The sequence below is a fragment of the Paroedura picta genome, chromosome 1 (assembly GCF_049243985.1).
Source record: "Paroedura picta isolate Pp20150507F chromosome 1, Ppicta_v3.0, whole genome shotgun sequence".
NCBI classification, from domain to species: domain Eukaryota; kingdom Metazoa; phylum Chordata; class Lepidosauria; order Squamata; family Gekkonidae; genus Paroedura; species Paroedura picta.
The window spans coordinates 151,922,377-152,210,734 of record NC_135369.1 but is presented as its reverse complement, the minus strand read 5'-3'; the positions used below and the strand labels follow the sequence as shown (position 1 = coordinate 152,210,734).

General features: G+C 42.6%; 3 protein-coding genes across 5 annotated transcripts; 2 read left to right on the top strand and 1 right to left on the bottom strand.

Annotated features, from left to right (window-relative positions):
- The first annotated feature begins 75,438 nt into the window (after positions 1-75,438).
- On the top strand, positions 75,439-201,468 carry MCPH1 (microcephalin 1). Of its 3 annotated transcripts, XM_077309195.1 has the most exons (15): positions 75,439-75,613; positions 76,941-77,032; positions 78,148-78,266; positions 82,435-82,519; positions 85,879-85,993; positions 87,082-87,222; positions 89,258-89,350; positions 90,830-91,825; positions 98,728-98,871; positions 101,973-102,085; positions 103,636-103,673; positions 106,145-106,307; positions 113,376-113,453; positions 198,757-198,994; positions 200,615-201,468. In XM_077309195.1, exons 1-15 carry the CDS (start codon positions 75,565-75,567, stop codon positions 200,674-200,676), a joined length of 2,526 nt encoding a protein of 841 aa, XP_077165310.1. In that variant the 5' UTR covers positions 75,439-75,564; the 3' UTR covers positions 200,677-201,468. The 3 variants fall into 3 exon arrangements, with proteins under 3 accessions (XP_077165310.1, XP_077165319.1, XP_077165327.1); XM_077309204.1 differs by lacking the exon at positions 98,728-98,871; XM_077309212.1 differs by lacking the exons at positions 198,757-198,994; positions 200,615-201,468 and adding an exon at positions 115,501-116,342.
- ANGPT2 (angiopoietin 2) lies at positions 113,801-155,442 on the bottom strand. Its single transcript, XM_077309227.1, has 9 exons — positions 154,734-155,442; positions 138,613-138,768; positions 132,516-132,637; positions 127,245-127,477; positions 125,509-125,639; positions 122,465-122,566; positions 120,756-120,922; positions 116,576-116,706; positions 113,801-114,641 (listed from the first exon to the last, which is right to left on the bottom strand). Exons 1-9 carry the CDS (start codon positions 155,019-155,021, stop codon positions 114,481-114,483), a joined length of 1,491 nt encoding a protein of 496 aa, XP_077165342.1. The 5' UTR covers positions 155,022-155,442; the 3' UTR covers positions 113,801-114,480.
- A 22,431-nt stretch (positions 201,469-223,899) lies between the features above and the next one.
- AGPAT5 (1-acylglycerol-3-phosphate O-acyltransferase 5) lies at positions 223,900-261,976 on the top strand. The gene is made up of 8 exons (XM_077309181.1): positions 223,900-224,499; positions 230,140-230,209; positions 230,445-230,560; positions 234,368-234,457; positions 244,577-244,667; positions 248,126-248,287; positions 257,422-257,545; positions 259,424-261,976. Exons 1-8 carry the CDS (start codon positions 224,281-224,283, stop codon positions 259,647-259,649), a joined length of 1,098 nt encoding a protein of 365 aa, XP_077165296.1. The 5' UTR covers positions 223,900-224,280; the 3' UTR covers positions 259,650-261,976.
- The last annotated feature ends 26,382 nt before the right edge of the window (positions 261,977-288,358 follow it).

Genomic DNA, 288,358 nt, shown 5'->3' with positions numbered 1-288,358 from the left:
ATATATGTTTTATTAATTTTATTAAACCAAGTCATTAACATAGGAGATTTCTTTCCCTTCCAATATCTAGCAAAATGTATTCTTGCTAATGTCAGAATATGGAGTGTTATGGATATTTGCTCCACATGCAAACTTGGTTGATAATTTAAGATAATGCTTTCTGAGTTCTTTGTAACTTCTATTTTCAAACTATAAGATATCATTTTAATCACTTTGTCCCGGTATGAACAACCTCTAGAACAGGGGTAGTTATAAGAACTTTTAAAACAATTTTGTACTAAAATGGAATAAATATTACCTATAGAAATTTCTGTGAAGAAAATATTATTTCAAATTCATTGAGGGGGTCTCACCCAGAGTTATTTTTTTCTTATTAGAGCACTAATACAGACTTTAATCTGATAATAATTGAACAGAGAAATTAGTTTTTTATTTTCTTCCAATAAGACAGCACATGTGAAAAGAATGGCAAGAAACCAAGAATAAGTTTTAAGATATTACAAAATGAGAAAAAAGAGGAGGGTTCCAAATATAAAATTATTATCAAGTGACAGGCCTGCTTTGGATTGTGGATTGGATTACAAAACCCAGTACAAAGAATAGTAAAACTTGAATCAGCAGCCTTAGATACCCCAATATGTATGGATTAAGAAATCCGTTAAAATGATAATAACACAAGTATAAAATCATATAATTAGAGATTAACTTTTAAAAATATGGTATACATGCTAGAATATATTGAGCCTTCCAAATTCTCCATTCATGTCCACAATAGAAGTTTATCATGATAAGAACACAAGAAATAAAAATGTTTTTATCCTTCTCTTTGTATCAATTTTAAAATCTTCTGATAACTGATTTTAAAAGATTAGTTTTGCCCAGTCATGTTTATTCCCAGATATTTAATGGGATTCATAGCTATTGTATATTCTATACTCTTTATGTTTTCTTCTTGTTGATGTGTTAAAATTCTTTTTGATTTTGTATGCTAAATGCTGCACAGGAATAAAGCTCACCTCTCTCATTGACTAAACATTTCAGCCTACCACAGCTCAGCCTACCACAATGCCAGTCATCCCACAAAGCCCTGAAACTGCCATAAGCATAAAAAAGCATTAAAATACAATTTAGAATTCATTCATTTAATTAATTTAATTTTGGAATCTCAAACTGGTGAAACATCATAACTTGCTCTTTTTGCAACTGTGAGTTCATGATGTGAGAAGTATGTTCCATGAAAACAATAACCCAGTTACCTTTTAAACATGCAATATCTGTAAGAGTGCTCATTGAAATGAACGGAAAACTTCTTTAAAAGCAAGTTTCTTTATTCAGAAACATAGACATCTTACAGACTGGACAACTCCTCCCCTTCCTCTTCCCACTGCCAAGCTCTAGCGCCCATTGTATTTTGGAATGCAGACAGATAGACCGACCAGCATCAGTCCTGCAAGTTTGGAAAGTGCGGGAAGATCTAAATAAAGAATATTTACAGCCTGAAACTGTAAATGGTGAACAAGTAAATGGCTGGAGAGAAATGGGAACTGAAGTGACTTTTCTCAAGAAACAAAGGGAGGAAAGTGTGCTGCATCAGGCCATTCCACATCAGCAGTGCTGCGCTGGGCTACTGCCAGGTGTTTGGGCTGGGCCAAGTTATCCCACCTCTTCCTAGGTCCAGATGGGGGAGCATTTTCCCCACTGCACCCAGTCCGCTCCATATTTATGCCTCAAGGGCCCATTATGCACGGCCACCGAAACGGCGATTTCGGGTCACATGGAAAACGCGGAGGGGGAAGACGCGACGCATACCGGTTATACACGGGGCGGGGCGCGACGGCGGCAAAACCCAGAGTAACCGATTATGCACGCGCCGATCCGGGCGCCGCTTCTGGTTGCGCCCCACTCACCCGGAAGCTGCGCTTTCTTCCGCGTTTCACTGACGCGGCTTTTTCGGCGGCATGCACCGAAGCTGCAGCCGGTTGCAGCCGGCTCCGTGCGTTATCCGTGATTTTAGTCGCCGCCATTCCACCCCGAATGTGCGCTAAAACCCCCGTGCATAATGGGTCTAGGTGAGGCAACCAGGGCAGTGAGGTTCCACTGCACTCAGGGCGACAGGAGCTGAATTTGATTTTTAAGGACAGGTTACAAACACAATACCCATAATACTCCAAGTGGCTCCACATACCCTTGCCACAAGGCAAACAAGGGCCTGAATCAGGCCAGGCCTGGTATGGTTCTGGTCCAGCTACAACATCCTGTGAAACCAGGTATGTGCCTTGCCTCCAGAGCGGTGAGGCGGGGCAAATTCCTGGTGTGGAAAAGGTCTCAGTGACAACACTTTAAAAAATTCTGATAAAATGGCACTGACACACAACATCAAATGTTTAACCTGTGTGTAACCCATCACCATATCAAGAAAATGGAACTGTGTGTCATAATGAGCATCCTGAATTGGAATTCATCACTCCACAGTATGGTGGTTATACTAATTCATAAAGAATAGCACCATTTACACCTGCCCTGATAGCTAAATGAAGCCTCCATATATAGAGGAAAGGATAAAAAAACAAGACAGGGTTCTTGGCTCCTGTACTTTGTTGTAAGTCTCCCAGAATGAAATCAACTGAGTGATCCTTCCATCTTATTCTGTAATTTACTATTTCAATTGTAAGATGCAATGATGGAATGATTTAAGGCCATTTAAATCAACTGATATGAAAGGATGGGATGGAAGAAAGTAATGTCAGAACTGCTGACACGAGACACAAGCTTGGCGTGGAAGGTTTTTAAAACCTGGAAGATTTTTTGCAGGGTTACAGCCAACTCTAAGTTAAGGAATTACATATTTTATGACACCTATCCTGTTCTTCTCTTTGCCACTGATGATTATATCATTACAATGTGAAAGATGGGACACTGAAGAAACAGGAGAAAATGTGTCTTTTATTTGGGCAGCATTTTTGGAACTGACAGAGAGAAGATTCATAACAAAGAGGGGAGAACATATTTTTTCTGCTTCACCATGCCTTGAAAATTACCACAATAATCCAAATGTGCAGTTACCCTCCAGAAGATTAGTAAACATAGTTCAGTGATGTGTTGAAGAAAATTGATGGTCTTAAGAGCAAGTCTCCAAAACGGGTTATTTTGGAAGCTCTGCTGATGGAAGAATGAAAGGTTTGTCAAGTGTGCACAGAATAGCCTCTAAACAGTTCATATTGGCAGGTAGTTTGCTATGATATTTAATGCACCAGTCACCCTGTAGAAAGTAATATTTTGGTTTGAAAGATCCAGGTTGTGGTAGAAATCACAACTGAAAATCACCAGAGGTTTGATGTAACTGGTGAAATCCATGGGACTGATAACAGTAATAAGAAAATAGCAAGATGGCTGATAGAAAAACAGGAAGTAATGTTCCTAGACACTCTCTGAAAGAAGCACAGATTTATGGAGGCAGCTGTCACACAGTCACACCATGTACTTACTGAGGATGCATATGATCAGTAGAACTGCAGGAGATATGTGTTGTTGATCAGAGAGTGTAGCTAAGCTTCAGGAACATCCAGTGCTGTGATACGTGTATCTCTAATGTGCATTATACCTGGGTCAAAAGAATAAGAGATTGGCCTGCAGAGGACAAAGGCAGATATTGAAGGGAGGAGGAGAACCACACGTAATTATTTTGTCTGTCCTGAAACTGGGGGAAAGAATATTTTGTTAAAAATATGCCTGTCTTTGCCCTCTTTGATGTAATCATACCTTGAGAGTGGCTGAAGTATATCTGGTGCAAGATGGTTGAGTGTTTTTTTTTCAGATCCTAAAACTGCAAGACTATTGACAAGGCGGCAGATAATCTGAAAGTTTAGACAACTTGAACTTCTCTCCTCACTCCTCGGGTTGTCAATCAACACAAACCACCAGTCCCTTCACAGTGGTAGTTTTGGGGGACTAAAACTTCCATCCTCCATCGAGCCCTGGAATTAATTTTTGAAAAAACATTTCCACAATTCTACGGAGAAACGCCACAACAGTAAAACATTTTTTAAAAAAGAACCCTACATTCTGCATTGCCACAGGATCACAAAACAACAATAAAATATTTCATTAGATCTCTTTTCAGGATTCTTTGTATAGTGGTCTCTCTTTATGTTTGGGTAGATTTGTGATAAGCTGGCCATGGTAACTGGACCCCGATGACTGTGTGTTCATGATTTAAAACTCAGAGCATGGTTGTCAGGATTATGGGAAAGGGTTGCTTTGTCACAAGCTCCCCCCCCTTTCTCCATTCATACCCCACCACCAGAAAACAGAAACAGGAATCCTAAAATTACTGTGCACAATTTACTGATCCTAAAATTACTGTGCACAATGAAGAAAACATTTTAGTTTTACTGAGGGCATGTAGCTTTGCAGTCCCACAACAATGTGGACTGCGCCATTTTTTTTTTAAGTTTTGGGGAAATGGAGAGGGGAGGGCAAGGGCAGGCAAAACACTACTGAAACTGTTGTGTGTTTCTCTCTCCAGACAGGCTTGCCCCTGTTTGCGCCCTGGATTGCAGCGCAACAAGAAGTGGCAAATCGGGATATAGCGATTTCCCTCATCATGAAGCAAATTTCATGAAAACAGCCATGGGTTGCTGCTGATGTCATTTGGAAGCAGCACTAAAACCCGTGAGCAATGAGAGGCTGTCCAGGGCAAATTCCTCATGCACAATTGGTCCAGCTGTTAGTCATCCTGACTCCTTCCTTCCCTACTCTTGCATTTCCCTGAAGCCCTGTAACACTACCAAAAATCTGATACATATATTTTTCCCTGATAATTTGAGAGAGTTTTGCATCATTAGTGGGGAGTCCTCAGTGACCTGAAACAGCTAATTTTTGATATTATTTTTTTCTTGGGTATACCCAAATGCACACCATGACCAACAAACCTTCATCACAGGTTCTCCTGCTCCTTCCTACATCTGTAAACGACAACCACAGCAGCAATACTTCATATGTATGAATTTCATTTTGAATGCATTTGTGGGATCTGATTGTGTTTGTTTTAAACTGAGATAGTTGTCTTTCCCTAATAGCTCTTGTTCCAATGATATTTGTGGGTGGGGGTCGCTGAGAGTGGAAAGGACATTAAGGGCACTGTACTTATTTTCCAAACAGAACTGTTCTCTCTAACAGAGAGCCAGTTTGGTGTAGTGGTTAGGAGTGCGGACTTCTAATCTGGCATGCTGGATTCGATTCTGCACTCCCCCACATGCAGCCAGCTGGGTGACCTTTGGCTTGCCGCGGCACTGATAAAGCTGTTCTGACTGAGCAGGAATGTCAGGGCTCTTTCAGCCTCACCCACCTCACAGGGTGTCTGTTGTGGGGAGAGGAATGGGAAGGTGACTGTAAGCCGCTTTGAGCCTCCTTCAGGTAGAGAAAAGCGGCATATAAGAACCAACTCTTCTTCTTCTTTCTGATCCCATTGCCTGGAACAGCTCCACCTTTCCCTTCCTCCCATTGTAAAGAAAACAGGCTTGGGAGCCTTAAAGTATCATCCCTAATGTGTCTTAAATATTATCCAAGTCCCCCGATATACCTGCAAAATACTTATAAGGTATTTTTATTTATAAATAAAATAATAAAAAATAATAATAATAATAAAAAATTTCTGGAAATATCTGAATGCACACCCCTAATTAAAATCTGAAGAAGTTCTTCTATATTGGTTTCTAGGTCCAGACTTGTAAATGTGGGCCCCATTTGAGGAGTAGGACCATATCCGAGTGGATGCATGTTTAAAGAATACCACCTTCCTGTGGTAATAGAGGTCTGTTTAGCATTGTGCTTCCTTTTTCATAGAGATTCATAGCACAAACAGGGCTTTTTCTGTCCCTTACACTGAACTCTGAACTAAAGCTCTGCAGTGAGCTTCAGGGTAGAGAAGCTCTTAGAATGACAACACCCATTGTTCATGATTGACAGCAGGTCTCCTTGGCATTATATTTTTCTACCTTTGCAAATGCAGAGATCATCAGATTTACGTTTCATGTATTTGTAAAACTGATCACTAAAGGGGGATGGGCTAAAATCAATTCAGGAAAGCTTAAAGGTTTTTCTCCTCTGTGTTACCATTTCAAGTTAGGATATTGCTATAGGGAACTAACATCACCATGAAATAATACTGGCTTAGTACTATATAAATTGTTTAAATTCTTGCCATGGGAGTCCAGCTAATTGAGATGTGTTTGATGGTGTGTGAGGTTATAGATCTTCCAGCTCTATCCCAGTGCCTTTGCTATATTAAAATTTTTATAATAGATAAGCCTTATCCTTATCCTGGAGGAGGTCTTATTTAACAAAATTCCCTTTGAAGTCAAGAGTACGTCTGTGTAGATGAACAGTCTAGAGAGGGGGAAAAAAGAAATGGGTGCCTATATTTTATTATGTAACCCTTCCTAGAACAGGAAAAATAAGATAATGAGTATGAAATAGGTAGTTTACCTGATTTTAGGCAGAGGCAACTATTATCCCTTATAACTGAGGTATTTACAATGCAATCCTAAAGGAAGGATGAATCTGTTCAGGAAGCCAACTGGTCCTAACACTGGTGTTCATGCAAACCCTGGGGTTCTCTCCCCCAAATTGTTCAACATCTACATGTACCCTCTAGCCCAGCTGGTCTGGAGCTATGGGCTGGGATGTCACCAATATGCGGATGACACCCAGCTCTATCTCCTGATGGATGGAAGCCCCCCGCCCTCGAAAACATTTGCCAGATGTTTGGAAGCAGTGCATGGATGGCTCAGGCAGAGCCACCTGAAACTCAACCCCTCCAAGATGAAGGTCCTGTGGCTGGGGAGACAAGAAGAAGAAGAAGAGTTGGTTCTTATATGCCGCTTTTCCCTACCCGAAGAAGGCTCAAAGCGGCTTACAGTCGCCTTCCCATTCCTCTCCCCACAACAGACACCCTGTGGGGTGGGTGAGGCTGAGAGAGCCCTGATATCACTGCCCGGTCAGAACAGTTTTATCAGTGCCATGGCTAGCCCAAAGTCACCCAGCTGGCTGCATGTGGGGGAAGCGCAGAATCGAACCTGGCATGCCAGATTAGAAGTCCGCACTGCTAACCACTACACCAAACTACACCAAACTGGCTCTCCAGGGCAGGACCAGGAAGCGCTCCTCTCCTGCCTGGATGGGGTGCAATTGACACCTGCACCAACCGCCAGGGACTTGGGGGTGACCTTCGATGCCTCCCTTTCTATGGAGGTTCAGGTCACACAGGTAGCCCGAATGGCATTTTTTCATCTGTGCCAAGCACGGCTGCTAACGCTCTACCTGTCCTCTGATCATCTGGCCACAGTGATCCATGCAACAATCACTCCCAGGCTAAACGACTGTAACTCGCTCTATGTGGATCTACCCTTAGCTTTGACCTGGAAATTACAGCTGGTACAAAATGCAGCTGCTAGGGTCCTCACTGGTACCTCTTGGAAGGCCCACATTCAGCCAGTGCTATCTCATCTGCACTGGTTACCAGTCTATTCCCAGATCAAGTTTAAGGTATTGGTTTTAACCTTTAAGGCTATACGTGGCTTGGGCCCTGTGTACCTGTGGGACCACTTGTCTGCCTATGACCCCTGCCGGGCACTCCGCTCTGTGGGTATGAATCTGCTGGTTGTACTGGGCCCCCAGGACATTCGCCTGGCCTCAACCAAGGCCAGGGCCTTTTCGGCCCGGTAGAACAAGCCCCTGGAAGACCTAATGGCCCTGCTGGAATTGTCAGCTTTCTTTCAGGCCTGGAAGATGGAGCTCTTCCACCAGGCATATGGTTGAGGCCGGGTTGAAGTCCCAAAGCTACTGGCTGAATCTGTACTTACTTTGTTTGTTCCATTGTCAATCCTGTTGAATTCATATCGATTTGAACTCAGGTCTTCCTCTTCCCCCCCTCCCCATTGAAACAGAAAAGTGTTCTGCATGTGCTTAGGGAGGCTCGCTCAGAAGGGGAGGGGGGAGGCAAGCACAGCCTCTTTCTTTGTATTCTTGAAGGGGGAGAAGATTGGAGGAGCTAAGCACAGCAGAGCCATTTTCTTGCTTTTCTTCAAGGGGGGAGAGAAGATTGCAGATAGCAGAGAAGAGAGGGAAATAATCCCCTCAAAATTCCAAGACACAAATCTCTATGCTTCTGCTGAGAAATTAGGTGCTTCCCCTTTAAAGCAAGCATGTCACCTGTGCAGCCTTGGCCAATCAGGGCTTCTCCACCACAGAGTCAGCCCTGGCCAATCAGGGCTTTTCTACCACGGAGCTCATTGTTTCTCAATCCGACTCTTAAAATATTGAGGGTTAAAAGCACTCTAAGATATCGCAGGATAAAGGTAGGGTCTTTATCTATCCTGATCAAAATGGAAAATGGAAATCAAAATCAAAATGGAAATCGCATTCAATGGAGATGACAGGGACTGGATCAACCTGTGATTGGAATAAAAGCTCCGTGCAGCTTACACCACTATCAGCACTTCGACTAAGTCTATAAGGCAGAAAAAAACAAAAAGGTTGGATTGCAAAGTAAAACGAGTGGTGGCACAGGCATGGCAGAGGATTACTCAGCTCATTAAAGACATCTACTTTTATATCTGTACAATATACATAAAGCTGAATATGGATGGTGGGAGGAATTGGAATGAACGGTCAGGGGCTGGCAGGGGCTCATGGGAATTGGGGCCCATGGACACCTGGAGGCCCGCAGTTTGATTACCCCTGCTTTAGTGTATAGGAAAGTAAAAAAAAATGTCTAATTTCTTAGGGAAAAAAATCATGACACCCCTGAACAATTTCCAGAGGAAAGACTGATCACAATTTGATGGTTTTAACAGCCTTAGATTTATTTACTTATTTAAAAATGAGACTTTAGGTTCCTGCAGAGCATTGAATATTATTAAACAGAATAGGCAGTATTAATCAGTGTGGTACATCTATGGAGCAAGCAGAAATGGGAGGGAAAAGACATGGGAAAAGATATCACAGCAATAGAAGCATATTTGAGAAAATAGCAATCTCAGTGTTGGGGGGAGGGGAACAGAATCAAATGCTTAGATAAAATTATAATTGCTTTAGAATTTTAGAAATGGAAAACTAGTCACGATTAAAATGAAATGATAAAGCATTGTATGCCAAAACCTTCAGAAATGGCAGCTATGCATTCAGAAGCAAAAAATACATATGCAGCATGGGACATGAAAACAAGTATTTTTATAATTGGAGACAGATGAGTCAAGTTTTAGACTGAATAGACAATTTCCATGTATAAGCAAATGACAGCCGGTGTTTGTTCTGCTGTTAAGATATTTGAAGGAGTAATTTCTCAGAGAAATAGAAAGTAAAATTATAATAGATGGTTCGGGCAAATTTGGGGCAAAGTCAAAAAAGAGACAATTTATACACAAACCCTCTGAAATAAAAAAATCATCCACAGACGTGATTCTTATAAAAACAACATCCGATGGAATCTTTTGTAACTTTTCTTCAAATCAGAATGAATTATTAACAGTTCTAAGGAAACTTTAAGCAAGTTACAGCCCAAGCCTATGCATATAAAACTTGGAAATAATTTCCACAAAGATGTGGCTCTATACTAAAGAACTGCTTGGCATGCACAAGGTCCCAGATTTAATCCCTGACATCTCCAGCCCTAGTCTGATACCCTGGAGACCCACTGTCAATCTGAGTAGACAGTACAGATCTTGAAAGAGTAATGGTTTGATTCTGTATAAGGCAGATCTGTGTGTTCATATGACACATTTCCAATCCCCAGCCTCAAACCAGCAAAATTGCTGGCTTTGCCCATTAGTTGTGTATGTTACCTGAAAATTAATTTTTGTTTCAATATATAATATGGCTACAATATAGACTAAAATAGTCTGATGCTCGTTTCTTCCAAGATCTCTGATGCAGGAAGTCAGTAATATATCAGTCTTGTCAAGTCACAAGTTAACATCAAGCCACTGTCATCCTAACTCCAAAAAAAGAACAAAGAACAGGTAATTTGGGGAAGCCATAATGGGAAGTCAAATATGCTACCTCAGAATGAAACACATCTGCTGTTGGTTTCCTGGAAACAAAAAGAACCCGGCTGCAGGAACAGCATTTTTTCCCACAGGTAGTGATGATAGAAGCCTATGGGATGAAAATTCACTCTACCATCACCTCTGGCAAACAGATTTTACATTTGTTTCAAAAACCTCCAGTACTTGGCAAACGTGGGAGTGTGTACATTCTCCAAGAGTGACAAGCATTCACACAGCTTTGATCTCTCTTAAAAACAGCCAGTCTCTAACCCAAATTACCATGACAGCTGTTGACAACTGGAGTTGCCAAATCCAGACTGGGAAACTCCTGGAGGTTACTGTCATCAAGACAGACAAAATGTTGGCAGGAATCCCATGAGATTTTGGAAAGTGATAATAATCATTTGGACATGTTCAACTCCTGGCTACATCTAAATGATCTTTATTATTGGGTTTAAGAAATTTGGTTATGAATTTTGAGTTACAAATAATTATTAGGGAGATTCTCTGTTACAGACCTCTTAATTGATTCCTCACATATATTTTATTAAAACAATTAATCAACTACACTGCATATAATGCAATAGTGTTTATGAGGGAATAATCTCTGTTCTTTTTCAGATGATACATTTATGCCATAGCATGTCATACCAAAAGTGACATTCTCTTCTGTATGGAAGTATTATCTTCTAGGGCAGTGGTCCCCAACCCCCAGTCCGGGTGCATGGATCAGTCGGTACTGTGCCGCGGCTCCTCTTCGTCCGGGGCTCCCCCTTGGCGTGGCACTGGTAGCACCCCCCAGCGAGCGGCAGGAAGTCAGGGGCGCCGGCAGGAAAGCAAGTGGAGCAGGGGCTCAGGTGGCAGCGGTGACTTCCCTCAGCAAAAGACCCTCTCCCGGGCCTCAGTAAAATTGTCAAGCGTTGACTGGTCCCCGGTGATAGAATGGTTGTGGACCACTGTTCTAGGGGACTGGCTATATTATAGATGGGCTGCAAATTTGGTTGGGGTTCCAGTCACATGTATCACTTTTCTAACCATTCTGCTGAGTGATGAATACAGGGGAGGATGGGTTTCTGCCTCCCCTACTGTGCTGTTTTCCTAGTTGCCCCTTTCCAAGGCTTCGTGTGTCCTGGGATTATGTGATTGAGGGCATGTGGTACATGAGAAAGGGTCAAACATGCTCTCTCACAGTTGAACAGACAGCAAAAATGGAGGAAAAAAACTCTTGCCACTGTTTCAGCATTTGTAAAACGACAGAGGGAAATAACAGCACCTCAGCTCTCCATGCTGTGGGCTGAATCCTGAAGCATTTTTAACTTCACTTGGGAAAACAGCACAGGATGGAAAGCAGACATCCCTCCTCTCCCTCGCAGAGCTCTGAGCCACACCAAGTGACAGAGTGGTTTGAAAGGTAAAGCCACCTGATAGTATGTGTGATTGTACATCTGGTTGGGGGATTGATTGTACCACTGAACCCTAAAAACATGCCTTGGATTTGCAAAATCCCCTCAGTTTGCTAATAATTACATTAAACATGGGCTTTAAAAACCTGCTGCCCAATTTACTAGAGAATGCTTCCAATTCATTCAAAAATGTGTAATTGGTTGAATTAACTGATAACTAGATTGAACATTATAGTACAAGATCATTGCAGTCTGAACCAGTGAGCCAGTTTGGTGTAGTGGTTAGGAGTGCGGACTTCTAATCTGGCATGCCAGGTTCGATTCTGCATTCCCCCACATGCAACCAGCTGGGTGACCTTGGGCTCACCATGGCACTGATAAAACTGTTCTGACCGAGCAGTGATATCAGTGCTCTCTCAGCCTCACCCACCCCACAGGGTGTCTGTTATGGGGAGAGGAATGGGAAGGCGACTGTAAGCTGCTTTGAGCCTCCTTCGGGTAGGGAAAAGAGGCATATAAGAACCAACTCTTCTTCTTCTGAAGTTGGAAAGCATTGTCCAGCCATGAACATTTCTGAAAGGCTAGAGGATGTAACAACATTTCCTGTCCTTCTTCCCTCAGGAACCCAAGGTGGCATTCAGAGGGTTCGCAGGAAGATTCCCATTCAGCCGTTGTCCACACCTGTTAGCATCAGCAAGGTGGGTGAAACTTGTGCTCTCCTTGGGAAAATATGGTAAATATTAAAATGTAGTAAATACTGTTGCCAGCTAAGGATAATTATGGGGCTGCTGAATCCACACACTGCTGGATTCTGGGTTATCGCTGTGCTATAGCAACCATTTACAACTGAGTCTTCCTATGTGGACCAGACAACACAGTTGTAAGTGAATAGTGCAAAGTTTTCCATAGCATGAACTGCAGTAAAACATAGTTGCAAAGTGTCTGTACTATGAAGTACTTTTTTCAAATTAAGAAAGAAACAAGAAAAGTGAAAATTGGAACATCTGTAAATATTGTGAAGTACTGATACAAAGCAAGGGAGCAAATAAAGCTAACTCAGCAAGCAAACGGATAAGATAACAAGGAATGATCTGTTCCTGTCTCAACAGGGAGATATAGGAAATCAAATAAACAAAAGATGGGGAAGGAAAAGACAAAAATCAAAGATGGCAGAGAAACCAAAATAATGATAATTCAGAAAGGTACCAACAGATTCAGATTAAAACTGTACTTGTTTTTTATAGCACAGTTTTCATTACCTGAAGGAATTTCAAAGCGGCTTACAATTGCCTTCTCTTCCTTTCCCCACAACAGACACCCTGTGAGGTAGGTGGGGATGAGAGAGCTTTGAGAGATATTGCTCTGTGAGAACAGCTCTAAGAAAACTGTGACTAGCCCAAGGTCACCCAGCGGGCTGCATGTGGAGAAGCAAAGAATCAAATCCCAAAAACTTAGCTAAAATGAATTTTAATAGTGATAAAGTTCTTCATTTAGGTTGGAAAAATCATATGCATCACTATGGGATGGGCAAGACTTGTCTTGGCAGTAGTACATGTGAAAAGCTTCTGAGAGTCTTAGTAGACCAGACATTGAACATGAGTCAGCAGTGTGACTTGATGGCTAAAAATGCAAATGGGATTTTGGGCGGTATTAAAAGAAGTATAGTGTCCAGATCACGTGAGGTGATGTTACCGCTTTGCTCTGGTAAAACCTCACTTGGATAACTGTGTTCAGTTTTGGCTATCACAACCAAAGAAAGATGTAGACAAACTGGAATGTGTCAGGAGGAGGACTGTGAAGATGGTGAGGGATCTGAAGACGAAGTCATATGAGGAAAGGTTGTGGGAGCATGGTCTGTTTAGCCTGAAGAAAAGATGACTAAGGCCCATTATGCACGGCCACTGAAACGGTGATTTCGGGTCAAATGGAAAACGCGGAGGGGGAAGACGCGAAGAAAACCAGTTATGCACGGAACGGGACGCAACGGCGGCAAAACCTGGAGCGGCGGGTGTCGAGGCATCGATGCGGAGCCAAGGGGAAGCGAGGCGAGCGTGCCGCTGCGTTGGCGAGCGTTCGAGGCGGAGGCCAGGCAGGGCGGAAGCAGCCTGCGCAGGCGCAGCCCTGCCGGGTTTGTCGGGCACGGAGGGGGAGGGAGCATGTTTCCCCTTCCCCTTAGCTTACTCCCAGTTCGCCTCTCCCCTTCTTTGCTGCCCTGGTTCCTCTGCCCCATAGGTTTCCCCTTTATATTGTTTCCCCTACTTTAAGCTTTGTATTGTATATTTGTGCTTTGTTCATTCACACTGTTTCATAAAGTTTTTGTATTTTCTTAGAGACCTCACCTCCGTTCTCGTTTGTGGTTGGGGTGTGTGTTTGGGAATGGGTGGGAGGTGGGTGGCCGGCCTCTCTGCCGTCCTTAGCCGCGGCGATCCCCTCGCCCCCCTCCACTGTGAACTCTCCGGCTGCCTTTCCGTCCGTGTTCCCTTGGGTTCCGCTCAGCCTGCGCCGCCGTTCGTTCCGGTAGCCGCTTGAGCAATCGCGCCGCCTCCGACCCTCCGGCCTCCCTGATTATGCACGTGATCAATTCGGCGCCACCTCTGGTTGTGCCCTGGTTGCCCGGGAAGCTGCGCTTTCTTCCACGTTCCGCTAACGCGGCTTTTCCGGCGGTGTGCACCGAATCTGCGGCCGGTTGCAGCCGACTCCGTACATTGTCGGTGATTTTAGTCGCCGCCATTCCACCTCGAACGCGCGCTAAAACCCCCGTGCATAATGGGTCATCGAGGTGATGTTATAACCATCTTCAAAAACTTGAAGTGTTGTTGTATAGAATCTGGAGCAGAGTTGTTTTCTGTTGCCCCAAAGGTGTGGGCTAAAAACAATTGGTTGAAATTAATTCAAAAGAATTTTCAGCTAAACATCTGGAAGAAGTTCCTGACACTTAGAGTGGTTCCTCAGTGAAATAGGCTTCCTCAGGAGGTGGTGGGTTCTCCTTCTTTCAAAGTTTTTAATCAGAGGCTAGATAGTCATCTGACAGAAATGCTGATTTTATGAACTTAGGCAGATTGCGGGTGGATGGACAGGAAAGAATATTTCAGTGTTTGTCTCTTGTGGCCCTTACTTGCATACCCAGGAAATTGCTGATCGACATTGTGTGATGGTAGATGAATTTCCTTGCCAGGCTGGATTCTTGAAATTTTTGGTGGGGGGATCTCTTGGGTATGAAATTGGAGGTTGTGAGTTCCTGCATTATGCAGGGGGTTACACTAGAAGGCCCCTGGTGGTCCCTTCCAACTCTATGATTCTATGAACCTGACTAACCAGATTAGAAGCCACCAGCCTTCTACACCAAGATGGCTGTAATCCAAAAGTAAACATTAATGAAATCAATTGAATTTATTTATGAATAAACATTTTGAGTCCAAAGTAATCGTCTTCTCAGATGACTCTTCTAATCAGATAAAGAATTTTCCACTCACATAAAGTTTTCTTCCCTGGGAGATTCCTCTATGAGCAGAAAGGCAATGATGTGTGCCATCAAGTTATTAATAAGAAATTATATTCAAATGTTACATTTCCAGAAAATCAAATAAGAAGCTGTATCTAGATTTCTGTGTTTACTCTCTCATAAACTATTATTCTGTTTACTTAAAACCTTTTAAAGCTAGTTTTCCACCCAATTTATGGTCCACAAAATGGCAAACAAAACCATTAAAATGATATCAAAACACCTATAAATATATAACAATAATTAAAACAAAACACAGTAATAAAAGAAAGAGACAATGATTGCTAGTGAGGTAACTTTGAACACAACAAAAAAAGTCTTTACCCCACTGAAGACAATAATTGAAAGGGACAGCACTAGCTTTGAATGAAGCTTGGGGAAAGGTATTTGGGATATGCACAAAGCAAGTGCTAGAAAAAAGATATACCTTGCCTTCAAATTTTATTTTTCTGTATAAAAATGCTACTGCTCTTGAAATTCTCCTGTGTGTGTGTTGTTAATTAAACTTGTCAACTTGGCCATTTTACATAGTTCTCCAAGTTTGTCTAACCAATCCGTTATCTTGGGTACCTTGCGCTGTTTCCACAGTTTTTCTGTTACAAGTCTTGCCGCAGTAGTTGCATGGGAAAAAATATATTCAGCCTTTCAAGGAATATTTTCTGGCATTATACTTAATAACATATAATCAGGATACATAGGAAATTTAATATTGATTACTTTTTCTCAAACCATGAATTTTTATCCAAAATTTTCTAATTTTCTCACAATTCCAACACATATGATAAAAGGAACCAACCTTTTCCTTACATCTTCAACAGTTATCATCATACTCTTTAGATATTTTACTAATTACTTTTGGTATTATATACCATCCATAAAACATTTTATACCAATTTTCTCTCAATAACTGACATTTTGTACGCTTTATGTTTTTACCCCACAGTTGCTCCATTTGAGATAATGAAACATTATGCTTTAAATTCTGCAACCATTTAACCATACAGTTTATGACCTGTTTGGACTCTGTGTCATATTTTAACAGAAGCTTATATATTTGTCCCTGCAAGTGTGGTTTGGCTTTAAATAATATATTTTCAGACTATACAGATAAGAAGTAAATAAATGTATTTGTTAAAGAAAATGAAGAAATAATTAATTGGTATTAACTTTCAAATTTTCATTGTATTATGCTATGTTTTCTATTTTATTTCCTATATTAAAATCAATAAAGACTTTTAAAAAATTCATTTTCTACTTTTTTCATACATGTAAATGTGCCCTACTTGAACAAGTGAAATGTCTGGGGATCTAGAAGCAATTCTTCTTGAAGAGCTAACGAAGTCTATATTGGTGGCTGTCTATGGAATGAGAGATAACATTTTATCTCAATTCTTGGCACCTGCAATCACAGCATGTTCAATTGCTTACCAAACGGCAAGCAATAAAAAAATATAACAGCCTGTAGTACAGGTATCTATCACTATGTCAACTTTTGCTTTCACTTCTTAAAAAGCAACCTAGTGTCATGACCTTTTTGAAAGCCATCAGATTCAGCTGACAATAAAAACCCTCCTCTAGTCACACATTTAAACATGCAAAAGGTACTCTGGAGAGCTCAATTATTACAATTTCTTTGTTACTTGAATTCAAAAATAGATACAACCTGGCTAAGGCTGTAGCTTCCGCTAGACTGGCATACTGTGAGCTAGATTTATGTTGCAGTCACCTATGAAAATACGAAGAAGTGATCTACTACTGAAATAATAAGCTAATTATTATACTATTGAAGTTATTGTCAAAATACTGAAAAAATTACTTTCATCTCCATCCCTTATGTTGAAAGGGATTAAAAGCCTGAAATAAAATGAGTTGTCATAGCATCCGTAATCACGCTCATGTGCAAGTATTTTATGTGTATGCTATATTTCACAAGACTTCAGAAACTCTGACGAACCTCAGACTTAAAAAAAAACACACACACACAAAGCCAATATGTGTGGTCAACTAAACTTCTTCAGTAAATTGCAAGTTGCTTTTCTTGTTGGCAGATCAGCCTACAAATGAATAAGTAATGTTCAAAGCTTTGTGGAGCTGTTTATCAATTGGCTCAGTCAAATCTCTGGGAATATGGGAAACAAAGTAACCGAGTAATTAGAATGGCATCTTACAGGGTACAGGTGTCACCAAAGAGTATATGAATAACTGATGATGGGTCTACAGAGCAAATGATGAGAAACAAAGAGAATTAATGGTATGACAATAACAGAGTTAAAATGGCCTCCATCCATGAGAAACTTATCATTTACATATCAGCACATGATATGCCACGGTGCACAGAAACGGATCAGAACACATAGATTAGGAGTCCCCAACACTTTTGAGCCTATTCTGGCACAGGGTGGTGGGGGCAGTCGCAGAATGGCTGCCTCAGGAGGGGTGGAATGAACTACAAAATGTCGAGGGGAGAGATTTCACATAATTCTAATAGCTACTCTTCAACAGTTCAGTCTGAAGTTCTGCTTAACAAGATGGATTTTAGCATGAATATATTGAATAAACGGTAATGACTGGGGAAGGCACTGGCAAACCACCCTGTATTGAGTCTGCCATGAAAACGCTAGAGGGCGTCACCCCAAGGGTCAGACATGACACGGTGCTTGCACAGGGGATACCTTCACCTTTTTATATTGAATAAAATATTTTCTTTCATACACACAGCTTACCTTCAGCCATGCCGTGAAGATTCTAGTGCTGCAGAGGGTGTAGAGCCAGTTTGGTGTAGTGATTAGGAGTGTGGACTTCTAATCTGGCGAGCGGGTTTGATTCCTCACTCCTCCACATGCAACCAGGTGGGTGACCCTGGGCTTGCCACAGCACTGATAAAGCTGTTCTGACCAAGCAGTGATATCAGGGCTCTCTCAGCCCTACCCCACAGGGTGTCTGTTGTGGGGAGAGGAAAGGGAAGGCGACTGTGAGCTGCTTTTGAGAAAAGCGGCATATAAGAACCAATCCCTCCTCTTCTTCTTCTTCAAAGCTGTATGTGTGTGTGCGTGTTTGTGTGTGTTTTAATCCACATAGTTGCTCAGTTCTCCAATGGCCAATCAGAAGCCCCACTTGGCAAAAGGCACATCTGACCCTGCACCCTTTCTAAGAGCACCCAGAAAGGTGTAAGCAGCACCACGGCTTCCATGAGTGCCAAGTTAGAGTCTCCTAACATAGACACCCAACAACCATGAAGATTCTTGCAAAGAAACGCATTATCAATAAGCAGAAGAAAGGTAGTAATGATAATAATTGTAAGCATAACATGGTTCTTCTTGCCAGACAGAATACAAATAGGTAGGTGCAAGGCCTGCTGACCCTCCCTTGGTCACCCGAAGCATAGCAAAGTGTAATGGCTCATGAAATGTTATCGGGGTGGAGAAATCTATATGGTTCCTCCTTTACTTCCCCCCATTCCCTTCAAGACATTTCACAAGACATAATAGATAGGCACTCTTTCCTCTAAGGGCCCAAATGACAGAAAGACAAAAGAGTTGCCATTGTCAGGGGTTTTATGACTATTCAATCAATAAGTACCTTCAAAAATGGCCTGTTTAAAGAAACTTGCTCCTAGCTGTTAAGGTGTACGTCTTCTGCATTACTTCCACCTCAGCCAGGAATTCTATGAATCTGATATGAGGCTAAGGGATGCATTTTCTAAACAGAAAGCATGCAACCACCAATGTCACTGGAGGCAATCCATAATGTCTTAGTTCCATCACACAGACTACTTTCAAAATAACTTGTTCAGAGAACTAATGTTCCCTCTAGTACAGGGAACAGCAACAAATAATGAACCACTTTCCCCATAAAGCATTTTGACAAATACCTGGTTTAATTGGCAGCTTTGCAAGGATTAATCGTACCTGAAACAGGTTGGCTTTTAAATGTACTGGCACGAAGTGGCCAGCAAACGGCAACTAGATGTTCTGTTAAGCATGAAAAATGTCTATTAGCATCTCTCTTTCTCTTGCTGTCTTCTATAAATAGGAGCCCAGCTCTCTGCGGCTGGTGGGGCTCAAACCATTGTTTCACTGAAGGAATGACAGGCTGAAGATAACTTCGCAGATGACTGATGATGCTAGTGAAGTGCCTATTATCTGGCTTTTGGCATGGCCTGTCATATGTGACAAGTAGATCCTTTATGAAGGTGGCAGTTCCTCCAGTTCATTGTTGATGACTAATTTTTGAGTAAGAAAATAAGAAAAGTAAATAATTCAGTGCAATTATTAAGCACTATCAGGATGGCCTATTATGCATGCACAACTTACTTTCAATTTTTACTAAAGTCAAGCTGGTGGGGCTTTACTTTGAATGCACTCTGCACCTTTTTTTTCTCTATCTGACTTTTCTTTTAGGAATCATGGAGTATATATCGTGCTTACCAATGAGAAAAACTGGATGTGTGTTGCAGCACCAAAATTGCCTCTTTTCTGCAAGGTGTGGTTGATCTTTCCTCATTTATCAGTTTTCTGCTGGGTGTGTTTTATTGACAGGGAAAAGCAAAAATACAGGTAGGAGTATTTTTGAAATTAAAGAGTACATGGTCCCCAAATTGCTATGTATGATTTTTTTCTTTCTTTTCTGTATGTCTAGTTTTTCCTTGAAAAATAAATTATATATACTTTTAAAAAAAGAAAGAATTACCTTCAGCTTGGAAATGAAGGGGTGGGGGGAACTGCCATGAAAGCAGTCTCAGGAAATAGAGGGAAACAGTGACTGGAAAATGAACTGAATACTGAAGGGAAGAAAATCAATGCAGAATGAAAAAGAAAACCCAACAGACGCACAGTGAAAGCGGGGGAAAACACCCATGCATAATAGGCCTCTTTCTTTCTCTGTCATACACACAGAGAGATATACTGCATTCCTGAATTAGTGGATTTTTTCAGAGGTTATGGGAGAGCCATTCAAGTTTATCTTAAATAACTCATATAGTTCCATTTTAAATGGGCACCACTAGCCTCTTCTTGTTAAAGCACAAGCTAGAGCCTACCGGGGGTACTATGGTGCCTACCAATGTGTTTTCTGTTGACCACTTCCTTTTCTTTCTGCACATTAAAAAAAAACACAGTCCTGGTTTTCATCATGGTCACCAGACCGGAGGAGCACCAGTGCAGGGAGGACCTAATCAGAAACAGCTATGTCCATTATAGTAGGATGCTTGGAATCTCCCAAATGTCCCCATGTCCCCATGGTATCAATGCTGTGGTTGGTCATGCTCCTCCGTGGCAGCCATTATGTGGTGGTGCTCACACAATGTTCTCAAACTTCCAAACATTTTCTACTGAAACCACACAGAAAGCCCAGAGCTACAGTATTGCCAATTTTGAGATTCAGGCCCCCACAGGAAACAAAAAATAGAAAATGGAGGAAATTTGTGAGCAAAAAATGAGGGGGAAACAGTGTATACCCTCCAATAACCATCATCAGGCCTACCACACTTAGATGGTCAATCCTTTGGTCCATGTATGTTGTTTTTTGACAGGCTATCATTGACTGGGTGTCTAGAGACTGTGACAGAATGGCTCAGATGAAGTCGCCTAAAGTTGAACTCTTTGAAGACAGAGGTCCTGTGGCTGATGTGTCAGGAACCACTTCCTCTGTGTTTAATTAGGCTTCTATGGCTTCCCTCTCCAAATGGCATTGCTTTTCCAGTGCACTTTCTCTTTGACCCAACCCTGGATAACGAGAGAAAATACACCACTGCTGCAGGAACAGCGAGTGAAGAAGTCAGATTCCACCATCCAAGTCAAGCCATCACCCAAGTCTGGTACCTCAGACAGGGGAGGACTTATCTTTAGATCTTTATTTTTTGTTGCTAGATCTAGATCCCTGGATCATCTTTGAAGATTTCCCTTTCTAGGCCTGTAGAAGCAGACAGAGGAGCTGGGCTCTGAATGTCCTCCTGGAGCGGTAGGGCTATTGAAACTGGAAGGAGACTGAAAGGTCAGCCTCACTAAGCCAATACAGACTACAAAAATTTGCATAGCCCTGCCTGGAACAAAAGGAGTCATGACCTAACCAGTTTGGATGGCTTTCCCCACTGAAGGAGAAAGAACAATTTGTAACAAAGCATCCTAAATGCGTTTATACTTGTGGGTTGATAGTCGCAGGAAAAGAAACACACACATAAGCTAAGATCTCTGTCTATGTATATTTTAGGATATGAATAAATAGTGGCAGCATGTGAATGAAGCAGTGTTTGAGTCTTCAACCCCATTACTGTGTGCAGTGTTTGAGTGGGATTATTAAGGGGATTGGGTGCTCTGTCTGTTGGTGTCTCCTGTAAGAGGGAGGAGCTGGTATGAGACATGGCTCTCTATATGTGTTAAGAGAGGCCAGATAGTGTGATGTGTGACTGCCTGACCTACCAATAACCCTGAAACTGTGGGGGAGAGGCTGTAGAGGGTAGAAGGCACTCTGCATGAGTAAGAAAGGTCTGTCACAGGTTATGTTTCTTTTTTTAAAAAATTCTCCTGCGACACTGCCTCTCCAGCCTTCACACTGATTGCAAGGCAATGCCATGCAACCCTATGAAGCAATTAAACATGCAAATAAACTATTAAGCAAATAGAATTTAATATTTGAAAATGTTTATTAGGGTAGCAGTACATTTCATTTTTTGTTAAATATCTTCTGTCCATTCAGTTATCTAGTGAAGCATCAATGTCTTAAATATCTGTCTCTGAAGTATCATTTAATGTAGTACCCATCACTTCCACCATTCACGTTTTCCCTATTTTAGTGATTAAATTATCATTCAAGAATTGTGTCTGATTCTGGGAAGGTTTGACGGATCATTATTTAAGAAATAAATGAGATCCTGGCCAGAGTGGACTATGAGCACATAACCTGGTCAATGACTTTAATTTTATCAGTAGCAGAATCAGCCTCCCAACTTTGGTACAGTCTCAATTTATATGCATATTAATTTAGCTAATCAATCAATTGAAATAATGATCAAATGAAATTAAATGTATTGTATGAATTGGTATGGATGATAAGTGCAGTTTTGCTTTCAAAATGGCCAGGACTGAGGCATTAACATTCCTGGCTGCCTAGAGGACAGACAGAGGTCAACAGACTGAAGTCAAGAAAGAGGAACTTCATGTGAGTGACAGAAAGGGCAGTTGCCATTTTAGTTCAAACACTCGAGGTTTTTCCTGTCTGGCTTTTGGAGGAGAGATGGTATTGAACTGAGTGATGGGAAACAAAGACCTAACCAGTATCTGCCCCCATGACAGGAAGTGGTGAATGGGCAATTTTAATGTTGCTGAATCTAAGGAAGCTTGCAGAAGCTTGGAGCTGTTCTGAAATGAGTAGGAGAAATCAACAACTATAACAGGAAAAAGTGGGTCTGGATCATTTGCCAAAAAACCCTGACTTTCAAGGAGTTTGTAATGATCAGCAGAGAAGGAAACAACATCAGATGCCACTGACAACCATGAGCTATCAAGACTCCCGCCTCATCTTCTAGTTACAGATTAACCCACCCAGTTGATCTAGTGCACTTGGGTAAGATACAAATGGGAGCACAGTAATAGAATGTTTAAGGTGTATATAACATTACCCTTTATTTTTCTTTATTTGCTTTAGGATGCTCTGAGCTGATCCTGCATTGAGCAGGGGGTTGGACTAGATGGCCTGTGTGGCCCCTTCCATCTCTATGATTCTGTGATTTCAGTGACGTTCTATGGCTGATAGGTTGCTTCCGAGCTATCCACTATCAAGGGCAGTGAGATGAGACCAACCACTGGTTTGGGGATGTTAGTAATAATTAATGAGCCAGAATTAATATTTCCCCTGGAAACTTACAATTTGTCCACAAATTCACTTTACAATTTGTCCACAAATTCACTTTACAATTTGTCCACAAGTTGTGCGTCTTGCAGTCAGCAATCCTGAATGTAGCATTAATTGTCCATCCGCATCCAAACAGTTCACATGTATTTGATTGTACAAGGAAGTCAATTATACACATGCATTTTCTTACTGCTTTCCTCCGCTTGCCCCTTACATTGCCACTTCTCCATCAACTGTTTGCCACAATGTTTGATTACACAGCATATTTTAGTTAGTGACTTAATACAAGATGTGTCCCCATGTCATTTAAAATTCCCTATCTTGATTGTTAGTGGGAAAGTCAAGTTGCACAGCTCTGGGGAAATTTGCTCATTCACATAGAAATTGCAATTGACCCTTTCGCATGCTGAAAGTAATTTAAATTATGTATGTCCAAGGGATCTTAGAACAATGAGAGGTATCTTCTGCTCTTCCAGTAAGCCCCTTTATTGACCCAACAATGACCATGGCGGACATGTGCCTTTGCCAGTGATGGAGAATGCTGCCAGCTTCAGCAAGCCAAAAGCTTTTGCAAGTTGCACCACATAAATTACAAATGTACCATATTTATCAAAACTTGATTCACTGATGTCCCTGTAACATACAAAGCAACTTACACAGGAAAGCTCGTAGAAGCAGCTACAGCGTAGGCACAAACTGCTCAATACGGTGTCCACTATGAAGGTCAAGCAAAACATTGACGAGACCCAGTGAGAGCAAGCTTGCTTATTCATCACTTTTCGAAGGCCATTTTTTCTTTCCTCTGGCCTGTTGCCAGATGAGGGGTTATTCTTGAGAGTGAGAGTTCATAGTTGTTTCCCTTGTGATTCTCTGCTTACTTCTGGTGAGGTTTAAGAACCATCCCTGATCTCACTCAGTATCATTTGAGCTTTCTGCCCATAAGCGAAGGGAGTGAGATGGCAGAGGGGACTTCTGTCTCTCCTTTCCATCTCCCACCCCCTTTGATAACAATACTGGGGGGGGGGGAGTGGAAAAGGCTGAGCCAAAAGGCCTCCTGCAGCATCTTCCCCACTCACTGTTCTTATGGTCACAATGACGCTCAAGCAAAGTTGCTTTGATCATAAAGGAAACAAGGCAGCTGGATGGACTTTTAAAGAGCAATGTCCCTGTTTGGCCTTTCCTGCTCCGTTCTCCCTCCAAAAAGACCTCTGCAGCAATTACATGGTGGGCAGTCATGCCCCAGGCTGGGTCTAGTTCTTAAGGGAGTCCTGCACCTACATTGCTTCACCTGTGCAAGCACCAGGTCATGTCTGACCCTTGAGGTGATGCCCTCTAGCATTTTCATGGCACACTCAATACAGGGTGGCCTTGCCAGTGCCTTCCCCAGTCATTACCGTTTACCGACCAGCAAGCTGAGTATTCATTTTACTGACGGAAGGATATATATATATATATATCCCCCTTCAAGGATCGCTGCCTTGTTGTGGCAAGGGGGCTTGCGTAGTTCAGTGAAGCTATGAGCTATGCCGTGCAGGGCCACCCAAGACGGACAGGTCATAGCTGAGAGCTCTGACAAAAGGTGATCCACTGGAGAAGGAAATGGCAAACCACTCCAGTATCTTTGCCATGAAAACTCTATGGACAGTTCCAATAGGCATAACGATATGACGCTGGAAGATGAGCCCCTCAGGTCGGAAGGTGTCCAATATGCTACTGGGGATGAGCAGACGGCTAGTACGAGTAGCGCCAGAATGAATGAAGCGGCTGGGCCAAAGCCGAAAGGACGCTCAGTTGTGGAAGTAACTGGTGGCGAAAAGACAGTCCGATGCTGTAAAGATTTTTATTCCATAGGAACCTGGAACGTCAGATCCATGAATCAAGGCAAGCTGGACGTGGTTAAACAAGAAATGAGAAGACTGAACATCGACATTTTAGGAATCAGTGAACTAAAATGGACAGGAATGGGTGAATTTAATTCAGATGACCATCAGGTATACTACTGTGGACAAGAATCTCGCAGAAGAAATGGAGTAGCCTTCATAATCAATAAGAGAGTAGGAAAAGCAGTCTTGGGATACAATCCCCAAAATGACAGAATGATCTCAGTTCGAATCCAAGGCAAACCATTCAACATCACAGTGATCCAGGGCTACGCCCCAACCACTGCTGCTGAAGAGGATGAAGTTGATCAGTTCTATGAAGCCCTACAACACCTTCTAGAAGCAACGCCCAAAAATGATGTGCTTATCATCATGGGGGATTGGAATGCTAAAGTAGGAAGCCAAAAGATAACCGGGATAACAGGCAAGTTTGGCCTTGGAGTACAAAATGAAGCAGGGCACAGGCTGGTAGAATTTTGTCAAGAGAATACAATGGTCATAGCAAACACTCTTTTCCAGCAACCCAAGAGACGACTCTACACATGGACAACACCAGACGGTCAACACAGAAATCAGATTGACTATGTGCTCTGCAGCCAAAGATGGAAAAGTTCTATCCAGTCAATAAAAACAAGACCAGGAGCTGATTGTGGTTCAGATCATGAGCTTCTTGTTGCAAAATTTAGGCTTAAATTGAAGAAAGTAGGGAAAAGCACTAGACCACTCAGGTATGAACTAAATCATATCCCCGACGAATACACAGTGGAGGTGACAAATAGATTTAAGGAATTAGATCTGATAGACAGAGTGCCTGAAGAACTATGGATGGAGGTTCGCAACATTGTACAAGAGGTAGCAACTAAAACCATCCCAAAGAAAAAGAAATGCAAGAAATCAAAATGGCTGTCTGAGGAAGCTTTACAAATAGCTAAGGAGAGAAGGGAAGTGAAAGGCAAGGGAGAAAGAGAAAGATACACCCAACTGAATGCAGAATTCCAGAGAAAAGCTAGAAGAGATAAGAATGCCTTCTTAAATGAACAGTGCAAACAAATAGAAGAAAACAATAGAATCGGGAGGACCAGAGATCTTTTCAAGAAAATTGGAGATATGAAGAGAACGTTTCATGCAAAGATGGGTATGATAAGGGACCAAAATGGTAGGGACCTCACAGAAGCAGAAGAGATTAAACAAAGGTGGCAAAATTATACAGAAGAACTATACAAGAGCGAGCTTAACATCCCTGATGACCACAATGGGGTAGTTACTGACCTGGAGCCAGATATCCTGGAATGTGAAGTCAAATGGGCCTTAGGAAGTCTGAGTAACAATAAAGCTAGTGGTGGTGACAGCATTCCAGTTGAACTATTCAAAATCTTAAAGGACGATGCAGTAAAAGTGCTACACTCAATATGCCAGCAAATTTGGAAAACTCAACAATGGCCACAGGATTGGAAAAGGTCAGTTTACATTCCAATCCCAAAGAAGGGCAATGCCAAAGAATGTTCAAACTACCGCACCATTGCACTAATTTCTCATGCTAGCAAAGTTATGCTCAAAATCCTACAAGCTAGGCTCCAGCAGTATGTGGACCGAGAACTTCCAGAAGTACAGGCAGGATTTCGAAGAGGCAGAGGAACTAGAGATCAAATTGCCAACATACGCTGGATCATGGAGAAAGCTAGGGAGTACCAGAAGAACGTCTACTTCTGCTTCATTGACTATGCTAAAGCCTTTGATTGTGTGGAACACAACAAATTGTGGCAAGTTCTTAAAGAGATGGGAATACAAGAGCATCTTATTTGTCTCTTGAGAAATTTATATTCAGGTCAAGAAGCAACAGTGAGAACTGAACATGGAATCACTGACTGGTTCAAAATTGAGAAAGGAGTTCGGCAAGGCTGTATACTGTCGCCTTGCCTATTTAACTTGTATGCAGAGCACATCATGAGAAATGCGGGATTAGAGGAGTCACAAATTGGGATCAAGATTGCAGGGAGAAATATCAACAACCTCAGATATGCAGATGATACCACTCTAATGGCAGAAAGTGAAGAGGAACTAAAGAGCCTGTTGATGCGGGTGAAGGAGGAGAGTGCAAAAGTTGGCTTGAAACTCAACATCAAGAAAACAAAGATCATGGCATCCGGCCCGCTCAATTCCTGGCAAATAGATGGGGAAGAAATGGAGAAAGTGACAGATTTTATTTTCCTGGGCTCCAAGATCACTGCAGATGGTGACTGCAGCAAAGAAATTAAAAGATGCTTGCTCCTGGGGAGGAAAGCTATGGCAAATCTAGACAGCATCCTAAAAAGCAGAGACATCACCCTGCCAACAAAAGTGCGTTTAGTCAAGGCTATGGTCTTCCCAGTTGCAATGTATGGCTGCGAAAGTTGGACCATAAGGAAGGCCGAGCGTCAAAGAATTGAGGCTTTTGAACTCTGGTGCTGGAGAAGACTCTTGCGAGTCCCTTGGACTGCAAGGCGAACAAACCGGTCAGTCCTAGAGGAGATCAGCCCTGACTGCTCTTTAGAAGGCCAGATCCTGAAGATGAAACTCAAATATTTTGGCCACCTCATGAGCAGAAACGACTCCCTGGAGAAGAGCCTAATGCTGGGAGCGATCGAGGGCAAAAGAAGAAGGGGACGACAGAGAATGAGGTGGCTGGATGGAGTCACTGAAGCAGTAGGTGCAAACTTAAATGGACTCCAGGGAATGGTAGAGGACAGGAAGGCCTGGAGGATCATTGTCCATGGGGTCGCGATTGGTCGGACACGACTTCGCACATAACAACAACATATATATATATATATATATATATATATATATATATATATATATATATATATATATATATATATATATATATATATATATATATATATATATATATATATATATATCGACATATAAAAGGTATAACAATTTGAAAGATTTCTACTGATCTATTTTCTTCTGAGTTGTAACATGACATGTTTCAAAGTCAAGTGGTCAGTAAGAATGCACTTGTTAAAACAGCAGGTATTTGGATTGAACCTTTCAGCTACAAAGGACGGTTTAGATCATGTTGAATGCCCAAACCACAATGCATCTGCTTCTCCGCTGGCAGTCTGAAAGCATGGTGAGCATATATTCCTTGTCGTTAAATGTGTAAGGTCCAATTTCATACTGTAAATATTTTAAAACTTTATCTAACAAATCTTTAAAAAAACTTTTTCAAAGACATTAGGTCATTTTTTTCAGAGTCAGTGAGAGACAAGAGTTATTCCCTCTTGAAAGATCTCATCTGCATTTCTGAATTCCTTGGAGGAAAAATGGGATGAAAATGTAATAGACAGGTGAATTATGAGATCCAGTTCGGCTTTTTAAAATATTCCATGTACTTGAAACCAGTCAAGCAGCTTAAATTTCCATTTTAAAATGTAATAATGGGCAGGGAGCCTAGTTCCAACTAGTCACATGAATGGAGGTTAAAGGATTAAACCCTTTCTCTGTTCCTGGTGATAGCCAAACAGCCTAATTAGGATTATTTAGCCCAGCCCCAATTAATCACACAGAGAGAAAAACCTTGTTCATATCTTTACTGCAGAAGAAATATAGTCACAGGGGAGTTCCCAAATCTGCGCAGAGAACAATAGGATTATGTAGTGTTAAATACCCTGTTCTTTGAGGTTGGTAAAGATGATACTCTTGCAGGATGAGCCAATAGCCCGGAGTCTCTACCTCCCTACTCTACCTCCTGGGAATACCCTACATCCCTTATACCATCAGCCCTCCAGGAACTGCTGACAGGTCCAAAAAGCTGCTTGCATGCTTCCCCCACCTCCAATTGTTTACATATTGTAATGGCTTACTTATGCCTTCTAGCTTTGGCATACAAGATAAGACTGGCTTTACCTTGCTTAAAATATTCCCTCCTCCAACTCATGGGAAGCTACATTCTGGAGAGGAACATACTTTTCTCTTGATAAGAACCAAGGGTCAGAAACAGTCAAACCAATATTCAGAACTATAGTCAATTTCTAATAATTGTATGATCAGTCAGAAGGTTGCAATCATTTTCTTCACCACCAGGCCATCAATCCCTCCTTTTGGGGCTTTCCCAGTGTCTTCAGCTTGCTGCCCCCTCCTAGGGGCCCAAATGATTGCAATCTTCCTGTGTGTTGGTGGGGATGAAAAGTCAGATTTAGCAATCAATTGTTCAGACAGCCAAATCTTGTAACAGTCGCAGGTGAAGAACGATCTCTAAAAAGTTCTATTGAAGAACACCACTTTAAAACATCCACCTAGTCAAATTATTCCAGGTAACATTAATTAAACTTTGCAAATCGATTTTCAATACTCATTCCCAGTTTTCATTAAGTCAATGACTGTTTCATCAAACTCTCAAAGGCCAAATTTATCCTAGATAACTGTTGGAAAGATTAATGTTCTGGAGAAAAAAAGGAGAATGTTGGGTTAATTCAGAATACCCCCCCAAAAAAAAATATATTTGCCTAAACACAACAATTCTACAAACAATATAATACCAATACAATACAAAGCTCCAGGAAAACAAAGTTGGGTATGGGGAATAAGAGCTTCCCTGATATCCCAATAGGTTAAATAAACACTCAGCACCTAGGAAACAGATCTCTTGGCTAGTGGAGCCAGCTGGGCCACTGTTATCAGAGTTCAAATACAAATAGCATGTTCAACTGGAGGGGAAGCAAGAACCACTCACTTTTAAAGTTCCCAATCAAGGGTTCAAAGATGTTTATATGCCAAAGGGTTTGCAATTTATATACCTCTTACACACCTTTCTCAATAACATCAGAGTCTCAATAAAATCAAGACCAACAAAGGTTTATTAAAGGCATGGGCTTTCGAGTGCAAGCACTCTTCCTCAGACTGAGTGCTTGTCTTTAGTATGGAAAAACCTGGCCATAAGTTGGTCTCTCATAGATAAGGAAGCATGAAATCTGGTAAAGCTCCTGGCTATGACCTAGTACCCCCAATTTAATAAAGAGAAACTTTAATTGGTGGACACTGGTACTAGTCAAGGTTTTTACAATAATTGGCAGATCAGGCAGACGCCTGAAAGGGTGGGAGATAGCAACGGGGGTTCCAATGTACAAAAAAGGAGATAGGAATGATCCACAGAACTATAGAGCTATTATTGAGCACTGTAAATAAACTGTATGCAAGGCTTTAAACTGGAAATTCCAAGACTGGCTAGAAGAAGAAAACCTGCTTATTGAGGAATAAGGATGTTTTAGAAAAGGGAGGTCAATGCTGGGCCGTTGTATGTTAGTTGATCACCTGATAGCCAAATATTTATCAAAAACAGTGACCTCCTTCTATATTTCCTTCATTGATTTTAAATCTGCACTTGATTCTATCTCTAGAAATTGGTTATGGTCCAATTTAGAAAGGACGTCCATTGACAGACGTCTACTCGTTTTAATTAAAACTTCACACAAAAATACAGCTATTAGAGTCAATGTACTCCCCAAGACCATTTAACAAATATAATTAACTCTGGGAGTTAATGCTGGACTGTATCTTAGCCCCTCTCCTTATCAATTTCTTTGTAAGTTTTATCAGCCACATCCTGAAGAACCCGAGTTTCCATCCACCAAAAATTGGGGAAAGATACATCTCACTCCTTCTATATGCTGATGTCTTAGCCTTATTTGCCAGAACCCCTATAGGTCTGAAAAAACCCTTAAGAGTTTTAAAATCCTACTGTCAATTGAACAGCCTGGTAATTAACCAGAACAAGACCAAGATCATGGTATGTGGTAGGAGACCAAAACCTCATGTTTGGAGTCTAAGTGGAGCCCTGATAGAACAGGTCCAACAGTATAAATAGCATTATTTTCCAGGCAACTTATGCAAGATCTGCCTATATCAGCGGTTCTCAACCTTACATTCATCACAACCCCAATGCAGTGGTTGCTGGTGCAGTGGTGGTGGCAGCGTGCGCGCGGGTGACATGTGCGTACGTGGATGCACGCATGCACAGGCACACAACAATTGAGATGCCTTGGCGGCAGTCATTGCCATGGCTCCACTGTCTCCTCTGTCGGTCACTGGCCTCCACCTCCGCCCATCTCCCGCCTCCATCTGCCGCCCACCGCCTCCACATGCCACTGCCGCCTGCTGCTGCCATGGTAGGCCACCTGGCGATCCCGGGGAAGAAGCCAAGCAACCCCAAATAGGGTTGCAACTCCAAGGTTGAGAACCACTGGTCTATATCAATAACATCTCTTTAAATGCAAGAAAAAGTGCAGGTGCAATTTTTTTTTAATTCTGACAGAAAGGAGGCCACTGCATTCCAGCTGTAATGAACATCTTCAAGGCTAAGGCTCTTGCTCAGCTGACGTAAGGGGTACCAATTAGTATAACTGGCAACCTAGGCAGTCCAGAAAAGATCCAGTCTAAATTTTTGAGGTCAACTTTAGCAGTACCAAACAACATTTCAAATGCAGCAGTTAGAATCGAAATGGGAATGGTCAATGTTCAGTTCAGGCTTTGGATAGCTACCTTGATATTCTGGCTAAAATTGCTATTCCAACAGCAGGTTGTGCAAGTTTAATTGTGACAGACTCTTTCATTGCACCATGGCAAATTGCACTCACTAAAAAGCTGTGCTTTCTCGCTTCAACTGATTCTAACCGTGGGTTATGACAAGGCTATAGATCTTGTTAAGACAAGGGTGATAGAAGTAGAGAGGCAACATGACCTCAACAATATCCAGGATCCTCTTTTTAGGAAAGATCTTTTAATAAAGAACATCTTGAAACAATACCTATTCAAAGTTGTAAACCCTGAGCGTAGGAGATCCTTCACCCTTCTTCGTTACAATGCCCTAACCTTTGCATACTTGAGTGGGAAATTTGATGGGTTCCCAGTCAAGGAACAGCTGTGATTTTGCCATGAGGGCCAAGTCGAAACCACAGAACATGTCTTATTTTGGTGCAAATTATCAATTATACAGCACCGGCCCACCCCAGCCCTTGCTGGCGCCCGCGGTATCCCGGGGACTGCGGAAGGTCCGACATTGCCATAACACAGGTCTTCCATGGCCCGGGGCCAGGTCATGCCTGCACTGGTGGTGCGGGCATGCATAATCAGGGATTTTCCCTGATGCCCTGCCACCGCCAGTGCAGGCATTCTGGCCCGTGCATAATGGGTCATAGCAGTGCTATTAGAACAGGACAAGTGGGGCCCCACAAGAAACCTGCAGGGAGGGGGCATTCCCTCCCTGTATCCTCCCGTCTCCCCCACACACATCTGTGGCTCACTTGGAGCTGCTCTGGGAAAGCCAGCAGACCCTTTCCTTCACTGCACTATTCCCTACAGTTCACCTGGAACTGCTCCAGGCAAGCTAGCAGACTCTCCCTCTGCCCGCCATGACAGCCGGCCTGGTCCGACTCCAGGCAGGAGCTGCCAGGACTGCTAAAGGTATGTTTATTTATTCATTTATTTGGGGGAATGTTTAATCCCACCTACCCACCCCCCATCTGGGTTTTTTTGCCCAATTTTTCTGCAATCCTAGAGTGGCTCCCAAATTTGCCGAAACATCTGTTTAGTGCAAGTGTTTCCCCTATCTATAGATTTCAATACCTGAAGATAGGGGGCAAACATAGGAATTAGATATATATACATTCACTCACTATCTGAAAAGTTATTTGGGGGTATAAGCCCATTTACTTATTTATAGCAGGAGTCTGAGCATAGATCTAGTATACTAATTAAAGAGGACTACATCCATGCATGGGCTGAAAGCCAAACTACATGAAATACTGGGACATCTCTGAATGAATCTTCCCAGCATTATAAAATGGGAGATAACAGCCATTTGAGATCCCACTCTGATGGGGGCTGTTGAACAGAAAGAGAGGGAGTTTCTTCCCCTCTGCATCATTTCTCTGATCAAAACTCATCTCTCCCATTCCTTGTAGTTATTAATCCTGGAAGAGAAAGTGTTGCAGTCCTTTCTTCAACTGTTTTCTTTCCAAAACTACCAGAGATAATGGCAGACCAACAGAGGTACTTTGAACAAAAAAATGGCCTAGAAGAAAAGAGGTTTTTAAAAAGCCAGTCCCAGACCAGCTCAAACCACGCAACTGCTTTTTAATGCTAAGCTACATGTCAGAAGATCCAACCAGAGTTCCCTAGGGTATGATGTATTTGCAAAATCCTATCTGGAAGAGAATCACACCCTGCAGTAATCCTGACTATAAGTCAGCAGCTGCATTTTATTTATTTGTAGTAGAGCAGAGTAGGTAAAGGTGAAGCCCCAACAAGCTTCAAAAACTTATGATTGTTAAGTGAGGCCAACGACTCTGATCAGTAAGAAATTCTAAATGTGGTGCTTATATGGATTGGTTCCCTTGGAAGAGAACACTGAAAACACATGGTGTTGTAGTAGTATTTGTTTTATGTTGAACCTGGGGGCCAAGCCTGTGGCATTCAGGAATACGATGGGCACTAGATTGAGGGGTGGGGTGGAAGAATTCTGTGGATGGCCTCTCCCTCCCCCCAGGACCTGGAAAGGCTGCAGGGCAGCTGTTATGGAACTCACTGGCAGGGGAAGCTCTCACACGGCAGGGATCTGCAGCCTCCAAGCCTCAGAGGGAAGTGGAAGAAGGAGGGGGTGGTTAGAGGTGGGGGATGGAAGGCAATTGGCTGGCCAATGGACAAGCCAGTTGGAGGAGGAGGCACCCAGGGGTGGGACAGCTGCCCTGAGTGGGTGATAAGCGTTGAGTGACACTTAAGCCATGAGCCACACTCCTCCTTCAAGCCCTTACCAGAAATATATTGTGTGGAACAGATATATAGGAGTAAACACATTTGGAGGCACTATTGCCAGCATGGTGTACTGGTTAAGAGCAGTAGCTTCTAACCTGGCAACCAGCCGGGTGACCTTGGGTTCCTCACAGCACTGATAAAGCTGTTCTGACCGAGCAGTGATATCAGGGCTCTCTCAGCCTCCCTTACCTCACAGGGTGTCTGTTGTGGGGAGAAGAAAAGGAAGGTGATTGTAAGCCGCTTTGAGACTCCTTCTGGTAGAGAAAAGCAGCATATAAAAACCAACTCTTCTTCTATTTCTTTGTTCTGTTCTTTCCTATATGTAGACACATATTTTCTTATTTTTTGTGTCTATATAGGGGGAAAAATACCCCCCCCCAAAAAAAACCCTTCTCCCCTAAAAACCTGTGATGGGTGAAAAGGATACAGATGAACCATATGTGATACTCCCTGCCATGCTGTTTCCCTTACTGAAAATGACTCCTCTTGGCACCTTAAGCCTCTAGAACAGAGCTAATTGCAGATTCAGTGGGGCAGAAGATTGAATTCAAAAACAGCAGGTAATTTCTCTCTGGCACAGCATTAAAAACAAGTGATCTTTATGGCCCAAAACCATGCCTGGCAATGCAATCCTAAATCACTAGTATAATGTGTGCTTTGTCCCTTGCAGGTTTTAATATCATAATGGTTGCTGATAGGTGTTTCTAGGTTTTAAAATATGAGGGAAGCAGCACCATTTTCTACCTACATTTAAGGAAAAACTACTGAATTTATAGCATATGGACTAGGTGTATAAAGGTAACTTTACACAGTTTAGAGCAGCGAGGCAAGAAATGGAAAAATGCTGAAACCCAGTTGAAATTATAGGGAGAATTTACAGTAAGTGAGCAGATAATCATTATGCTCAAGTAGGCACTTGGCAAGGTCTCCCAGATTCTACCTCTGCAAAATATGCTGTGCAATCAATATTTAATAGAAATAGCCAGCACCTTTGCTCTATAAGTCCAGCAACCTAGTGTATTAAGTTATGAAGAAACATTAGCTTAATGTTGATCTAAGCCATGCTCTTGCAAAGACTTACAGAAGTGGCTTCTCTGTGTGCCATGAATCAAACAGTTGTCTGCTCACAGTGCATAAAACTACAGCACCATAAATTCGTGCAGGATTAGCATTTCCCAAAGAGGAACATGGCTGGCAAGAGTTACTTGCTCCAACTCTGATTAACAAGCAACCTGAAAAACTGTGGTCGGTGTATGTCAGGTTGCTAAGCAGATACTCCAGACAACATGAATACAGTGTTGAAGCAGAAAGCTCTGCCAGTGCTTTGGTACGAAGAGATAGCCCTCATCACACGAGAGCCATCACAGGTCCCCAGACAAAGATTCTTTCTGGGCCTCCCCTTACATTAAGGTGACCAGATTTTAACATTGGTAAAGCGGGTCACCATTGACCGTGGGGGGGGAGGGTTCTTGATTAAAAATTTGGTCTATATGGAACAATAAAAAGTTTCATAGAATGCATAGAATGCAAAAATAGTATTGTAATATATAATTTTTAATTTCAACAGAAGCACAATATGCCAGGTACCCCCAGATATCCCTCCAAAAGTGGGACAATCTGGTCACCTTACCTTACATTTTAAAAGAACATACACAAGAATCTTAATTAGAACACATGTATTGCTAGGATCCTCCAGCAACAAGTTCCCCCGTTCCCCAGAATGATCCCCCAGATGCTATATCTCTAGTGCCTGCCTCCTCAGTGACCTTGAGCAGAGCCTCCTGAAATTCTAGTTTTGTTCCCAGACATTTAAAAGGCTAGTGGGTCCCCCAGTTCCACCCCAGATGTTTCTTAAACTCCATCTCATATCCAGCTAGTTACAGAACTTTTTTTAAATTTCAGGAACTGGGTTAACCTAATATCTTGTCAAGGTTGTTGGAGTTGTAGTATCAGAGCTCCAAACATGCCCACAGTTACTAGCACTAATTTAGCCTTCAGCCAACTACGAGATAATCAAGAGGATTTGTCCTTGGAACTGAACCATCTGCTTATTGCCAGAATAGTGACCTCAAGGGACAGGTTTGGCTATGTAACAATTTAGGACAAAGTCCTAGCATAATCGAGCTCTTTGTAATATAGTACATTTTCTGGGGAGAGAGGGATTATTGCAGTTCTCTTGTAAGATTTTGTATTCTGCTGCTGTGATTCTTGCTTAATATTCTGTTTTAAGACACTAACCTGCACGGGCAGAATCATGCATAATCTAACAAATAAACCAAGTGCTGAATTTACATCAACATGATGGATAGAACCATGTCTTAGCATTCATTATGTGTCTAAGCCTGAACGCAAGCAAATTTTACAATTAGATAGCAGTACAATATCTTTAATACGGTCTCCCAGTTAATAATAATCAGCTTAAAAACATGGTGGTGTGCAGTCTTTGAAGCTAAGCAAGCCACGCCATCTATTTCCCAAGAGCATAAATCAGAGTCCAGCCACCATAAAAAGAAGCTCAACAGGAACCGCATTTATTATACAGTAGCCGTTGCAGGATAAGTCTAAATCAAAAACTTTAGGGAAATTCTTTTCTCAGCCATGCCCCACTTTCAAAAATCCCACCACGTGGGAACCTTCTTTGCAGTCTCATGGAAACCATGCCACAGTGTTACCACAAATAAAAGCACAGATATAAGCAGTGGCTAACCAAGCTAACCTTTAAGAAAGGGCCACAAGAAGTTGGTTCAAGAAATAAGGTTGGGGGCATAGGTTTCTACTAGGGTTGCCCAACTCCAAGGGGTGACTAGAGATCTCCTGGAATGACAGCTGATCTCCAGACTAAAGACATCAATTCCCCTTGAGATTATGGCTGCTTGGGAAGGCAACCTCAAGGGCGTTATATCCTGCTGAGGTCCCTCGCCAAGCCCTATCCTCCCAAAGCTCCATCCACCGATATCTTCAGGAATTTCCCGGCCCAGACTTGACAACACAATTTTCTTCTTAAAGACCGTTTATGCACTGGGAACTTCACTGCCCCAGCTCCCATGCAGAAGCACAATTCGGGGGCAGATGAGGTGCGCTAGGCCAAATGCTCCCCCGTGTAGGTGCAGGAAGAGGTAAGGCAACCTGCCACAACTAAAACTCCAGCATGCAGCCTGGCATGAAACCTCCAGTGCATAAACGGTCAAAGAGATGATCATTCATGGCTGAAGGCCCCAGGCCACCAAGAGCTTCAAAAGCAATAGCCAATACATTGGATCTGAAAATTAACAGGCAGTTGAGTACCATCAGGTATGATATGCTGAAACAGCTTACCAGGAAAACAGCCTGTCACTCACATATTGCACCAGGTGAAGTTTCTGAAGCATTTTCAAGAAAAGTGCCATGTAATGATATGCTAGATAAAGTCTGGAGTTTATTGCTGGGTACATCAGGTGGTTGGATCTAAACATGGGGCCAAGCTTGGTGCCAGATGCAGCTGGTAAAAAGCATTGCTTGCCATCATCCATCATGGCGCCTAGGGTCTTAACCATGTGACCTAAGGATGAGGGAACACCATCCAAAGGTGGAAAGGCCATACCATTATAGAGTGGCAGGTATAGTTGAGTGTTCTTGACATATTGGTGACACCCCAACTCTAAAGCCTCAGACAATCTAATTTAGTGGTACTATATGCACATGAAATAGCATGGAAGATACTGACAAGTGACCAAACATGGCTGGAAAATGGCAGCACAACATGAAAAGCATCCCAAGGTATTAATTTCTGCAAAAAAATGAGATGTAGACTGATTATTTTGATTTTGTACATGCAGGAATTTGTTTCTATGATGGCAGATTCAGTCCTATAGCCCCTCATCTACAGTTTGAAGTAATCCACTTCAGAGACAATTGTTACAAATTAGTTTTATGAACTAGGCCTGAAAAACAAATATCTAAGAAGTAGCTGGTGCACCCAAGGTAAGTTTAGTGGCACTTTAAAAACCTGAAAGCTTATCAGTGTTGCCAGAGACATGAGAATTCTCATACAGGAACCTCTTTTGCACTGCTATATGAAATATAGCGAGAATGTGGGTAACTCAAGTCCATTAGCACAGTCAGTTCTTAGTATGCAGCCCACTTCTCAAACAAAAACATGAGAGCAAAGGTATCCTCTGCTTTATTATTATCACTTCCCTACTAGCTCCAGGTTGCTGTACAAACAAGGCCTTCTTTCCTTCCCTCCCTCCAAGATTCAATGTAAAAGTTACAATAGCAAGGCAAAAACATATCCTGTGCCACCTTCCTTATAGTGTCTCATTTAAATAAAGCTGCTGCCTGTCAATATCTGGAGATGTAAAGTGCTGTGAAACTCAGCAGATGTTTTCCTTTTTCAGAGAAGAGAGCCATAAAATGCACCAAGAGGCTAAACAAAGTGGAGATGTTTCCTCAAAGAGGTAACCATTTGCTCTACATACCAGGAAAGGCAAGATGGATAGCAACTGTAATGCATTACCTAGGTATTGAGACGTGTGGAACATGTGCCCTTGGATGACTAGGAGACGATGAAGTTGGTTCTTATATGCTGCTTTTCTCTGCCCAAAGGAGTTTCAAAGCAACTTACAATCACCTTCCCATTCTTCTCTCCATAACAGACACCCTGTGAGGTGGGTGAGGCTGAGAGAGCCCTGATATTACTGCTCAGACAGAACAGCTTTATCAATGCTGTCCTGAGCACAAGATAACCCAGCTGGCTGCATGTGTGGGAGCAGGGACTCAAACCCAGCTCGCCAGGTTAGAAATCGGCACTTCTAACCACTACACCAGTTTGGCTCATCATCTATGTGGGTGGATGGATTGGGTAAGAGACTTCCCACCACCTAAAGCAGGAAGATCTAAAAAGCTGGTAACTTGCAGGTAGTTCCTGACAGAGCAGTTCCTCAGTGGAACAGACTTCCTTGTGAGGTGGTGGGATCTCCTTCTTTGCAAACTTTTAAGCAGAAGCTCAATAGCCATCTGACAGAAATGCTGATTCTGTAAACTTTTGGCCCTTTCTTGCCTGCCCAGGGAAATGCTGATCATCAATTTGGGGTTGGGAGACTAATTTCATCCAGACCAGACTGACCAGGGATTCTGGTTTTTCTGGGGAGGGCATCACCTGGGCATGAAACTGAAGTCACTGTAGGTGAGCAGGTAGTTGTGAGTGCCCTGCATTCTGCAGGGGGTTGGACTAGATGACCTTCCAACTCTATGATTCTATTTTTTTTTTTAAACCCTCTCTGATTCCATATGAAATGGCAAAATTTAAACAGTATTTCTGTGATTTGGGGTGAGATACCAAAATGATAATCAGACAAGACAAAAACTTGCACTGTGCATAATTGATCTTTCCCCCATTAACAGATAACTACTTCTTGTATGCAGCTTAATCAGACAATTTGATGTCAAGTATATTCTAACCCAGGCTTTTCTTGACAGCCCTAATTGATATATATATAAACTTTATTGGGTGATATGACCAAATATGGTCATGCCAACCTCCCTCCCTTTTCCAAAATGGCCATTGATGGGCCTAGAGGGGGTGTGAAGGGGAAGAGCCTCAAGTGGGCATGTACACAGCCATGCTTCCCAACCATATCCTTCTCGATTGTGCCACTTCTGTGTTTTCTTAAAGCCTGAAGAATGTTTCAGGGGTTTCTCAAGGGTAAAACAGTTGAGGAAGGCTGTTCTAACCTCTTAACATTAAAATACTCCTTATAACTATGCCTGTGTTAAATTCTTGCTCTTGTTCAAAAGAGGCATTGTTGCAGAAGTGATAGCAAATGACTTTTAGCTTGCTATGGCACTCAAGATTTAAGGGAAATTAAACAATGAAAGGGCTCATCCACTTTGATGAACCTATTTCAAACAGCTCGAATCAGACAAAACATTGTGTGGGATCAGGATTGCTGAGAATAAAATGCTATGAGGCATCCCTCTTGTCTGGAAGTACCAATGCATTTTATTACTTCAAGAGCTGTCACCCGCAAAACTTTGTATACGACAACAGCACTATTGGTCTGAAGAATGATTGTGCTCCATTGAGAAATATTTTGCATCTGACTCTTCAAAAGCATCTCCCTGGATTTTCGAGTGATGTAACTCAGCTGATAATGAGCCACAAGAAGTGCTGTATGGAAGACAGAAGAAGCTCGGTAAAGGCTTACAAATCAAGTGCGGGATACAGAGGGATGAAAAAGTTGCCAGGCACTGGCCTCACTGCCACCAAGGCACGGTGTTCTGTTAACTACATTTGTTATGCATGATGCCACTGAAAATGTCTCCTTAAGGGTTACAAGATCTGTAGTTATTTTCTAGGCAAGTCAGCCAGTCAAATCTGCAAGCAGAACCTCTTTTTTTCCCCTTCTCTCCCACTCCCACCCCATCTCACGGATGATCTCCCTTGCCACTTGCTCTTGGCAGACTTCCTCTTCTCTCATCCAGCCGCAACTGGTGCAGTTGACAGTGCCAAGTGACTGCAACTGCTGTCTTGAACTTTTCCTTAGTTGAGTTTTCCCCCGATAAACGTTTAGGTAAGAAATTGGTTTGCATATGGAATGCCTCTGCTCCCAAGTATGATCTACATAGATATACATAGAACTCATGGGAAGGGGAATTAGTTTCCAGAAGGAAAAATCTCTGCTATTTTATGGCTGCCCTAAAACTTTATATCCCAAGATCTCTTTATAGGTTGCAAGAAGTTAAATTATGTTTTCTGCTCCTGGTTATGACTAGTGATGTGCGATTTCTCCTCAGCCCCAAACATCGCATGATTGAAAGCAAGAAACACTTCTAATAATTGGATGGTCTTAAGGTAGCCTAAATGGGATTTCAAATATGTTGCACTTATGCATTCTAACATTGATGCTTGGGAATTGTGGTTTGTGTGTAGGGAAGGCATGTATAAGTAAGCGCACAACATCCTGTGTCTGTGATATATATCACAAAACCTTTTTCTATGATTGACTACTGCACATGCTGTTATAATTTATTACATTATTAAAAGTGGGGTGTGGAAGGACTTGCACAGAGGCATATAATTTCCTCAATGTATTTTGCTTCGAGCACTGTTTCCTCTTTCCCTCTTCCTGACAGCCCAATAGCCTCTCCTCTTTCCCTGCTTCATTCTATCCCTCCCCAACCACTGATGCACCTTTCTCTGCCTATTCCAATTTTCCCAAAAGAAATGCTTGCTCTCTTTAATATACAAATTTCACTGTTGTGTTCCTGTTTCATGGGGACTAGTTCAGCTTTGATCCTTAGGAAAACAAACTGATGTCAGACAAAATAGGACATTTGTACTCTATACCAATAAAATATGCAGACAGCTAAAACACCTGTGTGTTTCACATCTTCATAAGCCTACTGAGACTACCACAGTCTCATATCATAAGTTTGCCGAGCCTACAGTGTCTAGATTCAGCACATGATTTCATTATCTGATATCACCTTGTCCCATAAACTGGCATTTTTGTAAAGTATTTAGAATTGATCAAACTTTGCTCCAACTGGTAGCAAACCCTGACACAGCTCTTTTCTTCCACTTAAATCTTTGGAAGTTGTATGAGTCAGTAGATTTTTTTTCTATTCCTTCCTAGAAACAACTTATTTATGAAAGCAAAGCACCCTTCCCATGTCTTAGAATCATAGAATCATAGAGTTGGAAGGAGCCATACAGGCCATCTAGTCCAACCCCCTGCTCAACGCAGGATCAGCCCTAACCATCCTAAAGCATCCAAGAAAAGTGTGTATCCAACCTTTGCTTGAAGACTGCCAGTGAGGGGGAGCTCACCACCTCCTTAGGCAGCCTATTCCACTGCTGAACTACTCTGACTGTGAAACATTTTTTCTTTTGAGAAACAGTAATATGATTGCAGTATAACACCATCATTTTCCCAATCTGTGTAAATCTGAGATTCAATGTAACAAAGTATAACAAGTTTCCTCCCATGTCTACATTCATGCCCCCATTGCGATGTCAGCAAGCTTCAGTACCACTTTTTAAGTCCCAAGGATCAATTATCAAAATCACTTACTGTTGAAATGTTTCCATGGTCAGTTGCTATATAGAACTGATCAGGAGGTGACCTGAACATCTTCCCCCGCCCCCCCAAGAGCCTTACACTTCACAACCTCCAACTGGCTGGTGATCCCTGGCCCCAAAGAAGCACATCAGGCCTCAACTAGGGCCAGAGCCTTCTTACCTGGCCCCTACCTGGTAGAACAAGCTTCCCAAAGAGATCAGGGCTCTTCCTGAACTCTCACAATTTCACAGAGCCTGTAAAAGTGAGCTCTTCCGCAAGGCATTTGGTTGAGGCTGGTCAACCCAACAAAATCTGCTGGGCCCCCAGACACCGCTTCTCATGATCTGAATATAGAGGATGTATGCAACATTCAAACTATAAATAATTTTAATAATTATCAATCCAGGAAACCATATGATACCATAACCTTACTAGTGCTAAGCCCATGTAGGTCTGGTCAGTGATTAGATGAGTGACCACCTGGGAACATTGGGTTAAATGCCTTGAATGCTACAATGAAAAAAATGTATATAAATGTGGCTCATAAATTATTATTTATGACATATGTACCAATTAGAGCCTCTTGTGGCGCAGAGTGGTAAGGCAGCGACATGCTATCTGAAGCTCTGACCATGAGGCTGGGAGTTCAATCCCAGCAGCTGGCTCAAGGTTGACTCAGCCTTCCATCCTTCCGAGGCCGGTAAAATGAGTACCCAGCTTGCTAGGGGGTAAAACAGTAATGACTGGGGAAGGCACTGGCAAACCACCCCGTATTGAGTCTGCTGTGAAAACGTTAGAGGGCATTACACCAAGGGTCAGACATGACCCGGTGCTTGCACAGGGGATACTTTACCTTTTACCAATGAATACAACATCATCCCCCCTTCAAGGATCGTCCCCCTTCAAGGATCGCTGCCTTGTTGTGGCAAGGGGGCTTGCGTAGTTCAGTGAAGCTATGAGCTATACCGTGCAGGGCCACCCAAGACGGACAGGTAATAGCTGAGAGCTCTGACAAAAGGTGATCCACTGGAGAAGGAAATGGCAAACCACTCCAGTATCTTTGCCATGAAAACTCTATGGACAGTTCCAATAGGCATAACGATATGACGCCGGAAGATGAGCCCCTCAGGTCGGAAGGTGTCCAATGTGCTACTGGGGATGAGCAGACGGCTAGTACGAGTAGCGCCAGAATGAATGAAGCGGCTGGGCCAAAGCCGAAAGGACGCTCAGTTGTGGAAGTAACTGGTGGCGAAAAGACAGTCCGATGCTGTAAAGATTTTTATTCCATAGGAACCTGGAACGTCAGATCCATGAATCAAGGTAAGCTGGACGTCGTCAAACAAGAAATGACAAGACTGAACATCGACATTTTAGGAATCAGTGAACTAAAATGGACAGGAATGGGTGAATTTAATTCAGATGACCATCAGGTATACTACTGTGGACAAGAATCTCGCAGAAGAAATGGAGTAGCCTTCATAATCAATAAGAGAGTAAGAAAAGCAGTCTTGGGATACAATCCCCAAAATGACAGAATGATCTCAGTTCGAATCCAAGGCAAACCATTCAACATCACAGTGATCCAGGTCTATGCCCCAACCACTGCTGCTGAAGAGGATGAAGTTGATCAGTTCTATGAAGCCCTACAACACCTTCTAGAAGCAACGCCAAAAAATGATGTGCTTATCATCATGGGGGATTGGAATGCTAAAGTAGGAAACCAAAAGATAACTGGGATAACAGGCAGGTTTGGCCTTGGAGTACAAAATGAAGCAGGGCACAGGCTGGTAGAATTTTGTCAAGAGAATACAATGGTCATAGCAAACAATCTTTTCCAACAACCCAAGAGAAGACTCTACACATGGACATCACCAGACGGTCAACACAGAAATCAGATTGACTATGTGCTCTGCAGCCAAAGATGGAAAAGTTCTATCCAGTCAATAAAAACAAGACCAGGAGCTGATTGTGGTTCAGATCATGAGCTTCTTGTTGCAAAATTTAGGCTTAAATTGAAGAAAGTAGGGAAAAGCACTAGGCCACTCAGGTATGAACTAAATCATATCCCCGACGAATACACAGTAGAGGTGACAAATAGATTTAAGGAATTAGATCTGATAGACAGAGTGCCTGAAGAACTATGGACGGAGGTTCGCAACATTGTACAAGAGGTAGCAACTAAAACCATCCCAAAGAAAAAGAAATGCAAGAAATCAAAATGGCTGTCTGAGGAAGCTTTACAAATAGCTAAGGAGAGAAGGGAAGTGAAAGGCAAGGGAGAAAGAGAAAGATACACCCAACTGAATGCAGAATTCCAGAGAAAAGCTAGAAGAGATAAGAATGCCTTCTTAAATGAACAGTGCAAACAAATAGAAGAAAACAATAGAATGGGGAGGACCAGAGATCTTTTCAAGAAAATTGGAGATATGAAGAGAACGTTTCATGCAAAGTTGGGTATGATAAGGGACCAAAATGGTAGGGACCTCACAGAAGCAGAAGAGATTAAACAAAGGTGGCAAAATTATACAGAACAACTATACAAGAGTGAGCTTAACATCCCTGATGACCACAGTGGGGTAGTTACTGACCTGGAGCCAGACATCCTGGAATGTGAAGTTAAATGGGCCTTAGGAAGTCTGAGCAACAATAAAGCTAGTGGTGGTGACAGCATTCCAGTTGAACTATTCAAAATCTTAAAGGACGATGCAGTAAAAGTGCTACACTCAATATGCCAGCAAATTTGGAAAACTCAACAATGGCCACAGGATTGGAAAAGGTCAGTTTACATTCCAATCCCAAAGAAGGACAATGCCAAAGAATGTTCAAACTACCGCACCATTGCACTAATTTCTCATGCTAGCAAAGTTATGCTCAAAATCCTACAAGCTAGGCTCCAGCAATATGTGGACCGAGAACTTCCAGAAGTACAGGCAGGATTTCGAAGAGGCAGAGGAACTAGAGATCAAATTGCCAACATACGCTGGATCATGGAGAAAGCTAGGGAGTACCAGAAGAACGTCTACTTCTGCTTCATTGACTATGCTAAAGCCTTTGATTGTGTGGAGCACAACAAATTGTGGCAAGTTCTTAAAGAGATGGGAATACCAGAGCATCTTATTTGTCTCTTGAGAAATTTATATGTAGGTCAAGAAGCAACAGTGAGAACTGAACATGGAATCACTGACTGGTTCAAAATTGAGAAAGGAGTTCGGCAAGGCTGTATACTGTCGCCTTGCCTATTTAACTTGTATGCAGAGCACATCATGAGAAATGCGGGATTAGAGGAGTCACAAATTGGGATCAAGATTGCAGGGAGAAATATCAACAACCTCAGATATGCAGATGATACCACTCTAATGGCAGAAAGTGAAGAGGAACTAAAGAGCCTGTTAATGCGGGTGAAGGAGGAGAGTGCAAAAGTTGGCTTGAAACTCAACATCAAGAAAACAAAGATCATGGCATCCGGCCCTCTCAATTCCTTCCAAATAGATGGGGAAGAAATGGAGATAGTGACAGATTTTATTTTCCTGGGCTCCAAGATCACTGCAGATGGGGACTGCAGCAAAGAAATTAAAAGACGCTTGCTCCTGGGGAGGAAAGCTATGGCAAATCTAGACAGCATCCTAAAAAGCAGAGACATCACCCTGCCAACAAAAGTGCGTTTAGTCAAGGCTATGGTCTTCCCAGTTGCAATGTATGGCTGCGAGAGTTGGACCATAAGGAAGGCCGAGCATCAAAGAATTGAGGCTTTTGAACTCTGGTGCTGGAGAAGACTCTTGCGAGTCCCTTGGACTGCAAGGCGAACAAACCGGTCAGTCCTAGAGGAGATCAACCCTGACTGCTCTTTAGAAGGCCAGATCCTGAAGATGAAACTCAAATACTTTGGCCACCTCATGAGAAGGAAGGACTCCCTGGAGAAGAGCCTAATGCTGGGAGCGATTGAGGGCAAAAGAAGAAGGGGACGACAGAGAATGAGGTGGCTGGATGGAGTCACTGAAGCAGTAGGTGCAAACTTAAATGGACTCCGGGGAATGGTAGAGGACAGGAAGGCCTGGAGGATCATTGTCCATGGGGTCGCGATGGGTCGGACACGACTTCGCACATAACAACAACAACAACATCATCTGGCATAAATAACACTGAGGTAAATAGGACTGAGGCTTATATAGTAAGGCTTTTATTTCATGCATACATACAACTAGCAGTAAAGCCTGCTGCACCTGGAAATGCAGCATCCGCTAGCAGGGCTCTTGGGGAGGGAGCTGACTGGGAGGGAGAGTAGAAATACAGATAAAAGGAAAGAAAGTAAGAGAGATAGAAAGAAGAGAGAGAGGGAGAGAAAGACAGAGAGAGAATGAAAGAGATAGAAAGGAAGAGAGGGAGAGAAATAAACAGAGAGAGAGAGAAAGAGTGAACTGGAAGTGAAGTCTGCTCAATTATTATAACAGCAAAAAAAAAAAGAATGAAACAAAGAAATTATACATAACATTTTGAGTTATTATATTATGTCGCTATCATTATTAAACATTATAAAGTGGAAGTTGTGTTTAGCTAATTCATTCCCTACCTGATTGGTGCTGAGGTTTGCTGCCAATAGGGAGATACCACGCTGCTAATGAGGGCCAATCAGTGAAAATTGCACTCTGTCAGTGAGGGCCAATCAGTTCAAATTGCACTCTGCCAATGAGGGTCAAGCAGCGCAAATTACACTGTGTCAAAGAGGGTCAGTCAGCTCAAACTGCACTCTGCCAATGAGGACCAATCACTGCAATCTCCTAATGAGGGCCATCAGTTCAAATTGTATGCAGACAACTCAATCCCTACCTGATAGGCCCTCCCTGGGAGTGCACAGCCAATAGGGAGAGAACACTCTACCAATGAGTGCCAATCAGTTCAAATTGCACTCAGTCAATGAGGGCTAATCAGTTCAAATCTGCCAATGAGGGCCAATTAGTTTAAATTCCATGCAGACAATGCACTCCCTACCTGATTGGCTCTTCCTGGGGATCTGCTGCCAATAGAGAGAAAGCACTCTTCCAGTGAGGATTGTGGGGCTTGTTCCTGCTGCTTGCTGGGTGCAAGATGTGCTGGCCTCTCTGAAAGGCCCTGCTGCTGTTAAGTTGCTCCATTATCAGCTTCTTCCTACCCTCCATCTCCCCCAGGCAAGGGAAGAAAGGCAGCTTCTCCCTTTGTCTCCTGTGCTGGTCTCACCTTTCAGCTCACTGGTGGAAGGAAGAACAGATGAGCTGCAACGCAAGGAGATGCAACCAGTATTTCAAAAGCAGAATTCCATGAATGTCTTAACTCAGTCCAGTGAGTCAAAGGTTCCTTCAAGCAGTCCAAGGCTATCAGCAGGAGAAGGTCACAGGTTGTGTCCACAATCCAGGCCTCCCATGTTAATATAGGCTGTCGGCAACCTCTCAGTCCTCATTCGGTCTTCTGGAGGCAGTAACTGTCTTGCTAACATGGTGGGTTGCCTTTTAGACCAGAGCTCTCTTCCAGCACATAGCTGGCATTGCTCAATTGGCTCAGGTGAATCAAGTGGGCTGACAAGGCAGGGAGCTGCAGCTGCAGGATAGCCGGAGAAATGAGGAGTCTGCAGCTCCATTCCCTCCTGCTCATCAGAACTCTCTACCTGTTGAACATCTGGCTGGACTAAGCTCCCATTCAGATGAGGCTCAGGAGAAGCTGGCAGCTCTTGGCAAGGCTTTTACACCGAGTAGTCCTCCCTAGCAGTACTTAGGCTCACAATACCTCCCCATGGCCCTGCAGCTGGCCATCAGAGTGCTCTTTGCTTTCTCCCACCCTCCTTCTCCTCAGAGGGGCTGGGAGGATCCAGCGGCCTTCCCCACCCAGCCTGGCCCTTGCAGATGTGGCAGGATGGGAAGAAGGCAGCCCCCCACAGCCTTACCTGGCCAACCGGGCCTTTGGGAGATGTGGGTTGGGTGGGAAAGAGGCAGCCCCTCCCCATGGTCTCGCCCACCCAGCCTGGCCTTTGGGAAATGTGCAGGAAAGGGAGGCAGCTCCTCTGTGGCCTTCCCTGCCTGGCCCAGCCTTTGGGAAATGCAGGGGAGAAGAAGGTGGCAGGGCCCCCCTTGCAGCCTTTCTGGCCTGGCCTTTGGAAGATGTAGGGAGGTGAGAAGATGGCAGCTCACCCCTCCACAGCCTGCCCAGCTGGCTTGTGGAAAATGTGAGGTTGGATGGGAAGGTGGGGACAGTGGTGACCCATATAGACATTGTTGTATGGGGGTGGGGGTAGGAGGGACAATGCCAGCTGTTTTCTTCAGGAGAACTGATGCCTTCCCTCCTGTAACCTGTCCTTTGGGAGATGTGGGAGGTAGGAAGGAGGCAGCCCCCCATGGCCTTACTACCCTGCCTAGCCCAGCCTTTGGGAGATGTGGGATGGACGGGAAGGAGTCACCCCCTCATATACACGCCTTCACTGCCTGGCCTGCCCTTTGGGAGATAGAGATGGGTGGGAAGGAGGCAGCCCATCCCCTATGTCCTTCCTGGAGCAGCCTGGCCTTTCTCTCTCTCTCCTTCCTGTCTTTCTCTCTTTCATCTTCCTGAAGGTTTCCAGGCCCCCACCTGGAGGTTGGCAACCCAGCTGGCTGCATATGGAGGAAGAGTCAGGAATCAAACCCAGCTCTTGAGATTAGAGTCTGCTACTCTTTAACCACTTCACCACATAGGATCTCAAGATTGAGCAGGAAGTGTGGGAGGGAGGGTGAGGACCCAGGAAGGTCACAGTGCAGGTGTATGTGCTAGTGCCCGTTGTATCCCTGGGTGCAATGGGCTTTGCCCCAATAATACCATAAAGCATGGTCAGTTTGTTTAGACCGAGTGGTACTCCCTTCCACGCACACCCAAAACGAAAGCCCTTGGATATGCTGTGCTCATCTGAAAATCTGTCTTGTGTCTCCTCCATTGTCTGGTAATGATATTGCTAATCAAAATGGCATTGCACATCTCCCTATATTAATTAGTAGCAGTCCTATAGGAGGCCTATGTAGAAAAACACCCATCAATTTCATCAGGTGCCTACAGCCAAAACATTTGAAGTGTCAAAAAAGTAAATTTGGAAATGTGCGCATCTGGCAGGTTAATCCTGCAGGCAGTGGCCTGTCCCGCAAGGCTTCCAAACTGTTATAGAATCTACCGTTGGACTGGTGCCAAATTGGCTCCTTCTTGCTTGCAGTTATCATTACTGAGTACCTTGTACTAATACAAAGCCATTATTCATGATCCTCAGAGACTTTTTTCAGCCTTGTATTGCCTTAAAGGCCATCAGTAATTGCTAAAGACCATAAATGATACTAAGATTTATGGAATGCATCCTGAAGTCTGCTATTTGGGTGTATATGATTGCTTGGATGATTTTGGTGAGATTCTACACAAGAGGAAAATGCACGGGATTTTCATGTGTGATTATTTAATTTGTTAAACAACTTCCAAAACCGCAAAGAAAAGAAAAATTGTGCAAGGGTTTGCTACCAGTTGGAGCAAAGCTTAGTCAATTCTAAATACTCTTGGAAAATGCCGGTTTAGGGGACAAGGTGGTAACAGATAATGAAATCATGTGCTGAGTCTAGACATTACGGGCTTATATTGGCATAAACGGGGGGGAGGGGGGAATCATGACACTGAAATTGGAGTTTATGAAAATGAAGTATGTTCTAGATTCTGGGAGTTGAAAAACTTACAAGATGTGAAAGAATACAGTAATAGAGTGAAATATATACATTTTCTGGGAGGGTATTCAGGTTTTGCATGGAAAAACTGTTGGTTTGGTGTAGTGGTTTGGAATCCGGCATTCCGGGTTCGATTCTGCACTCCCCCACATGCAGCCTGCTGGGTGACCCTGGGCTCGCCACAGCACTGATAAAGCTGTTCTGACCGAGCAGTAATATCAGGGCTCTCTCAGCCTCACCCACTTCACAGGGTGTCTGTTGTGGGGAGAGGAAAGGGAAGGTGATTGTAAGCCACTTTGAGCCTCCTTTGGGTAGGGAAAAGCGATATATGAGAACCAACTCTTCTTCTTCTTCTTCTTCTTCTTCTTCTTGTAATGGTCTCTGAATGGTGGTTCAAAATCCTAATTTTTAAACTGAAAAAATCAGCTTTTACTTAACACTGTGTGTGCGATTGCTGGATGCATGGAGGTATTATGAAGAACTGTATAATGGAAGTGAACAGTATTATAAGAATTAACATAGCACACATGTTTTGGTGACAGTTTGTGGTGCCAAACAAACTAACTATGGCTGGACCTAACATCGCCCATACCAGCTTGGATTGAAAGCAGATATTTATGCCTTCAAAAGACGTTTTTCCCCAACTTCTTCCTGTTTCCAACCACTGTTCTATTCGTCCTTTAATTGCCACAGCTGTAGGCTGTTATCATCACCTTCTGATCTGAAGCCTTTCCCATAATCCCTGGTGCAGAACATCTCTTTAGTTACTTATTGCTGTGAGAAATGGATTCTGAACTTTCTCCTGGGGCATTTTCATCTATTCTTACTCCTGTTTTCCAGGGTTGGAAATGAGGTCTCAGAAGTCTCAATATATGAGCAAAAACTTCCTGCACAGATCTTTGGTTCCTGACCCAGATTTAGTGTACTTTGTCAAATCATTTTTCAGAACCTTTTACATTCAGCTTCTCCATGGACACTTCTCCCAAGATTATCTAGTTCATCATGACCTCACAACATACATTCATTTTTACTGTTTTTACTTTCTTGATTTCCCCCTTTTCAGGCATTTCCCTTGTCTATATCCATTTACAAGTTCCAGAGGTCACAGAGGTGCTTGCACACCTCATAATTCTCTTCCAGAACTCCCAAATTTATCTTTCATCTCCCTAGAGTTCAAAATGCAATTTGAAATATTATCATTTGACCTGTTCAAAGCATTATGGTTCAGGGGATTTAGTGTTGGACCAGGGCTGATTCTGCACTTACTTTGTTTTTTATGTTGTCGATCCTGCTGAATTCAGATCAATTTGAACGAGGGTATTCCTCCCCCACCCCCTGAATTGAAACAGAAAGTGTTCTGCACTTGATTGGGGAAGCTCATAGCATGGAGGGGAGCCAAGTGCAGCAGGAGTCTTTCTTTTCCTGAGCGGTGGCGGGGGGGGGGGAGAGGATTGGAGACAGCAGAGGAGGGAGAAATAAATCCAAGAGGCAAATTTCTGCTGAGAGAAGTATGGAAGTCTTTGAACTGACACCCTGGCCAATCAGGGAAGACTGCTTGCTACATCAGCATTGGAGGCATGAGACAGGAAGTTAAGTCATAAAAAACAGAAATCTACACTTATACTGATGGTGGTTTTTCAAATATCACAACTTACATCCACTCCTGGATATTGCAGGGGAAAGGTAGGTTCACTGCAGATCAATCTTGCATGTTGCAGAGGAAGAATTTAAACCACCCAAAATCAAAAATAGAAATCGAATTCAGTGCAGAGGGGAGGGATTTATTTGGGCTGAAAGTGGATAAAAAGCCCTATGCAGACTTGACCCAGGACTAAAACTGCTGTTTGGTATGAAGCACAGTGGTGTTTGTGGGTCAGTTATTATCTGTAACTGACATCAAAGGGTTGTTATGTCAGAAGCAGACATCACTTCGCAAGATGAAACCAGACAGGTGAGGTAAAAATATAATTAACTAGTAGCAAAGCCCATTTTAAAAACAGGCCCTAGAAGGATGTGGAGTGTAGAATGAGCAACTTGCAGTGTGCTGATATCCTTTCCTGTTACTGAGCATCCCTACAAGTTACAGGGAAGAAGAGTAGACACAGAGATGCCATTGACAGTGGCATTCTCACAATATGTATTTCATGCTCAAATCTCCAGATGTATTTGGTTTAACTCCTGTGAGCTACATTTTGAAAAGGTAGTTTCAAGGTAAGTTGGATAATTCAACTGCATGTGTGTTTGTAGAACAGTCACTATTAACTAGGTTTACTAGTAACCTCAGAGTTACTACTATAGTTGGGGGAATTTAATTTTTTAAAATATATTTTTAAAAAATTAACTAACCTTGGGAGGACTCAGCAAGAGAGTGGCTTTATCTGTCAGGTCTACAGTGGTCTTGTTGAATTCACACACAATGGAAAAGGAATGGGATGGAAGAGCTGAATCTGCTGAATTCCCCCCGTTGGTTTCTCCCATTTTCTACTTCTCAGAATTTTTTCTTAGAGCCTCGCTGGCAAAAAAAAAATGGCTGGAGGAAGGCTATTGCAAGCAAAGGGATTCAGATATTTATACAGAAGAGCACTGTGTCCAATGCCACAGAATCTACCCTCCAAAGCAGCCATTTTCTACAGGAATTCCTATAGTCTGGGGATGAACTGTAATTCCAGGGGATCTCCAGGTACCACCTAGCCAAGAGTTAATACACCTGGATTCAGTGGGAGGACTGTACATAGCCTGCACAAGGATTTCTTTCTTCCCAGGTTTCCCCTTACCCTGGCAGCCATTTCTGACTCTGGGAAAATATATTCTCAGGTGTTGCTAGAATTGCCAACCTCCTGGTGGTGCCTGGAGGTCTCCCAAAATTATAAGTTATCTCCGAATCACACAGATCATTTCCCTTGAGGAGAATTGCTGCTTTATGGAGGGCTTTGTGACAGCTGAGATGAATGCTTCCTTGTTTTGCTCAAAGTACCGCATCTATAAAACTGAAACTTTCTTATTTAATAAGCATTTTAATTTATTAGTGATGCCATGCACACCATGCACATATGACTTCCAGAGGCATGGCGGGGAGGCATGGCAGCCAACATCCCTTTCAGATTTATTCAAAGCTTGAAGAATAGTTCAGGGGTTACTCCATGGTCAAAAGTTTGAGAAAGGCATTTGAAAAATGACAAATATACCACTGATTCTCTATACAGTATTAGTGACAAATAATATACCCTGAAATTCTGTAAAAATTACAAAAAACGAAGAGCAGGTATTTGGAACTTGTAGAAGTACTGGTATATGGGAAACATTTACCAGCAGATGTGGCTGGCAGATACATTGTAATGGAATTACAATATCCTGCATAACTCTTTATAGCTTTACTTCTCTTTCCTTCCATCTGATATAGTATCTGTGGCATACTTTGTTTCCCTAACAGTCATTTAAGAACACACACACACACATACACACCCTATGGACCTACAGCCATAACTATGGCTCGTGCATTTCCATTCAGCGCTTTTCACATCACCATCAGGAACACCCAAGTACAGAGAAATCAGCAGACATCAGAATGGCATAAGCAGGGCTTTGTTGTGGTGGAACTCATTATTGCTGAGTTCTGGCACCTTTGGAAGGAGGGGGGAGATTTGTAGAAAACAGTGCAACCTTACAAAAAAGCACTGGGTAGAAGTGACTGTATGACAGGGACTGAAACAGGCGACTTTGGTGAGGGCTAGTATTAAACTTCTCTGGCACTCAAGATTTTTCTCTGGCACTCAAGATTTTTCAAAGCCGGCACATGGAAAAGACTTGCATTTAGAGGTACTGAGCTTTTCGGTTCTCTGTCTATATATAGCCCCCCCCCCCCAAGTTGCATCTGCATGATATATGTGATGTGAGCTGCGTCCCGAGAACTTACCTTTAAAAAACCATTTGATCATTCAGTGCAGCTCAGAGTGCTGGGGAAGGATCGAGGGACTTCCACCTTCCCTCCTGCACAATTTCCCCAAGAGCAGAGGTATCTAAACAGTGGTTCCCAAATATCAGCATGCTACAATTGGCATGAGCCCCTGCCAGCATGTTTCAACAAAGATGCCATTATATATACATGAGTCAAGATGTTTACCGTATTGTATTGTATTGTATTATGAAAGTTCCAATGTAAACCAACCTGAGCTGAAAGGTATATCTATATAATGAATAAACGAATGAATGTGTGCTGTACGTTATCAACAGTCCTTCTGCATGATTGTCACACCTCCCTTCATGGCCTGGCCCAGCCTTTTGTTGGTCTTAAAGGTGCTACTAGACTAAAACATGTTAGCTGTTACTGTTGTCAGGCCAAAGTTCCCCCAGCCCCAAACATCCTTTTTGCAGACAGATGTGACCTCAGGAAACTAACATTCCTAAGGATTCCAGAGTCTGATTAGGTGTTATAGTGAGAGTAGGTGCTTCAGCCTCCTCTCCCGCACCATTTTCCCAAACTGAAATGGCCAGATGGGGCTGCATTGAGCAGGCTGACACTTCTCCAACACCAGGAACCCAGAAAGATCTATGATTTGGAGCTGTGGCCATTTAGTGGGTATAAGTGGATTGTTTCCAAAGCAACATGCAGCATGAGTCTGTAACACCAAAATATCTGACTGAGAATCTTTGTGTTTGGCATGACTAATCAGTGGTTGTGGGAGCTGCCACTCTAATGCCTGACTATTTACCACTGTAATCATGATCTGGGACACAGACAGATATTAGGCACAGTTAGGATTAGGTTTGAATACACTCAGAAAAATGGCAGTTAAATTAAATGCTGTCTGGTTTTCATTCAAGACTTAATGACTGTCGAGTTTGTAAGGTGTGCGTTTTTTTAAAGTGCTGAACTTTTTTATTCAGTCTTAAAGCTCAAGCATAATCATTCTAGGATTTCCTCTAATTAGGTGCCTAACTACCGAAGTTAAATGTGCACGTAACCCAGGGTTGCACTGTTTAGTTCCAATTGGCTTTACCATTCTTAAAGGCTGAAATATGCACATGAGCGTATAATGCTGCTATCTACTTTGTAACATTCCATGTTCAGTCATTTTTGCAGAGATAAAACTGGAAGCTGTAATAAGGGCCAGTATGAGTTTATCTGTTCCCATAGACAGATCAAGGCTGCCCTAACTGATGAAATGCCAAATCATAATCAGCATTAAGAACACCTGAAATTACTTTTAATCGAGTCAGACTACTGGACTTTGAAGCTCAGTATTATTGACTCTGGCAATAGCTCTCTAAGACCACATATCCAGCACTGCAAGCCAAGGTACCTTTTTAGATAAAGATGCTATAGAGTCTAGACTGAACATGGGATTTTAGGCACATGGGGCACATACTCTGTCCTTACTCTTTTAATTACAACAGTGATAGACATATTGCTGTTAATATTAGGCTACAGCTCTTTTAAAATAAGTGTTCATCAGATGTAGCCAATTCAGGGATCGGATTATATTAAATTGGCCATTGCCATTGATTAAAGACCACAGACCTGCCTCATCTCCACTGTTTCTGCACTGGCAACTTCACTGCCCCAGCTCCCATGCAGGAGTGCAAATCCGGGGTGGACAAGATGCACAGGGCCAAATGCTCCCTGGCGTGGGAGCAGGAACTGGTGGATCAATCTGGCCAAGCTCAAACTCTAGCCTGCAGCCCAGCATGGAGTCTCCAGTGCAGAAACTGTCCTTCTTGTTCCCTTTCCTGCAGGAGCATCATTTTGAGGTTATCTGCAGACTGCAATACTGGGGGGGGGGGCAGGAAACAGAGTTGCCAGCTGAGAGTTAACAACTCTTGGGGGCTTCTGGGGGACCCTCAGTGTTGTATAATGTTATGGAGGCCACCGTCCAAAGCAGCCATTTTCTCAAGGGGAACTGATCTCTTTAGTCTGAAGATGAGCTCCAATTCCATGGGATCTCCAGGTCCCATCTGGCAATTGATATCTGTATTGCACAATTACCACTCTGTAATTTGAAGTGATATCACTTGTTGTGGGGACACTAGTAATCCCACCAAACTTTGCCAGATTTCTTCTGCTCATGTACTGGCTGCAGCAGGGAACTAGGGATCAAGGGTAAGAGGTCACGTACTGTTGTGGGAAACTGATCCCCCTGGGAGGAAAGTTCCATTTTGCTGATAGAAAAGTTAATCTGGATCCTGCCCACAGGATCCAGAGAGCCTTAAATATGAGAAGGCTGACTTCAGTGTTAACATGTATAACTAGGACATTAAATGCAAAGAAACAGTTTTAAAAATTACTTTAAAATTTACAATAATTTTTTTAATGGAATATGAGATCTTAAAGAATGCTTTACTACAGATTTTGGCTTTGTAGATTTTCTGAACTCAATAAACAGTCTTATGCAGCACTGGGTTTATTATTATTTGATGTGTGTACATTTTTACTTGCCATCTGTCTCCTCTGTCATCTTTGAGTTACTGCTTTTATTAATTTTTCTTGAAAATGAATGATTGTGTTCTCTTCTTTTGATTGCAGCTTTCCGTCATTGCTTCTTCAGATCACAAAAGAAGAAAAATCCCCCCTTCAAAAAACCTGTGGAATCCTTTTTTTTTTTGTACAAGAATTAAAAAACAACCATTTATCTCTTATTTGTTGCAGAGACCATAAAGGGAAAACATACATAATCTTTCTTGCACAGAGTTTTCAAAACTTAATTTGATATTTAAGGCATTTCAGTATAAACATGACTTTTGCAAAGCATGAACAATATTGCCAGTTCCAGTTTGTAAAATTCCTGGAGGTAATGCCTGGGAAATTAGGGAGGGCAGAGTTGGTGAGGGGGGGGGGGTTATTGCTGTTGTAACTGGCAGTGGCCAAGGATCTCAGGCAGAGAAAGGTATGTTTCCAACATCTCCTCCCTGAGATCATTTAACCAAATATGCCAGGTAATGAACCTGGGACCTCCTGCATTTACCACTGATCCACAACTATGCTCCTCGATAATACAGCAATAAAGAAATACAGTGTACAAAAGCTGTGTTAAATTTATCATTCATTGATCCATTGCTGGGTATTTTTAGGTGGAAACTTTTCCTTATGTATTAATTTCTATTAATTGTTTAGACCAATATCTTGGTTTTGTCCACTCTTTGCCTCCAACTTCATTATAAAATCCTTCTTTCTCTTATTTTGAATTGATAACATTCTTCAAATATGTTATTCATTTATTATGTTATATATGTTATTCATTTCATTATTTTATTTTAGTAGGACCTTAATATGACCAAACTGGACACAGTGCTGAAACTATTTCATATTTCATAGAATAATAGAGTTGGAAGGGACCTCCTGGGTCATCTAGTCCAACCACCTGCATTATGCAGGACACTCACAACCCTATCGCTCATCCACTGTATTTTATTTTATTTAAAATATTTGCATGCTGCCTTTCATCTCTACGGTGGTGAACATCAAACCAATTGAGAAATTAAAACAGCATTTCAAATAAAAGTATATCTAAAAAATTAAAAATTAAATAAAACACATAAACACACAAAACTACAACAAGGAAGGAAGTAGAGCCAACAATTATTGGGTATGCCAAGCAAGACAAAAGTATAATGGAAGACAGGTGACTTTCCCTGTGGAGAAACTACCAAAGTTTTGGAGACACAACCAAGAAAGCCTGTGGGTTGCCACCCATATTACCTCAGATGACAGAGGTCTCCACAAAAAGGTCTCCACAGATTACTAGATTAGTATGGGTAGGTTCATAAGGGAGAAGGTAGGTATACTGGCCCCACTGAAGCCATTGTTGGGAGAAATAAATGAACCTCCTCCCATCAGTCAAAATAGAAAATAAATATAAAAATATAATATAATATAAATTATTTTAAATTAAAATTATTTATAATTATTATAATATAATATTTATAATATATTTTATTATAAAATAAAATAATATAAAATAAAAATAAAAATAAATAAATATGTAATGGTTTTATGGGATTTTATTGTTTTTATGAATTCTGTAAACCGCCGCGAGACATTTGAGAGCGGCGGTATATAAATATAAAAATAAATAAAACTAGGAGTGCCTCATGAATATCAAATTCACAAATATTAGTAATTGGACCCAGAGGAATGAAAATTAAACAAAATAGTGCTTGTTTCCTAATCAAAGAAATAGAAATTAAATTTCTCATAGATGTCCAAGGGGGTGGTAGTTCACCCTTTGCCGAAGAAACGGTCGCTGGATCGATGGGACCTGGCCAACTACTGCCCAGTCTCTCATTTCTGGGTAAGGTGGTTGAAAGGGCTGCTGTGGACCAGCTCCTGGCATTTTCTGAGGAAACTTTGGCACAAAGGTTCAAAAGAGTCTTACAACATATGATTTATCATAATATCACTAAGATATTTATACTATCATTGAGAACTCTGAAACTTTTCACCATCTTTATGTGTCTTTTCTTGTAGAAACTGTTGCCATTTGAGATACCAGTGAATATGGAAGCTTGTAGAATACATGTTGTATTTATGGGTATAACAAAAACCATATATCCACATATAATTAATAAATATATTAATTTGCAAACAGAAAAATTCACATAATGGAGGAATACAGTTTATGGTAAATCCCAATTGTGTGTCCTGCTTGAAAGTCCATTGCTGTTAAAGTCAGGTCAGATACTAGGAAATAAATACAGCAATCCTTACCTGGAGACTGAAATTGCTGGGAAGAAACTTTCCAATGAACTCAGTCAGTTCTGGCAGAAATAGTTACAGCTACATTCTATATGTTTGCTGCTACAAACTCCTGGGATTCCCAGATGGGAATGCTTTCTCAGACAGGTACTGATAACTCGCTAAGCTTCAGCACAGTTGCTATGATATGTGTCCTCCAACCATACCATGGGACGCCGGGTATTCTTCTTGACCTAAATGAAATGGAGTTGATTTGATTGTTATCCAGCAACCGTATTGATATCCCATTTTTTTATCCCACCCTTCCCTCCAAAGAGCTCAGAGCAGCACACTTGGCTCTCTCCTCCCTCGTTTTAAGCTCACAACAACTCTGCTATGGCAGCTTAGGCTGAAAGACACCAGCCTGATATTTGAGCTGCAGTTCTAGTATGGTACTCTAAAACTTTACACTACCTCCCCCACTATGAACACAATATTATAAATGAATGTCCCTCCAAGCCACAAGTAAAGAATTAGGGCATAACAGCATTTCTCCATCATCTATACATCATAATATATACAAACCAGGGAGAAATAGGTTCTCAAAAAAGGGCCATTTTTGCTTTGCGAACTTCCTTTGGATAATTACTGTTTCTCTTGTCATAATTGTGTAGTGTTCATTCTATTGCCTGGGAACGCATCACTCTGACTTAGCCTCATGGATGGAGGTCTATGAATTATTGTTTGACCCAAGTGGGGAAGGGGCATTCTTTGATCCCTATTTGCCAGGGATCTTTGGGAAGGAAATCTCAGAAGTCTTTGGAAAGGGATCTCAGACCTGGGATCTTCTCAGGGCAAGAGGCGGAATTAAAAATAACCCTCCTCTATTAACTTTTACAAGTAGAAAGAAGAGGCTGCCTAAAATCACACATGTTCATTTACATTCAAAAGTTCTGCCTCATCCCCCCCTCCCCCAATATTTGTAGAATCACTGCTGTAACCACTGTACCATTTCAGGTCTTTCAGTTATTCCTTTTTAGCACAATAACCCCTTATCTGACTGGACATTGCAAGGATAAAATATGTTAGTTGTTGTTGTTAGGTGCGAAGTCATGTCCAACCCATCGCGACCCCACAGACAATGATCCTCCAGGCCTTCCTGTCCTCTACCATTCCCTGGAGTCCATTTAAGGTTGCACCTACTGCTTCAGTGACTCCATCCAGCCACTTCATTCTCTGTCGTCCCCTTCTTTTGCCATCGATCGCTCCCAGCATTAGGCTCTTCTCCAGGGAGTCCTTCCTTCTCATGAGGTGGCCAAAGTATTTGAGTTTCATCTTCAGGATCTGGCCTTCTAAAGAGCAGTCAGGGTTGATCTCCTCTAGGACTGACCGGTTTGTTCGCCTTGCAGTCCAAGGGACTCGCAAGAGTCTTCTCCAGCACCAGAGTTCAAAAGCCTCAATTCTTTGACGCTCGGCCTTCCTTATGGTCCAACTTTCACAGCCATACATTGCAACTGGGAATACCATAGCTTTGACTAAACGCACTTTTGTTGGCAGGGTGATGTCTCTGCTTTTTACGATGCTGTCTAGATTTGCCATAGCTTTCCTCCCCAGGAGCAAGCATCTTTTAATTTCTTTGCTGCAGTCCCCATCTACAGTGATCTTGGAGCCCAGGAAAATAAAATCTGTCACTATCTCCATTTCTTCCCCATCTATTTGACAGGAATTGAGAGGGCCGGATGCCATGATCTCCGTTTTCTTGATGTTGAGTTTCAAGCCAACTTTTGCACTCTCCTCCTTCACCCGCATCAACAGGCTCTTTAGTATTATATAGTAGCAGAACACCAGGGCAGAGTCTGCACTTACTTTCTTTATTCCATTGTCAATCCTGTTGAATTCAGATCGCTTTGAACTCGGGTCTTCCTCCCCCCCCCCCCATTGAAACAGGAAAGTCTTCTGCACGTGGTTAGGGAGGCTCAGAAGGGGGGGGCTCTTTCTTTCTTTCTTTTCTTGAAGGGGGGGGGGGAGAAGCCAAGCAGGGAGCCTCTTTCTTTTCTTGGAGGGGGGGAGGGAGAGGATCGACAAAGGCAGAGGAGGAAGGAAAAATCCAGGACTGACAGAAGTTGAGAGAAGTTAGGGGCTTCTCCTTTAAGGCTAGCATGTCACATGACCAGGTGTAGCCTATCAGAGGTTCTCTACAGGAAGCTTTCTTTATTCAGGGTTTTCAGCAGAGATATGGCACAATAAAGGTAGGGTCACTCCGGATCAATCCTTCTTGCTGCAGAAGGAAAATTAAAATCGCCCCAAATCCAAACTGAAATCGAATTCTGTATAGAGGGCAGGGACTGAATCGATTTGGGGTTGGAATAAAAGCTCCATGCAGTTTACACCCAGGTTTCCAGTCAGAAGAATCCAGAACAATTCCGGTCATACTGAGTTATAAGGCTTTCAGGTCGTAGGGTCTGAAAAGGCTTCTGGCTGCTTCACCCAGCGGAGAACCACTGTCCGTCAGAGCAGATAGCAGTGGGCTGCTGATGGATGAATAAGGCGACTTCAAAAGGGACACAGGAATCCCTGCTCATGAATGTTTCCAGAGCATCTTTGATAAATATCCTTGTGCTTTATATCAGTGTTTCCTAACCACCTGGCCGCAGCTCCCTCTCCCTGCCCCCCCCCCCCCGCAGCGAGAAACTTCCCAGGCCATAAGCAAATCGGCCGCCAAAGCAGCCAATTAGCTTGCGGCCCGGAAAGCTTCTTTCTGGGGGGGGAGGGAAGCCCTGCCACCAGCATGCCAGCAATGCAAATGCACATGCGTGGCAGGTCCGCGCATGCGCAAAACTGCTGCACATGCACTTTTGTGCAGGGACTGCCGCGCATGCGCGGCACCCGGATCGCCCTCCCCCCCACACCAGTCCGCAACCCGAAAATGGTTGTGGACCACTGTTTTATATTACTTTTATGAGAAGACTATCCATACAAGTTGCTGTTTGACCCAGTTAAGGCTGGATTACAATAAATTCGCTCACACAGCATCCTGGTGTGACACATGGCTTCTAACTTGGTCTTTGTCCAAATTCCAGTACTTATGTCGTTAAATCAGCGTACAAGGAGCCCATTAACACATAGGTTCCTCTGGGAGGTGACTAGAACAGGTCCTGTTTTCCTGCTTCATTAGAAGGATTGCAGTAATCTATTTGGTTATGAGCGACACCACAATAACAGCTGACAGCTGTAAAGGAAAGAGTTCTTGAGTGGGTAATTGAGCAGGGCCTTGAGCCAAGTTGTTGGCTATGCCCAGCAGGGAACACTTGGCTTGGTCTTTTGCTCATTATATTTGGCTTTTTCTTCAAAAAATGTTTGGGGAAAGAACTCGTATTGCACAAAGACATTCCTTGGAGACATTTGCAATCATAACTCGAAGGAATAACGCATAGAAATTGCTAAATTTGATCAATAAATGGAAGATGGCAAACAACATGTTCACATGACATGAGTCAGGATCTTTTTTCCTAGTCGAGATTGAAGTAGTCTCTTATGTAGTCAATCTGAAGTAAAACGACATGGAAATGTGAGCTTGGTTCAGACACACACAAATCACGTGAAGACTGTAACATCAAGTGATGAACTTTATGTGTGAATTGACCATTACAGATATAACTATGGCAGATAGAGCTTTCATGGTTTTGTCTAATTTCACTGTGGGTCACTGTGATGGGCAGGTAGTGGGTTGGACTAGATGACCCTGGGGGTTTCTTCCAATCCTGTGATTCAATACTGTGCTATTTCTATGGTAAGATGTTGTGTGATAGATATGGTTGTGTTGTTTTTAAGATTTATTATATATGTACAGTTTTACTGTTTTACAGCGGAAACTGTAAACCTCCCTGAGCCTTCGGGGGAAGGCGGTATATAAATATAAATAAATAAATAAATAAATAAAATGTTATTAGATCTGAAATAGCACAGTCAGACCTCAGACCACTATTGTATTTAAGCCTGAGCTTGTCCAGCAAGAAGTATGTTGAATACCCTACAGCAGGGGTGGCCAAACTGTGGGTTTCCAGAGGTCTATGGACTACAATTACCATGAGCCCCTGTCAGCATGTTTGGCCACCATTGCACTACAGCATTATATTTGTTTTAGCTTCTTTGCCAAGAATCTCCTCCACCCCGTTGGTTGCTATGAAAATATTAAATAGCCATTTTAAAGATAAAGTTACATTTGATTTTCTAAAACACAAAAGGAAAGAAGAACCCCGGAATCCAAAACAAAATAACTTATAAATTGTTCCGCTATAGCAATAATCCAATGCACAAAGAAGAAGAAAGAGGATCCTCCTGAGGGCATCTAGTTAGACAAGACTGCAGGGGGCTTCTCCTTGTTTACCTGCAGAATGCCATTCTTAGGCTTTTCTTCCAAAACAGTCTGAAGCCGTCTCTCAGCTAGAAAGAGGATACATTGCAACAACTCATTTTGAGAACATACAGGGCTGCCCACCCAGGAATGGGAAATCCTCAGAGTTGGGGGTAGAGTCTGGGGAGGGTACCTCAGTAGAGTATATGTGCCATACAGCCTACCCTCCAAAGTAGCTATCTTCATGGCCTCTGTTGTATGGAAATCAGATGTAATTCCAGAAGAACTCCAAACCCCACCAGGAGGACTGCAACCCTAGCTCTGTTTAATAAACTGCTTATAATATATATGTTTATATCTTTGTGCCCCTCAACCTCTTTGGCTCTGAGAGGGTGGTCATATGAGCCTGGTCTAATCTTAATCTGACAATGCTTGAGGGTCATTAAATTAGTCGTTACATACAGTTGGGTAGGGACAAAAAATGGAAAAAATAATCTCACATTTCTAGAAGCCCTACTTGTTAAGGATTTGACAATCTGTTTAATGCCTCTGGTTAGATAGCATCTTTGCCTCTGTTCCAATAACAATGAAAATGGGATGAAGCCAGTCACTATCCTGCTGTTCCACGCACAAATGTTTGAAGCTTTTCTCCAGCTTCAGAGCCATCCACCCATTTAAATGGATCTTTCTTCAATAGGAAAGGTTCTTAGACTAGAAGAAAGGCCCCTTGGAGGAAGGTTGGAGCCTTGCCAACAAATGTCATTATTTACGCTTTTTTTTTTCCTTTTAAAGATAGAGCCTCTTACAGTTTTTCCCAGCCATGGGATCTTGGGATGAGAAGCTTGTGCTCAGCTGAATGCTCTCAAAGGCACTCTCATATCTTTTAGCAGTTCATAGAGTAGTCTTGTTGCTTTTCGAGCTAAGCCCTGTTGAGTGTTTCTCTCAAATTCTCTCTAAGAGGCTAGCTAGTTTATCAAGGTAGGAGGTTTATCAGATACACAGGACTGGAGATACACGTATGCACATACGCGAAGACTGACTGGCTGACAGAGAGAGAGAGAGACATTCCAAACAAGTTTTTTTTTGGGGGGCGGGGGTATATATTTGTTTATTCTATTCATTGAAAGCTATGGGCAGTGGAGATCATGGAGGTCTAGCCATACTTAGGGAGCAAGCCTAAGCAGATCTAGGTATAAGCTGCACGGAGCTTTTATTCCAGTCCCAGGTTGATTCAGTCCCTGCCATCTCCACTGAATGCAATTTCCATTTTGATTTTGTCCGATTGAAATTTTGCCTCTGTAACAAGCATGTTTAATCCGGAGTGGCCCTACCTTTATCCTGCAATATCCTGGAGTGGTTTTAACCCTCAATATTTGAAGAATCGGATTGAGAAAGCATGAGGAGTTCTGGCTGCTTCGAATTTGTTGCTGACTCTGTGGTAGAGAAGCCCTGATTGGCCAATGCTACCCAGGTGACCAGCTTGCCTTAAAGGGGAAGCCCTAATTTTTCTCAGCAGAAGCTCCCAGAAGCCCTAACTTCTGTTGGTAGAGATTTGCCTCTTTTTTTTTCCTCCCTCCTCTGCTGTCTCCAATCCTTCCCCCACTTGCAGCCCTGTTCAAGAAAAGAAAGAATGAGGCTCCGGCTGTGCTTGGCTCCCCCCTCCCCTAACCACATGCAGAACACTTTTCTGTTTCAATGGGGGGGGGGGAAGAGCCAAGTTCAAACTGATCTGAATTCAGCAGGATCCACAATGGAATAAACAAAGTAAGTGCAGATTCAGCTCCCAGAAAACAATTATTAGGTTTCTTAGGATTATATAGGACATATGTTAGGATTCCACTCGCAAAATATATGCATAAGTGAACAAATTAGAAATCAAAAACAACACAATCCAGGCATCTTACTGCAGCAGTAGACATGAAATATTTTTGGGAATAAAGGTGTAAAAAGCCTATAGTGTTGCTATTTTAGTCAGCTTGGTTTATAGTTTGAAAGAAAACAATCCTGGCTGAGGCTCTAGTTGTTTTCCATGACACAAATTATCAGAGTGGACAGATGTTGATCAAATGGATGATGTTCAGAGGATGGCAATAAAAGTGATTAAGGGCCAGAGGGCAAGATCAAGAACTGGACATACATAGTTAAATGCAACTAAGGGAGTTATGCCTACTGAAGTATGCCAATAATACCATGAAGACAGACCAAGAGGTTAGTAACTTAAATGGAGCATATTTACCTGCTATAGCAGAGGTCTCCAACCCCTGGTCCGCGGCCCAGTACCAGGCCGTTAAGGCCATGGTACCGGGCCGCCAGCAGCCGCGGCTGCCTTCCCCTCCCCCCACAGCGAGAGGGGGGAAGAGGCAGGCGCAGCCGCTGGCATGCCAGCGACGCAAACGCGCACGCATGGAGCTGCCGCGCATGCGTGTTTGCGCCCCCTGCTGGTGAAAACGCACACGTGCGGCTGTTCTGCGCATGCGCGTTAGCGCCACCTAGTGGCGAAAACATGCATGCACGGCAACTGTGCGTGCACGTTTACGTGCAGCTGCTGTGGCCAGGCCGCCGGCTCTCTCCCACCCTCAGAGGCAGTCCCCGACTACAAGAAATTTGGGGACCGCTGTGCTATAGTATATGAAAAAAAGGGGGGGATTTAGAAGTGAGATCTAAAAAGTTCCCTAATCAAGAAATCTTTTGGGTTGTTCAATAGCCCTTCCAGTAAATTAATTAATTATTAATCAGAAAATAAAAGTAACAGAGGATTAAGTGCTAGAAAATACACTAAAGGGCTGCAAAGGGTTGTGTAAAGACCACCTGACAAAGACCACTCCCTGAGATGTATTCACAGCTTGCATGTTGAAAAGCCAGGATGCTGGGTGAAATAAATGACTGACCCAATAAATGACTGAGGCCAATTCCACACGGGCTGTAAAGGCTGGGGTGGCATCTATATGGACCTGTGGCTAATCCTCATGTTTATATGATGCTGCTGCCAGGCTGCCACCCTCCCAGGCCTGGCACAGATCAGGCCCCAGAAGCCCCATGCTAAGGGATCATGGATTCTTCCACATTCCCTTTCAGAGCTGCAGGGGCCAACAGAGCCTGACCCATGGCAGGCCCATCTGGACAGGAAGAGCCTGGCCTTCTAGGCTCAGTTCCTCCCTTCTCTACTGAAGCCTGCAGGGAACAAAAAATGTCCTGGACAGTTTAGCAGTGCTTCATGACGCTGCAGGACTGATAAGGACATTGTTTTTTTTTATTTTGCAGGACAGTGGGATTGCATGGAACACAATCCCACCGTCCATCAAAATACAGCATGCACACACACACACACCCATGCAGGAGAACCTACCTGCCACCACTGTGTTTCCCGGGGTGTCCCGCTGAAAGGTGTCCCCCATGTGGATACGGTATGCTATGGGGCAGACAGCTTTGCAGCAATGCACCGTTGGCAAATCAGAGTGGCATGGCTGGTATGGAATCAACCTGAGCAAGGTTAAGGCTCAGAGTATAATTAATATAATCAGTGGGCCCCGCCCTTTGCTTCCTTGTATTTCTGATTAGGTGTAGAAATGCAAGATTTGCCTGACCGCTTGGCCCAATCAGCTTAACAAATTATTACATTCACATCATCACAATAAGATACCACTTGGCAAATTGTTGGTGACCTGGTTTCCATGCAGAGCAGAAGAAAAGGAAAATGGAAATTACATTTCAAACTATGGAGGGAGAGGAGTTCTGATTTTGAATGTCCTGAATAAAACGATCTCTGTGAAGATAAAAGGCATAGTAAATATTTGTACCTTACATATTTCCCTGTTGTACTGTATTCCTGTCTTCAAGGGTTTCTTTGAACACAGAGCATTCAAAAAATGTGCTCACCTATTATATAAAGTCATGCAGTCTATTCTATCACCGCAGGACTCTTATTGCCTCAATCTGCAGCATATATGCTTGTGTTTGCTTCAGTAAGATGCAGAAGTTTAACAATATTCATCTCACTGTTTGGTGGAACAATATAGAAGACTGACTGAACATCTCCTGTAGGTCCCCACTTCATATCTGCTCATCTGTATACCTTCCTGAAGTCCAACGAAGTAGAGGGATAGTAAGATTCACCTCACCACTGGTCAGGATTGAACAGTACAGGTGTTTCCAAAGTGACTCAGCGTCATGGTAAGTTGCCACTTGGTTAATATATTTATTATATAATGTTGCAGATTTATCCAGTGATCAGTTTATATTTATGAAATGAAAATAAAGGCTTGGATCCTACCACTCTTTTTCATCAACACCCATATTCCTATGAAGAAAGTACCATTTGCTGACACAGTACATGAAATATACTTTGAGAGTAGAAAGATCACGGACACTGAATATTTGATGTATGCACATTTCATGTACTGCCTCCTTACCTCCTCCTCTCATATCTTCCAAAGGCTAGGCCAGGCTGGGTAGGGAAGGATGTGGGGGGGCGCTTCCTTCCATCCCCCACATCTCCTAAAGTAGGGGTAGTCAACCTGTGGTCCTCCAGATGTTCATGGACTACAATTCCCATAAGCCCCTGCCAGCAAATGCTTGGGAATTGTAGTCCATGAACATCTGGAGGACCACAGGTTGACTACCTCTGTCCTAAAGGACAGGCTGGACAGTTAACACTGTAGGAGGGCTGCCTCCTTCCCATCCCTCCATATCTCCCAAGGGCCAGGCTGGGTGGGGAAGGCTGCTGGATCCCACCAACCTCTCTGAGGAGATAGGTGGTGGGGTAAAGCAGAGAGTGATCCGATGACCAGTTGCTGGGCCATGGGGAGGTGTTGTGAACTCAAGTCTTGTTAGGGAGAACTCCTCGGAGGAAAAGCCTTGCCAGGAGTTCCCAGCTTCACCCAAGCCTCAGCTGAATGAGAGCGTAACCCAGCCAGATGTTCAACTGGTAGAGAGATCTAACCAGCAGGAGGGAGTGGAGCTGCAGACAAACCAGGGCTTAGATTCCAAAGTTGTTGCAGGAGCTCCTTATTCCTCTGCCCATCCTCCAGATGCAAGGCCCTGCCTTGTCAGCCACTCTGGCTGACCTGAGCCAATTAAGCAATGCCAGCTACATGCTGGAATAGAGCTTCAGTCTAGAAGGCACCACACCATGATAGCAAGACTGTTGCTGACTGCAGAAGAATGGGAGTCATCACAGAGTGCTGACAGCCTATATTAACTTGAGGCTGGGAGGCCTGGGTTGTGGACACAACCTGTGACCTGCTTCTTCTGCTGATGCCCTTGGATTACCTGAAAGAACCCTTGACTCACTGGACTAAGACATTCATTGCATTCTGTCTATCCCTTGGCATTCTGTTTTTGAAATGCTGATTATCTCTGCCTCCCTTGCAGCTTGACCAACACAGGAGGCAAAGAAAGCAGCTGGCTTCCCTCCTTGCTTGGGGGAGATGGAGGGTGGAAAGAGGCTGAAAATAGAGCAACTTATCAACAGAAGGGCCTTTCAGAGAGGCCAGCACCTCTTCTACCCAGCAAGCAGCAGGAAGAGGACAGATAAGTCCCACAATTGGCCTTCACTGGCAGAGTATTCTCTCCCTTTTGACTGCACACTCCTAGCGAGGGCCAGTCAGGTAGGGATTGAGTTGTCTGCATGCAATTTGAACTGATTGGCCATCACTGGCAGACTGCAATTTGAACTTATTGGCCCTAATTGGCAGAGTGCTATCTCCTTACGGGCAGCACACCCCCAGGACTAATCAGGTATGGCATGAGTTGGCTGCACACAACTTCAACTTTATAATGTCTAGTGCTAAAACTTACTTGGTCTTAAAGGTGCCATCCTTTGTGTCATCTGCAAACCTGATGACTCTGCTGCTCATCCCCGCCCCACAGTTGCATATAATTTTTGAATTGCAATCATCCCAATACAGTTCCTTGTGGGTCTCCATGGATTACTTCCCTCCACTATTAAGAACTGTCTGTTTAGTCATACTCCTTTTGATCATTTAACCAGTTTTGAATCTTCCCATCTTATGACTGCTCAGCTTATTCATGAGCTTTTAGAAAGTTCTGATATATATACCATTATCTACAGGGAAATTAGCAGCAATTGTAAAGACAGACTTACTAGGCACATAGTAGAACAAAGCCTGCTCAGGGAAATTTACCATGGCTTCTGCAGAGGGAAGTGCTGCCTCATCAAACTGTTGGGAGTTCTTTGAGGAAGTGAATAAGTAAGTAGACAACAGTGACCCTGTAGACATCACAGTAAACTTAGCAGTCATTAGATTACTGATTAAAATTTAGTGACCAATTAAAAATTAAGTAACAGGAAGCAAAGAACAGGAATAAATTGACAGTTCTCACAATGGAAGCAAATAAGCAGAAGGGTCATTAATGGGGTAGGTACTATTTGTTCATAAATGATCAGGAACTAGGGGTGAGTAGTGTAGTAGCCAAGTTTTCAGATGACACAAAATCATTCAGGATGGTGAGAACCAAAGATGATTGGAGGAGGAGGTCACTCTGTTACCAACCGTTCCAGTGTGCAGTCATTTATGATTTCTACAGTATGACCCAAGCAGATGTTTAACCACTCAATGTGAGAGTAGATGATGACACCCAATATCACAGCTATGACCGTTTATGCACTGGAGGTTTCATGCCAGGCTGCAGGCTGGAGTTTTAGTCATAGCAGGTTGCCCCACCTCTTCCTGCACCCACATGGGGAAATACTTGGCCTGGGGCACCTCATCCGCCTCCAATTTGTGCTCCTGCATGAGAGCTGGGGCACTGAAGTTCCCAGTGCATAAACGGTCTATCTGATGATTTTGTTCTGGAGTTATGGATAAAAGACAATATCTAGGAATAATTGTACTGGGCTTTGCAGAATCAAACCCTGTATGGGGTGAGGAGTATAGCTGTGGTGCACAGAATATACTAAAATGATACGTTAACAAAACAAATATCTAAAACCCACAGATTAGTTTCCTGTCATCTATATCTAATAACATGACATGTGTTGTCTCTAGACCCTAAAACAGAAAAATTACTGGGTTTTGTTCTTTTAAGAAGATTCCCCAGCATAGAACAAAAAGTGAATTCCTGACTACAGGACTTCTTCTTCTTTAGTGATTCATTCAGTGTCTGCTTCCCACTAAAATGCTGAACTCTGAATTTTTAGAAAAGAAACCCTGCGAGATTGTCTCATTATTGTTAGTTATGCTGTGCTTCACCAGAATAAATTGTTTGGAAGGATTATTTTGTATGACTATTTTTAAAATGAATTAACTTGGAGTGCAATCCTAAACCGGTTTATTCAGAGGCAAATCCCACTGAGCTCAGTGGGGACTACTCCCGAATAAGCATGTTTAGGATTGCAGCTTTACTCTTCAGGTAAAACATAATATAATGAGGACCATTATTTCCTAAATTTTCATTCCAAAATATTAAATGATTTTAAGACAGCAAGATAATTGCAGCTTAGCAAATGATGCTGGGCAACTAGCTAGTAAACATTATCTACTTGATGGTGCTGATTATACACTTCTTTCAAGAGATTAAAGGGGTTTTTTCTTCATTTTATCATACAAAAAATGGAAAAACAAGAGATTGCAAAGTAGAGCAGCACCACCTAGTTGTTCACAGTAAAAAGCCCCCAACATTAAACAAAGGAAAAAAGAATTTCACTTCTGGCAGTATTCTTGATTACATATGTCAACAAAATGTTGTACAAATTGTCAAGGCACTGGGCAAAATGTGTAAAAGATCTCTAGTTGGCAACCAATGAATATAAAATGAGCAAGTTGTTCCTTTTACTGTAGACGACACCATTAGGGCTGCACGGAATTGGCAGTAAATCACCATTCACTTTAGTTCTGAATCCTATTGAATCCACAACATACTAGGGAGATGGGGGGGGGACATGAGGAGCAGCCATTGACAAGAGTGCCCTGCCACTTCCTGGAAAGCCCAGAAGAGACATAATCACTGGAAACTCTATGGTTTCACCACAAAGTTTCTGGCAATCCCTAGAGAATAGAACTAGCATCATACTGTTAGCATGACAGCCTTAAAAAAAAAAAAAAAGCAACCGTCCTCTCCCATATCTGCAACAAGCAGTGGCAGAAAATTGGAGGTGAAAGCAGAGAATGTTCTGCCCCTACTAGAGTCCTGGTAACCCTGTAGCATGTTCATAATATATGTCACCTTGATCTGGGGGTCTATGCATGGTCCTCTTCCACTAGGAGTGGGTGCAGAACTAATAAACCTTGGGAAGGGTTCTGCCCTGGCCTCAACAATACACCTGGTGGAAGAGCTCTGTCTTGCAGGCCCTGTGGAAAGCTGACAACTCTGGCAGGGCCCTAAGTTCTTCCAGGAGCTAATTCCATCGGGAATGAGCTCTCCATTATTATAATTGCTCTCCACTATTATAATTTTTCTAGTATTTCCAACTTTTAGACATTGATCAAACTATATACTTCAGGTGAATCTTTTGAGATAGCATACCTGTAGTTGTTGGAGATCCCTATGGAAACTTGAACAATGGGATGTTTAGTAGAAACATGAGACTGATAACCACAGATTCTAGATAAGTTACTTTACAAAGGACACCTTGGATGGCCCATATTCAGGTGGTGATTTGCCATCTGCACTGGTTACATCTGTTTCCAGGTCAAGTTCAAGGTTTTGGTATTAACCTTTAAGGCCATACGCGGCTTGGGTCCTACTTACCTGCGGGACCGCTTGGTTGCTTATGCTCCCCGCAGGGCTCTCCGCTCTGCGGGTATGAATTTACTGGTTGTCCCGGGCCCCTAGGATGTTCACCTGGCCTTGACCCGGGCCAGAGCCTTTTCAGTTCTGGCCCCAACCTGGTGGAATGAGCTCCCAGAAGAGCTGAGGGCCCTGCCGGAGTTGTCACTTTCCACAGGGCCTGCAAGACAGAGCTCTTCCGCGTATTGTTGAGGCCAGGGCAGAACTTGGTATTCCAACAAAGACCCCTTCCCCTTTATTAGTTCTGCACCCACTCCCAGTGGAAGAGGACTTGGCCTCTGGCTGAACAAGGTGGGACGGGATTGATTTTCTAGAAGGTGTCTGGCTGCTTGCTGTTTTATTGTAATTTGGGGTTTTATGAGGTTTTATTGTATTTTAATGTTTTATTCTGTGAACCGCCACAGGTTCTTATGAAAAGCGGTGGTGTACAAATTGAAAAATACACTAAAATAACTGTGCATACCTAATAGTTTTGACTAGAGCAAGAAACCACTGGTTATCTTCTTTAACTTTCAATAAGATATTGCTCTTGATCCTTTAGTGAGCCTGTCTAGAAGCAGAAGCCTAGAGAAGACTACAATTTCAAAAAGCCCAATGTTGTATAGCTTGCTGCAGGCAAGGAGTTGACACAAAGCAGGATTCTCAATGCAAAAGTTTTAAATCTTCTTCTTCTTCTTCTGTCCCTACTCTATGTTTTCCTCCATCTTTCTTTCCTCCTTTTATTCTACCCTTTCCATTTCAGTATCAAACAACAGACTGGTGGTAGAGAATGTCCTCTAGTCACAACTGACTTATGACAACTCCATAGGGTTTTCAAGACAAAAGATGAACAGAGTTGGTTTGCCATTGTCTGCATCTGCATAGCAATCCCAGACTTCCTTGTGGACTCCCATCGAAGCACTAACCGCGGCCCACCCAGATTCTCAGATCTAAGATCTAGATCAGGCTATCCTGGGTCATCCAGGTCAGAGCAGCAACAAATAAGTCTTCTTAATGACACAAGCATCTAAGCATCAACAATAATACAGCTATTAAACCACAACACCAAACAGTTATGGGATCCCACAACAACCCTAAAATTAAAAGCCTTCTCTCTGTAGGTGTGTAAAATGCTGTTAAGTTGCAGCCGACTTATGTTGACCCCATAGGATTTTCAAGGCAAATGTTTAAGCAGGGGTTGTTTTATTTAGAACTGCCTTCCTCTACAGAGTCTTCCTTGGTGGTCTCCCATCCCTGCTTGGCTTTTGAGTTCTGTCTAATTATCATTTCTTTAACTCATTGCAAGAAACTGGGAGAACCCAGAATGAGAAAGGCCAATGTATCTTTCATGCTCCCCTTGCTTTCTACGGGAGACTGTTTTGCAAGAAAATATAGGTAACTTGTAACATGCAGCTTTAAGACAGTGGCATGGATCTAGGCTAGTACACATGAACATATGAATGTCTTATACTGAATCAGATCTCTGGTGCATCAAAGTCAATATTGTCGACTCAGACTGGCATCAGCTCATCAAAGTTTCAAACATAGGTCTTTCACGTCCCCTCTTACCTGACCCTTCTAGTTGGAGATGCTGGGGATTTAACTCTGGACCTCCTGCATGACAAATCGATGTTGTGCCCGTGAGTCACAGGCCCTAGTAAGGATTTCTGTCCATGAAGCATGATTTTTCAAAAACATGTTTCAAAATCTTATTACGAGAACAAGCACCAGGTAAGTCCTCCAGTCCAGTTTATGGGGTGCAGGGACCCCAAGGAACAGGATTTGGGAAGCATTTTGGGCTGCCACAAGGAGTTGGAAGAAAGGCATACTATGTAGGAAGAAATTCTTGTGCCCATGGAAACCCTAGCCTGGATCCAAAGCAACGTGTATAGGACCATGCATGCATGCCATCAGAATACATGAATTAAAAAACCATAGCCACTGATGAACCTGAATATTAAGTTAAATTAAGTAATATAACAAGAATGATTCCCCAGACTGCATGTAGCATTACCTAGTATTGACCAAATGCCATTTGGGGAGGTTTTTTTCCCCTTCTGCTTTTAGGGGAAATGGCTTAACGCTTGGCAGCCATATCTTGCACCAGGAGTGCTTCAAACTAGGTTTATGGTGGCCCAGTTTTCCTAGAGGCTGAAACACAGCTTTTGAAGAGCAGAATGGAAAGCAATTGGATAAATTTGCTCTGCAAATGACTCTTATTTCTAGCCTGAAACTCATCCCTGCTGTCACTCATATTATGAGTTTCTTTTCTGAAAGATTTGCTTTTGGGTGTTTCTCCCCCTCCTCCCATTGTGCTGTTGTTTTCCATCATTTTGACTCTTAAGGGAATGAGGTGTATTTTTGCAGCGTGACCTGTGAGTGGTGAGGCTATGACACTCTCCTATTATCAGCATTCTGAGCTCTCAGAAATAAACCTGCTGCTGAGTCAAATCCTGAAGAGATGATTTTGTTAAATTATAGGACAGCAAGAGAGGATAAAATCGGAGATACCAAATCAGTAGCAGGATAAAGACCATGTTTTTCTGCCGGCATTCCCATAAAAAAGGCCTCAAAGAATAAGTTGCAATCCAGCTGCATTTTTTAAAGCGAACAATGCCCTACTTAAGAGATTTTTATGTATCGTACTGAATCTAATGATACATTACATGTAAAATTATATCAGAAAGTTAGTTTATTACTATAGTTAGGGGTGCACTGTTACTGCCAGTAAACCATAGAGAATTCTTCTGCATCTGAAGAAATTAGCATGCAAACAAAAGCTTTTACCTGGAATAAAACTTTGTTGGTCTGATAAGTGCCCCTGAATTTCTTCTTCTATTTTGTTCTTTGTTCTTCTTCTACTACCCATAAATATGCAAATAATAAATTGTGCTGCCACAAAACATTTAGGCTTTACAGCTACTTGGGTCTTCTTTTGTATCAATCTTACTACGATGCTACAATCTTATATTTAGTCCCTGTTTTCTGTTTTATAGACTATATAATATGAAGAAAGTGTCCGTCTTATTGCTTTTTGTTACTTTTCTCTGCATTTTTAAAAAGCAAGAACCTCTTTTATTTGTACATAATGCTCCTAAGAAGAAATACAAGGCACAAGGCAGTGTACTATGCCTCTGGCAGTCCCCATATGTACGGCCTTGTGTCAAAATGAGATGGATTAAATGCCTCTAGAGTGGATTCTAAACTTCTTTTACAGCACAAAGCAAAATGTTAGAGTGCCATCTGCTGTGCAGTGATTCAAAGAGACCGGAGATGACCCTCACAACTTGAACAGCTCTGATTCTACAAATGTACCATCAGTGTCTTTGCCATTACTTTCTCCTTGTGTAAGCCAGTTTGGGGGGGGGGGGGATGCAAAGTTTAATTGCTTTCTTCCCATTTTCCACAGTTGAAAAGATTTCTGTTTGTAAGCAAAAGAATTACAGCAGGGTTGGGAAAGTCCTGTCTGACAGCTTTGGAAAACTCCTGACAAGTCATTTGTACAGTACTGCACAACACTGGCCAAGTCAATGAGGATCAGTGCAGCATAGTGGCTCTAGATTCGGACTAGCATTTCGGAGACCTGAGATTCAAATCCCAATTCTGCCTTCAATCCTCCAGCACAATCTTGGCCCAGTCACTCAGGGTTGTGAGTAAAATTAGAGGAGACCCATCTACCTGCTTTCCTTGAAGGAAGGATGGAATCAAATTGTGATTCATATATCAGTCTTGTGGAATAAACTTTAATGGGCATTAAATATAATATTAAAATTCACACAAACACACCCACGGGATTGTCAAACTCATGTTTGTACAATGTACAAACATGTACAACGGAAGCTCACACCTTGAATAATACTTCGTTGGTCTAAAAGGTGCCACTGGACTCAAAATCTGTTCTTTCATTTCCTCCGTTCGGGATGCCAGCCTCCAGTTGGGGCCTGGAGACCCCCTGGAATTGCACCTCATCTCCAGACTACAGAGATCAGTTCTGGAAAGCGGACTCAATGGCAAAGCACCCCACTGAGATCCCTGTTCTCCCGAGGCTCCCCCCCCCCTCGGAACTCCAGGGCTTTCCCAACCTGGACCTGCCCCCCTGCCCTTCTCGCAACTTTCCCCTTCTCGCGGTGCTGCTTCTTGTGTCTGCCCTCGCCCTCTCGACCCCATTCTCAGGCATTGAGGGACGGGTCGGAAATCCCCCGGGGGAAATGTTCATTCGAAATAGCTAAGCAGGGAAGCGCCGCAGAGTCAGCGACCTTCTCCCCGCCGAAGCCCCCTTTTCCAGGGGTAGTCAAACTGCGGCCCTCCAGATGTCCGTGGACTACAATTCCCAGGAGACCCCTGCCAGCATTCGCTGGCAGGGGCTCCTGGGAATTGTAGTCCACGGACATCTGGAGGGCCGCAGTTTGACTACCCCTGCCCTTTTCGGAACGGCGGCTCATCTCTATGGTTCTCCTTGGGAGAGAGCGGACCCAGGAAGGTGAGGGTCGGGGAGGAAGAGGCGGCTCGTGCCTTCTGCGGACAGGAAGTCGATTCAAACGGTGGCGGGTGGCGGCGGCGTGGCTCCTTTGGGACTCTTGGCTCGCGGTCAATGCCGCGCGGTTGCTATGGAGAACGACGGCCACGGGCGGCCTTGTGCCCCGCTCGCTCTGGCAGGTACCGAAGCAGGCGCAGGAGGGGAGGGGGTCAGTGCGGCCGTGGCTCCCGAGTCCTGTGCGTGGGGATTTGGGCGTCGACCCCGTCGAGGTCAGCGGGACCTGGCGCACAGGGCTGTCGCCTCCGCCGGCCGCTTTCCCGCTGCGGGTTGGGAGAAGCGGTTGCCCCCCCCCCTCACGGCTCAGGACTCCCAGCGTGCCTACTCAGATCCAAAGCTTGTGCAGCGGCGTTTACTCGCCAGTAAGGGCCTAGAATTGCAGCTCGGATGTCTCACCGCGCAGTTCTACGCATTTTTACTCAAGTAGCTCCCAGGTCGCTCAGTGGGGTTTACTTCCGGGTTATGTGTATTGAAGATGCAGCCCAAGTCAATTGAAGCTTGGGGGAAGTATCATATTAGGGTAAAGATTTTTCCCCCACTTCAAGAACGGCTTATATTGGCATCAAAATTGAATCAAAGTTTAAATAGAAAGTACAGTCTTGTCAGATCTAGTTTTTTTTGTAAACGTCTAAGAGTCCTTCTCATATCTCTAACTACCCTGGTCAAACCATGTTTTCCTTATATTGCCCCGCTTAACGGGAGTTTGGATAGTTAAACAGGAGCTCAACATGGAAATAATGTTATTAAAAGTGTTAAGGGTGTTTGGACTGTCAGCGAACATTTGTATTCTCAGATTTAGTAAATCTGATGAGTTCAGCGCCGTTTGATATAACCATCAAGTGTCTGTTTCTGGGTGCCCAGGGTGGCGGTTGTCTCCCAGTGGAGCGCGGCAGATTCTGCCTTTTTACTATCTTCTCTGTTTTCTTTTTTACCCAAGGATTGCTTAACTAATTGAATTAACTTCAGGGAGTCATTTATCTTTTTCTCTGCTGGAAAAGCAAATTGTATTGCCTCCTCAGCCGGTGCAGCATCTGTGGTGTGGAAGAGCTCCATGCTAGTTATTTGCTATTTGTTGTTATTTAACCTTTGAGTACTAAATTCAGGAAATTCAAAAGTTTCTGCCAACTTTTTTTGTTATCAACCACATGTTTGGATTTGTTCCAGCCTGCCAATATCTGATCATGAGTATGCTGTCAGTAGCATTTTGTGACATAAATAAGCCCCCTTGTGTAAGAACAAATACAACCCTGGAGTGATTGGCTGACATGAAGTCAGGATATTAAAAAAAACACCTATTATTAAAAGGGAAGTAACAGATTTGCTTGACTTGTCACCCACCTTAGGTCTAACCACGTGTTTTTTCCCTGTAGTCTGAGATTTCCACTTAAGAGTAGCAATCCAAGGGAACATTGTCTCTGTGGCTTAACTCTCTTCCTTTTCCTTCACTAGATGTTGTTGCATATGTTGATGTATGGTCATCCAGTAGAACAGAAAACTACTCAGAAGCTTTTACTCAGCAACTTCTTGATATGGGAGCAAAAGTAAGTCTTTTTGAAGGTAGTGGAATTATTATTTACATGAAACAGCATCTTACTTGTAATAGATTTGTTTTTTATATTTAAAGGTTTTTCTGAGATAAATATTGCAGTGTAAGACTTGGCAGTAGCATGTGCGAAAAGGATCTAGGAATCTTAGCAGACCATACATTGAACTTGAGTCAGCAGTGTGACTCAGTGGCTAACAAGGCAAATGGGATTTGGGGCTGTATCAAACGGAGTATCTTGTCCAGATCACAGGAGGTGATGCTACCGGTGTACTCTGCTCTGGTTCAGCCTCACTTGGAGTACTGTGTTCAGTTTTGGGCACCCCAGTTGAAGAGGGATGTTGACAAACTGGAACGTGTCCAGAAGAGGGCAACAAAGATGGTGAGGGGTTTGGAGACCAAGACGTATGAAGAAAGGTTGGAGCTTGGTCTGTTTAGCCTAGAGAGGAGATGACTGAGAGGGGATCTGATAACCATCTTCTTCAAGTATTTAAAAGGGTGCCAAATGGAGGATGGAGCAGAATTGTTCTTTCAGAGGGACAGACCAGAATGAATGGGATGAAATTAATTCAAAAGAAATTCCATCTAAACACCCGGAACAAGTTCCTGACAGTTAGAGCGGTTTCTCAGTGGAACAGGCTTCCTCGGGAGGTGGTGGGTTCTCCATCTTTGGAAATTTTTAAACAGAGGCTAGATAGCCATCTGATGGAGAGTAGTTGTGAATTTCTAGCATTCTGCAGGGGGTTGGATTAGATGACCATGGAGGTCCCTTCCAACTCTATGCTTCCATGATTCTTACAAATAATAATCTATGGGTGATGCACATTTCACTCCACTGCTGCTGTGTTGTCCAAAGATCTGCTCCATCTAAAGAACAACAGTCCATCACTCATTGCCTCTGGGGGCTGTATGTCAAAATGATCTGATATGTGCCTTGTACTGGGCCTAGTGGCCTTAGCAACAATACAGTCCCCATGTATAAATAAGAGAAAAAGTAAAATTGAAAAATTACAAATTTTTTTCTTCTGTAGGACTTGGGTGTGTAAGGCTTTTTCACTTTTCACTATAGTTTAAAAGTTTCTAGTTCTAAAATATATTTCTAACATTTTATAGGTTTCCAAGAATTTCAGCAAACAAGTGACTCATGTAATCTTTAAAGAGGGACACTGGTCTACGTGGAATAGAGCACAGAAGGCTGGAATTAAACTAGTATCTGTGCTTTGGGTAGAAAAGTAAGTATCGATATATGTTAGAAGGTTGCCAAAAACAGGATGTATTGAAAGAAATACATCAAGGAATATCAAAATCCCAGCACACCCCATGGAGGCTGTGGGAATTGTGAATGTGTACCTGTAAGACGTTATGGGATGGGTGAAGGTTAACAAACAGAAATGTAATACTGAAAAGTTAAAAGTGCTACAAATGGGGGAAAGACTGACCCTGTTCTGGATGGGATTGCACTCTCCCTAAATAATCAGGTTCATTTTTATTGTCCATATTCTGGAAGCTCTCCAAAGTTGAAAGGTAAACCAGTAAAGCCATATGTGTGTACTGAAAATAAGCCAACAGTGATTTAAGTCAATTGGAAATAAGAAATTTGATTTTCCCCCTCTTTTGCCACAATGCATGGATTTGTATCTTGGGGATGCTGCTGGACCCAGGCCTCTTGTTGAATGAACATTACCTTCCACTGCTGAGCCCTCTGGCCTTTCTTGCGGGGAGAAAATCTTGCCACTGTGGTGTATGGCCTGCTAGCATCTAGAATAGGGTACTGCAATGTGCTGTACATGGGGCTGTCTGAAAGCTACAGTAGGTACAAAATGCTGACTGGACTGAATCATGGGCTCTATATCACTCTAGTCATGTCCCATCTATATTGGCTCCCAATTTGCTTAGGACCCAATTCGAGGTGCTGATACTGACTTTATTAACCCTATACAATTTAGGGCCAGCATACCTTAAAGTACTGCCTTCTCCTAAATGAACCTACCCATATACTCCAGTCATCTTCAGAGACCCTGTTTTAGGTGCCCTCACTATGTGAAATAGAAAAGTTAGCAGCCCAAGAAAGGGGCCACTCAGTTATGGCAGTGAAACTTTGAAACTGCCTTTCCTGAGATATTTTTCTATCTTCCTCTATTGTGATCTTATGTCATCCTTAACATTTCTAGCTGAAAGCCATGAAGAGTCAATCTTGAGTGACTTAGTAAAAAGTGGCACACTTTGAAGTGAATGAACATCATGTATGAATTTAAAAAGAAAGTGTAGTACCTAATCAACATAAACAGTGACTTATTTAGGATCCTTGTTCTACATTATCATCTTAGATTCAAGATGGCTATCAAACAAATTGCAGTGGCACAAAAACAACAGTCCATTGAAAAGTTTCAAACACAGCCAAATCTGCCAAAACAGCTTACATGCCTTCTTCAGCACAATTAGCTTCACTTTCTCTGTGGTTGGTCTGGCCCTCTGATCATTATAAAATGATATGGAAGTGGTATATGACTCCAGATAAATAGGGTAAAACGCAGAGAAAAATACCCACTATGGAAAAAGCTCACAACTTAATGGTTGCCTTACAGACAATCGTAAGCGAGGCTACCAAATTTTATACCAGTTGAAACTTCCAAGATTTCTGCAAATGCAGCCTCTCATAGAATGTGTTACAGTAGTACGCTCTGGATAACCATGATGGGGTAGTCACTGACCTGGAGCCAGACATCCTGGAATGTGAACTCAAATGGGAATTAGGAAGTCTGAGCAACAATAAAGCTAGTGGAGGTGATACCATTCCAGATGAACTATTCAACATCTTAAAAGATGATGAAGTAAAAGTGCTACACTCGCTATGCCAGCAAATTTGGAAAACTCAACAGTGGCCACAGGATTGGAAAAGGTCAGTTTACATTCCAATTCCAAAGAAGGAATTGGAATATTCAAACTACCGCACCATTGCACTCATTTCTCATGCTAGCAAAGTTATGCTCAAAATCCTACAAACTAGGCTCCAGCAATATGTGGCCCGAGAACTTCCAGAAGTACAGGCAGGATTTTGAAAAGGCAAAGGAACTAGAGATCAAATTACCAACATGGAGAAAGCTAGGGAGTTCCAGAAAAAACATCTACTTCTGCTTCATTGACTATGCCTTTGATTGTGTGGAGTTTGCCACAAATTGTGGCAAGTTCTTAAAGAGATGGGAATACCAGAGCATCTTATCTGTCACTTCAGAAACCTATATGCAGGTCAAGAAGCAACAGTGAGAACCAGGCATGGAATTACTGATTGGTTCAAAATTGAGAGGAGTTTGGCAAGGCTGTATACTGTCGCCTTGCCAATTTACTTGTACGTGGAGCACATCATGAGAAAGGTGGGATTCGATGAGTTACAAATTGGGATTAAGATTGCAGGGAGAAATATCAATAACCTCAGATATGCAGATGATATCACTCTAATGGCAGAAAGTGAAGAGGAACTAAAGAGCCTCTTGATGCAGGTGAAGGAGGAAAGTGCAAAAGCTGACTTGAAACTCAACATTAAGAAAACTAAGATCATGGCATCCGGCCCTCTCAATTCCTGGCAAATAGATGTGGGAAAAATTGAGGTAGTGACAAATTTTATTTTCCTGGGCTCCACTGCAGATGGGGATTGCAGCAAAGAAATTAAAAGACGCTTGCTCCTGAGGAAGAAAGCTACGGCAAATCTAGACAACATCCTAAAAAGCAGAGACATCACCCTGCCAAAAGTGTGTCTAGTCAAGTCTTCCCAGTTGCAATGTATGGCTTTGAAAGTTGGATTAAGGCGCATTGGGAATAAAATGGACCCTTGGGGTCCTAATTAGGTTATTTTACTTCTCCTAAAGAAACTCCAGGTTTCCTGCCAAAAATTAAAGTGCAAAACCAGTGAAGGGGCTGTCCTTTTTATCACAAACATTTATTCCTATTGACCCATGCAGATTGACTGCTGCTGATAGCTCTAGCGACATCAGTGATGATTGCTCTTCTCCAGTCGAACTTGGGAGATCATCATCCAACACTAGTACTGCTGATTGGTCCTGAAGCCAGACTGACAGATATTGAAGGGATTTGCTGATCATAGCTATAGTCTGTGGCATTAATAAAGAGTTCCACAAAGAATCCCATTTAGTGATTAGTAGCCATCAGGCTTATGTTTTAGCAAAAAGAAGATTTAAAAAATAGTTGACTTCCTTGTAACTGGACTAATAAAATGGATCAAGTGTCTGAGATATGTATAATCCTGATATTTCTAAGATCACTAGGTGTCAGTAGAATCACACTGCTGAACTGCATTAATTTCTTACTGCAATCTCACGGTTTCTTTGGAAACATTGGAAAACTTTCTGGAAAATGTTCCACTCCACATGAGAAACCCCTGCTGGTCTGCCATGTACCCCAGTGTTGTGTTTGAACACTCTCTGCTAGGAGTCAGTTTAAACATCTCCATAAGATTATCTCTTGTTTCTAGACATAGAAACAATTATACCTGACTTGGGCTGGAGGTATGCTAGTCAGACATATTCTTGCAAAATAATTTTATGGGCTATTTTATTTATGAATTATGCACGTTGAAGGACCTAGAGTAGAAAAGGGCATTCTCTGTCTCCTTAGATATTTTATTTCAGCTATATTTTGTTGTCTACTTTGGCTTATCGCAGAATGCAGCTTTTCACATTTGGTTCTGTTGGCCGGATCATGCCATGATTTAGAGGGTTGGCGTGCTTTTCTAGATAGGGAAACTACAGCCATGCATTTTAGCAAGAGGTTGCTGTAGGCAGTTGGATGAGTCTCAGCTTTGAGTTCTCTGGACTGAGAAAACAAACCAGAAAAATGTCAGATTTAGGTAGGTACGTGATTTCTTTTACTGAAATCCCAGTGCCTATGCAGTTTCAGGAAAAGGGCCTAGGAAGCCTTCATTTCTCAGAACGTAATACAAAGTAGCTGACCTGACTGACATTTAAGTCATGCCAGAAAGGCTTTGTCTTGGACTCTGGCTGCCAGGGAAACGAAGGAATGTGACTCCTGCCCTTTAAGATTCTGTTCCCTTCCTCTCTCGTGTCCAAATTATTAGCTGTTCTACAGTTTTGTGCTCTATCTTCATTCAGATGTTTATAAATAGAAATCGGCACATTTTTAGTGTCACTTTTTCAAGCAAGCAAGTGGCTTAGTTGATGACTCCCATGGGTTTTCTGCACTAGCGACGCCTCTTAGGGTTTTTGGATTTGGTAAAAGGCATAGATAAGACTGAGATTTAATATGGACTGTCAAAATGGATGGACTTACGTTTAATTATTAAAGTGCAAAATCATCTAGCACCCTACTGTACCGTGGTTTTACTGTCAAATGAACACGAAACATGTGAAATAACTTGCCTTTGCTCAGGTGCCGAGAAGTTGGAGCATATGTTGATGAATCGCTGTATCCTGCAGTAAACACTAATGAAGGTTTGCCTCAACAAATTAGAAAGGTGTGTATATATAATTTTAATCAAGGTTGGTTCTGATACATGTCCTTCCTTTATAAATTGTATCCCTTTTGCAAATGCTTGAAATCGACTTGTCTTCAAGTCCCAGTATTTTGGTGGGAAGCTTGCCGTTCAAGGACATATTTGACTTGCTGTTTCAAATGATTTATTTGGCTTATGTGGAGAGGAATGGGAAGGCAACTGTAAGCCGCTTTGAGCCTCCTTCGGGTAGGGAAAAGTGGCATATAAGAACCAACTGATCTTCTTCTTCTTAAACTTTAAAAACTGAAATTCTCATCTGCCAGAACTTCATATATTTTTCCCAGCATACCACACAATTTTTTTGATGATAGCCCCCATCGCTGATTACTAGTGACATATATTAGAGCACCATTAAAGATTGATTCAAGGTAGCCATGTTGGTCCAAAGCAGTAGAACAAAGTTTGAATCCAGTGGCACCTTTAAGACCAATAAAGTTTAATTCTGGGTTTAAGTTTTTGTGTGCATGCGCATACCATCAGATACAGAGTATGACTTAAAGGTGCCACTGGACTCAAACTTTGTAAAATAGCACTTCCTCAGGAGGTGATGGGTTCTCCTTTGGAAGTTTTTAAGCAGAGGCTAGTTAGTCATCTGGCAGAAATGCTGATTTTATGAACTTAGGCAGATTGTGAGTGGGTGGGCAGGAAGGCAGTGTGATGCAGCGGTAAAAAAGGCAAATGCCATTTTGGGCTGTATCAACAGAGGCATCACATCAAAATCACAAGATGTCATAGTCCCATTGTATACGGCACTGGTCAGACCACACTTGGAGTACTGTGTGCAGTTCTGGAGGCCTCACTTCAAGAAGGACGTAGATAAAATTGAAAGGGTACAGAGGAGAGCGACGAGGATGATCTGGGGCCAAGGGACCAAGCCCTATGAAGATAGGTTGAGGGACTTGGGAATGTTCAGCCTGGAGAAAAGGAGGTTGAGAGGGGACATGATAGCCCTCTTTAAGTATTTGAAAGGTTGTCACTTGGAGGAGGGCAGGATGCTGTTTCTGTTGGCTGCAGAGGAGAGGACATGCAGTAATGGGTTTAAACTTCAAGTACAACGATATAGGCTAGATATCAGGAAAAAGTTTTTCACAGTCAGAGTAGTTCAGCAGTGGAATAGGCTGCCTAAGGAGGTGGTGAGCTCCCCCTCACTGGAAGTCTTCAAGCAAAGGTTGGATACACACTTTTCTTGGATGCTTTAGGATGCTTAGGGCTAATCCTGCGTTGAGCAGGGGGTTGGACTAGATGGCCTGTATGGCCCCTTCCAACTCTATGATTCTATGATTCTATGATAAGGGATGTGCCAGTGTTTGTATCTTGTAGCCCTTCCCTGCATACCCAGGGAATTGCTGGCTGCCACTGTGGGGATTCTCTGATTCTAAGCATAAGTAAGCCTAAAGATTTGTGAAAGCTGTGTTTTTATTTCTGTGGATTGTTCTGCATTGTTACTGTTTCTGGAAAATTTCTGTACATGTGACTTCTTGCTTCCCTTTTCACGCCTCTCCCCCAGTAGCTGTGCATTATAGCAACTGCTCAACACGTAGCATGTTGTGAATAAGAATACTTCTCAGAAAGTGTATCTCATCAATAGATGCAATAATAGGCATTCATCTTCCCTTAGCAGCTAGATAAAAAGCATGATCCTTATCACCCCTGCAGTTTAGAAGAGTTAAAGATGGTCCTTTCTGCTGTTTTTCATGGCCTAACTGCTACCCATCCTTCAGTCTACAATGAGCCACTTCATTGGCCTACTTTCACCAATTTGTATTTAATATTTCTATGAAGGTGAAGGTTTTTTAGGAAGGGAAATGGGATGTAAACATAAGTAAGTCTGAATTGTAATGTGCTTATAATGAAAGGTTTTTTCCTTAGTTGTTGCTCTGTTTTTGCAAGGTCCTGCACATTCCAACACCAGCTTTAAGTATATTGTTAGAGAATAAAGGTTTGGGTATTTGCACCAATGGAACAACAGTATCTGTGGTGGAAATAAAAATCATTGAAATTCTGCAGCATTCCTGGGGTGCTAAGAGAAGATGAAAATGCAGGTTTATTAAGAAAACTTGTAATTTGGAATTCAAAACATAGATTAAAAGATATTCAGGATTGATGAAGGAGTGTGTGTCCACACAAACAAATGCCTTGGAACATAAACTAATCAGCATTTCATAAGAGGAAGAGCGTACAATAAGCTAGTGGGGAGGGTCAACTTTGTAATCAGTTCTTACCTATTTCTTTAGTGCAGTTAGAGCACCTCAAGATATGAAGGGCTTGTGATTGTTCAAAATATTATGTGCTACAGCCTATTGCCTCAGGTTTTGTCAAGTTCCTACCTATCAGAAGGACCACTTGTCTCCTTATGCCCCCTGCAAGGCTCTTCACTCTGTGAGTGCTAATCTGCTGAAGGTCCCTGGCCCTAAGGAGGTTTGCCTGGCCTCAACCCAGTCCTGGGCTTGACCTGGTGGAATGAGTTCCCAGAAAAGCTGAGGGCCCTGTTGAAGCTTTCACAGTTCAACAGGGCATACAAGGCAGAGCTCTTCTGCCAGGTCTTTCGTTAAGGCTGGGGTTTAAGATAAGCTGGGCCTCTTCATGGGATCTGGTCCTTACATTTATACCGTGCAGCCCACTTGGGGTGGCTGTGGAAGGGTTTTACGGCAATCTCACTACTACTGTTGGGGGGGGGGTATGGTTTTTAAGGTTTTTTTAAAAATTATTATTATTTATTTATTAAATTTCTGGCCCACCACTCCCAAAAGACTTGTGGCGGGTTACAAAACATGCATAAAACCCCCAATAAAATTACCCCCTAAAACAATCTCATAATCTATAAAATGCACAGCAAATCGTATACAAAGAGTCCAAGACATAACGGTGCAAAAAACCATAACTAGATCCCCCCACCTTATCACCCCCGGGGGTGGACAGGGGGTACTGATCTTAATCCGCCAATAGAGTAACCTGGGGAGGGGGGGTTCGAGATCTTCCTCAGCAGGCTGGCCTCAACCATAAACCTGGTGGAAGAGCTCCATCTTGCAGGCCCTGCGGTTTATTGTTTTATCTGTAAACAGCCATGAGTCTTCTGAGAAGTGACGGGATAGAAGTCCAAAAATAAATAAGTTAGTAAGTCCTGGTGCAGAACATGCAGTAAGAACTGAATTATGCAAGATTGGAAACTCGTGATTGGTTTTATAAATTTTTCAAGAAGTTAGAGGACAAACGTATCTGAGTAGCAACATTTGTAGTATTTGATCGCATTTGACAAATATTAAACAAGCAATTTGCTTGGAAGTTCTTAGAAATATTAATTCATATTCTCTGTTTTGAAGCATAAATGCATGCAACCCAGAGACTTTATTGAAAAATCTCCAGAAAATGATTGGCGATTACAAAGAAAGCTGAAGACTATGGCTAAAGATCTGAATGTACAGAAAGCAGCAACAGGCAAGTATATGATCTTAAGGACCATCTGTTTCCACTTGCAGTTGACTGACCACTATAGTCATTTTTGGAGGCCCTGCTTCAGGTGCCCGGTCATATGATACAGGAAGAGTAGAAATTCGAGAAAGGGCCTTCTTGGTAATGGCACCAAAATTCTAAAGATTTATGGGCTGAGTCTATTAAGAACACAATAATAGAGCGGAAGCAGAGATACTGTAATAACATTTACTTATGTACTATAACTGTAGCATTACTGAAGGTATACCTCTGGCTAGAAGTTAAATTATCTGGTACAGGAAAGCTAACTAGATGCCTAAGGTTTGTTCAGTGCCTGCTTATATCTCAATCAGGACTGACCAGAGTCATCCAGAACACATTGGCTCCCTTTGTTCTTTACAATTGGGGAAGCAATAACTCTTTAAGATTCAGTCGGGTTGATCAGTTCCATCTCTTGTCTTTCATTTGGTCACCTGACATGACCAGTACTGCCTTTTTAACAGCATTCTAGCACAACACACAACCATTCAAATGGAGCGAAAAGTGCAAAAGGTTTGTAGAATGAGAATTACATTCATAATATTTAAATCTATTTTAACAGTTTGTGAAAACTTAGTTCAAAGTCTGTTGCACAGCTACAGTATAATGACAGTGGTTTTGATAAATATATGAACAACAGTTCATAGTTTATCATTACAGGAATGAGCCCGACACTGGACTTGCCCCCTTCATCTCCCTGTTCTCTTATCCATAGAGAATAAGAAAAGAATCACTTCAGCTTTCATAGCATGTAATTGTTGTTCTATTGAAACCTCTAACTAGGGCTGGTTCTCTTTGTACAAGGATTGGACTGATGTCAAGCCCTGTTTTGGAGGAAAGATTTGGCTTTGTGCAGAAGTGATTTTACAAACCACACATGAGGGGAAGATGAAAAGGAGCTGCATGTTACTGTGTTTTAAGGGATCATTCCTGTATTGTCAGACCTTACCAATATATATAGCACAGTGACATTTTTATATAAAACAATGTTTTTTTTTCTAGTAGTTGCCTGCGATTGAAATATAGAATCATTAATAACTTTCAAACTTTTTTAGACTCTGATATACCAGTTTTACTCTTTGAAGATGATGGTTCACTATTCTATAGCCCAGCAAGTAAAATTAAATATGAGAGCAGTGCAATGGAAAGAAGAATAAAGGACATGAAGGAGAAAAGAGAAAATCTTTCCCCCACTGGTATGACAATAAATAATACTTGTAAAAAGTTGGAAATTATTTCACTTGTTGTGAAATAGTTCTGGCTGTTCTATTCAGGCTTTCTAGAATTATGTTATCGGTTTTATTATGCAGAAACTTTCAAGATCTTTAGAGGCTATCAGTATTTTCATACATTATATTTATTATAAGTTCTGGATATCATAACAGACTTCATAGTATCTGTAGAATTACCATAATTTTGTTCCAGAATTTGACTCTGCTCAATAACTACTTTCTTCAGCCGTGTGTAGTTATTATACAGTATAAAATGCTTTTGTACTGTGTGGCCCGCCTGGGTAGTTTAGCCCCAATCAGGATGGAGCCCTCCACCACAAGGGCTAATAACGGATCAGCTCTCCACCCCTAGCTTGCCAATTTCAGAAGTTTGTTGGGTGGAAGAGGAGTCAGCCTCAGTGCATGCCCTGCTGCCAGCAAGTTGTTCTGGCCGCTTTCAATTCAAAGGACATGGGTGTGTGAGCGAGCTGCCTCCTGGCACAGTCTCTGCATGCCTTCTAGAGGGGGAAGCCATGGGAGGCCCAGAAATGGCCCCTTGCCAACCGTCTGGGACTCAGGGCAACCAGGAAAAGCCTGTGTCCTGGGAATGTTTACTCATGAGTAAATCATATAAGATTTGCGATCTGAGAACAGAGGAATGCTTTTTTTTTGGGGGGGGGGTAACCATGACAGGCAATTGCAGCAGGGAAAATAATGCTGATGTGGGTGGGACTGGAAAGATGTGGAAACCACCTTGGTCTCATCAATCTTTCCAAAACCATCACAACAAAGCAAATTTGAGAGCGATTGTATGGAAGATGGGGAAACTAGAGGGGGCACAGAAGCACCATGAGGCCATGGAGACATGTGGAGGGAGGAGGGAGACACTGTTTCCCAGTAGCACTTTCCCAGAAGAAGAAGAGTTGGTATTTATAACCTGCTTTTCACTGCCCAAAGGAGTCTGAGTGGCTTATAACAGCCTTCCTTCCTCTCCCCACAACGGACACTCTTATGAGGTAGGTAGGCAGAGAGAGGTCTGAGAGAAACTGCTCTGTGAGAACAGTTTTTAAAAGGACTGACTAGCTCATGGTCACTCAGCTGGCCCAAGGTCACCAAGCATGTGTAGGAGCAAGAAATCAAATCCAGCTCACCACATTAGAAGCCACTGTTCTTAACCACTACACCAAGCTGTATAAATTGCCATTGCCTTAAAGAGATGTAACTAGAGCACAGGCAGAAGAAGCTGTTTCAGGAGGGTGGTGTAAGTCCCTCTTACTCTCTCTCTTCTCTGTCAGGGTGTGTGTGTGTCCCATCCCAAGAAGCTCTTTCCTCCAAGGGAAGTGGTCTTTGCAGTTTGGAGAGGAGCTTTCATTCTGGGGGATCTCCAGGTCCCAGCTGGAGACTGGCATCTGAACAGTGGCAGGCATGCTAGCCTCCAGCTGGGATCTGGAGATCCCACTTTTGGGGTTTCTTAAAGCCTAAATAATATTTCAGGGGTTTCTCAATGGTAAAAAATGTTGAGGAAAGCTGACATAGAGGCAGTAATTAAGAAAACCCTCTGTAAGTTCTTTGCCAACGAGTATTTTCCTGTTTGGTTGCAACATGCAACTGATTTTGATTTACTGTGGTATTGAAGAGAGCGAGAAAGATCTGCGCCTGCCGGTGTCCCCTGGGTCTTAGCACCCTTTGTATTCCTGGTTGCAATGGGCTTTTTTGCTAGTCTATAATTAGTATATAATTATCCATGTTTATGGTATCCTGAGCAAGTTTAACAAAACTTTCTCAAGGGCAGTGGCTAAAATTATTTTAAACTGGCTGTAACTTCATCAAGTAGTTATTCTGTGTTAAAGCCAACTTTTCCATTGGTGGAAAAGAGGTTCCCCTTCACTAAAACGTTTTTCAGATAAATGTCTGTTTATCAGACGTGAATCTGTCTGTTAGTAGTTAATATAAGTATTCAATCTTGAAACAAGATAAATTTAGTATTACAATCTTACAAGTTTATTTATCCCTGTTTTAGCTTCCCAGATGTCCCAGGTGTCTGGATCTAGTTCTGTTCAAGCAACACAGGAACCAGTTCTTGCTTCTGCCAGTTCAATTTGGACATTATCAGGTAAAAAAGAAATAAATCTTGTAAAAGAAAAATATTGAATCTCAGTTTAATGTATTGAATCCAGTGAATTGTGAAACAGCAACTACTTGTTTCTGCTTGCACCAGCAGAAGCAGGGGGAAAAGGCAATATTCCTTGATATATCAGTCAATATATCTAATGATCAATGTCACAAAATCTGTGGGTACTTAAATCCCACAGATTTTGTGACACTGGAGATTTTGTGACACAGATTGGAGCCATAAACATACAAGACAGATCTTTCTATAAAGCTGAAGAACACCCATACTTTCAGGGAGAACAATTTATTTTTGCACCTCAAGGCGGTTTACATAGAACATAAGGGATAAGTACAGCATAATATAATAACACCAAGTAAAGTAACAGTGATTTTATAACAGTTTCCAATAATATTTTCATATAACAATAACGGTAACGTTAGCCTGTAGACTGTGTTCCCATAGGTTGGTCAATTCAGGTCCCGCTCATGGGGAGGGGGTTTCTAGGGGCTCAGCAAAGGATGATGGTTCAGTTGACCTCAATCAGATGCCTGCTGGAAGAGCTCCATTTTGCAGGCCCTGCATAACTGCAACAGTCCAGTCAGGGCTCTGATCTCTGGGGAGCTCATTCCATCAGGTAGGGGCCAGGATAGAGAAGGCCCAGCCTGGTGTCAGACATGCTTCTTTAGGGCCAGGGACCACCAGCCAGTTGGCAGTAGTAGGGCTCTTTGAGGGGTATAGTCAAAGAGACAGTCCCTCAAGTACACTGGGCCCAGATCGCTTGCAGCAGCGGTCCCCAACCTTCATCTGGTCGGGGACCGCCTCCGGGGGTGGGGGAGAGCCAGCGGCCCGGCTGCCGCAGTTGCTCAAAAACGCACACGCGCGGAACTGCCGCACATGCGTGTTTTGGCCAGCAGGGGGCGCAAACGCACGCGCGGCAGTTCCGCGCGTGCGCGTTAGCGTCGCTGCCGCGCCGGCCTCTTTCCCCCCGTCTCGCTGCAGGGGGGGAGGCAGGCGCGGCTGATGGCGGCCCGGTACGATGGCCTTTGTGGCCCGGTACCGGGCCGCGGACCGGGGGTTGGGGACCCCTGGCTTACAGCCTTAAAGATGATTGCCAAAACCTTAAGTCTAATCTGAATTCAACTGGTAGCCAATGAAATCTAAAAATATATATTAGGAAAATTACCTCCCCCTAAAAAGATGTCACTCTTTTACCTTTAAAAATTGGGAGTTCAGTGGCTATGTGGTTGTCTGCTAAATTACTTCTGTGTTGGTAATGGTTATGCATGACATATGTCTTTTTTACCATATTACAGTGCACTTGTACTTTCTTAAACAAGTGATATTTAGGTGTAAAAATATTTGTTGTGTCTTTTAACCATGTCAAACTGATCGAAAACTGAATTTTGTTGGGTTAGTTCATGTTAATTTATTAGAACCGTTCTTAAGATAGTTACTGTTTCTGCTTTTAATACCTTGTAGAGGAAGAGAGCAATGACCCTTTAAACTCAAGCTACATTAACCTGTGGGGAAACCTGGAACGCAAGAATCTTAGAGAGGAATCTTCCAAAACTTCATTTGAAGTTTCAGGTACTGCTGGTGTCTCTACAACTACTCTAGGAAACTCCCCATTCTTCACAGATGACTGCAGCCATGTACGTCCAAAACGATCGAGTGGCAAACGTTTAAGAAAAAGCCTGATTCGTCAAAAAATCTTGGAAAGTGATTTTCTTAGCAAGAGGACTGAATCTGAATTGCCCTCTCCACAAAAGTGCGGTGGTAGAAATGACCATCTTCCTCATGAAAAGAGGTTGGACTGCAGAGGTTCTTTGGAAAAACTTTTCCTCTTGGAAACTGATGAAAGTTCCAACAGCCAATCGGGTTCAGAAATGGGCAATGAATGCTTTCCTCATTTCCCTTCAGCTAATCTAAGCTTTTCCTCATTGGATAGTGATTGTGCTTCTGGTAGCAGACAACAACAGAGGCCTAAAAGGAGATCAAGTGTTAAACTGAACACCTCCATATTATGCAGAAGAGAGTCTCAGGATGACTTTTTGAAAGCAGTGATGACTCCGGTTGAATCTACCATAGATCAAGATCCTTATGATGATTACTTTTCATCATCTATTTTAAATAAACGTAAAACTAATCTACCAAGCCTGTGGAAATTGAAGAGTCCCAGTAGAGTTGCTTACAAATGTGGCCCTTCACAAAGTAAGCAAGAGGCAGTGTTGCAAAAATCCAGTGCAAAGGAGAAAACCCTGAGTAGAAAGAGGAAAAAAATGGCTGAGAATAATGAGAACATTACCAGAAGTGGCTGCATGCAATCTGTATCTCCTCTTAGTAAAGAGAGTGCAACTTTAAACTGCACGCTACTGGGTGAAAAAAAGAACAATGTGGAGAGCACAGACTGTCTGAATCTTAACATTCAACAAAAGAGGCACATAAACATTGTAAACAGATGCCCTCCTACATCTGGTAAGTCTCTACTACGGTGTGGACAGTTTGAGAGATCAATGGATCAGGAAAACCTGACACAAACACCTTAGAATAGGAGCTTTTGTCAGTTTCATGATACTTATTGATATTGTGATCCAATTGTACAGTTGCTGAGTGGAACAGGATTTTTTTTTTTTTTTGCATTCTAAAGATGGATTTCAAGGCTAGTCTTACAATCCACAATTGGACATACTTTAAAATTAATTAGTGATCCTCACAACCCTATAATTATACCCTGAAAACTAGTGAAGAAACACAAAAAAACTATCCTGAATTTATGGCAATTTTTAGAACATTCTGTTGCAAACTTCTGGCTGTGTACTATTAGATATTAGCAACTTGAAATCCTTTGTCGTCTTTAAAATTATTAAATCAGGAATCCTCTGATGCTGGGCTGTGTCTTAAAATCTCTTGGCAAGTAACACTGATCTGATTGAACTTTGCTTAGAAGGATGCCAGTGGAAACGTGGATGGTTCTGATTTGGATGCCATGTCAGCAAGTATATGGACCTATAATGCTGCTTACGACTACTGTGATAATTGAAATATATTCTGCTCTGATGAATTTCCTGTGATGGGGCTGTGTAAAACTTTATATGAACTGAGCAGTTACTTTTAGATTCAAATAGAATTTGGAACAATATTACGAATATCTATATTGTGTACATTTTAACTAATAATAGAGAGTTTTTTAGGATAATCAAAATTGGAGATTTGAACAAGTACTAAATGTTTAACTTCAGTTTCGTCTTACTTTAAACTGTAAGTCAACCCAAACAGCAACTATCTCAACTGTTGAGATCTTTATGCACATGACTGAAAGCAGTTTTTGAGACAGTTTTGGAGGAGATGCAGTTTTTATGTTGACTAAGATGTGATTTTTTTAAACTGTGATTATTTCTGCAATTGCAGGATAAATTAATATGTAATATTAGCTGCACTTGTACGTGAGAGGACTTGTTTAGATATTTGGAAGAGTGATAAATGCTAGAGAAAAGTGACATCTTTATGTCAAATGTATTTTGAGAATGGAAGGTTTCTTAAATATTTTTAGATTATGGTATGCCCACTGAAGACTATCTTTACTGTGAAGAGCAGAACTATTAAAATATAGTTGAATAAGTTTTACATGTCATTCTCGTATAAATCAGAATTAATACAGCAGGATCGAATGTTGTATGAAAAATTTAAAAAGCCATTTCAAAACTCTGTAACATAGATGGTTGTCTGAGATTTAATTACATGAAAATCTTCATTGGTTCTGTAAAAGGAGAATCTTTGAAAAGAAGTCATTGACTTCTGTCCATTACGCTAGGGTTTCCAGAAGATGACCCTCAAGGGACTTGAGGCCTACTGCCTAAATATTTGTGGTACTGGGACAATTTTGACGTTGCATTGTATGCAACTTGCCTCTTCTTTTGGTTTGCTGTCTCTTCAAACTGGAAAGTGGTCAGTGTGGTTGTATAAAGATCTTGCTCACTTAGCATTTTCAGCGGTGGAAGCCAGAGCAAGCGCTCCCTGGTTGACAATTTGCAAGACAAACAGTGCTTGGCAGCTTAGGACTGAATGGCTTATTCAACTCTCTCCGCTCTCTTTGTGCTCCTAGTACTGCTAGGAGGTCTCTGAGGATGGGGGAAGGCAAGAAGGCATCAGGCTGAACCGGGCTTCATTAAAAAAAAATCAGTACTGTTTTGATAAGTGCCACAAGAAAATGTTAGAGTACAGAACCAGATTTCTTCCTACACCCACACACACATTTAAATAAAACATTTTTGTGGTAGGTGAAGAAACGAAATGAATAGAGAGGAAGGTTTTATTTCGTCAACCTGATCAAGCAACCTGTCTAGCAGAGAGTATCCTGTCTACTGTTTTTCTTTCTTATACCCCAGTCTTCTGTCTATTTACTTAGTTTGTTAAATGAGATTTTCATTTAAAGGCTTAAAAGTGCTTTTGCAATTCACCAACCAGTGATTTTTGCTTATTGAGCCGTAGTTCAAGTAATTTTCTAGCCTTATCGCATTTCTCAGCCATATTTGCCATCTTTTTATTGCAAAATTTCCACCCTTGATTCTAATCCTACTCTTATTACTGGCTGGAGCTTATAAACTGATTTATTGCACAGAAGATTTCAACTGGGATCAAGATGGGAGCCAGAACAGATGCTTACCAAATTTCACAAATGCTGCTAGATTTAGAACTTCTGGGTCCTTGAAATGTCACCAGATTTCTCCAGCAACCACTCAGAAGCGACTGTTTCATTAAGGAAGGAGAGAGGAGAAGGGGAACGAAAGAGAATTTGGCTTATTGATCCCACTGACTCTCCAGCCCATTGTTCTTGTGGGCGCAAAAGAGGGAGAAGAGATGTGCCTTGTGCTGTTAACTTGCAGCTTGAGGCTTCCATCCTTGCTATCTTACACCATCCACTTCACCTACTTGTGGCTTGCACTCCCCCCCCCCCACTTGCAATTTCCATCCGTTCCCCCGCCCCCCGGCTCATGGCTTTCAGAATGCCCTGTAGAATCCAATACTTCCCAACAACTCAGTTGATGTGCTAGTCAAAGACTGGCATAGCCTGTTTCTGAGACTATTAACAAGATCACTTTCCGATGCCCTGTCTACTCCCATTCCAAGCCAGCTCCATGGCATACATTGGAGCTACGTAAACAGACATAGGAACTGAGTTGGCTAGAGCGAGTTTGGCAGAAAACTTGTGATGAGGCCTCAAAACCATCTGATAAGAAACTTATAAATGCTTATTATGAAAAGAGATGGCAGTGAGGGAATAAAAAGGGAATATTTTGTGACCTCATTTGTCCCCACTAGCACATGTTCAGCTAAATGATTCTAAACTATTCAGTCTATTCTAAACTATTCTAAACTATTGATATCCCTAACCAAAAGATTGTCTGAAATGTCCAGTTGGATATTAGTTTTAAGGCTTTTTATGGGGTCCAATTGACACCTACAACCATGCTCAAGAGCCTGGGTCATTTCTGCACAGCCTATGGTTGAGGCCCCCCAAAAAAACACCCAGGAGATGCTGGCCTCCCTACCCTGAGAATCCATCTGACAACCAATCCCTTCAAGCATTGACTTGCCCCCCACACCAAATTTCAAATTATAAGAGGAAGTAGCTTTTAAGATGTTTTCAAACCTATAATTTGATTAATGTTTTAGTTTTTTATATATGTAACTTGTCTGCAGTGCTTTAAACTTGCTGTTACCCACCCTCGGCTGATCGGGAAGGGCAGCATATATAAGAATAAAATCATTATCTGTGGAATGTATGTTTCTTATTTGTGTGAAACTGAATGTAGATGTCAATTCTGCCTACCATTTCATTTAAAGGTTTTTTTGTGTTACAATGTGAGTGAGTCTTGAGTTCTTAAAAAATAGTCTTAAGTACATATTGTATGTGTGCACATATACATTTTTCTATTCAGAATATTTCCTCTGTTTGCCATGTTTTACAAATTATTTTATCCTCTTCGGTATGGTAATAGATGTGTATGTGTATGGCAGTATCTTGGCAGTCAATTGTGTCACAAGGGATTGTGTCACTTTCATAGTGACAGTTACAATTTTACTTAGAGCAATCTCTTGTCCTACATAAATTTCTTAAGCTACTATTCATCAACTATTTCACTAGCCGAGAACTTCAGTGACTGTAAAGCAGGGATGACAGTAGTATCTGCTACTTATCTCTATTATTTGGACCTTAAATCCTGTTAGACATTGAGATTAAAGGTTGCTGTCCTAATTCATGATTTTGAAGAAGTAAGACTAGGCATTTACACTGGGACATTTTCTATCATCATTTGATCAGTGTAGATTAGTTTTCTTGTGGTTTAGAAGCCAAAATTGCATTGCAGACTAAATACAGTTCTCCAACTCACACATTTTTCTCTTAGGTCTCCACGTGTTTTAACAAAATAAAACAGTGTTATGGGAGCCCGCTGCGGTTTCCTAAATCCTAATAAGTATGTTATCTCTGTTACGTGGGCCCTTCTGCATGTTACCTAGCAGGAGCCTGCTTTTAAAGCATGCTGCTTCTCTGCACTGATCTGGAAGCATTGCAGACTCCAGGTAACATAGGAAAGGTTTGCATTAGATTTCTTATCAGCTTTAACTTAGGCAACTATAGACATTCTGGCAATTCCATTTTAACAACAGCAATTTATTTATATTTATATACTGCCCTCCCTCGCGGCTCTGGACGGTTTACACTGGAACTGTCTCAGTATCATGCTTGTTCCCTTATTTTCCTAATACGAAAAAGGAAGAAAGGTTCAAAACATATACAAAGAAAAAAAGAACCTTTCCAAGGCAATTGGTACAATAAATTTCATGTATCAATAATTTTTTAAGGACCAACCAGCTACCCTGTAAGACATTGTGCAGGGGAAATGCCTTTATTTGTGGTCGGTAGCTAGCCCAGTAACAGATCTCAGAAGCTAAGTGGGATTGGCCCTGGTTGGTATTTGGATGGGAGTCGACAATGAAATTCCAGGGTTGCTACAAGAAGAGGGCAGTGGCAAACCACCTCTGAATGTCTCTTGCCTTGAGAACCCTCTAGCAGGGAAGTCAAACATAAGGTCCACAGGCCGGAACTAGCTCATTGAGGGCTCTTGTCAGGCCCAAAAGCACCTGGTCATTAACTTTGTTGCCGGATGTCAGAGGCATACTGTTCCTGCATACTGTCCCAGAGCTAGTGAGTGGAGGTACTTTAAAAAATAAAAATACTGTAAGACTGTTAATGTTTTAAGCATGTTTGTATTTTGAGTTGAAATGTATAAAATGTCTTCTATAAAATGTACCTCTCTGGTACTTGGCATGACGTTGTACGGCACACAGGGCTCAGCCCAACAAAAGGTACATTTGTGTTGAATCTGGCCATCATAACTAATGAGTTCAACACCTCTGCGCTATGGGATTGGCATCAGGTGCCACTTGGTGCCCCTTTTTACACACATAAAAGAAGTTTTAAGAGACTTGAATACATACCAGGAGTGTTTCTTGCTGGTTGCCAGAATTTATGGTTACCACTTCAGCCTCTTGAGATGGCTGGATTTCCAGAGGTCCATAAAAGCAATGTATTTCTTATAAGCACTGGGTAGATAAACATTTCAGCTAGCACTCTGCAGCTGCCAGAAGATACGGTGCATGTGCACTAGCAAAGCTTGAAAATTCAGCTATGTACTTGAGGCCAAACATTCTGAGGAACAGACACGAAATAAAACTGCATGAAGCTGGGTTTTGATTTATTTTCAATGTACTACGGCTAAAGGGATAATTCACGATCCAGTTAAAACAAATGGTTTGCCTCTATGACGATGTCAAGTTCTGTGGTGAGAGAAAGCTCATTATAAAATTGTAGAAAAAACCTGGGTGACAGAACTGAGCTGCTTGAAAGAAACTTCAGTGGCATAATTATGCCCTTTTAAAATAATTATGAAAGTAAGTTGGCTAGCAGTGGAAATAAAGTTTTATTTTTGGTCAGAGTGCAGGCAGTGGGAGTGCATATTTCTCTTTTTTTTAAAATTGGTTTTCATTGCAGTTTATATTGAAAGATGGCAGTTCTCTAGGGAGGTGAGTTTAGTCATCAACTTTCTCAGAGCCACAGAGCTTTATACTGAGAAACCTGTGAGTTCGTAGATGTGGGAAATTTGGACTTTTTTGCTGTTGTCAATCTCTGTGGAATGCTCTTAGACCCGTTACAAATAATGAACGTATACCAGCCTTTCCCAACCTTTTTAACATTGAGAACCCTGAAACATTCTTCAGGCTTCAAAAAACCCCAGAAGTGATGTCAGCAGGTGATACCTTCCTGCCATTTCCCTCCCCCCCCCCAATATCACCAGGAGTTATATCACCCAGAAACTTCTACCGGATATGACATCATCAGGCTCCTCCCACAACAAAGGAAGTTACAGCACAGAAATATTGAAATTTAAAATGGACTCCAGTCACTGCCATGTACATTGTGCCGTGGCAAGCAAGGATTTGTATGGCTGTGGCCCCTCCCCTTCCTACCACCCCCAGACCTATCACTGACTATTTTGGAGGGGGAGGTGCAAGTTGACCATATATGGCCATATCACCTGATATTTTTTTATTTTTTTTAAATATATAAAATATTTAATTCCAATTGGTGAAACCCTTACTGGGCCATTGCAAAACTCCGGTTGACATATACTATGGTAAAATGTTAAAATGCACACAAATATTATTGAATAACTTCAAAACCTTTTCAGATAGTTCTGATTATTTATTTTTATATTAAAACTTTATTTACTTTAGTTATAACTTGCCAAAGAGCCTCTTGTGACGCAGAGTGGTAAGGCAGTGACATGCTGTCTGAAGCTGTCTGCCCATGAGGCTGGGAGTTCGATCCCAGCAGCCAGCTCAAGGTTGACTCAGCCTTCCATCCTTCCGAGGTCGATAAAATGAGTACCCAGCTTGCTGGGGGGTAAACGGTAATGACTGGGGAAGGCACTGGCAAACCACCCCGTATTGAGTCTGCCATAAAAATGCTAGAGGGCGTCACCCCAAGGTCAGACGTGACCCGGTGCTTGCACAGGGGATACCTTTACCTTTATAACTTGCCTTTGTGCAGTAGGTTAGGTATTATTTTAACAAACTACAGACTTTTTTTTTCAGATCTATCCAAACTTATCTATTAATTACATTTGTATACTGCCCTCCCCTGAGGCTCAGGGCAGTTCACATGGGACATAGGAAACAATAAATTGAACTCGGTTTCTGTGTCGAATAGAATACTTTTTGAGAATCTCCACTCCACTATAAATGTATTTTAAATTATTTAATCCAAAAACTATTATGATGCTGTGTGTGGGACCAAATAGTGTCTTTTGTTTAAGGGAGGAGTCTATCATTGGAGAAACTTCGTGGAAAGAGCTCTTTTCAATCAAATGGATCAATTCACTCAGTGGAAAGTAACCATTGGATCCAGCCTCAAACGTATATGCATTTTAAAGGAGAAAAACTTACGTATACTCGGAGGAGTAAGTGCTGACTCTGTTGAGTTTTTCTGTGAGAACTAGCATCTAACTATAGCATCAACTAATTCACATCCATCCATGTGTTCATCATTTGCTGATGCTGAAATTTCAATCCCAAGAAGAAACAATTAGCTACAATACTTTTGCCAACTTTTTTCCTGATAAAATATCAATAATATACCTTGAGCTGGATGTCAGTTATAGCATAATGGCCTAATACACTGCTTGGGCTATTTATGTACCCACTTTCTATGATGGATACCAACAAGATCCTGGAATCTGCGAAGGCTGCTACCAGTAGTCTGGATCCTTGCCCATCCTGGCTGCTAAAATAATGTAAGGACCACATCCAGAAATCCTTAGAATCATCATCTTAACACCGCCCGTGGCACCGCGGGCGCCACGGACTAAATAAAAGGGTAAGGGGTTCTGGGGCGGGATGTGTCCGGGATGAGGAAGGGTGCGCACCTGCCGATTGGTCCCTCTGATTCCCAGCAACTGCGAGCCACGCGCAGCAGTTGCTCCTTTGCCGCCGGCCTGACATGTTGGAGGCGCAAAGCGCCTCCGACACGTCAGGCCGCCCACAAGGGAGCCCCCAGCAGCTGCAAGGAGCGCGGCTGCCGGGGGTTCCCTGCCAAAGCACCTCTTGCCGCGTCAGGCCACTGCCCGAGGGAGCCCCCGGCAGTTGCACTCCCTTGCCTAGCGCCCGCTGTATTTATTTTACAGCGGGCTTGATCACTAGTAACTTATAAAAAGTATTGGGACCTTCCAATGAGTTGAGCATTCTAAAGACTCCGGAATGAGCCCCACCTGCCAGTGGGCTTTAGAAGGTTCACTGCTGGAAGGGAGGTGGAGGTAAGGGGCTGTTGACCAGTGTCCCCTGCCTTGTAGCCAGGGTGTAACCTTCAATTCTAAGATGGGCAGCCCCGCTGCCTTAAAATGCTTCCTCCCTGCCCTGGCTTGGCAGATAGGGGACTGGGACCACCCGCCTTGTAGCTGATAGTGACCATCCCCAGGACTGTCACCATCAGCTCTAACGCCAGCAGCACCACAGGGAGGGAGGCAGCGTTTAAAAAGACCCCCATGCATTACAGCTGATTCTGACAGCCAGACTGCTGTCAGTGTTGGTTATAGTGTGTGTGGGCCCTGAACTTTTAAAACACTCCCTCCCAGCCTTGCCAGCCAGGCAGGGAGTGTTTAAGGAGCCTTCCTGGCCCTGACCCTATAAAACACTTTCTGCCTGCCTTGCCAGGCTGGGGGGGAGTGCTTAGACATCTGCCCCACATGTCCAGCTGATTGTTAGAATTGTTTGTATTGCATGTGGGGCCCTGATCATTTAAAATAGCGATCCCCAACCTGTGGGCTGTGGACCACATGTGGTTCGTTGACTAATTGGAGGTGGGCCGGAGGCCGCCTCCCCCCCCTTTACAACACACTTCAGGTGTCATTGTCTCCCATTACTCCCAGATGGGACTATCTCGTTGCAGAGAAACAAGCTCAGGGTTCCCATTGATTTGTCATTGTCATGAGTTAAAATTTCCATGAAAAAAAAATGTTCCTTATGTTCATTGTTGTGGCGTGTCTGTATCTTATTTTGAAGGGATGTTTAAACATTACCATAGCGATCAGAGAGCGTTAGGGCAGTGGTTGAGAGTAGAGGAGTAAACTAGCCCCCCCCCCACCGGGCCTCAGTAAAATTGTCAAGCGTTGAGTGGTCCCTGGTGACAAAAAGGTTGGGGACCACTGCTTTAAAACCCTCCCTCTGTGCCCTGCCAGGCTGGTAGGGAGTATTTAAAGAGATACACAGATATCCCATGCATTACTGCTGATTCTGACAGTCAGGCAGCTGTCAGAATTAGCTGTAGTCAGGCAGGGCCCCACTGTTAAAACCCTCCCTGCCTGCCTTGCCAAGCTGGGAGTGTTTAAAAGGACCCATCATGGCCTGCACTCCCTTTCAGTACTGCCCTGTACCTTCATAGATGGGATGGTCGAAAAGGAACACAGGCTGCCTAGAGACGGTTTTTTATTTTATTTTTTGCAACAGGCTTTACTGCTAGTCTATTATTAAGTCACTACCTCAAGGCACCTTCCCTTGACCACTCAAAAAAGTGGTAATCTGTTCACTGCTTAACAAACTAACCCTACAGTAAAAAAGATGGTCATATTCATCCAGTCCCCTTTCTGGATCCATACTACAGTAACATCAGGACTAGAGTGCTGTAATGCACTGTATAATGGCCTTACCTCAAGATCTGTTAAGAAACTCTAGTTGATAATAGCTCAACTATTTTTGGGAGCTAGACAGGTTGAGCCTATTACTCCCATTCTGCAGTCATTCAGCCCATCAGTTACTGAGTTCTATTCAAGGTATTGCTTATCACATATAAAGACCTTCATGGCCTTGGACCCTCATAGTTACAAGATTGCCTCTTCCCCTATGCATTACTCATCTGACCTTATGCAGGTGTCAATCAGCAAATGGGCAAAATCAACTGCTTGTACATGTGCCTTCTCCATTGTGGCATCCACCTTGTTGAACAGTCTTCCAGAAGAGGTCTGGAAATCTCCCACTCTCCTGGCTTTCTGCAAATGCAAATCTGTATTATTCAAGAGTGCTTTTCTATGCAGGCAATAGACTGTACAAAAGGATTCACTAAATGACTTGGATAAATTATGGACTGTGGCCTATACTGATGTTTGTAGCTTATTGTAAGTAGAATCCTACTGTGTAATTTTACATCATTTAATGTGTCACGTTAATACTTCAGTTCTCTTTTTAGATTTCTGATTGGTTCTGCAACACTACCCCTGTTCCAGTGCTTGCTGAATATCTCATCCTTTTGACTCCTGTATTGAGTCACTCTATTTAATCCACCTTGAGTCTCAATGAGACATGCAGATTAGAAGGCAAAATAATAATGAAGCTTAATACAGACCTCCACATGGCTTACAACAATAACCAAAGAACCCTGAACAAATAACTTAAGACATTATAGTACAAAATCCTGGAATATCGTTAAATATCTGATTCTATTGTAGAAGTATTCTGCCATGTTGCTTTAATTTTCCTCATGTTCCAAATTAACTCTAAACTTAATTTTTAGAAAATGAAAACAAATTTTGCACCCGTGATGACAAAGATGGCTCATCAGGAGTTCTTCATAATCAAGTGCATAAACCTAACAAGAAACTGAAAACCACGGGAAGAATCAAAGAGGTGAGCCAACCTAGGCAAAACATCCAGCCTGTACTCATGAGCAGATATATGGAAAGCACATCCTGTTGACTGAGACTATGTTTACTGTTAGTACTGTGTGTTGTGTGTTCCCAGCTTTTATATTATATATATATATATATATATATATATATATATATATATATATATATATATATATATATATATATATATATATATATATTTATCTGACTGTTTTTAAGAGCTTGCACTCGAAAGCTCATGCCTTGAATACATCTTTGTTGGTCTTAAAGGTGCCCCTGGACTCTGATTTTGTTTTGAATAGAAAAGTGAGTTTTAAAGTTGCACTCAGCAATTCACTGTCAACAGGGAGCTCTCTTTTCAACTAAACAAAGGCTGGGAGCCCCCTGTTTTTGAAGGGTGCCTAGTTATGTATGAAAAGCCCTACACATTTAGGTTATTTTCCATGAAGATAGGGAAGAGGGGAAGAAGTCTGAGCCCACTCCTTTTTACATGTGTTGATTATCCAGCTATTATTCCTAAACATAATCCCTCAATCTCAGGAATGTTGACTTGTTTTCACTTGTGACAAATAATGAGCAGCACTTTAGTACTCTTTTAACCACTACTGGTTGAAGAGTGATTGAGAAGGAGCACAGTAGTAGTTGTCATAAGGAATAGGTTCTGAGGAAAACTTAGGATCCAGCCTGGACCCACACCTAACTGGAGATGATGAGAAGCCATAATAGGGCCTACTAGGACAGCAAAGGGTGAACATTGTTCTAATTTTCTTAAAATTGGTATTCTTTTGTATTTCTCCAGTACATCAAAATGGCTTGATAAGATATGCTATAGTCGTCCTGAATACCTGTTTATTGTTCTAAGGAAGGAGTACTTGAAAGGGGAAATGTTGTTAATGTTAGCAAATGAAATCTGCTTTAACTAGAATTATAAGCTAGCTTTTGCATGTTTTATGATTAGCAGATTTTGTTCTGGAAATTGTGGGTGTTTTCTTCTTAAAGGCATATGCTTTTGTATTAGCATGGCCATAGCTAATACAAAGCAAAACTGTTTGCTTAAAAACAAAGCAAAAACTGGGAATGGAGCCTGGAATCGCAAGATGCCCATACATAGAGCAGGTTCCGATTTTTCCTTCCAGCCATTTTGTGTTATGTTGGCTGGTGATTCAGAGGGTCACTTTAAGTTTCAGGAGATTCTTTGAGGGGTGCAAGTGCATGTTAGTCATAATAAGCAGCCTTTTGCATTCTGGCAGCTGAATTTAAAGAAATTAAATTCCAGTTGTGTATTAAGAAGAAAGCTATATAATTGGTATAAGCCAAATGATTTTTTAAAAATCAGAATCTATTTGTTTGAAAGGCTGTATGTCTTCCCCTGTAATAACTGTGCCAGACCACCAAACCATTCATGAATCACTTTACTGCTCATTTTGTTTTCTAGGCAAAACGTTTAGTCTTTGCATAGTTTCCGTCTTTTGTGAAGTTTGTAACTTCACTGACTTTATGAGGGAACAGAATTTAATTTACTTTGTTGTTTTTCCTTTACATTTTTAGCCACTGAGAAGGTTAGTCATGACGAGTATGTCTTCTGAGTAAGTACTAAATATTTCTGTGCCTTTCTGTCAGGATAAAATTATAGGTTAAATATGCTTCATCATATTACAGGCTCAGCCAGGAAAATCTTCCAAACTCAATGGCTTGAACTGGACATTAGTATACTCAGGGGTAGTCAAACTGCGGCCCTCCAGATGTCCATGGACTACAATTCCCAGGAGCCCCTGCCAGCGAATGCTGGAAGGGGCTCCTGGGAATTGTAGTCCATGGACATCTGGAGGGCCGCAGTTTGACTACCCCTGAGTACATTGCCATGTACTAACCAAGGCTACGGTTAATACTTTCAGTACCAGTACTGGAAACCCATTGATGGATTCAAATTGGGACTGAAACTTGCAGAACAGGACTTTCCTTCTCTCCTGCAGTCTTCTGAGCCCTCTGAATTTTTGTGCCAGACTCCCTTTCTCTGCCAGTAGAAATATTGTAGGGGTGATGGAACAACACTGTTGAATTCAGTAGACTGTTTCCAAATCTGGTTGGGAGAGAAAGCATGGCAGTTCATGGTTAATGGTAAAAAGGAAAGGGAAAGCTGCACAGAGAAGGGGGGGGAAGGAAGCCATGAAGCCGACATCTTGTTTTTGATCTCCCAACTATGGGCTGAAAGATTGTTTGAAATGCATATAAGGAATATGTTTATAGGTCAATAAACACAGATTGAATTCAAAGAATACTGAGTAGAGGTCCACGGAGAACATATGTAGCTCCCATGATGCCCAAGAAAATTCTAATCGGTATCTGAATACTCTCTGCAACAATATGGTCTATCATATAGGAGGCTGCAGCTTGACAGATCTATGGAAATTGCAGCCTCCCTCCTACACCAGTGGAAATGGAGGGCTACTTTAGATTCACCCTTTAGGCCAGAGCTATAAATCAAATGGGTAAATACTGTCATAGAATGTTACAGGAATATTTAATCTACAATTGATTGTTTAGGATAGGAAGGAAATAATTGAACTAAAATCATAGTTAGTAAAACTAACATTGAAAGTTTACATTTGTAGATGCCATGATTGGAAATATACGCAGCTTTTGATTTAATTTACAGAATTTGGACCCTAAAGTTGGCCTTGATTCATGAAATACCGTGGGAAATGTTGTTGGTGCTCCTGGATTTGATGTTTGCCCACCTGAAATTATCTTCATTTTATATTAACTGCAATAGCTTTAAGAACACACTCATGTGAAACAACTAATTCTTTATTGCCATAAAGAATGTTGCAGATAGAGGGGTGGGTCCGGAATACATTTTCCAACAGAAGAATATAACTTGCTTGCCCCCCCCCCCTCCTCCTGCAATCAAGTGATCTTTATAAAATGCTGCTGTTGCTGTATAGGGGGACACCGTGAGGTTATCTAAAGCAGGAAGGGGGAATAAACAAACTTTCAAAAGAGATACATTGTATGAAGTATACATAGAATCATATGCAGGACACTCCCATCCTGTAACCTGCCACCCTCTTGAGCCTTCACAGAATCAGCCTCTCTGTCAGATGGCCAGCCAGCTTCTGTTTAAAAATTTCCAAAAATGGAGAACTCACAACCTCCCGAGGAAGCCTGTTCCACTGAGAAACCGCTCTAACTGTCAGGAACTTCTTCCGGATGTTTAGATGGAATTTATTTTGAATTAATTTCATCCCATTGTATCTGGTCCATCCCTCTGGGGCAAGAGAGAACAACTCTGCTCCATCCTCTATATTAGCGATCCCCAACCTGTGGGCCCCGGACCACATGTGGTCCTTCGACTAATTGGAGGTGGGCCCCGAAGGACGCCTTCTCCCCCCCAGCCCTTTACTTCATCCCCCCCCCCCGGCCCTTTACAACACACTTCGGGTGTCATTGTCTCCCATCACTCCCAGATAGGTCTATCTCGTTGCAGAGAAACAAGCTCAGAGTTCCCATTGATTTGTCATTGTCATGAGTTAAAATTTCCATGAAAATAAAATGTTTCTTATGTTCATTGTTGTGGCATGTCTGTATCTTATTTTGAAGAGATGTTTAAACATTACCATAGCGATCAGAGAGCGTTAGGGCAGTGGTTGAGAGTAGAGGAGTAAACTACCCCCCCCACCGGGCCTCAGTAAAAGGCGTTGAGTGGTCCCCTGTGATAAAAAGGTTGGGGACCACTGCTCTATATGGTACCCTTTTAAATACTTGAAGATGATTCTCAGATCCCCTCTCAATCTTCTCTTCTCCCCCAACCTTTCCTCATATGTCTGTGGTGCATCAAGTCTGAGATAAGTTCTGTTTATCTGGATAGATCTAATTCATATTCCTTTCTTATTACACTGTTTGGCCTTGTGAATTTAACTATAAGCGTTGTGGTATAGACTATATAGTGGTAATTTTTGTTATTTTTAAAAGGTCACTTTCCAACCTGATATTCATTTACATATGCAGATACATTGAACTGGTAATATGATGTTTTTTTGTGTGTGTTTCTGTAAAGGCAGAAGAACACAGTTGTTCAGGTGGGCAAGAAATTGGGAGGCTTTCTGTTTTCAAGTGAAGTATGTGAAAATACAAGCCACGTGATTGTAGGGAGTCCCCGTCGTACCTTAAATGTTCTTCTGGGAATTGCTCGAGGCTGCTGGATTGTCAGTTATGAATGGGTAAGTAAATGTGGATGATAACCTGGATTCCTTTTCTTTTTGTTTCAGTTATCAGTGTGGTTTCTCATCTGATAAATTGCCCTGGCAATCTTGTATCAGATATGTCTGGCAGAGCATGAATTTTTAAATAAATACCGCAAAATTTTCTAGGGTAAAGTAAACCAGCAATTTGTTGTGTGTAAGTCAGTGGTCCCCAACCTTTTTATCACCGGGGACCACTCAATGCCTTTTACTGAAGCCCGGTGGGGGGGGGTAGTTTACTCCTCTACTCTCAACCACTGCTCTAGCGCTCTCTGATCGCTATGGTAATGTTTAAACATCCCTTCAAAATAAGATACAGACACACCACAACAATGAAGTGTGTTGTAAAGGGCTGGGGGGATGAAGTAAAGGGCCGGGGGGGCAGAAGGCGTCCTTCGGGGCCCACCTCCAAATAGTTGAAGGACCACATGTGGTCCGTGGCCCACAGGTTGGGGATCGCTAGTGTAAGCTATTTAATGTTTTTTGATCTGGATAGTTGAGTTAGTGCAGATTACACAAAGTTCTAAGTAAAGGTAAAGGTATCCCCTGTGCAAGCACCGAGTCATGTCTGACCCTTGGGGTGACGCCCTCCAGCGTTTTCATGGCAGACTCAATACGGGGTGGTTTGCCAGTGCCTTCCCCAGTCATTACCGTTTACCCCCCAGCAAGCTGGGTACTCATTTTACCGACCTCGGAAGGATGGAAGGCTGAGTCAACCTTAAGCCGGCTGCTGGGATTGAACTCCCAGCCTCATGGGCAAAGCTTTCAGACGGCTGCCTTACCACTCTGCGCCACAAGAGGCTCATACAAAGTTCTATAAAGCATAAATTAAGGAGTTGTTATTGCTATGTATGTCACTTAATGCAGTGGTCCCCAACCACCAGGCCGTGGGCCACCCCCCCAGGCCGCAAGCTTCTTTTTGCGGGAGGAGGGGGGAGAGAGAAGTGCGGCCGCATGCACAAGTGCGCATGCGCGGCCACATGCACACATGTGCGGCCAGGCCGTGCATGTACAAAACTGTCGTGCATGTGTGCATGTGGCCGCACATGGTGCAAATGCGCATATGCGGCTGCAGCTGCGCGGCCGCTGGATCACCCTCCCACACCCACCGGTCCGCAGCCTAAAAAAGGTTGTGGACTACTGATTTAATGTTCTGTATTTTTATTTTATGTAAACATAAGCATGGATTTCTGTTTGAGTGAGATGCTGTGGAAAAAATGCTCTCTATTAATTTGTGGCTTTAAACTTTAAGTTGTTTAAACTTATTTTATTCGTACTGGTACTGGTATTATTATTCATAATGATATGGTATTATTAATAATACAATTTTGATAGTTCTATTAAAATTCAAATATACATTAATTTAGGATTTTAATGGTATGTTTTGTTTTATTTTATTTAGTATGCTTGTTATTACTAGTACTAGGGGCAAAGCCCATTGCATTGAGGAATACAACAGGCACTAGATTGTGCTGGTGGGAGAAGGTAGGAAGGTGGGAAGAAGGGAGGTTTGCAGAGAGGCAAGGGGGAGAAGAGGTGGTGGCACAGGTAGAGGATCCAGGGAGGTTGTGAGCCAATTCTGAGGGTGGGTGGGAACGGGAAGCCAGTGGTAGTCTAGGTAATGGGGGGGGAGGCTCAGGGGAGGGGGGCACTGGGAATGAGGGGAGACGGGGTGGGAGAGGGTGGTGGGGTGGAAGGAGGTGGAAAAGGGGTTGGAGGGGCCTGTTAGGATGGAGGGAGGATAAGTGGGAGGCAGGGTGTGAGAGAGTGGACAGGCTGGGCAAGGCAGGTAGAAGGAAGGTAGGTTGGCAGAGAGGCAATGGAGAAGAGGTGGTGGTGCTGGTGGCGATCTGGGGAATTCGTAAATGGATGCTGGGGGATGGGAGGGGGTTGGTGGTCTAAGGACTGGGGGGAAGGCGGGGAGAGGGGAAACACTGTAGACTGGGGGCAGGGGTGTGAGAGGGTGGTGTGGCAGGTGGTCACAGGGAGGGTGACTGCAGCAGTGGAGGAAGATGCAGGAGTGGCCCAGAGTCAGGTTGTGGGGAGGGAGGGGCAGCCGGGTAGATAGTGGCTCACTCAGGAGGCTCTTCCTCGGCCAGGAAAGGGAGGTGGCAGGAAAGGGAGTTCCATGGCAATGTTGGGGCCAGGACAGGGTGCATGGGGGGCTAGGGTGGCAGGGAGAGGCAGAGGTTGGAGGGACCAAGGGAGGAGGTGGGCTCACTGGGGCGGCGCTTCTAGGGGCAAATGCAGCTGCGGCTCCCTGAGGGCAGCCACATGGGCCAGGACAAGGGAGGTAGGGAGGATAGAGTCAGGGGCAGGCGAGATGACATGCATACAGGCCAGCGGCTTTGGGTGGCATGAGCTGTGGTGGTGGCGGGCCGAGGCAGGAGGCGGTGCAGGTGGTGGTGACGTGGGCCACAGCCATGTGCAAGCAGGTGGCTGCAGGTGCCCCCCACAAAGGACATGAGGGAAGCTAGTGGTGCTGATGCCAGGGACTCCCTGCACAAAAAATCCATTCCCCCAGGACCTCGAAAGGTGGCAGGTGGCTGGTGGCTGGTAATGCAGCAGGGTCGCCCATGTTTTGTCCCGAGGACCACAGCTAGCTGGTTCTGCTGTCTAGCAGTCAAACACCCTCCCAGGGAGCCCCAACCCCCAGGGGCTGCTGACCTCCTGGGCAGGAGATTCACAGACAGGTATAGCAGGGACCTAGAGCCTCAGAGGGAAGTGCAAGAAGGAGGTGTGGTCAGGGGTGGGTGATGAAACGCAATTGGCTGCTCGTTGGACAGACAGGCAATCCAGTTGGAGGAGGGGGCATGCAGGGGTGGGACAGCTGCCCTGAGTGGCAGTTAAATGATGAGCCAGCTCCTCCCACCTGCCCTTACCAGAAATATTAGTGATTCAGATTAGTTTTTAATAGAACTTTTCCCCAATTGGTATTTATTATTCATAATGCTATGTTGTTATTGATAGTAAAATATTGATATAAATATTTATTTTCCATGATTCTTAAGAGGGCTTTCTCCAATTACCTTACAGGAACACAAAGACTGGTAGTATTCTTATTCCATGCACAGATCACTCAAGCTTTTTAGTCTGGAGATGAGCTAGAGTCTAGGATCTCTATCTGTTGTGGATAAAATTATAGAGAAGAGAATAACCTTGAGTCCCAATTGAGTAGAAAGAAGGAGTATAAATGAAGTAAATAAATACAAAATCAAATAAACAGTGATGACCTTGTCAAAAATCATTGAATCTGAGAAATAGCAGCAACACTTATCTGGTGTTAAGGGGTAGGTCACCTGTACTTCTTGGAAAAGTCTCCCTCAATGACAGACACTAGTAATTAGGTTTTAGGTGGTTCTATAGGGAAGGCTTTCCCTCAGCAATCCCTGCTCCAGCCCTGTCTGGATGGCAGGTCATTGGCCTTGCTCTTTCCAGAGGAAGACCACTCCAGATTTAATTATATTCTCACAGGCTTTCCTTTTTTTCTGAAGATGGCAGGGCTTTATCTTTCACGGTTTTATTATTTATTTATTCTGTGTACATGCTGCCTTCCCTAGCGGCTCAGGGCTTTCTGCCAAAGGCCTCACAAAGGTGAGCTCTCCTTTCTGCCTCAGCTGCAAGGGCTCAGCTGGGTACCTGGGACCACTCCCCTTCCCATCCCCTCCAGGCCCATCATTGGACAGTTTGGGAGGGCAGGGCCAAGTTGACATGATCCTAAATAGTCATATCACCCAATAAACATTTAACAAATTTTAAAAATATATAAAAATTAATTAACTCCCAACCATTCAGGTAATCCTTCCAGAGCCATCAAGAAACCCAAGGGTTTCATGGAGCCCTGGTTGAGAATGCCTGCACTAGAGAATGATTGTAGTGATTGATTTCATGTGTATTAAGGTGTCTGCTAGATAATTACAAGTTTTGTTTTGTTTTTTGATGTATATCTTTTAGTTTATACTTTGTCCTATCTTCATGATTCCCTGAACTTACACATATGTATTCAAAACATTAGGCTGCATACCTTATTAGTTTAGATTTTCAACCAGCTATGCACAAATCAGTTTTAGTATATTGTTAAACTTTCCAGGATAGGGAAGTGATTTTTTAAACTCCAGAATGAAAGCCCCCCCCCAATCATTTCAAAATAAGTTAGGGATGCAATATAACAGTGCAGGAATTTCAAGCAAGTGGTGAACTAGTGCTATATCTATGCACACTGATTTTTACAGAAATAGATTAAAAGCCAGTGCTGATGTTCCAGTATCCCAGGAATAGAACGAAATCAAGTACAGCTGCAGAAACAGGAAGTTGTTTGATGCCAAGGGATTTGGGTAACAGATGGATTGTATTTTATACAATCCTATTCAAAGGAATAATTTCTGGCCTGATGCTCCTAAACTCCATTTCATCCCATGAAGTATTAACCTTTCTAACAGCTCACATGCATAATAGACTACAGTTAACAAGTTTTTGTGCATCAGTATCACTATCTCTTGTGGAGAAAGAGCCTCTTGTGGAGCAGAGTGGTAAGGCAGCAGCCATGCAGTCTGAAAGCTTTGCCCATGAGGCTGGGAGGTCGATCCCAGCAGCCGGCTCAAGGTTGACTCAGCCCTCCATCCTTCCGAGGTTGGTAAAATGAGTACCCAGCTTGCTGGGGGGTTAACGGTAATAACTGGGGAAGGCACTGGCAAACCACCCCATATTCAGTCTGCTATGAAAACGCTAGAGAGCGTTACCCCAAGGGTCAGACATGACCCAGTGCTTGCACTGGGGATACCTTTACCTTTATCACTAATATTTCCTTTCCTTGGATTTTAATTCCGTAGAACTTTTGTACTAAGACTTGTACACTATACAAATGTATTTGTATATTCCCATATTTCTCCCCCGCCAAAAAAAGAAACCCTCACAAATTTAATACAGATTATTTTATCCAACCATGAAATCTCTAGATCATTAAACCATGTCAGAGTGTATGAGGTGGTAAAAAATTAATATGAATCTGGAGTCCCTTGGCAAATCATTTAGTATTATTAGCAAACTTCTTATCATTTGCCTAACAAAGGGGTTAAGTATTTTATCAAGGTAAAATATCAATGAGTAAATCCTAAGTTTTTCCCTTGGTATTTTAAACAGAAACTAGTAGAGGAAATGACACATTTAAGCAGGTTACTGTTGAGGATGTCATATTGTTCCTGTGGAAAAAGTCATTGAACAGTTGTAAACTGCTCTTGTTTTGATCTTTTGTTAAAATCCCTTTGTAATAGTCCTTCCGGGATTGGTCATGTTAAATCATTGTTATGAGCATCCCAGCTGCTGACTATAGGTCTAAGTGAAATCATGAATGGTTGTGAGTTTGCTGTTTGTCTCTTAGCTTCACCTATATGTCTATCACTGAGCAATACAATACGTTAAACAGACATAAATGGGCGTATGATATAATGTAATTTAATAGTTACCACTTATCAGAACTCCAAATAAGTTAGCGGAAGGAAAAAAAGAGCATGTTTATGCAAGGAGGCCTAATGAACTTGCATACTTGATTGTTTATTGTTATACTGTGTTGTGTTTGGTTGCAATTGTTGGTTATTGGTGTACATGTTCTACAGACTGTTTTATGTATGGTTCTCTGTTATAATGTAAACCGCCCTGAGCCTCCGGGGAGGGCGGTATAAAAGTATGATAGATAAATAAATAAATAAATAAATAAATAAATAAATAAATAAATAAATAAATAAATAAATAAATAAATAAAAATACTCCATTTCAGTTTGTGTGGCAGCTGTTAGAAGGATAGTTTTTTAATTTTCCCAAATGCTACAAGAAACAACAACAAAGATCCAGGGTCATAAGAGGCATAGTCCAATACTGCAGAAGGTTGCTAGTTGAAAGTCATACCTTGTTTTTGAAAATATCTTTTTCTGACAGTATGGCAGTTCCTTGCATGAACTCATTTTGGACAGGGCTGTTGAGAGCCACTATGAACCCCCAGACATAGATCCTTCAGACTCTGTTCTTTTGTTTAGGAGCTTGGTTAGAACAGATGTAATTCTGATTCCAGATAGCAAAATTTTGCGTCCCCATGATTTAAGCCCTCCAGAAAACTAAAACACAACCACTGTCAACACATCCTTTTAGCCAATTTCATTGAAAATTTCAATTTTTATATTGCTTAAAAGTTTCAAAGTTTTATCTGAATTCTGGACTGTGACTGTATAAATACACTTGTGCTTGATATAGTTCTGCTGTCCCCTAGCCCCATCCTGGCCAGTGCCTCAGTAACACCAATTATTTGAATCCCTGAAATTTTCTATTCCTGGTGACTTTCCCTGTCGGCAACCTTGACAATATTCAACCCTATTTTTGTACATTGTCCCCGGGTCTCACAGAATTGTATTTGAAGCGTGTCACTAGATACCAAGTTCAACACAAGCAGAACAAATAAGTTCTTTGGTGCGTGTTTTCTAAGCCGAGAGACAATCTTGATTTCTGTTTGCCATCAGCACGGGCATTCTGTGTGTGGCCATTTCTAAAGAACCCTAGAACGATTTCCAAATTCTCTGCAGCTGTTTTTCTTTTACTTTTTAAAATAGTTCCCTTGCAATGTGGTAAACCTGTGCAGAGATATTCAAAGCCAATGTGTGCTGTGGTGTGATTCAGGCACTGGCACTTCAAACATGAAAAAAAAGTCCCATGGGCTGCCCAAGCTCTTGGGCATGTCTGAGTTACGTCTTTGGATCTTGGCCATAGACTTTGAAGCCCTTATTCAGGCCTCAATAAATGGCAGGAATGTTTACTGTTTTTAAAGCTTCTATTTTTACTGTTGGGCAGTCATAATTCACTTCAGAGAGTCCTTTGAGTTAACTGAAATAAACAGTATATAACGTTTTATCTGCAATTACGTGTTTAAATCATAGCTTTCCTGAAGGGGGGGGAAAGCAGAGCTGCCTGTTCGACTTGCAATTTATTTGAGTGAAGTGTTCAAAGAAGCTGCTATATTATCACTGAATGCTGCTATACATTAGGATTTCCTTCAATTTGTAGGTATTGTGGTCTTTGGAATATGGCCATTGGATTTCAGAAGAACCATATGAACTTTCAGTGGATTTCCCCGCAGCTCCTGTAAGTAACACAAGTGTTGCTAACTTTTATAATACTGATGTGTTTGCTGAGGCAATGAAATGTGAAGAGAGAGGGGGAAGAAAAACTTTTTTATTTGTATTTTCTTTCCTGAATAAATGTTTCTTGATAAAGGAATGGGGAAATTTCCAAGTTGGAAGTCACTTTTTGTTGGTACCGTGGTTGTTGGGCAGTTTTTGCTTTTGCAATGGCCTATGGGCCATAATAAAAACAGAACTGAAATGGTAGCTAATTCAGCTGGAAAACAGTAAAGCAATTTGTTTGCCCCTAAAGAGAGGGATTTCTTGATACTATTACTAACACATAAAGGATAGAGGAAACCAAAACAGTGCAGTTTTCTTAAAAATTATATTGAATCACATAAGGAAACTTTATACATGGCAGAGACAATTAATGTTTTAAAAAGGTGTAAATGTCCATAAAATAATAGTTACTGTATACTCAGTACTAGAATTTTTAAAAGAAATCCCCGAAAACATAGAAATATTATTTACAAAACCTTATTAAATATATTACCACATGCTGCCAAATATCCCTGCATATGTGATCAATAAAAGTTAGGGCCTTTTATTGGGTAGGAGTTAATTACAAAAATATTTTATGTACATAATTACAACCATGGCATTATAAAATATTTTAAAGTGGCAGTCAAAATTCAGCAGTAAGGCCTAAAGTGGTACTTCTAAGCTTTAAGTAAATGTGATGTAGTGATACATGTATTTCACAATTCCAGTTATATACATACACAACGTAAAAGTTCAAGAAAACAAAGTCTTTAAAGCAGTCCTTTCTACTTTGTCTTTTACCAAATATTATTACATCAGGTATATCTTCTTTCTTGGCCTTTTTTAAAAAACTGGAGAGCTAAAACAAGCTAATTCGTGCAAGACGTATTTGCATGCCACTCAGCTTAGAAAGCTTGTAGGTTGTGCTGTGTTCTGAAAATAAAATCCTTTATTTGCCAGGGATAGTTGTTTCAATAAGTACATTCTAAAAAGTGCAGAAGTTTTTAGAAATCTGCTGGTCTGATCATCATCGTCGTAGCCTTGAGAGAATAGCCTGATCCTTTCCAGTAGTACCATTTAATCCCTTTGAATTTGTTTGTGTTTTGGCGCATTGGATAGTACAAGCCATTTAGGTTGGAGGGGCCACATGCATCAAACCACCAGCCTGTTTAAGGAAAAAACAAGACACAAATTAAACATTTTTCTTAAAGTAGATATATCAGAATTCTTACTTTAAACTAACCCTTTAAATATGCAAATTATATTCCAACATCAGATTTAAAAGAAAACAAAACCAGACCTAAAACAAAACCTGCTGTTTCAGGTGATAATTTGCACATGCTTCCTAAAGGTGTCTGTTCCAACTATTGGGTTGAATCTGATTTTCTCGAATGGATTCAATTTTGTCCAGTGGAACCAAACTTCCCTTCCTGCTGCAGGAGGTTTCCCTGACTTCCCCTGATGTCATTCCTGAGGTTCCCTTTTCCCCAGGAGTAGCATCTCTGGGAGATCAGTGGGCTCCCTCTGGGACGGAAAAGGCAGTCTGGAAAGTTCTGTTCCACTTATGGAAGTGCCTTCTGTCAGCTGAAAATTTTATTTATCATACTTTATCATACTTCATACAAAATTTAATCTGGATCAAATAGTAAGCCAAACTGGTAGGACTTCAGCATCGATGTCTGGCAATTCTGAAGGCAATCACCTTTTGCCAGTACCCTAAATCCATGGTGACTGGCACCAACCCATCTTAGTTTGTAGAAGTTGATCAGACTAATTCTGCAATGACAAATACAACTAATCTGTCTGAAAGTTTGCCACAAGATATACATAACTGAAGTTGTTCTGAATCCAAACCCAAGTAAGGCTATCATGTTTATGTCAGTGGCCTGAATCCAGCAAAAGGTAGTTATGAGCAACTTCTATTGAAATCAGTGATAGTAGTAGCAGCTCAATTAATGTCTATTAATTTCAATGAAGCAAACACAATTGACTTACACTAAGTCTTATATATGTCATCTTTATAGGCACCTAAGGCATTTCTATGCCTTGTGATACACTTTGGATTGGATCCTGTCAGTTGTGGGACTTTTCTCTGGTGCAAGGAGCTTTCCCTTGAAACAAAGGATCTCCCAACCGTGTAATGTGCCACATATGGAATCCATCCTTTAGCATGTGTGTACTTAAGCATGCCATTAAGGTAGAAATTCAGTTCACGGTTGGCAAGATTGTTATTGAGATGGAAACAGGAACATTCTGTTTTTCTTGGAATGCGCTGCCATTTAAGATAATAGTTGGCCAAAATTTTAATATCCCTAGTCAGTATTTATATAGTTAATAATGTCCACACAAATCCTGCAATCACAGAATTTCAATCTAGGGAATGAATGGTTGCAACCATGGGTGAAATCAGTCCCACTGGAGATCCACAACTTGATAACCACCAATGAAAGGTCTTTGGGATTTGACTGGCCACAAAAAGTATGGAAGACAGCTAATAGAATGCAGATAGGCTTTGGCAGTTGTGCAGACCTTTTGTTTAAATGGGGCAACATACCAGATTCTGACTGTGGTTGTGGTACAGCCCACCGAGCTATTTTCCATCTGACTTAGGGATTTGTGTGTCATGTTTTCTAGGGAGATGTGATGGAGTTCATTATGCTGCCATACAATAAATAATAATTAATAAATAAGTATTTAAAGGTATTTTATTAGTGCAATGTCCCAGGTGTCAGCATAACCACACAACTGGTTTCTAGTTCCACTGGTGCAGAACCCAGTACTGATCCTTTCCCCCTCCTATGACTTCTCCTTGCTCAGTTTGCTGCTTTTTATTTTTGGAGCTTCCTTATTTCTCAGCTTAGTATTCTCCCTACATCAAGGCCTTTCCTTTCTCATTCAATTGATTCAATTGATACAGAGTTGATACAATTCACACCTTATTTAGTTGCAGAACAAAAGAAAAAGAAACTTATTGCATTAAGATATCCAGTGGTGCACTTTGTGCATGTATAATTAACACGGCCAAATGACCAGCTATTGACATCCGGCAAGAAGTGCCAGGCAAAAAAGGAAAAGAGCAAAACAGAAGTCTCCTCTCACCTCCAGTGAGCATTTGCGAGCATTTGCAGATGCATTTGTCATTGTCTGCATCCTTTGTGCTAAAACCATTTCCTGGTTGGCTTATGCTGCCTATTTTGCCTGCTGTACCCGTAAGTCCTTTAAGGTAGATTCTGTGGAAAAGAGAAACAAGTTAATACATGTCCACACAATTGTTTTGCAGCAGGGAGGAAGTATTTTCCTAGAAGTATCCTGTTCAGTTCTCTGGTTCATGTACTCTCTTTGGCATCGAGAATATGCCAGGAACTTCTTGTCAACAGCCTACATTGTTCTTGAATAGGAATAGTTTGTTTTCCCCCTCCTGAACTGAGATAATTAATGGAAAATAAATGAGCTAGGTATTGTTGAGAAACTGTCTGTGTCCTGACATTAGAATATAAACAGGCTTCCAGTGATGTATAAGATGTTATGGACGGGATTCTCCCTGACCCACTTTTATTCTGTTATTGTCTTGCACTGACACCAACACATTGTCATTTTGGAAACCGTACTGACCAGGTAGCGTTGCTGAGAACAATTATTAGTTTGACTGAGTGACCAAAATTTCTTCTCTACGATTTACATTTTGCTCGGCTGTGCTATTATAAGAGCATTGTGAGACATGGGCAGGTAATGGGGAAGAAGACATGGATAGGAAATGCCAATCAGTTACTTCTGCTGATTCATGATCATGCAAGACATCATTTAAAAGAGTTAGTAATTTCAGGAGCATGTAAAAAATTGAGATTATCTAGAGCTTGATAGGCAAGCAGGTTATCCTGATGGTTATACGAGGTTCAGGGGTGATCATTGTTATCCCAGGCATTGACATCTGCAGCCAATTTGTGTCAGCTTGCACACATGCATTTGAGAAAAAAATCTACAGTATTATCCTCAGGAGAGTTACACCCTTCTCATTCTATTGAAGTCAAAGGCTATAACCCTGCTTGGGATTGTACTGTTAAAGTCTAAAACAGTTCTCATTTAACTAATATTTCTCTGGTTCTGTGTAGATAGCATGTCTAACTGTGTGTTAGAAACTCTGCCCCTGCTGAACATTGGGATGGTAGCCCACAATGGGGCCAGATTACATTTCTGCAAATAGAAGAAGAAGAAGAGTTGGTTCCTATATGCCGCTTTTCCCTACCCGAAGGAGGCTCAAAGCAGCTTACAGTCGCCTTCCCATTCCTCTCCCCACAACACACCTTGTGGGGTGGGTGAGGCTGAGAGAGCCCTGATATCACTGCTCGGTCAGAACAGTTTTATCAGTGCTGTGGCGAGCCCAAGGTCACCCAGCTGGATGCATGTGGAGGAGCGCAGAATCGAACCCGGCATGCCAGATTAGAAGTCTGCACTCCTAACCATTACACCAAACTGGCTCTCAGCATGATCAAGCACCAACCATCCTTTTAAAGTATGCACATGTAGTCACGTCACAGTGCATGTAGATTTGGGTGTTAGGCGCAGTATTCTTCTCTTGAGCGTTCTTGAGTATGCAAGCCTTATCTACACACGGCTTGTGTTCACAGGATTGGGACCTTTTTTGTTAATGTCAGATTTCAGTGCAAAGAGCACTGTATCAGTGTTTCATTTTGGCTTTTCTTCTGCAGCTTTGCATTTCAAAAACATATATGCGGAAATTACTTTTAAGTAATGCTTCAAAAGTAGCTAAATAGTCAGATTGACTATCAAAATATATCTGCTTTGTAAGTCAGGCATATTTTTAAACATTGCGTTTTATGGCTCAAAAACTTGGTTTCATTTCAAAAAGGAATATAGTTGTAGACAGCCATCTTCATCTGCAGTAATTATTTTTTAATAAAGCAAATGGACAAGGGTAATGACCCATTTGACAAAGGTAACCTTTATAAGCATTATATTGCCTTAATTTCAAAAATAAAAATCCCTGCTGCAGCTCCTAAGTGCTTCCAGATGAGGAAATATTTGGGTTGGAATCAGAACAATTTTGTTTCCCTTCTTGGTCAGGAAGAATCTAAAACCTTCTGTAAGATATTGCTGTGATCCACGAAATTTTTAAACTGACTCGCCTGCACCTTGGCCACCTTGTGTTCTTCTAGATCTCAGAGGCACTTTGACCGTGCGTCCCGCTGCTTCAAACAAGTTTCCATGCAAAGCAGAGATTGGATGGGGAGGCCAGTGGGGCTGGCAACAGTATGTGGCTTCTTCTGCAGGGCTCCCTTTTCTCAGGGACTCTGCTTACTGGCCAGCAGCCTGCCACCCCTGCCTAGCGTGGCACCTGGCATGCTCCTTGGTTTGGCTTCAACTCTCTCAGTTCTGACTTTCTCCCCTCACTCTCACACCCCGTGCTCCTTCTCCAGGACTGCCTGTCACCAGGGAGGGCAGGAGCCTCTAGAGCAGGGGTAGTCAAACTGCGGCCCTCCAGATGTCCATGGACTACAATTCCCAGGAGCCCCTGCCAGCGAATGCATTCGCTGGCAGGGGCTCCTGGGAATTGTAGTCCATGGACATCTGGAGGGCCGCAGTTTGACTACCCCTGCTCTAGAGCATGAGCAAAGTGTGAATCTGTGCCCCACTGACCTTGGGGATGTTCAGGGAAAGGTCCAGGGCTTCTGATAGGCAAGCTTGACCTGCAGGGCTTCTGCCTTTTAGGAACTTCAGCACAGCGGTTCTCTCAGGGATTCAAACTTCCGTCCCTCCCCCGAGGAATCTGTCCTGGACAGCCTCTGGTTTCTGGTGGATTTTAGAGCTTCTTCCTCATGACATCGTCTGCATCTTGAGGCTGTCCAGGGGCTGGCTCGAATTCTGGCCAGATTTGCCTCAAGATGAGGGAAATCGCCAAAACTCAATTTGTCACTTGTTATCTTGATTCACATCAGGGGCAAGCCTGTGTGGAGGGAGAAACAGTCCCTGCAGCATTTTGCTCACCCTTCCACCTGCTCTCCCCTCTCCATTTCCTGTTCCAATAATGTTTTTTTTTGTAAAATAGTGCAGTCCTCATTGCCGCATAAGTTAAAATAAAATGTTCCCTGACATGCCCACTGTCTTTTTGGGATCAGGCAAGTAAAACGCAGTCCTGTTTGTGTTTTCTGGTGGTGGGGAATGAATGGGGAAGGGGGGGCACGTGATGAAGCAGCCCTCTCCCAATAAGCTAGGTGTACCTGCTCTTTGTTTTTAAGCCTACTGTTTACATACAATCACTCTTCGGGGCCTAGATACCATGTCCAGCCTCTCACAACTCTACCCAAACATAAATAGAGTCCCAAACACCACAAATCCCCAAAGGGGGGGGGTTATTGTTGTGATGTTTCTCCATAGCAATATGAAATTATTAATTTTAATTAAAATGTATTTATACTATGCCATTATTGCATAGCAACATGTAAGTGCACTTCTTTAAAAAATAATAATTTTGAGGTTCGGGGGGGGGGTGGAATTTGTGTTCCAGAGACAACCGCTATGCTTTGATTGTTGGCTTCCTGTGAGTGAGAAGCTGAGGAGCGGAAGTGAGAAGTTCAACTTGTTTTCCCTTGCTGCCTCGTTGGGAGGCAAAAAGCTGCGATGAGGCGGGGGAAAATGGAGGAGGGCTCTACGGTGAGGAAGCTTGCAAACATGTGGCTTTCAACCGTGCATTTGCAAGCAGGAGGCAGTGCAACATTTGCGCCTCAGTGTGAAATCGGTCTGGGGATTTCAGTCAACACAAAGCAATTCTGACCAAAACTCGAGCCAGCCCCTGCACAGCCCTGGGTTGCTGATGATGTCATGTGGAAAGAGCACTAAAACCTGCCAGGAACCAGAAGCTGTCCAGGGGCAGATTCCTTGTGTGGAATCATTCTGAGATCTGGTTCTGTAGAAGGCACACATGTCTCTTCTGTACTTTCTCCAGCTCTGAAATGTCCATTTTGAGATACTAGGGCATTATAATATTGGCTGTTTTATATTCAACCCCTTTCCTAATAATCCCCAATGTAGTGTGTCCTTTGCTGCAGCACACAGAGTTGACACTTTCATTGAGTTATCCAGATTATTATACACAGTTCTCAAGAAAATTGCCAAAATAATTTCCTATTTGGACCAAAATCATGTTCCTTTGTAATCCTTTGTTGTATCATTTTTTAAAATACTAGAACTACTAATATTTTAAAGGAAAAATAATCATTTAATACATTCATTAAGTAACACATTTTAACCTCTGCCCACTTACTTGTATTTTAGTTCTTCAGTTGCTAGATAGAAATGTTCATATAGGGAATATGCCTCACTTCCTTCCCAGTCTTTCAGATGTATTCTAAGCATATATTGCTTCTGATTAGTCAGTTGAGAAACCAACTCATTTCCCAGCCAGTGTTCCCCAGAAGGATTTCCAAATCCCTGTAATCAAATTGGATATTAAACTGTCTTAAGTTTTGTTGTTGTTTGAAATAAGCACATTGTCTTCTTTTCAATATTACAGTTGTCAACAGATAGACTGTTACCGCATGAAGTATCTGCCCCTGGACAGCTTCTGGTTGCACATGATGTTGCCTGCATCCTGAGACTGTCCAGGGGCTGGCTTGAGTTTTGTCCAGATTTGCCTCTGGATGAGGGAAATCGCAAAAAGTGGATTTGCCACTTTTATCTCGCATCCCATCAGTGAGCAACCAGAAAGCAACCAGAGGAAAGTCTGTATGGAGAGGGATAAGCACAATAGTCTCTGCAGTATTGTCCCACCCTCGCACCCGCCCTCCCCTCTCTATTTCCTGTTTTTTTTTAATGGCACAGTCCACATAGCAGTGCAACCACAAAGCTACATTGTCAAATAAAATAAAATCTTCTGGAAAGTGTCCAGTTTTGGGGATCAGGCAGGCAAACAGCAGTCCCATTTCTGCTCTAGAGATAGGGAATGAGCTGGGAAAGGGTGTGTGTGTGATCAAACAGCCTTCTCCTGATCATACAAGGGTCTGAGTAAAAATGTATTTAGGGCCTCAGTTACCATATCCAGCCTTCTCACAACTCAAGCAGGCAAAAACAGTCAGTCCCCTTTGTGTTTTCTGGAGGTGGGAAATGAGATGGGAAACAGGGGTGGTGGTGATCAAGCAGCCTTCTCCCAATCATGCAGGGGTCTGATCACATTGTTTTTAAGCCAGCCATTAAAAAAATGATTTGGGGGATTCCAGTTACCATGTTCAACATCTCAGAAATCCACCCAAATATAATAAAGTCCAAAAGAACATGAATCCCAAAAAAATCGTGAGGAAGGGGGATGCCGTATCATTCTGGTGTTTCTCCACAGGAACGTGGAAGTGTTGATTTTTATTAAAAATGCATCTGTGTTGTAGTAATACTGCATAACAACGCAGAAGTGCCTTAAAAAATTATTTTGCAATCGAGGGGGGGGGGTCAAAGAAAGTTTCACTCCATGAGAGAACTGCTGTGATTGGTGGCTTGCTGTGGTTGACAATCCAAGGAGCGGGGCGCAGGGGGGGGGGGAGAAGTTTGGCTTGTTTTCCCTTGCAGCCTCCCATGAGTGGGGCTCAAATGCGAATTTACCATCCCCCGTTTGCAAGCAGGAGGCCACATGTGTTTTACCCCTCCATGCGGAAACGGTCATATAATTGAGAGAAGGAGCCCATATTTTAAAAGCAAGGGAAATTATTTATAACAGACCTATAGAAGATGTATTTTAAAAATAGAAGCCTCTTATATGTAAGCATCTGTTTAAATAAATGGGTAAGATTGGTTTCACCCCCCCCCCAAAAAAAAACAACAACCCAACAACGTAGTAGTATTAATCTCTGAGAACTGTAGATCAATTGAGGGAGTGCTGCCACTTACAGCTGCAGGAAAAATCCATTCAGCCTAGTCAGGTCACTGCACATTTGTATCAACAACTGAGTGAGTTGTGTGGATGGGACTAAAGCATCCTGTCCTTACCATCTTGTATTCCATCCATGTTTGGTCAAAGTCTACGCTGCCATCTGAGCGTCGCTGAATAATTGTCCAGCCTCCACCAGTGGTCTCCATATCACAATATGCCTGGGCAAGGATAAGCACAGAAATCATGCACAACTCACAAACATTATTATACAAAACTGAGTGTCTAGGGCTGTGGGAACTCTATTGATTCACCTTAACACTGTGGCTCAAATATATTGAACAAATTTAGAGTCCGGGGGGACCTTTAAGATGCACTCTTCCTCTGAGGAAGTGTGTGCATCCACACAAAAGCTATACCTTGAATAACACTTTGTTGGTCTTAAAGGTGCCCCTGGACTGTAAATTTGTTCTGCTGCTTCAGACCAACATGACTACCCACCTGAATTGCTCAAATATGTTATCTGCTATGGAAATGCTCTTGTAATCTACCAAAGATGACAGCCCATGTAAACCAGGGCTGAGTCAGACTGCCTGTGTCCTATATTGTGGAGGTAGAACTATTGCACTGAATATACAGGTTTGTATATAAAGTGCTTCAGCACAGTTCACGCACATACAAAGAGATGGTCAGTGCTCTAACAGTTATCTCTTTGTAGACTGGGGTGGGGGGGGGGAAGGACCTGCAAAAGGTGATCACCAACTTTACAACTGGCAGCACTGTCTGTAGGGGAAGATGTTTTTATTACAGCCTGCGGTTACACACAAACATTCAAAGATTGGGGCCTGTTTATGTAAGTATTCTGTTACAATAAAAACATATTTCTGCAGCAACTACACATCTTGTACGAGGTCTCTTTCCAGAAGATTCCATATCCTGTTGCCAGGGTTGGTTTCCAAAACACTTATGTTTTGTTTTTGTAGTCCTTTCTCTATTGCTTGTGAGAAAAATACAGAAGCAGCAAACTGGATCAGAACCCATACAATTAGAGGCTGGATTACACATCTAAGGAAAGATAAAGTGCACGCTCTTTAAAAAAAATGCATGACCAATGTTAATGAAATTTTGAAGGGCTTATTTCCGGGACCTCTTCAGTTTTGCTAAACAGGATCGTCTAAAACGTTTCGACTACTAAAGGGCGTAATTTAGGGTTGGAGAGGGCAGAAATAGATCCTGACTTTTCCAAGTGGATGTTTTGTTGGAATGTTAAACAAACACAGCATTCACAAAATTATTGTACTACTCAGAGCAGCCTGTTGGTAATTCCATTTATATATTTTAAACTCAATGAAATGGGAACCCCGTTGGCCAGTTATATTGTGGCCCTGGCTTACTCAAACAGCAGCTCTCCATGACATAAAAGATATAGTGAATATAGTTTTTGAATGAATGTAAGAATTTTGTTATGTAGCCTCTGTGATGGTAAGTGGGGGAAATGAGTCCCACTGGCCTGTCTCAGGGTTGCTTGTAAAACACAAGTATAATGATGTTAAATTGTTTTTCTTATTTATTAAGAAGGGTAAAGGAGATTGCACTAACAGCAGCACAACATGTTATTTCCTGGACAAAAAAGTTAAGCAGATTTGTTTTTACATTCTGCTTTCTAATGAAAGCTTGGGGGGGGGGTGTTACTCGTGTTAAATTGCCCAGGAGTATTTATAAGTCTCCTGAGATGCCAGAGTAAGTTTTAAGAGAAAAAGATCAAAACAGCAACAGCAGCAGTCTGGCAAAGGAGAGGCCATTCTGTTTTACTGCTCAAGCAGATAAAGTATCATTGGAGAACAGTTTGGATAATAATTTGAAAGCCTCTCTATTTTTCAAAGAGGTCATCAGTGGGGCCTCTGAAATGAGTGAATGACCCTAAAAGGGAGTATTTCTCGGGCTTCCCTAGGCTTTCCCTAGGTAGTATTTCTGCGGCATCATCTGCCAGGGCTGTTTCTGTAAGCCCGCATTTTCAAAGGAGACTCGATGAAGGCCGGCCGCGTAATAGCACTTGATGGATTACAGTCCGAAAGCCATGATAATCCATTCAGCATCTCCTTCGACAAACAGGGGTGGTATAATGAAGTCTAAACACTGTAATTATTGTACTCCGTGCTGCAGGTCTGGGAATAAAAATCGAGTCATCAATCATACTGCCTAATTGCTGGACTTGTAGCTACTCTGTTTTTTCGTAGGTTTAAAAACGATTTTCTATTGTTATTATTTTAACAGCACCACGGTGGGGTGCAGATATCTGCTGACAGCTTGAAACATGCATTGCTGCTGCCAGGTTATACCTAAAGCATATTGGGTTTGCTTCTTGGAGTATTACGGTGATTTGACATGCAAATCAACCAGAGTGATATTTTGCACCAGGGAGCACCGTTGTGATTTTTCTTTCCCTCAGTGACTTGGTGCTAATCTTGTTCATGTATGTCCAGGGCACATTTTCCCACATTCAGTCTGGGAAAATTAGCACATAGTGAAGATTGGGACTGCAGCAGCAGGCCCTGTCCTGATCAATGCATATTCAATCTGTTGCCTGACTGGGCACAGAATCCGGTGTGTTTGTGTGCATAATTGGGAACCTTACACAAAGTCTGGCTGTACATTGCGTGGCCATTCCTGAGTGTATACCTTTTGCATGACTATAGATGTGTTCACACAATGGACAAAGAAAATGTGTGGGACCAGCCACTATCCCCCCCCCCTCACATTTTGTGTTCTGTCTACCATAAATTAATCTTTCTTCCTTGACCTTGCATTGCTGCTGGCTTAGATCTCAGTGTCTTTTCTGCTTGCAGAAGGAACCTTCTTGTAGAAGGTGGGGGCTGGTTCCCGGCTATTCTGACCTTCTCACTGTGTATTCTCACTTCACTTCCATTTTGTTTTCAGAAATAAAATTAAGTTGGTGGTACCTAGGGGAAGAAAGTTCTTTTACACAAGCTGTGTCGCGTTCCTATAATTCACAACTGCTGCACAAGTCTTTGTTTTACCTTTTTCCAAATAGGAGAGTACTGCTGGGCTAGCTAATGGTGTGACTTAAGCACATCTAAACCTCTCTGAAGGCAGTAAGAGGGTGCTTTCTTTCCAGATAAAGGTGACAAAGAGAATACAATACCCTTTTCTCTTCTCCAGTATTAGGGAAAGTTAACGTGTAGACTCCACTGGTCGAGAGTCCTGATTTGAATGCTTCAGCACAGTCCTTGAAGCTGATCTGTTCTTCCGTAGCCACCAAAGCATTTTTAGATGCTAAAAAATAAGCACATGGAAACCTATGAAAAAAATGGCGAATGTAGCTGAAAACTTTCTAAGGCCTACTGCAAGGCTAACTTCAGACTGTATATTCTCAGTATATGATAGCTGCCGTTCTCCATAAGGCTCTCCTCCTCCCTGCTTCCCTGTTTATTCCATGCTTGTTTTTCATCTTGTTAAGTAGTTAGGGTTCGTAAATTTAGTTTGCTTAAAGTGCAGAAAACTCACGTCCAACTTTTTAATTGTTTTTCCACACTTCTCCATCGTTGACACTTTTAGAAGCATTCTCCTCAAATTTGGCAAATGTTCAGGATTTGTTTCCATGTTGTTGTTGAAGCCAACAGATTTCAACTTGTTTACTTATTTGTGCACAAATTTAGATAACATCACAAGAAACATGCAGAGCTGTGGAAATTTTCTTAAGGCAATATCTTCAGGCCTTCCAGGATTACCAAGCCTTCTTGCAGATTTTTAAAGCATGGGAGTTATTACTAGGCACTCTGCAGAAAAGATATCATGCCTGGGAAACTAGGGGAGGGGGAAAGATGTGGCTCAGTGGAGAACATCTGCTTGGTATGAAGAAGATTCCTGGCACCTTCTGTTAAAAGATCTCAGGTAGTGAAAGTTCTCTTTTTGAGACCCGTGAAAGCAGAGTGCTGTGTTAGCTAGACCAGCTGTCCCCAACCCCCGGTCCGGGGACCGGGACCGGTTCGTGGATCAGTTGGTAATAGGCTGTGGCTCCTCCTCATCCTACTCCCCGGCTGCTGCCTTGGGGGCTGCCCTGCCACTCTTCTGCTGGCTCACCTTTGGTGCTCTCCAGCGGCCGCCATGGCTGGGCCTCCCCCTCGGCGTGGCACTGCGCAGCTGCTGCTAGCAGCGCCCCCCCAGTGGGCGGTGGGAAATCAGGGGCACCGGCGGGAAAGCAAGCGGATCAGGGGCTCAGGCAGCATCAACGTCCCTCGGCAAAAGACTACCCCCCCAGACCTCAGTAAAATTGTCAAGCGTTGACCGGTCCCCGGTGATAAAAAGGTTGGGGACCACTGAGCTAGACCAATAGGCAACTTCTGTATTAGGAAGCTTAATGTGTTCTTATGAATGAAATCACCAGAGAGACTCCTCAAAATTCTCAAAGGGAGACTGGGAGTTTTCCAGTGGCTCTCAGGTAGGTCATTGTTATTCCTGCTGAAACAGTGGGCTGCTGCCTCCTCAAAGGGTCAGTTGCAATGCTAAGGAATAACCAGAATTGTTTGTGGGAGACATTGGCCTTCTGAGCCTGTTGTCACAGGGCGACCCACAGCCTTGTCCTTCTCAAAATCACTCTGTTATAACATTTAACGCCCACACATGCAAGTAGTTTAAGGGGACTTCACACTGGGGCCAAACCTCAGGGTAGCTTTGGCTCTCAATTCCTTTCTTTATTTCTACATTAATAGGGGTTCCAATTACAAGTGGGAGTGAAAAACTGACCTCAGTCTCTGCATGCCTGCTATAATTTTACTTTCTGTTAAGAAAGAAGTTGAGGGAAATGGGAGGTGATGGAGAGAGGATATGTTAACCAAGATGAAATTGTTTCTCACTAGAATAGTGTTCTGCTTCACTTACGATTTGGTGTAGAAATCATATAGAACAAGTTCTGAACGGTCTCCCTTAGATCGTGTTGCTGTTTTTGTAGAAATGAGTTGTTAGCTGTGGCCGTGACCAGCTGTTGTTCTAGTTCTTTTATTATGGAGTTCTGTCCGGACACTATTGACTGTAGCTTATCTTTTTCATCCTTCATTGATTGTAGCTGAAGCATGTGCTTGTCTTCCATGTCAAGGACCTTTTTTTCTAAAAAGCTAGCAAACAATTTCAAAATCACTCAGATTGGCGTGACATTTCTAACACAAAAGGAGTGCTCAGCTAATTAAGAAGCCATTGGCAATCCACTGTAAGTCCTGTCCAGCTATTGCTTACCATAGTGCAGTGGTTCACAACGTTCCTAATGCCACGACCCTTTAATACAGTTCCTCGTGGTGACCCCCAACCATAAAATCATGCAAGTGTTCTTTCACAGAAATTGAACCAAAACTGACCAATGGCATGGAGATCCATTGTTCATGATTGTATATAAATTGTTTTTTTTTTCCCCTGGGGTTTCTCAGTTCAGTTCTGCCTCTTGTCCCACCATGCTGATCTCACTCTTTTCCGCTGCTCCAGACAGACGAATACTCTATTTCTATCTACCCTGCAAGGCTGTTGTGTGGGTGGCGCTCCCCCCAGCCTGGCTGTTTGCCCTGCTGCGACCCCTGTGAAAGGGTCATTTGACCCCCAGAGGGGTCCCGACCCCCATCTTGAGAACCACTATCACAGCGAATACTTTGTATTGTGAACAGTAGTGACAGCAATAATTTGGAAATTATCAGGACTTTGAGTGTCCTGTGATAAGAAAATTAAAATTTTCAACTCAGCCAATCTGATTTCTCGTATGTTACATAAATTACATAAATTCAGCAGATTTGCATAGTACCTCTCAAGCTACATAGCTCTGCCAAATTTAGGGCCATTTCGCACGGCTTCAAAGTAGCAGAATGGTTGCTATTTGGAAACGCTACTAATTTGCCATAACCCACGACGTCGTAGACAATCTGCAACACTCCTGAAACCAATCAGCAAAAAGCGCTTCGTTGTGGCGCTTTCAGGGGAATCCAGAAAAGTGGATTCACCCTCCGGATAGCGATACACTCCTGCAACCAATCTGCAACAGTAGCGCTAAAGACCTGTGCGTTACCATTGTTGCTGGTTCTTCAAAGTCCCTCCCCCTGGCTCTCTCCTCCAAACTTCCGGCGAAGCGATCGCCATTTTTTTTCTCCGAGCGAGCGGGGATAAACGCACCGGCGAGCCTCTTTCTGTTTAGAGGCTTCCCTGGCTTCAGTCCTTCACCTTTAGTCACTAAGCACAAACCACTGAAAAGCCCGTTTGCTGAAATAAAGTCCCTTTATTTTTTACAAATAAATTCAGCCGAAAATCGTGCCCGTGAGAGGGGGGGGGATTTTTTTTTTATCACTCGAGGCAGCGTGCAAACGATCATACAATCAAACGACAGCTCACATTAGGCAGCTGGATGGGTCTCTCCGTAGCAACGAATCTACCTAGATTCGTTGCTATGGGTCGTTTTTTTTTTTTTAAACCTTTCTTAAAGGGAAAGGGGCTGTTTGGGAGCATGCTAACGGCTGCCCATTGGCTGCTTGACGGCCAGGGGCGGGACGAGCTTGGCAATAGCGCTTCCTTTCTAGCGATTTCTGCCGAGACCGGAAGCCTGTGGGAAACGCTAAAAAACGCAACTGATTCCACTACAAAGGCAGGTATGCATAACGACGAATTCCACTATTTTAAATGGCGATTTTTCATTCCGCAAACAATTTGCAACAAAGATCCCTGTGCGAAAAGGCCCTTAGTGTCAAGCATCTTCCCAGATACAGGTAAGCTCGAATGACATTATATGTTCTCAAGTTCTGATGTTACTGTGAAGAATAGATGTGCCATTTGGATTGCTCTGTTTTTCTCCCACAAATATTAAGAAAATCTTTTACAAACAAATAAAAAAAAATCCTTTCAACAATATGTTGCTTTTTTAGTAGGCCACATTATACTGTTTGGCATATTTAAATGCTGTTCTTACTCTTACCACAGTAAATGACGTTGTAAAATTTAATCCCTGTTTACTTTGCTCCTCTTGGGTAAAGAATATTGTTTGTATAAAACAAACCTTGGGGGCGCATACACAAATATAGCTGGATAGTGAAGACAAATGTGAAAACATGCCCTTTCCCCCCTATTCCAGTGTTTACCAGAAATGAAAAGTTCTTTCAGCATAAGGATCCCACTGAAAATGCAGTTTGCTAATTTTAAAATTCGTCTGCCTGGTAGACTGTGTAGTCGGAGTGTCCTGCGATTCAACACTTTTTTAAAATTTAAGCTAACACCTTGCCTTTTTGCTCAGTGTAGCTTAATACATCAATATCTAACTAAAAGTGAGAACAATAAAACAGAACGGTGCTTAGCTGCTCGTTAATGAGATGGTTAGCTGCTTGTTAATGAGAACTTAGTATTGGTAACAGATCTAGAGTCTAAAAGAATAAGGGTAGATTCTTTTTGATGACCAAGGGAACGCCAAACCAAATACTCATGGGGCAAATCAAGATTGCAGTTCATCTCTCTACACTAGTTGGCATAGGCTCAGCAAGAAAAGTTGCTGCTGCTGGCCAGCTGTCACTCAGATATTTTAGATAAATAAAAATTAACTTGGGGTCCTTTGATGAAAGGAGTCAGGGATCATGTTTGATGCTCAGCAAATGGAAAGGAACACTTCGGCCAAGACTGTGACCAAATGTTTATATTTTTGGTGGATTAAAAATGACAGCAAATGTTTGTGGCATCCAGTGCAGCTGGATGGTCTCAGTTTGACCGACAATCACATAAAGCTGTTCTAGTTAAATGGCGAGTTTCAACTGCAATGTGGATGGTCGGTAAAAGGCAGTTCCTATTGGGAGCTTTCATTTGCCCTATAAATACAGAGGCACTTCCTAGACCAACATGTGGACTGAGTTCAGAGTCTGTTGATGGTGCTTGTGTTGCGGAAAAGTTAACATTTCTAAAACCAGACCGATATAAAACCCCCTTGCTTGTTTTTTAAAAATATTTAGTTGCAGTAACTGTATTGCCTAAGAAAATTCCTTTTCAAAACTTCATATTAATTTAGATTCAAGTGCGTAGCCGTGTTGGTCTGAAGTAGCACAACAAAATCAGAGTCCAGTGGCACCTTTAAGATCAACAAAGATTTATTCAAGGCGTGAGCTTTCGAGTGCAAGCACTCTGAGTAAATCTTTGTTGGCCTTAAAGTTGCCACTGGACTCTGCTTTTGTTCATATTAATTTGTAAGAGTCAATATGGTACAGATAAATCCAAGGAGTAAGTTGTTTAATCTGCTGTAGCAAAATTACACAGGAGTCAGTTAGCACCTTAAGAACTAATAAAATTTATTTCCAATCGATAATTCTTATGGTGAAATAAATGGGGGTGGATTCTACTCCTGTTTTAGCACTCCACTGGGCACAATTTGAAGCCTTGTTCCAGCCCAAGGAGGATCTGAGAGAGCAAATTCAAATCCCTATTCAACCATGAAACTTGCTGGGTGACCTTGGGCCAGACACATGTGTGCATTCTCTTTAATATGCAAATCGCTTGGTTTCCTTAGTAATAGCAGCTGTTTGTGAATGAATCTAATGAAAAAGGAAGTTCCAGAGAGAATTTTTTAAAGATCAAGTTTCCATAAATTGCTTAGCTGAAGTAGGTTGGGGAAGGCTGGGGCATCAGTTCATCACAGACTTATTTTTACTTCTCATATTTATTTTCCTGGGACCTGATTTCATGAATACACTGAATTTCATATGTATACAGTGACCTGAGTATGAAGGTGGTTGCTCAACTTTTGTTTTGTTTTAAAAACTGCATGCACACAGATAGTGTTATATCTTTACTAGCAAGAAAGCCCATTGCAACCAGGAATGTAGTGGGCACTAGGACTCAGGGGACACTGGGAGGTGCAGATCTCTCTGTGTCTCTCTCTATCTCCCTGTCACTGCGTGTCTCTTGGTGTGCCTTGCAGCAGGAGGCATAGCAGGTAATGAGGGTTCGTTCATAGGAAGGAAGCAGGGCTGGTCAGCAGCTTGGGACAGCTCTCTCTGTGTCTCTCTCTGCCTCCCTTGCAGCAGGAACAGATAGGAGGGAATGAGGACTCGTGTTTGGTCTGGCAGGGCTCTGTGTGTCTCTCTCTGTCTCTGGCGCGTCTGAGAGGAACGTGGCTTGTGTCCAGTGAGGGAGGGCAGGAGCTGTAGGGGAAGGGCCAATCAGGGTGCAGCCAGCAACGCTGATTGGTCCTATTCCAACTCAGACAGCCAGACACATTTCACCCCCCAGGCTGTTTGACAAATATATAGAGGAACCATGGATAAGGATGTTGACTTGCAGGAGGGCATTATGTGCCAGAATAAAATGTGACACACCAATGTTGGGTATAAATAATGCAAGAGCTTTATTACTTTCCCACAGGAGGGTTGGCACAGCATGGGAAAGGGAGCCTGACCTAGCAGTCAGTGACTGCACCAACACCCCACAAAGTCTGGAGGCATTCTGGGGACCCGCCCCATTCCCAGCTGGGAGAGCATATCCCCTTGCCTACCGAAGTCTGCCACTAAGGGAAGTGGCCTATGCGGGGGAGCCAATGGGCACCAACTTCATTTGACTTCCCCCAAACCACCTGGCAAATGAGCCCCTGGCCTAACAGCTGGGTAAGTCATACTCGTATACACACCGTCTCTTAGGGAGGCCCCAAAACCCAGAGAGTCCGATTGCATACCGGACTCCCAGCTAACAGGCTCCATCCCATGCAAACACACAGCTGTGACAAAATATTGACCACAAAACATCCGCCTCAAAACTCTGAACAAGGCTGTGTACACATCAACATAGGTAGGGTGGGGGAAGCTGTTTCCGTGGCATCCCAGGTAAAGAGGGTGAGACCCACGCATATGGCTCCTTACATAGGCACTGTGGGTCCCTCTTTGCACCTGATGCTGTGCACTCTGTGTTCCCGCAGCGCACACCACTAGCGAGCCTCTGAGGCGGTTGCATCCGCTGCCAGATGGCCCTCTGCAGCATCAACAAATAGCTGCGGTAAGTCCCGGCTGTGTTTTTATTTCATCCTTGGTTCATTTTAGTCTAATGAAATAAAAGCTTCCAGTGATTTTGAGTTTAATGCCATTCATCATGCAACTGTATGCATTCCTGCTGAGGGTAAAAGGACAACTGTGATGGCAGAATAGCAGGATTTGTTACCTGTTTTTCTCTTGCAGTTTGCCAATCTCACTGGTCTGATCCAAAATTTGCCTTTCTAGTCTGCTAGTCGAAAGGGAGTGTGCCAGAAGTTGAAGCTCCAGTCTTGTTGTCTGATTCAGTACCTGCAGTTTTAGAAATGAGATTTTGTATCACAATTGCTAATTCAGGCCCACTTGTAACTTAATCATATTTTTGGGGAGAAAGCTGTCAAACAAACAATACCTATGCATGTGCTTTCAATTACTGCAACCATTATTACCTCAATGAGAAGAAAAACAAGTTTCCACAGGTAGAAGAAGAAGAAGAAGAGTTGGTTCTTATATGCCGCTTTTCCCTACCCGAAGGAGGCTCAAAGCAGCTTACAATCGCCTTCCCTTTCCTCTCCCCACAAATGACACCCTGTGGGGTGGGTGAGGCTGAGAGAGCCCTGATATTACTTAAGAAGAAGAAGAGTTGGTTCTTATATGCCACTTTTCTCCACTTGAAGGAGTCTCAAAGCGGCTTACAATTGCCTTCCCTTTCCTCTCCCCACAACAGACACCCTGTGAGGTGGGTGAGGCTGAGAGAGCCCTGATATTACTGCTCGGTCAGAACAGTTTTATCAGTGCCATGGCGAGCCCAAGGTCACCCAGCTGGTTGCATGTGGGGGAGCGCAGAATCGAACCTGGCATGCCAGATTAGAAGTCCGCACTCCTAACCACTACACCAAACTGGCTCTCATGTTGTTAACTGTGAGTGAAATAGTTTTCACATATGCCAGCATTCTATCACGTCCCCAAAGCACTTCTGATACTTCTGGTACTCTCAGGTGCCATCTTTCCATTTTGAAATGTGTCAGTCCAGACCCCAAATATTTTTCCAATGCCTAGGGGCCCACTTTCCACTCTAGAGGCTTTCATTTAAGGACTAAATCACTGCTACTCATATCTCTTATGCCAGTATTGTTACCAGTATCTATTGTGGCAAAGCTGACCTCCATACAAATGTATGTAGGGCATACAAGTAGTTTTCTGTCTGGCAGTGATTTTCTGTGATTACAATGGCTTCCCCCTCCCCCTCCTCCCCAAGCTGCCACACATACAGGGATAGCTTCCAAACTTCTATAACTGGATCACTCAGTGGGCTGAACAGCATGTTACAGTCTCTAATCTGAATTCTAACTATGTCTCATGATTGCTTCACTATTGGTTACGGTACCAGACCATTCAGCAGAACAGCAGGTTACCCTTCTCCCAGGAAAAACAGTATGTGGCTATTTCTTTAAGGCAGCCAATGAAAATGTATCCTGCATATTGGAAGAATCCCATGTGTACATGCTAACCAATTATACCACAGTTTATCTTCATGATTGCATTATAGTTCTGAAAGAAGTTGGTTGAATATATGACATCTTTAGAGCTGTTTTTTTGTTAATAGAAGCACTTCTGCTAATGAAAAAGAAAGGGCCATTTTGTCCGTCCCCCTTTTTTGCCCTCATTCTGTTTTCAAAGATCTGCTGCCCCTGGATGCATGATTGCAGGAGAGTACAGCATCCCAGACAGCAGATTGGATACAGAAGTTCATTTCCAGGAATGTCATTCCACTCGTAGGGTTGGGTCATGACTAAATTGTCCATCAGTGGAATGGTACTGACTCCCTCCCCTCCCCCTGCAGTTACTGGTCTTCACAGACTGCTCTTCCTGGGCACTGAGGAGTCTTGAGCAGGGGTAGTCAAACTGCGGCCCTCCAGATGTCCATTGACTACAATTCCCAGGAGCCCCTGCCAGTGAATGCTGGCATTCGCTGGCAGGGGCTCCTGGGAATTGTAGTCCATGGACATCTGGAGGGCCGCAGTTTGACTACCCCTGGTCTTAAGGAACAACATTGGGGAGGGGTCTTTAATGGGAAGTAGGCATCAGTGAAAATCACAAATTTATCCTGCATCCAGACCTGTGATAAATACGATGCAGGCCTCCGAGGGTCAGCTGCCTTCATCACTTGGAGTGAACTACAATCAGTACTGGGCACCTGTGAGTTTCAGCTGCTTTCATGCCTTTTTGGCATGAATGGTTCACTGTGTAGTCCCTTGAATGGGTCACTGTGTAGTCCCAAATTATAAAAGGAAATTAAGGCTGAAAGACACTGACTCCCCTGAGACCATCCAGTAAGACTGTGGCTAACTTAGTTTCTGAGTCCAGTATTCTGTAAGTAAGAGCTTACAGTTGTGGTTGAAATTCCAATATTTTGAGAAAAATCCTAGCATACCATTTCTGTTAAGTGATGGCAGTGTAACAAAACAAACAAATATAAAAACAATGTGTCGTCTTAGAGGAGATAATTGGTTTGTCGTGGCATGAGAATTTCTCACCAAGAGCCCATTTAAAAAAAGCTTGGCCATATAATCCATTGTTTGCACTCTTTAGAAAATAATTTTATACTTCATAGGGCATAGTGTATGCAAATAAGAGCATTAGGTGTTTCTTTTGCAGCTTGTGTGTGTGCTCCTTTCTGTTGTTTGTACTGAATTACATGATAATTTGTTTTATCTGCTCCTTATGCGGGTTCCGTTTTAGGTCTCAAGAATGGCATCAGTTCCTAAGAATGAGGAAGAAGAGCTGTCATGTGGAATGTTGCTTTGCATTACAATCTGCTGTGTGGCCTTTAGTCCATAACACTTTCTGCATTGTATTTTAAAGCAACTGTTTTAATTCATCAAGTTCTGGCGCAAGTTAGCAGGAAGAATTTATTACTCACATCCTTCATATTGAGCAATTGCTCAGGACATGATTTCACACTTAAGCGTATTTCCGAATTGCTGCCAAGAACTGCTGCCAACAAATTGGTGTCTCATGACAGGCCATTTCTATAAACCGAGGGGACCCACACCGTCTCCTTTGATTTTGGGTGAACCAGGTTTATTTTAAACTATGCATCTTCCCCTCAGATACCAGGTGTTCTGAAGGTAACGAGTGTCTAGGCTTTGGGTTCACACCTGTGAGGTAAGCTTTGTGGTGCACAAGTAGAATGTGGAGATCTCTGAAGCAAGAATTGCATATTAACAACCAAGAAGATGTATCTGTTTACAAGTAGGTTTCAAGGAACAGATCCGCAGCACAGGCCTCCAGATAGACAAAAGAAAAACCTAATAGAGGCATATTATTGAGTAGTTTCAGTTTTCTTTAATACTAATCAGCATAGACAGGTTTTTATCAATGAGCCCCTAGACGGGATCATAATACAAATGCTTGATTCCTCCCATAAGAATCTTTTCCCAAGAGCCAGACTAAATGCACAAGGTCTGCTCATTGCCAAAGCCAGGCCTAACAGCTGGGTTTTCTTCCTGTCTTTCTTTCTCTCTCTGAAGTAGAGCTAAACCTCTCTGCAATACCAAGCAGAGCTACCTTTCCTTCAGTCTGCTCTTTTTCTGAGGCAGACCTGAGCACTCCTCTATCTGAGGCAGACTTAAGCACTCCTCTATCTGAGGGAGAGCTGAACTCCTGCTGTGTTTCCCTCCAGCATTCTGTCCCCCTTCTCAAAGGTGATTGGATGCTGGAGCAACACTCCCAGAGGCTCAAGTGAGCAGCAGTTTCCCCCTTCAGGGGCAGGACAGCTTTCTGTCCATCATAGCGGTCACTCAAGTAATCCCGATATGATAGTTATTAAAGACTTCACCCTGGTTAATTGTATAACTACTCAGCTTCATAGTGGAAGCTGGTTATAAAAGCATCTGTTGTGTATATCAGTCTGTAGTAGTGAAATATTACAAATGGACTGAAATGGATTCAAAATGTTGTTGCTGCTATTTACTGTTTTCTAAGAATATACACTTTTTGTCCCTGGAGCAGGTCTAATATGAAAAGAACTATTAAGGGTGTGGAACATCATCTGATATTGCTCCAAAATAAAAGTCTAAATTTGGTCGCTCTAGTGAAATATATCAATGCAATAGCTCTTAGTATGATCCTGACATGCAAAGTAAGGTGGTAGAATTGTTGAGATGATAAAATGGCCTGAACCACTTCATTCTGGGATGTCACCTTTTTATTAGTCTTTCATGTAAAAACCTCCACAAAATGAAGAAAAATACCCAGCACATCAGCAAGAAAGACTCTATCCTAGCCCTTTACGTGCTTTGCTAGATTTCTGCTTACAAAGAAATATTAGCATTGGGAAATTTTGACAAAAATGTCTTCCCTCACTTTTGGTTTGAAGTGGTCCATTCTGCACCTCATTCAGTTTTATGCTAATCTAGAATGTTCAGAACTGTTCTAGAGCATTGAAAAATAGGCTTTTGGATAAGCTCTGTAATGAGAAAAGTGGCCTGGTGGTCAGTTAAAGATCTGAAAAGCTGCTCCAGCACACAAAATGATTTGCGCAAACTGATTTCACATTGGCAGGAATGTAAAGAACTTGCAGTGTACTTATTATTTCAGAATGACCATAGCGTTTATTCTGGAAGGATAATAGCTGTGGTGACTCCATAACGGCCACACTTTTCAATTTATTTGACTTGAGATCTATAATAAGTTTTTTTTTTCTTCTTCAGCTGAAGTATGGGAACTTCTCTGTTCTCCTTTAAGAACCACAATTGATTTGGGACTCAGACACTGACTTGAAAAAAAATGCAACAATTTATTTTTCTTTGTAGCTTCCTGTTATTCCCTAACCTTTCTCCCACTCAGTTCAATCCCTTGATATATCCTGCAGTTAACATTTGAAACACTAGCGTTTAGGCAACTTTCCTCCCAGGCGGTGAAATCCTATGTAAGGGGTCTGTCTGACAGCCGCTTGAGTGCTGCACTGAGGGCCACAGCAGACGCTGGCTAACTGGGAGCTGGATTTGGATACGAGTTAAGATCACAGCTTGTGCATGCATAAATAGAGTCTGGGTTTGGCCAAATCACTTCCACCCAGTTTCAGTTCCCACTTGCTGGGGAGCGGGTGGGAATGGGAATAACAGTGACCAGCAGGACTTCAGTAGGGCAGAATGCCAAGACTGCAAATCAGAATGCTGCAGTACATCTCCCAGGGCAAAATACTGCACTAGAACAGGAAGTGTATATAATCAGTTTTTCCCAATGGTGTTCATTCCTTTTCTGATGCCAGGATATTGCCCAGTTCCAGTACATTCTCCTCTTTTTACCATATATCTTCATTACATATGTCCATTTTTTGATAGCTTTTGAGGGAACGGATAGTGTGCTGAAACAATAAAAATGCTTCTCCAGCTCTCTGAGTTGTCATAGACCGTTTATGCACTGGAGGTTTCATGCCGGGCTGCAGGCTGGAGTTTTAGTCGTGGCAGGTTGCCCCACCTCTTCCTGCACCCACACGGAGGGACCATTTGGCCTGGTGCACCTCATCCACCCCCGATTTGTGCTCCTGCATGGAAGCTGGGTCACTGAAGTTCCCAGTGCGTAAATGGCCATAGGGTTGGATACAATGAAGCGTGAGGAGAAAGGATGCAAGCCATAGCACAAGGTCTAGTGCAACTGATACTGATTAACTGCATATTGACATGGGCCCATTTGGTACACACTGGATAATGCTTTTGCAACTGTATTTTCCTGTGCAAAACAGAAAAATCTCCTTCTGCAGTGCATTGAAAGTGCATTATCCTACGTGTGTGGAATGGGCTCAGGTCAGAGAATCTTTCCTTTGTCTTGTGCATGTGAAAAAGAAAGTTTGGATCCATTTGTTTTAGATTGATGCAAGTAGCCCATGAGGTTTATTTTTAGTGTTTCTGCTTAGTTAGAGGTTGTTGCACATACGGTAGTGCTCCATAGGATCCAGCACAGTGTGTTGACGTCAGATATCTCTGTGACTGCTTTTTGTTAGCCCCTTTATGTTGGAGTTCTGCAGAAAGGGGAGAGGGGAGATAATCCACTTCTGCCTGGGGAGATCTGATAGGATCCAACCTGGAACATGTGCTGTTACGCCACCGCCTAATTATTGTCTCCTTTGAGGCATCAAAAGCTTTATTTTATAAGCTGAATACTTCCCATGTGGCTGCAGAGGTAAAGTTTTCCAGTGCAAAGAACAAACATTAACCTGTGAAATATAAGGCACATCATTCTCTTGCTGCTGAATTACGTCAAATTGGACAGTTCCTACTTACATGTGCTTCAACATCTGTTAACTTGCGAGTCTGCTCAGCTGTTTGGTTTAGCAGATTGGTGCCAATTTCAATCATGACAGCTGTCTGATTCTGCACTGCATTCTGCTGTATCTCCACCATTTCTTTTTTCATGTTATCCTGGATGTAACTTTCAAGCTGCATGATAGAAGAGAGAAAATGTTGGTGTTTTTGTATTGCTTGCATGTGAATATGTTCTGGACAGAATGCAGAGCGTTGCTTCGATCTTCACATGTGTCAACAAGACCAGGTAGGTCCAACAAGATGAGCAAGTAGAGAGACTATTGCAATACCATGTGGCCTCCCAGGATCCACTGCAGACATGAGAAAGGTAGACAAAATAACTTGCTATAGATGGAAAGCTACTAGCAGGTTTTTTTGGGGGGGGGGAATTATCCCATTATTCTCCATCCTTCTTCAAAGTGACTCCCTAGCAAAGACTAGATACTAATAAGCAAAAGAATTGACACCCTGGGTTGACAGTCACATCCCGTAGCCCTGCTCTTGGCGTGCTTTCACATTACAGAGCAGTAAAACGGGTCATGGTTATTTCAAGACTTGGCTTAGCTGGTGCTTCCCACCATTGTTGCTTCCAGTGGAGCTGCACTGGTGTTAACAACAATTGGGAGTATTGCTCAAGAGAGGAGATCAGACAAAGGCCTAAGGGTTTAGTCACCTTCCTGAATCAAGAGCACAAATCCTTAAAAGCAGTTCATACCTACATTGTTAAGGATTAGACAAAAAGTCTGGTATGCTCCAGCAATGCTGTTTGTGACGTGAGCCTTTCCGACAAACAAAAACATAAAAAGCAAGGCTGACAAACAATGCCTTCCTTCTAGGAATGCTAAAAAAAACACAACCCATAACCCTGTGTTGAAGTCCTGTTCTCATTACCACTTCAGTTTAAGTAGCCAGTGGGGTACTCACAGGTTCAAATTGTTTGGTTTTGCTTTAGGTTGTTAACATAGATAATTTAGCAAATTGAAGAACTGTTTTTCTATCCTGATTCCTCAGATGTTTCCCTGCCTTGTGCTCAAGAATACTTCTCCCTTCCACTAACTTCTCCAGACCAGCTTTACACTTCAAACTGGCTTCTACCTCACTTCATTACGTTTTCTGTTCCTAAGTCTAGTTATTCAGGAAACCATCATTCAAGAAGAAATAAATTAAGCTATAGTTCCTGATGCGAGCTTAAATGGACTCCGGGGAATGGTAGAGGACAGGAAGGCCTGGAGAATCATTGTCCATGAGGTCGCGATTGGTCGGACACGACTTCACACCTAACAACAATAACAACATAATTCCTGACCATAACCATGGGCAATCCTGTCCCCATCTCTCTTGTTTCTTCTCTGGTCAATGTGACTTCTATCAAGTCAGACCACTAGTCTATCAAGGTCAATCTTGTCTGCTCTGATTGGCAGTAGCTCCCCAGGGTCTCAGGTTCAGGCCTTTTCACATCACCTCTGACCAGATCCTTTAAAGTTGAGATTGAACCTGCGACTTTCTCCATACTGAGCTTTGGACTTTCTTTCTACAACAGGTTAGACTTGAGGCTTTAAGTTCCTTAGAACAGGGATATTACTTCAACTCTAGAGTTCTGAACATTTGTATTGTTTAAGTACACTAGCACTTCTATATAAAATAAATGAGTGAAATGTCTGTATGTTCTTTCTATGACTTTGTGCACTGCATGATTTTGAAATAATTCTAGGAATTTCTTCTTTAAATGTGACCCTTTGTATTAGAGTCATTGTAGTACTACCTGTTTTTTCTTGGGTGCTGGATGATGTTGTTTAGCTTCTTATGTTTGCCACTTCCAAGGACAGCAGTGTATTGTTCAATATAAAATTTTTATTGATTTCTATATAGACTCACATAGCAAGGCAGTTTAGCTGGTGTGCAGTATTATTAAAATCATCATAAAAGCAATAACACTCTTACAGAAAACAATATTAAAACTGTAACCACAGTGCAATAAGGGTAGGGTGGAGTAATATAAACAGTAGTAAAAAAGAAAATATAGTAGCTCTGATTTCAACAGCAAGTTCCCAAAACACAGAATTGGCAACTCTCAGTTTTGAAGAGATAACCAATATACTCTTGGCCCTTCCAAGCCAAGAGAAATGTTGAGAGTAATTTTAATTAATTAGCCAAAGCTAAAAGTGTTTTATCCAGTATGACTTTTTTGTCTCCTGTCTGTCTTCCTATTTAGTAGGAACACCATCTCTGCATTGGGATGGCTTTGAAAATAGTACTGGTGAGAAATTGTAAAGATTAAAATGCATTAAAAAAAACCTGTGAAAGGCCATCCACAGGCTTCCCCACTTTGCCCTCCTACTACAGTCCACTGAGCCCATGAAATTTTATTTGAGGAGGCGGGTGGTAATTCTCAGAATTAGCATTGGGTGCATAGTATAGATCTGTGCTCCAGGGGTGGGAATACATGACATTTTCAAACACTTTCTAAAATTGCTGCAGTGTTTTGGGGTTTTAAGGAAATCAAAATATGTGCTTCGTAAGGAAAATAAAACTAACCGATCTAATGCATACCACTGTTGGAACTTCAGTTTGAGCTCTGTTAATGATTTTTAAAAGAAAGGGTAGACTTGCCAGCTGCTATTTCAAGTGAAGACACTTCCTTGTTTATGTCTGTTGCATAGAACAAGTCAGCCGCCAGACTAACAAATTGCTTGTGCTTTTAGCAGAGTTGTCTTCGTTATTCTTTATCCAGGTAGAGTTATAGAAGTGGTCTTAGTTTTACCTTCTTCAGTGCTCTCCACGGTACAGAGTACATATGTGCTTTGTCATTTTTGCCATTTAAGTATCACCCTGGATGCTTGGCATAAGTAAACATCGCAATACATGATCCAGATTACTGCATGTCCACAAAACCTGGTTGGACCATCAGTGAAATTGAACTTTGAAAAAGTGCTGTGGGGGAAGAGCCCAAGTGAATTCTCTGCTCTCATGGGCTTTGACGTTACATTCATACAAGATGTAGCAATATTAATCTACAATATGAGAAGGGTTTCTGCAATGGGTCCCATTCCTAAATATTCCTACTTGAGAGTAAATCTCACTAAAAATCAAGAGAAAACAGTACATGTCAGATTACACCGTGGTGCTTGTTATCCAAGCTACCCAAGCTCTCTTAACTAGAAGCTGGGGGAATTTTGTATTCACTATTGAAAGGTCTTGCATTGTGCATTATTGCAAATGGAATGTACACACAAGTAATGCATGCCTATATAGTATTAGAAGAAGAAGAAGAAGAAGAAGAAGAAGAAGAAGAAGAAGAAGAAGAAGAAGAAGAAGAAGAAGAAGAAGAAGAAGAAGAAGAAGAAGAAGAAGAAGAAGAAGAAGAAGAAGAAGAAGAAGAAGAAGAAGAAGAAGAAGAAGAAGAAGAGTTGGTTCTTATATGCCGCTTTTCCCTACCCGAAGGAGGCTCAAAGCGGCTTACAGTCGCCTTCCCATTCCTCTCCCCACAACAGACACCCTGTGGGGTGGGTGAGGCTGAGAGAGCCCTGATATCACTGCCCAGTCAGAACAGTTTTATCAGTGCTGTGGCGAACCCAAGGTCACCCAGCTGGTTGCATGTGGGAGAGTGCAGAATCGAACCTGGCATGCCAGATTAGAAGTCTGCACTCCTAACCACTACACCAAACTGGCTCTCATTAGTGGCATATGCCCCATCTGCAGATCCCTACATATGCGGATTGAGCCTACACAGATGGTAAGCATATTTTTCAGAAAACCTGGGGGACTCCCCAAATTTGCAGAAGAATCTGAAATATTTAAAACAGATACACAAGGAAGTTTAAATCCCCTGAAAGGTAAAGTGATTCTTATTTCATTGTGGGGGCACCTGGCAGCTGTGGTAGCCCTGTTGACGGCCACGGCAGTGGGGAACCATACCAGGAGCCCTGGTGGGCCTAGTGGGAGCTGCAAAGCTTCTCAAGTGCTGGGCAGTGGCAGTGATGAAGCATCCCGGGAGCTGTGCCAAACCCAGCGGTAGCTGCCACAGAGCCCAGGGGCCATGTCATGCCAGGCGGCCGGAGAGCCCTGGGGTGCCTGGCTCAATTAGAGAGCGGAGGGGAGATGGGATTCCCTCCCACGAGCCTTGCGAGTCCACACCTGTCCAGTGTAATCCACTGGTTATTTGAATGGCCACGTCTGTTTTAAGGTGGTATAATTATGCTGGGCATGGAAGGGAATAACTGCACTTCTGTGCAAAGTTATTGTAGTCAGAGCCCAGTTAAACTAACAGCTCTGTTTTATGTGAGTCGTTCAAGTCTCAACTCAATGTACTCTGACTGCAGTAACTCTGCGTAGGATTGCATTGAAATGAATCTCAGCTGTAAGTAGTTTTGCCTGAATAGTTTGTGGCATGCCTGCTGTCAAGGGAAGAATCATGAATGACCACACATCTTTGACCAGTTTTGTAATTGCAAAAACAAAGCAAAACATCTCTTTGTAATTTGAAAGGAAATCTGGTGCGGCATATTTTATGATGGGAGAAAAACGTGGTTTTAATATGCTTCTTAACTTTGCCCCCACACTACTCTAGCATTAAACATTTCCCCATCCTCTTTCCTGTTGCCTAAAAGTGAGAAAAGAATATAATAGTTATAAATTTCACTTTTTACAATGACAGCTGATTGGGGGGAGGGTATCCATTTTATTTTAGAGTCTCTTAACATTGCAATAAAATCAGAGTCCAGTAGCTCCTTTAAGACCAACAAAGATTTATTCAAGGCATGAGCTTTCGAGTGCAAGCACAAGATACACAGGGGATAAATTTTTGTTGGTCTTAAAGGTGCTACCGGACTCTGATTTTATTGTGCTACTTCAGACCAACAGGGCTACTCATTCTAATCTATTCTTAACATTACAGTAAGGTTGGTTTTGCTTTTCTATATGTCCCACTTAAATTTGCAGGGAAATGGAAAGGCAGAACTAGCACACAGCTTCAGGCTGGAAGAAAGTCAATTGAAAACTGGTTATAGTTCGGACAGGAAGTCCCTGTAGACTTCTGTTGTTTGTCAAGAAAAAACAATTCTCTTGAGAATGCAGATGGGAATGCTTGAGAAGCCGGCTGTCTTAGTTTTATACACAGCCCTGCTGAGAGGGTCTCCTGCCAGTCCAGACCTCCAGCCAAGCTGTCCTCTCTTATCTCCTCTTCCTGTCAACAAACAAAAAGGTGAAAAGACCAACTTAAAGGAACAATAGACATACATTGAGATAGATTACAAAATGCTAGTGACAGAGAAGCACACATTCTTTCTCTACTGAATGTTGAGGTGATAGTTCCTAGAACAGTAAACAAGGATCAGTATGGAAATGCTGTGCCAGAAATGGCCTTAATGATAGCCACCTGTGCGCTGAATGAAAGGGAAAGCAGCAGTCTTTGAAGTGAAATGTAGCTGCTATTGTTAATTGACTTAAAAAAAAATCATTACTGGGCTTTGCAAGCTATTGTTTTAGTCTTGCTGTTTCTTAGAAAGCACATTCTTGAGGCTTTACCTATTGGCTACTTCTGTTCTTCCTCACCAGGACAAGCTGCTCGCGGCAGCCCTTTGATAGTCTCTTTGGATCAGGGGTATTCAAACTGCGGCCCTCCAGATGTCCATGGATGACAATTCCCAGAAGCCCCTACCAGCATTTGCTGGCAGGGGCTTCTGGGAATTGTCGTCCATGGACATCTGGAGGGCCGCAGTTTGACTACCCCTGCTTTGGATGGTCCTTACGTGTGAGTTGATATTCAGTGTGACCCATATGTAGTTTGGCTGAGGTGCCCGGGGTATAAGCTGATTTAAAAGACTAAAAGAACCCCAGTGTCACTCGCAGGCTTTGAGGCCCACCAAAATACCACAGAAACAACATGCAAGCGTTTGAGTTATCCCAGAACTTTAGTCAGGCTGGTTATCACACTACTTACAGTCGTGATTGAAGTGGTACGATCCACGAGTTGTCTGAAATCTTATGTCTATGAGAGATGTGGCAGCGACTGTTTTTTCGTAGTGCCTGGTGAAATATTCACCACTTAAAGAAGGGTACTTATACAAGGTCCATCGGACACAGTTGCTAGCAAATGAACACCATTTGGGTCACTAGTGGTACTTGGAAGTGTGACATTCTTCGTATGTATGCTGTGTATATATGATTGAGATCACCATAAACAGTAAAAAAAAAAAAAGTGGCTGAAAATAGACACTTGGGAAATTGTTCTCTAATGTAAAAAGTATCTTTATTTTGAGTGACAGGCAAGCCCTGATTCTGAAAAGCCCTATGCTGAATATGCTCAAACACTTTGCACGTGAGCACTTATCCCAGGTTTTTAATGACTGTAGAAATTATTTAGCTTTGGAACGCTGGGTACTTTGTAAAATAGGAAGCGAGAGAAAATATTGTCGGCATAAAATCAGCAGTGTATCCAACTGACTCTATGTGAAAAATCTTGACCTCTTAATAGTTTCACATCATTCCAGAAATTTAGAATATTCCTTTAAATTCTTCCTTTGAATAAAATACATGTGTGAGAATCCAAAAGTTCTCGACTGGCAGTATGCCAGTTTAATATATAAAGTTCTTAACATTCCAGATATTGAAAGCTTGATAACATTCCCTTAAGAGTAAATTTGAGTACAAACAGTTTGCATCGCTGTATTCCCTCCATTATCACATTGGAAGTCACAGATACTTCTCTGTAGAGCATGTAAATCTCCCAGAGAATGTTTTCCTTAAATGTAGTATAGGACTACTCCTGCAGCAGGCAAAATGCTTGAGCCAGGAGGTAAGTCAATGGGCTGTACCACTTTACAGTGCAGGTTGTGAGGGAAATCATTGCTAATGGCTTCCTTTGAAAACAGTCTCTGAACAATTTGAAAATTAGCAAAAAGGACCCGAGATAAAATATTTTCATTCCGAGGTGTACTTTTTAAAAATTTTACTTGGAAGGATTTTTTTTTAATGAAGGCAGAATTTTAGAAAGGTTTCCTCTTATTTCTTAAACATTAAGGGGTGGCAAAGCCTTACCGGAGTCACCATTTGGCGGGATGAAGGGAAGGTGAAGAAGAGATGGTGTGGAAAGGGATGACTGCAGCTGCATTGCGGCGGGCGATGGCGCACGCTGCGGGTGGGGCCAGCAGCGCTAATTGATTGCCGCTCTGTACTGGCCCCAGTCTCTTCGCCTGCAGCCTCCAGAGCAGACCCCTCCCACCCTCCCGGTGTTTAGTATATTGTTATTATGAATCTGTCACAGCAAGTTTCGAACATGATTTTGAGCCGGTTTTAGAGGGAGCCGGTGTGCGATCAGACTCCCTGGGGGTGGGGCCTTATTAAAGAGGTGGTTGCTTGAGCAGGGAGCTCGCCTGGCAGGGTGACCATGATTGCTCATGCCAACCAGATGGATCTAGGGAGGACAACCAAGGAGGTTTGTGCCCTTTGGCCCCTCCCACAAGAGCCATCTCCCAGATTAAATAAATGTCCAAGTGCATGGGGTCCGCTTGCACGTATATTGTAATATAATGTAAATATGTGTGATTTCATTATGTATTGCCAATGTTTGTATACTGGACAAATTAGGGTAATGTTTGTTTTTCCAACAAATGTTCATTTTTTAAATGTATAGTTATTACATTTTGCAGTCTACAAGATATTCCCACACAGAAGTTTATAACGTGTAAAGTAAGTCTGAGTTGGTCCTTCTGTTTACTTTATGTTCCTTCCTTTCACAATGTATCTATGTTTAATAGTTATCTTCTCACAGTACCATCCTTACATTCTTCTAAATCCATTGAATCCAGTGGTCATAGAAAGCTATAATTCAATTTAGGAGGACCCTGTCAGTGTAGGAGATTGTTTGATAATTTTGTTTGTAAAATGCTGTATAGGGGTGTGCACTCAGATTGGTATTTTTCAGGTACACTCACAATGCATGTGCCCATTGGAGAATCCCAGTCAATCCCAGTATCTAATCCTGAATATTCCCAAACATATTCAAGAGCATTCAGAAATATCAGGGACCAGCCTTTTAAAACACCAGACTGGTGGGGTTGCTTTTTGCCTGGGCAACAGGAGGAAGTGAGGAAGGAGGCAGCTCTTACAGTCAAACAGGGTGACGTTGCTAGGCTGCTTCTGCTGGGATTATCTGGTTCTGTTGGGCTGGACTTGCTTCAGTGGTGCTCTTAACACATCCAGTGTCAACTCAGAGAATCCAAGCCATTCTCTAAGTTGACACTGGATGTGTTAGGAGCGCCACATTGGCTTGTCATTCTGTTAGTATTCTTTGGTTTGATATCGCCTCCGCTGGGCTAGTTGGTTCTATTTCCAATACTTTTGGCCTGTGTCTGATTGTTGCTGTGGCTGGGCATTTTGTTCAGAGGCCCATAGAATTGGACCCCTTTGTCCAAATTTGCTTGAAACGTGAAGTATTTTAATCAGACAGGCAGCACCAGCTCTGCTGCCATTTTGGTATCATTTGCTTGAAAAACTGCCCCTGCAGCCCCACAGGAAGATTCCTTATTGAGAGCAATAGACCTAAATTATTTCAGAACACATACCAAAACCAAATATTGAACCTATATTGGAGACTGGAGAAATCCTGAACACCAATAATTATTCCTTCTATGAAATCCAGACCTCCCCCTCCCCAAAAAATACCATTTCTTGCACATGCACAGTCCTTGTGCCATGAATACTGATTATAAGAACCAATTTAAAAGGAATCTATAATACAAAAGTTTTATTCCTATAGTAACACATTCTTGGTTGCAAAGAACCCTATCAGTAAGAAGGAAAACCTTTTTGCATGTGCATGGGTCAAGTCACTGACAGTCACTCCTCTAGTTGCAGCTATCCTCTCCCTGCCCATCCCTTTCCTCCTTTCAGAAAGCTCCCTGACTTCTTGGGGCGATTTTTGAGGGCTGGGAAGCACTGTATCCAGAGATAATTTGGAGTGTACCCAAGTGGTTTTTACATGCACATGGGGATCTAATATCTAATTGAGGAGGCAAGCCACTTCATGTTTATGCACTGCAGGGTTTAAATGGCTCACTGAGCCAATTTTATGTGTATGTGGGAAATGGCTATTTTTGTGTAAGCAACTGAACTGGCTTTTGTGCTGGCTATTAACCTCAGTAAAGAGTCTGTCAAATTGACTTTTTTGAAGCTAAAACACAAGCGCTATTTTAAATATCATGCTTATGTTTCAGCTTCAGAAGAGTATCAGTTTCATAATGGCCAAGTTGCATTCGTCTTAACTAAAACAATAATTGCATTTGAAAGCAGTTGGTCCCAAAATGATATTTCAGGAGAATTTATTTTTGCCTTGAACAGAACATTTCAGAAGTTCTACAACAGCAGGCCATGTTGTAATGGGGTTGCAGACGATCTTTCCATTCCTCCCTATTGACTTCGTATAGTTTGTCTATGATGTGCTTGGTACCCCTGCATCTGAAGAGTTCATCTTCAGGCTAGAATATTGTGCAAAAAGTCCACCAGAGCATATGAGGAAAGAGAAATCCAGTTCAGAGGATGAAAGGGTTTGCTTGAAGATTTCACAGAATAAGTTAGGGTTCAGTCTTCTGCTAGTAGATAGGGCGGCAGTAACCTCAATGTGAGTCATCAGTGATCATTTGTCCTTTCTTCAGAAGAGGGACAGAGACCAGCAGCAAAATGATTCAGGATAATTTCATGACACTTATTGTAGAAAGAATGTATGTATATGGAAAGGTGAGTTTCTTTTGATTTCCCCTAACAATTACAGATTTTCAGTGTTTCTTTTCCTTGCTGAAGGCCTGTTAAGTTCTGCAAAAAATGGATTTGGAATGCTTTATGACTCAAAGATGTAAAACTTTAGTTATATTGAAAGGTAACTAAAGTTTACAAAGAGAAGCATGCCTTTTCAGTCTGAAGCTGCTTTTTGAATGAGCGTTAGCATTATTATAGTTTAGTAGGCTTAAAATCTATCACAATTTCCCTTAGCAGTAACCTTAGCTTTCTTGTCAAATGTTTGCATCTGTCTGAATAAGCTTTATGGTGACCAGCCTTCCAAGTGAAAATCAGTTGCAAAATGAAACGTCTGCATGTTCAGACTTTCAGCTGCATAGAAACATCCTGCCTTGACCAGGGCCCATTATGCACATGCTGGATAATGCACTTTCATTTTGATTTCCCAGTGCATAAATGGTCCTGTGTGGGACAGGATAATCAACTTCTAAAGTGCATTGAAAGTGCATTATCCAATGTGTGTGGAATGAGCCCAGGGTAGCTCAATCTTACCTGATCCCGGAAGCTAAACAGGATCGGCCCTGGCTGGATGGGAGATCTCCATGGAACACCAAGGTCACATGGAGGCAGGCACTGGCAAACCACCTCTGGATGCCTCATGCCTTGAAAACCCTTATGGGGTTACCAAAAGTCAGCTGTGGTTTGATGGCAGACTCCACCACCAGGATCATGTTGCTGTGATTTTGTGCTCCTGTGCATTTCTACAGCATGAGTGCTATTCCAAGGGAGGAAATGGAATTGAAGAAAACCATGAATAGTGGGAAGTAACACTTTTGGAAATACAGATTATTGACATGGTTAGAAGGATTTTGAGGAACCCAAGGCTACCATCTGCTGCATATTAAGAAGCTCACCTTTCAAAATTCCACTGGCTCATTTATGTCATTGAGAGGACGGTGTTAACAAACTATGAAAGGAAGCAGGTGCACTGCAGAATGATGCTTCCTTAACAAATACCTCAGATGACTACAGCTATTCAAAGTAAGGTTCAAATGCCAGGCAATTGACCAGTCAAATATCCAGCTTATATATATATGAATACACATGATGATGCAGCCTCATAATGGTCAGACCAATAGCTCATCTAATGAACATGTACACCGAAGGGCAGGGGCTATGTTACAGGCCTATCCTCACTGTACTTCTGAGATCCTTTTTAAACTGGAAATGTCATGCACTGAAGAGAGGGCTTGTATGCGTACAAAGTCTATGCTCTGCTACTAAGCTTAGGCAGTTCCTTACTTGACCATGGTCAAGTTTTCTGTATAGTCAAGAGTCATTCTTACTTCTTCCCTGACAATGGTGGCAGAAATAAGGATCTCTTGCTCCTCAGCTTTACTGAGAATCCGTGTCTGTCTCACTTTTACCCACATTTGGGAGTCTGCATTCCACCCATACAATTTTCAAGACAGCTTCTGCCCTTTGCCTTTTTGCAGTTAGACTGCATAACCTGGCTTCTCCTATTGGTATTTGGTAAATTAACTATGAGGTGTCAAGGAGAAAGCACCCACCCAATCATTGCAGTGACATAGGTTGAAGTGTACTAGCTAGCCAGAAGGGGGAAGGGGTGTGATAGCTTCACCCATTTATCTAATACATATGCATGCACTCTAAATGCTTTATCCTATTAATGTACTGTTCCATCCAGTGCTGTTGTTTAATAAAAGAGCCATAGCAATGGATGGCATCATTTTATGATACATATTTTAATGAGATTGCATGCATGAGACTGAATGCTTCCTTTCATTTAGACAAACCAACCATCCCACTGCATGCCTGTTTTTTTCTTGGAAAACAGGCTGAGGGTTAGAGGCATGGAAGATGAAATTCTTTGACAAAGCTGTTCGTTGACAATGGTCTTATCACTTTGCATATTTTCAGAAGCCTTTAAGCCCTGACTTTTCCTCCGTTACAGAATAAGAACTCTGCATGTCCTTAAAGGAAACCTGCCATAGATACCAGACTAAGCAAAAGGCCACATAGATGACTAGTGCTCTGGAAATGAATTTAGCAGCCTTTGCTCTAGAGAGAAGAGCCTCCATGGGAAGCTGCACAGTACCCTATAAAACTGAGAAAGTTTTGTCACTTTTCTAGAAGAGGAGTTGGTTTTTAAACACAGCTTTTTACTACTCAAAGTGGCTTGCAATCGCCTTCCCGTCCTTTCCCCACAACAGACACCCTGTGAGGTAGGTGGGGCTGAGAGAGCTCTAAAGGAACTGTGACTGACCCAAGGTCACCCAACAGGCTACATGTGGAGGAAGAATGGGAAATCAAACCTGGTTTTCCAGATTAGCAGCTGCCACTCAACCACTACACCAAGCTAGTTCCCTAGAAGTGTATTTGTTACTGTTCTTTATCAAATGAGTGCTTGAAATATTTCACTTATTTGACAGCATTTGGTCAAATGCTGGTGCTAATTCAAAGGCTTGCAGTTTGGACCCACAGAGACAAGGCAGGTTAACAGTCTAAGATTTGATCTACCTGCAAGAAGTCCTCAACATATGCCTACTGCCTCAAAACTTTGCAGGAGAAAATGATAGCAAGGTTGCCTGCCTCAGTATGCCTTGTTGCTATTGCATCATTATACCAGTTCCATATGCAACTCACAGTACTAACAGATTCTGTACAGTCCTTGCTGCGAAAACTCAATAACCCCTCCATTCTATGTAAAATTACTAAAACGGGCCAGTGAACTCATCCTTCTGCTGATGTTCAGCGGAGGCTATAACAGGGGCACAAAAATTCTCTGAAATCTTTGTTGCTGAAGGGTTTGGAAGAAGAAAGCTGGAAAACATCCATGCTTGGAGAGGGTCCTATGTAAGAAGCAAAGATGGACATATGTCATAGACATGGGGTGGGGTGGAGAGATCAGAAATTAAGCAGATAGACGGGGATGCACAAGAAACAACACATGCTCCTGGACACACAACTAAGTGGCAGAGTGCGGGGAACTAGAAATTTGTGTGCAATGTGCAGGCAGCTGAACTCTGTATTTCATGTTCCTGGGCTATGTTATCACTCCCAATATTTAGTGGAGATCCCCATAGTGGTCCTATTACAATGGAAGAATCATCAAGATGGGATTCAGTCATCTTTACAGCTTCATGCCACTTTAGAGAGCAGGTGACAGATCTCATTTAGGGTAATACCTAGCTATAAGAATGTAACAAACTCACTACACAGTCCCTGAAGCATTCTACTTTATATATCAAGCTGGTTCTTGAGAACCCAAAAAGCCAGCTTGGTGTAGTGATTAGGAGCTCAGACTTCTAATCTGGCAAACTGGGTTTGATGCCTTGCTCCTCCACATGCAGCCAGCTGGGTGACCTTGGGCTGGCTACAGCACTGATAAAGCTGTTCTGACTGAGATGTAATCTCAGGGCTGTCTCAGCCTCACCTACCTCACAGGGGGTCTGTTGTGGGGAGAGGAAAGGGAAGGCGAATGTAAGCCGCTTTGAGATTCCTTCAGGTAGAGAAAAGCAGCATATAAGAACCAACAACTTCTTTAAACTTTCTCTTCTGAAGTTGTGTATGCAAAAAGCAGTAATATTTGTTGGAAACAGTTGTTCCTTATGGAAATTTAATTATATTGTTGCTTGACTATTTTAAAATTTATTAAGCTATCTTTAATTCAGCCTGCAAGTCCAGCTGGCTCCTTTTTCTTCTGAAAAAAGCTGGAAAATAAATATACATTAATATGGAAATAGAAATGTTGAGGACAGCAGTTTAAAAGAAGAGTGTAGACTTGACATTTAGATGCCGCATACATATCATTTTCCCCAGAAACATGCTTTGCTGGGACATAGTGCATTAAACTGAACTGCTGTTTGGTATACTAAATTGTCCTTATTAATTGTGGTCAGTCTGCAGATATTCTGGAGGCACAACTGATACTTGAAACGATGCTGTGAGAGTAGAGGCTGCACTAAGAATAGTAACTTGGATTACTGGTTAAAGGCATTAGTGGGGACTGTGGTTCTCTAGGAACTAGCGAAATGCTAGCCTTGATTCTTGGTAAATTTCCGGAAAGTGAAGGAACTTTGACACCTTCTCACTTCCTATTTTGATGCTGCGGCAAACACAGTGGTTCACTAACTCTTCCAGTGAGGTAGTTCGTTGTTCATTCAGAAACATAACATTTCCTTTTGATGACTGATTAAAGGAGGGAAGTGTAAAATGGGTTAAGGATGTAGCATACATTTTGGACAAAGCTTTTATGAATAGTTTGTTCTAAGAAGAATTGCATGGTGTTTTAAGGTCGCTTCAGTGACACCCTTCAAAAATGAGTCTACATTTTTCCTAACATTACAATGTTAGAACCTTATTGTCAAAGGACAAACAGAAATCAACATTTTCCTGATTTCCCATGACAGTTTTTTAAAATTATTCTAATGTGTAAGTTGTTGAAGGTTTTCATTTTAACTGATTTAGGTTACAGAGAATAATAAGTAAAATAATTGGATAATAAATAAAAGATTTTTGAAACAATAAGCCCTTTCTGGCTTAATTTTTTTCTCTCTTTGAAGTTGCTTTGATTTACCAGGTGTCACTGGAAAAATAGTTTTGAACAGAAGCAGGCTGAAATAGCATCAGGATGATAAATTATGTTATTCCACAGAAAGATGAGTGGATGAAATGCAGTAAGTGTCCTATAATGGAAAAGTGTCCTTCCCAAAGTATGTACCTGATTCTAAATATGCTACATTTGCTGGCCTTCTGTACTGTAGTGAATTTCCCAGCTTTCGGTAGACAAAAGGAAAGGAGAATAGAACCAATTTACAAATTGTTTTAGCCTAATTATCACTAAACTAGGAGACTCGTTATGGAAATTAATGAAATTCATTAAATATTAAGCACTGATTCTGAATATTGGGATATCAAAATAATGACTATAAGCCTAAGTGTAGATTAAAAACTGGTGAATGCCACAATGAAGGCTGCTTTTAGATTATTGAAGGCAATTTTATATGTCCTCATAGCTTTCCAAACATTGTTCATCCTTCTACACTTTAACACATGCAAATGATCAGCTACTTTAACAGGATGCATAGAGATGGGGTTCCTGCATACCTGCTGAGAGAATCAAGTTCCAGTGGAAAAACAGTAGCCTGCAGAAGGTACATAAATGTTCAGTGGATTATCATTCAACCCCATCATTTCTGTGATGCTGTCTATAGTATCTTCAGCCAGAAGTAAATCAGTTTACTCCTAGGAAACTCTAGGCTTACAGCTTTTAAAAGCAGTCCTAAAAAGACTTATTTGAGACTAAGTCCCATGTAACTAAACATAGGATTTATACTTCTGAATAAGCATGCTGAGGATCCCCTGTGCTCATCATACTGACTTAGAACACAGATATTGTGTCATGTGACAGATTGCAGGGTTACTAAGCAGTTTTTCTTCAGCTGCCGCTGGTAGTGTTCATTAAACTGACTTAATTATACTGTTCAGCATGCAGGAAATGGCCTGTTTTTCAGATTTTCTGTTAAATCTCTTTGTTTTCAAACTTGTTTCACTGTGTATAATTTTGCACAAACTGCTTAAAAAGTTTGAGGAAACTTTGTATTGAGTTTTTTTCTTACCTTACCATAATAGTAATTCTACCATATCTTCCTAAATTTAAGGTATTGCAGTCCTAAAGGCTTACTCATCTAAGCAATGCAAGACGGTCAGAAAATAATGTCAGTGCTGTTTGCATTCAACGAAACCTCTCATTGTCCCAAACTGTCTTTTTGCACATGTATACTTGTAGAATAGCTTGTGAGAAAGATACACATTTTAACCGCATGTACATGCCATGAGGAGCCACAGCTGATCCCTGTGAACTGTATATTCTAAATCTCCCACAAAAGAGGGGATATTCCTCTTACACATTATGCGCATTTTAGGTTTCTTGCTAATTTTGTAGAATCTTTTTCAGAACTGTATTCTGAACAAATTTAGTTGCCACCAAATTCCTCTGAAAGTCCTCCGTCTAGGAGCACAATCTCATATATGAAACCCTGTGCGACTTGAATGTGTATATGTACAAATGCATCCATATAGTGTTCTGAAAGAGTAAACAGGTAGAAATGAAACATTGACTGCTACTGTCTGTAAAAGCCCCTTGGAGATCTTTTGCAGAAGTGGGTGGGGGAGTAACAAAACATCAAAGAATTAAATATTTGATTCAGGAGAACCCTCACACTGGATTTTTCACATGGTTTTAAAAAGCATGTCATTGTCAACGAAATTGTTCAAAAACTCTATCGGTACGGGTATTATAAAACACAAGCATAAGTTTAGAGTAGAAACTGTATCATTTGTTTTACCTTCATCAGCCACTGAGTGTTATTTTCCAGGATATTTTCCAGTAGCTGCAGCTTCTGTGTAGAATCGTCATAATCTAGGGGGGCATCCCTCTGCACAGCATTAGGGACATAGGAGGTAGAAGAAGTTCGGCAGTTGTCCATCTCGGGCAGAAGAAAAGTATAGCTACAAGATCCATGCTGGACTTGGTACTGCTTCTTGCCTAGAGCTTCTATGCTTTTCTGAAAGGAGCTGTATCCTGAAGCTAGAACAAGACCGCAGCTCAGAAGAGAAAAAATAGGTAGCCCCATTCTGACTCCTGCAAACCAGCAGCTGTCAGCCTTCCAATGTTGCTGAAGAACTCCGGTTATCTATGTCGTCTTGTCCAGCAATCTGTGTCCCGCTGTGATGCGTAGGTCTGGAAAAAGAGTCCTGGTTCCTGGTTTTGTTTCTGAAGAAGCAGAGGGTGGTTATCTTTCAGTTCAGCTGTGGAGCAGTTTGTCACACGCAGATTTGTCCCAACTGTTGAGAGAGCTGTGCCTGATATCCCGCTTTCATGCTTTGTTTTAGAGGGTGCTTTTTTTAAAAAAGAGAGAGCGAGCTGCGGAGTGCCTTGCTATCTGAATTAATCACTGTCCTTCAGATACGTTGATAAGAGGAGTTTAGCATGTATAGCTAAACACTCCTCCCTCCTGGTTTACCCGTTATCTTCCTCTAGAGGGGGGTCCATTCAAGGAAGCTGCATAAATCAGAGCATGTCCTTCATTCAGGAAACCTCTCCAGGAAAAATGGATCAATTAAAGGGCTGCTGTGAATTTCCAAAGTGCCGAACTTTCAGACTTAGAGCTCTCCAAGACCGTTCAATAATCAGTCCTTGAAATTTTCGTTTTAAGGCTTTTTATTTTTAGCCGAGTACTTAGCAGTTATTTTTAATCATTTTAGAAGTACAGTCACATACATTCTTTTCCTTCCTGCTGGAGAGATGGGAATAGCCTCTTTCAGCATAATTTTAAGCCAACAGTGTGTGATTTACTTAGTATTTTCTGCAAATCAGGTTCTGTTTCCCATCAGACAAAGAAAGTATGCACTTCATGCATGTGTTTATATCTCTACTATGGACCATGTAGAACAAACCATGTGAATATTCAGTTATTACAAAGTAAAGCCAGGATGACCTTTCAGGAGAAAATACGTAATTGCCAGTTCTCAACATTTTATTCATGCTATGCTGAGTACAACCAGGATACTGAGTGCTGAGAACTGGTTTACAAAGAGATGATGATTTTATAGGGCTGCTTCCCTGCCCTCACCTAAATGGGTGTGCTTCCCACAGGGACTAGCTTGGAAAGGGGAAATGGAGCCAAGGTCAGGAATGAAAGAAATGCAAGTCATGGGGGTGTTGAAGCCTTGGCTTCACCCTATTCAACCAGCTTTCATGACTGTTCTTACTTCTAAAGAAAAATTGGTATCTCTTTTTCTTTTCTGAAGGACTAGTTTGTTTAATGCCATATTTCTGCATGCCAATGTGATTAGCATGCAATATATCTACGGAAACTGCATGAAGCAAGTCTTCATCATGAGGACGACCTGCTGCTCAGGCTACACAAGAATCAGATGTGGCATGTATCATCAAAGTAAATGCTGAAATTATGATTCTCTTGAAAAAAAAACTGATTTTTGAAATTTTGAAAGAAGTGTTTGAAAAAAATTACAGTGGGAGCTGTTATTTTAGATCACTGGAAGCCTCTCTGTCAAAAGATGGAAAGCCCTTTCAGCTGCTTCCCTCCTCACGGTAGCTCTGGGCAGTACAGAGAGCCAGTTTGGTGTAGTGGTTAGGAGTGCGGACTTCTAATCTGGCATGCCAGGTTCGATTCTGCGCTCCCCCACATGCAACCAGCTGGGTGACCTTGGGCTCGCCACGACACTGATAAAACTGTTCTAACCGGGCAGTAATATCAGGGCTCTCTCAGCCTCACCTACCCCACAGGGTGTCTGTTGTGGGGAGAGGAAAGGGAAGGCGACTGTAAGCCGCTTTGAGCCTCCTTCGGGTAGGAAAAAGCGGCATATAAGAACCAACTCTTCTTCTTCTTCTTCTTCTTCTTCTACACACAAATTGTATTGGCAGTACCCTTAACCATGGGTTTTAAGAAGGCTTTAAGGAGTCAGGAATCGCCCCCTTCAAGCTAAAGTTTACAAAGTGAAACAACCCATTCAGTCTGAAGCAGCTTTGTATCAAAGGATCATAAATTGTACATATCGGGTCTTGAGCCATATGATATTATGTGTGGGACTGTGAGATCAGAGCAGGGTGGGGGGATGTCCCAACCCCCCATCTTGCTCACTGTGAGCCCAGATGCAGGTCCTTGCAAGTTCCTCCCCCGGCCATTGCCTCTTTATCTCAAGTTGTCAGGGGCCTATCTCATTGCTCTTTGAACAGGTGGTGATGGAAAGTGCTGTCAAGTCACAACTGACATGGCAACCCAACATCGGGTTCCAAGACAGGGTGGTTTGCCATTGCTTGCCTCCATGTCACATCCATGGTATTCCTTTGAGGCCTCCCATCCAAATACTGGCCAGGGCTGACCGTGCTTAGCTTCCAAGATATGACAAGATCAAGTTAGCCTGGGATATCCAGGTCAGGAAAGGCCTTGAAACATACAGGGAGGAAAAACACAGGGGATGATTCAACTCACTCCCCCCCCCAAAAAAAAGAGCAAACAGTACTTCAGCACTTGCAAATGGGTCTGGGCAAAGGGAGAGCAAAAGATTTACCTTCTCACAAGTGGAGACAGAGACTGTGAGAGTCAAATGACAGATCAGGAAGAGTGAGGGCCATTCTGCACAAGGATCTATGTGGCAAATTGGTTGCAGAACGAAAAAAAGCAATTTTAAATTGTGGAATTCGTCGTTATGCATACCTGGCTTTGTAGTGGAATCCAGTTGCGTTTCTATCGTTTCCCACAGGTTTCCGGTCTCGGCAAATATCGCTAGCCAGGAAGCGATATTGCCGAGCTTTGTCCCGCCCCTGGCCGTCAAGCAGCCAATGGGCGGCCGTTATCATGATCCCAAAAAGCCCCTTTCCCTTTAAGGAAGGTTTTTTAAAAAACACACACACACATTGCAACTTATCTGCGTTGATTCATTGCAATGGAGAGACCCATCTAGCTAGCAGGTGGTGTTTGAGCTGCCGTTTCATCATTGCCATGCTCCCCCCGAGTGAAAAAAAAATACCCCCCCCCACACGGGCGCGATTTTCGGCCAAAAATACAGTGAAAAATAAAGGGAAAATAAACCAGCAAACGGGGCTGTGTGTTGTTTCGTGCTTGGTGACTTAAAACAGCTCTGAGGAGGGACTGCAGCCAGGGAAGCCTTGCTGGGTAAACGGAGGCTTGCCGGCGTGTTGACCTCTGCTCGCTCTGAGAAAAAAAAAATGGCGATCGCTTCACCGGAAGATTAGAGGAGAGAGCTAGGAAGAAGGACTTTGCAGAAACCGTAACAATGGTAACGCACAGAACTTTCCCGCTAGTGTTGCATATTGGTTGCAAGAGTGTAGCGCTTTCCGGAGGGTGAATCCACTTTTTGGGATTTCCCTGAAAGCACTACAACTAAGCGCTTTTTGCGGATCAGTTTCAGGAGTGTTGCAGGTTGTCAGCGACGTTGTGCATAACAGCAAAACAGTAGCGATTTCAATTTGTAACCATTGTGCTATTTTGAACGAGTGCGGAATGGCCCTGAGAGTCACCCCAGTGAAGGGTGGACTCTCAAAGCAGAAGGGGAGGGGACTATAAATTTGTACCATAAGAGGAAGAGGGTCTGTCCCATCTTACTTTTGTCTTTGGATGGGCTTGTGCTCATGTTTGTACATGAAGGCATTCCATCTTGTCTATGTGGGCAAAACCATGGGAGGAACTGAAGAAATGGTGGCCTTTTAAATGCTGCAGCTTCATGAATTAGAACAAGTACGAAGTGTCAGTAAGAGGACTGCATGTTTTCACATGTGAAGGTGCAGTTTATTGTCCCCCACTAGCTAGGATGAACAAAGTGGGAGTTGCAGCAGCTTAGCAGAGCAATGCAGATACAGAGTGCTAGATGTGCATATGTGCAGGAGATGCTCTCAGGCTTTCTGGTGGCAGTGAATATAATCAGTGGGAACTTTGAGAAGCCCTTGAATAAAGGGAAGGGGTTGTCATTGTTGGGCAGAGATTGGGGATGGCCACAAGGCTTTCTGGTCTCCTGAGATCCAAGGAGGATGCAAGTCCATTCCTTCCCAATTGCGAGACAGCTTCTATCTTGAAACACTGACAGTATGCCACAAAGAGTGGAAGAGTGTTCCTTGAAAAGACAGATCAGCTGTTTCCTTAAGATACCCTATTTTGTGTCTACTGTACAAACACACTAGCCTGACTGCTACCTTTATGGACTGCAATCATCCCAGGCTGATGCACCTTGCCCATATGTCGTGTGGGCAAAAGTGTTGAAAGAAGAGCCACGTGGATATGTCACTGAAAACTTTTTTTTAATATCTCTGTCACTGCGTGAGGAATTAGAGGCACTGTTCTCCAAGGGTCCTGCTGCTGCTTTACTGAAGATGGTGCAAGGGTTCTGCAGTATTTTGCCACCCAACGTCTTCAAAGCACTCTTGGGAAAGAGAAAGGAGGTGTCTTTAGTTTGTGCATGTCACATAAGCGTGGTGTTTGCAGATCGGATGAGATTGAAGCATCCCTTCCCAGGCAGCAGGCAAATCTGTACCTTCACACACTCTCTCTCACCCCCTGAATTGCACCTACCCCCCTCAGAGCAGACTAGGTACTTGATACTATCAACTCATTAAATCTGTACAGTCTTGCTCTTTACATATGCTTGGTCATCGAGCTTTTCTGAGGCCTTTCTCCCTGTGCCCCCACTTCCTAAATCAGGCTTTCTCAATCAGGTTTCAAATATTTAAGGCAGGGGTAGTCAAACTGCGGCCCTCCAGATGTCCATGGACTACAATTCCCAGGAGTCCCTGCCAGCGAATGCTGGCAGGGGCTCCTGGGAATTATAGTCCATGGACATTTGGAGGGCCGCAGTTTGACTACCCCTGATTTAAGGGAACCATGGATAAGGGTGTGTGTGTGTGTGTTAAACATTTATCAGGTGTTATTACCATATATGGTCATGTTAACCCACCCACCCTTCCCAAAATGGCCAATGATGGGCCTGAAGGGGGTGGGAAGGGCCCCCAGGTGGGTGTACAGAGCTATGCTTTCCAAGCATATTCTGCACGATCGTGCCACTTCTTGGGTTTCTCAAAGCCTGAAGAATGTTTCAGGCGTTTCTCATCAGTAAAAAAAGTTGAGAAAGGCTTTTCTCAGAACAGGAAAACCACAACAAGCCAATCAGAGACATAAAAGGAACAATCTGAAATCAGGGGAGGTTCCTAACCCTACTGATATAGCTAGTTGTTCCCTTTACTGCCCCTGCAGCATTTGCAAGTTATCTGTCTGCGTTTATGCACAGTAGATCTTGTATATCCTAACAAAAGGGCCTTCTCTTTGGTGGCATCCAGCCTTAGAACTCCTTCCCTGAGGAGATGCACCTCATTCAGTCACTAGTATTGTTTAGGTGCCTGGCCATCTTCTTCTTTGAGCTTTTAATATTAACTATGTCATTATGGTTTCCACTGTGGAGACTGAATTCTTTTAGCAGATTTTAGACTGCTGTTTGATTTTGCTAATAGTTTACTGTTATACTGTATTTTTAACATTCTAAACTATCTTGAGTATTTGCAGTGAGATAAAGGTATCCCCTGTGCAAGCACCGAGTCATGTCTGACCCTTGGGGTGACGCCCTCCAGCGTTTTCATGTCAGACTCAATACGGGGTGGTTTGCCATTGCCTTCCCCAGTCATTACCGTTTACCCCCCAGCAAGCTGGGTACTCATTTTACCGACCTCAGAAGGATGGAAGGATGAGTCAACCTTGAGCCGGCTGCTGGGATTGAACTCCCAGCCTCATGGGCTAAGCTTTCAGACGGCTGCCTTACCACTCTGCGCCACAAGAGGCTCTGCAGTGAGATAAAATATCCTAAATAAATTAAACTGTGACATAAGCAGAGCAAGTTGGACGAGCCAGAGTTGTTTGTGGCACAGAGTAAGGCCTGCATTGTTTTTCTTGTTCTGTATGCAGGTGATTTACTCCTGGTCATTAGGGAATTAAAAGTAAGAGCCTGGGACAGCAGTGAGAGGAGGACAGGAGACAAATATAACCAAACCGTCAAAGTCTGAGGTGGTCCAGCATCCTTTCCCTGTTCCTGCTACTTTGCCACCAGTTACTCCACAGCAGTGGTTCTTAACCTGGGGGTCAGGACCCCTTTGGAGGTTGAACAGCCATTTCATAGGGGTCACAGCAGGGCAAGTAGCTTGACTGGGGGGGCGCCATCCACACAACAGCCTTGCGGGGTAAATCGAGACACAGCGTTCGCCTGTCTGGAGCAGCGGAAAAGAGCAAGATTGGCATAGTGGGACAAGAGGCAGAACTGAACTGAGCAACCCCGTGAAAAAAAACAATTTATATACAATCATGATCAATGGATCTTCACGCCATTGGTCAGTTTCAGTTTAATTTCTGTGAAAGAACCCTTGCATAATGTTATGGTTGGGGGTCACCACAACATGAGGAACCGTATTAAAGGGTCACAGCATTAGGAAGGTAGAGAACCACTGCTCCACAGATTCAGATCCCCCTTCAAAGGCTGCAGCCTTCCAACCAGTGGGTTTCTAAATGCAACGAGGGGGAGGGTCAGCCAGTTGGACCTCGCGGTTCAAAAGAAGCAGCCTTTTTACAACTATGTTGGAATTGGGAAGGAGAAGTTTAAACATGCTGCCAAATAAAATTGATTGTAAGATGTTGAAACAACTCTGTCTTTTTCAGTTGGCGTGTGTCATTGTAGAACGTTGTTAGTAATGGTGAGATTATCAGATACCAGATTAAAGTCAACAAAACTGATTCATTTATCATGCTTTTGTATATTTTGATACTTTAATTTTCGTTAATTCCTATCTTTTAAAAGTATTTCATGCTGTCTGTCTCTTCATCTTAGTGATCCACATATGCTTCATACTGTTTTCATACTGTGATTTCCTGCTTGGTCTTGATTGATTATGCACTCTTTGACATAAGATAGCAAATACCAACCTGGTATATTTAAAGTAAAATTAGATCTTTCCCATTTTTAAAGGGGTCACTCAATATAATTTCTTATAAAAAGGGGTGAAAGATATAGTTCATCAAGACGAAATACAAAAAACTTTTCTGCCAGATACGCTTCAGGCAATTTCCTTTCCTGGGAAACAATTTCCCTTCCTCACTGAGGCAGTGCTCTTTTTTTAAAAAATGAAAGAATTCCGCTCAGTATGTTACTTTGATGGTTTTAAAGGGATGCTTGGATCCCACTGGCATAATCTTCTTTCTTCCAGCTGCACAGCTTCTGTTTGACAGACAGATATGGAGGCACTTCTGAGATTTTTGCAGTCAAAAAGTGGGCTGGGGAAAACATAAACATCTGGCAAGAAATGTAAAACAATCCAGAGGGTCATGGATGCAGATTCCAGCATACTTCCTTGCAAAGTAATCCAACTGATTCCTACTGACCTTCATTCTAGTAGCACTGTTGCTGCTGTTCATTTATATCCTGCTTTTATGTCCAGAAAGCTCTACATATTTATGAAGTACAATGAAATCTGGGAGACTTGCATTCTCTCTGGTTCATAGGCTTGCTCTGGGATGGCCTCGTTGCCAAACCCATCCTCACTCAGACATTGTTCCCATCTCTTTTCATCTCATCTGACCTTCCCTTACTGTTGCCACCTGGATGGTGCCAGGCTATATGGACCTTAACCTCAAGACTGTTGGTCCTCTTACAAGAAAGAGGCAGGTAGTGGAGTCATTGCCTCAGCTGACAGCATAAAATTTTAAAATCTACTGTGTGGTTCTGTGTTGTATTCTTTACTCCTTCTGTATTAAAGGCATTGAGAGCCATTGACTCTGCGGGTTGTTGATTGTGTAAAGTAAACCATTGTGAAGACACATAATCATCATGCTGTATATATTTTTCATGACACCATCAAGCCCCCAGTGTCAAGCCAACAAAGAGTATCTGTCTGAGGCCAACATTATCCCTTGCCAATACTATCATCCTCATCACCTAGGAGAAGGAACAGATAAAGTGCCTTTCCTCCTCATTCCCCAGGAATCTTGAAATACTGGATAATATGCTGCACTGTGCTTGAAGGAGCCTGGCAAAAATAAAAGAGCAATCATGAGGTATACATATATATATTACTTTTTCTTGTGGCTCAAGCTGGCTTACAAATCATAATTAAAACCACTACAATGTTAAAGAAACAGACTGAAACACCCAGGTCCCTTCAAGAGATACGTGCAGATATATTCTATTATATACATGAAACTACTATATTTTGGCCACCTCATGAGAAGGAAGGACTCCCTGGAGAAGAGCCTAATGCTGGGAGCGATTGAGGGCAAAAGAAGAAGGGGGCGACAGAGAATGAGGTGGCTGGATGGAGTCACTGAAGCAGTAGGTGCAAACTTAAATGGACTCTGGGGAATGGTAGAGGACAGGAAGGCTCGGAGGATCATTGTCCATGGGGTCTCGATGGGTCAGACACGACGTCGCAACTAACAACAACAACAACTATACTGTCTCAGTCCATTGGTCCAGCAAGGTCAGTATTGCCCACTCAGGCTGGCAGGAGCCCTCCAGGCTTTAAGGCGGAGGTTTTTCACCTCACCTGCTTCCTGCTCCTTTTAACTGGACCTCCCAGGGATTGAACCTCCGACCTTCTGCATGCCAAGTAGATGTTCTACCACTGAGCCACAGCTCTCCCCATTATAAAGTTCTGGAAAATAAAATGGACTTGCAGTGCCTCCTAAAAATTTCTGAAAATGGCATCCCCTACCTACCGTCCTCAGGGAGCCTCTTCCACAGAGCAGGGGCAAAAATGGAAGAGGCACAGAATACCTTAAGTGGGGGGACTTCCAGTAGATGGTAGCCTGAGAACTGCAGATGACGCAAGGGGATATAGAAGTGGAAACATTATTTTAGATGTGTGGTTCTTAGGACATAAAGGGCTTTAAACAAAATGGCATCTTGAGTTTGTCCTGGAAACAAACTGGTGGCCAAAGTTTCTGGGTTGTCTTCAAGAGCAGTCTAGTATACAGCACATTACAATAGTCCAACTGTGAGGTTGCAAAAAAGTGTAGATAGCTGGGTCAGCTTAGTCTAAGAAAGGTCTCAGCACGCTAGGTATGGGTGATAGAAGGCACTTTGGACAGACCTCCAACTTGTTTTTCAAACATCAGAGTTAGTCCATGTGAGCCTTCTATTGCAATACTCTAAGAGGGATATAACACTGATCATGCAGCAAGGGACTGAGGATACCAGAAAGACAATGGAGTGTGAAGAAGTGCCCTGGAGCATTTCTAGTGCAATTCTGCACCTGACAGTTTGGAGAGTTGTTTCCCGTCCAAGTAGGCAATATGGACTATGGTAGACCAGTGGTATGATTTTGTAGGGAACTTCATACTAACCACACACTGTTGAAACTTATTATAGCCCAGAGCAAGAGAAATTAAAAGGGAAAGTAAGAGTTATTCTGATGGCATGAGATGAGACAAGGTCAGTTCAGGGCCATTTGCTCTTGGCACAGGCAGTCTAACCCAGTTTGGAGTTGTGATCCTGGTGAAACTTCCTAGTCTTTTAATATAGGACAGTTTAGAAAACTGAGAGCAGGAATGTTCATGCACTTGCAACACAACTAAGCTACCAGTGGTATGAGAAAATGTGGAGAAATGTAATAGCTGTAAGGTCTTAATTTCTAGAAATGATTGTGCTTGCTGAGGTTCTAAAGTCTGAAAAGTAGAATTCACATTGCAGAACATTTTCAGTATTTTTTTTCATACATGGAGGGACAAATCTGGCAACAACATATAAAATTAGTCTAAGAGGTCTTGGCACGCAAGTTATGGGTGATAGAAGGTACTTTGGACATTCTCAAACATCAAAGTTAGTCCATGCCTGAATTACCAAATTCATGCTGAAGATCAATATTTCATTCTCTAATCCAGGCTTTCTCAAACAGAGTTTTGCGAAAACCTGGGATTTCTTGATGGCTCTGGAAAGGTTTCCTGAATGGGTGGGAGTTAATTAATTTTTAGGGCAATTCAGCACAATTTAAAAAATAGCATTATGCCAGTGCCATGGCGTAATGCTATAAAATAATGCACCTCTGGCCATTCCTCACCTCTTGGCTCTCTTGCTTTCCTCTGCCGCCTTCTCATGCTTCTTGGTACTTGAAATGGCGGAAAAGTGCAACATGCTTTACCAGCAACTCTCCTCTGCCTGTCAATCAAGCCAGGCAGCCAGTCACCTTTCTCCATGTTTTAAAGGGCCCACAATACCAGCTAAATTTTTAAAAGTTAGACTCCGTTTAACAGACGCCTGTGCATTTAATCATAGATGCATAGTGCTTTTTTTAATGCCACCCCTTTTAGAATCATGAGCCTTGAAACTTTTAAAAAGTAATCTTGTTCCAGATTTCAGGGGGAGGGGCTTTAGAGAGACATGCCTTGTGTTTTAACGGGGGGGGGGGGGTTGCTTGCTCTATTCAACGCCTATTTGTTGCTCCAAGCAGTTTGTTACAAAAAAAAATCCGTCCCCGGGAGAATGGAGAGGGAGGCGAGTGTGAGGATGGGCACAGGAGGCAGAGATAGCACTGCTTCAGCTCCACACATTTCCTTGGCATGTGGCTTGCTGGTTGCTCTGCTCGCGTTACATATTTTGGGGAATCTGCTTTATGTGATTCCCCAACTAGAACTTTAAAATGGAGGATGTAGCTACTGGTTTGCTGCTGGGACGCTGGATATTGATGTTGTGAGAAATGCCAAAAATATGGCGTCTGCTAAAGGTAATCCTTTCACTATATTTTTCGGGTGCAGAATGGCCCGTAATATATTTTTTAAAATTTGTTAAACATTAATCGGGTGTTATGACCACATATGGCAGCTTTTATCAACTTTTTTACTATTGAGAAACCCCTGAAACCTTCTTATATGTGGTGATATCACCCAACAAATGTTTAACAAATTTTAAAAATATATACAAATTAATTAATTCCCGCCCTTCCAGGGCCCCCTACCCTTCCTACTTACAGCTTTCCTTGATAGTTTTAATACCTTTTTACATTATCCAGATTTTTGGTTGGTTTAAATTATTTTTAATTAGAAGAAGAGGTTTATATGCATTGCTTTTCTCTACTCTCTGGAGTCTCAAGATGGCTTAAAATTGCCTACCCTTCCTCTTCTCACAAACTGTAAGGTGGAGAGAGCTCTGAAAGAACTGTGACTGGCTTAAGGTCACCCAGCAGACTTCATGTGGATGAGCGGGTAATCAAACCTTGTTCTCCAGATTAGAGGTTGCCAGTCTTAACCACTACACCAAGCCGGGTCTGTTACTATTTTTACTGCCTTTACTGCTATAATTGTATTTTAGCCCTTTTTATCTTACAGATTATTGCAATTCAATAAGAAAATGTTTTACAATATTAGGAACAGGTTAAATGTAAGGGTGCAAAACAATATCTCAAAAGGAATGTGATCCAAAGCAGACAGGTATGTTTAATGTACTGTACTGCTTAATTTTAGTCAGTTCAAGTTTAAGGCCACATTTGTAAAATTTTGCTCCCAGAAATGCTCAGTGGGATCCCTTTTGACCCCAGAATTCACCAGATAATGTTTAGCCACCACAGCTGTATAATTGATATACAAATGTCCATGAGTTAAAAGACTACCTACAATACCAGTTTGGAATGACTTGTACAAAAGGATAGAGGGAGAGTCATAAGGTATAAGCCACAAAGAAAATTTTCCAAACCATCACCATATGTGACCAAAGAATAGACACACATAACATCTTTCTTTTGGCATGTTCTCACCTATGCTCATTGCCAGGATCTCATTACCCTCATTGTGTACACCACCATGCAGGTATAGCCAGTGTCTCCCATAGTTACAGCCCCTGTGCTGCATCAAGTGTTATATCATTTCGCCATCTTCTGGAAAAAGCTCTTCAGGGGGATGAAGGGCTGCTTATTGAATATATCTTTGCACTGCAAACTCTAAATAAAAGTAAATTAAACATTATGCAACACCAGCTAAACGGTATGGCATATCATACATTAAAACTGGCATCAAAGGATTAATTAAAATAGTCCCAGCATATGATTTTTCATTAAAATGTAGAGGTCAATACAAGATAATGATCTTAGCATACAAAATAAAAGCAGCAATAAGTGAACCCGACAATAAGAAAGGGGGAGTCATTGTCAGCAGTCAGGCATGGCGTAGGAAGAGAAAGGAGCCTTGATCCGTTCCCAAAATAAATCAGGTTGCATACCAATTAAAAGCACAGGTCTGTGGTAAGAATGGTGACCTGAAAAACCTCTCGTGCTGCATGTTTCTTTACTGTCATTAGAAATTGAGATTGTATGTATTATTTTAATGTTTGGACTCTTAGATAGAGATGCTATGGTGCGTTTAATCCACCATCTAATGCCCATGAAAGTCTAGAAAAGTCTATTTTCTGTTGCCTACAGATGGCATCCAGAATATCTCCTGTAAAGACATGACCCCAAGTGTTGGCCAGAAGAATAGCTCAGACACTCCTATGCCTGTGTTGCTCCTCATCATCCAGGGCATGGTATGGCCAGGAAAGATGACTATGAGGTATGGCATGCCTGCAGGACAAGGCTAGGCACTCCTCAGCCACTTCACTGTGCCAGCTCTGTTTTTGTGCTCCGCATTGCAGGTCTGGCTACAATAGAGCTTGCAAGGAGAAATGGGGAGCCGTTGGCATTGGTCAAATGCTGCTGGCTACTGTTCCCATGCTCTTCTTTGCTGCCTTGATCAAGGCAGCCAGTGAAGAGGAGAATCGGCACAGTAGTGCCAAGCTTTTCCTTATGCCAGTGGTAACTGTCTTCTTCCTTGCCGCCCCATCGAGCCTAGGTCAGCAAACAGAAGCATGGGCACAGCAGCGCCCAGCTTTGCACTGTGCTGGCAAGAATGAATGCAGGTGCTACTTGCATAGGACAAAGCTGGGCACCATTATGCCTCTGCTGCTCTTTACTAGCCTGGGCACTGTGACTCTCAGCTTCACCCTGTGCCACCTGTATTTCTCTTCACCAACCCCCCTGTGAGGGTGGGCAGGGCTTATAGCAATAGCCCACCCCTGATTCACCGCACAGGATAGCAGAAAAAAAGACAAATCGTTGCTCTTTTTAAAATGCCCAGCCTTTAAGCATCTCACACAGAGAGGATGAGGCCAAACAGGAAAGAGGAAATGTTAATTTATTTTCATCAGAGCTTTAGATATCAAAGCTTAGTGCTTTACAGGCTGCATCTATATTGTTTGGTCACACATGCTTTACAGAGGGGCTTTTTCTATTTGTTTACTACATCTGTAGTCCATCTTTTTCATAGAAATTCAAATGCAAGGCCTTATCTGATAATTTATCGGGGAAGAGAAACCAGTCTGTTAAAAGGAGGGAAATCTAGTTTGTAATACATTTTTGTTAACTTTCTGTACATCACCAAGGTGAATTAGAATCCACGACACGTTTTTCTATGAATGTTGCTGCTTGTGTTAAAAAAGGGGTTAACATTTGCTTTATGCAAGGGAAACAGATGTCAGGAACTAATTACCTTACTGTTGCCATAAGCATCTAAAATCATTGTTTTGTTCCTCTTACACAGTTTTGTGCTTCCTTTTCATTCTCTCTGACATCAGTGTTCAATGAGTTGTATGACTCAAAAGTTGAGGTAACACATGTATTTTTACACATTGCCTCACAAATGCCAGCTTTAAACAGGAGAGCTCTTGAGCAGGAGGAGAACCTCTGGAAGGCTCACTTGCCGAAAAAAGGTTTAAGAGATTTTTTTAAACGCTTAACAAACATACTTCTTTAAAACACAATACAATTTCTGTCCAAAATCTCAACCCTGAAGATATTATACAAAAGGGGAAAGTTTCATATGGTGTAGCTCTTGCCATACTAACATCAAGCAACAAAGGCCAGGTCTAAAAACACAGATCAAATAATGAATCTTATTCAAAAGCAGTGTTAGCATTTTATAGGAGCAACAGAACAACCTCCATATGCAGTGGAAACCCTGTATGTGTAGAGTGATTCCCTTATAAATGCCATTAAAAGCCCTTTCAGATGCAACGTTTGGACTATGTTTGGATTACACCTAACAGCTCAATTCCACTGACAGCTCCGTCAGGTCCCTCAGCTCTTCCAGGAGCTCATTCCATCAGGTCAGGGCTAGGGCTGAAAAAGCCTTGGCCCTGGTCGAGGTCAGGCGTGCCTCCTGGGGGATAACCAGCATATTCATACCCGCAGAGCGAAGAGCCCTGTGAGAGGCATAAGGAGACAAGCGGTCCCTCAGATATGCAGGGACCAGGCTGCAGATAGCCTTAAAGGCAAGAACCAAAACCTTGAACCTGATCCAGAAGCAATTGGTAACCAGTGCAGCAGCCTCAGCATAGACTGGACATGGGCCTTCCAAGATGATCTTGTGATCTGCATCAACTGCAATTTCCGGGTCACAGACATGGGAAGGCCCTCATAGAACAAGTTACCGAAGTCTAGTCTGGAAGTAGCTGTGGATCACTGTGTCCAAATGTTCTGGGGACAGGTTGGGAGCTAGCAGCCTAGTCTGTGTCCAATGTAGGCGGAATGAGACCAGCCACTGTAAGGCTGTCCTCCTGATCCCAGCTCTGGCTAACTACAGTAGCAGGAAAATATTATTATCAAAAATGTAGTTTAAAAGTTAGGGGGAAACTGGAATGCATTGACATTTTTTAAAAAACCCGAGGAGTCTGAGGTCTTTGAGGTATCATTATGTATGTGTGGAGAAGCAACAATTGAAAATTTTCCACAGTATTACTAGACTTCAAAGCACCAAGAAAGATTCTCACAATGCTACAACTCAGCAGTCCAGAATTACAGTGCAATTGGCCTAAAGGTCAACTAGTAAATAATTTCAGTAGTAGACGTTCAAATTATTCAATGCTGACTGGATTCTTCTCCTACTTTGAAATATTTAATATTCAAGTAAAAAAAAATTCTTGTGGTATAGATGTCCATTTCCCAATCTAAGCCTACACCAGTGGTTTCCAAACATTTTTGGTTGCGCAACTTCCATTAATATCATGATATCCTGAGGAACCATAATCTCTCTCTCTCTCTCTCTCTCTCTCTCTCTCTCTCTCTCTCTCTCTCTCTCTTCTCTGCCCTCCTCTACAAAGTTTTCTTTTTAAGATTTTATTGTTTATTGTTATTTAGAGCATTTACAGAAAAGTAAAAGCGGAAAAAAACGACCAGCTAATAAGTAATTATTAATACATAGTCTATACATCGTCTATGCATGTATACCATTCATAGTATAATCTGATATTATCTCAAGAGATATGTAGTCAGTTCCCATTACATATTAATCCTAACCTAACAGTTACTGCTGTCTTTCTTAAATTTACAGAAAAATAGAGAAAAAAAAGGAAACAACCAGCTGGCAGAGTAATCATTAATCCATATAAAAACACAATCCATTCTTATCTTGAAAAGTTCGTACTCAATTCCCATCGCTTAAATTATAAAGAAAAAGAGACAATCAACTAACCACATAATTATTGATACATATGAAAGTATAGTTTGCCGTCCTCTTTTAACATACATATTTAGTTCCCATCACATATTAGTCCTAATCTAGAAGTTATTACCATCTTTCTTAGCAAAGTAATTGTTGATACATATGAGAGTATAATCTGTTATGAGAGTATATTCTATTATTATCTTAGGTTATGTAAAGTCAATTCCCTTCATATATTGGCCCTAACCTAAGAATTACTGCTGTCTTTCCCACAAGAAGCCAAGTAAATGCTCCACTGTTCATCACATTCTTCAGGTGGTCACAGAAAATGAAATTGTGTTCTTTTCCATGATGTATCTGCTTGGGGGTCTTGAAGTATTTATGTTTCTTGATCCACCCAACTCAGCGGTGTCACCTGATGGTTCTTGTATAGAGTATTTCTAGCCGCCTTGCTGTCAGGACCAAAAATGTCTCTTGATTGATTCTTGCGTGCAGTCGCCTTTGAATAGGCTCTGTATACTTTATCAATCCGAATCCCTTCCTCCTGTATGTAGTGTTCTGGGCTTTTTGTGATTTCTTTCCATAGATCTGTTTTCCCAAGTTCTTCTAGGATGTCTTTAATTTTAATACTCCTAGCTTGTGGTTCTGCTTCCAATGTTCTCTCCCACTCTTGTTGTCTGACTTCTGGACTTTGGTATGTTGCCAGCTGATTTCTGTTTTCATCAGCTGTTTTCTTCAAACCGTCGGTTCTATCTGAGAGCTCTTTCCTGGTATCTTGAATTTCATTTTCAATCTTTTTAACTGCTTTCAGTATCTCTAAGTTGCTTTTGTTTAACAAATAAAACATCTGTGCGTTTGTTAGATTTTCCATTTCTGTGCGCAATATGCAATAACAGCATCTCGTCTCGCGAGAGTTCGGGTGCTCAGACGTTAGAAAAATCTCCGTATTCTGTCAGAAACTTCCCCTGAGCTCTCATTAACAAATTCTCAAGCTCTTTCATTGTCCGTTTTAACGAGTGTATTTAGCTGGCTTGCCTCCCGTCCGAAGAAAGAATTCTCTTGTAAATTAGTTTGGATAAAAGGAGGAGGGTTAAAATGCCTAGCTTTGAAGGAGAGAAGATCAAACAGAGAACTCACAGTTTTTGCGTTCCTCAGACTTCTGCTCTTTTCAAGCTGGACAGAAAAAAAAAAGAAGCAAAAAAAAAAGATGCTCTGGGAAAAATGCAGGCTTTTATCAGCTGGTCGTTCCAGGCTTAAAAGATTATTTACGACAGGGTCGCCATTATGACTCCCAGCACAGGAAGCGGTGATCCGGAGAACTTAGTCTCCACGGATCCGTAGGACCCTCAGGATGCCGTTCCCGGCTCCTGGGGCGATCTGCAAGCAAGATTTGCGTATCTCGCTTTGATCAACCAGGTGCTTCTGTTCCTGGCCCTCTGCCTGGCTGGGAAGCCTGATACAAATCGGGCTAGCACGGCACCATCTTCAGTCGTCTCCTACAAAGATTTTTTTTTTTTAATGGTCATTAGCACAACACTGAAAAACAAAAAAGTGTGGCATGTTTCTGTTTATTTATTTTTCTTGTCACCTACTCTGGGATACACCATATGCTTTTTGTGATTTTAGAATCTAATACTGAACTTATTCTTGTTTTAGATGTATGATATATGGTATGCCAGTGCTCTCTTTACTTTTTGTAATAACTCTTATTAGAGTTATATGAATTCATCTTCTATGAATTTGTGAGTTCTAGCAAAATTTTACCTCAGTTCAGTGCTGATCTTTAGGTGCTCCTTCCAAAATTCCATAAAGGAGACAGATATGAAAGTATCTGGCCTTTCCTTCTTCCTGTATCTTTAAATGTAAAGTGATTTTTCCTTCATGTTTCATGATTTGAACTCTGGTCTTCCTCTCCCCCCCTCCCCATTGAAACAGGAAAGTGTTCTGCACGTGGTTAGGGTAGTTCAGAAGGGGAGGGGAGCCAAGACTCTTTCTTTCTTTTCTTCAAGGGGGGGGGGGAGAAGAGCCAAGCAGGGAGCCTCTTTCTTTTCTTGGAGGGGGCGAAAGAGGATCGAAGAAGGCAGAGAAGGGAGAAAAAATCCAAGACCGACAGAAGTTGAGAGAAATTAGGGGCTTCTCATTTAAGGCAAGCTTGTCACATGATCACATTTGGCCAATCAGGGCAAAGCCCAGATTCAAAACAGCCTGCTTTCCCAATTCAATTTTTAAAAAAATATTGAGCATTAAAAGCACTCTAAGATATCACACAATAAAGGTAGGGTCACTCTGGATCAATCCTTCTTGTTGCAGAAGGAAAATTTAAATCGCCTAAAATCAAAATGGAAATCGCATTCTGTGTAGATGGCAGGGACTGAATTGACTTGGGATTGGAATAAAAGCTCCATGCAGTTTACACCCAGGCTTGGTCACCCAGATTTTTTATTCCAGAAGAAGAAAAGAAGAGTAGGATTCTATACCCTGCTTTTCTTTACCTTAAGGAGTCTCAAAGCAGCTTACAATTACCTTCTCTTCCTCTCTCAGCCCCACCTACTTGTGAGGTAGGTCGTCCTGAGAGAGTTCTGAGGGAACTGTGACTGGTCCAAAGTCACCCAGCAGGGTGAAGTGGGAAACCAAACCTGGTTCTCCAGATTAGATTCTGCTGCTCCTAACCACTACACTACCTTGTAGTCTTTGAAATGATATAATACGACATGGTAAGCTATTTGCAGTGTTTTCCAAGGGAACTAACCTTTCCATGGCTCACAGCAATGTGGTGTGTGCCTTGCTATCCAATAAGACTGCTAAGGCAACCAAAACGAAGACTGAACTAAATCCAGTGAAGATTTGGGGAGATCTGCTTTGCACACGAGATTTTCTGCCCACAGTTAAAAGAAGGATGGGGATTTGAGAAGGAGACTGAACATTCTGGCTCTCATTCTAAAGACAAAGAATAAGAGCAACCATCTTCTTGTGCCACCCTAAATCATTGTTTGGGTAGCTTGGTGGGAAAAATTTTCCTAAGAGGCAGGTTTATACTTGAGGCTGTATGTGCAAAATAATGCTTATTTGCTTCTCAGAGGGTAATATTCCCGCCATTCATTTTTACGAAGTCTGATCATTTGATCCATCATACCTGCGGGAGAGGAGGCTGCAATTTATGCCTGTGAGAGAGGAGTCAAGCTTATTAAGTACACTGTCTGTGTACAGTTCTGCTTGGAACACAGTATGGCAACAATAAAGGATATATTTAGCAAAGGCAGTTTGGGTTAACACCACAGGGTTGCTGGAATGTACCAAAGAGGACGCAGCAGGAAATGTCATGGTATTTGACCCAGTGGAAATGCAGCCGTTTTTATGCTGGACGCATGATTCCTGGCTCTTTCTTGCTCTCTCTTTTTGTCTATTTGAAATTATGTTTCATACCATGACTGATGGAAAGGGCAATGGGACATTGGCATGAGCTCTTTTATGCCTTGGAAAAGAAAGCTGCAAAAACTTTCCCAAACAGTCCAAATGATATGTTGGCTTGCTCCGCTTCATTCCAGCTCATGTGTGTATTTGTCTTAGGGAAGTCATTCTTGGTGTGACTCATAGGGGGGATATAAATATTAATTAATTTCCATCGAATGCTGAGAACTAGTTTGCTTTAGGACCAGTTACAATGGGAGAACACGAGCACCATTCATTATAAGGGTTCCACCAGATTCCACATGGTCAGGGACGATCTAAGACTGAGGAAACAAGAAGCATTGCAGATTTACTAACTGCCTTTTAATGTTGGTATTGGAATAAAGTTTTCTAATAAATGTTTTGGATCATAAAATGCCCTGTGTTCCTAAGAGCATAAAACTAATGCTACATAATGCAACACGAGATCATAAAACCTAATGAATACAAGGCAACAATTGCCAGGAGAGTTAGCTTGACCAAGGAAGCCAAGTAATAATGGTCTGGAAACTTGGTATTCTTCAAGGCAGATAGAAGAAGCTGCGTTCTACATCCCTCTAAACTGGAATGATAGCCATTGATAGATATGGCTGAATAAATCATTTTATTTGTTTATTACATTTTATACCACCCTCCCTTGTGGCTTAGGGTGGCTGATTCATATTTTGTAAAGGCACCCCCCCCCCAATTTTTGATTTGGAGTATGAAAGTTGAAATTGTTTCTCTTAAACTATTTGTGGATGGAAAAGTGTAGATAAGTTGTTTTTAAAATACCTACATTAGAATTACCGTCGTTTGACGGCACACAATTAATTTCCATGATAAAGTGTTCGAATATAAATTGTTAACATTGCAGGGGAGATACCTTACCGATTGGTAACAACTATGTTTATATTTAGTTCGTTTTTGTTAAAATGTAAATTTAAAATGTAAATTTAAGAACCAACTCTTCTTCTTTAAAAAATCACTAGAGAAAAATGTTGTGGCCAACTAATGCCTGGTCTCCAATTTGCCCTTCCTGGACAAAATGTTAGAGAAAGTGGCTGCAGAGCAACTCCTTGCCTTTCTGGTTAAATCATGTACTCTAGAATTCTTTCAGCCTGGAGTCTGGACAATGGGGCAGAAACAGTGCTGGTGGAAAAGGCTCTGCTTCTCTGCTGCTTTCATTAGATTTCAGCAGTCTTTGATGCAGTGGACTGTGACATTCTGTAGGGCAGTGGTCCCCAACCTGCGGGCTGCGGCCCGGTGCCGGGCCGCGAAGGCCATGCCGCCGGGCCGCGGCTCCCTCTCCCCGCCCCCCCCCCGCAGTAAAAAACTTCCCAGGCTGCAAGCTTGTGGCCCGGGAAGCTTCTTACTGTGGGAGGGCGGGGAGAGGGAATCAGGGCCGCGGCCATGCGTGGCCAAATCGCGCATGTGTGGCACTTTTGCGCAAGCGCGCATGTGCGAAAGTGGCGCACATGCGCGATTTTTGGTCGTGCATGTGCAGCCCGCGTATGCGTGATGCGCGGGCGGGGCGGGGCAGTTGCCCTGCCGGTCCCCAGCCTCAGAAAGGTTGGGGACCACTGCTGTAGGGGACGAGTTGGGGATGAGTTTTCCACAGCACGGGACCTGTCTTGTGGGACTCCACAAGGTTCAATCTTGTTTTCTATGCCATTAAATTTCTATGTGACACCCTTAAAAGAAAGCCATTCATGGTTTTGGAATAGCATCAATACACTGACAATACCCAACTCTACATTTATTTATACAAATTGTCTGGTGATTCTGTAGAGTTTCTAACCCAATGCCTGACTTCTATAGCTGAATGGCTACAGATAAACAAACTGAAACTGAATCCTGATAAACAGAGATAATATTGATTGGGATGCTTGAGGCCCTGAAGGAGCATTGTAATAACTATTTTGTTATACATGTGTCAGGGCCGTAATGTGCCAAAGCATATTTGTGCCTTGCATACAACCAAACAAATGTGTGGAATTTGGGGAGAGGAGAACTTGAGTACCAAGGTCCAGATTCAGATAAGCATTCAGAATAATGAGGGCATGGGAAACTCTTAAACCAAAAAAAGATAATCTAAGCAATGTAGAAAAAGGTTGCACTAATAGGGTGAGTTAAAAACTAGGTGTCATGTCCCCATGTCAGTCTCCAGTAGCTGTCCAGGGCTGGAGGTGGGTTGTTCCACTCCACCCCACCCTTCCAGGTTCTTTACTGTTTATGCTTCGCATTGCCTGTGAAAAGCAAGTGGTATCGCTTTATTCCCCTTTGAAATGTATATACCCCTATTGGTCCTTTGTTTAAATTGTCTTCATCAATTTATCTTGTTGTGATGAACTTCCACTGATGCCTGTCCCTGTATTTTCCTTCTAATAAACCTACTTTGATCAAGTGCCTGATGCTCTGGGACTTTGCTCTATTGGGTCAGAAGGTTAACCTCTGAATGAGCTTTCCATAGGTCATGACACTGGGTACAAAAGTTGAGGCTGAGAGGGTACTTTTTTATACCTTTTGGCCTAGGATGAGAAGGAAAAACAGTGGCAATATCATAATAAAGGTAAAGGTAAAGGTATCCCCTGTGCAAGCACCGAGTCATGTCTGACCCTTGGGGTGACGCCCTCTAGCGTTTTCATGGCAGACTCAATACGGGGTGGTTTGCCAGTGCCTTCCCCAGTCGTTACCGTTTACCCCCCAGCAAGCTGGGTACTCATTTTACCGACCTCGGAAGGATGGATGGCTGAGTCAACCTTGAGCTGGCTGCTGGGATCGAACTCCCAGCCTCATGGGCAGAGCTTTCAGGCGGCTGCCTTACCACTCTGCGCCACAAGAGGCTCAATATCATAATATGGGGACAATAAAATGCAATCTTGCAAAGATATTCAAGCCTGAAAATAAACGTTCTGTCTATATGCTTGAGTGGGCTTTTCTCCTTTTGCATGGAAAAGTGTCTCTTCCCTTGGCAAGTTCTAGAAATTATATATGTACTTTTAATGATAGCGGTATCTTCTAATTGAGGTATAAAGGATATTGCTGGAACCAGTCTGATGCTAATTGTTTTTGAAACTTAGTCATCAGTTAGGATTGAATTATTTGGGAAGAGGCTCTGAGGTCCTTAGGGAAATAGCCATCAATTGAATCCCTCTTAAGGTGAGGTTTTTGTATGATTGGCAGAGGAGCTGCCTTGCATTCCTTTCCTCTTTTGGCATGACTTGCTGTCTTTTGATATCACTTTGATTCAGGGTCCTTCTATCATTCGTAGGCCCACACTGAGGTGTACATGTGTACAAAAGGGTGAACAAGTATTAATGAAAATGGGGATCCCTGGGAGCTGAGGGTCAATAGAATGCCACATTTTCAGTGGGGTCCAGTTGTCTCTCACTGACTTACTTAAGAGCCTAGGAATGATTCTGGATACAGCTGTATTGTTCAGGAAGCTAGCTGAGGCAACTGCAAAAGGGGCTTCTACTAACTTGGCTGAGCTCAGAAGATGGCAATTTGCCCACATGGATCCATGATACAGAGTTACCTCAGGGCTAGACTTCTATAATGTACTCTACATGGATCTGCCCTTAAAGACAACTTAAAATCTACAGTTGGTTCAGAACACCATTATTTGGCTGGTATTGGGCGCTAAGCTGAATCTGCCTTGCTCTCCCACTCTGCAGACTGTCTATTGGTTACCAATCAATACGAGGCTCAATTCAGGGTTTTAAGTCTCACTTACAAAGCCTTTTTCGGCACTGGGCTGTCACAGCTGCTTCTTTTGCTATGTTCTGCTGCAAAATAGCTCTAATAGCTTTGCACATCAGAGCAAAGCCTTCTGAAGATGCTACCCTGGAGGCAGATAATATTGACAGCTGCTTGTTCATTTTTTCTGTGGTGGTTTGCACATTAGGTAATGGTCTTCCTGAAGCTATTAGGGAGATGCTTATCATTTTACAAAATGTGCAAAACGTAATTGTTTTGGAGGGCATACTTGTAGAGAAGCAGAGTTGTGATGTAATGAATCAACTTGGGTCATGACCTCAATTAATGATATTGTTTGTGAGCAATGTTTGTTATTCGATTCAAATATTGTCACTCAAATTTGTACCATATATAAAATGCAAATGAGGTTGTGGGAGTACTATGACCAACTCAACACCTACTTGATTGGCTGTCCGTCCAATGAACAGCCAATCAGGTAGGCTGTCCTGCCCCTTGCAACCTCCCCCTCTAATTTCTTCCACCAGGAAAAAGCACCCGCCTGCTGGCCTGCCTCCACAAGGTAAACCAGCCAACTAGTGGGAGCTGGGAGGGAGGGAAGGAGGGTCTGGGACAATGGTTGGCCCCAGCCTTGGCACCATCTCTTGGGGGGAGGAAGGCCCCACCAATACTGTGCCCTGAAGCCTCCCCACCACTTCCCCGGCCACCTCCACATGGCCCAAACCCACCTCTAAGCCATGTCTTTCCCATGGACTCAAAGTCGTGCGTGGGGCTGGGGCCACCAGAGCCCTCCCTGCCACCTGCCCATTTGCCTCCCTGTGGGCTGAGGGGTGGTAGTGCTGCACTGGCCAGGAAAGTAGCAGCTTCCCAGCCCTGCACGGACACAGCAGCCCCAATGGTCTAGCACTTGTTGTATTCCTGGAGCTTTTCCCTTAGCGTTATCATAATTTGTAATTGGCTTTTTGACTGAATAGTTCTATAGTACTTGTAATCTTCCTTGAGCCCCAGTGAGAAAGGCAGACTATAAAATGAAAACAAAACAAACTGCAACTATATCCCTTTCATCCATGGAGATTCTTCAACATTGTCTTTGATATAATGTCCTATTGTGTAGAATAGATTTTCTCAACCAAGGTTTTGTGAATCCCTGGTGTTTCTTGATGGCCCTGGAAGGGTTTCCTGAATGGGTGAGAGTTCATTAATTTAGAATGTTAAACATTTATTGGTTGATATAACCATATATGGTTATTTCAACCCACAGCCCACTCCCAAAATGGCCAATGATGGGCCTGGAGGAGGTGGGAAGGGATGGAGCCCAGGGAGGCTGTGTACAACAGCTATATTTCCTGCCATATTCTGCATGATCACATCACTTCTGGGGTTTCATGAAGCCTGAAGAATGTTTTAGAGGTTTCTCAACAGTAAAAAAGTTGAGAAAGCCTGGTGTAGAAGCTTTGCATGCAATGTTTGATCTTTAGATTATCATCTGGTGACATGTTTGATTAATAGACAGACATGCTAGAATGTCTGTCAGTTAATAAAATATTCCTTTGGGATGAATATGCATGAATTTTGTTTTGCTTATTCATATCCTTTGCTTTTGTTTTTCTAAGACCTGGATTTTGGCCAAGTTCACTGTATCTGTTTTTGTGACAGCAGTAACAAAATTGTAAGAAGCTTCTTGTCTCAGAGAATCTCTTGCAACTTGAGATCATTTACTTAGAAGTGAGACTTATTTTACTGAGATGGGAGATCCCTGTGGTTAGATTACTTATACATTTTTGACATCCCCAACCCTACAGCACATTCACAATACATTGCACGATGTGTGTTTTTTTGTAAAAAGCTATACTTCTAGTATGGATAAGAGGATGTATTTCAGATGAAAAATCCAATAGAAATAGATTCAATGCAAGTGTGCAAACCTATAGTATTAAAAGAGACTTCCCTGGACTTCCTGAGGGTGTAGAAGACATGGCAATTGGTACCTACTTTTGATACAATATTGCACTGTTTCAGTAGTGATTCCACATGTGTATGGTTTTACACAAATATTATTTTAAAGAATCATTGCGTTGGTCCTTTTCCCACCTTCCCCTTATCCCAACAGCCCTGTAGGTCCTGAAAAGTTGAGGCTTAAGGAAGACTTTTGGGAAAAATGTCACAAGAAACAGGAAGCTAGTTATGAGGAGAAATTGGATAGAATTGTATTTATATCCCTCATCCACTAATAGAAAAATCTCCCCACCCCCATCCTCCAAAATACATAAGCTAGTCCAAGAGGATGGGGGAATTTTGCTCAGTTCCCTCCTTCCGTCTTTGTGCCTTGTGACATTTTGTCCACAAGATTTCCACAACTGCTGGTGTTGGCTTTTTACAGTTGCTAGGGGGCTTTAAGCGAAGGAGAAGATGGGGAAAAATCCTTCCTCACCAGCACCCTCCCACTTATACTATGTAAGTGCCAATAAAAGTATGTAAAAAAAAAACCTTCTTGTAATATAACAGTACAGACTGTGTGACACTTCAGGCTTAACACAATATTGTGTTGGCATCCTCAGCCTATATTCTGTAATTTACTGCAGCTTTAGATAGAACAGCTGGAGAAACAGATCTTCAGAGCTAACTATTTGTAGTTGTCTTAAATCTTAGAAGGGGGGGGGAGATGTAGTTTACCAACATTGCAGCTGATTACGGATCTCTATTGGCTTTTGCTTATCATTCATTTAGTACACTGTATCCAGGCAATGAAAAATAATCATAAATCTGCTTTTCATATCATGCCAATAAATTGGATTGTTAAGGGGATTTTGCTTTGTATTTAATATCTTTATAATTTGTATTTACTTTGGAACTGCATATGAAACATGATTAGTGTTTGCAGATCCACTGACTATATGTATCCACAAGTCTTAGATGGACTGAGTTTGGACAGAGACCTAAGAGAAATAATTATCTTTTGTATTAAACAGCAAAACGTTAATTTAGCAACCAAAAAGTAAATTCTGTGGGTGAGATTGCATCATTTGTATTTTGCATGCCTTAATAATCTTTGAATAGTAGGAGCAGGAGTACTAGAGTTATTCCTGGCTGATGCATAAGTCTTTTCATATTGTACAAATGCCACAAAATCTAATTTAAGTATAATTAAATACAGCTATTACAAGTAGGGACCTGGCAAGGACTTGTCAATGGCATCTCATTTTTACCTGTATCCCCCTCCTCACTTTTTCCTCTTTCTCTTCTCTGGCAGCTCCTTTAGCCTCTCCTCTTGTTACCCAAATTGCTGGGGAATAATTAATATAGCAAGAGGCTGGGTAACACAGGATCTTTACTACCAATTTTTACGGGGTCCTTTCCCTGGAAGAAACCCTTCTTCAATGAAGAAGACAATTAAGCTTACACTCAGGGAATTTATTTGGGGAAAATATCAGGGTACATTCAAAACATACACAGAAGCAAACACATACATACACTAACTTCTACAGGGGGACAAGTTCAAGATACTGCACCTTTCTTGGATCCAAGCAGCCCAGACACAGAGTTGACGACATCAGGGGGTGGACAGGATGCCGGGTTTGGAAAACACAACACACACACACACACAGGGTGTGTGCAAGGTTTGATTAAGTGTTTGAAATTCCCAGGCCAGCCCCAGAGACTGCCCACTAGGAGGTCCGTGATTGTTGATTGGTCTCTGCTATTATGAGTACCTGATAGGTGGGTTTGAACTGTGAGGTCACTAGAGTGGGAGGTGTGGAGTAATCTCATCAAATAGAACAATACCTTGGCTAGGTGTAATGTGTTGCTAATGACCCTGTCTTTGTTTTATCAGGAAGGACTGGGGCAAGACATTTGGGGATAAGAGATGGTGCTAGACAGAAATTACACTGGACAAGAGTGACAAAAGAAGTTGCAGTTAGTACCTTGAAGGGATATTACGTTTCCTGTAGATAGTCTAATGGTCTTTGGCTGGGGGGGGGGGTGTGTGATTTAGATCAGTGGTCCCCAACCTGCGGGCCGCGGCCCGGTGCCGGGCTGCAAAGGCCATGGCACCGGGCCGCGGCTCCCTCTCCCCGTCCCGCCCCCGCAGTAAAAAACTTCCCAGGCCGCAAGCTTGCGGCCCGGGAAGCTTCTTACTGCGGGAGGCGGGGAGAGGGAATCAGGGCCGGGCCGCGCCTGTGCGGGCCACGCCCGCTTGGCCCGATCCGCGGGCGCGGCCCGTGGGCGCGGCCCGATCCGTGGGCGCGGCCCGGGCGCGGCTCGCGGGCGCGGCTCGGGCGCGGCCTGATCCGTGGGCGCGGCCCGCGGGCGCGGCCCGATCCGCGGGCGTGGCCCGCACGGGCGCGGTCCGCGGGGGCGCGGCCCGATGCCCTGCCGGTCCCCAGCCTCGGAAAGGTTGGGGACCACTGATTTAGATAACGTAGACCTGGCCTGGCTTCCAAGTTTTGTTGAAAGGCCCTACTGACTCCATAGTCAGTCTCTGCCAGGCTGGTTTCTGTGTGTGCCACCTGCTCAGAGTCCAGTTATGAGCATCTGTGAATGAAGGTGTAACACTCTTCCCGTGCCTCCTTCTGCCCTTCCCAGTTGGCAGCCAAGCTATGCTTCTCTGCCCCACTGTATTTTCCATGCTTCCCTCCAGCTCGTAGCTTGTCCCTGAGTAAAATCTGACCGAGTTGTGCAGTCTGCAAGGCCAGGCTCCTGGCTTTGGGCAAGCCCAGTTTCATGGTCACCACCACCACCACAGTTTCAGTGGTAGAACATCTGCTTAGCATGCAAATTGTCCCAGGTTCAATCCCCAGCTTCTCCAGTTGAAATGATGTAGTGGTAGGTAGCGTGGAAGACCTGTACCTGAGACCCTGGAGAGCCACTGCCAATCTAAGTAGTTGGTACTGACCTTGATGGATCAATGGTTTGATTCAGGATAAGGCATACCATCTGTTCAGATAACCAATCCACAGAATGACATTGACAAGGGAAGCTTTCAGGTCTCGAGGGGGGGGGGAGCTCAGGCATAACTATGAAGAAGTCCTATTCTGTATGCCCCCCTCCCTGCTTTAACCTGTTATCTTTCAGCTACAATACATGACTAAGTTTTGGGTTTTTTCCCCTTATGATTTAATGAGATGCCTGCAAAACAGCATGAACATGTATGATTTAGAGCTGGGGTAATCAAACTGCGGCCCTCCAGATGTCCATGGACTACAGTTCCCATGAGCCCCTGCCAGCGTTGGCAGGGGCTCATGGGAACTGTAGCCCATGGACATCTGGAGGGCCGCAGTTTGACTACCCCTGATTTAGAGCATGAGCTGCTCATTTTCACTTGCTTGAGACTTTTCATGTGTCTTCCCATCTTCAGCAATTCTCTCACTTCTCTCCTGCTTACTCATTAGCGTGGCTATCATTCCTACACCTGGCAGTGTTTTGCTAGCTCCGTTTCCTATATGTGATCTAAAGATACTTCCTCCCCTGAATGCCAGAGGCACAAATATATGCATCAGTTTACCCTCATTGACATGAATGGGTAAGCTACAATCTGGAGCACTTGCACCTGAAACAGATAATTGGATCAGGTAAAAATATCCATTCCATCTGAAAGAAGGTACTTGAGAAGAGCATTAATGCAAATGAGAATAATTGGACTGTTGTTTTCATAACCAATTATTTGGGATTGTTCCCTCCAGTGTTATCATTTTGCTGCAGAAAAATCACAGGCTTAAACTCACAGAACTGGTCCTGAATGGGATATTAGATAGCTACTCCCAAGTGTATTTCAAAGCACAGACATTCTTTACATGCTTCCTAGTTTTATGTTTTCAGGTGTATCTGTCTATAAAGCTAGATGACAATAGCTGCTATCTAGCCAAGCAATGTATTGATGTAGGAACAGTGAAAAAGCTGTTTCAAACACTGTGTTGCCTCTACAGAAAGGCAAAAAGGAATGTCAAAATATTGTGTCTCTACAAGGTTGTATGTTGAAGCAATGATATTTAGAGGTAATGTTTTTAAAAAATTCTTTTCAACAAATAGATTTCACCCCCCCCCCCGCCTATTAATCTACAAGATAAATGCTTGAATCCTCCTAAATTTTCATGGGAGGGGGGCAGATTTTTGCTGATCAGGGCAAATTGCCCCCTCTTGTGCCTTCAGAAATTCTACATGAGATCTAAGCCAATTGCAACGTGAAAGAAAAGTTAAACAAATACATTATTAGTCTTTTACTGCAAGCAAACAGTTCAGTTTTATTTTGTTTTGCTAAAACTGCTGGAGTTTGCTAAAAAAAAAAAAGTCTTAATGTAGGCTTCTCTCACTATCCTTGACCCCCCCCATTTATTTTTCTGTGTTACCCACAGTTCTGTAGGGAAAATGGCTGAAAATGGAACTGTAAGCTAGTTGTTGAAGCAGTCTCAAAATAATGGTTTCGCTATATATTTGGAGTATCTCTGTCTTTCTTCACCATACAAACAGCAAACTCCATTCCTATCTGACTCTTAAAAGCTCATAGAGGAATTAACGAGCTTAGTGTACTTTCAGATGTTTGCTGTGTCTGTGATGAATGATGCTTGTTTTTCTGCACTCTTTAATTAGACTGTTTCTACATTTGCCAAGTAAAATGTTGGAATGCTGACAAAAACTGAAATGGTAGGAACTGGGCTTGATGTAAGAGCTTATTTGTAAAGGAAGCACAACTTGTTTGGTATTTTATTGAAACGGGAAGTTCAGCAACCCATACACAGGAGTACAAAAAATCCTCAGGTGCTAGTTGAGTCATCTGTTATTGGACGTAATCGTATTCTCCCTGCTTTGCTTTTAAACTTTAGTCTTAAGAGAGGAAGGAAATTATGCACTGCTTCAAGATTAAGCGTGATTTATAAATCTGTCTGTTCAGGGCAATCAGGACCTAATAGTTGAACAATATAAGCATCATGGACTGCTGCTGTTTTGCATTTTAATATGGTAGGTTAATACACTAATTGCTAATTTTTTGAATACTTGCAACAGTGCAAAGCTTTGAAACAAATAATAAACGTTATTAAATTCTACCACTTTTTGGAAGTATCAACATTGTTCAGCCTATCTGCAGCTTTAGCTGACTGCAGGCATAGACCGTTTCTACACAAAGAATCTGCCCCTGGACAGCCTCTGGTTGCTGATGGGTTTTACAGCCCCTTCCATATGATGTCACCTGCATCCTGAGGCTGTCCAGGGGCTGGCTTGAGTTTTGCCAAGATTTGCCTTGGGCTGAGGGAAATTGCAAAAAGTCGATTTGCCAGTTTTTATCTCGCATCCCATCAGTGAGCAACCAGAGGCAACCCTGTCTGAAGGAGGAAAGGTGCAATAGTCTCTGTAGCATTGTCCCACCCTCGTACCCACCCTCCCCTCTCCATTTTCTGCTCCAAGGATTTTTTTAAGCTGCGGTCTGCATTGCTGTGGGACTGCAAAGCTACATTGTCAAAGGTAAAATAAAATCTTCTTTAAAGTGTCCACAGTCTTTTTGGGATCGGGCAGGCAAAACACAGTCCCATTTGTGTTTTTTGGAGGTGGGGAATAAACAGGGAAAGGGGGGGGGGCAAGATCAAGCAGCCAAGATCAAGCAACCTTCTCCTGATTATCCAGGCATGCATGTTCCTTGTTTTAAAGCCTACCATTTACACAAAATTACTCCAGTTACCATGTCCAGCCACTCACAAATCAGGCAGGAAAAACACAGTCCCATTTGTGTTTTCTGGAGGTGGGGAATGAACGAGGAAAGAAGAGGAGGCATGATCAAGCAGCCTTCTCCCGAGCATCCATGCATCTGTGCGCTTTGTTTTTAAGCCCACTGTTCACACACAATCATTCTTCAGGGCCCAATTACCATTTCTAGCATCTCACAAATCCACCCAGACATAGAGTCCAAAACACCATGGATCCCAAAAAGGAGGGGGTGGGATGTTGTATCGTTCTGGTATTTCTCCATAGCAATGCAGAAGTGTTAATTTTTAAATTAAAAATGCATCTGTGTTGTGGCATTACCACATAGCAATGCAAAAGTGCCTTTAAAAAATTAATTTGGGGGCTGGGCGGGGGGAGAAAGCTTCAGTCCAAGAGAGAACTGCTGTGCTGTGATTGGCGGCATGTTGTGATTGTCAGGCCAAGGAGCAGGGGAAGGAATTTGTTTTGTTTCCCTTGCAGCCTCATCAGAAGGCAAAAAGCTGCAACAGGGCAGAGGAAAACGCAGGAGCTGTCTCCTGTGAGGAAGACTGCTAACGCAAGTTTTACCACCCCGCATTTGCAAGCAGGAGGCCATGCACGTTTTACCCCTCCGTGCAGAAACAGTCATAGTATTTACCAGTCATTCCCAGATCTGGGATCATTTTGCCAGTTTCCCCTTCTCTTTGCTTCCTAACCTAACCTCTGATGTTAATACTAACCGGTTGGCTTTAAACCTGAGTATGAAGCCGGTTTGCAAAATAAGAATTGTTTAGGTGAAGAAGTATGTATGCACGTGAAAGCTTATAACTTGGATAAAACTTTGTTGGTCTTAAAAGGTGCCACTGGACTCAAACTTTGTTCTAACGATTTCCATGAACCTTGGTGCAGACTTAATGCCGTACTGTGGTTAATAGTGAAACGGGAAGGGAGAGGTAATCAGTTCTATGTCGATTCCCTCTGAGGATTCTGTTCCCCTCCCATCACTTATTCTAGAATTTGAAACTCAAATGATGCTTTAAACCTTTTTATTTGGCGTTCTGTCAGGTACCATTGAGCGTCTTAATAACATTTCAGCTAAAATTAAGTAATAAAGAATGTACTCTGCCTCTGCTTTTAATAATTGTAGTTTGTTTTAGATAGAATAGAGGGCCTAGCACCAGGCATATTTTTGGTTAGTAAAACAAAGAGTGACTCGTAATAGGGCATTACATGTATGATGAGCTAACAGCCCTGCTTGGGAAAGAAATCTTTAGGGAGAGTATTTGCCAGGCTTTTGCTTCCAGCAATCCTTCTTTGATGCTGTTATTCCTGGAACAGAAAAGACTTTTTAGTACATCGCACAACTTCATACAAATGTTACCTGGCACAACAAATGGGAAGACATCATTAGACCCAGCTCCAGAGTGTATACAGTTCTGAGCTGGATTTAGAGCAGGGGTAGTCAAACTGCGGCCCTCCAGATGTCCATGGACTACAATTTCCAGAAGCCCCCTGCCAGCGAACGCTGGCAGGGGCTCCTGGGAATTGTAGTCCATGGGCATCTGGAGGGCCGCAGTTTGACTACCCCTGATTTAGAGAATCGTGAAACTCATTCTGCGAACCCAAGGATCCTTTACCCAGCAGACTGATTAAGACAGTTATTCTCAACCAGAGTTACTAGTAACCCTAGGGTTACTCCAAAGCCCCAGAGAAGTTACTTCAGTATTTAATTTTTAAATTCCTGGTTGCTGAATTCCGAGTTTTGCCCAGGGAAATTGCAAAATTGCAAAAAGTAGATTTGCCACTTTTTATCTCGCATCCCATCGGTGAGCAACCAGAGGCAACCCCGTATGGAGGAGGAAAGGTGCGATAATCTCTGTAGCGTTGTCCCACCCTCGCATCCACCCTCCCCTCTCCAGTTCCTGCTCTGAGAATTTTTTTTAAAGTGTGGTCTGTGTTGCTGTGGGACGCAAAGCTACACTGTCAAAAGTAAAATAGAATCTTCCTTAAAGTGTCCACGGTCTTTTTGGGATCAGGCAGACAAAACACAGCCTTGTTTGTGTTTTCTGGAGGTGGGGAATGAACAGGAGGATAGGAGGTCCCCTCTGGGAGACTGTCAACCTCTCCCTTACTTCAGGGGAGTTCCCAGAGGGACTTAAAGGGGCAGTGGTCTGCCCCATACTGAAAAAACTATTGCTTTATCTCCTGCACCCGGCCACTTACCACGCCATCTCGCATCTTGGTTTTCTAGGGAAGGTGAATGAAAGGGTTGAGGCAGATCAGCTCCTAACCTACTTGGAAAAAAGGTCACCAGTCACATTGGGCACACCCATCTCCATTTGTATAAGCTCCTAGGTCCTACTCAAAGGAATCTTTCATGAGGAGGATTGGTTCGGAGAAATACAAATTGCCATTCAAAGTTTATCCGGAAATGTGTCCCTCTCAGTTAAGTGATTAGTTAGCGTGTATTCACCACACAAATATAGGGAATTGCTTCTCTACCACTATCTTCACTTATAAAACATCCTCTCATTCAAGCCACAACACTCTGCCAACGGAGCATTGACTTCTATTTGCTTCCCTTCTGCCTGGGGGCTAAAGGAGAGGGAGAGAAGACTTGCATGAGATGCATCTTAAGATATTTCCAGCTCTCCTCCCTTTAGGATTCCCACTCTAGGACTGAAAGGGAAGTCTGCAATCCAGTTTAAAGGGCATTGGTAGCTGAGAATAGCCAGGATCCTCTAAATTTCAAATGACTGGTCCTTTCAGTATAAAGGCTGGGTGGTGGGATTCACATTACAGAACTGATACGTTCTTGGCGCATCTTGTCCCAAATTATTCATCCCCCACCCTCTCGGCAGTCCCTCTGCTTGAGCTGGACATTTCATAGCTTCAGCTGAGGGGCAGCATCTGCTCAGAGACAAGCTAGCTCTGTGGAACTTGAAAGCACTGGATGAGTTAGGAAGGGGGAACGTGAATGGTTCGATTGTTGCTGAAATGCTTTTAGGTAATGCGGAAGCAAGTTCCGCTACACATACATGTGATATCCGTCCCTTTCATTTTTTCCACATCCTGTCATCCAGAATATTGTCACAACTGCGTTGCAACTGGTGAATGACATATGGTCCCAGGTCACGGTGGTAGTTGCTGTGTTATGGGGCCACCTGGATACAACCACTTATTCTGTCTTTCAGTGGAAGCTTAGAGATACAGATCCGGGCTTGTTTCCATTCTGGGTGGTAATAATTAGTCTATTCTGGACTACAGTGACTATAGAATTGGACCTTTTTAAAAAAATAAGAATTAAACTTTGCAGCTGTTAATGCTATTATGTGCAAACAATGCTTTTAAAATCTTAGACTTCTGTGTCTTAAATATGTTTAGAATATGGGTGCAAATCATTCTTTTCTGCCGAACCTTGCAGGGCAGGAAAAAGTGATTCAAACGTCTTCAAATATGAAGTTGGAGAACTGCCCAACAGTAGATTCAGCTGCCAAGCATTTTCATCTAGTATTCCCACTAGAACATGGCCTTTCAGAGAAACGATTGTTGAAATTAACTTTTCTTATCAGTGTTCGAGAGAAGTGCGGCTTGTCTGCCAACACACAGCATTAAACTTTTTTTAGTCAAATTGTCTGCATATTAGTTTCTTCTTCCTCTCCCTCCTTCATGGACTGGGGACACACTTGTCACCTAAAAAGAGAAGAGGAAGGGAGAATGTATTGAATCCTCTTCCTTTCACTTGCACAAGTGGTGGAAGTAGGATCCTGCTAGAACCACAACTGGGAAGTCAAACATGACTCATACTTCATTATTATGCAGAATTCTCATGTAGGCTGTGAGTTACAATCTATTTTGCTGTCAGTCAAAGCTTTCATTACCATAGATCTGTCCTGCCAGGGCACTTTGTTACCCAAATTGCTGAACACGTGTCCTAAAAACACGTATCTTTGAGCTTGTGGGGAATATTAGCTCAAATGCTGCGAGAGGGGGGTAACTTAGCGTTATTGGATCGTTACCTATGTATACGAGGGTCGAGCACCTGTAGGAACTCAAGGCAAACACAGATTTAAATGGTAAAATATTAATATAAGCTTTTATTGAAAAGGAAAATAACAAAAAGTACACACAAATAGCTAACACACATACAAGCAGTTATATAGAGAAGGGGGAGGAAGAGTGGAAGGCTTGATAGTTACCTGTCCGAGGAGTGGTGGGTCAGAGGAAGAAGCACGAACCAGCGTGGGAGGTCCTGGGTTGGAAGACACTCAGAGTGGCTGTGTGAAGCCACAGTTTTTATAGGATTTTGGGAAGGGGGCTATGTGACAAGGCTCAGGTAAGCATGTGCTGGAAGTTTCCAGGGTCCCCAGAGATTAGGACAATACCTGGCCAAGTGGGGGGATGGCTGTAAATGGATTTGGATAAAGGTATTAATGGCTCTGAGGAAGAGAGCTATCAGGTCTAGCTGGCAGGATGTGGGGAGGAGATTTCCCCTGGCAGAGGGGCCAAGTGTGAAAAATGTTGCAAGACAAAGGATTTTCCTAGGAGCCCTTAGGCAAACAGGAGGAAGCCAGTCCACTCCCTTAGAAATACAATGGGGGGGGGGGGGTGAGCTGATGCAAGCTTGAGTCCAGAGGCACCTCTGGGTCAGGCAAAGGCTGTCATTCCAAACCTAAGGCAGAGATGGAGTCTGGCCTGGCTTGGCCGACCCTAGCAGTGTTGTCTTGGCTTTAGCTTAAGCCTAGACTATTGTGGGGTGCCATTGGTTATAGAAGACAGTATGCCTGTCAATGAGGCAGGGGCCCTGCCACACTTAACAATCCCCCCCTCTGGAGCGAATTTTATTTCCATTTATTCGCTCCAGACCAATGTATAATGCGTTAGTGGCGGCAAAGATTGAAATTCAGACTAGAAATTCAGAGAGAAAAGTGGGGCCATCTTCTGCCACTACAAAAACTACAAAAACTTAAGCCAAATTAAAAACAAACATTTAGGAGGGGTTTGGGTGACTTAAGGAAAGCTGTGAAGTTGCTGTTCCTCTTTACCACAACCACTCAAAACTAAATGTAACATACATGAACTATGAACTAGCTAAGCGTGAGTTCTCCAACATATGAATAAAGCAATGAACCAATGCAAACTAATACGTTGAGCAAGGCAATCTAGTAAACAATAGACAAAAAGCAAATGCAGTGAAAACCAAATTCTATGCAGGCAGGAAACTGTGGGCAATACCTGAGCAATATTTTAGAATGCAAGCATTAGGCAATCCTAAAAATGCTGGCAATGAATATCAAGCAATTACTATGAAGCAGGCAGAAAGTGGCAGAAACTAAAAAGTTAGGCAATGAACTAAGCAATGGCTTCTAATAAGCAATGCAATAAGAACAAGGTAAAGCTAAGCAATTTAGCAAAACTTATATACATAAACTAGCAAACTATTTGCTACATTCTCAATTAACTAAAATGGATACATTGTACACAAAGAAAAATGTATATTTACAGCAAAAATGTAGGGTGGGAGAGGTGGCAGTCACCTTTCCAATAAATACAGAGGCAAATTATTCCCGTTCCCACCCCTCCATCCCAAGAATCTTCTTGGCAGGTTGGCAAGGTCTTCTGATGCCCTCCCCCCCTTGCTTCCAGGAAAACAGTGGCGGCAGAGCGGCTGCAGCAAAGTCTCCCAGGGAGGGTGGCCTCAAGCATTATTTGTGGCAAGCCTTACAATAGGGGAGCCGCGAGATCTTTGGGGCTAACCGGGAACAATTGGCATCTGCGGGAAATCTGTAGCAGGGAAACAAGCTGACAGGTTTGGTTATGGATTCCCGAACAGCGGGAACCCAGGGAGCTGGATAGGGAAAACGAGAATCTGATGTTTTAGGCTTGGGGAGAGGAGGTCAAAGGTGGGGCTGTGGGGAAGAGGGAACAGTAATCTCCTGTTGAGGAGGAAGAGTAGGGGAAGCATTTCCAAGAGAAAGCACAGCAAAGACTAGAAGGAGAAGCATATCTCTTCCTAGCGTCCGTGTGTTCAAAACAAAGCGAACGACCTGAAAACGAACGGGGGTTGTAGCAGGGGCTATATACACAGGTGCAAAATGCCTCAGGAAAGGGCCTCCCCCCCTTGCGTCCGAGAGCAGGCAAGGTCTTTGTCCCTATTTCCCTTTACCCTGTATCAAACTGGAGGAAGGTTTCTGCTACACCTTCCAAAGCAGGCTCTCCTGAATTGCTCAGTGAGAATTGTTTGACCACAACTGTTGTGATGGGGGCTGGAGGTTTGACCTCCGGGGGCTCTTCAGTGGCACAATCCTCCTGGGGATTGTCCAATTGTCCTTTCCATTTCTTGGACACAGTGGAAATACTTCAACCAGATGCTCCCATTCTTAGGCAGAGCAACCCGGTATCCTTAAAGGGAAAGACTGTTCCTGTGCATGGGCAGAGGGTCTTTATTGGCTGGCTGAAAAGATAGATTTTCATTCAAAACAAAAAAAAATGACAAAAAAATGTTCTAATTGCTAATTAAAAATAAAAAGACAAAATGTAAAAGGGAAGAAAAAAAAAACTGTAAAGGACGCATTTCCCAAAGAGGATCTGTGACTTCCCCCCCCTTGCTGAGGTGGGGGTCAGTCTTTAAAGTAACAAAACTTCTTCCCTTCCTGATTTGAGAAGAAAGAATACTTTCTGTGCTGTTAAAGTTCCTTAGTTATGTAGATTATTTGCTTTGCTGGGGGAGAGCAAGGCATGAGTCATAGGCCTGAGTGCCTAGAAAGGCAGTTAGATAAAGAGAGTCTGTTTTAAGATTGCAAAATAGTGGCTGTTTCAGTGTGAATGCAACTATCAGTGGAGGCTCTACCAATTGCAGCCAAATTTAAAATTTGGAAGTTTAAAAGTAAAAATGGAAGCACACATGTTGAACAATTATTGTGAACTTGGATTTTGGAACTCTGTACAGGTTCAGAGGCAGGGTTTCCTTCCTGACTCTGAGATGTGGGAACTGAGAATATTTCTTCTTCTTTAAAGACAAGAGGTGAAGCTGGGTTGCTGGATCTGCTGTATTTTCTTTTCAATTTACTATCTGTGTGGCTTTGGAAATCTAGCACATTTTGCAAATGTGTTTTTACTTTAAAAAGTTCACCCTGAAATTCCTTGTTTTTCTCATTAAGATCTTTAATTTCTAGATCTTGTTTCTGGGTAAGAGTTTTAAATTTCTCTATTTCCTTCTGCCAATCCTTAGGGGATTCAGAAGAAATTTCTGTGGGCCTAGTTCTTGTCTCCATTTCTGGCTCAGGTCTGAGCATTTTCCTGGTTTTCCTGTTCCTCGTGGCCTTCACAAAGGCACACATGAGCACAGATGTGGGTTGGTCATGATACTGGGACATGTCTGCTCCAGCATTTCTAAGTTCCCGCCACAGAAAAATCCGGTCACTAATTTTATTCTGCTTCTGAGAGGCAGAATCTCTATTAGGTTTGGGATTGTTCTGGGGGAAGTTACTATAAGAAAAACCACTCTGTGTCTTATCCCTGTTTTGGGCAGGGGAAGGTGGCTGTGGGCGCTTTCCTGAGTTGGCAGTAAGCTTCCCATAGGCAAGGGCTAGCTTTCCCAGAGGCTGCCTGTTGAACTGGGCCATGTCCAATCTGGCCTCCTTGAGCCCGGCCCAGAAGTATCTCCTTAGGAAGGTTTCCGGGTGCTGAGACCGACTCTGGGCAGAGGGAACTGCCTGCTGAGGGTTCCCAAGAGGTGTTGGGGGAGGCACAGCAGTTTGGGTGCCAAGGGAAGACTCTGCACTTTGGCCAGAGGGGTTTTTCCCTGCTCCAAAGCTGCTGTGTCTCTTGTTTCTCCTACGTTTCAAATGGGGGCCACTATTGGCATAAGTGACCGCCTGCACTGATTCCTGGGAGCCTTTCTTGGGATGCTTGACCCGAGAACCTTGAGCATAGGCCGCCTCACGGAAAAGGTCGCCAGCGAGCTGTACTTTCTCCTTGAGCACATACCAAGTGATGTTGGTTGGGTTGAACAAGCCTATAGCAATTTTTGTTCTGATGTTGAGACCATTGTAGAACGGGGTCTTAAAATTGTCTACATTAAAGTTCCATATACCCTGAGTATTTACCTGAACCTTCTCAGCTAACTGCGCAAGAAAGCACTTGCGGATTGAATAGCTTTCGGGGTTCTCATCCGGGCCTTGCTTGTCCATGAGGAACAGTAGCTCCGCTGATTGGTCTGGCCATAGCAACTTGGCTATTTCACGGGCCCAATTCATTGGACCTAACTGTGCCATTTTACGTTGGAGTAGGCCATTCCGTAAGGCTTGTGTGTCTGGTCCAGTAGCACACACCCTTACCAATTGGCACAGATCCTCCCCGCTGGCAGTGGGGTACTGCTCTAGGGTTGTACACAGCCATTGCACGCCAGTGTCCCTGTTGAGAGGGCCCAACTGGTCACCAATAGCCTTCGCTTCATGAGGCTTCCAAATCATGACTCTCTCCTGGTTGGTAACCTCAACACGGCCGTTTGCCATGTGCCTCCGGACTGTCTCATGCTGGACAGGATGGACCAGAGTGGGGGTTTCCATCCAATCAGGGTTGATTGGCAGATGTGAGACAGCCTCTGCTGGCAGTACCTGCTCGGTGTGAGACAGGTCTGGCAGGGCAGGGAGCGTCTCGGGGTGAACAGTTGCAATGAGAGCAGTCTGAAGCCCCAATTTTTGCTTCAGACCTTCAATTTCATGGCGGCACGCATCATGGCTTATGGCTGAGACTTGTGCTGCTTTTTCCCTAGCCAGAAATTGTGCTGCACTCTGTGCCTGATCATGCAGCTTGCCCAATTCTTTCACCTTAGCGGAGGCCTCTTCTGCTCTCAGAAGAGCCTGTTGGCACTGGAGATCTTTCTCCTGTACCAGATTTGCATAGTGGTTTTTGTCCACCAGCAAGTCAAATTTCTCTCCTTGCAACTGTTCTATTTTTCGGTGGAGCTTGCTAATTACAGCATCTCGCTCCCCGATTTCTCTCTCAAGATCTTTACTTTCCAACGCTGTTTGGAGTTCTCTAATCTGTGCCACACTGTCCTGCAGCGCAGTGTAGAGACCCCAGGCGGCGTGGGTACTCACACTTCCCAGTTTCAGCCTCTTGGAGTCACAGTATGACTGAAAAGTCTCTGTAAGTTTCTCCAGGGGATCTGGGTCTTTAAAGAACCCAGGTTTCCAGGGGTTGCGCCCCTTTGACATGACCCACTTGGTCAGCTGGTCTACCCTGTCCTTGCTCTGAAAGGCTTCAGCAAGAACAATCTTTGCAGCCATCCCTTATGGCAGCAGTTACCCAAACACTCAAAGAGATAGGGGAAATCCTACAGGCAACGCACCCAAGAATTAACCCAAAGATTGCTGCCACCGAGCTCCGGTATGCAGCAAAAGAAAGACCAGGTCTGTATCCTCTGTCTCTGCAGAGTGATTACAGCCTGCACCAACCCTGATTCACAGTATATACAGCACATGAACAGGAGGAAACTAAAAGGGGGGGGGTGGCACAGTGTCCTTTCTTGCCCTGCACTTAAGGGGAGTGCCTGAAGTCAGAAGGAGCACTTGCAAACCTCGACTGATTCACGGTATCTACAGCTCGTGATCAGAGGAGGAGGAAGAGGAGCCCTAATTCATGGTATATACAGCACATGAAAATGCAAACCTCAGCTCTGCCTTAGCGAAGGTCAGATGTGTGAGGGCGGGGTTCCCTATCGCATGCTACCATGGTGGGAGACACCCAGTGGGTCTGAAAGATGCAATGTGGGGTCCCCACAGAGCGACAGTCAAAACCCACAACAAATTCCAAATGAACACCGTTTTAGCCCACGGCCAACAGGCTTTATAGTACTAAAGGAAAGGAGGGGAGCGGAAAACAGCCCACCCAGAATTCACACTTCCAAGAGCACATTCACACACTAATGCCAAGAGTTCAAACGGGCTTTTCCCCTTACGTCCGGGTTACTGGAGAGTGCCGTGCATCCACTTTACTCCCGAGTAAGCCTGGGGCAATTGCCCGCGAGATCCACCATAATCTGTTACCCAAATTGCTGAACACGTGTCCTAAAAACACGTATCTTTGAGCTTGTGGGGAATATTAGCTCAAATGCTGCGAGAGGGGGGTAACTTAGCGTTATTGGATCGTTACCTATGTATACGAGGGTCGAGCACCTGTAGGAACTCAAGGCAAACACAGATTTAAATGGTAAAATATTAATATAAGCTTTTATTGAAAAGGAAAATAACAAAAAGTACACACAAATAGCTAACACACATACAAGCAGTTATATAGAGAAGGGGGAGGAAGAGTGGAAGGCTTGATAGTTACCTGTCCGAGGAGTGGTGGGTCAGAGGAAGAAGCACGAACCAGCGTGGGAGGTCCCGGGTTGGAAGACACTCAGAGTGGCTGTGTGAAGCCACAGTTTTTATAGGATTTTGGGAAGGGGGCTATGTGACAAGGCTCAGGTAAGCATGTGCTGGAAGTTTCCAGGGTCCCCAGAGATTAGGACAATACCTGGCCAAGTGGGGGGATGGCTGTAAATGGATTTGGATAAAGGTATTAATGGCTCTGAGGAAGAGAGCTATCAGGTCTAGCTGGCAGGATGTGGGGAGGAGATTTCCCCTGGCAGAGGGGCCAAGTGTGAAAAATGTTGCAAGACAAAGGATTTTCCTAGGAGCCCTTAGGCAAACAGGAGGAAGCCAGTCCACTCCCTTAGAAATACAATGGGGGGGGGGTGAGCTGATGCAAGCTTGAGTCCAGAGGCACCTCTGGGTCAGGCAAAGGCTGTCATTCCAAACCTAAGGCAGAGATGGAGTCTGGCCTGGCTTGGCCGACCCTAGCAGTGTTGTCTTGGCTTTAGCTTAAGCCTAGACTATTGTGGGGTGCCATTGGTTATAGAAGACAGTATGCCTGTCAATGAGGCAGGGGCCCTGCCACACTTAACAACTTCACCTAAAGAAGTTCCTTGCTGGATGAAACCTGTTTGCAAAAGGAGGTGTTCTTGGATGGCCTATGGTAAGGGAATGCGGATTCTTCCACATTCCCTGTGGTGCCACAGTCGCCATCAAAGTCTAGCCCAGGGCAGCCCCTTGCACAGAGGAAGAGTCTTTGGGCCTGGTTCCTCCCCCAATCTGCAGTGTCCCTACAAAGACACCAAACGCTCCAGTCAGCTCCGCAGTGACGCAGAGCCAAATGGGGCATTTCCCCACCCGCACGATGGTGGGATAGTGGCATGCCACTATCCTGCCATTATGCAGTGGGGGCCCATGCCCCCCATTCCCATCTGCTACTGCTTCTGCTGCACAGCACGGCAGGCTCTTCCAGTTCCAGCATTGTGTATGTGCACACATAACATCTGGGCAGACTGCGTGTACCAGGGGATTCCTTCCCCCGTGCATTCTTTGAAGCGGCGGGCCATACTATCCCACTGCTAGAAACCAGCAGCGGCCCGGCTTAGCCATTGCCATGCATAAGTCTTCCTGTCTTCAGCTATTCTCTCATTTCTCTGCTTGCTCATTACGATGGCTATCATTCCATGAGACCAACCTTCCTTATGGGCTTCATGCAACCTAGGCTCATTAGCAAGACTTCGAAATACTCTGCTTGTGATCTGATGTACCTACAGGCATTCGTGACAACCTTTTATGCCATAAATTATAATATCTGTTATGAAGAGTATAACATCATCTGCTTATAAAGTGAGCTTCTGCTGGTGGATCCAATTGTTTGGCTGATTAAGATAGCTATTGCTTCCAGTGTGATGCTAACCAACTGTTTAAGTTCTATTCTCAGTCCCATTTTAGCTATTCTAATGTAAGCCTTTGAATGTATAGCTCTGCTTGACTTCATGGCTTTGAACTTTTTAGCAGTGGCATTTCCTGGTTTGGGGGTTTTATTGTGTGAAATAGAAGCTGTTTGTGTCACCTCAAGCACATTTCCAGTATAATAGAATACACTGTGAAAATTGTGTGGCTTTTAAGTATTACTCCCCCACACAAACACACACTTCCCCCCAAAAATGCTTTCAAGAACTATGTCTGAATAACCAAGAATACAGGAGATCCTTTAAAACATGTCTTTGTAAATGTGTAAAACAGCAGGAAAACAATCCGGTTACATTGTATATATGTTCCTTCTAGGAAAGGGCCCTAATGTAAACAGAGCTAGTCAGTTCTAATCAGCCTCAGCTTAGAAACCCTGGAGCTCCAGGCTAACAAAAGCAACGAGACGCTTTTAGCACAGGGTCCCTTGGAATCTGGTCTGATTATTAATTTTAGATAAAGTAATGCCGCATTAATGTCTCTCGCTGATTGTTGTTCTTCTTTTAGATAGCGCTGATTAGCCTAAATAGGCAGCATGGGAGAACAGCAACTGTCTCCGATGGAAGCAAAATGCTATTTTGACTCATCACCGTTTCCGTCATCCTTGTCACCAGGCACTCCTAACCTAAGAAAAAACATAAAATGCATTATAATCCATTTTAAACTTGACCGTTCAACCGTGTAGCCAAATCACGTGTTTCCACGATGGATGGAAGTCTGCCTTTCATCAAAGTTATCCCAGTCCTCGTCCTAGTGGATGTGTCATTCTGACAACCATGGCTGGGAACTCAGGAGTGGGCTACAAGCTCCTACGCCCTCTTCATCAATCTTCCTTTGACAGGAATTCCCCCTCCGTGCCCAGTCTTCGCTATGGTTTACCATTACGTGTGCACGAGCTCTAACCATTGTTCATGCTGAGAAGGCTTGTCATTATAACTAGACATGTCTGAACACCAGCTGGCTTGGTTTCTATCCTGATGCCATAAAGTGGATGCAAAACAAAAAGAGATCCCCTTTCCCTTCCCAAGCAGCACGCTGGTTTGCCCCAAGGTTCCTCTCTAAGGATTAGGTAAACTGTGTAGACAGAAAGTATCACAGGATGGGGAGTTCCAACACTGACTGATGGACAGTCAAGCAGAGTTGCCTTCCCCCCCCCCCCTTCCATTTGTGGCATGCATCCACAGCAGAAGAAAAAGAGACATGTTTAATTGATTCCCCTTTGTCTCCTCCCTGTTTTGTGGCTCATTTACTTGGGAGGCTTTCCCAGCCTTCGGAGAGCAGCTTTGGGGTAAATGATGGCAGGCTGCTTGCGGAGGAGGAAGCAGGAAGAAAACCACTCTACCAAGACCCTCTGCAAGCTTTTTTGCTGGACCCAACCCATAATTAGCATTTTAGCATGTTTATATTGGTAGTTCCAAGAAGGCTTATGTTCATTATCAAAGTTTTGTGCTGGATTAAAAAAAAAAATTGATATCAAGGTTATTCTAACAGTGTTTTGGAAATTGTAAAACCTGTATCACTGCCACACAGAACTGGAATGATGTTAAATCTAAACCAGACCATATGACATTTAAGGGATAGGTATTTTTAAAATTGGTGACTATGAATTGGTTGGGTTTGTATCCTTTCATATCCAGTTGTGCTGAAATAAAAACTTTTCGGTTTTGTCTCCCCCTCTCCCTAAAACACAGCTCTGTCGAGTTCAACACCACCTGTCAAACAGAGAACGTCACCAGAAACTCTTTTCAGATCAGCTTGCAATGTTCATCTCTCCTACAAGCCAGCCACCCTTTGAGAAACTTTCCGAACTGATCCAGCTTTGTGGAGGAAGAGTGTGCAAGACTCTCCGTCAGGCTGAAATCTGCATTGGCAAATGCAATGTTGGAAAGCGTGCAGAGATACGATGTTTGTCAGAAAAATGGATACTAGGTAAGAGGAACCCTCTGAAATTCTGTCCATATTAGCTCTTAACACTAGAATAAGTTTAGCACTGTCTCAAATTCGCTCCTGAGGTAAATTAATCGTGTTATGCCCCGTTACGGCTGCTTCGCAAGGTTAGTTCCTTCTATACGCAAACAGCTAGATTAGTGTCCAGCCGCACTAGAGTCCGCTGTCTGGAACCGGCTGTGGCTGGGGAGGGGCTGTGGTTCAATGGTGGAGTATCTGGTTGACCTGCACAAAGTCCCATGTTCAGTCCCTGGCATCTCCATTTAAAGGCCCACGTGGTAGGTGCCTGGAAAGACCTCTGCTTGAGACCCTGGAAAGTGGACTGATGTTCTGATTCAGTATAAGGCAGCTTCGTGTGTTTGTGTGTTTACTGCAGGCCAATATGGCCACCCTCTGAAATTTCCTATACTCAAGAGGCTCAGTTTCCTCAACAACCATTTGTCAGGCTGCTTTCACATTGCAGTAATGTTAGTATAAAATAAGTGGCATGTGGACATAGTTTACAGGACTTCCTGTAACCACCAAGGCACTTTACCCTGCCCTCTGTGGTGAGTGAAACTGCTGGGGCTAGAGCCACATACTACATTTCATTATGTGTAGCACTGCCAGATCCCCCTGTGAGCATACTTCCTCCTTTCTTGTCTCCAGAATGAACAGAACAGACAGACTTTCAGGATTCTTTCTCTCTCTCTCTCTCTCTCTCTCTCTCTCTCTCTCTCTCTCTCTCCTATTTCTATATAAAGTTGTTTTTCTTCTTCGTAAAACTATTTTATTATTTGAAGCATCCTGGTGATTTACTCCTCTTTACATATTCAAACTTTGCCAACACTTCCCCTGGGTGTGTGCACTGCTTCCCTGTGCACATTGAGATTAAGAGCAAGTCAAGAGCTAACAAAGCATATAAATAAATGGCCAAACCCAGGAATCCCATAATTGCTTAAATGAGATCTCCTGTGATGTTGGATATTGAATACACAACATGAAGTTGGTGAAGAAGATCCATTTTCATTTTCAGTTGTCCACTGGATCTTCCCGTTTGATGTTTGCAACAGGGAGGTTCCAGAGAGAAAATGCCCAAACCCACTTCTAATCTTACCACACTGCAGATAACTGTGGGTGGGGGGCAGTGTTGTTCCTGTGTTTCCGGACACTGCCCCTGCCTAATACATGTAGAAACTTCAGCCTAGATGTTTGTCTATTAAAAATTAAAAGTTTGTTTATCCCCTAAACATGGTATATCTTCAAGTAAATAGTCAGAACAACGTATGATCAGAGAGCTCCCCAGTTCACATTTTGCTTCTGCCAAGATCTAGCCTTGGGCCAGGCATGCTCTGTCAACCTCAGCCTCTCTTCAGCTGTGACAGGAAGACCTGCCTTGCAGGGCTGTGCTAAGACTGCAACAATATAATGCATGGGAAGTCCTTTCAGTGCTAAGAGTAGCCAGTTGCCACATGGCCATTGAGCTGTGCGATGGGTTAGGGTGAAGTGCTTAGAGGTTAAAATGTACAACTTTAATATTAGAAACAGCAACAGAACCAAGAAATGGTTTGTAAATTTCCAAATTTGTATTTATGCTACATGGTGTTTTCTTTTTCCTTCTAGATTCAATCATCCAGAACAAGATCTGCCCTCTTGAAAGTTATCTATTTCAGAACAAGGACTAGGAATTAAACACACTCATGCTTTATTCTATAAATGCAATGGCTTGAAACATTTTATAAAGCCAAGAAGAATTATTAAAATATACACATGAAAACTCCATGAACCAAGAAGGGAAAGGAGCCAGTAAGTCTGAGGCCCACAGTCGATCTCTCAATGCCTGCTTAAAATAACAGCTGAACAGTCCCAAAATTGTGAGTTTGAACATCACAGAGATAATTCTGTTGATTTAGGTTTTATGTGTTTGTTGGATATTGCACTCGGCCACAAGCTGATTGATTTGATGTTTATGAAATCAGCGTATAATTTTTGAATGTATTTCAAATGATGGCAACTATTCTTACTTTTATTCATTTTATTATTATTGTTATTATTTTTAAACCTACCCTCTGGATTTCTATGAACTTTATATAAAAGGCCAACAGAAGGCTTAATTGCGAATGATGAACAGGCACCCACATGAATCCCTTTATTAGCAGGCAATATACCACAGGGTGGAATAGAAATATTTTAATAACAAGTGACATGTGAACGTACAATTCCTGGTAAACAGCGGAATAGGACTTTTACAATGATATTATTAAAGTTTGTGTATTTTCTAATCTTCTCATAAATGATTTACACACAGAAAACTGTCATCACTAATTTATGTAACCTAACATTCCAAATTGGCTTTCTCATAAATTCTCTTGAAATGAATTTCAAGTTGTGTCTAATTCAACCTCTTGGGATAGCAGCTGGTTTTTATTAGCCACATATGTAAGAGATTTTACAGTGGAAGACTAATAAAGACATCTACGAGGTATTTAACTGACAGAGTTTGGTTGTTTCTGCTTCAAAGGAAATTTTCTACTAGCTTAGTAGCCATATAGTAAACATAGGCTAACAGTTTTTACACTTGGATCCCCTTTGTTAAAGAGTTCTGATTTTATCTATTAACCAGAATATATGTCTATCCTGGGATTTAATATTGTTATGTTATTCCTCCACCTACAGGAGGTATAATACCTCTCGTTTCTCTCTTAAGATTCTCCTGATTGGGTTTCCCATTACACCCGGCCTCTTTTTCTCTCTCCTTTCCACCCCATTTTATTTTTCTGAGCCTGAAAAAGAGCTTGGAGTCCCAAAGCGATGTATTACTTGAGGCCTCTTGAATCTCTATTATGGCTGGAGAAACAATGGCTCATCGTTAAAGCAAAGAAGCATTAAACATTCGCATTTGTAGCCCCATGCTGTTTTGGTTTTGTTCCCACTGAGTATTGGTCATGGCAGAGGTTTGGTTTGGAGTGATGCTCAGAACTCAGCCCGAGAAGGCAGTGGAGACCATGGGTGTACAGTGCTGTTCCATGCATAGAGGGAGATGCTGTCAGAATCCATATGGAATTGGGACAGTGCTCAGAAATTTATTTTTTAAAATATCAGCACACATTTGTTTTACACATTCCTGTGAATGGTACTGTCCAGGCTAGCTGTCCAGGCTAGCTCTGTTGTCCCCTGTTGGGAGCTTGTTGTAGTCTGGCCTGCTTGTTCTGCCCATTGCTGTAAACCAACATGCCCTCTTTTCATGCTAATGGTGTAGTCATTTTTCACATTCAGTATAAGGGGAGCAAAGGGAGAAGCCTCTTCTCTTCCCACTTAAATTTGTTTATTTATTTAGATTGTTATACTTTGCTCTTCTCCCCAGCAACTTACAACATCATTCTTGCAACCTCTGTTTGTATCTTCACAACAACCGCCCTGCAAAGTGGAGAGAGAAAGGCCAGCCCAGTGCTCTAATCACGGCACTGCAATATAAATTAGCATTTGCCTAGACCAAACTTTCTCAGCCAGGTTTTCATGAGACCCTGGGGTTTCTTGACAGTCCCAGAAGGGTTTCCCAAAAGGGTGGGAATTTTATTTTGATAGATAGATAGATAGATAGATAGATAGATAGATAGATAGATAGATAGATAGATAGATAGATAGATAGATAGATAGATAGATAGATAGATAGATAGATAGATAGATAGATAGATGTGTGTGTGTATACGTGTGTGTGTATATATGTGTGTGTGTGTGTGTGTGTGTGTGTGTATATATATATATATATATACACATACACACACACACACACACACATATACATTGTTAAACATTTACTGGGTGATATGACCATATACGGTCATGTCGAAGCCCCCTCCATGTCCAATGATGGGCCTGGAGGGGGTGGGAAGTGAAGGGGCCCTGGGTGGGTGTATACACAGCTATGTTTCCCAACCATATTCTGCATGAACTTCTGGGGTTTCTTGATATATAAAGGGATTTCTCATTGGTAGAAAAGTTGAGAAAGGCTGGCCTACATTGCCTGGAGGAGAGCTTCCCAAAGCTAGATGCCCGACTTCTACTTATAAAGAAATCTTGTTCTCGTAAATGGAGACAATCAGCAAATTTTTTTTTGTCTTGTTCCATTTTATAAATGTAGAGTGACTCTTACAAATTAATATTATCAGTCTTCCAAATACAAAAGTGGAGATGGTTTGCTGGATCTTCTTCTGGCTCCACCAATGACCATTTATCCCTTAAGTATGGCCCTTCTACAGGATTGCTGGTGTGGCCTCTGCCAGGATTTTAAACAAAAAACACTGAATGTAGGCTTCCAGGTCAGCTGTGATAAGGTAAAGGTTAAGGTATCCCCTGTGAAAGCACCGAGTCATGTCTGACCCTTGGGGTGACGCCCTCTAGTGTTTTCATGGCAGACTCAATACAGGGTGGTTTGCCAGCGCCTTCCCCAGTCATTACCGTTTACCCCCCCAGCAGCAAGCTGGGTACTCATTCTACCGACCTCAGAAGAATGCAAGGCTGAGTCAACCTTGAGCCGGCTGCTGGGATTGAACTCCCAGCCTCATGCGCAGAGCTTTCAGACTGCATGTCTGCTGCCTTACCACTCTGTGCCACAAGAGGCTCTTAAAAACAAAACAGCTGGAATGGCTGAACCATACTGATTAAATTGGTTTTCAATAAACTTCCTTAGCAGCGAATATCCAAAATGTAGCAATAAAGACACATTTCACAGAAATCTTATGGGGGACCTAGTCTGCTAAACGGACACCGTGTATAAAGTGGCTTTTGGTCATCCATTCGTCTCTCTTCTAGGGTGTTAAACATGGCAAGGCAGACCTGGGTCCACCAGTCCTTGCCTCGGAGATGGGACAGGAGATGTGCCCCAAGCTGTCTTGGTGCTCCAGAACTTTTTTTTTTTTTAACTACGAAGGTTTTTGCTGGGGTATATGAAGCCAAAGCGTGCATCAAAATCTGAGACATGCAAAATACCTTGCTTCTGCTGTTCAATACTACCTTTGTCCTAAAAGTAACACTCATCTTTTTTTTTTCTGGTTAAAATATAATTAAGTCACTTTTGAAAGAGACTGTTATTAAGTCATCCTGTAAGTAGTAAGGTAGAAAATTCTCAGCTAGCTTTTGCCGGCACAGCTAGTGGACTGAAAGCATTCCTTGACCTTTTAATTTTGTATAGAAAGAACAACCTGGCCGTAGGGCATACTTTAGTGCCTTTTCATAACTCTCCTCCATAATGCTTCACAAAGGCTGAAGGCATTCGTACTTAACTTCCTCCCTGACTGTGCTGCTCGAACTGAAAATGCTGTTATCAGAAGACACTGTGTCTAATTCCCTGACTCGTAAGTTGTAATGAGGTCCTTTACATCATAAAACCGGGCCTAAAACAACTTCCTTCCATCCTCAGCAGCCAGTAATAATAATAATGAGATTGCCTGGGGATATTTGATGGGAAGGCTGAAAGCTAATGATCAGTGGTTGGAACTGACGTCTCATTTGCAGCAAACAGTTTTCCATTATGGAGGCCTCCAGGCAGTATATATTTGGGATAATAAGCTTGTAAATAGCTACACTGGTGCTAATACCAGACGCATCTGCAGCAGCTTTCCTATGGCACAGATTGTTTTTGCTGTACCTGCTTTTATTTTATTTTTTTTATCCTGTTTTGAGGCAAAGCTGTTCTTTCCTTGGTCTCAACCAAAGTCAAAACCATTAAGATAGTTCTATGTGCCATTTTGAGATGCCTGGATCATGTTGCTTATATTTTTGTCCAGGATGCCTGAGCATTAACAAACATTTGACATCTGAACCATAGAATGACAGAGTTGGAAGGGACCTCCAGGGTCATCTAGTCCAGCCCCCAGCACAATGCAGGAACTCACAACTATCTGCCCACCCACAGTGACCCCAATTTCATGTCCATGTGATCCCTCTAGCAAAAATCTCCAGAATCCAGCCTGGCCTGGAGGAAATTCACCTACCATCCCACAGCAGTAATTAGCAGTTCCCTGGGTATGCAAGGAAGGGCCACAAGAGACAAACACTGGATCATGTGGGCATGAAATTGGGTAGGCAGATAGTTGTGAGTTCCTGCATTGTGCAGGGGGTTGGACTAGATGACCCTGGAGATCCCTTCAAACTCTATGATTCTACATCCCTTCCTGCCTACCCACTCACAATCTGCCTAAATTCATAAAATCAGCATTTCACTGATTCACCATTGCTTTTATAGAAGCAAAGCTCAGCTTAACCCCAATTTATGGAATGGGGGTACCTTCAGTATGATCTTTTCCAGTAAGATACTAACCATGGGGTAATGTTTAGTGTGTCAGACTGGAATATAGGATAGTCAGGCAGGAACAAGGGGGCCAGTCACATTCTCTCAACCAGACTTACCTCACAGAGAGGTTGTTGTGAGTGAAATTGAAGAGGAGAGAACAATAGGGTAAGCTGCTCTGGGTCCCTATCGTGTAGAAAATAAAATGGTTTCTACGTTCTTGTCATCTTCCCCCTCAAGCCCATCCGAACTGGTCTCAAGGCGAGGTGTGGAAAGGAAAGGGATGGTTCCAGGGCCGGTTTATCCAGGTAGCACATGTGCTACAGGCCCCACACTTCCAGGGCCCCCACGCAGTGCCTCCTCCCCATGGATCTCGGACATAGCCTCACACCTCCCCCCTTTCTCCTCTTTTGAGTGATACCCCTTTCCACTGTGGGGGCGGCCTTCACCTACTGCCTAAGGCAGGGGTAGTCAAACTGCGGCCCTTCAGATGTCCATGGACTACAATTCCCAGGAGCCCCCTCGCTGGCAGGGGGCTCCTGGGAATTGTAGTCCATGGACATCTGGAGGGCCGCAGTTTGGCTACCCCTGTTCCTGCCGTAATTTTACTCCGCTAGGGTGAGGTGACCAGATTGTCTCACTTTTGGAGGGACATCAGGGGGTACCTGGCAAACTGTACTTATGCTGAAATTTAAAAAATATATATTACAATACTATTTTTGTGTTCTATGAAACTTTTTGTTGCTCCATATAGACCAAATTTTTAATCAAGAACACACACACCCCACCCCCCGTTCAATGGTAGCCCGCTTTACCAATGTTAAAATCTGGTCACCTTAGGTTAGGGCCCAGCGAATCCTTAAACTGGCTGTGGTGAATCCTTAAGCCACTCCTGGATGGTTCACATATATGCTTCGAACATACTCAGGACTTTCCTCTGACATATGTGGTTTGCTTTCCTATCACTTTACATTACTAAATTAGCTGACATCTAAACCAAATTAGGAGACATCTACTGAAATAAAACTGAGCAGATATAGATAGGTAACCTGATCCCAATCTTCCTTTTAGCCAGCTCTGTGTAGACATCCGTTTGCATTGCAATAGTTACAGACTGAAGGGAAAGGGTGGAGCAGTGCTTGAGATGTGTGGCAATGTTTTAGTTAAGCACAGAAGTAGTTGCTGAGCTCATTATGATAATGGGATCTCTCCCCCCCCCCCCCCCAAGACTCCCAAAGTTATTGTTTGCAGTGAGCCAGTAGGAGAGTACTGGCGCTGGACTTCTGGGATCTTGATTTTACAGTCAAGGCGAGTCAAACTGTGTGTGCGTGTCTGCCTGATATTCCAGCCAGCGGGCAAGACTTCCTTAGCTAGTAGAATCTGTGACATATTTATGTCAAGGAAATTCTCCCACCTTTGTCCAAGCCACTTCCTCCCTATTTATTTAGCCAGTCTTCGTCTGATATTTATATGTAAATATCCGGTGTCCTGTACTGCACTGCAGATATCTTTCAAAGCTGTAAACATTTCTGAAATTTCCTAAAATTGCCTCATCACAGCGTTTGCTGCTTTTTTTTTTAACTTTCTGAATCACTTTTTCAGGATACCGAATGCTGTGCTTCCCTAACAAGCTCAAATGCTGCTTATGCTTCTTCCGACATTGCCCAAAGCTAGGATTTGTCGAATAAAGCTGGGATAAATGTAACATTTCATAATTCCCATTCACTGTAGTTTAAACTGGGGGTTTAAATTATTTTAACTGGGGGATTTTCTGATTGTTATGGGATTTTATTGTAGGGAAACTTTCTTGTGAACCACTACGAGCCATTTTGGGAGCGGCGGTATAAAAACTGAACTATACATGAAATTAAATAAAATAGTTCATTTCTACAATTTAGATTTGTATGTTGTGAAGGGCTTTAAACACTCGCAGTGTTCTATATGTTATTACATTAATCAGTCATCCTTGTAAGCTAGATCTCCATGAAGAAAAGAAAACCCTAAAGAGAACAGGACCTTACAGTAGGGTTGCCAGTCTCCAGGTGGTAGCAGGAGATCTCTTGAAATTACAACTGGTCTCCAGGAAACCAAGATCAGTTCACCCGGAGACAGTGGCTGCTTTGGAAGATGGGCTCTATGATATTATACCCCACTAATGTTCCTCCCCAAACCACACCCTCTTCAGACTCTATCCCCAAAATCTCCAGGAATTTCTCAAGCCAGAGCTGGCAGCCTGATGCATAAGCCACATGCTGAGTCCATGACCACAGCAGCATTTGAACAGAGTGCTTCTGGCTCATGCTCTTGGGGCTTACATCCTAAACCCGACAACAGGAGGACTGGAAACAGAACTCTTGCTGTGCCTTAAACTTAAGCCAGCCTTGGGAGGCCCCTTTCATCCATGCTGTTTTTCTAATCTCTTCAGTCTTGCTTACCACCCCAGCTGCTTATTTATCCATGAGAAAAACATATACAGGCCGGTAATGCAAGGGGAGGGAAACTGAGATTACAGAAAAGTTGGGGGGGGGGAGTATTACAAAGACCTCCCCCACATTACAGATCCAGTCTGATTCAGGGATCCCTGCAGCTACTCTTTCCAGCTTTAAAAACATGGGGATGGATCTTCACATTAACATTAGTTATTAGCCATGGCGCTATACAAACTTCTTAAATAAAATATGTTCCCTAACAGGTTCTTACTTAGGGAAGCAGAAGAGCTGGGGGGGGGGTTATACCCCGCTTTTCACTACCCGAAGGAGTCCCAAAGTGGTTTACAAACACCTTTCCCACCTTCTCCCCACAACAGACACCCCATGAGGTAGGAGGGGCCCAGAGAGCTCTGAGAGAAGCATGACTGGCCCAAGGTCACCCAGCTGGCTGCATGTAGAGGAGTGGGGAATCAAACCCGTTTCTCCAGATTCGAGTTGGCCGCTCTTCACCACTACACCACCCTGGCTGTCCCACTATACTAGAATGAGGTACTGAAGATGTCCCATTGACCTTCTTTTACATTCTCTTCAAGAAACAGCCCTATTTTTAAATATATTTTCCCCGTTTGCATATTTACATCTATCTTCATCATAATCAGGCTTGAGGTCCTTTCCCAGAGAAAGCAAAGAAATGCAAAAGAAGGATAAACATGGACATACAACATTTAAAAATTACCCCAGTGTTGCAAATAAAAAGTGAACTCAACCTCTGAAAAGGCCGAAAACCCAGCTGTCTAGGTCGTAGTGGACCTTACAGTATGACCTCTGCCATAGTCACAAGGGCAGAGCCAGGAGTAGTCCTGGTACATTAGAAAAGGCTGTGTGACGTCTCCTTAGGCCAGGGGTAGTCAAACTGCGGCCCTCCAGATGTCCGTGGACTACAATTCCCAGGAGCCCCTGCCAGCATTCGCTGGCAGGGGATCCTGGGAATTGTAGTCCACGGACATCTGGAGGGCCGCAGTTTGACTACCCCTGCCTTAGGCATAGGCTTCCCTCCATTCCCTTTCTCGAGAGCACATTTTAGTTGCAAAGGTGGCAGTTTCAGAGCTAGAGGGCATCGTGAACTTCTTTTATGAGACAGAATTAATTTTTTTTTTGCTGACATTGTCTGGGCAACACACTTTCACTGAGAAGGGGAAAAAATGTCATTAAAAGCTGGGTCTGGGAAGCAATGCTGTTCTTTTATTCCTAGTAAATGCCATGTCTTTTTATAAAAGCAGTGGAGATGTAGATATGGATATATAAAATTTTAAAAGCCCATGTACAAGTCAATGCTGATTGGTGACAAGGCAGTCAGTTGGGTTCCAAGTTGTCTTTTCTCTCATTCCCTTTTGTGCATTGTTGTTGTTGTTAGCTGTGAAGTTGTGTCCAATCGTGACCCCATGGACAATGATCCTCCAGGCCTTCCTGTCCTGTACCATTCCCCTGAGCCCATTTAAGTTTGCACCTACTGCTTCAGTGACTCCATCCAGCCACCTCATTCTCTGTCGTCCCCTTCTTCTTTTGCCCTCAATCGCTCCCAGCATTAGGCTCTTCTCCAGGGAGTCCTTCCTTCTCATGAGGTGGCCAAAGTATTTGAGTTTCATCTTTAGAATCTGGCCTTCTAAGGAACAGTCCGGGCTGATCTCTTCTAGGACTGACCGGTTTGTTCGCCTTGCAGTCCAAGGGACCCGCAAGAGTCTTCTCCAGCACCAGAGTTCAAAAGCCTCAATTCTTTGATGCTCGGCCTTCCTTATGGTCCAACTTTCACAGCCATACATTGCAACTGGGAAGACCGTAGCCTTGTCTAGACGCACTTTTCTTGGCAGGGTGATATCCCTGCTTTTTAGGATGCTGTCTAGATTTGCCATAGCTTTCCTCCCCAGGAGCAAGCATCTTTTAATTTCTTTGCTGCAGTCCCCATCTGCAGTGATCTTGGAACCCAGGAAAATAAAATCTGTCACTATCTCCATTTCTTCCTCATCTTTTGTGCACGCACACAAGCAAATATCCCCAGATTAAGAAATACCACAAAATAGCATTTTTTAAAGACCCCCACCACCACCAATAACAACCAGACAGGATCCATGGACTCATGCAGTTGGCGACATGGCATATATGCATATATCCATGATCTCTCATCATCCACTTATGGTAGTAGGATTCTGGAAATTAAGTCCATGTGCATATATCCAAGTCACAGATGTACATTTACAGCCTACCATGTATACAGAATCACTAGATTTCAGACAGGTGACAATTATTTTGTGTGCGTGTTTTATATTGTCGATTAGGGGTTGGATTCTGAAAACTGAGTTCGGCTTGAAGAACAGATACTTGCCACCTCTTCTTCCAGAGGTTTAGAGGGGGACCCTAGGGAATAGCATTAACATATTACGGGAGATTGCGATACATGAAAATTCACCAATGGGATGAAATTAATTCAAAAGAAATTCCATCTAAACATCCGGAAGAAGTTCCTGACTGTTAGACTGGTTTCTCAGTGGAACAGGCTTCCTCAGGAGGTGGTGGGTTCTTCATCGTTGGAAATTTTTATACAGAGGCTGGATAGCCATTTGACGGAGAGGCTAATTCTGTGAAGGTTCAAGGGTATGGCAGATTAGAGTAGATGAGCCATAGGGTTGTGAGTGTCCTTCATAGTGCAGGGGGTTGGACTATATGACCCAGGAGGTCCCTTCCAATTCAATTATTCTATGATTCTATGATGGGAATCATCTCCCTCCCCCTAAGTGTTCATGCAGTGCAGGTCTGAATGTAGACATATGGATGTAATCTTTGTGAACCCAGAAGAAGTGATTTCCTTGTTTACAGGTGGCCCTTTAAAATCCTTCTCCAATGAAAGTTATCCAATGCAACTGACTAGTAATAGTATGTATAGGGTTTTTCCCCCAATGTAAAGCTAGCTTCATCTTTTTAACTCAAAGGATTCTATAAATAAATCACTAATGTCTGGGATTTCCACAGCCTAAGTGCTGCTATAAATAGTTGCTAACATTTTCCCACTTCATGCTTTTGAAAAGAACATTCTCCACTTCCTTTCTCGGAGAGCCCCTGGGAATTGTGTTTGAGAAATCACCACTCAAAAATATATAGATGAAGAGAACTATGAAGACATGGTAAACGAATTGGATAACAGCCTTATAGAATCCATAGAAGGAGGTAAGGTTTTCTGGGCCGACCAGTTCTGAATCATCCCGAGTTAAATGTCAAACTCCATCATTTTCTCCACCGCCGCTTGATTCAAGAATGAATCTACTATCTTAGCTTTTATATTATTTAGGGATTTTGATCATCAGATTTGGGATTCAGTTCATATCTTTGAAGAACTAAGCTGGAAAGTTAGATGGCAAAAAATGCACCCCTTTACCATGCAATGAGGGTAACTTTCTCAAGGCATGCCTTCTGCACAAATGTTCTGGGTGTTTTCTACAGGGTCTCTATGAGAACAGACTCCTTAAGCTTTGGGAAATGAATGAACTGACTCCAGAAACCTGCACCAACAGCCTAAGTTCTAGCACACCCTGCTGGCTGAGACATTAAGGGGGGATTTTAAAAAAGGCATACAGGCTGTTTGGGTCAAGTAAATGTGGCTGGGTTTTTAATCATTCAAAGAATAAAAGGCTGAGCCACTGGGCCTCATGATATTCCTTAGCCATAGAAAGTATGCAAATTGTTATTTAGTACTGTATAGCTTGTAAATTAATTTGAGCACAGCTTAGTAGCTTCTTGTTCTGTGCAAGAAATGTGTGTTAGTCTAAAGATGGCTGTGGTTGTGTTTTGGTTAAATGTATTGTTTCAGAAAATTGGTAGGGGTTCAGTTTCTTTTCTTTACGTACCTCCAAGAATTAGCATGGACATTAGCCACTGTCATGCCAAAAACAGGTCAATCTTTTATTTTTCTGCCTTGGTGGAGATTCTTCATGTTTCTCATGTTCTGATTTTTGGCATACAAACTGAATTGGCATCATTCTAATTGAACTATACAGCCTAGGCTGGAGTCTAGGGCAGATAAACAGCATATTATAGTTTCCCTAATGTTTTTTTTTAAAAAAGCAACAACCAGCAATGCCTCACTAGAATTGTTTTTTTTTAATCCAACTGTACCAAGCTCCCTTAATTTAAAAAAAATTAACAAGATGGGAGGGGAAGTAGGGAAATAGCAGACAGCAACCCTTGGGAGTGTTTCTCAACACACACTGTGTGATGCACATGTTGGGGGAAGAAGGGGAGAGGCTTTAGGGGATCCACACGAAAGCCTTGTCTATAGTTCTGACACTAAGACTGAACCCCGATTCTCACTAGATTTAAGAGTGGGTCGTACAAAGTTTAAATGCTTAAGCAGTAGTGGAGCTTAGACAAAATGAAGGTGGGGAAACTTCTACTAAGATGGCAACCTGAAAATGAAAGCAGCTTGAAGAATCTTTCCTTACAATTTCAAAAGGCACCCCCTGCCTGAAACTGACCAATGAGCAGAGACCAACCAGCAGCACAACAACAACAAAAATACAGCAATTTGGTTTTTTCTCATTCGTATGCAAAGTAAAACTCTGTGATTTGAAGGAGAAAAATTGGAAAAAGAAGAAATGTGCAGAGTGCAGGAACAGGGAATTAAAGAGATACGAGCTTTAATTCAGTGATAAACATGATCAAGCTGTGCATGCAGAAATGGCTTTACAAAGTCTGGGGAGATAGTGAATAGAAAATGAACTGAGTCATGGAACTAAATCCATGCAGAAGCAAAATGAAAGCCCAACCCACCTGCAAAGTGAAGGTGAGTTGGCTGACAGAAGAGAAAAATACTCAAGGGGAATCATGTTAAAAGAAAAAGGAAACACCAGTGCAAAAGAGGCCCTAGTCAGTCAGTAGACTGTTATACTTGAATGAAATACCAGTGTCTATTCTGGTAAAAGATGTCTCACAGCTGAATTGAAGAGCTTTAACAAACAGAATTACAATTATCTTGCTAAGAGATTTGCCAAAACTCTCTGATAGACTATTAAAAGTAATGTTTTAAACCCTCTGGCAAGCTTTAAATAAGAAAAGGCATAGTTTTGGGAATGTTCTTGTGATGGAAAATAATTGTTTAAGCAGATAAAATATTCAGAATCTAAACAGGAAGCTACAATAGCAAAAAAAAGGGATAAACAGCTGGGAGTTGGGTCCTACAGAATTTTTGAAAGCTCAATGAATCTTAAAATGTGAATCACTGGGAAAAATAAATAGTATTTGTAATGTGAGAGGAAAGGATTTACATATGATAAATGAGGCAATAGGCCCACTTTCAAGTGAAGATGGAGAAATTCTGACATAGGACAGAGAGAAAGCAGAAGGCCTCAGTACCTATTTTGCCTCTGCCCCCCCCTTGAAAAATAATACAGACAAATTGAGGGATGGTAATAGGCAAGGTATAGTGTCTGGATGGCAGGTTGACATGAACAGTGAGGTTGTTGAGGGGCACCTGGCTGCAATGAATGAGTTCAAATCCCCTGGGCCAGATGGTGTGCACCTGAGACTGCTCAAAGTACTTTCTGGTGAGCTTGCAGAATCTTTATCCATCATCTTCAGGTCCTCTTGGAGGACTGGAGATAAGCCAGTATACTGGAGGTAAGATGACCTGGGAAACTACAGGCCAGTGAGTCTGACTTCTGTTGCAGGGAAGATAATGGAAGAGATACGAAAGGAGGCAATCTACAAACATCTGAAGGGCAACTTGGTGATTTGGGGAAGTCAGCAGGGAAACCAGACCAACCTGGTTTCCTTCTTTGATCAAGCTTAATTGATATGGAAACTCAATGGAAGTTATTTACCTGGATTTCAATAAGGCTTCTGACAAGGTTCCTTTGTGCTCACTTTAGCAGCACATACACTAAAATTGGAACAACAAGGTTCCCCATAATGTTCTGATAGGTAAACTGGAGAACTGCAGACTGGATTTTCAGATGGAATGGTGGATAAGGAACTGACTAGAAAACCGCACCCAAAGAGTAGTTGTCAGTGGCATTTCATCAGATTGAAGGGAGGTAAGGAGTGGTGTGCCGCAGGGCATGGTACTGGGTCTGGCACTTTTCAACATTTTTATCAATGATCTTGACAAGGGGCTGGAGGGACTCATTATATTTGCAGGTGATACCAAATTGAGAGGAGTAACCAGAAGGTAGAGATAGAGTTCACCAAGATCTAACCAACTGCGAAAATGGGCAAATTAGAACAAGATGCAATTCAATAAGGATAAGTGCAGAGTTTTACATCTGGGTCACACAAATGAGAAGCATTCATACTGGATGGGAGATACACTTCTGGGGAGCAGTGTGTGTGAATAGGATCTTTGATTACTTGTGGACTGTAAGCTAAATATGAAGGTGAAGCAGTCTTAGACTGTATCAATAGAGGCATCACATCAAAATTCATAGAATCATAGAGGTGAAAGGAGCCATACAGGTCATCTAGTCCAATCCCTGCTCAATGCAGGATCAGTCTAAAGCATCCTTGATAAGTATTTATACAGTTGCTGCTTGAAGTCTATCAGTGAGACTGCAAGATGTCACAGTCCCGGTGTATACCACATTGGTCAGACTGCACTTGGAGTACTGTGTGCAGTTCTGGAGGCCTCACTTCAAAAATGATGTAGACAAAACTGAGCGGGTACAAAGGAGAGTGATGAGAATGATCTGGGACCTGGGGGCCAAGCCCTATGAGGAAAGGCTGAGGTACTTGGAAATGTGCAGCCTAGAGAAGAGGTTCAGAGGGGACATGATTGCTCTCTTTAAGTTTCTGAAAGGTTGTCATTTGGAGGAGGGCAGAGAATAGTTCCTGTTGACAGAAGAGGATAGGATGCACAGTTAAACCCATAACTAACTATATATAGAACAGTACTGACTAGATGTCAGGGTGGGGGGAGAACTTCACAGTCAGAGTAGTTCAGCAGTGGAATCAGCTGCCTAAGGAGGTGGTGAGCTCCCCCTCACTGGTGGTCTTCAAGCAGCAACTGTACAGATATCGTACTTATCCTGGATGCTTTAGGCCGATCCTGCGTTGAGCAGGGGGTTGGACTAGATGGCCTGTATGGCCCCTTCCTACTCTATGATTCTATGACTGGCGGGGGTCAAATTACGTCAAGAGAAGGTACTCCATGCACCCATTTAAAAATGTTACTTGATATAAAAAGTTGACACTTCTTTGTTTAAAAGACACCCATATAATATAAAACAGTCATTGTGTCAGTGGCTAGCACTCCAGTTTCGTATATGTTTGCACTGGATATTATTCTAAATTAGTAGACTATGGCGGAATGAAGACAGTGTTTCCCATCTCCCCTAAGAAATAACACCACAGGCAAAAGTATTCCAGGTAGTATTCCAAGCAGAGATCCAGTGGGAAGTGAAACAAGTATTTATTTAATTAGTGCCAGGGGAGAAAATTCCTTTTTTTCCCTTACAAGATAATGGTAGTCTTGAGCAAGCAAGGAGTCAGATTCTTGCTTCAACTATTGCGGCAGAATCCTGATTTGTTTATTTTTTTGAAAAACAACCCTGCAGGAGCCCATGTTGTCCAGAGGTGTGAAGGAGTTCCCAGATCTTTGGAATATTTTTAAATAGGGGGAAAGATGGGAGGCATGTGGGCAGGGAAAAGGCATACTGGAAGTTGACTTTGTTACCTCACATAACTGGAACTTGTGGTGGGAAACTGCATAGTCCAAATTAAATCATTCTGTGCCTGGAATTTCTTCATGGGAAATGCTAATATGTGCTTTAGTTCTTTCTAAGGCTCGAGTGCTAATGGTGTGCAGATCCTTTGTATCAAAGTACTCTTTGATTAATTACTGCGAGGTTCTGATTAATGGTCTGGGGGCTAGGCAAGAGGAGAGGTTTGTTTTCTCTCTCTGAGGTGGCCTTTGTTGAAGTGACCAAGATGAAATTATGCAGAATTACATCCAATCTTTTCTCTGCTGGTTCTCAGAGCTCATGTTGAAGGTGATCTGAAACATGTTTTCTGGTCCTCATGTGGTTGGCAGAAAAGAGCCAGTTTCTTGGGAGGGGAGAGTGAAAAGCTACAAAATGAAGGTTTTAGAAGGCAACAATACATTTCAAGGCTCACAGTAAACTCATCTACCACACATCAGCTGATCTGAGATAGTCAATCCACAAGGACAAAAGAATGCTCATTCAGATCTGCAGTGTTTGTGAGCATATCCCATTTGCAATGCCATAAGAAGCTGATCATAGCCTGTAAGTGAAATCGGTCCCCCAATTCAAGAGGATGGAAACTGCTAAAAGCCTCTCAAGGGCATTCAAATATTTGAACATTATTTATTTTATCATTATACCTGTTTTCCACCCTATCTCAGGGCAGATTACATCACAATAAAATTGCATAAAACAGAAAATATAGAAGATTACTAAATTAAATACAATTAAAATCTAAAAGCAGAAATGCAGTCATCAGTTGCCTAGTTCTTGTACTGGAAAAGGAGGGGAGGGGAGGGCCCAACCAACCCTAGCTGACCTATACAGTGGGGGATAAGTGTAAATGCAAGACAGCTTGAGCTGACCATAATAGAAACATGAGACACATCACCTTTGTGAAAAGACTGAGAATAGCACGACTATATTTCCCTGCCTGGAGAAACAATCAAGGGAAACAATGTAGAATTCTATGACTTAAAAGTGACTCTTGCCTCTCAAACTGACATATCTATATTGAGAGTGCTTCCACGTGGAAATTTCCCCCAGATGAAACACAAGAAGTCTCTGCATTAAAGGGGCAGTCATTCCAGGGCACAACATATAATATTCCCAGACCTTTCTGCTTTAAGCTGGAAGAAAAAAAAAAAACCTGCTTCTCTCTAGGTTGAGAAGGACTTTTCAGCATGGCTGTGCAAAAGTATTTGGGTAGATGTTCCTTCCTTTGCTAACATAGGAAAGGGTGGCTAAGAAAAGTTCCTTTTTCAAAACAGAAATGCCATTCTGCCCAATGCCATTCACTCTCTGTCATCCTCTCAAGGACTTCTTACACCTTTCCCCCCAATCTGCACTGTAGGCTGTGTGTGTGAAGTGCTATCAATAATGATAATGATAATAAACTTTATTCTTATAACCCACCCTTCCCTGTGCAGCCCAGGCTGAGTAACAACAAGTCTTAAAACGATCCAAAATAAAATTTTGAAGAAGAAGAAGAAGAAGAATTGGTTCTTATATGCAGCTTTTCACAACCCGAAGGTATCTCAAAGCAGCTTACAGTCACTTTCCCTTTCCTCTCCCCACAACAGACACCCTGTGAGGTGGGTGAGCCTAAGAGAGCCCTGATATTACTGCTCGGTCAGAACAGCTTTATCAGTGCTGTGGCGAGCCCAAAGTCACCCAGCCGGCTGCATGGGGGGGGGGGGTTAAGAATCGGACCCAGCTAGAAAGACAGATAGATGCTAAGCTAATGTAGGTTGTAAAAACTTAAATTTCAAATCCTGAGGGTTTTGAAGAGATTTTCCTATTTTTTAATGGATGAATTTTCAGATAAAATTTTCAAGGAGGGGGGCCATTACCTGTTGGTCTTATTCCCTGGCATTTCCCCGGCCCTGGTGGAACAGCTCAGTCTTGCTGAACCTCTGGAGCTGTTAAATCACAAGCGTACAGAACTATCTCCCGGAGAACTCATATGGATGTATCTCCATTGGTGTACTGATGACAAATGAGGTGTGTTTAAGATTACGTGAAATTTGGAAGTTATACTTGTGAAGTACCATTCATTTTGGCACAAACCAGAGCCAGTGTGATGTGGTGGTTAAGAGCAACAGCCTCTAATCTGGTGAACCAAGTTTGATTCCCCTCTCTTCTACATGTAACATCCTGGGTGATCTTGGGCTAGTCACAGTTCTCTTAGGACTGTTCTTGCATATCAGTTCTCTTAGAGCTCTCTCAATTCCACTATCTAACAGGATGTCTGTTGTGGGTAGAGGAAGGGAAGGTGATTGTAAGATACTTTAAGTCTCCTTTCAGGTAGTGAAAAGTGGGGTACTAAAAAATCGGCTCTGCTTCTTCTAGAACAATGTTAGGTTTGACCATGAGTCAGCCGGGAGTTCTCCCAACCCAATTCTGATGTTTGAACAACCAAACATGGCACTGGACAACCAATTTGTCTTGGGGTTGTGGCAAGGGTGGCGAAGAGATTTCAGCCTCCTTCTTTATTAAGCAGAAATTACCTTGGGGTCTATTTGCCCCTTAGTGGGACTCCAAGCACCCTGGATCCTAGCTCAAGTCAGGTTCAAACCTAATATGATGTTTGGGTCTCAACATCCAATAATGCAGTCCACCCCCCGCCTCCCGATTAGTGTCTATGTGGAATCAAACTCTGTATTTCTCAGCTATGCCGTATGATTTTCTTTGCTTGTATTCAGAAATCAAAGAAATCACTCACTGCTGTCCCTTGCCCTGTTAATTCTGCAGTTAAAATCTACCATTGTACAGGGTAATATGCAGGCTAATCTAGTAATTCTAATTGCCCTTAACTGGAAATCATCTACTGTGCCCCTGTCAAATGATTAAAGAACAGCCAACATGTTCCGTGCCCTGGAACACAGTATGTTGCATCTGGGCTCATTCTCGATACACAAAGGACAAAAAGTACTGTACAAAAAGCACCCTGGTTTGTTAGTTTATGTCAACAACACGTTCCCATGCCTTTGCTTCAATCAGTAAAGCAATGCTGCTGAGTAATAATTGCAGGTTCAGGTTTTATTGAGTGAAATGTAAGTTTTATTTGATGGATTTTCTGCAATTCTGGCATTCAAAGGCACAAAAATTCTGCCAGAAAAGGAAATATAGAAGATCCAAGGTCAAAGCCCGGCTTAGCTGTGAAACCTCACTTGGTGATCTCAGGCATGCAACCTCCCCCCCCCCCCCCCGCCTTTTGTAGCCTAGCTCACAGGCCTGGAAGAAGGAAATAAATACAGATTATTATAATCTTGAACTCTTAAACTATGAAAGGACAACAGGGTAAGGAATAGTATCAACAAGCCTCAAGACCTTGTATTTTATTTTTCTTATTTTTCTTATGGTTTTAAAAATGTGAGAAGTAGATGGAATCAACAGCCCCCTTCACATTGCAATTTTGAAGAAAAGGCGGTGTGCTGGACATCTCAGCTTCTATTAGTCTCACAGTGCATCCCTAAATCCTGATCCTGAAAGGTTTTGGATGGCAACAAATCATGATATTGGTGCAACTTGATATTTATATATTTTCGATTTATAGTTCAGTTTCGATTTATTGACCCACACTCCCAGACCATGCCAGCTTGTAGCCATTTACAAAACACACTAAAACAAGAATAAAACACATTTTCCCATAGGCCTAAACCAGTCACTACCCTTCCTGATTTCCCCAACCAGTCCCATTATGTACCACCAACCAACCAAGATGGATTGGGGCATTTAAGGCCATAATAGCTATTAGGAGAAGGGACCCAGTCTTCCACAGTCTGGCCTCAACCAAATGCCTGGTGGAAAAGCTCCATTTTGCAGGGCCCGTGGAACTGTGATAGCTCTGTCAGGGCCCTCAGCTCTTCCGGGAGCTCATTTCACAGGTTGGGGCCAGGACTGAAAAGGCCCTGGCCCTGGTTGAGGCCAGGTGCACCTCCCATGGTCCAGAAACCACCAGCAAATTCAAACCCACAGAATGAAGAGCCCTGCAAGGGTTAGAACGAGACAGGCAGTCCCAAAGATATGCAGGGCCTTGACTGCAGATGGCCTTAAAGGTAAGTACCAAAACCTTGAACCTGATCCGGAATAGGATTAGCAACCAATGCAGCTGCCTCAGTACTGGCTGTACATGAGCCCTCCAAGATGATCTATTGAGGGCCCTAGCAGCTCCATTCTGCACCAATTGTAATTTCCAGGTCAGGGAGAGAGAAAGGCCTGTGTAGAGTGAGTTACAGGAGTCTAATCTGAATATATTGGTGGCATCAAGGCACACTTGCACCACAGCAACATTATGCAAGTCTAATCTGCCCCACCTCTGCTCGTGGGGATCACAGTTATAGATGTCCTCCAGCCACTATGCAGCGGTGGGCCAAACCTCTAGGATCCTATTGAACCGTCAATTCCTTGTGGTATCACCAATCAAAAAATTAGGAATGGTCCAGGCTATTTCAAATCAGTAATGGATCTTTTTATTTCTTCTTTTTATAGTGATTCAAATCTTTGTAAATCATCCAAAATCATAACAGAAATCAATAACAACCAAAACGGTTTCCTAGGTAAATTATATCCCATTTTCCTAAACTTCCTCAGTGATTGCTATCCTTCATTATGTTTTCACTGTTCCATATTAGTTATTACTTGGGCTCTCAGCTCATCATCCTTTTGGGTCCTAATTTGCTAGACCACTAGCAAATAACTAATAACTAATTGCCTAGCACCCATTTTATCCCTGCATAAAATGGACTTTAGTTCTAGTTATTATTATATTTGATTTATTTCCCGCCACTCCCTACATAGGCTTGTGGTCCCCTCTATTTAGGAGGCTCATTCAACAACAGCACCACATGTGAGCTAATTCTCACTAGCTGTGCCCACACTTTGTTGTAGCCTGCTAGACATACTATGGAAGGATCCAAGGCTGTCTTCATTCTGTCAAAGGTGAAAAGTGGAATCGACGCCGTTAGGGATAGCTACAAGTGAGTATCACTAACAACCAGTTTTAACTTGATCCATTTCAATTTATGTTGTAAGCTACCCTGGTATTGTGGAAAGGTGGAATATATTAATAAATAAGCATAATTAATCCTCTTGCAGGTATGCTTTAACAAGGACAGTTAGTACAGCTTGCATAAGAATGGGAGGCTGCTGCAAAATGAGAATTTATTTCAGTGTGCCTGAAAGAAATCAATAAATGTGTGGATTGTGTCACAGCTGTGTTTTTGTTTGATGGAGAGCAGTGTTCCCCTCTGTTGCAGACTGAGCTCAGCTGTTTCAACATGGGACTCTCACGGGGAGGGGGGGGTTGGGAACCCTCCACTGTTACATAACTGCGTTCACAGAAGGGGAAGCCTCTTTAGGTAACATGATCTCCCTAATGATTGTCATACAGCCTGCATGGAGTGAAAATGACAGGCCCCATCTGCAGCACGAGTGTGGTGCATGGAGAATGAATGACATGCCAATCAGCATGAAGGAGTTCCTTCAAGGATTGTCTTGAAGAGGGGACCTCTGTGTATTTTCACCATCAATCTGTACAGTCTGGCTCTAACATCAGGTTTGCTGGGGGATTCCTAATATCTTATGCTGTGTCTGGCAACCATGTGTCCAGCTCAATGTGAGGTTTTATCTTTTTTTCAGAGAACATATATGTTGCCTCTTCAGGGACCCACTTGGGGTAGCTTGCAAAGAAGAGGGAAAAAGCACAAAAATTATGAAAACAGCATATGGATTTATTGACATCTCTAGTAAATGGACTTGAGCCAGGTTGCAAGCAAAATATCTAAAACATCAACAAATAAAATTAGTTAAAACTTAATAACAGTGTTTAAAAAGAAGCATTAACATCATTAACTAGAGTGTAAGAACAGCATAAAACATCTAAGAGCTTTAAAAGAGCCTTGTAAAAGAAGCTACAGAAGTGTGCAAAATACTGAAATATTCCCCTCTAGTTAGCCAGCATTAAAAAAAAGCAATGTTTAGCCTAGTGAAGAAAAGAAAATAAAGTTAATGCTAGGTGAACCTCAAGGATAAGAGCACTCAAGATGCCACCACTGCAAATGTTATGTTTCTTGTCTGGTGGGTTATTATTTTATTATCCTTATCCTTATCCATTGTTTCTAATATTTGTGAAACAGCCTTGGGAGTGGAGAGTGTCCTGGCTGTCTGAGATGGAATAAGGCAAAGCTGGCCGCACCCTGATTGGCCCTCCCTCTCCAGCTCCCGCCATCCTTACCTGGATACTCGCTACTTTGCTCTCAGACGCCTGAAAGACACACACAGAGAGAGAGCTCTGCCAAACTGCAAACGACCCCTGGTTTCTTGCTATGGCTCCTGCTGCAAGGGAGAGACAGAGACAAACTACAAACGACCCTTGCTTCCCTGCGAGGAAGGAGCCCTGATTACCTCCTATGGCTCCTGATGCAAGAGAGATCTGTCCCTGCCAGTGTCCCCTGGGTCCTAGCACCCATTCCATTCCTGGTTGCATCCATGATCCTTATCCATCCATGATTCCTCTATATATTTGTGAAACAGCCTGGGGGTTGGAACGTGTCCTGCTGTCCAAGTTGGAATAGGGCCAATCAGGGCCCTGATGCCCCTGCAGCTCCCTGGACTCTAGCCTCTTTGCTCTCAGACACACCTCAGTGCCTGGAGACAGCAGCAGGTAAGGGGAGAGGGCCCTGGGTCATGGTGGAGGGCCTGCTAATGACAGCCTCCTGGCCTGCTGACTGCCTGCTAAGGAGCTCTGTTCCGAGCCTTCTAACGAACTGGCCTGCCCCTGCCCGCCCCACTTGATCAGGCTGTGAGCTGCGGCCCAAAGCCACCTTAAGTTGCTTGGCCAGGGGAGGGGACCCTTTCAAGGCCCATTCTTAGGAATGGACTTTGAAGCTAGTATAACATATAATTAAAAAAACATTCTAGAATCTAAAGCGTTTATAAAACAGTTGGTGGACTACTGTTGAAACTACTTGCTCTCTCTCTTCCTCCCTTCACTGATTGACTTGTTGCTGGCAAAAGGTAAGGTTTGTATCCACAGAAGCATATTCCATAGGTGTATTTACCCAGGGAGCTATTAGGGCAGGCATTCTCTACAGGGGTTTCATGAAACTCTGGGGTTACTTGATGACCCCAGAAGAAGTTAATTTTTATATGTTTTTTTAAAAAACACCTAACATTTTATTGGGTAATATGACCATATGTGTATATGTGTATGTCAACCTACACCCATCCCCCCCCACACACAAATGGCTAATGATGGGCCTGAATGGGGTGGAAAGGGGAGGGGCCCTAGTCATAAAAACACTTGATGGTATTGTGGTAGCAACTGGAGTTCAGAGAGATAAGTACCCTCATTTTAACTTAGCTGCATGGGGTGGTGGTGGCAGGGGGCAAGAGAGTGGCAGATGCCTGCCCCAGCCCAGCGGAATAGGCCGCTGGGTCATTTCTGGCATTGGGGAGAGGGCAGGGGGAGATGGAGCGTGAGTTCACATCCCCCAACTTCATCACTGGTGGCAGATGAGATGTAAGCTAAGTATCGATCCAGCTTTCATTCCATGCTGTCAGCTGTAAGGTTTATGTGCCCACCACTCTGAATCTTAGAATTGACAACTACAAAGGGATAATGGCAGCCTACCAGCTTTTATTGTGGGAGAAATGAACTGCCTACTTTGAGCACTTACCTGATGAACAGCGTACCTTGTGTAAGGTGATTCATGTTCAGGCACTGACATTATCAAGACAGCAATTGACAGCAGCTAAACATTTATTCACTTTGTTGGCCTTGATGGTGTTACTGGACTCAACATTTATCCTGCTGCTTCAGACCAACACAGCTCCTTGCTTGAACCTATCTCCATTAGGAACTGTTTTTCCTACGTCTGGGTGGAATTCATTAGAAAGTCCATTAGTCGAGATCTTGCCTGTCTTATCTGATGAACCTCTTGTGAGGTGTTTTTAGAGTCCCTTTTAAAATTATTATTATGAAGTTTTTCAACCTGGAGAGTGCCCAAAAGCTTTGTTGTGTCGTTTTGGCTTAAGTAAGAAGATCACCATGCACCTTTTTTCACCCTGTCCACACGTCTTAAAGTAAAATGGAAGTCTAGTTGTTTCTCAAAAGCTTTTGCAATCCTACAGCCATGAGCCTCTTTCACCAGAACTTTATCACACACCCCTCCCCTCCGTTCAGGAACCGCCCGAGGTTGCACAGAGCCCCTTTCCATCGACCACTAAGCCCTGCAGCCTCCTAGGCGTCGGAGATAAGCCAGAAAGGAAGGAACCCGGGCAGGCGACGGCTTCTCCAAGCGTCCTGTCATTCAGAGAGGCTGTCGGCATTTCGCGCCTCTCTCCAGGAAGGCTTTTTGACAAGAGCGGCAGCAAAAGGAGGAGGAGAAACAGGCGGAGAATGCGAATGGATGGGGCGGCCTCGGCCAACCCCCGGAAGTTTCCTCCGTCTCCACCGGCGAGGCGGAGCTGCCTTGCCGCAGGCGCCCTTTTCTTTCCCAGGCGAGGGGCTGGCCGGTCGGGGTTGTGCACTTTCGGCGAGGGAGCGGCGAGGCGGCGAGCGAGCCTGCCCGGAACTAGCTGTCGCCTGGCCCGCCTCTTTCTCGTGTTTCCTCTGCCTCGGCCGCCCGCCGGCCATGCGGCTGCGAGGCGAGACTCTCCCCCTCCTCCTCCTCCTCCGCTTTGGCTTGCGGGGCGCGAGAAGCGCCTGACTGACGGCTCGGCTCGCCCGCTGCTTCATGTGGCGCGGCCGGTGAGGCGCGCAGCAGGCGGCTTTGGCCGGCGCGAGGGGCACGACCCCGGGGCCCGGGGAGGGCAGGGAGGACGATGTTGCTCTCGCTGGTGCTGCACACCTATTCCATGCGCTACGTGCTGCCCGCCGCGGTGATGATGGGCACCGCCCCCACCTACGTGCTGGCCTGGGGAGCCTGGCGCCTGCTTTCCACCCTGCTGCCTGCCCGCTTCTATCACCAGGTGGACGACCGGCTGTACACCATCTACCAGAGCATGGTGCTCTTCTTCTTCGAGAACTACACCGGCGTACAGGTGACTGGCTCAGGGACACAAGCACTATTCCCTCGCCCGCCCCCCCCCCCCCACCATCCAGGCGTGAAGAAGGAGGCCGTCCCTTTGGGGAGGGGAGAGGAAATGGATGTCCTTGGCCAAGAGGGTCATGCACAGCTTTGGCCCTTGGCTCAATGGCCTCGCTTTGGTCAGGTCCTGACTTCTTGGGCACAAGTGCACCTCCCCTGAATGTGTTGTGCATGTCGGTTGAAGGATGTGTGTGTCTTAAAAAGCAGGTGTGGAAGCAGGAAGAGGTCACGTTGCATTAAAAAAAAGAAGAATATGGGCACAGTGTTACATATATGTGCGCTTCGAACTTGGCGGAACATGCTGTAATTGAATACGCACATCCACGTGAGATGCTGAAGGTGTTTCATGTCTGGATGCCGGCCCTTTGCGTGTGCAGTTGTGTCCATGGTAATGTGAAATGGAAAGGGTAGTGTCTAAAAAGGGAATGTACATGCAAACTGGGCTTACATCTGAATTACAGGTATGAAATGGGGAAAAAACTGAATAAATGAAGTGTCTCCTGTAGTGGCCAGTTTAAAGTATTACTGATGCTCAAGCCTGCTCAAAAAGAAACCAGGCACTCTGGCCTGGAAGCCCTGCCCCAGTCCCACAGGTCTGGAGGAAAATGCAGCATGTGTTCGAAAGGCGTGTTGTAGCCCACATAAGAATTGCTCCTGTTCTGTGAAAGCCAGTGGCCTTTGGTAAGACCTTTGTCAAGTCATCCTAAACCAGGCTGTGAGGATTTCTTTTAAAAGTGACCATAAGCAACCTTAAGAACTTACTGGCTTATTCTGTTGGGTTTAGGTTCCACTTTATCAAATGTTTAGGTTGTTTCTTTCTGGGGGAGGGGGGAGTTTGGTCATTCCACATATTCAGCAAGATTTGGTGGCTGAACTTGGAAATTCGTCTAGGAAACAACTTTGGATAATCTAAAGCAGCCTTTCTCAACTTTTTTACTGTTGAGAACCCCCTGAAACATTCCTCAGGTTTCAAGAAGCCCAAGAAGTGGCACGATTGTGCAGAATATAGATGAGAAGCATAGCTGTTACACACCCACCTGGGGCCCCTCGCCTTCCCACCTCCTCCAGACCCATCATTGGCCATTTTTGGAGGGGGTGGGAGGGTTGACATGACCATATATGGACATATCACCCAGTAAATAACTTAGGCAGATTGTAAGTGGGTGGGCAGAAGGGCATCATCTGGGCACGGAATTGGGGTCACTGTGGTGGGCAGGTAGTTGTGAATTTCCTGTCTTATGCAGGGGGCTAGACTAGATGACCCTGGAGATCCCTTCCAACTCTAAGATCCTATGAAATATTTAACAAATTTTTAAAAAATATATTTAAAAATTAATTAATTTCCATGCATTTGGGAACCCTTTCAGGACTGTCAAAAAACAGGCCTGATCTTGAGATTTTACCATATTACCTTTACAACTAACTGTGAGTTAGATAAGGCATAGAGACAGATTCTGATCCAAGGTCACTAGGAAATCTTTATGGCACTGGGATTTGAACATAGGCCTCCCAGAATGTACTTCAACACTTAACTGCTGCACCAATGTAATCTTGAACATTAGTCATACCTATGAAATTAGTGTGCAACTAATGGATTTTCTTTACAAGATGGGTGCCCGAAAAACGTTTTTAGAAAATGAGCATGGCCAGGTAATACTTTTGCCCAAGAACGGTTCTGACTGGCTCCTAGAACTTTGATTGGCAGTGCAGATTTTTCAAGGATCTTCCCTTTATGACTGAGGGTAAGCTGGAGCAGCCGTTTTGTGGCAGGCTTCACCTCCTGTGGCAGCCACTTTGTGACTGTACCTACCAAGCTGTGTCAGAATTCCACAGGCTGAAAAGGGATTGGGGACCTTGATTTACACCTATTCACACTAAGTGTCAAAAAGCATGAAAAATAGTATTGTAAAGCTTGAAAAAGTGCAGAAAAGAGCAACCAAAATGATAAAGGGGCTGGAGTAACTACACTATCAGCTTAGGTGAGCAAGGGGACACATAGATCGAAATCTATGAAATTATGCAGGATTTGGAGAGAGTAGACAGGAAGCTTTTTTTCATATAATTATACTAGAAACTGGGGTCATCTGCTGAAGCCAAAGGGTGGGAGATTCAGGAGGGCAGACCAGAAAAGAAGAGCTGGGTTTTTTGTACCCTACTTTTTACTATTCACAGGAGTCTCAATGTCACTTCCAATCACGTACCCTTCCTCTCCCCACAACAGACACCTTGTGATGTAGATGAGGCTGAGAGAGCTCTGAGAAAACTGTGACTGGCCCAAGGTCGCCCAACTGGCTGCATGTGGAAGAGTGGGAAATCCCCTTCTCCATATTAGAGGCTGCCACCTCTATGTTATCCATATTAGACGCTGCCGCTCTTAACCACTACTTAACCACTGCTGCTCTCTTCTTCACACCGCTTCTGACTTGCTTCTTCACACCACTTTAAACAGGAAGTGGACAAATCCATGGCGGGCAGGGCTATCAGGGGCTCCTAGTCATGATGGACATCTCCTCCCTCCAGTACTAGAGGCAGCAGGCATCTGTATCTCTCAAATTGCTGCGGACCACAGGGAGGAGGATGTTGCAGCCATCCTGCTTGTGGGCTTGTTAGAAGCAACTGGTCAGCCACTGAGAACAGGATCTAGCCTGGGTGGGCCTTTGGTCTGATCCAGCATGGCTTTTATGTTCTAAGTAGCTTCTAATAAGTCCTTCTGCATGTCCTTGTGTTGTATCCAGGAGATTTTTATCCTGCCCTTTCTGTAAGGAGTTCAGGGCAGTATGGATGGGGTTTTTTTTCCTTCCACACTTCAAGATGCCTTATAATGAATTGGACTCTTGGTCTGTCAAAGGCAGTATTGTTTACTCAGATTTACAACAGCTTTCCAGGGTCTCAGGCAGGCGTCATTCATATCACCTACCATGGTGCTTTCAACTGGAGATGCTGGGGAGTGAGCTGGGCCCTTCAGCATGTAAAGCTGAACCTCTTCCCCCCTTGGCCACAGCTTCTCCCAACAGATAGTTTAGGCTGTGGGCAGTAACTAGCCCAAAATTATCCAATTAGCTGTTGCAGCAAAGAGAAGATTTGAACCAAACTTTCTGGATCATAGTGTAAAGGCTTGGTGTAGTGGTTAAGAGCAACGACTTCTAATCAGGCAAGCTGGGTTTGATTCCCCACTTTTCCTCCACATGCAGCCAGCTGAGTGACCTTGGGCTCGCTACAGCACTGATAAAGCTGTTCTGACCGAGCAGTAATATCAGGGCTCTCTCAGCCTCACCCACCTCACAGGGTGTCTGTTGTGGGGAGAGGAAAGGGAAGGTGAATGTAAGCCGCTTTGAGACTCCTGCTGGTAGAGAAAAGCAGGACATGAGAACCAATTCTTCCTCCACTTCCAGTGATGTCTAACCCGGTGTTCCCCAACCACCAGGCTGCGGCTTGGTGCCGAGCCGCAGCTCCCTCTCCCCACAGAGCTGTGCCGGGTCACACATGCACATCTGCACCATGCGCGGCCGCAAATGTGCATGCGTGACCCGGCTGTGCACGCGCAGCATGCGCAGCCGGGCGATTGCCCTCCCCGCTGCCGCCGGTCCGCAGCCTGAAGAAGGTTGCGGACCACTGGTCTAACCAATAGGATAGATCCTCATGTGGGCTATGAGCTTCTTATCCTTATTTCACTTGATTGTGAACTGTAGTTGCGTGACTGTTAATGGTAAAGGCGAATAAGCAAATATTTTGTCTCAAGGGCAACACAGAGTATTTAGACCCAATTAGAGTCAGAGCTCAAGTAGAGGATGTTGTCCTTTTTCAAGGCTGTTTTCATCAGTGATTAAAATAACTCTTTGCCATGCCACTTGTGGCTTTTTTTTGCACCATTCCCAAATGTGGCATCTTGCTGCATGTTTCAAGAAAGTCAGGAAGACTCTTGTCCTGAGGGCTTGTGGTTGGCAGGTGGTTCCAAGCTTAAAACTTCTGCCAGTGGAGGAATAGGTAAGCTGGAAGTCTCCTTATGGTGCAGGACTCCAGCCAGGGGTGTTAGTAAAGGTGGCTGTTTTGGTTGATGGCGACTGTGAATGTGGCTCTGTACAAACTGTGGGATACTGTTGCTTTATATACAAAACTCCCTGAGTCCATGTGCTTGTTATCACTGAGTATATTTTAGTCACCACTGACCACTTTTTAACTCCCTTTATGTTCACAATTAGGTTTATGTAAACTCAGTTGAATAGCTTTTGAACTGGTGCAGAGGCAAAGAGAACTACATGGGAGATCTCTGCTTGGATCCCACCTAGATTTTTGCAGGCCCAGGGGGCGTGTGTGTGATTTTTGCTCATCTCTCTTCAGCTCATCAGACTTCAAATTCTTCCCAAGCTGTTTCTGGGGGGTCCCCCACCTCCCAGGAGCAGCATTTCAGAGTGTGATTTGAGTTGCCACTTAAGGGAGGAATCAGTGAAAATTATCCCCACCTTAACCATATTTGCAAGATTCCCAAAACTTCCATGCTACCTCATTCAGCAGCATTATTGTAAAATGTATTCGCTGTAGAAATAATCTTTCTTTTGGGGTGTATAGATGCTCTTCTCCTGTCCAAAAAATTATTGTATGGCCAGCCTAGTTATATATTAATCGTGTTTGTTGGTAAATAAAATTATGTTTGCTTTTTAATATTTATGCCCTTCAAATATGTCTGTTGGAAAGCAGGTTCTTCTGATATTACTGAGATTTGTGGTCAAATAAATGTAGATCAGCTGTAAGACCTAGTACTGTTAACAATAAGCAGATGTTCCACATTTTGTTCACCCATGCACAAAACAGATGTGTTGTGGTTCCTGTATTTGAGGAGGCCTGAATGAAATGAGAGACCTTGAGGTCAAAGGCTCCTGCATCCTGTTATCCTGTGCAGTTTTGTACTTGAAGTGCTTTTGTTCATCCCCTTCCCCTGATTTATGAATTGAATCAATTTTTCAGCATTTTTCACATTGATGATGAAACACAGTATCTTTCCACTATTAGAAAACCAAAAAATATTTTGTATAAATTAGATAGGATAAGATCTTATATGTACATTCTGCTAATTATACATATATGTATTTTTCCCATGTGGACTAGTTGAATTATTTAAATAAGGAAGAACATTGCAAGTGGTTTGTTAACTTTACAAAAAGGGACTTGAAGGTTGAGTTTTTGGTCAGTACAATACACTTCACCAGAAAGAAGGGAGGTTTTTAGAGGAACATATTGGTTATTTTTCCCACGAGAGGATGTAAATCTTTATATGATCAGCTGTTATCTTTTTGAAGTACTTACATGGATTAACCCAGTTCAGTTTTCTGTCAGTTATATAGGTATGGGTGAACCCTTATTATACATGGCCAAGGTGGCTTCAGTGGAGCATCATGCGGTGTCAAGGGGATCAAAAATAGCACTTGCACCAAAGAGAAAAAGAATGGTGATACGACTCATTTTTAATGTAGATTTGCACTTGCTAAATTCTCATTCCTGAGAATTAATTTCTTAAAATAGTTGATCCCTAGTTTCAAATGTATTCTTTAACTCCTCTCTGAATGAATGTGCTAATGAAGTACCTTTTCTCTCCTAGATAATTCTCTATGGTGATCTGCCAAAAACAAAAGAAAATGTAGTATATATATCAAATCATCAGTGTACAGGTCAGTATATCCCCTCTTCAACGTTAATAATAAATCTTCCCTAGAAAATATGACTGCACATAATGCTTCCCTGGTTGGCTCGATGTGGCTGACAACAAATAACAATCATACAATTTAGGCATTAAAACATTTCAACATTAGAAAATGCCTCCTGATAATTTGAACCTTTCTGAGGGGTGGGGAGAACTTGGAGGGTTTTTTTATATGTGTAAACATTTGTGATTTGATTTTGCAGTTGACTGGATAATAGCGGACATGTTGGCCATCAGGCAGAATGCTCTTGGACACCTTCGATATGTTTTGAAGGATGGGTTAAAATGGCTTCCTTTGTACGGGTGGTATTTTTATCAGGTAAATCATTACCTTATTCCCATGTTGTATCTGTCATATACTTCCACAGTATACACTTCCACAGTTCCGCAGGGCCTGCAAGAGGGAGCTCTTTTTCACCGTGAAAAGTGGGTGAAAGACCAGACTTTTTCATATATGGACTAGTTGCTTAATGGGTTTATACATTCTTCCCCTTTTAGTTGTTTCTCCTTTTCTTGAGCTTCATGTAGGCTTCATCCTGACAGAGCGCCTGGGCGATAAGGTAGACACAGTAGTTGCAAGTGAATGGTTAGACTTGCTAAAACCATAGCCGTGAGGGATGGAGTGTAGTGACAAGGAGAATTCAGCCAAAAAGAAAATCAAGCTGGTTCTAGCTTTGTCGGTGTTTGATCTCTGGGACTTTGTAATGCTGTTTTCAGAACAGAATGTGGGAGGATATATGGATGTATTATTAATTTAGCTTGTGAATGGTGGTGCTTTCTGGTGTTTAAGTAAAAGTGTTACATTATTAAGGATACATGAAGTTGACAGTTTTCTTACCCTCCCTGGCGTGCCAAATGTTGTTTTATGTTTTTACACTTCCTGGTCTTCCTGTTGATTCTGCGTCAATGATGTCATTTACACTCAACTAAAACTTTCCAGTGACAATTAATTACAGTATTGTGATGGAATGCATATTTCCGGTCACTGCTAAACATCCTGTTGTGGAATATAGATATTAGACTGAATATGAAGACAGATACTGAATATGTAGACAACAGAAAACAAGCTTGAGGAAAACTTATTGGTAAACACATCCTGGTTTTTTAATGTCTACAAAACAAGTCCTTAAATCATTACCGAAAGAATCTGTAAGATCTAAGCATGTGTCACCTGCTAACCTATCTCTACAAACAACAGGAAAGATCTTTCCTCGTGACTAGAGTTTTCCTGCAACTTGAACACTCTTGCTTCAATGGAAGAACCTCTGGTTCGAGGAAGAAACCCCTGGTTGAGAAACCCTGAAATATTCTTAAGGCTTTGAGAAACCCCAGAAGTTGCATAATAGTGCAGAATTTTATTGGGAAGCCCCCTTTCCACCTCCTCCAGGCCCATCAACGGTCATTTTGGGAGGGGTGTGGGTCAACATGACACTATATGGTCATATGACCCAATAAATGTTTAATTTTTAAATATATATATATAGTTGAGAAAGCCTGACATAGAGGAATGCTTTCAGACTTTGCGTGGAATACCAAGATAGTATAGGAACTACCCCAATCCATTATGTTGCTTTAGTAAAGAAACATTTCCATACCTGAAGTTCTTTATGATATTTTCATATTCTTAGTTACTTAATTAGTTGACCTCCCTCCTGCTTACAGATCCCTTCCTGCATGCTTTCATTCATTAAATAATCCAATGCTCAGGTGTTGCTTTATGCAAGCGCAATTAAACCTTTTACCATCTGCTTGGACAAGGGGAAGGTTTAACAACCTTTTTTTAACCTTTTGACGGTGGAGGAGCCCCTGAAATAAATTTTCAGGCTTTAAAGACCCTCGTAAGTGATGCCAACTGGCCATGCCTCCCGACCACACACCCCAGAAGTGCTCTGTCACCGGAAGTAACATCACCACTCACATCCTTCACCCTCCTTTTGCTCCTTCCTCTGAACCCCACCAGACCACAACCCAACCAACTCTCCCCCCCCCCCAATGTTTATGCCCACAGCCTACCCACCAACTCCTGAGTGGAGGCAGCCAGTTCCCTAGCTTGTGGCCAAGTCCAATAAGGCAGGAGGGGAAAGACCGTGGCCCCCCTCCCAAGCTCCCATGGACCCCCATGGGTTCATGGACCTCTGCTTGGGAATCCCTGCCCTAAACATTCTTTTCAGTGGGAGCTACACCTTCCCCCACTACTGGGAAGGAGACGGTTTCACTCTGAAATGTGGCTGATACATTTTCTTCTTGAGGATAAGGACCCTGATATTTCTATTGCTGAAGCTCTTTTTAGCTGCAAAGTTTTTTATTTCAAAAATATCGAATACTTTTATCATTCTCTGAAATATTTTGTCTTTGTCTTTGTATAGTCAATTTATGCCATTAAAGGTTAACAAATATTATATGTTTGTAAAAATCCCTTTTCTTCTTGGTTTCATTAGTTTATTGACTTTTGTTATCTTATTGTAGTCCCTTTTCTTTGTGCTAAAGAACTTTAAAACTGTTTGTACTGTGAGACTCCTCCCCCCCTGGGATTACTTCATAAGATAACCACATTACAGTTAATAATAAGCATCCAAAGTCTTACATAGCCCTAATTTTTAAAATATCTGATTCAGCATTAGGTCTAAAATCTTTATTTTAATGAGTGAGGAGAAATACCCTTGGGGCAGACTGGCTTTTATATAGCTCTTATCAAAATTGACTGTTTGTACCTGGTGGTGAGCACTGAAGACTTTGTATACAATCCCTTTTACTGCATAGTTGTCTTCCCAATACTGAAGTTGGTGTTGAGTTTGCTGAGTTTTTATTGTTTGGTGACCTCAGTAGACTTGCCAAAGCCCATAACCTTTAGAAGTGGTACAGGATTTCACAGCCACCATGGTGTCCAGGGAGCTGTCACACATTAACTATTGATGTGGCATTCGGCTTTGATCCCATGGTATGGAAATGAGAGAATTTTAATTTATCCCATTGTTATGGGATCACCGGGTTAGATCTAATTAGCTTTTTCTCTCAATTGTACCAGTTTTCCTCCTTACAGCCCTTATCCCACTTGGCTTTTGTCTATGCATAGTCTCGTTTGATGACTAGAAAAGCCAGTTGGGGTGAATCCAACCTGTTCATTACATGGTTCAGTTTACACTTTTGGGAACTCATAACTTCTGCCGAAAGGATTTTTTAAATTAGATTATTTTGCCTGTACAGTAATGTAATGGCCTTTGGCTTTCAAACAGTTCTCAGAGTTTCCATCAGTTGTGACTAGTTCTCCTATCAATGAACCAGTTCATTTTGGGAATGAAGAAGTGAATTCGGCTGTTAAGACAAATAAGACAAAGTAATTTTATGACTTCACACTTGTTCTTGGAATAAATCTCTTTTATAATGAAAAAATCAGTCAAAATACTTTTCTGTTCTTTAGATTTTAATGAAATCCATAATACTACTAGTTTTGAAATAAAAAATGAAATGATCAACATTTTCGGCATGTAGGAAACATGGATGCTTAGTATAGACTTTCTGGCAGATGTTACATGCAGATATGTTCACTAAAAGTTATTGGAACAAGCCACAGAATAGAACTAGCCACAGAAGAAACCAGAGGTTTGTTCACTTTATACCTGGGGAAGCCATCCAGTAGTTACTTAAAATGGGTTCCTATTTAGACACAGCCTAGCCAGTGTTCCAGGCCTTTACCTGCTTGATCCATCCTGAATTCCTACCTGCAGCTTCCCTTCTTAGATGACAGTCACTAGTTATTGTTAGATTCTTTTCTCTTTCATGATTGGCAGCATAGGCACCTTGGACATTGCTCAACAACTTATAGTTTACTACCAATCTCAAGCAATAGGTAATGAGAATATTAATAAAACTGAAATATTTTTTCAGAACTGGCAACACAGAATAGTCTTTAAGCTTTAAAATGTGCTTTCTTTTTTAACTATCTTCCTTAATTTGACAGTGTCGTGTTACAGTATGTTAGCTTCTATTGAGACAAGCGTGGAAACAATTGTATGTCAAACATTGTAAAATGTTATTAAGTAAATGGGACTTATTTTTGTAGTGAAATATTACAGGATATGATGTCATGGACTATAAAATGCCATAAATATTTCTTTTTCTCTACTAGCATGGAGGCATCTATGTAAAACGAAGTGCCAAATTTGATGAAAAGAAAATGAGGAGCAACTTGCAATCCCAGGCAAAAGCTGAGACTCCAGTAAGATTATACTTCTGCAAGCTATGTGTGTTCCTTGCCTATACTGCTTTTTCAGATACCTACTTTGAGATTTAGATTAATGTTAGAATCACAAAACGTATTAATGTACACGTTTGGAACAGTAAAATGGTTCTCATAGGATTTCTGCTAAATAGACCAAGGGCAATATAAGGTCCTTGGTATATTTTTCTTCCATTCTTCACCTATTAGGGTGGCCAAACTGTGGCTCTCCAGATGCCTATGAACTACAATTCCCATGAGCATGTGCTGGCAGGGGCTCATGGAAATTGTAGTCCATAGGCATCTGGAGAGCCACCGTTTGGCCACCCTGTCCATTGCTAGGGGAAAAAATCTCTCTATAGCATTGCTGCATGTAGAGAATTATACACACACCCAGAATTCTCTTGCACTCCAGTTGCCCATTGTACATGCTCACTGTATTGGGACTAGTTTTTCTTATAGTAGATAGCACAATGGAATTTGTGTTGCTCAGTTGGTGTAAAGCTTTCTGGGTAGACAAATGATGAGAGTTCATACTTTTTAATATGGCTGTGTATACAATAAAACATCCATGTTTATACCATCTTATTTCTTAGTTTCCATTGAATCACCAGTGGTGATTCCTTATTACTCCTTATTACAATGGCCCTATTTAACATTTGGTGGCTATAAATTGTCTCTTTAAAGTTTTTAACTGTTAAACAATTTAATGGAGTTGTAAAGAATTATTAGACATTTTAGCTCATCTTTGTCCAGTGCCAGAGGTTACAATGATGTTTAAAATCCTTTCATTTCATTATACAATCTACAAAAACCAAATGATATGCCAGAACCTCAGAACACTCATCAGATTTACAAATTGCTATAAAAACCCTTCTAGAAGTTCAGCAACTGCTTGAGAAAGCTATTCTTAACAACTCTACTTTATGCAGCTCCTGCTAACTTAGCAGATGGGACATCTTGCTTGAATGTCTGCCTTTTGAAAGGGCAATTGATTTCCTATCATAACTCCTACGAGAGATATTTCAAAATGGGTAGCTATATTAGTCTGTTTCTAGCAGAAGAAGAGAGCAGGAGTCCAGTAGCACCTTAAAGACTAACAAAATTGTTGGCATTATTTGAAGTTTTATGAGTCAATGCTCACTTCTTGGATGAAAACTGCTACCCTACCACAAATTTTGTTAGTCTTTAAGATGCTACTGGACTCTTGCTCTCTTCTTAACTCCTATTAGTAACTTTAGATAGCAATACAAAATATCATGTTATTATGTATGTGTATGACTTTTCAGCTCCTTAATTGACAGTCCCCCCCCCCCCCCGCTCCAGAAAGAGAAATTTTGGCCCCCTCAAGAAGTGTCCATTGAGATGTAATGGCGTTGAAAATCAGCCTGAGTACTGTCGACTCTTGCTGACTTTCCAACCATTTTTAAAGTTCATTAGAATTTCTTGCTCAGAGTTGGATAAGAAGTCAACAGTGAAGGAATTATATGGATCATTGTCTTAAAAATGATAATAATCATTGGGTAATAATCATAGCTTCAACAGATGTTCCTCCCAGAAAGTAACTGAGGACAATGCTACAGATCAGCTTAATGGTATGCATCTATTGTATGCAAGTATAAAGTTTAGTAGAAGAAATTTAGTAATCCCCCTGCTTATTTCTGGATTCCCTAGAGAAAGTAAGAGCAGGAAGAATAGTTTTTTGTTATCAGCAGCTGGGAACAGAATCCACTCTCTTAAAGATTAGTCTTTGTAGGGAAAAAATGCCTGAGAGATTTGGAGACCTGCAAGGTGAAAGCAAAGCTGTTAGAAACAGAGTCAGCAAAACCCAGTTAAATAGCAGGGTAGAGAAATCCACCAGTAGACTCTTAATCACACTAGTTAAATGGAGGGAGAGGTTCAGTTGCTCCAGTTTCCACACATGCTTTCATTAAAACAGTGTCAGATACAGCAGCAATCTTTGTTCTTCTGGTGATTGGCTATGTAACTGATGCGGTCATGGAACTGACCCTGAAATACAAGATTTAGGGGAAAGGTCCCTGTTGCCAGCAATGTAGCAAAAGCTTTGCTTACAATCTTCTTTTCAAATAAGGAAAATTGGAAAACTAAGGACACACTAGTAGCATTTCATTTAGTGTTACATCAAACTGACGCACAGTTTGAAGAATTGCCCATTGTACTTTTCACTAGCAAGGACGATCTGAAGATAGGCAAATTCTTTCTTCTAGTTTCTGCAGAATTTCTCTTTGAAAGAGAGGGGGTTTTGTGTGTAAATAACTCAATGGTTATGAAAGGGTGAAGGTGAATGAAATGAATTTGTTTCATCTCAAGCGGCTTCCGCTGAACTCCATAGTGTCTTTTGCAGAATTGTACCAGTATCAATTTTCTTACAAAAAGCAAAGTAGTCTTGCATATTATCAGACTAGACCTGAGACTCTAGCTTGTAGTAACCTCATACACGTTGCACTGTAAATGTTCAGTCTTGAAAGTTAGTAGGGGCAGGATAATACGATTATGTAACCTTTTAATTAGGACTTCCCTGGGTATGCAAGAGGGGCCACAAGAGACAAACACTGGCACATCTCTTCCTGCCCACTCACTCACAATCTGCCTCAGTTCATAAAATCAGCATTCCTGTCAGATTGCTATCTAGCCTCTGCTTAAAAACTTCCAAAGAAGGAGAAACCACCTCCCGAGGAAGCCTGTTTCACTGAGGAACCACTCTAACTGTCAGGAATGTCTTCCGGATGTTTTGCCAAAAATTCTTTTGAATTCATTTCAATCCATTGCTTCTGGCCTGACCCTCTGGGACAACAGAAAACAACTCTGCTCCATGTTGTCTATAACAGCCCTTCAAGTATTTGAAGATGGTTATCACATTACCTCTTAGTCGTCTTCTCTCCAGGCTAAAATGACCAAGCTCCTTCAACCTTTCCTCATACAACTTTTGTCTCCAAATCCCTCACCATTGTCGTAGCCCTCCTCTGGACCCACTCCAGTTTCTCTACATTTTTCTTCAGTTGTGTTGCCCAAAAATGAACAGAGTACTCCAAGTGAGGTCTTACTAGAGCGAAGTAAAGTGGTAACATCACCTTGCATGAACTGGACACTATGCTTCTTTTAAAGGTAAAGGTATCCCCTGTGCAAGCACCGAGTCATGTCTGACCTTGGGGTGACGCCCTCCAGCGTTTTCATGGCAGACTCAATACGGGGTCGTTTGCCAGTGCCTTCCCCAGTCATGACCGTTTACCCCCCAGCAGCAAGCTGGGTACTCATTTTACCAACCTCGGAAGGATGGAAGGCTGAGTCAACCTTGAGCCGGCTGCTGGGATCGAACTCCCAGCCTCATGGGCAAAGCTTTCAGACGGCTGCCTTACCACTCTGCGCCACAAGAGGCTCTTATGCTTCTTTTAATACAGCCCAAAATCCTGTTTGCCTTTTTAGCCACTGAGTCACACTGCTGACTCATGTTCAGTGTATGGGCTACTAAGACCCCCCAGATCCTTTTCACATGTACTACTGCCAAGGCAAGTCACACTCTTTCTATAGTGATACGTTTGATTTTTCCAACCTAAATGCAGAACACTACATTTTTCACTATTTAAATTAATTTTATTCATTTTAGACCAGTTTTGTAGCCTGTCAGGATCATCCTGTATTCTGATTCTGTCTTTTGGTGCATTTGCTACTCCTCCCAGTTTAGTGTCACCTGCAGATAAGTACCCCCTCTATTCCTTCATACAAATCATTTATAAATATGTTGAACAACAGGGCCCAGGACCAGATCCCTGAGGAGCAAAACCAGTGTATATGTGGAAAAAATTGTGATTTGTCATTCTCTACCGTAGATATCTGGACAGAAATTTACCATAAGTATGTACTTATTGGGTACCTATTCTGAAAAATAAAGAACTACCGCTGACTCATGCAAGAAATGTGAACTCTGTAAAGGGGTTAGATATACACATTACAGCAAATGTAAGGCATTCATCTGCATGTCACTGTGAAAATTCTGCCACCCAAACGAATTAGAATGAGAATGCAATCCAGAATTTCATAAGCAACATCACAGAACTTAAATGTGATTCTTCTCTGACCAAATCTACTTCAGATCTCTTCTGCCTGGAATGATTTTAGTTCAAGGTTCTAAATGGTTTATGAGCATGGCAAGCCTCTTACCTTTTCTTCAAAGATTTTCGACACAATATTCATGCAGTTGCTCATAGAAAATGGGGCATATATCAGTCCACTGGAGATCAGAGGTAGAGCTTATGCTTGGCAAGTAGAAGTCCCCAGGTTCATTGTTGTGGCTTTTGTGAAGTCTCACACTGGGACTGTATGTGTGCAGGCCAAGTGGGGAAAACATTACCAAAGCTTCCCAAGCATAGGAGTGCCCCTCTTCCTCTTGGTGCTTTCTCTCTAAAACCAGCACATAACCAGGAGGGGTGCTACTATCCCGTTTCTTTTTTAGCCACCACAAAGAGAGAATCTCCATTGATTTTTGCTATTTTTTTTCACGTTTTATGAGACTGGGGAGATTTGTTTCTCAAAGTTTTCTATCAGCTTGGTGTAATGGTTAGGAGTGTGGGCGCTCCCCCACATGCAGCCAGCTGATTCCGCACTCCCCCACATGCAGCCAGCTGGGTGACCTTGGGCTCACTACGGCACTGAGAAAGCTGTTCTGATTGAGCAGTAATATCAGGGCTCTCTCAGCCTCACCCACCCCACAGGGTGTCTGTTGTGAGGAGAGGAAAGGGAAGGTGACTGTAAGCCGCTTTGAGACTCCTTCAGACAGAGAAAAGCGGCATATAAGAACCAACTCTTCTTCAGTAATATCAGGGCTCTCTCAGCCTCACCTCCCTCACAGGGTGTCTGTTGTGGGGAGAGGAATGGGAAGGCGACTGTAAGCTGCTTTGAGACTCCTTCTGGTAGAGAAAAGCAGCATATAAGAACCAACTCCTTCATCATCATCAATAATCATTCTAGTGAGGAATAAACTACATTTAAAGAAGAAAAATGTCTGACTTTCCTCTTTGTCATTATAGCTCAAAAGGGGCCTCTTTAGGAATGTACCAATTGTGGTTTTAAAACGGTGCTGATAAACACCCATTTTCTGTGCCTGGTGGGATTCCACAAGTACTGTCTGCTCCTTATATCAGCAGTATACTCTGAAGACAGGACCTGATAGAGCTGGATTAAAAATGGCCATTTTTCAGAGACTTTGACTGCATACCAGCCCAAACAAAGGCAACCTCCCCCCTCCCTGTCTGTATCAGCTCTGAGGGTAGAAACCTGGAGGTGTTGCCGAACAAGCCTCGGGCTCAGTTTGGCTCTTTCTAAAATACTGGCTGCAGCATGCCTGGCCCACCCTGGATAGCCCAGGCATGCCTGAGCCTGTCAGATCTCGGAAGCTAAGCAGGGTCAGCCCTTGATAACACTTGGAAGGGCAGCCTTCAAGGAATACCAGGGTCATGACACAGGGACAGGCAATGGCAAACCACCCCCCAACATCTCTTGCCTGGCAGCCACACAGTTTTAGGATCTCCTGGCTACACCACACACATGCCATATGATAGGAAGGAAGGAAGGAAGGAAGGAAGGGCTGCCCTCAGTTCTGAGCTGAAGAACCATGAGGTATGTGTTGGGATAGCCTTGGATTTCACAAGGGCTATTTTCTACATTGACTTTGGTTGCCTGCCAGCCTGAATACAGGCACTCCCCTCACCCCAAGTTGCCTCAGTTATGAGATGAGAAACGTTCAGGTGTGGCCTTCAAAGGCTTAGCTATGCACATTCTGACTTGGGGCTCTCAGATCCCAGCCCAACACTTGGAACCCCTCCAAGTGAGATCTCTAGAGGCAATTCTCAGTGTCTCTTTGAAAGCTGTTATGTATATCAGAAAGGTGTTGTGCCTTTTCTTTAGGGTTGCTTGAACTTCTCCAGTAATTTTGGAGAACTGCCACAGTGGGTGAAGTCTCCTGTACATGTTAGTTGTGTTTTGAGACTATAAACTAGTTAAGGCTTGCTGAGCTTCATTTTACCACTCACTTTATTGGGACTGCCTTGGTTCCAAGGTCAAGAGCCATTTTCTGTTGATCTCAGTTTCCAGCCCTCTTACTTAAAGCTGACATACTGCAATCTCAGCACTGTAGCCTTTTCCTAGGGGACTCTTAGCACAGGTACTGCTCAAGCGGAGGGAGGGCATGCTGTTGCCATCACCAGGGCGAACTCAGAACTGATTGGCAAGTCTGCTTTTTGGAGGCAAGCCTGAGCAGTTTTCCTTGATTCCACAGTAGCCTTCGGAAACATCATTGGTGGTGTGGGGCTCGCTCACTGCTTCCGTTTTTCAGTGGAAATGATGAACCTGGTCCTAAGCCCTAAACGGAGTCCTTTTGTAGAATATTTTCCCCTGTCGGTTCCATGTATGCCCACACTCCCTTCTTCCTACCACTGAATGGCACTGACTCTCCCCAGGCTTCTCCAACTCCCACCTGCTTCTGGGAAAGTGTTCTTATTTCAGCTGGGTTCAGACGGTCTTTGGAATCATTCCTATGTGACACCATTTGTAGTGAGAGCCAGTGTGATAAAAGGGCTAGAGCGTTGGATCTGCGAGACTCAAATTGAAATGCAGTGAAAAACTTACTTGTGACCTTCGGCCCATCATGTTCTCTCAACCTGACCTGCCTCTCATTGCTCTGTTGAGTATGGAATGGAAAACTGCAACATGTTGTAAGCTACTTTGAGTTCCTGTTGGGCAGTAAGATGGGCCACAGTTAAATTCCATGCCCATCTTTTTAGTTCTTTACTCAGAACAGATGTCCCTTGGGACCTTTGTTATATAAGCTTTTATTAAATTTGCTCCTGTCACAGCCCTTTAGTGAATATATGCTTGATTTCACTGATAATCTCTGTAGTTGTCTATGACCTGCAGGTTAAATGGCACTTTCTTTCTAATTCAGCCATTGCGGAGTTTTGAGTGTTGTAATTATTCTCTGTGTACAATAGAATGACAGCCCAGTGACACGAACAGTTATTTTAAGATGAGTTTTTGTCAGGCTGACTGACTTCTTCAGAAGGACTTCTTCAGATGCCTGTGGTATATGTGTCAATTCTGTTCCTTTAATCTGGGTCAGTCTTCTTAGACTACCCTAGCCCATGCTAGGAATTAGGATTGAGGGGGAAAAGTGAAAAAGAAGGAGTTGGTTGTTGCTGTGTCCCCACACACAGACTATTCATTTTTCATTTTAGAGTAGCTGGGCTGCTGTTGGATCCTAAAGAGCTGCCTCTCCTCAAACATGGCATCTCAGGGTTGTGCACACGTTTTTTCCATGTGCAATGTGCCACGTTCCATCCTTGACATCTCCCACTGAAAAAAACGTGAAAAAGAGAGAACCTGTCCCAGGCTATCAAAATCAGTTAACAATATATTTATACAATCTCTATTTTAATGATAAATGAAACAACCAGAACAGACTCTAGATTTTGTTCCTTTTTTCAAAGTAGATCATTCATCAGTGTTTGTTTCCTCTATTATTTTGAAACTTAGCCTAGAAGTATTCAATATTTCAACCAACTCAAAGTTGTAATCAAAATTCTATGCATATAATACCGGCCTTCAGCTCACAGGTATGGGAGAGCTTTGTCCAGATACCAGTATGGAATACAGATGATAAAGTGGATGTCATTAGAGTAGGACCTTCACAATAAGGCTTACCTGGCCTATCCAGGTCAGGGCTCCCCTGGTTAGTACTTGGATTGGAGTCCACCAAGAAATTACTGGGTCCCAGTCAAAGATTTTGCACGTTCAAAGTGGTAGACATGTATTGAAAATCAAATGGTGCTAACCCCCGCCCCCAACCCAACTTAGTTCAAGGTTGTAATGTGACAAAACAGAACAAACACTGAAGGAGGGTGAATACTTTTGCAAGCCACTGTAAAGCTGGACTTGAGTTCTAGCCAGTTCACAGGTGTTTTGGATAGCTGGACATGAGATTTATGTGCAGACTGAGCGTGCTGTAAGAAAAACAGGATGAAACAAACATTACATGAGATGAAACTAATAAAGCTTTGCTTGTTATGGCACAGACTGCATTTCAGGCAATATTTGTGAATTAACAATTTGGAAACAAGCACTGAGAATTATGACTGTGAATGTCGGCCAGCAGATCCATGGTATACTGGTGAGACACTGATTGAGAGGGAAGAGAGACTTCCCCTGTTGAAAGACGGACTCGTCAACAGTGTCTTCATCCTGAGAACAGAATTCAGGGTTATGCCATAATAACATTGAACCCCCCCTCCCTCCCCCCCATTCTCCTCTTGAAAAAAGTTAGACTTTATCCATCTGAAGATTATGAGACTTCTGTTGAAAAGGTATCAAGTGTTCCTACACTGAGGCAGATTCAACACTTTCACACATCTTTTCTCAGATTTAAAGTTGAGTAAGAAACCATGCAAACTAAACAGCATTACTATGCAGTATCCTGCAGCATGCAGTGACACGGACTCTGATCAAGGTATATGTTCTGAGGACTTTTTCAACTTTAGATGCCAATCTGAGCAACATAAATATAAAACAATCATACTTGAGTAAAAAAAAAAAGTACAATAACCACAAATAATTCAAAGTAATTTTTTTTTAATTTGGAGGGGGATCTCTGGTTTAGAGTGACAAAAAATGTATTCATCATTGCAATGTTCCACTGGACTTCTATGAAGAGAAGGTGTGTTTCAAAATAACTGTTTGGGGGCTATGCTGGATTTTTGTCTAGCAAATCTTCAGCATGCCTTTGGAAAGGTCACCCTTGTGCAAGTTATATCATATATATATATCCTTCTGCAGTATAAGTACGATTGTCAGAATTCTGTTTTAGTTTACTTGTCACAGACTTCTGTTATTCATTCTACATATTCTTTAGGTGAAAGGATATGACTTAGTGTTTGTCTATCCTATCACATGAATTTTTGTGCTTTGTAAACAAACTTTGAGGAATGTTTTACTGGAGGCCAGTGTTACCCATTTTCTCCCTCACCATCTAGCTAAAATATATGACAAAAGCAAAGAGATGTCACATTGTTTTCTATTGCAAGTATCTTCGCCAGCTTTATGCCAAGTTTATGCATCACAGGACATGTTACATTAAAGTGTTATGGCTGAGTAGGCATCATATTTCTTCACTTTCATATGCCAAATTGGACTCAGGCTAAAAATACCTGTGTAGGTCTTAAGAGACATGTGGGTCCATTGAGCTGATGCTACTTTTCTTCTCCTTGATTTATTGTTTAATTCATTCTTGGTTTAGCTATTTCTGCCGCTGCATTGGTGATTTTTTTTTTGCTATTGTTCAGAAAAATAACTCAAGTCCCTAAATATTATCATTATTGAACTTAACTGAGAAATACAATGTATTTTGGGTTAAATGCCTTGCTTTTTATTCTTCCATTTCCTCACCCACCCAACAAAGTTTTTGTTAATTTTATTTATTATTGATATTTATTCATTCACCTTATATATTGCTATCACTGTGATGTTTTGGGGCAATAGTTTTCTATATATGCCCCCCACAGGGCTCTGCGCTCTGCGAGTGAGAATCTTCTGGTAGTTCCCGGCCCTAGGGAAGCACGCCTAGCCTCGACCAGGGCCAGGACCTTTTCGGTCCTGGCCCCCACCTGGTGGAATGAGCTCCCGGGTGAGCTGCGGGCCCTGCGGGACCCTTCAACGTTCCGCAGGGCCTGCAAGACGGAGCTCTTCCGCCAGGTCTATGGTTGAGGCTGGGGCTGCTGGGGTACATCGACTGCTCTCCCCCGGGCTTCTTGAACATCGTTGACCTCCTTCTCCTCCACCCCCCCTTTTTTAGGAATGGGGGTAGGAAGGGGATCTTATTATTGTGCTGCCATGTTGTGACATTTTTAAGTCTTTTAATGGGAATTTTAATGGGTTTTTTAAGACATTGTAACCCACCGCGAGCCATTTGGGAGTGGCGGGAAATAAATTGAAATAATAATAATAATAATAATAATAATAATAATAATAGTTGCTATGTAATCGTATTGCATGAGCCACATTCCAATGTCAAGCATTAAAATATACATGTGTGGATATATGCTTGTAATCCTGCAGATGTTTCTAGTGATTTTTCCTGAGGGAACACGTTACAATCCAGAGCTCCCAAAAGTCATTGCAGCTAGTCAGTCATACGCTGATAAAGAAGGTAAGTGAAATCAAAATAACTTTGAATAGAGTGAAGGAAAATAAAAAAGCAAGATACATAAATCCAGGAGTACCTGACTTTATTGCCAGACTCAGTGGCAGGGGTAGACAAACTGTGACTCTCCGGATGTTCATGGACTAGAGTTTACCATGAGCCCCTGTGAGTGCTAGTAGGAGCTCAAGGTAATCATAATCGATGGACACCTAAAAAGTGACAGCTTGGCCACCGCTGCTGTATGGCTTGTAACAGGATGCCAGATCAGCTAGTTGCCCTGTAAACAGTGTTTAATAATGTTCATTGTAGTCATTGTCTTGCCGTGGTCTTTGATTAATAACTTCCTGATAGGTCTTTGATTAATAACTTCCTGCACAATGTTTTGAACCACTTGTATCTCAAAAGAAAATTAGAAACAGGTGGTCCTGCACTTCAATGTAGTTAAATTTAATAAAAGCATGATATGGCTTTGAATTACAGCACCCTAGTAACAAATAAGTTAAGTCACCCCTTCTCCTGAGCATTTCAAGCCCCAGATCAGGTAAACCTAAGACAACAGATGAAACGCCAACACCTATACAATCCTTATTCTCTTTTTACCCAGACTTAGGGTGCTCTAAAAGTTCTCCATCCTTTGGAAAAACGAATGCTTTCGTACTGCAGATCTATTATCACCTTGGTTGGGTTACCTTGCCTTCTTGGGTGGTCATTTCCTGCTGGGTATGAATGCCTTGCTTTGTTATCTTTTGTGTGGCATACTCTGAGTGCACCTGCTGTTTGCTGTAATGATGCACAGGCAAATCAGTGAAGTCCCTACTGCTTAAAGCTACACTGTATGCTGGTGCAGCAACTCTTTGGGAAGTAATTGTATACTGTCGATTATCATACATTGTATATGAAGATAAGAGAGCTCTTTGCCATATCCCTAATATATTCATTTAATCAGATATCTATGTGATTCAGCATTCTAATAGCATCCAGTTTGAGAAGTGTGTGTGTGAGACAGAGAGAGAGAGAGAGAGAGACAAATACCTATTTATGGGTTAGATCCCCGTCAAGAATTTCTGTTAACAGAAGAGTGGGAGTTTTGCTGATTCCCTCATCCCACTGACTCCTTCCTAATAGTGTTTTCATGAGGTCTCTTTTCCCCAGGGACAGTGTTTTGAAAGATACTTTTAAGTTGCATCAAAGAGTGAGAAGGGGAGCCTTGTTGATGCATCTGAGCATGAATTCCAGAGATAGCAAGAACAATATCGGTATATATTTCTGTGTACTAGAGAAACCTTTGCTCCAAGTGGCTTACCACAAAAGATAGTATATTTGTGTGATAATCATGCCACTGTGAGCCTGTCCTGTTACTATCTTCCATAGGAGAATCATAGAAGCAAATGTGTTCTGAAAGTTCTGTTTTCTTCAAATAACAGGATTATCTTTCTCATGGATCATCAAAACACAACTTGAAGGTGTATATTGTTCATCGATCCTTTCCTTGTTCCTTATCTCTGTGTTCTTGAGTCAGCTAGTTTGTAGGGTTTGTTTGTTTCTTGGCATTGTACATCTCTGTTTCTGTGATTCTTGACCAATGTTGAGATTGTTATCTGGTAAATGACTTCCTGTCTGGGGAAGTCCGATCTATATTTGTAGAAAAAGTCATTGCTGTCTTCAGAACAGCAGGTACCAGAAAAATGGCTTACTGTGGGGGGGGTTTTCCAGAACTATTTGCTTGCATATAAAGAAAACCACTGTAATTTTTCTTCCTAAATCTTTTCCCCTACTGGCTAGACATTATATCTGTAACCCGCCACGAGCCGCCTTCAGGAGTGGCGGGCTAAAAATCAAAATATAAATAAATAAAATATAAAATAAATGTACCTGTAATATGCTTGCATGCTTTTCCTTGACAACATTAAGCAATTCTGAGCAGTGTACTTTACTGCTTTTGTATCTTTCATCACTTCCATAAACCATGCAGGAAAAAGAATTGTTAAATATTTATAGCCTGTTTTAAAAATATGGAATGGGGGATTCAAATATGTGTGAATTTGTTTTATTTTTAACTAAAATTTCATTGTAGAACTAGCAGTATATTTGATAAATGATTCCTAGAAACTGATCTCCAATTTGTCTGGAAAAAGGGATGTTTTAACAACTCTTTAACAACTTTAACAAACAAACTATTTGAACCTCCTTTTTCCCCACTGGAGTAATTTCTTTCAAATCAATGGCACTTAAAGCAAAAAAAAAAAGGACTTTTAAGCATGGAGCTGTACTCTTTTAAAAGAGCACTAATAGTCCTGTCATCTTTTTGAACAAAATAAAGGCAAGACTAAGTAGTCATCCAATATTTTTTCTTTTGAATATTATTTTTGGAAAGCAGTTCTATTAACTGCAGGATATTCTAATTTATGATAATGAAGCCCAACTTGCCTTTCCCTTCTTTAACTAAAAGAACTTCCCATGATACGATTATGAAGCTTATTTTAAGAATCACCTTACACAGAACAAACTTGATATTTGCCACATGAATAAGGACTAGAACAGTAGAGGCAATCACAACCTAAAGGTTGATCAGAAGTTAATACTTCACCTTGATTGATAGTGAGTTTGATGGAAATGGTCTGCAGGGTGACAGGTGGCCTATGTGTCTGTTACCAGTTTGACCAGCAAGCAGAACCTGTCTGGGTTTGTGCCTAAGGCTGGAAATTAATTTGGAAAGAGAAGGCCCATCCTACAACTGGTTGTAGGGTTGTTTTGGTAGATCTGTGCAAACAAGGAATAGCCAAAGAGGCAGCCTAAAAGAAAAGGGGAAACTTTGTGTAGTGTTTAAAAGTGGCATCTTCTAAATCTGGCGAAATGGGTTTGATTCCCCATTCCTCCACATGCAGCCATTTGGGTGATCTTGGGCTTGTCATAGCCCTGTTAATGGGATTCTCACATAGCAGTCATATCAGGGCTCTCTCAGCCCCACCTACCTCACAGGATGCCTGTTGTGGGGAGAGGAAGGGAAGGAGATGGTAAGCCACTTTAAGACTTCTTCGGTTAGAGAAAAGTAAGGTATTAAAACCAACTCTTCTTCTGGGTGGAAATGGAAATGCAGCAAGGGTGGGTGGAAATTTTATATGTTGAATTGTTTTTTGCACATGAAGGTATAGTAAAACCTGGGGACAGTCACACAAGCGGAATACTAACTCTTTAGTGAAGGAATGCTACTGTTTGCAGGTCCCTAACTTTCATACTGTTTTACAAAAGTGTGTCATTTTTGTCTTATTACTACATAGTCGGTAGTAACATGTCCACTTTCCAATTTTGGTCCCAGTACAAGGGTAACCTAAGCGTTCCACTATAACCATGTGTAAGTTGCAAACTGTAGGTGGGAAATTCTACAACACCCACTTTTCATCCTGGGTATCCCTTAATACTTTTTTATTATACCTCTCCATTATGTGTACTGTTTTTCCCCTTAGAACTTGCAGTGTTACAGCATGTTCTTACACCACGAGTGAAGGCTACACATGTTGCTGTGGACTCACTGAAGGATTACTTAGATGCAGTGTATGATGTTACAGTGGCATATGAAGGCACTGTGGATCTTAAAGGACAAAGAAAAGTGGCACCATCCATGACAGGTGAGTGGATCAGTTCAAATTCTAGTTCGAACTCTAAAAAGACATTACAGAAGATGAATTTTTAAGTACTTGATTTCTGTAATATGTTTGAGAAGACTTGTACAGTTTGTCGTCCACTGCCATGTATTATAGCTTGCCAGATGCTTAACAATAGCTTTGTTTTTGAGGTAGTGAAATATACAATTTTTTTCATCCCTTATGATTTGCATGTATGTGCACTGCAAAAACAAACAAAAAATCTTGAAGTACTTTTATTTGTTATTTCTCCCTCCCCTAGTTTTAGAGCTTCAACACCATTCTAGAATTTCAACACAAAGTAAAAGTCTCCTTCAGAGTTGAAGGCAAAAAAATTGCTGTTACTTACATATGGGGGTGGGATACATCACCATGTAGCTAAATCTGCTTTTTATGGCACTATGACATTATCATGCTGGGCCCCCACCCCTCCTCAGTTGGCTGATATGTGTAGCCTCCCAGAAAAAAAGGCCCTGCCAAACTTGCTGTTGAGAATTGCAGCAAACATTTCAGGGAGCAAAAAGTTTTTCCACACTGAAAGTTTTTCCGTGAAAATTCAGCCCGGTATTATTGCTTCCCATATATCAAAGGGCGTCCATTATCTTCAGTATCCTAGCAAAATCATTGGAAGGAAGAACAAGTTCATGTTAATGTTCTGAGCATATTCATGTTATATGACAGGTATAGTATTTTGTTCCAACAAGCTGGGAGCTTCCCCTCCTACAGATCTTAGCAATAGCTAAGCTTGAAATGATCATTCTTGGGCTGCGACTCAGTAATGGCACTTTGCCTCCGACATACAGAACATGCTTTTTACAACTGGAACTTCTTCATCATTCCAAAGCCTAAGAATAACTTTTTCAACTGTCATCAGATATCAAGATTGGAGTCAGCTGTCCCTGTGGTGATCTTGTTTATCTTGTATATCTGCTAAGAACAGGGAGCCGCAGTTCCATTCCACTAGAGAGTTTGGCAAACTTTCTCTTGGGTGGGAGATATGGGAAAGAGAAATGGGGAAGTTTCCTTGGCCTTGTTCTGCATTTCGGAGGTGCTCAGAACACAGAAACGAGACTTCGCTAGTCTCTGAAGTGAGGAAAGAGGCGTCATCATGGTGACTGCAGATGTCCACTGGCTTCCAAAGCTGCCCCAAACATGGAAAAACTTGGCTAATATTGACATACATTTCTTGAAGTCTCTTTGGGTGCTATTAATACAGACCTTCCAAGTAGGTGTAAAAGATTTGTAGTAACCATCTAGTTTATAGAGTTCCTGTAGTAATTTTCCACCAAATAGAGCATTTAAAGCATTTTTATTGTACCTAGGGTTAATGCCAAAGATATTCTCATTTAATTGTTTTAGGTTTTCATAGGCATTTTTTGTTTCAGTTCTTAAATTTGTTTGATGCATACGTGTTATTTGTTTGTTTGTTTGTTTGTTTGTTTGTTTGATTTGTTCGATTTATTTATTTATTTGTTTGTTCAATTTATTTCCTGCCGCTGTAATGCTTGACAGACGTAATGCTGTTCCAAAACATTTTCAGATTTAAGTGTGAATGCTTGGTTTGGTTTCTCTGCACTTGCCGCAGACTGAAACTGGTGAATGTATGAATGATATGAAATCTGTTGTGCTAGGATGAGATTAAAGTTTCAGTTCACAATGCAAATAAGTAGTTTTATAACTCTTCATAAATTCCGGAATATGAGCCATATTAGTATATTACAGCAAAAAAGTATGCACTTATTGAAGGTGCTGTAAGGTGCCACAAGACTGTCATATAAAAGATATAAAAGCGCTAAGCCCTCCTGGGCAGAGTGCCTTCGCTGTGTGCTTCATGATTGGTCCAGCCTCACTACTGCTCGCCCCCAACAGCCCCGGCCAGGAGTGCTCTGGCGAACTCGCCGCCATTGTGCTCCGCCATTGCGCTCCTGCTCACCGCGCAGAGAACCCGCAGGAGGGCCACAGGAGGGCTGTGCGGCCCACCAGAGTGTGGTGGGGAGGGGTGGCTGCATTCCTCTCTGGGCTGGAGTCTACTGCCTCCTACCCCAGCCTCGCCAGGCTCGAAAAGCCTCTTCTCTACCTCTTTCTACATGGAATGCAGTATTTTGGAGTAACTTTTGTCTTGTGAGCTCTTGCATATCCCAGTCATGACCTTCAAATGGGCTTTTCAGGGGGCTGCTTTGCAAGGTGGTAAAGATTGCAGTGTTAACGTTCTTTTTCACTTCAGCCATTTCATGTGAAATTGTGGGATATATTGAAAGTTAAATACATATTGTTACGGCCTTATCCACTCCCCCCCCCCCTCGCAAGATTTTCCCTCAGTTTTTCTTTCCTAAGGAACTAGTTGTCCCACCCTGTCGCAGCACAGTATTTGACTGCTGGCTTAGCCCAGAAACCTGAGGGAAGGGTCGGGATCGCCCATTAACTTAAATAACTGAAAATGGAACATGAGATGTTTTGAAATTCAAAATTAACAAAATATTTTATATTCAGTAAAGGTCCGGTGAAATCAGAGGTTGAAATTTATGGTGTCACTCAATGTAGATAGCACTGAGCTAAAACCAGTCCATTCACAGACTTTAGTTCTTATGTTTCAGGCTAACAAGAGTTTCTTAAGCTTTTCACAGTGATTTAATTCTTTATGTTGAGAGGCTTTGTTCCATTGTTTTCTCCTAACACTATAGCACACTTCCTTCGAATAATCTCTGACTCTTGCTTTCCAGAAGGCTTGTATACTCTTTCCAGTACCCAACCTCCTTCTCTTGAAATATCAGTATTTGTCTTGAGTTTCTAACCACATCAGATCAAGGGTCTCTGCAGCCTTCAGAGCTATCACCCTGTTTCAACTGGGTGAGAGAAATTCCTTCTCTCTCTAGAACAGCCTTTTTCAATCCATTGGCCATGGCTAAGCCCCTGAAATAAATGTTCAGGCTTCAAGGACCCTGGGAAGTGATGTCAGCTGGCCATGCCTCCTAACAATGCCCCTGGAAGTGACAAAACTACATGCACCCTTCAATTCCTTTTGCTCCCTCCCCCCACATTTACTACTACTACTATCTGCCTCAGATAGGCTGGAAAGAAGGGCAGGAGCTGAGAATTCAGCCTGAACCCTTCCCATACCATGCCACAGCCACCTCCCTCCCTTTGATTATTACACCCATGGCCTGCCCACCGAGCCCTTCAGGCGGAGGCAGCCAGTTCTCTAGGCAAGAGAGAAAAGGTTGCAGACCTCCTCCAAAGTTCCCACAGAACCTGGAGGGTCAACCGACCCCTGGTAGGGAATCTCTGCTCTAGAAGATCTATCCTTTTTTTCTCGGCCTGAATGGGAGATGTTGCCTAACTTTACAAACTTTTTTTGCCAACCTTACCCCTGGTGCCCTGTCCATGTTAAACTGTTCTCAGCTAAGACTGAAATCAGGCTGTGTCCTCATGGCAGAAATCTGACTGACTCTCTTCTCAACATGCACCTCTTCAAGACTGTTTCTGCTCTTAAGCTAACAAATCAGATTTCTTGGAGCATTCTGTCACTCAAGGCTCTCTGGCTAGGTGAAGAATCAACCCGTCACAGTCCTTTACCTGTTTGTACAGTACTTCAAAGTGCAGTCTGTCACAGGTGTTGACCATATCTTCTTTTTGATCAGGATACCTCCATGAATCCTGGCAAATAGAAGGAGAAGGGGAAGAAATGGAGATAGTGACAGATTTTATTTTCCTGGGCTCCAAGATCACTGCAGATGGGGACTGCAGCAAAGAAATTAAAAGACGATTGCTCCTGGGGAGGAAAGCTATGGCAAATCTAGACAGCATCCTAAAAAGCAGAGACATCACCCTGCCAACAAAAGTGCGTTTAGTCAAGGCTATGGTCTTCCCAGTTGCAATGTATGGCTGCGAAAGTTGGACCATAAGGAAGGCCGAGCGTCAAAGAATTGAGGCTTTTGAACTCTGGTGCTGGAGAAGACTCTTGCGAGTCCCTTGGACTGCAAGGCGAACAAACCAGTCAGTCCTAGAGGAGATCAGCCCTGACTGCTCCTTAGAAGGCCAGATCCTGAAGATAAAACTCAAATATTTTGGCCACCTCATGAGAAGGAAGGACTCCCTGGAGAAGAGCCTAATGCTGGGAGAGATCGAGGGCAAAAGAAGAAGGGGACGACAGAGAATGAGGTGGATGGATGGAGTCACTGAAGCAGTAGGTGCAAACTTAAATGGACTCCGGGGAATGGTAGAGGACAGGAAGGCCTGGAGGATCATTGTCCATGGGGTCGCGATGGGTCGGACACGACTTCGCACATAACAACAACAATAACAACAACAACCTCCATGAAGTTTCCTTTTCCAGGTTAACAGAGGCTGTAGTCAAAGAATGATTGACATAAAACAAGGAAAAGTACTTCACCTCCCCTTCACTTATGTCTGGTATATTTATTTAAGCTCTTTCTACTCTAGATTGCTTGAACCAATGACAGATTATATTCCTCAACTCCCACAACTTCTAGTTGAGCCACTCATTCATTCCTGCCGCGGTATAATTATTCTCATTCTTTGCCGTTTGCTTACAGTCTGATAAGTTTGCATAAGGCAGAGTTCTGCTTCTGTCAGTGTTCATTAATTTGAAATTACTGCCCCACTCTTGCTCCATTCGTGCCATTTTCAGAATAGAATCCTCACTTCAGCTGTTGCCATGTACTAAAATGAACAAAGGGGAGGGGACATGTACTATTATTTATCTACGAATTTATGTATGTGTGCTGTTAAGTGGTTTATTAAAAAGAAATGCATCTAGAGCTATAAATGAAATCTTTAAAACTAGGAGTGGGAGGAGGGATTGGAATTCAGGAAGAACCCAGGAACTCAGTAAAAACGGAAATATATGCAGCACAACACATTTCTAAATTAGAATGTAAAATATTACTATTTGGTACATTTATGAAATGTAAAAGTATAAATGCCATTGCTTTTTACAAGCAAAGTTGCAAATATAGCCAGTCTATACAAACTGCTGTACCCTATGCTACGGGACTACCTATAGCTAAGTTTTTCAGTTTGAGAGAAAGAGAAAATAGTAGAAACTTCTCCCTCCACATACAGAGATTTGTAGAAAATAAAGTGTGTTTGCTTGGACAAAAATACATATGGAGTCACAGTTGAGTGGGTCCAACCATCGTCCAAGTAGTCTTCCTCCAGTTTAAGGAGCCTTGCTCCAATTTGTTTTGTTCTCCAGCAGAAATTGGAGGAATTCTTCATACTATAGCCAAAATCTGGAGTATAACTGCTTTGATTAATTAGTTCATTTGGCACAGGGGATTGATAATATATGGTTAGAATCAACCCCAGTAAATTTACAAAGCTTTATAATAAACTATTCAGTAATGTATTACCATGGTATACATTTTAGTCGATGTGCCAAATTAGCCACATTTAAACAGTAAATACCTTGAATATATGCTGCGTGTGTGTATATACACACATACATACACACACACAAATGGTATATACAGGAATTATCATCTAATGCAGTAGATTGTTTTATACAGAAACCTTTATAATACTCATCTTGAGTGAATATGACCTTGGCCTGAATCCAGAATAGAGTTTCCATGCACACAAGGACTTAAACCCACAGAATGTGGCTTTTTTGCCACCTCTGCCACACAGCAACTCTAAATTTCTCTGCTATTCCAAGGGTGTCCTTCCCTGGAGCAGCATTTCAGGGTGCATCTGGGGCTTTAATATTAGTAGATGGGGAAGTCATATTCTGTGAGCATTAGTACAAATTATTCTAGATCCAAATTATTTTCCAAAACTAAAACAAATATTTAGCTTCTTTCTTGGCTTTTTTCTTGTTCTGTAATACTTTTCCATTATTATGCTTGATTATTTTTTACCTTTGCATCCTTTCTTGGAGAGATTGTTGATCCAATATCAGCAGAAGATTCTCAAGAAAAACAATACACACAAATACTAAGAGTTGTAATCTTAGTGCAATAATGTTTTCAGTAAGGTAAAGGTAAAGGTATCCCCTGTGCAAGCACCGAGTCATGTCTGACCCTTGGGGTGACGCCCTCTAGCGTTTTCATGGCAGACTCAATACGGGGTGGTTTGCCAGTGCCTTCCCCAGTCATGACCGTTTTCAGTATATTTGCCAATTAAATTATCTTAAATTGCCCCTTTTTCAGTTTCTCATAATTATGATGCTTCTAGGAATAAATACAGATGCTTGTTGATTAGTTTCCCTTCCTCTATTCCATGAGATTGAAATTATTATAGTTTCCTTAATGCTGTTAACATTTGTCCCTATGAGAGTTTACTTTACCCATTTTAATCAGTTTCTGTTTCACAGTAAGAAAGTTGTCCCTAATCAAATGTTTGAGGTAATGTATGATTCAAAAATAAGTTGCCTGATGTGGATGTAGAGAGGAGTTTTGTTTTATTCCTAAATCCAAGAATAGCCTTCTGGCAAGTATTGGCACAATTAAGCAACTCATCAAACCTTGGCATTTCAAGCCAGTATTCCTAATGTTGGATGTAATTTTACTTAATGAATTGCTGCAACAAGGTTTAGGTTTTTGTAGCTTAATTACATAAGCCTTTGGGGAGTTGAACTGATGTGAAATTAAGGGTCATGGGACAACCATCAACCTTTAGTAGCTCCTATGATAGAATCCAGCTGTTCCACCACAAAAACAGGAATGCTATAAATTCTTTTTATCCACTGGTTAACTTAAGTGACATTGTGTCTTTAAAAATGGCTTGGGCTCACTAAGATGAACTGCATAATTAAAATAGTTTCTTGACGCTGTTGATCATATCCAGTTGATTATGGCTGTAGCTACACTGAATAATTGAGTTTTTAAAATAATTTTTAAAGCTGGGAGCAAAACGGTAGAGGAAGAGAACAATCCAGTAGTGGCTTCCACATACGGGAAGAAGTTGCAGAATTGCCTTGGGGGCATGTCTTTTCAAAGCATACTTTGACCTCCATATTGCTTCATCATGCAGTGGCTGCAACACTTGTATGGCTGAAATATGATTCTAGATTATACTTCTCCAGGATGGCAGATAGCTGTGCTTGTACCTGTCCAGATCATTGAATAAGGTTTTTCGAAACAGTAGCCATTTTGGTCTGCAGTAGAACAGCTAGATTCAAGCCTCGTGCCTCTTAGAGACCAACAGGAGTTTCAGGGTATGAGCTTTTGAGACCTATACCCCCAAAATCTTGTCAGTCCCTGAGGTGCTACTGTGTTCAAAAATAGCTGATTAAGATTGTTTGTCGAAAGAGAATGTCCAGTGATAGTGTTCTCACGTATTTGTGTATTCTTTGTGTCTCACTGGTGTGTGGCTATGCATAAAAACCTGGCTGGCAAAGAACTTATAGAGGGTTTCTTAGGCCCATTCCGCACAAGAATCAATGTGGCCAATTGTTTACATTAAGCAATTCCGAAATTTAAAATAGTGGAATTCAGCGTTATGCATACCTGCCTTTGTAGTGGAATCCAGTAGCGTTGCAATTGTTTCCCACAGGTTTCCGGTCTCGCCAAAAATCGCTAGCCAGGAAGCTTTATTATGTTTAATTAGCTTTCAGCTTTGGTAATCCCTCTCTAGAGTACAAATGTATAAGTAGTGCACAAACAAAAACATTCAGTATTCAAACTTATTCCCCCCTTTAACACTTCAACAGAACAGTTATTAGAAATTTATATTCCTGGGCATGCAGTTATATTATCCAAAACACACAAACAATAATGAAGCAAGACAGAATTAAATATTAATAGCCAGTTGGATGGGTTTAATACTTAGTAGCAGGACCAGACTTGGTCCTTAGTAGCAGGACCACCCATTTAGGTGCAAGTATTTTGTCTAAATTACTATCAGAAAATTTGTCTGTGGTTTACCTAAGATATAGGTCCAAGTGGCTCTAAGTTTGACATGTTCGAATTCATGAGTATCCCTTTGATTCTGATACCATGATTCTCAGTTTCAAATGGATTCAGTAAAACTATGCCTAAGCCAAAAGTGTGGTTTTGTCTCGTGTGCACCTTTTGCAGCTATGATATTGTATCCACCCAGTTCTTCCACTGGAGAAAAAAGGAAGAAGGTAATCGTTGAAAAAAGCTACATTGGGGGTTATGGGACCACTGTGTACAACAGCACTGTCGGGCTGGTGCTGTACTAAGAAGGGGAATTGATTGAGAGTGAGTGGGAAAGTTGGAAGAATCCAACTCATGGTCCATTTGGGAGTCAGGAACTATGTGTATGGAGTCTTTGAAAACCCACTTTTAACTACTTTGTTATATTGGAAGTGATGTATGTAAAGCCAGCATAATATTTTTAATGCTTTCCAAAGGAAATAAATATCATTAGTGGTCAACAATCATGTTCTAATGATGGGTAGAGCCTCTATCTGACACTGTAAGTTTTCTTCTGGTACAAAGTGTCTTGTGCTAATGTGCCATGCTTCTTCTGCCAGAGGGACACTTATGGAAGAATGCTTTGTCATTAGAAGAACAGGTACATTGGTTCCAGCCCAGTCTTTATAAGAGACTAGGGGCCAAGCCCGTTGCATTCAGGAATGCAAGAGGTGCTAGACTAAGTTGTGTGTGAAAGAACTGCGGACAGCCTCCCCCTTCCCCCAGGACGTAGAAAGGCTTCAGGCTGCTGTTAGGGAACTCACCAGCAGAGGCAGCTCTCACGCAGCAGGGATCTGCAGCCTCCAAGCCTCAGAGGGAAGTGGAAGGAGGAGGGGTGGTGAGGGGTGGGGGATGTAAGGTAATTGGCTGGCTGCTAGACAGACAGGCAAGCCAGTTGGAGGAGGAGACACTCGGGGCGGGACAGTTGCCCTGGGTGGGTGTTAAGCGCTGAGTGGCAGTTAAGCCATGAGCCACACTCCTCCTCCAAGCCCTTACCAGAAATATATATGTGAAACAGATGAGGACTACTGTTATTCCTCTTCAATCCTGCCATGATATTCTTCCATACCACTGATGGTGCAAAATGGCACAGAGCAGCCAGCTTTGAGACAGGACTTTAATCCTACTATGAATGTGCAAAAAAAAAAAAAACTTTTCTATAAATATTGATTATATATATAGCCTGGACTATTGTTTTGTATCCATTTGGGTTTTTAGATTTTCTTTGTAAGGAGTGCCCAAGAATCCACATTTATGTTGATCGAATTGATGTAAAAGATATTCCAAAGGAACAGATGTACATGAGAAGATGGCTTCATGAACGTTTTGAAATCAAGGATAAGTAAGTAATCACAATTCATTGTACTGCATTTACAACATCATTGATCTAGACTGGGGTTTCTGTAAAACTCAGTATAGATTTGTTTATTTAAAACATTTATTAGCCACCTTTCTCCTTTGTGGAATTCAAGGAAGCTCACAATAAAAATTAAGCAATATAAAAACCACAGTAAAAACAGCAAAACCTTTAAAAGTCACAGTTTAAAAACTCCCATGTTAGACTGCTTATAATAAGACCTAAGTATATCAAAGTGAGCCAGTGTGGTGTAGTGGTTAAGAACAGTGACTTCTAATTAGGTGAGTGGGCTTTGATTCCCCGCTCTTCCACATGCAGCCAGCTGGGTGACCTTGGACTAGTCAAGAGTCCTGATAGTGCTGTTCTCACAGAGGAGTCCTGTCAGGGCTGTCTCAGCCCACCTACCTCACAGGGTATCTGTTGTGGGTAGAGGAAGGGAAGGCTATTGTATGCTGCTACTTTACTGCTGCTGCTGACATTTTTATCCTGCCCTCCCTCCTCAGAGTTCAGAGCATACATGAAATATGTACACATTTCATCCCTCCTGCATTTTAACCTCAGAACAACCCTGTAAGAGAGCATGATTGACCCTTGCTATTTACAGAAACTACTTGTATGTGCTAAAAAATTTTGCCCACATTAGATTAAATGGGACGATGGCTTTCCAGCCATCATGCGTTAAGTGACAGATCATGAATTTGACTTCCATTGCTGTTGTGAGATGTTGATACATCTCTTCGCTGTTTGGTCAAAGCAAGGGTAATGTGTTTTTCGGGATGTGCTCAAATTAGAGCATTGGAAACTTCCTCTGATGCAAGGAGCGGTCTTTCTGTACAGGCAGGGCACACAGCATCTGCTGTGGGTCTTGCTTTTAAAGGAAGAGTGTATGAAACTAAAACATTTGGCAGAAGGGACTTTTGTTCCTTGATGACAGCTTGATTCAAATGGGTGCACCATATAATTTAGGCCTCTTTCAGTAGCACAGTATGTCATAAGAAAGATGAGGCTGCCAAAAGCAACAGTAAACCTGTGATGTGTCCCCTGCCATATGCGGGGGAATCTACCCTGTATCCTCTCACTGAGTATTCTGTCTTCATTAATTACATCCAGTGGCATGCCAGGGAAATGTGTGTCATAATGGTCTGGAAAAGTGAGGTAGATGATATCAACTATATAATTTTATACAGAACTGCCGCATTTCTTACCATTGTACAGTATCTAGAATAAAGTCAATTCATTAATTCTACTGGGGGGAAAGAACTTTGAAGCCCCAATCCTTGTTTCACAAAGTTTTCTAGTTATTTAAATACTACATGGGAAGGGGGAATAGGTAATTTTTATTGAGGGATGAACTGATGAAGAAACATTAACCGTGTAACACAAAGGGATTGTGTTAGCTCACAACTAGATATGGCCACAGTAATGCGTGAGCTCGATTAATTTCAGTTCTTCTATCATTACATTTAAGGATTTGAAGTCTTAGTGTGTAGCACTGATTCAAATGGGTAGCCGTGTTGGTCTGAAGTAGCACAATAAAATCAGAGTCCAGTACACCTTTAAGACCAACAGAGATTTATTCAGGACGTGAGCTTTCGTCTGAGGAAGAGTGCTTGCACTCAAAAGCTCACGCCCTGAATAAATCTTTGTTGGTCTTAAAGGTGTACTGGACTCTGATTTTATTGTGTAGCACTGAATAATTCTTAAAACAACAGAACAGAAGGATAAATTGTTATACTTCTAAGGAAACTATGGAAGTAAGTTCCTGACCAAAAGGATATGGTACACTAATTTGGCTTTTTTTTGGTACACTAATGTGGCTTTTTTTTCTGTGTATGTTTCTATTATTTTTTGTTTTGTTCTTAGGTTGCTAATAGACTTCTATGAAGCAAAAGATTCTAAACGAAGAAGCAGGTTCCCTGGAAAATGTGTTCATTCCAGACTAAGCCTCAAGAAAACTTTGCCATCCTTACTGTTTTTGACTGGCCTGACTGCTAGTATGTTACTGACAGAATCTGGGAGAAAACTTTACATGAAAACTTGGATCTATGGGACTTTATTTGGCTGGCTGTGGGTCAGTATTATAGTGTAAGGAGATCCTACAGTCTGACACTCGTCCTGTCTTTCACATCACGTAAAACTTTTTCATGAATTTATAATGAAATGTAAATAAAGCCTTATTAATGGAACTTTGGAGAAATTGTGACTTGTGACCTGTGGCCATTGTGGAAAACAATCTATATGTCATTGTGCTCCTAATTTTTTTTTCCCAAGAAGTTCAACAGAGGAGCTGTTCTGTTTTAGCAATTTCCCATCCATTAGTGGTTTACCGATTTGCACAGGATCAGTGCTTTGGCCAACAGAACGAGCTATAGCAGAATAACTTGTTATGCTTTTCCGAGTGACCGCGGGGAACGTTACTGCTGCTGGAGCTGGAGGACCCTCTTGAGCAAAATACCGCGTGGCATGTGGGACTGCAGCAGGACGGCCTATCCGTCAGAATCATCCTTCCCATATTCTCATGTCAGCTAGTATTTTAAATTATTAATGAGGCTGCAAGAGTGAAGAAAGCATGTTGGGCAGATCTCTCCTCTCCTCCCCCCCCCACACACACCTTCTTCCAGCTTTCCACACTGCCTGACATAGTATTTTGGAAAGTAGTCCAGCTCTCAGCAGCAACTTTTCAGAGCTCAGAAGGTGCTGGGGGACAGGAAGGCCAGCATAGAATGATGCAGCTAACTTCCCATATTCACGGAAGTTTGGGTTAAACTCTTATTAGTTTATCGAGAAGACAAGAAATTTAAATGGACCAATGAATGTATTTGCTGTGAATAAATTAGGCTTATAAATTCAATCCTACCAGCATTCTGCTGGCAAAAGAGTGAGGAAGGCTATTTGTCCTAGTTTCCTCCATCACTGCAGCACTCCATAATGGCTTTTTGTTCAGCATGTAGTTTGTTCATGTGTAGCCTTGCAGGGGGTCTGAAAGGGAAGCCAGGGTACAAAGCTGCTTCTACCAGTGGAAAGCTGTTAAAATCCACGACTGTGTATTTTTCTCAGCCTGAGCTTTGTGGTACTTTCACAACAATCTTATAGCACTGTTACAACTAAAAACCAAAGCTAATATCTACCAACATCTCACTTTTTAAAAGTTTAATATAATTTCCCCCCACGTTTACAAATAAATTGGTAGAACACAAATGACTGTTTTTAAAGTCCAAAAGGAAGGGGAGACTAAAAGAAGATAAATGCTATTTTGATTGCATTCTATTGTTGACTGACTTTTGTTGTTTCTGTTCACAAAAGGTTGCTATTTTAATTTTCCCGACAGATTTCTTGCTTTGTTTAAATACTCCTTGGTTTATGAAGTACTTATATGCAATGTGTTCAGATATTGAGTCTAATTGAGGCTAAATAATGTGTAAGCTGCCTGTGCTAGATTTCCAGAAGTGCTTGTTGGAACTCTTCAGCCAAGCCTTTGTTAACTTTAATTTGTGTGTGCTGTAAATGGGGGTGAATATTCCAGAGTTCCCTGATACTCGAGGATGGCTTCACACAAGATAATCACTGTGGATAGAACTACATTTCTTATGAAGAGATGTACAGAATATATTTTACTGTGAGTATTCCAGTGAGGAATCAAAGGGGGGGGGGGTCAAGGGGAGAGCCAAGTGTGAAGTGGTCCTTAGTCATATGGAAGCCTGTGGTTAAGTATAGCGGTGAGCAATGCTGCTATGCAGCCAATATTGTATTTTATGGTAACAAGGAACATCCACTTGTTCTTGCCAAAATGTAGAGTATGTGCCTTTGTCTACTGATTTTGAATTTAACCTAACATTTCATGGCCAGCGTGTTAACACTGTAATTTTGGAATAATTTCAATGATTTCACAGTTGGTGTGCACATCTGAGGAGGCGTAAACTGAGGTACAAAGTTTGCACTGTAGAATATTAGTGGGAAATGCATATTCTATTAGTCTTTCCTATGTTCACAAATACATTTTTAAGAGCAATTGATTCTTGTAGCGATTACTCTGGGTGACATATTGGGAAATTTTTTTCCTGATGTTAAGGGGCTAATTGTTCTGTATTAAGTAGGAGAAAGGATCCTACTTCATATTTGTTGCTTTATATTAAACAAGTCAAGATTCCATCATAAAAATGAAATAGTAGAGGTTTTTTTTTAACTTTCATTAATTTTTCATGTGCATCTTCTGCTGGCTTTAATGGAATTGAATTATTTTAAAATCCATTATAAACAGAAATTATAAAGTATGCAAGATTTTGAAACAGTAAATGTTTCTGCCTCAATCTAGAATGGATAAGCAGGATCTTGTTCTTGTGTATTTCTCCAGAAGTTTGTAAATATTCTGTGCATATTTATTTCAAGAATTAAATACAATTCACCATTTTGATTTTAGTTCTACAATACTGATAGCTATTTAGACTTTATGGTTAATAGAAAGACCTCCTGAGAAACTACCTGAAACAATGTTTAGAATAGCAGCCATTAGATCTAAAGAAAAATGAGTAGTGTCCTATTCATAGAAATGATATTTCCTATGTCTTTACAACTCCTCGGATTGCCAAAATAACCTACTCCTCAGAATTGCAGGATCCTCAGCACAAGAATATGTGAGGCTGAATCTCAAATGGCAACACTTTAGATCTAGTAAACAGCAACAATGAGAAAAATATCTGAGATATAGTAATACAGTGGTAGTTACCGACATGTCAAAATTTATTTTTAGATACATCCAAGAAAGGATTAAATAACCTTATATAATACAAAACCACTGATAATAAGAAAATACTATTATGTAATGCAGTGTCATAACATCAGCAAGAATGTCTGTTATTCAAACTACTACAAATTGAACAGACAGCATTACAACCAACTCTGGATTTTATACAAAGTTAAGAAATGTCATAATAGCCAATAAATTACTATATAGTAAATTGAAAGCAACGTAACCAGATATAGCATGTTCAAGCCTTATGCATAGTTGATAAATAATGCAGTGGCTAGATCAGATGGGTCTCCGGTAACTCCCCATTTCGCACTTTCCTTTTTCAGTCATCTTCCAACAAGTTTCCCATTAGCAAAATAACAGATTTTTTTTTGCAGGATTTGCAGCCAATGGATCCAGCCAACGACCCTAAGTAAGATGACCTGGGGAATTTGATGGTTAAAAGTTAGAAATATGGGGGGAGCCACAGATCAAAACTCTGGTCACCACCCTGGCCTCAACCAAATGCCCGATGGAAGAGCTCTTGTCTTACAGTCCCTGCGGAACTCAGAGAGCTTCATCAGGGCCCTCAGCTCTTCTAGGAGCTCATTCCAGCAGGATGGGCCCAAAGACAAAAAGGCCCTGTTGAGATCAATAGCACATTTGAAGGACATATATCTACATAGAGGCTTGATCCTACAAAAAATTCTGTTCTGCTAATGGAAATTCTGTTCTGTCAACTCTGCCCCCATTTCAAATGATGGGCCTGGAGGGGGTGGGAATTGGAGGGGCTCGAGGTGGGGATGTGCACAGCTATGGTTCCCAACAATATTCTGCACCCAACAATATTCTGCACAATCATACCACTTCTGGGATTTTTTGAAGCCCGAAGAATGTTTCAGGGGGTTCTCAGTGGTAAAATTTGAGAAAGGCTGCCCTAGACCTATAGAATTGCCTTTTAACTTAACTGTCTATAAGCTTTATCAACAGCTTCTTTGCTTATCTACCAGTCCAAGAACCTAAAACCAACATACACAGTGAGGCAGAAGGATTGATTGCAAGTTTAATAACTAGAAACTAAGGGCTGATCCTAATGCCAAATTATACAGAATACAAGCAGTCCCTGACATGAAGCTTATTTTGGACTTGTTGATGCAGTTTTTCCTCAATTCATTTATTTTTAGCAGTAGTGCCATTAATTTGTTTGAGGCATTGCATGGCATTTGACAAGATGCAGAAGTTAATCTATATCTTTAAAAGCAGCATGACTATTCAGCATTTTGGTCTGTTTTAAAATATATTTAAAGTGTGCAGCAGTAATTTTGTGCCTAGATCTTTCACAAAAAATTGATTCCAGTTGTCCTGCATAACAGAACAAGAGTCCAATCACACCTTACATGCAAGAAGAACCATTCCTTGCCCATTGCTATGATTAGCAAAATCAGCATCAATTATGTAAAAGTTAAAACCTGCAGAATAAACTATGCAAATGTCAAGTTTTACAAAATTGTTCAATTAACAATTTACATAATTTATATACTTTATAGAAATCAGTACTTTATTCCAAATAGAGTAAAAGAGACTGGGTACATACAACTGCCTGGACACAATGGAGTATTTTCAGATTCCATGTTGAGGATTATTAGGAAAGTATTGGAAAATATTTTCTCCATCTCTTATAAATATTAGCACTTGGAAGCACATAGTGAAGTTGTAGGCAATAGATTTAGGGCAGACAAAAGAAAATACTACTCACTTGAGTATACTACTCATTAAATTGTGAAATGTGCTGCAAGTAAACATAGCCAGGAGCATAGATGGATTTAGAAGAAGCAAACATTACCAGAGCATCAGGGCAAAGGCAGCCTTCTGTCCATCCAAGGCAAGTGGTTGGCAGATGGTGAGAAGCAGTGTGATGGACTACTGTGGTGTACACTGGGCGCTTACATTCCTCTCCTCTTCCTTCTCCTAAATTTGAAAGTAATTTATGATGTAGTGTAATGAAATCATATTTTGAAACTCATTGTTACATAGAGTTGCTGATGCTCTGCATATTTCCTGTGCAGTTCAAATTGACATTTTCCTACTTCTCAGTATTTAGGAAGCATGAAGCATACACATAAGGAGAATATGCCATTGAGTAGCAACTGACTTAAGGCAACCCCATCTATGAGATGCTCCAGGCAAAAGTTGTCGATATACTTTGCCATTGCCTTCCTCTGCGTAACAACTCCAATCTTCTAGATAATCTTCCATCCAAATATTAATCATGACTTCCTCTGCTTTGTTCCCAACCTCTAATGAGCCTTGATCAAACAGGGCTATTTGGGCACTTATGCACTGTCAATTTAAAATGCCGTTTTGTTCCAAAATAGTTAGGCACTTAACATAATCAATATGTCTAGTTTTCTACACAACTAAATCTGTAGATACGTAAATCCAGAGACAGAAGCCATGAATGGACAAGACAGATTTTTATGAACTTGAAAAACACTCTAGGTTTCCAGGAAAAACAAACTTTTAAAAGAAAGGCTAAACACCAAAATAAGCAGTGTCTGTAGCTTTAAGCATTTAAGCACATTTCCCCACACTGAGGTAAAAATTTCCCTCCAGAATTAAAGTGTTGTTCCTTCATTGACTGAGCAGCCCAAGTACCATGAGTTCTTTGTTTTAAAATAATAAACAGGCCCGTGCACAGGATTTTCAAAGGGGAGTGACAAAACATTCCAGAACCTTCATAAAACTTCTTTTATTAGTTCGTTTTCACTTTCTTGAATTTTTAAACTGTTTCTGTCGCCTCCCTATCTCATATCATTAATAAGTTTTCATTGATTCAATCAGTGGCTCTTTGTATTATTTCTTTTATTTAATCCTCGGGGGGAAGCTAAACCTTGATCCCACCCCACTTGTGCATGGACGTTAATAAAACTGGCTGCCCCACTCTGTTGCTGACAGAAGATTTAACCAGAGCACAGCCCTGGAACTTTATGAGAAGGTGTAAGAGTCCACCTCACCGAGACCTTTTCAAATTGGTACTGAGATGTTCAACAAAACAAAAAGAGTTAATGTAATATAGAAAGGGTAGATGGAATAAGGAGATAAAGCATAGTAAAAATCAGCTGCTGTGCAGTTTGTTGATCTTAATTTCAGGCTTTAGAGAAGTTTAGAGAAACACTGAGAGGTTTTTGTTTCTGTGTTCATCAAAACATTTGTCTTTTCTTTGAGTTCCTTTGAACTCCTTTTTTTTAAAGGTTGGTATCCTCTGCTAGTACCCCTAAACCTCCTTCCCTAAAAATAGCAGTTTCTCTGTAACTCTTGAGATGTCTGAAGCAAATTTCTCTCCATAGCAGTCCACTGAAATCGTCAACTAATTTTTGAATTGGGCAAGGGATCCTTTTTCTCTCCCTAGATTTCTCCCCTTTCCTTTGGCTTATTTGAAAGCTTCACAGTCATTACCCTAATCTCTCTGCCACATGTGAAAAAGGAAAGTGAAAATGGGAATAATACAAAGTGAGTGTCTGACCCATCTTCTGGTCTGGATCTTCTTTGCCCTCCAGGGTCTCTGTTTCCCCAGTGAACATTGGTGGAGATCTCCAAATACAGAAAGGAGGGAGGTTCACAGTGATCTTAGGCTGCCTCCCTCCAGCCATCTTCCTTTCTCCAGACACTGTGGGAGAGGCTTGGCTTCCTTCCTTATCGCCCCCTAGTCTGCCTAACAAAGGCTTGCAGGGAATGGGGATGCCCTAGCCTCTGTCTAGGCTCCCTCCAGTGACTACCTTGTTCTGTATTCCCTCTGCCTATTCCAGGCCAGCTGTTAGACTCTCAAGCCTCAGGGAATATGTAACCCTGTGGTCTACTGTCTGAGAGGGCCAAGCTTCTCCAGGGCAGGGGGAAGCAGGACTGCTACAGTGCATCACTGCTGTCACCCAGGGAACCCCTTGGCTTGATAGAGGCCCATGCTGCTGGCTTTTGCACAGAGCCACTGCAGCACCACACCAACGATTTCTGCCGGTTACTATAAGAGCAGAAGCCAGGGGAAAACCCAGCACCCAAGGGGCCCAAGGTTGGGCAGCTTGTCAGTCCACCAAGCCATGGTAAGTAGAGTGGGTGGGTTGCCATACATGGACAGTGAGAAACCCTTCCTAGTCCTTGCAAATTTCCCTCCAGACAACTTGAACCAATCTAACTGGCAGTACAAAACTTGACCAGTTTTCCCAAGGAGAGGTTGTCAGAGTAGGGAAAGGAGGAAAACTGAAGACAAAGGGGGCAGATAAAGTTAGGTTGACTGGTGAATAGGAAGGATAGAAGGAAATAGGGAAAGGAGAGAAGCTACGGAGGCTTTCAGGTAAGGGAAAGAGGAAATATTGGGGAAGGAGAAAAAGATGCTCCCAGCAGGTCTTTGCAGGTCTCATATTTGTAAAAGATACAACATCCCAGAGAATGGTTCGGTGTGATTCTTTGCATTCTAATTCAGGAGCTCCCAGCCTTTTTGATCCTGTGGGCACCTTTGAAATTATGACACAAGATGGTGGGTATAACCACAAAATGGCTGCCTTGGAAGGTGGAGCCAATCACAAAATGACCAGCACACGTGGTGGAGCCATGTAGAGGTAGCCCAAATGTTGAGAACAAGAGTAGTATTTTTTTTAAGGGAAGAGTGTGAATAAAACAATGTAATGGCAGCTGCTGTGGAAATATTGTTAATCTGCACAACCAATCATTAACCCAGGTGGATGGGAGCCACACCTCACTCCACCCACTTTCTAAAAATACTCTGGGTATCAGGAAAAGTGCCAGTAGGGCACCACATTGGGTGGGGATACCTAATCTATACCGGCTCACTGTGATGTTTACATGCATGAGTTGAGAAATGTCATTAGATCAAAGGGGCAGCAATTTAGAGTATCAAGATGAGACCCCTTGAACTTAATCTGTATTTGAGAAATCATTCTATAATGGGAGAGAAGCACCTGGCAGAAGCAGCAAAATGTCGTAATTCTACCATTTGTTGCAGAGATTAGCTCAGTTCTATTTACATTCATACAGTCGCAGAGATGCAGAAACTGTTTAGTCATGGGACAGCCTCATCTGAATAGTAATAGTAAATGAACTTAGCAACCAAATAGATGGTGATCATTGTGTGGACTTTTCACGCAATTGGGGAAAGACCTGCCTAATTGAGCCTCTTGTGGCGCAGAGTGGTAAGCGGCAGAAGTGCTGTCTGAAGCTGTCTGTCCATGAGGCTGGGAGTTCAATCCCAGCAGCTGGCTCAAGGTTGACTCAGCCTTCCATCCTTCTGAGGTCGGTAAAATGAGTACCCAGCTTGCTGGGGGGTAGACGGTAATGACTGGGGAAGGCACTGGCAAACCACCCTGTATTGAGTCTGCCGTGAAAACGCTAGAGGGCGTCACCCCAAGGGTCAGACATGACTCGGTGCTTGCACAGGGGATACCTTTACCTTTATACTTGTCAAAACTTTTACAGAGACTAAAGCAAACATGAGGCAGTGGTGAGGTTAGAGTACAGAGAAAATGCAGAATACCAAAGACCAGTTAAGTAGTTTTGCACTCATTGGAAACCTGGTGGGGACTTGTGAGGGATCTCAGAAAGGGGAAACCGCTTTGAAATCCCCAACAAATTGTTCTCTCCTGGATTTTGTAGACTCTCAAACTGACTCTCAGCAGTCCATGTTGCTTAATCATATTTTGTTCTCATAGATTTGGGGAAGGGGCAGTATTCTTGTGGTGAATTTACAAAGTCATATTTTGCTATATACCTATGAAGAAGAAGAGTTGGTTCTTATATGCCGCTTTCCTCTACCCAAAGGAGGCTCAAAGCGGCTTACAATTGCCTTCCCTTTCCTCTCCCCACAACAGACACCCTGTGAGGTGGGTGAGGCTGAGAGAGCCCTGATATCACTGCTTGGTCAGAGCAGCTTTATCAGTGCTGCGGGGGATCCCAAGGTCACCCAGCTAGCTGCATGTGGGGGAGGGCGGAATCAAACCCGGCATGCCAGATTAGAAGTCCGCACTCCTAACCACTACACCAAACTGGCTCTCTTATGTTTTCGAGTGTTTCAGTTTTGTTGCTTTTGTTATTAACAGGGGCTCTCTGCTTTATTATTACAAGTGATGTGTACTTTGATTTGAGATATTTGTGTTCTGTATCTTTTAGTTCATATAAATGTTTCTTTGGCAGTCACTCTTGTCAGTTTAAACACGAAATCTCTCTCTCATGAAAGGGTCATGATCTGTAGTTATGGGAGAGATTCTGTTGCTTGTATTATGGAAACTAAGAGCTGATGCCAGAATTATGTTAAACATGCATTCCAGTAGAAACCTCTTTCAAAGGATCATTCTATTGATTTTGAAAGTGTGCAGCTACAAGTAAATATTGAAACTGGAACCAATCTGCTTAAATGTTCACTAGGTTTGACCCAATGTGTAAAGTGGAAACTTCCAACCACTAGTGGCCATAGTTTTTAAAATCTCTCATTTTGTTTGTCATTGACAAACACGCTTACCCTGTGCTTAAAAAATGTGCCATTTCAAGGCAATCAGAATTTCTTAGCAACAATGCTATTTGTTATTTTAAAGATAGGCCTTTTGCTGCATACACCAATGTTAGCAGAAGGTGCTGACTATCTTGCCCCTGCACTCAGGAGTCCCTTCTGGCTAAGGGAAATTTGATGCCTGGGGTTATGGAAGCTGCTCGGGTCACCAGACTGTAGTTATGAGTAACATAATTTCCCCTTCTCACAGTAGCCCCCTGTCTTGTTTCTATCATTCCACATGGTTCCCATCGGCCTGCGAATTAACTTTCCCAGGGTCAGAAGAAATTGCTGGGGAGTCGGTGGGGGGGTCATAGAAGAAAACAGAGAAATCTGACAGATTCTTGGACCCAACCTATTACCAGCCATCTTTGTTACATAGTCAAACCTCATAGTCTATAACTGGCTTGTGAAAATAGATTAGTTACCTTGTTGGATTGTGGTTTGAAATAAAAGAAAAAGCAGTAGTTACAGTGCTTTGAAAGAGCCTCTTGTGGCGCAGAGTGGTAAGGTAGCAGACATGCAGTCTGAAAGCTCTGCCCATGAGGCTGGGAGTTCAAGCCGGCTCAAGGTTGACTCAGCCTTCCATCCTTCCGAGGTCGGTAAAATGAGTGCCCAGCTTGCTGGGGGGTAAACGGTCATGACTGGGGAAGGCACTGGCAAACCACCCCATATTGAGTCTGCCATGAAAACGCTAGAGGGCGTCACCCCAAGGGTCAGACATGACCCGGTGCTTGCACAGAGGATACCTTTACCTTTACCTTACAGTGCTTTGAAGTCAAGAACAGATATTGCCAAAGAAAGGAAGACTTGACCATTGGTGGCTGGAGTACCAGATACACACGTGATCAGGATATCTATTAAGGAAAGATTCTGGGGTCATGGGAGACAATTCAATGAGCACAGAAATGTTACAAGATATGATTGCAAAACAGTGCTAAAATTTCATTGTGGAAACCTACAGCTTAATACGCAGGTTTTACACATTTACTATGTGTCTTGGAAACAACCTGGTGTGAAATATTGCCAGTCAATTCTGTGTTCTTATATCTCATTGGCCATTGGAGCAGGCCCCTTTTCAACCATTTTTAAATTTTATTTATTTTGTTTTATTTGTTCCATTTATATCCCGCCAGGCATGGCAAGCCATCTCGGGCGGGTCACTTCGTTAAAACCCCCACAGTTTTTGTATATTGTCCTTCCCTGCCAGATTAAATTTCTAGTAGAGTAGTTGGCCAGAACAGTTGCTTGCATTGTTAAGATTTTGCTTTAAAGTGAGCAGAGATGTTCAGCTGTAAAGGGATTCTGAGCTTTCCAGGTGGTCTGATTTTAGTACTTTGAAGCACTTCCACAGACACTTTCATTTTCGTGTGTGAAGAATTCCAGTGGCTTGCAACACACTTTACACCGGGGTAGTCAAACTGCGGCCCTCCAGATGTCCGTGGACTACAATTGCCTGGCAGGGACTCATGGGAATTGTAGTCCATGGGCACCTGGAGGGCCGCAGTTTGACTACCCCTGCTTTACACCATCATATTCATGTAATTCTAGAAACATCTGCAAAACATCATCATCAGTAACAAAGGTGAAAGTATGTTTCTAGCAAGCTATGCAAACCTTGTGTTCAAGTGTCAAGGCTCAGTTTTGGCGGTCGCATGGAAACACTATATTCAAAAAGTATATGAGAAGAGCAAGTTCTGACAAAGTGTTTTATTCTCTTCTTATTATGAAGAACAGGCATTCCGGATAAACAGCGCACACTTCAAATGCTTCACAAACCGGATAGGACTCACTTGAACGTAAGAGAATGTTAGATCTTTTATCATGCAAGCTGTCATAACCTAGCAGATGTCACCTGAATCAACATTCAGTAGCATATCTGAATTACAAATCATTGTGGGAAATGAGGAATGGTTTTTTTTAAATTCTTGTATCTCGTTGTCTTGCAAGTTCTTTTGTTAATTTGCCACTACAGTTTGTCTTTCTATATAAGCTCTCCTTCCTGAAGAAACAGATTAGTTGTTGAAATTTTTTATTGAGACTGTAATTCATTACTTACTACAGTGAATCTAATCTTTCTGTAGTCTAATGCGTTTCCACTTTAATGTTTGCCTACTATAGAAAATGTCAGTGCTTTAAAATGGGGCAGTATTTGGTTGCAGCTTACATCTTGCATGCAACAGGTTTCATTCTGTATTAAAAGAATGAAACAGCCTTGATAACGGGCATTAGAGTAATAGCCCATATAATGTCCCCGGAAGAACTACTAAGTGCTGAATGAGGATCTATGAAATAAAGGTCCATAGAGAAGAGATCTGTGTATACTTCATGCATGCAGATACTTCCAAACATACAGGTTTCTGATTGTGGTGGAGAGCATGGGCGGAAGGCTGATGGATCTACAGACACCTTTACCCAGACTAAATAATACACTTTCCTTTAATTTTCAGTGCACTTTGCACCTGAGTTTTACTGCATGAAAGTGGACTTAAGCTGCATTATTTAATATGTGTGAAAATTATGTCTCTGGGACCAGTATTTCCTGTCATGGTTGTATGTGTATCATTTTAGCTGGGGGGGGGGCTCACCAAAGAATGTGTGTGAAGCTGAGATGCCATGGGCTACGAGAAGGTCTAGATCAGTGGTCCCCAACCTTTTTAACACCAGGGACTGGTCAACGCTTGGCAGTTTTACAGAGGCTCGAGGGGGGGTAGTCTTTTGCTGAGGGACGTCGCCGCCTGAGCCCCTGCTCCACTTGCTTTCCCACCAGCACCTCTGACTTCCTGCCACCTGCTGGGGAGTGCTGTCAGCAGCAGCTGCGCAGTGCCATGCCGAGGGGGAGCCCCAGCCATGGCGGCCGCCGGAGAGCACCAAAGGTGAGATGGCGGCAGAGTGCCAGGGCAGCCCCCAAGGCAGCAGCTGGGGAGGAGGACGAGGAGGAGCCGTGGCCCAGTACCGACTGATCCATGGACCGGTCCCAGTCTCTGGTCCGGGGGTTAGGGACCACTGGTTGATACTAAGATAATGCCAAAGTATTACCATACATCACAGCATCTTGTGGGAGATCCTGTTCTTTGTGGTTAATTTAGTGTCGTGCATAACTGAGTTCCCAGACCCCTGTTTTATAGTCATTGCACAGTGGCCAACCACTTTACTATTAGATGTTACAACAAGTTGTGAGGAGTGTTGGGAAGATATGGAAATTCTATCCCAGCCTTCAAAATCTCCTAGGATTTTCTAGAGGTTGATTTGTCCTTGCCTCCCCACTTTTAACTGATGCTCAGTTTTCGGAACCTCTTTCAGTCCATTTTTTAAAAAGTTTTGTTCTGGCTAACTTACAAACTCATATTTGTCTGCTTAGCTGGCCAGTCTCCAAAATGGAAAGACAAGTCTAGCATATCTCTGAGTGCCCCCCCATAATTTTTCCCCCATGAGGGGAGTAGCTAGTTTATTGTTATGTATAATCATCAGCTGTCCATTTATATTCCCTCCTTTCCAGAAGTTCAGAGCAACATATATGGTCCTCATACACACACAGATGAACACACACACACACACACACACACACACACACACACACACACATGTATTATGCTGAGAGGTAAATTAGGCTGAAAGGGCATGATAGGGCCCAAACTAATCCTATGGCTATTTCTGCATTAGAAGAATGTTCCTGAACAGCCTTTGCATGTTGGTGACATATAGCACCCCCTCTGCATGATGTCACCAACATCCTGAGGATGTCCAGCAGCTGGGTCATGATTTGGCCATTTTAACTCCCTGTTTTGGGAATTGAGAAAACTGGATTGATCACCCTAAATCACGTAAACCACCAGTGAGCAACCAGGGATAAGACTGTATGGAGGGGGAAAAGATTTGTCCCACCATTGCACCTCCCCTCCCCTCCCCTCTCCATTTCCTGCTCTGTGTAATTTTTTAAAAAAAATAAATGGCACAGTCCATGTTGCAGCATGACCACAAACCTACATGGTCAAAGGTGAAATAAAATCTTCTTTAAAACGTCCACAGTCTTTTTGGGATCAGGCAGGCAAAACACAACCCCTTTTCTGTTTTCTGGAGGTAGGGAACGAGCTGGGAAAGGGGGGGGCAGGTGATCGGGCTACCTTCTGATCGTACAGGGGTCTGAACACCTTGTTTTAAAGCCAACCATTAGCACAAAATGTCTTTTTGGGCTTCAGTTATCCTGTTCAGGGTGTCAGAAGTCCACCCAGGCATCTGTGTTATGTCATTACCGCATAGCAATGCAGAAGTGCCTTTAAAAAATAATAATTTGGGGCTGGGCAGGGCAAGAAAGCTTCAGTCCACGAGAAAACTGCAGTGCTGTGATTGGAGGCTTGCTATGATTGATAAGCCAAGTAGTGCAGGGAGAAGTTCATGTCGCTTTCCCTTGCAGCCTTGTCAGGAGGCAAAAAACTGCCAGGGCAGAGGGAAAACACAAGAGGGGTCTCCCCATGAGAAGTGCTGCAAACGTGAGATTTACCATCCCACGTTTGTAAGCAGGAAGCCACTCGCATTTCATCCCTCTGTGCAGAAATGAGTTTCATTGGCAGAGTGATGATTTGCATCTAGATTTCCCCAGTCAAACACTATACCTCAACACTTCCTTTCTGTCCAGTTGCTTAGATTAATTTCCTCTGGCATTGCCATTGAAACAAATGGAGCAGAAATGACATTTTTCAAAAACAGAAAAAGCTTTAACCTGCAACCTATTTAAAATTGGGTTAATTATGAATGGCAGCAGTTAAACTTGAGGGCACTGATGCCTAACGAGAGAGACTATTGAGGGAAAGAGCAGCCTTTCCCCCAAAGCACTTTCCTGAAGTGAGATGGTTTACAGTGGTGCTGTGGGGCAGGTAGATAATTTACAGGAAGACTCTAAAGTTGGGGCTCTGGCTCAATTCAAGAGATAGGCAGCACTTTCTGCTAACATCACTGCCTGAACTGTCTGGGGCACTGATGCTCTATTCTTGGTGTTTGTGGGGCAACACTAGGAAGGCTTCTGGCCCACTAGCGGACCTTCTGATGGCACCTAGGCTGTCGTCACTGTGTTGGACTGGATGAGCCATTTACATGATCCAAAATGGCTTCTTACATAACAAAAAGAGAATTTTAAGGCTATGGTACAAGGATTCTAAACCGATAAAATGGCTATGCTTTGCTTTCTAATACTTGTACTTTGTCCAGGGCATGAATGTTTATTTTCACCCTTATTTATTTCCAGCAAAACAGCTGATGGTTCTTTCTGGCACAGTGATATAGGAAAGAGCTAGGTGAAGGAAACTAAGCCATATAACTAGTGTTGGGCGGACACAGGCCTTTTGAAGGTGACAAGGGATCTTTGAGGGGGGAGGTTCAGTTTGTGCCTCAAGATGGCCTGCGCTAGAAGCAACGTGCTAGAATGGATCAAGAATAAAATCTCCAGTGAAAACAACAACAAAGCCTGAGCCCGGCATTGGGCTAATATTTCTGAAGCCAATTTTTTGACATATAATCAAGTAATAGATGGGTTTCGTTCCCTATGGAAAAAAAATCCAGGAAAGAATTCAATAATGTGTTTCCCACACACATCATTAAATCAGTCCTAGGAGCTCCCTTATGTGAGTGATGGGAGCTGATTTTATGTCTCGCAAAATGTCCATAACTTCTGAAAAAGTTGCAACATCAAGGGAGATGTAAATTAAACTTCCTTCAGTCTGTTTCTGTTAATTCTTGACACCTCTTATCTTTGATTAATGCCCCCTTGCTGCTGATATCTCAAAATATTGATGTAAACAAATTGTACATGGCCTGTATGTACAGCCTTCTTAAGACCCAGACCCAAGTATTACTTAGAGCAGGTTTGCTTTTTGCTCAGTGGCATCCTGTGCCTGTTTCAGAATTCATCTAAAAATCAACAGATTCTGAAAACTTTAGCAGCTGCAGGGATTCACGGCAAGTTCTTAAAAAGCTCCTTGGCTATGATAAGAGACAATAGCATGCAACAATTTTCCCAGGGTACCTTGCTTTTTGTAACTAGATATGTGTTTGGAGTCTTCTAACAGAGTAATACAAGAATTACATTGAACGGCCTTCAATGTTTCTTAGAATGTTTGACAGGAATTTTTCTGTTGTTTTACTCGCTGAAAAGCGGTGATATGATATCCATCAAGTAATTGAAAGGATGTCATCTAGAGCAGTGGTCCCCAACCTTTTTATCACTGGGGACCGGTCAACAATTGACAATTTTACTGAGGCCCGGGAGGGGTAGCCTTTTGTTGAGGGATGTCACCCCTGCTGCCTGAGCCCCTGATCCACTTGCTTTCCTGCCAGCGCCCGTGACTTCCTGCCGCCCGCTGGGGGGCACTGCCAGCAGCAGTGCCATGCCGAGGGGGAGCCTCAGCCATGGCAGCCACCGGAAAGCACCAAAGGTGAACTGGCGGCAGAGTGGCAGGGCAGCCCCCGAGGCAGCAGCCGGGGAGGAGGACGAGGAGGAGCCACAGTCCAGAACTGACTGATCTACAGACCGGTACCGGTCCCCCAGACTGGAGGTTGGGGACCACTGATCTAGAGGATGGAGGTGTTGACTGTGGTCCCAGAGGCTGGACCAGAACCTGTGGGATGAAATTAATTTAAAAGAATGTTTGGCTAAACATCCAGAAGTTCCTGACAGAGCAGTTCCTCAGTGGAACAGGCTTCCACAGGAAGTGGTGGGTTCTCCTTCTTTGGAAGTTTTTAAGCAGAGGTTAGATAGCCATCTGACAGAAATTCTGATTCTGTGAACTTTGACAGATGGTGAATGGGTAGGCAGAAGGGATTGTGTCAGTGCTTGGCTCTTGTGGCCCTTTCTTGCATGCAGAGGAAAATGCTGATTGTCACTTTGGGGGTCAGGAGGTGAATTTCTTCCAGGCCAGGGCTTCTGTTTTGTTTTGTTTTTGTTTTTTTTTGGGGGGGGGGGTTACTCTGGACATGCTACTGTGGGTGGGCAGGCAGTTGTGAATTTCCTACATTCTGCAGAGGGTTGGACCTGTAGGTCCTTTCCAACTCTGATTCTATGATTCTAAGCCAAGTAAAGTTATTTAGTACATTCTCAGATCAAGAAAGTTTAACTGAATCACACAATAAAACCTTAGTATCTTTTCTCTGCCAAAAATAAATGAATAAAAGACATGGTAGAGAGTTATCTTTGCATCCTGGCTCTTAACTTTATTAAGCTAGAAGATGAACTGTTTTCAACATGTAAGGGGAAAGCCAGTATTACTGAAGAAAAAGCCTTGTCTTCTCTGTAATGTGCAGTTATATATATTGCACTTTAGATTGCCACACCTAGAATATGTAGTCAGTACTGTTTTTGAGTCGCAGCAAAAAATGGAAGCAAGTTGAACCCCCCCCCTCCCCGCAACAAATCTTGTTTGAGTGGACTGATACATAGCTACAGTTCCTCAAGGACGAGCTGAGGAAAAGAGTGGGATTTTAGTTGATTCCCAGTTCTTTCTGTAGCCCCTTGCAACTTTCGTTTCCATGATTTGGTGAATCCTCAGAAATGGCTTTGGAACATTCAGAGAAACCTTGAAGGCAAGAAACATTCACAGGTGCTTTCCCATTGCCTGCCTCCACCTGGTATTCCTAGGAATTCTCCCATCCAAATACTAGCCAAGGCCAACCCTGCTTAGCTTCCAAGATCTGATGAGATCAGGGTCTTCTGGGCTATCCAGATCAGGGCAAAAGTGGGGGTGCAATAATTAAATCAATAATCTTTGCTCAGTGGAGTGGTGGGATAAGGGTAGGATGCATTTAAACATGTAAGAATTCCATTAAATTCTGTTACCTCCAGATGGAAGCTGCCTCTGAACACACTGGTTCTATTTAGCCACCATGGTTATCAATGAATTTGCCTGGGCCCCTTTAAAGCCATTTAAGTTAGGGCTCATGACTACACCCAGACCGTTTATGCACTGGAGGTTTCATGCCAGGCTGCAGGCTGGAGTTTTAGTCATGGCAGGCTGTCTCACCACTTCCTGCACCCACACGGGGGAGCATTTGGCCTGGTGCACATCGTCCACCCCTGATTTGTGCTCCTGCACAGGAGCTGGGACAGTGAAGTTCCCAGTGCATAAGCGGTCCCATTGGTGCAAGCCAAATATGGATTGTGCAAAATATTATTCAGGTTTGTTGGGTGTCCCTGTGTTTCTAGTAGATACAGATTACCTTTAATGGCATGCAATTCAAATAAATATAGATAACCACAACACAGAGTGTTTCTAGCACTTGGAGAGAGGAAGCAAATATTTTTTCCAAACCATTTTTTCCAAACCATGAATAATTTCTTAAGATGCTACTTCAGTGGTCTGTTCCCCACCCCAACCAGAAAATGCCATGCTCTTGAATTTAATCTTAGTAAAGGTATGGCATCCCATGTCCATCTTAGTTGCACTTTGCCATCTCTGGGTGACGAGGACCATACACAAAATTCCAAATGCAGCTCTGCTAGGGAGGTACACATATCCTACAGTTAAATGCTTTCCTAATAATCCCTAGGATAAAACTTACCTTTTGCACCACTACCAAACATTGAAACTACTTTTTCCATGAGCTATCTGTCACAACCATCACTATCTAGCCATTGCCACTTCAGACCAGTGTACATGTAAAACGAGGAATTTTCGTCATTAGGAATGTGCGTCACTTAGTTATTATTCACGTAAGCTTTGTTCACTTTTATTTATTTATTTATTTTTGCTTCATTTTATTTGGAGAAATCTTCTTGGAGTTCTTCACAGGCAGCTTTGGCTTCACCACACTGGTGTCATCTGCAACTGATTCTAGATCATTTAGGAAGACACGTGATATCCCGAAACAGATCCGGGGGGTGGGGGTGGGGGGGGTTCTACTGCTTGCTTCTGTTTGTTATGACAATTGCCCATTTACTCCTACCCATTGCTTCCTGTTTTACCAATTACTAATGCACAAGCGGATGTATCCTTTAATGCCAAGAGTTAAGTTTACTCAGGAGGCTTGGTTGTGGGAGTTTCTCAATGCTTTTTAGAAGGTCCAAGTATATAATGTCTACCAGACTTCCTCATCAACATGTTAATGTTTTAGATGATCACCAAAAGGTTGATGAGGCCAAGATTTCTTCTGCAAAAGCCACGATAGTTCTTCCTCTGTAGAGCTAATTCCTCTGTAATATTGTATAATTCTGGCTTTAACGTCTATTTTTACTGATATAAAACATACTAACTAGCCTATAATTTCCTGAATTTGCTATTTCCCAGTTCTCCAGAAGAGAGGACAGTTCAGCAACAAATTTCATACATTTTGCTAAACCATCAGTTTAGCATGCGAGTTCCTTAACTCTTACATATATGCCCTACAGCAGGGGTAGTCAACCTGTGATCCTCCAGATGTCCATGGACTACAATTCCCATGAGTCCATGCCAGCAAACACTGGCAGGGGCTCATGGGAATTGTAGTCCATGGACATCTGGAGGATCACAGGTTGACTACCCCTGCCCTAGAAAACATCATTCCTCATCCTTCCTTGGTTTTGTTAATCATTACTGGCATGTTCAGACACCTTTCCTAAAAAACAACAGTCTCCAGAACAGTTACTGTATTTTATATAAGAAATATTGTATAAACTTCATTGAGACAATGTATTTTGTCTATTTAAAAATACTTAGAAATGCCTTTACAAAAGAAGTGAAAGAAGGGAATCATTAGCTAAGTAAAGGAGTGTTAGAGCTCTCCCATTTAGCTCCATCTGGTGGTAAGAAATAAATAAAGAATATGGAATATCTCCCAAATTGCATACCTGGGCAGAAAATAAGATTGGGAGTGTCCTAAAATGGGGCATCCCTGCTGTTTCATCTAAATATGGGCAGACGCAGCCCATATCTCTCTGTGTACACACAAAATTAGGAAGTTCATAGCTTGGAAACCAGGCTCATATGACCATGCTCCTAATGACCATGCACGACCACATATGGGTCTTACACCTCTCTGTGCATTCATGGGCTTTGTTGGGGGTGAAGTTTCCTCCTTTGGCGCACACGCATTGATCATGTGAAGCATGCAAAAATCTTCTGGCATAGACGGGGCTTGAGAGGCTTGTCTTTTGGTTTCCATGGCTACTCCAATGATTACCCATTTAGCTTGATTGGCATCCTTGTTAGCCAAGAGTAGTGCTCCCCTTGGTTTCAATGGGAATGCCTTGGTATATATAATCCCTGAGGCCATGAGAGAGGGCATTGCGTTCTTTTGCTCTCGGTGGGATTGTGTGGGGGAGAGAGAAAGAGGTGCGTTGCTAGTTGGAGGGAGAGAATTTTGTGGGATTGACAGAGTGGTTCTAGAGAGAAGGAGCACCTTCAGCCTTACTTGTGGGTCTTTGGCTGCTCATCTCTGACTGGCACCCCCCATTTGGTGCCCAATTGGCTTTTAATCAGCCTTGCTGTGCCTATGTTTGCCCCCCCCCCGACCAGGTTGGGCCTTCCTGAGTAGTCTCCCTTTATGAAAAAATGTGGCTGTGATCCTGCCTTTGGAGGACATCCATTCCACAGTCCTCCTTCCTTTCTTCCTGCATGCTCATTGTCCCTTTTGACATTCCATAGTTTGACAGCAAGTCCAGTCATAGGTGTCAGGGGGTAATTTGGGGGGCATTTGAGTAATCACACCTTTTGGTTTTCCCCTGCCTTGGGGCTTTCCCTTGTTTTACTATTGAGGCATCCCCTAATTGATTTTCTGCAAGGGTTGGTTGTGACTAGTAATAGGCACCCCACTGTTATCCCCCCCCCCAAATAAAACACCCTGAATAATACATCTCATGCCTACTCTATCTGCCAAGCCTGAATTGAGAGTTTGAGAGTGGCTGCTGTCTCTCCCATAGATCAAAGTCCATTTCCCCCAACAAGATGAGCGGTAGAGTACAAATGTATGGTCGACCTCGAGTGAGGGTGTGGACCAGGGGCATGCATGATGGAGTGGGGAGGTCTATCCCTTCTCTTATAACACAGGGACCCTTCCCAGTAGAGGCTCCCCCAGTGCCAAAAAAGGAGGAGCCCCCTGCAGTTGACCATTCCCCTCCTGTCAGTCCTGCGAGTTCTACTTTGGGTGGTGTGGCAGGTGAAGATGCAGAGGAGTGGTCCACATCGCAGACGCATAGTCTTTTTCTAGACTCCAAAGAGGAGTGGTTCCTAGGAACAGCCCTAGGAGCAGCAGTGGCTCATGCTGTATCTGAAGGAAGTACCTTAATCTGCAGAGCTGGGGGATAGGGACAGGAGAACCTCTAGCCCCTCCACATCTAAAGCCACCATGTCTGCCTCTGTCCCAAACACACCCTTGGGCCCATCCTCGAGGACTATCAGTGGACCTCATTCACAGCCTCTTAGACAGGCTTGCAGTTCCAGATCGGATCCCAGGTTTCAGCCAGACCTTTGGAACCATTTCCAAACAATTTCCAGTGACCCCTGTGTTGTGGAGTACAGGATTTGCAAGGCCCACATGCACCGCGTGACAGACCCAAGGCACCTTTTCTCCTCCACTCTCCACTGGCACTTGTAGCATATCCACCCCACTGTCTCTTTGTGCAGCAGAGACCAATCCCCCCGACCAGCAATCACCCACAAATCCAACAAATGTCCATTTTCCTGGCTTGTGCCCACCTCTAGTCTCTTCTACAGTCTATCATCTCTCTGAGAAGACTGCAAAAATAGTTCTTCCTTCAAGCCAGAATTAGGGCTAGTTACATCCTCTTAGCCTACCAATCTCTTAGGGTTGTTGTGAGGATAAAATGGAAGAGAGGAGAATGGCCGATTTGGGTCTCTATTGGGAGAAAGGTGAGGTATAAATGAAGTAAATAAATATATGAGATAAGGTTGTAGTGGTTCTCTAACTATATGAGTCCCCTGCAGTGGATTTACATGGTCAAGGCCTCTTGGTGATGCACTCAGCAGTAGGCTGGCTGCAGATGTGTCTACTGGGAAGAGCACAATCAGCAGTCAAAAGAAGGAAGAGTGTGAAACTGAGCATCCATCAGCTGCCTTAGAAAGCATGCCCCTGAGTGCTAAACGGAGTGTGGTTTGTTTATGGAAAGACTTTCAGCCTCTATTAGGTTAGCAGCCAAAATATGTTGGAAAGAAGAGATCAAGTAAGACGATCTCTCTAAAAATAGGTTGCTTGCATAAGAAGATGCGCACTTACTCTAATATACATAAACATTTCTTATCTTTATTTCCTTATCTTGTATGTTTAACACCTCATTTTATTACATCTTATTTATTTGGCTCAAGAGTCTGTCCTCTCCTGAGGTCTCAATGGAGTCACTATTTTTAGACTAAGAAAGTTCCCTTTGCAAAGGAGTGGGATATTTTTTCTGGGTTTTTATAATGTAAAAACAGAGAATTGTTTACTGAGACCAGGCCAATTGCTTTTTGACAGGTAGCATCCTTGTTTTGCTGATTTCAAGATAACACTGCTTCCTATTTCTGTGTGTGCACATGGGTGTTGGTCATTGAATGGCCTCTAAGGCCTGATGGTATAATTCTCTTGTTCTCAGCAAATCTCTTTTGACCACAAATGACAGCATTAAAGCACAGAACTTGTGAGCTCACTTAACTAAGTATTTTTCTTGCCTTGTTTTTCTCCCAATACCTCCTTCCCTCCTGTAATTTTTTCATCAGCATCATCTTGAGTATTTAGTATTGTGTGACACATGGCTTTGAAGACATGCTGTTTTGATGGACTGTACTTTTAAAAGCTTAGAAGTGCTGTGTAAACAGATAAAAGATTGTGAAGCATAAATTATCCATAGAGCCTTGCATGATGGTCTGTTCCAAGCAATCAGATTGGTTAGCATTAACTGAGCAGAGAAAGACTTCTGGACTGGATGCTGAAGAGGACTCAGTCTGATTTCAGCTATAGCTGAGAAGAGTCAAGTGCTGACAGAATTCAGCCCTGACTGACAGCAGTTTAACAGAGATGGGAGAACTGGGGAAAGCTGAGAAGGATAGATGCGTAGTTAGAGACTCTCATTCAAGCCAAGAAAAGTGGATAGATTTTCTATAGAGAGAACAAAATTCTCTATCCAGTCGAAAAGGTTGATATTTCTGAAGAGTTCAGAGATTCCTGGTCTGGTGTGGTTAGAAACTGCCTTTAAAGGTAAAGGTATCCCCTGTGCAAGCTCCGAGTCGTGTCTGACCCTTGTCGTGACGCCCTCTAGCGTTTTCATGGCAGACTCAATACGGGGTGGTTTGCCAGTGCCTTCCGCAGTCATTACCGTTTACCCCCCAGCAAGCTGGGTACTCATTTTACCGACCTCGGAAGGATGGAAGGCTGAGTCAACCTTGAGCCGGCTGCTGGGATTGAACTCCCAGCCTCATGGGCAGAGCTTTCAGACGGCTGCCTTACCACTCTGTACCACAAGAGGCTCTTGAAACTGCCTTTAGAGGCCATCAGATTCAGTTAAAAACTCAAGATGAGTACTGGCATTTCAAGAGAAGGAATTTGGGTACGGAGAAGAGTTTGAGAAACAAAAAGAGTCAGAGAATACACAAAGAAAGTTTCCTAGAGGATTGGAAAAACACTGGAACAAAAGCCTCTCAACACAAAAATTCAAGTAACTGTCAATAGCTTACGAAATTCAAATTAGTCTGAAACAGAAGAACTAAAGTACGTACATGTACTGGTTTTACCTCAGAACCCCCTGATTTCACCTAACCTTTCTCCTCCATGTTACTTTTGAATTTCAAAACACCTCAAGTGCCATTGATCTTTCCCTCAGTTTCCTAGGCTGAGCTAACAGCCAAAATACCACACTGTGACAGGGTGGGACAGTCAGAGTTCTTCAGCAAAGAAGAAAACACATTAATTGGGTGGCTTAGTTCATAAAGGAAAATAAAAATTGAGGGGAAAGGGTGGTGGACAGGGCTGTCATATTTACCACACACACACACACACACACACACACACACGCACACACACACACATACATACACTGCAGTAGAGGTTAACACGGGGCTAAATGTAAATTGCAGTTTAGTTTTAGTGGGAGATGATTCCTTCCCATGTCACTACAAAAATCTTTGTAGTGTACAAAATTCTTTGAAAACTTTGAAGCCATCAGATAGGTAGGCCAGGAGACACCAGGGGTTTTGGAGCCATGGCCAATGAAATGCATATCAGACATCCTAGCATGTCAGTGAACCATTTTGACACCATTTTAAAATTTTATTCCAGTTTTTCCCTCATAAGTTAGGACAACATAAATACAAATTACATTTATTAAACCCACTGTTACAGATGCACTGAATACAAATAACATTTTAGTAAAGTATCTTTGGGAAGTGCTGTTGTCTACACTCTAGAAGTACCTTTAATTCCAAGTTTCCTCTAGCATCATTAATCCTAGGCAAGTAATATTTTGCACAATCTTATGTTTTGCAAAATAATAACTAGGTTTTCTTGGGCCTTAACCTGGGTGTAAACTGCACGGAGCTTTTATTCCAACCCCAGATCGATTCGGTCCCTGCCTTCTACACAGAATGCGATTTCCGTTTGGATTTGGGGCGATTTAAAATTTCCTTCTGCAGCAAGAAGGATTGATCCAGAGTGACCCTACCTTTATTGTACAATATCGTAGAGTGCATTTAACCCTCAATATTTAATGGCTGTTTTGAATCTGGGCTCTCCTCCGTGATAGAGGACTTGTGATTGGCCACAGGTGGTCATGTGACAAACTTGCCTTAAAGGAGAAGCCCCTAATTTCTGTCAACTTCTGTCAGTCCTGGATTTTTTCTCCCTTATCTGCCTTTTTCGATCCTCTCCCCCACCCTTCCAAGAAAAGAAAGAGGCTCCCTGCTTGGCTCCTCTCCCCCACTTTCAAGAAATGAAAGAAAGAGGCTTGGCTCCCCCCCCCCCTTCTGAACTACCCTAACCACGTGCAGAACACTTTCCTGTTTCAATGGGGAGGGGGGGGAGAGGAAGATCCGAGTTCAAAGTGATCTGAATTCAACAGGATTGACAATGGAATAAACAAAGTAAGTGCAGACTCTGCCCTGATTCCAAATTTTTTATAGGAAGCAGCTGAACACTGGTTCTTAGACTGCCAAGGATTATAGCCTTCCCTAGGTACTTGCTTGATATTTGTTCATTAGAATGTAGAATAAGAATTATGAGTTTGATCTGTCCAGCTTTTCTGCTGGTGAAAAAGAAAAAAAGGAGGTTCCCTTTGACCACCAGAAAATATTATGCTGGAATGATGGAACTAATGTTGATGAAATTTATATGGGAAGCAGAGAGTGCAAAAGCTGGCTATACCCAACCCTAAAATATATAAGTTATCCTTTGTTTTGCTGAATGCCAGATATTTATATTGAGTCAGAATTCAGATAACAGTTTTTTGCATGGAAAAAAGTGCCATAAAGCAATCCTTGTGGTATCTCAATGCTATGTAGCTCTTGCAGGCACTGAACTAATGGGCGGAAAGGTAGGAGCCTTAACTCACATACTCTGCCCCTGGGAAAAAGTTAGTATCGCTTATACATTCTCGCCTTAATGACAACATTATAGCCCCTGAATTTGATCTAAATGCCACTTGGATATAAACCATGAAGATACGGGGAAAGTTAACAGTACACATACTTGTGTGACCAAGGCTGCAAATCTTTCTTTTTTTCTTGTCAGCAATCTGTTGAGAGCAACAGCCCCCATCTACTACAGCACTAAAACTTTGGTGGCGGTAGCAATGTTTAAAATTCTGAGCTCATAAAATGCACATATTCTTTTAACTGTTGTCATGTCTGGCAGGGCTGGTTTAGCACGTGCTACATGCCCTGCCCTTCCAGGGGCCCTGCATGGTGCCTTCCCCCATGGATCAAGGCCTTAGCCTATCTCCTTCCTCCTTTTCCCTCTAAGGACACCCAGAGTGACACCCCTTTCCATTGTGGGGGACCCCTTAGCCCCCATTCTGGCTGCTACCATCACAATTGTACTTTTCTAGGTCCCCACAAATTCTTAAGTTGGTTCTGGTGCTACAGGGCCTGCCAATCCTTAAACCACTCCTGATGTGTGGTCTAGTGCAGGTGCAGTGTAGGAATTAAGACTGGCGGCTTCTAATATGGAGAGCTGAGTTTGATTCCCCACTCCTCCACATGCAATCAGCTGAGTGACCTTGGGCTAGTCATACTTCTCTTAGAGCTGGTTTTGCAGAACAGTTCTGTTAGGACTCTCTCAGCTCCACCTACCTTGTAGGGAGAGGAAAGGAAGGGAAAGGTATTTGTAAGCGACTTTGGGTAGGCCTTCAGGTAGTGAAAAGCAGGGTATAAAAAAAAACAGCTCTTCTTCTTGTGTTTAGTGGTTCACAAACCCCAAGTGAGAGCAGGTGTTTCTTTGGGCAACAGTACAGTATTAAATTTCCCCCTTAGTTTTACTCTTCTACTTCCCACAAACCAAACCTGTCACAGTTTTCTAGTCCTTTGCAGTTCACAGGTGGGCAGTTCTTTGTCATTGTTTTTGTATCATGCCAGATTCAAGGTTATATCAGCAATAACATGTGTGATCAGCTGTCCAAGCTGGAAGAAATTGGAATTGTCTCTCAGATACAGTCAGGATGTTGCTCCTATTTGTTTCCTGAATACAGCTTAGTATTTGAAGTGACCAGTGGGATTTGCATACATTAAAAACAAAAACAAGTATCTTTTCCTTAAATCTTGCACTGAGTTTTCATGGCATTGGACTATCAGATGCTGCTGAGAATGGTACATGAACTTTGGCATCGATGCTGACACTTGTTTTCACTTGCACTTCTCTGAGAGAGAGCCTTCTGTAGCCAGAACATGTTTTTTCTCACGGTAGTCTCCCTTTTGGCTTTGCATGAACAGAAGTGCCTAGCACCAAGGGAATCCATAAACTGCAGCCCCCACAGTAGACAAAGGGGAGTGTAAGCAGAAACAAGGTGTAGGATCCAAGCCTTTGTGTTTTGCTATGCTGGAGCTGCCCATGCGAGATGACATTGCAAGCATTTCCATTGACTTCACAGTAATTTAGGAGCCTTTCGGGAGCACATTCTAATTCCGGTACTGCTGCTTCTTTTTTGCAGCTACATTATGGCTGAATCAATGCATAACTTTCAGATGTTTTCATTTGTTAGATGGAAATGCAAATGAAGAAATTATATCCTTTGATTCAGGCTGGTGTGAAATCTTTGCTGGGGCTATTGCCAGTGGGTATTTATTTCATTTGTTTGTTTGTTCATTCGTTCGGTTTATATACCGCCACTCTTGTCCCAGCATTAAAACTCCGATAAAATTTACAATTTACGGTGGCAACAATCAACATTCTGCTCTCCCCTGCAGACCCTCGACTCTTCTGCTCACAGTTGTCACGTCCCACTAGATGACCCCAGGTGATGTTAGACTGAGGGGGGTACAGATCACAAAATTCATCTTGTATTAGTCATCTTGTATTAGAGAGGTAAGAAGAAATGGTCTATAAGCCATTACAGGTTGTATCTTTTGATGACAGAGAGACTGAGAGGGCCCTAATGTTATCAAAGAAGGGTATCTAACACCCTTAACCTGCTGGAATCTGCCTAGAGCTGCCTAGAGCTGCTTCTGGTCTAGCATTTGCACAGATGAAATTAAGTTACTTTGCCCTAACTCAGGCTTTCTTGACAGTCCTGGAAGGGTTTCTTGAATAGGTGGGGTGAATTATTATATATATTATAATATATATTATATATTATATATATTATTATATATATATTATATATATATATATATATATATATGCTAAACATTTATTGGGTGATATGACTATATTTGGTCATTTCAACTCTCCTCCCCCCAATGACTAATGGTGAGCCTGGAGGGGGTGGGAAGGGGAGGGGCCCCAGGTGGGCAGGTACACAGCTATGCTTCCCAACCATATTCTGCATGATTGCACCTCTTCTGGGGTTTCTTGAAGCCTGAAAAATGTTTCAGGGATTTCTCAATGGTAAAAAAGCTAACTATTGGAACAATGTGGCTGCTTGACGTAACCTGTGTGCAAAAAGCCTTGTAGTTTATTCTATCACTTCCCCTCCCGTTTTCTTTTACTAATGCATACTGGAAATATCTCATTGATTAGAGCAATGTAAGTAAGAATGGTTACTTCACATTACTCCCTGAACCTATAGGTCAATAAGTAGTCCTGTGGCACTTAGGGAAGAAACGGTGATCTAGAGCTAAACTCTGGAAGGAGAATTTGTTAAAAATAGTAATAAATGCTCAAAGAAAAAGGAACTCACAAGAGTGTATCTCAGATCAACTGGATCTGTGCTGGAGTGTGGCATTTTAAAAGCGAAGTTTAAGAGGTCAATAACAGTAGATGGGAAACTGTCGTCTCTAGTACCAAAACTGATTTCTGTATGGTTATTAACACTGATGGAGTTATCCTCTACCCCAAGTAAAATGTATAAATGAGAGTTTCAAAATTATCAGTTGCACACCTAGTATGGATGGAATCCCAGAATATAGGTAATAGTTCTCGCCCCAGCCTACCAGAATATATCTCTATATAAACAAAAGAAATCTTTTACCAGCAGCAGGAGCTACTTATTTAATTTAAAATGTGTTTTACAGCTAGCCTGTCCTAGTATGATAGAAAGCATGTTGTATGAGAATATCTGGGAGAGAGTGGAGTGGAAATCTTGAATTATACTCGTATCTCACTGAGGAATACTTTAGCCTGTACTAAAATGACTGGGCAAATCTCTCAAGTCCTCTCAGTGCTGAGTAATTTCACCCAAAATGTTTCTACCATAAGGGATTTAGACTGCTGGACATGAATGTTATCTCTCCCTCAACACCAATTGGCAGCAGACTCTAGCAGGTCTAAGGCCTGTTCCCTGCATACGCTATTTTAAAAGTCTCATTCACCCATGCATGTGCATTGTAGTGAATCTCTGACAAAGCATGATATCTGAGGTAACGCCTGAAGGTAGTTGTGTTGGATGAATTTTAATGACTGTAGCCAGCAGATAACTGAAATCTCAGGTCAGCTATGAAATTAGAACATGGCCCTCGGGAAGACACTGTATATCAGTTTCTATGACTTATTTTGAGCATAAAGCATATCATTACAGATGGCCAAAATGAGCCTAAGTACTTTTCCTCTTGTGGCTGTTGGTAGCAGTGTGTGTGTGTGTGTGTGTGTGTGTGTGTGTGTGTCGGGGGGGGGGAGCAATGTGGGATGGGGAGAAAATAATCTGTGTGATTTAGACCTGTTCTGGGGAAATCCCCAGGAGATCGGCAATCCTAGGACCTGATAATATATTTCCTCAGGGTCATAAATGGCTGCCAGGGCAAAGGGAAACCTGGAAAGAAAGGAATACTTATGCAAGTTGTGCACAGTCCTTGTGCTGGATCCAGGTATAGTAGCTCTCAGCTAGGGACCTGGGGGTCCCCTGGAATTACTGCTCATCTCCAGATGACTGCTCAACTCCAGTTTCCCTGGAGAAAAATGGCTGCTTTGGAGGGTGGACTCTGTGGCC

Excerpts from the sequence above, each read along its gene's own strand:
- ANGPT2 (XM_077309227.1), bottom strand. The coding sequence starts at position 155,021 with ATGGGGCTACCTATTTTTTCTCTTCTGAGCTGCGGTCTTGTTCTAGCT. Across the intron at positions 132,638-138,612 it reads TAACAGATGTTGAAGCACAT|GTACTGAATCAGACAACAAG; the intron begins GTAAGTAGGAAC and ends CTAAAACTGCAG. Across the intron at positions 120,923-122,464 it reads CATGGATGGAATACAAGATG|GGATTTGGAAATCCTTCTGG; the intron begins GTAAGGACAGGA and ends ATTTGATTACAG.
- AGPAT5 (XM_077309181.1), top strand. The coding sequence starts at position 224,281 with ATGTTGCTCTCGCTGGTGCTGCACACCTATTCCATGCGCTACGTGCTG. Across the intron at positions 230,210-230,444 it reads ATCAAATCATCAGTGTACAG|TTGACTGGATAATAGCGGAC; the intron begins GTCAGTATATCC and ends TTGATTTTGCAG. Across the intron at positions 257,546-259,423 it reads CGTTTTGAAATCAAGGATAA|GTTGCTAATAGACTTCTATG; the intron begins GTAAGTAATCAC and ends TTTTGTTCTTAG.
- MCPH1 (XM_077309195.1), top strand. The coding sequence starts at position 75,565 with ATGGAGAACGACGGCCACGGGCGGCCTTGTGCCCCGCTCGCTCTGGCA. Across the intron at positions 78,267-82,434 it reads TCTGTGCTTTGGGTAGAAAA|GTGCCGAGAAGTTGGAGCAT; the intron begins GTAAGTATCGAT and ends GCCTTTGCTCAG. Across the intron at positions 103,674-106,144 it reads ATGACGAGTATGTCTTCTGA|GCAGAAGAACACAGTTGTTC; the intron begins GTAAGTACTAAA and ends GTTTCTGTAAAG.